Here is a 288,358-nt window from a genome sequence, read left to right as displayed (position 1 = left end):
CCTAACGGGCACCTTTTTCACACAGAAAGTGGTACGTGTATGGAATGAGCTGCCAGAGGAAGTGGTGGAGGCTGGTACAATTGCAACATTTAAAAGACATTTGGATGGGTATATGAAAAGGAAGTACTGGATTAGTGGTGCTGGAAGAGCACAGCAGTTCAGGCAGCATCCAACGAGCAGCGAAATCGACATTTCGGGCAAAAGCCCTTCATCAGGAATAAAGGCAGGGAGCCTGAAGCGTGGAGAGATAAGCTAGAGGAGCGGGTTTGGAGAGATATGGGTGGGGTGCTGGCAGGTGGGACTAGATTGGGTTGGGATATCTGGTCAGCATGGACCGGTTGGACCAAAGGGTCTGTTTCCATACTGTACATCTCTATGACTATATGACTCTAAGTTAATTTCCCTCATTTCTTTGCATGGGGCACGGAAGAAATGGTCCACTAACTATAAACTTCTAAGTTACTAGTTAAACACAACAGCTTACAGCAACTGGTCAGAAATCACAACTGCTTTCTTCAGCATTTTGTTATTTTTACTGCAGAAAGACAGAGACACAGCAGTCCAGAGGTTACTCTCCCTCTATTGTTATCACTGAAGCTGTCAACGTGCCCAGAATGAGCAGACAAATTGGAAAGTTGTTGTCAGGCTGATAACATCCAGCATTCACAACTGTCTACAATAGCAGAAACCAATCAGCAATCTGTTGCTGGAAAAGTCTCACTCTGCACACTGCAAAGCCATGACACCTTATCGCTTCTTCCCTGCCCCGCTTGCAAAGCAGCAATATAAACATAACTCAAACTGAGTTCCAATAACTTGTTTTTAAAAATATAGCAATTCATTCCTGTCCTTGGTTTTAAAACAGTAGTTTTTTCTATTTTAATCCTCGATCAAAAATAAAGAAAAATGAGAAAATATAGTCTTTCTTTACTTCCGTCATTCTAAGAGATGAAACACCATTTCAAAAATGTATTTCATCACAAATTATGTGGCACGTGAACAACAAAGCATGGCATTTACATCCATTCAGCATTCCTTCTTACTATATAACTTTATAAATCTCTCAGCATTTCTTAAACCTCTAATTTATTATACTATTTTACACCTAAGACAATGCATCTACAGTTATATTATCTTTCCCAGCAATGTGAATAATCTCACCCTGGAGCATTGGACAGTACCTTATTGAAGTTTGTAAAATCATGAGGGATATGGAGAGGGTGAATGGGCAAGGTCTTTTTCCCAGGGGAGAGGAGTCCAAAACTAGAAGGCATAGGTTTAAAGTGAGAGAGGAAAAATTTGAAAGGGACATGAGGGGCAATGTTTCATATAGAGGGTGTATAGAACATAGCTGCAACAGGAGGTGATGAAGGGGAGGTCCAACATTTAAAAGACATCTGGATAGGTATATTAATAGGACATGGGCAAAATGCAGGCTAATGGGACTAGATGAGCTTAGACTCTCTGGTTGGCACGGACAAGTTCCACCTAAACTGTATAACTCTATGACTATAAGTGGTTGATACTACGGACCCCATCTGGGTAGCCTCCTGGTTTCAAGTTTTTGAGTTTTCAATTTTAAATGCTGGATTATGCTGTCTATAGAATAATGTTTCTTTGTTGCTGTATTGGATGTAGACTTCAAAGTGTTGAATAGCCAATAATAATCCCGAAAATGTCTTTTTCTACGGAAGACAAACTCCTCTGATGCTTGTTTAGTTTCTTCTACAAGTACTACACTGGTTTCTCCATTCCCAAGTCATCACCTTGTGAGAAGAGTGCACCTAACCCTGAGACCAACAGCATCAATCACTACTTTAAAAAGTCTGGAAAAATCATGGGTGACCAATTGGTTCATTAATTAGGAATGCTTTTAGCTTCTCAAAGACTGCCTGACATTTTGTGGACCATGATCGATAAAGTGTGGAGCTGGAAAAAGCACAACAGATCAAGCAGCATTAGAGGAGCAGGGGCGTCAGCATTTCAGGTTGGAAGCTTTCTTTGAGATGAAAGATTCCAACCTGAAACATCAACTCCCCCGCTCCTCTGATGCTGTGTGACCTCTGTGCTTTTTCCAGCTGCACACGTTATTGACTCTGACTTTTCAGCATTTGCAGTCCTCACTATCTCCAGTTTGCTGACCATATCACTCTTGGTTGTTTCTTTAAAAATTGGTTAAAGATACAGCTAATGTGTTGATATTATATGGAAATTTTCAGTAAACCCATACATTCCTAAAATTCTTATAATTTTCTTTTTAGGTTTAGGAATAGATAGTTCTATTAATGGCTTCACTTTTGCTATCCTTGACAACACCTGGTCTTGTCTTACAATATGCCCTTGCCATTGCCACTTTTGCCTTTGCAAGTTCACTTCAAAATGATGTTTTTCAGCTGCAACTTGATTTGTCAGCCTTTGGAATACAACAGGGGCATTCCTTAAACCAACTGGCATAGTTCAACATTGGTATAACTTATTTAGTGTGACAAAAGCAGATATCTATTTAGCCCTTGATGTTAATGGCAGTTGCCTATATCCCTTCAACAGATGAGTTTTGGTAAGGATTGAGGCACTGCCAACTTTATTGATCAGTTTTCTAACTGTGGAATGAGCGCACGCCTGTTTTTATGTATTTACATTTCTGTAATCTATACAAAATCTGGTTGATCAATCCAGTTTGGGAACTAACACTATCGCTTAACTCTAGGTGCTTTGACTAGATTTAATCAAGTAATTTTACACCATGTATATGTTATTTATAACTGAGTTTGCTTTTCTGGGATTAACCAATATAATGCTGGTTCATTGATTCTTGAGTCTCCTACGTCTACATCATGCTGGCTAATGTACATACAGGTGTATCTCTACAGATTACCTGTACATCCTAAATAGTCTTAAAATATCCTCTCACTTCCTTCCAGTAAATTTGAGAATCCAGTGTCTAATTGTTCCAGTGTTTCTGTGTTGGCTAATCAAAATGTAGGAGATGCACTTTGAGTACTGTCAACATTCCTTCTACCTCACTCTAATTTCTCTGTCATTCCCCACTACTCGTACCACCTGATACACTTACTCCTTCTTACTCTCTACAATATTAGTTTTTCAACTTGCTTATGTGACATAACCCATTCTTTTTCCTACGATCAAGGGTATCTATCAGATAAGTCATTTATTAATCTTCCTAACTATCTTGTATGGACCATTGAATGTTCATCTTATAAAGGCAAGAATACCAATACACTATCTCCTACCTGCAACATTCTAAATATAGAAACTTTACCTGCCCACTCTTTCATCTTATCTTCTGAACCCTTTACATGCTCTTGTGCTACAAATAGGGAAATAGAAGACAGGAGCAGGACCAGGCCATTTGAGCTCTCAAGCCTGTCCCACCATACAATATGATCACAGCTGATTGAGTTCAATATGTTAATTTTGCGCTCCACCCATATCCCTTCAGACCTTCAGCCACAAGAGCTGTATCTACCTCTTTCTTGAGAACACATCATGTTTTTACCTCAACCACTTCTTGGTAAATTGTTCAGGCTTACCACTCTCTGGTTCAAGAAATTTCTCCTTACTTCAGGATTTATCTCAGCCAACCAATGAACTAACTGCTTTGGATTTGGTATTGTGTAACAAGGAAAGATTGATTAATAGTCTTGTAGTGAAAAATCCTCTTGGAAGGAGTGACCACAACATGCTAGAGTTTCAAACTCAGTTGAAAAGAGTGAAGACAGAGTCACATTCGAGAGTTTTAGTGTCGGGCAAAGGTAATTATCCAGACCTGAGGAAGGGGTTGGCCTAAGTGGACTGGGCAAAATATTAAAGGGCAGGAAAGTTGAAGAGTAGTGGCAAATGATTTGGGAGACACTAAACACCTCTCAATTGAAGTATATTCCTGATAGGAAGAGGAATTGTAACAAAGTGGAAAATCATCCATGGCTTAACAAGGAAGTCAAGGATAACATAAAAGAAGAAAGACAAAGAACAAAGAAAATTTACAGCCCAGGAACAGGCCCTTCGGCCCTCCAAGCCTGAGCCAATGTCTAAAATGTAATGATCAAAATGTAATGTCTAAACCTGTCGGTCAATTCCTAAGCGTCTGTATCCTTCTACTCCCCACCTACTCATGCATTTATCCATATGCATCTTAAATGAAATCTACCGTGCCTGCCTCCACCACCTCTGCTGGCAACACATTCCAAATCCCACCACCCTCTGTGTGAAGTACTTGCCATGTGTATCCCCCTTAAACTTTCCACCTCTCACCTTGAAAGCGTGACGTCTCGTTATTGAATCCTTCACCCTGGGAAAAAGCTTGTCTCTATCCACTCTGTCTATACCCTTCATGATTTTGTAAACCTCAATCAGGTCCCCCCTCAATATCCTTTCTTCTAATGAAAAAAACCTAACCTACTCAACCTTTCTTCATAGCTAGCACCTTCCATACCACATCCTCGTAAACCTTCTCTGCACCATCTCCAAAGCATCCACGACCTTTTAATAATGTGGCGACCAGAACTGTACACAGTATTCTAAATGCGGCCGAACCAATGTCTTGTACAATTTTAACATGACTTGTCAGCTCTTATACTCAGTACCCCGTCCAATGAAGGCAAGCATACTATATGCCTTCTTGACCACTCTATCCACCTGTGCAGCAATCTTCAGGGTACAATGGCCCTGTACTCTCAGATCTCTCTGCCCATCAACTTTTCCCAAGGCTCTTCCGTTCACTGTATAATTCACTCTAGAATTAGTCTTGCCTAAATGCATCACCTCGTATTTGTCTGGATTGAAAACCATCTGCCACTTTTCCGCCCAACTCTCCAGTCGATCTATATCCTCCTGTATTCTCTGACAGCCCCTTATGCTTTCTGCTACTCCACCAATCTTCGTGTCATCTGTAAACTTGCTGATCATACCAATAATACCCTCTTCCAGATCATTTATATATATTACAAACAACAGTGGCTCCAACACTGACCCCAGTGGAACACCACTGGTCACCTTTCTCCATTTCGAGAAACTCCCTTCAACTACTACTCTCTGACTCTTGTTGCTCAACCAGCTCTTTATCCACCTTGCTAGGACACCCTACACACCATTTGACTTCCCTTTCTCCATTAGTCTACCATGGGGAACCTTATCGAACGCCTTACTAAAGTCCATGTATATGACATCAACAGTCCTTCCTTCATCTATTAACTTGGTCACTTCCTCGAAGAACTGTAAAGGCAAAAACTAGGATATATCATACTGCAAAAGTTAGTGGCATTCTGGAGGATTGGCAGAAATTTAAATGTCAGCAACTAAAAACAAAATCTAAAGAGCTAAGATGAACTACGAAAGGAAACTAGCAGAAAACATAAGCACTGATACCAAAAGCTTCTGTTAGTATATAAAAAGTAAGAGAATGGTGAAAGTAAATGTTGGCTCTTTAGTGGCCAAAAATGGCAAGGTAATAATGGGGAACTCAAAAATGACAGAGACATTGAACCAATATTTTATCTCTTCTTCACAGTGGAAGATAATAATTTATTCCCAAAAACTGCAGTTACTCCAGAGGAACTTAGTGAAATTCCAATAAGTAGGGAGAAGGTATTAAGTAAATTAATGGGATTAAAGGCAGATAAGTCCCCAGGGCCTGATGGCTTGCCCCCTAGAATATTAAAGAAGGTGGCAGCAGAAGGTGCATTAGTTTTGATTTTCCAAAATTCCCTGGATTGTCGAAAGGTACCCGTGGATTAGAAACATGCTAATGTGACACACTTATTCAAAAAAAGGAGATAGGCAAAAAGTGAAAAATTATAGACCAGTTAGTTTGATCTCTGTAGTAGGGAAGTTGGGGATTCAATCATAAATGAGGAAATAACTGAACACTTGGAAAACAAAGCTTAACTCACCAGTATCAGCACAGTTTCATGAAAGGCAAGTGGTGCTTGACAAACTTGCTTGAGTGTTTTGAGGATGTAACCAACAAGGTGGATAATGGGGATCTGGTGGATGTGGTATATCTAGATTTCCAGAAGGCTTTTGACAAGGTGCCACAAAAAAGAATGATCCAAAAAGGTTAGATCCCAGAGGGTTAATGGTGAAGTATTGCCTTGGATAGAGGATTTGCTGACTGACAGAAAGTAGAGGGTCAGGATAAATGGGTCCTTTTCTAGCTAGCAAACTGTAACTAATGGAGTGCTGCCAGGTTCAGTTCTTGGACCTCAACTATCTACAATCTATATAAATGATCTGCAAGCAGGGACAGATTGTACCATAACAAAGTTATGGATGATGATGATGAAATAGCCGAGAAAGTAGCTAATGATGAAGAGACAAAGAGTTTACAAATGATATTAATAGGATAGAATGGACCAGAATGCACAGATCGAGTTTAATGTGGATAAGTGTGAGGTTGTCCATTTTGGCCAGAAAAATAAAATGGCAAATTATTATGTAAATGGGAAATAGATACCAAATGCAACAGTGCAGAGGGATCTGGGTGTCCTTGTACATGAATTTGAGGAAGTGAGTATGGGGATGCAGTATATAATAAGAAAGGCAAATGGAATCCTGGTATTTTTTGCAAACGGTCTGGATTATAAAAATCAATAAGTGTTGTTACAGTTATATAAAGCATTGGTGAGATCACACCTGGAATATTGTGTCCAGTTTTGGTCTCCTTACCTAAGGAAGGATGTGGTGGCGCTGGAGGCATTTCAGAGATGGTTCACCAGGTTGATTCCAGAGAGGAAAGGGCTGTTGTATGAGGAGCTGTTGAATAGCTTGGGCTTGTTTTCACTGAAGTTCAGAAGAATGAGGGGGGGATCTGATTGAGGTATATAAAATGCGAAAGGGGATTGATAAGGTGGACGTTGAACAGACTGTCCCTCTAGTGGACAGTCTCAAACAAGAGGTCATTGGTATTGAATGAGAGGGAATAAGTTCAAAACTGAGATGAGGATAAACTACTTCTAAGTAGGAACTCTTCTGTGGAACACATTGCCCCAGAGTGCAGTGGAGGTAGAATCAATCAGCACGTTCAAGAAAGAAATAGATATGTTTCTGATGAAAAGCAGGATAAAAGACTAAGGGGAGCAGGCAGGAAAGTGGAGTTGCAATCAGGAGAAGATTAGCCATGATCATGTTAAATGGTGAAGCAGACACAAAGGGCCAAATTTCCTACTCCAGCTCCTAACTCCTATGTTCTAAAAGGTTTACCCTTTATCCTTATTATGTCCCTGGTCTGGACTCCCCCAATATCAGGAACATCTTTCTTGCATCGATCCTGTATAGTACTGTTAGAATTTTACAGATTTCTATGAGATCCCCACTCCTTCTTCTAAACTCCAGTGAATATAATTCTATCCAAGTCAATCTCTCCTCCTATGTTAGTCCTGTCAATTTGGAATCAATTTGGTAAAGCTTCACTACATTCCCACTATAGCAAGAATATTTTTCCTCAGAAAAAGGGGGCTAAAACTGCACACAGTATTCCAAGCATAACCTCACCAATTCCCTCTGTAATTGCAGCAATATAGCCAGTTCCTGTACTTGAATCCTTTCATTATGAAGACCAGCATACAGTTTGTCTTTGTTACTGCCTCGTGTATCTGCATACTTACTTTCAGCAACTGGTGCATGAGGACACCTAGGTCTTGTTGAACATTTCCCCTTTCTCATTTTAACATCATTCAATTAATAATCTGCCTTCTTATTTTTAATACCAAAATGGATAGCCTCACATTTACCCATATTATGTTGCATCTGCTACACATTTGCCTACTCACTCAGCCTGCCCAACTTACACCGCAACATCTCTACATCCATCTCACAGCTCACCTTCCACCAACTTTGGGTCATTTCAGAATTTTGAGATGTTACATTTAGTTCATCTAAATCATTAACATAATTATGAATAACTGTGTCCTAGCACTGGTCCCTGCTATATTACACTAGTCACTTCCTGCCATTCAGAAAAAAATCCATTACGTAATTCCTAGTCTTTGTTTCTTGTTTGCTAACCAATTTTCTATTCATCTCAATATTCTGCACCCAATTCATGTGCTTTAGTTTTACATATTAATCTCTTTGTCAGAAGCTTTCTGACAGTCCAAATAAATCACATCCATTGGCTTTCCCTGATCAACTCTATTCATTACATTCTCGAAGAATTCCAGTAGATTTGTCAAGCATGATTTCCCTTTGTCAATCCATGCTGGCTGTGTCTGATTCTACCAGTTTTCCAGATGGTCTGCACTAAAATTCTCGATAATGCACTCCAGCATCTTCCCCATTACATATGTTAGACTCACTGGTCCATAATTCACTGTTTTCTCCCTAACTCCCTTCTTAAATAGTGGGATTACAAAGAACAATGCAGCCCAGGAAGAGGCCCTTCAGCACTCCAAGCCTGCACTGACACATTTTGACCTTTCATATTAAAACTATCTTCACCTACAGGAGTCATATCCCTTTATTCCCTTCCTATTCATGTATTCATCCAGGTGTTTCTTGAACGCTGCTGTTCTGTCTGCTTCCACCACTTCCTCTAGCAATGCATTCCAGACACTTACCACCCTTTATGTTAAAAACTTGCCTCGCACATCTCTTTTAATACCCCCACCCACATCTTGGGTTACATTAGCTACCCTCCAAACTGTAGGAACTGTTCCAGAGTCTAAAGAACTTAATCCAAAATTAAATATTTGTATTTCAGTTTAGAAATTTTACCCTAATCAATTTCAAATTAACTCTAAAATCATGACCATAAATCAATACAGATAGACTAACCCCAACTGATTCATCTCAGGAGTAAGAAATCTAATTCTTTGAGCCAATCCTGTGGGTATTCATGACAGTATGCCTAAAACAATGTTTTGAGAATCTGATCATATTTCTCCAAAGCTCTCTGCATCTTCAAATGATATGTAGTTGATTTTAATTGTTTTATACCAAACTGCTGATGAGATCCTGGAAAAGCTTAAATATAATTCTACAACCCTGATCAGTGATTTCAATTTGTAGTCCATAACAAGTAAAAAATAAACTGCGAACTTTTCCACTATCAGCTTGGCTTTAATTCCCTTAAACAACTTTAGACCTCAGGCTGTCACATCCATAATGGTAAGGTATGGTACACTTGTGTCCTGCTTTCATTTTTGGAAATGGGAGTACACAATCTGTGACCATTTGACTGTGTATCAATAGTACTGTTTACATGCTCAGTGTAAAGCCTTTGAGTGATTGGTTAAAGGAAACAGTTGCTTTACAACTGATGGAAAGAATAACTGGGTTTTTTCAGACTTGAATTACTTTCACTGCAGACAGAAATAAAGAACATGCTCCTTCAGCAATCTAGGGGTTTCTCTTCCTCTACAGTAAATACCCAAGCTGTTCACCTGCCTAGGAGCCAGTCAGAAAGCCATGGTTAGGCTGATGATTTCTGGTTTCCACAACTTGGTACAACTGCACAAACCAATCAACAATCTGTTGCTGGGTGAATGTACATTGTGTACATATCCTGGTTCCTGCTCTTGTACTTGAATCCTCTTGTTATGAACAGAGGAACTGGGTACCAAAGTGGTAATGTCACTGGACTAGTAACCATAACCCCAGTTAATCTTCTTCCTGGCAGTATGGTGGCACAGTGATGAATGCTGTTGCCTAACACAGCCAGGGATCCCAGGTTTGATCCAGAATTCTGTGACTGACTTTGTGGAATTTCTGGATTAGTTGTGTTGGAAGAGCACAGCAGTTCAGGAAGCATCCAAGTAGTTTCGAAATCGATGTTTCGGGCAAAAGCCCTTCATCAGGAATAAAGGCGGTGAGCCTAAAGCATGGAGAGATAAGCTAGAGGAGGGTGGGGGTGGGGAGAAAGTAGCATAGAGTACAATGGGTGAGTGGGGGAGGCGATGAAGGTGATAGGTCAGGGAGGAGAAGGTGGAGTGGATAGGTGGAAAAGGAGATAGGCAGGTAGGACAAGTCCGGACAAGTCATGGGGACAGTTACTGAGCTGGAAGTTTAGTACAAGGGTGAGGTGGGTGAGGTGGGGGAAGGGGAAATGAGGAAACTGTTGAAGTCCACATTGATGCCCTGGGGTTGAAGTGTTCCGAGGCGGAAGATGAGGTGTTCTTCCTCCAGGCGTCTGGTGGTGAGGGAGCGGCGGTAAAGGAGGCCCAGGACCTCCATGTCCTCGGCAGAGTGGGAGGGGGAGTTGAAATGTTGGGCCACGGGGCGTTATGGTTGATTGGTGCGGGTGTCCTGGAGATGTTCCCTAAAGCGCTCTGCTTGGAGGCGCCCAGACTCCCCAATGTAGAGGAGACCGCATCGGGAGCAACGGATACAATGAATGATATTAGTGGATGTGCAAGTAAAACTTTGATGGATGTGGAAGGCTCCTTTAGGGCCTTGGATAAAGGTGAGGGAGGAGGTGTGGCGCAGGTTTTACACTTCCTGCGGTGGCAGGGGAAAGTGCCAGGATTGGAGGGTGGGTTGTAGGACCTGACCAGGTAGTCGTGGAGGGAACGGTCTTTGCGGAAGGCGGAAAGGGATGGGGAGGGAAATATATCCCTGGTAGGGGGGTCTGTTTGGAGGTGGCGGAAATGTCGGCGGATGATTTGGTTTATGCAAAAGTTGGTAGGGTGGAAGGTGAGCACCGAAGCGTTCTGTCCTTGTTACGGTTGGAGGGGTGGGGTCTGAGGGCGGAGGTGTGGGATGTAGACGAGGTGCGTTGGAGGGCATCTTTAACCACGCAGGAAGGGAAATTGCGGTCTCTAAAGAAGGAGGCCATCTGGTGTGTTCTGTGGTGGAACTGGTCCTCCTGGGAGCAGATCTGGCGGAGGCGGAGGAATTGGGAATACGGGATGGCATTTTTGCAAGAGGTAGGGTGGGAAGAGGTGTAATCCAGGTAGCTGTGGGAGTCGGTGGGTTTGTAAAAAAATGTCAGTGTCAAGTCGGTCGTCATTAATGGAGGTGGAGAGGTCCAGGAAGGGGAGGGAGGTGTCAGAGATGGTCCAGGTAAATTTAAGGTCAGGGTGGAATGTGTTGGTGAAGTTGATGAATTGCTCAACCTCCTTGCGGGAGCACGAGGTGGCGCCAATGCAGTCATCAATGTAGCGAAGGAAGAGGTGGGGAGTGGTGCCAGTGTAATTACGGAAGATCAACTGCTCTACATAGCCAACAAAAAGACAGGCATAGCTGGGGTCCATACGTGTGCCCATGGCTACCCATTTGGTCTGGAGAACGTGGGAGGATTCAAAGGAGAAATTGTTAAGGGTGAGGACCAGTCGGCCAAACGAATGAGAGTGTCGGTGGAAGGGTACTGTTGGGGAGGTCTGGAGAGGAAAAAATGGAGGGCTTGGAGGCCCTGGTCATGGCGGATGGAGGTGTAGAGGGATTGGATATCCATGGTGAAGATGAGGTGTTGGGGGCCAGGGAAACGGAAGTCTTGGAGGAGGTGGAGGGCATGAGTGGTGTCTCGAACGTATGTGGGGAGTTCCTGGACTGGGGGGATAGGACAGTGTCGAGGTAGGTAGAGATGAGTTCAGTGGGGCAGGTGCATGCTGAGACAATGGGTCGGCCAGGGTGGTCAGGCTTATGGATCTTGGGAAGGAGGTAGAACCGGGCAGTGCGGGGTTCCCGGACTATGAGGTTGGAAGCTGTGGGTGGGAGATCTCCTGAGGTGATGAGGTTCTGTATGGTCTGGGAGATGATGGTTTGGTGATGGGGGGTGGGGTCATGGTCGAGGGGGCAGTAGGAAGAGGTGTCCTCGAGTTGACGTTTGGCTTCAGCGGTGTAGAAGTCAGTGTGCCAGACTACCACTGCGCCCCCTTTATCCGCTGGCTTGATGGTGAGGTTGGGATTGGAGCAGAGGGATTTGAGGGCTGCGTGTTGTGACGGTGAGAGGTTGGAGTGGGGGAGGGAGGTAGACAGGTTGAGGCGGTTAATGTCCCGGCGGCAGTTGGAAATGAAGAGGTCGAGGGCAGGTAATAGGCCAGCGCAGGGTGTCCAGGTGGATGCAGTGTGTTGGAGGAGGGCGAAGGGGTCCTCGGAAGGTGGGCGGGAGTCCTGATTGTGAAAGTAAGCTCGGAGGCGGAGGTGACGGAAGAATTGTTCAACGTCACGGCGTGTATTAAATTTCATTGATGCGTGGACAGAGGGGGATGAAGGTGAGTCCTTTGCTGAGGACTGATCGTTCGTCCTCAGTGAAGGGGAGGTCTGGGGGGATGGTGAAACTCGGCAGGGCTGGGAGCTGGGATCTGGTGTGGGTGTAGAGCTGGGAGTGGGGGCGGAACCTGTAACTGGAGTGGGTGTGATGGTGGGGGGAATGGGGTGGAGTCATGAGCAGGGGTAGTGTTCCTCTTGGGGTTCTGGGGGGTGGAGATCGTGACAGTGGGGTCTGAGGGGGCATGTCAGCAGAATGCAGGTGAGTGGCGTTGGTGGGGGTGGAAGTGGTGGTGACCATGGCAGTAGGGGTGGCAGAAGTCACTGAGCATGTGGCATCAGCGACGATGTGAAGGGCAGAAGTGATGTCAGGTGTGATGCATGAGGAATTGTGAGGGGTGTAAGTGGTTGTGGGAGTGGCCATGATGGGGGTGGAAGTGACATCATCAATCAGCGTGGAGGTGGTAGCTGCATCAGCCGCATGGCTAATGGTGGAATAGGTTCCGAGGCCAGGGGAATCTTCTGGAATGTTTGAGGAGTGCTGGTTATGGAGGTGGGTGGATATCAGTTTGTTGTACTTACAGATTTTGATGTTTGAGATGGAATTGAAATACTGTTTGTTGAGAGTATGAATTCTCCTGAGGATGTAGTACAGAGTGGGTCCTTTGCAATTCTGAGAGAGTGTGGCCCTCAGCTAAGGCAGGGCTGACTGGAGAGAGGTTAGGTGCCGGTGCATTGTTGCAAGCGTGGAGTGGAGGATCTTGAAGGAGAACTGTTGCTGGATTTCTGTCTGTTTGGGTTTCCACTGGGTGCTTCAGTTCCATTCCAGTCCAAAGATATGCAGATTATAAGGACTGGCAATGCCACATTGCCTCATAGTTTTAAGGGATGTGCAGGCAAGGTGGATTAGCCATGGTAAATATAGAGTAATTGGAAAGAGCGGGATGCTCTTTGGAGGGTCAGTACAGACTTGATGGGCCAAAATGGCCTCTGCATGTACTGAAGGGATTCTGTAATGACCAAATTACCATTTCCTTCTTCACAGATTGCTGCACCTGCATGCTTACTTTCAGTCATTGGTGTACAAGTACACATTAGTCTTGTTGCACCTCCTTTCTCACTGTCTCGCTGTCCAGATAATTTGCCTTGCTGATTTTTTGATACCAAATTAGATAACCTCACATTATCCATACTATACTTCATCTGCCTTGCTCCTGAGCACTCACTCAACTTGTCCAAATCAGACTGAAGCATCTATACATCCTCCTCACAGCTCACCCTCCCAACCAGCCAGTCTACATAGAGTGCTGCCAACCCTCTCAACATAGCGCAATCTGAGCCCAACATTAAGGCCCAGAATAGCCTGAGGATTTCTTATAAGGCTTCTGTAGTCTCCTCCAATTAATATAAACATTCTTTCATCTGACTTGTTGCAGCCATTGGGAGAACATTGTATAGGTACACTCGCCATTACAAGAGATTCTGCAAAATCCATTAGTGTTATTTATTTTTATACAATTATTGTGTCACCATGTGAAGTTTGTTGAGTGAAGGATCTTGATAGCTTTTATTGAATAATGTTGGTCAACGGCTGTTATATTGGGGAGACATATACAAATGCACCTTCGGGAGTGGTGAATCAATTCTGGAGAAAGTTCCTTTTAATTGAAGCAAAAACTCACATCCTCTTGATCTGATCAGTTCCCATCATTTCTGTTTGTTTTGTTGTCTGAGGTGCCCTCCAAATTGCAGGAGATAAGGCTGGGCCCTGTATCAAAGATTTTGCTGTTCCCTAATGAGCAAAACATTTCTTGAAGAGGCAAGCCCAAGGTGGAAGAAGGTCATGAATCTGCCTGCCACACAAAGTTCTTTCATGAGCTAATCAATATGCTCAGGTTAAATGTAGAGATTGTAGATTTTTAACATTAAGCTGCCACTTGTACAGTAACTCAGCTGCACTAGTGGCAAGTTAAAATTCAGCTCATAGATTGGCCACCATTCTCTATTTATCCATTCTGTCGAAATTAGTTGTTTTCACACAACAAAAACAATTTGCAACTTTAAATCATCTATTATTAAGGAATTAATTTAAGGATAATGTGCATCAGGGCGTTCATAAATCCACATGTTTCCTTTTTTAGGAAGGAAACACAAGCTGTAAGTGGCGAAAAGTAAAGCGAATGCAGGGGAATAGCTCCTGTATACCTAAATTGAAGCACAAAGGTGAGTCTGAAAAATTGTTGTAACGTACATTTCAAACATGAGATTCTGAGGAAATAAAAACATGCAGATATCTGCCACACATGTAAGGATGTTGCAGTTTCTTTTCCAAGTAATAAATTGTCATGCATTAGCAAAATCAAAATTTAGAATTGGTGCAAATTCAAAACTGATAAGCAAATATTAAACAGCAAGAAAGAGCAAAAAGGAAAAAAAAAACTGCAGATGCTGGAAACCAGATTCTGGATTAATGGTGCTGGAAGAGCACAGCAGTTTAGGCAACATCCAAGGAGCTTCGAAATCGACGTTTCGGGCAAAGCCCTTCATCAGGAATAAAGGCAGTGAGCCTGAAGCATGGAGAGATAAGCTAGAGGAGGGTGGGGGTGGGGAGAAAGTAGCATAGAGTACAATGGGTGAGTGGGGGAGGGGATGAAGGTGATAGATCAAGGAGGAGAGGGTGGAGTGGATAGGTGAAAAAGGAGATAGGCAGGTAGGACAAATCCGGACAAGTCATGGGGACAGTTACTGAGCTGGAAGTTTAGAACAAGGGTGAGGTGGGGGAAGGGGAAATGTCGAAACTGTTGAAGTCCACATTGATGCCCTGGGGTTGAAGTGTTCCGAGGCGGAAGATGAGGCATTCTTCCTCAAGGCATCTGGTGGTGAGGGAGCGGTGGTGAAGGAGGCTCAGGACCTCCATGTCCTCGGCAGAGTGGGAGGGGGAGTTGAAATGTTGGGCCACGGGGCGGTGTGGTTGATTGGTGCGGGTGTCCCGGAGATGTTCCCTAAAGCGCTCTGCTTGGAGGCGCCCAGTCTCCCCAATGTAGAGGAGACCGCATCGGGAGCAACGGATACAATAAATGATATTAGTGGATGTGCAAGTAAAACTTTGATGGATGTGGAAGGCTCCTTTAGGGCCTTGGATAGAGGTGAGGGAGGAGGTGGGGGCGCAGGTTTTACAGTTCCTGCGGTGGCAGGGGAAAGTGCCAGGATTGGAGGGTGGGTTGTAGGGGGGCGTGGACCTGACCAGGTAGTCGCGGAGGGAACAGTCTTTGCGGAAGGCGGAAAGGGGTGGGGAGGGAATATATATCCCCGGTGGTGGGGTCTGTTTTAAGGTGGCGGAAATGTCGGTGGATGACTTGGTTTATGCAAAGGTTGGTAGGGTGGAAGATGAGCACCAGTGGCGTTCTGTCCTTGTTACGGTTGGAGGGGTGGGGTTTGAGGGCAGAGGTGCGGGATGTAGACGAGATGTGTTGGAGGGCATCTTTAACCACGTGGGAAGGGAAATTGCGGTCTCTAAAGAAGGAGGCCATCTTGTGTGTTCTGTGGTGGAACCGGTCCTCCTGGGAGCAGATCCAGCAGAGGCGGAGGAATTGGGAATACGGGATGGCATTTTTGCAAGAGGTAGGGTGGGAAGAGGTGTAATCCAGGTAGCTGTGGGAGTCGGTGGGTTTGTAAAAAATGTCTGTGTCAAGTCGGTCGTCATTAATGGAGATGGAGAGGTCCAGGAAGGGGAGGGAGGTGTCAGAGATGGTCCAGGTAAATTTAAGGTCAGGGTGGAATGTGTTGGTGAAGTTGATGAATTGCTCAACCTCCTTGCGGGAGCACATCTCCGGGACACCCGCACCAATCAACCACACCGTCCCGTGGCCCAACATTTCAACTCCCCCTCCCACTCTGCCGAGGACGTGGAGGTCCTGGGCCTCCTTCACCACTGCTCCCTCACCACCAGACGCCTGGAGGAAGAACACCTCATCTTCCGCCTCGGAACACTTCAACCCCAGGGCATCAATATGAACTTCAACAGTTCATTTCCCCTTCCCCCACCTCACCCTAGTTCTAAACTTCCAGCTCAGCTCTGTCCCCATGACTTGTCCGGACTTGTCCTATCTGCCTATCTCCTTTTCCACCTATCCACTCCACCCTCTCCTCCCTGACCTATCACCTTCATCGCCTCCCCCACTCACCCATTGTACTCTATGCTACTTTCTCCCTAACCCCACCCTCCTCTAGCTTATCTCTCCATGCTTCAGGTTCACTGCCTTTGTTCCTGATGAAGGGCTTTTGCCCGAATCGTCGATTTCGAAGTTCCTTGGATGCTGCCTGAACTGCTGTGCTCTTCCAGCACCACTAATCCAGAAGCAGGAAAGAGCAGCACAGTCTATCAGGATACATAGAATAGCAGACTTAACACAGGGTAAGCTAGCAACAAATTAACTTTTCGGGAGATCTACAGTGCCACAGGCCACTTCTGGGAATCTTACACAAATGCAAATTAGACACAATGTTAGTGAAAACTAGTATCATTTATTAACTCTAACACTAAGCACATGGATCAGCAGGATTTCAGTAGAAATATTCCATGTGAACTGAGATCACTATGACGCAGCATAAAACCATTAATCCCACATACCTCAGACAACAAACAGAAATGAATTTAGAAAAGTGAAGTTATAATCAGGACAGAGCGTGGAATAATATGGGTTTCACAACATCTTTCCGAAAATGTGTCTTTCCAGTCAAGTTTTTAGTTTACTGGTTAGTTGTTTCTTTTAACAGTTACAGTTTTAGTGTTATAAGGTTAGAGTTATATAGAACAGAAGAAACACTTTGGCCAGCAAGCCTGCACCAATATAAAAATCATCTATCTACTTTAATCCCACTTTCCAGCACTTGGCCCATTGCTTTGGATGTTATGACATTTTAACTGCTCAACCACATACCTTTTAAAGGCTGTGAGGTTTCCTACCTCTACTCCCCTCCCAGGCTGTGTGTTCCAGATTCTCACCACACTTGGGGAAAAATATTTTCCCAAATCTCTTCCAAACCTACTGTCCTTTACCTTAAAATGATGCTCCCTTGTTACTGCGCCTTCAACTAAGGGGAAAAGCTGCTTCCTATCCACTTTATCCATGCCCCTCACAATCTTATACGCCTCAATCAGTTGCTCGCTAACTTCTGTGGACAGAAAGACAGAGCTAATGTTTTGAGTCCAGCGATTCTTCCGTCAGAACATTGGCAAATGGAACATTGAAAAGTATAACCACTTCCCCCAGCCCTAACTTCGTCTGCTCAAAAGAAAATAGAGTCATAGAGATGTACAGCATGGAACCAGACCCTTCGGTCCAACTTGTGCATGCTGACCAGATATCCCAACCCAATCTAGTCCCACCTGCCAGCACCCGGCCCTTATCCCTTCAAATCCCTCCTATTCATATACTCATCCAAATGCCTCTTAAATGTAGCAATTGTACCAGCCTCCACCACATCCTCTGGCAGCTCATTCCATACACGTACCACCCTCTGCGTGAAAAAGTTGCCCCTTAGGTCTCATATCTTTCCCCTCTCATCCTAAACCTATGCCCTCTAGTTCTGGACTCCCCGACCCCAGGGAAAAGACTTTGTCTATTTATCCTATCCATGTCCCTCATAATTTTGTAGACCCCTATAACGTCACCCCTCAGCCTCCGATGCTCCAGGGAAAACAGCCCCAGCCTGTTCAGCCTTTCCCTATAGCTTAAATCCTCCAACCCTGGCAACATCCCTGTGAATCTTTTCTGAACCTTTTCAAGTTTCACAACATCTTTCCGAAAATGTGTCTTTCCAGCTCCTCTTTATAGCTAAACTGCTCTATTACAGACAACATCCTGGTGAAACTCCTCTGCACCCCCTCCAGTACAATAACATCATTCCTATTGTACAGTGACTAAAACTGCACTCCAACTGGGGCCTAACCAAAGTTTTGGACAGCTCCCCACTCTTACAATATGTGCCATGACTGATAAAGGCAAGTGTCCCATATTTTGTTTTTAATTGACTTGTGGGATGTGGACATTGCAGGTTGGGCCAGCATGTATTGTTCCGCCTCATGGTTTTGGAGAAGGTGGTGGTGAGCTGCTTTCTTGAACTGCTCTAGTTCATGTGCTGTAGGTAGACCCAAAATGTTGTTAGGGAGGGAATTCCAGGACATTTGACCCAGAGAAAGTGAAGGAATAATGATATATTTTCAAGTCAAGATGGTGAGTGGCTGAGACGGAACTTGCAGGTAGCGATTTTCCATTGTACCTGTTGCCCTCGTCTTTCTAAATGGGATTGACTGTGGATTTGGAAGGTGTCGTCTCAGGATCTTTGACTAATTTCTGCAATGTATCTTGTAGATAGTACATAATGCTGATTCTGAGCATCAGTGATGGATGTTTGTGCATGTGGTGCTAATCAAGTAGACTGCTTTGTTCTGGATGGTGTCAAACTTCTTGAATGTTGTTGCAGCTGCACTCATCTGGGCAAGTGAGATTTTGAGGAATTAGGAGGTATGTTACTTGTTATTGTAGCCACAGTATTTATATAGTTGGCCAAGTTTCATTTCTGATCAATGGTATATTTATAGTGAATATGGTTGAATTTCTCATTGGTAACCCACAAGATGCTGATAGTGGGGGGGGGGGGGGGGGGGGTGGGGAAGAGTCAGTGATGGTAATGCCATTGAATGTCAAGGGATGATGTGTGGATTGTCTCTTATTGGAAATAGTCACTGCCTGGCATTTTTGTGGCACAACTGTTACTTTCTACTTTCCAGCCCAGACCTGGATATTGTCCACGTCTTGTTGCATTTAGACAAGAAATGCTTCAATTTTGGGGAATCATATACGGTATTGAACATTGTGCAATCATTGGTGAACATCCCCACTTCTAACCTTGTGATGGAAGACAGTCATTGATGAAGTAGCTGAAGACGGTTAGACCACAAGGAACTCCTGCAGAGATGTCCTGGAGCTGAGATGATTGACCTCCAACAACTGCAATAGTCTTCCTATGTGCCTATGACTCCAGTCAGTGGGATGTTTTCCCCCTGATTCCCATTGACTCGAGTTTTTTCTAGGTTTCCACACTTCGTCAAATGTGGCCTTAATGTCAGGAGCTGCCACTCTCACCTCACATGTAGAATTCAGATCTTTTGCCCATGTATGAATTAAGGATGTAATGAAGCCGGGAACGGAATGTCCTTGGCAGTACTCAAACTGGGAGTCATTGGGGAGGTTACTGGGTTACTGAGCAACTACTGCTTGATAGCACTGTTGATGAAAACTTCCATAACTTTACTGATGATTGACAGTATACTGATGGGGTGGTAACTGTCCAGGTTGGGTTTGTCCTTATTTTTGTGTTGAAGCTATACTAGAATTGCAAGTTCTGGAGCACAAGTCCGCATTACTATTGCAGGAGTTTTGTCGTGGACAACAGCCTTTGCAGCATCCACTGCCTCCAGCTGTTTTTTTAATATTACATGAAGTAAATCAAATTAGCTGAAGACTGGCAGCTGTAATGGTGGGGAGGTCTGGAGGAGGCCAAGATGGATCCACTCAACACATCTGGCTGAAAATTGTTGTGAATGCTTCAGACACCTTTTGCACTGATGTGATGGGTTTTTCCATCATTGAGGATGGGGATATTTGTGAAGGCTCCTCTTCCAGTCAGTTGTTTAATCATCTACCACAATTCACAACTGCATGTGACAAGACTGCAGACTTTAGATCTACTCTGTTGGTTGTAGGATCTCTTACCTCTGCCTATTACTCGCTGCTTATGCTGTTAGGCATACAAGTAGTTCCATTTTGTAGCTTACTCTGATGACACCACAATTTTAGGTATGCCTGGTGCTACTCCCAGCCTGCTCTCCTACATCTCATTCAACCAGAGTTGATCCTCTGGCTTACTGATAATGGTATATTGAGAGTTATGCCAGGCATGAGGTTGAAGATCTTGTTGGAATATGATTCTGCTGTTCCTGCTGATGTCCATAGTGCGTTCTGGATGTCCAGTCCTGAGTTGCTAGATCTGTTTGAAATCTGCCTCATTTAGAAAAGTGGTAGTGCCGCACAACATGATGGTGGGTATTCTCAATGTGCAGATAGGATATCATCTCCACGAGGACAATGTGGTGGTCATTTTTAGTGAAATTATCATGGACAGAAACATCTGTGGTACGCAGATTAAAAAGAATGAGTCAAGTATATTCATTCAACACCTGCAGCAATGGCGTTTGAGCTGGTAGGATCCTAATCAGTAGTCCTGTTTTTGTGCCACTTTTGGTCATGGATACTGAAATTTCCCCCATCTGGAGTATGTTCTGCACCATTGCCACTTCCAGTGCTTCCTCAATGTGTTGTTCAACATGGAGCAGTACTGATTCATCAGCCTATTGTTATATGGTAATCAGTAGGAGGCTTCCTATCCCACGTTTATGTTCTTATGTTTAATCTGATGCCATGAGACTTCATGGGATCCAGAGTCAATGTTGAATACTCAAAGGGCAACTCCCTCCACTGGGCTGCCACATCTTCAGAGGCTGTCCCACCTACTCATATCTAGGAATGGTAGTGGCATGATGGCTCAGTGGTTAACACTGCTGTCCCAAGTACCAGAAACCCAGGTTTGATTCCAGCCTTGAGTGACGGTCTGTGTGGAATTTGCATGGTCTTCCTGTGTCTGTAGGTTTCTACTGAGAGCTGCCACGTTTCAAAGATGTGCAAGTTAAGTGGCTTGGCCATGCTAAATTCACTGTAGTGTGAAGGGATGTGCAGGCTAAGTAGATTAGCCATGGTAAAATGTGAGGTTACAGAGATGGGTGGGATGTTGTCTAGAGGCTTGGTCCTGAATAGGTTGAATCATCTCTATCTACACTGTAAGTATTCTATTCTCTGGTGATATCTGGGACATTTTTATGATTCCCTAAGTATGACTATGTCAAGCTACTGCTTGACTAGTCTGTGAGAAAGCTCTCCCAATTTTGGCCTCAGATATTAGTAAAAAGGACTTTGCCAGGTTGATTGGTTTGTTTTTGCCTCTGTCCGTGCCTATGTCTTGATTGGTGCCAGCCTATGTCTTGATTGGTGCCAGGTGGTCTGTCAGGTTTCATTTCTTTTTTGAGACTTTGTCACAATTGTCACAAGGAATTGGCTTGCTAGGCTATTTCAGAGGTAGTTGAGAGTCAACCACATTGTTGTGGGTTTGGAATTACATGCAGGCTAGATGAGGAAAGGATTAGAGACAAAAAAAACTGCAGATGCTGGAATCCAAAGTAGACAGGCAGGAGGCTGGAATAACAGTCTGCAGATGGCAGATTTCCCTCCTTGATGGATGTTAGTGATCAGTTGGATATTTCCAAAAACTGGCAAGAGTTTTATGTTATTAGACTCTTAATTCCAGATATTTATTCTGCTTTATATGAAATTGACCATGCTCCTTTTGCCATCTTATACAAAGTTCAATGTTCTCCTCTGGCACTGCTTTATTCTGATACCATTCTGCTCATGCACTAATTTATACCAAATTCATGGCTGTCCACTCAGTATAAAGCAAAGTGAGTTCACCAACCTTCTTTTATGCTGCTTTATATCAGGTTCACTGGTCTCCTATTGAAAGAGTTCATTGCTTTCCACTCACACTGCTTTATACCATTTGGGAAGAAATTCAGCTGAAAACACAGGCCAGCCATCCACCATATATAAAATAGTTGGTTGTCAGAACAAATTGTGAAAGTCATCATAACTCCACTGGAACAAAGGGCTGGTCTCTCATTAGAAAGAAATGACTGATGATGATTTAACCAGAGAGTCATGATACCTCAGCCAAGGAGAATGGCTGTTTAGGTAAGTCCTCAATATGGGAATTCAGCCCATGCAGTTTGGTGCTCTACATCACTGATCAGCTATCAGTCATCTGAATTAACTTACCATAAGTCTTGAAATATCTTAAAACAGTTGCATGGACAATCACAATCGGAGATTAAAACGAGGCTGCTTTCCACACTGGTGATAGAGTAAGATCTGCAGAGGGAGAGGACATGAGAATCTAGCTTGTCATGGAGAAAGAATGATATTTATGTTGAAGGGAGTTTTGCCATGGAAAACAATAATTATAATAGTAACAAATGTGGTTAAGCCAGACTGGCAGTGAATGACATAGCGAATCACACTCAACTGACTATAGTCCTCAAACATAAAATGTGAGATGGAAAATGCACTGTGGGAACTGCAGATCTGGTCAGTATTTAGCGATTTCATGTCTTGAGTTATAAAAATAGGCTGGGACATTTTTCACTAGATTTTAGGAGATTGAGGGGTGACCTTTATAAAGAGGCATAGATAAGGTGAATTGCAAAAGTCCCTTCCCTAGTGTGGGGAGTTCAAAACTAGGGGCATTTTTTAAGGCAAAGGGAAAACATTTTAAAGACATGAGGGACATCTTTTTACACAGAGAATGGTTTGTGTATGGAATGAACTTCCAAAGGAAATGGTGGATGCAGGTACAGTGACAACATTTGAAACACATCTGGATAAGTATATGAATAGGAAAGATTTGGAGGGATATGTGCCAAATGGAGGCAGTTGGGACGAGTTTTGTTTAGGAATGTGGTTAGTATGGACTAGTTAGACTGAAAGATCTGCCTCTGTGCTGTATAACTCTATGACTATGACAAGTGCATTATGAAGGAAGAGTTGACCAAGCCAACAGTAGACCAGCTTTTCTGAAGCACGTCTAAAGGATGTCTCTTCTGAAGAAGGGTTGACCAAGTCAACAGTAGATGTGCTTTTCTGATGATGGTGGGGGAGAAATTTCATTCAAAACTAGAGGGAAAAGGGAGTCAGTCTGGACATAGACAAAGAAATCAGATCACAATTGTTCTAGTGACAGCCCACTGATCACCAGCTTAATTTACTTTCACAAAAAGTTGTAGTGGGATTGGATCTCTCAACATATGAACTGCTAGACCATTATATAACCATATAACCATTAACTGCTTGATACTGAGATCCCTGGTCTCTTCAGACTCTGCTGTTTATTTAGCTCAGTGTTGTCCTCACACACTGCTTTTTACTGACTTTGCAGCTCTTCTCAAGCTGTTTTATATAGAGTTCATCACTCTGTTCTCACTCTGCTTCAAGCCAAGAATTCCACTCTTTCCTCATGCTGCTTCATACTGCATTTCTTCTCCCTTCTAGTGCTACCTTATACCTTAATTAATTGCAATGAGTTTTAGCAGGTTCAATAGTCTCCTCATGTGCCTTCTTATACTGGGTGTATTGTTCTCCACTCAGACTATTTTATATCGAGTTCAGCACTGTCCTCTCGTGCTGCTTTGTACTGAATTCAATGTTCACCTCTTCCTTTGCCTTATATAGGTATCTCCCGCTTTTCGAATGTTTGCTTTACACAATTTTGCTTTTACAAAAGACTACATTAGTACCTGCTTTAGTGAATCCGAAAAGGATTTTTGCTTTTATAAAAAGAGGTGATACTTTTTGCCATATAAATCATGCATCTTAGCTTTACGCCATTTTCAGCTTATGAAAGATTTCGTGGGAATGCTCTACTTTCAGATAGCTAGGGCTACCTGTACCAGGTTCACAGCTGTCTTCTTGCTTTACTGTATGTGGAGTTCAGTGTTCCCCTCTCATGCTGTTTTATACTGAGTTCAAGGCTTGCCTTTGGTGCTGCATTATACTGGGTTCAATGCTCAGGCTCACACTGCTACCAACCAGTACCCTACCACTGACACCCTCACCCGCCTGACTGAACTGGTCCTCACCCTCAACAACTTCTCCTTCCAATCCTCCCACTTACTCAAAACCAAAGGGGTAGTCATGGGCACCCGCATGGGACCCAGCTATGCCTGCCTGTTTGTCAGACATGTGGAACAGTCCATCTTCTGCAGTTACATCGGCACCATCCCCCATCTGTTCCTCCGCTATATCGATGACTGTCTTGGTGCTGCCTCGTGCTCTCACGAGGAGGTTGAACAGTTCATCAACTTTACAAACACCTTCCACCCCGACCTCAAATTTACCTGGGCCATCTCAGCAACCACCCTCCCCTTCCTGGACCTCTCCATCACTGTCTTTGGTGACCAACTAACCACAGACATATACTACAAGCTCACCAACTCCCACAGCTACCTAGACTACACCTTCTCCCACCCTATCTCCTGTAAAGATGCCATCCCTTATTCCCAATTCTTTAGCCTCTACCACATCTGTTCCCAGGATGACCAATTCCATCTCAGAAAGTCCTAGATGGCCTCCTTCTTCCACGATCGCAACCTCCCTTCCCACGTGGTTGACGATGCGCTCCAGCACATCATCTCCACATCACGCACCACCACCCTTGAACCCCACCCCTCCCAACGCAACAAGGACAGAATCCCCTGGACGTCACCTTCCACCCCACCAACCTCTGCATTCAACGCATCATCCTCCACCACCTCCAAATGGACCCCACCACCAGAGATATATTTCCCTGCCCACCTCTCAGTGTTCCGAAAAGACCATTCCTTCTGTGACTCCCTCATCAGCTCCACACTGTCCACCAGCCCATATCCCACTCCTGGCACCTTTGCCTGCCACTGCAGGAAGTGCAAAACCACTCCCCTCACCTCCGTCCAAGGCCCCAAGGGATCCTTCCACACCTGTCAGAAATTCACCTGTACCTCTACCAATGTCATATACTACATCCGTTGCACCCGGTGTGGTCTCCTCTACGCTGGAGAGACAGGACACCTTCTTGTGGATCGTTTCAGAAAACACCTCTGAGACACCTGCACCCATCAACCACACCACCTCGTGGCTGAACACTTCAACTCCCCTTCCCACTCTGTCAAGGACATGCAGGCCCTGGGCCTCCTCCACCGCCAAACTGTTCCCACCTGACACCTGGAGGAGGAACGCCTCAGATTCAGCCTTGGGACCCTGCAACCACATGGGATAAGTTTGAATTTCAACAGCTTCCTCATTTCCTCTCCCCCCCCACATAATCCCAGTCCCAAGCCTCCAACTCAACAATGCCCTCTGGATCCGTCCATCACTGCACTCTCTGACCTATCACCTTCTCCCTCACCTTCATCCACCTATCGCTTTCCCAGCTACATCCCTCCAACTCCACCCCACCCCCCTCCCATTTATCTCTCAGCCCCGACCCCCAAGCCTCATTCCTGATGAAGGGCTTATGCCCGAACATCGATTCTACCGGTCCTCAGATGCTGTCTGACCTGCTGTGCTTTTCCAGCACCACACTCTCGACTCCCACTGCTACATATCACATTCAGTCATCTGGACTCGAAACGTTAGCTTGCTCTCTGTCCATGGATGCTGCCTGACCCACTGTGATCTCAAGCAATTGTTTTCAGCTCTCCTTACACTACATGTTCACAACTCTCTTCACGCAGTGTGGCATGCAAGTTCACCACCCTCTTCCAGCACTGCTGTATACTTATTTTCACTGACCACATCTCATATTGCTCTATGATGAGCACACCTTTTATCTCTCCCATTGCTTTATATCAAATTCACCATTCCCTTCCTGAGTTGCTTTATACCGAGTTCACCACTCCCCTCTCACACTGAGTTATACTGGGTTCACTTTCTTTTATTCATGCTGCCTTATGCCATACTCCACATTCTCCTCCTGTGGCTTCATACCAAATTCACCACTTTCCTCTTGCACTACTGTATAGCAAGTTCACCAAGTATCACCAGGTTCTATGAGAAAAGCCTTCTTACCTATATCCAAGTGACTATCCACTGATTATTAAACAACCAAAGGTTTGGAGGAGAATCAGCTGAAAATGTAAACACTACCCATCGATCTCTCACACATGCAGAATAACTAGTGGTCAGAATTATTGTATGTATAAAGTCATTATAGTTCTATCAGAGCATCGAGATGCTTTCTCATTAGGGAGAGACACCTGGTGGTCATTTAACCAGAGGGTCGCTATGTTTTAGGTGGGTAGAGAGATGAAACGGGAAATCCTTGAGGTCAGGGTCCTCCACCAATGCAAAGATTGAACCCACACTATGGGTGTCACTCTGCAACACAAATCAGCCATTCTGCTGAGATAACTGATCCCCATAGGACCTGAAATGTCTTAAACAGTTACCTTAAACCATAATCAAAGATCAAAATGTAAGGGCTTTACAGTAAGATCTGCCAAGGAACAGGGCATGATAAGGCAGATTGTTATGGAGAAAAGAATGATGCTCACATTAACGAGAGCATTTCACCATGGAAAATGAACTGAAATATTAACTAATAACTAACAATATTGGTAAGCTACATTGGCACTAGATGTCGCAGTCAATCATAAAAAGACTCACATTTTCAATTATAAGGTATAAAATGAAAAATGCACTTTGGGATATGTAGAGATGGATGGTATTTAGTGATTACCTGAACACAAGTGCATTTTGAATGAAGTGTTGACCAAGACAAAAGCAGATGTACTTTTCTCATGACAATGGGGGAGGAATTTTATACGAGACTCGAGGGCAAACAGACTCAGGTTGGAGGTAAGCAAGGAAATCAGGTCAAAATTAATCTTATGACAGCCTGCTGTTCAGCAGATTTATTTACTTTCATAAAATATGTGGTGTGATTTAGTCTCTCAAAATAATGGGATGCTTTGACCATTAATGCAACTATTAACTACTTCTTACTGAATTCCCTGGTCTCCTCACATACTGCTTTATAGTGAAATCAGCGTTATCCTTACGCACTGCTTTTTACTGAGTTCACCGCTCTCCTCATGCACAGTATCATAAACATTCACTGCTTTCTTGGAGCACTGCTTAATAGTCAAAAAGCATGACACTGGAAAAGCACAGCTAGTCAGGCAGCATCTGGCAAGCAGGAGAGTCAACGTTTCAAGCATAAAGCTCTTCATCAGGAATACACTTCCACGCATGCTGCCTCCTGCAAAAATGCTATCCCTTTCTCCACCACACTGCTTAATACCAAATTTGTCACTGGACCATAGGTTTGAGGGGTGACATTATAAAGGTTTATAAAATCATGTGGGGCATAGACCAGGTGAATAGCAAAGGTCTTTTCCCTTTGGGGTCAGGGAGTTCAAAACTTAAGGTGAGAAAAGAAAGATTTAGAAGTGATCCAAGAGGTAATTGTTTTATGCAGAGGGTGGTTCGTATGTGGAATGAACTGCCAGACGAAGTGATTGATGCAGGTACAGTTACAACACTTAAAAGACATCTGGACAAGTAAATGAATAAGAAAGGTTTAGAGGGATATGGGTCAAATGCAGGCAATTGGAACTAGTTTAGTTTGGGAAACTCGATTGGCATGGATGAGTTGAACCAAAGGGTCTGTTTCTATGCTGTATGACTCCAAGACTCTGAGTTCACCACTCTGCTCACACACTGCTTCATACCGAGGTAGCCACTCACTCATCACTGTGTTCACCTCTGACTCCACACACTGCTTCATATCAATTTCACAGCTCACCTTTTGCATTGTTTTATGTCAGGTTCGTGGCTCTTTCTCATGCTACTTGGTAACAATGTCACAACTCTCTTCATTCACTGCCTTATACCATGATCACTGCTCTCCTCTCACGCTGTTTGTATTGCGTTTAACTCTCTCTTCTTGCTCTGGTTTATTCCAAATTCACCACTCTCTCCTTCTGCTACTTTATACCAAATTAACTGTTCTCTTAATGTGCTGTTTTATACTGGATTCAAGACTCTCATGTTGCATTGCTGTGTATCTGAGTTCACATTTTTCTTGCATTGCTTTATACTAAGTTTACCACTGTGTACCTTTGCTGCTTTGAACTAAGTTCACCGCGCGCTCTCAGACTGCTTTATACCAAGTTCACCAATCTCCTCACACTGCTTGTATGCAAATTCACTATTCACCTTTGTTCTGCTTAATACCAAGTGCAATGCTCTCTTCCTATACTGCTTTGTACCAATTTCACCATTCTTCTTGTGTTGTTTCATAACAGGTTCACCGCTCTCCTTTCACACTGCTTGACCTCCTCACACCGCTTGTATGCAAGTTCACTGCTCACCTTTGCTCTGCTTCATACCAAGTTCACTGCTCACACCTTGTGTAGTTTTACACAAGTTCACTGCTTTCTTCCCATACTGCTTCATACCAGGTTCACTGATATCCTTTCATGCTGCTGTATACCATGTTTACCCTTCTCTTCTTGTGCTGCTTTTCACCATTCTCCTCTTTATTACCAAGTATGCTGCTCTCTTCTCATGCTGTTTTACAGCAAGTTCTCCATTCTCCTAGTGCTGCTTGAATGCATGTTCACCAATATCCTCTCACACTCCTTTACACCAAATTGATTACTCTCTTTACCTGCTTATATGCAAGTTCACTACTCACCTCTCACTGCTTTGTACCAGGTTCAATTGTCAATGTATGCACTGTTTTATACCAAGTTCACTGCACTCTTCTCATGCTGCTTTATACTTGTCTCATCACTTCCTCTTCTGTTGCTATACACAGAGTACATTTTTCTCCTTTCATGCCATTTTCTATTGAATACACTGCTCACCTCTCATATGCTTTATACAAAATTTATCATTTTCATCTTACGCTACTTTGTACTGGATTCACTGTTCACCTCTCGCGCTGCTTTATACAACATTTACCATTCCCATGTTGCGCTGCTTTATACTAAGTTTACCGGTCATGTCTCTTGCAACTTTATATTGAGTTCACATAGGTTCTCATGCACTGCTTGATTCCAACTTCACTGCTTTCCACTTGTGCTGCTCCATGTGAAAAGTCTTCCTACCCCTCTCCAAGGGACTCTCTGCTAATTGTACAAATCAATGTAAGGAACCATTTGGAAAGAAAATTAGCTGAAAACCCAGAGGATGCCCATTCACCACTCTCCTGTCACATTGTTTTATACCCTATTTCACTGCTCTCTTCTTGCTATATGTCAAGCACCCTTCGCACACTGTTCTTTTACTGAATTCTACGCTCTCCTCTCTTGCTGCTATACATCTGTGTTCACTGCTCTCCTCTAATGTTGCTTTCGACAGAGTTCAACACTCTCTTCTCACACTGTTGCATATTGAATTCATCATTCTCCTCTCATGCTGCTTCATGTTGAGTTCTCTGCTCTCCTCTACTGCTGTTTTCTACCAAGATCATTGCTCTCCTCTCAGGTTGTTTCATAATAAGTTCACCACTCACCACACTCATTGCTTTGTACCAAGTTCACCACGCTCCTCTTGCTCTGCTTTATACCAAATTCACCACACTCTTTTCATGTTACTTTTCAGAAAGTTCACCACACTCTTCTAGTGCTGCTTTATCCTGAATTCACCACTGTCCTCTCACACTGCTTTGTATTTGATTCACTGCTCTCCCCTCAGGTTGTTTTGCACTCAGTTTGCTGTTCTCCGCATGCACTGCCTCAAACAAGATTCACTACTCTTTTCTTGTGCCAATTTATACCAGTTCACCGGTCATCTCTGTTGTCACTTCATATTGAGTTCACTATTGTCTTCACGCACTACTTTATAACAGGTTCAGCACTGTCCTCTTGCATGATTCTGAGAGATACCTTCCTCCTCCTCTCCTAATGGACTAACTGCTGATTGTTTAAACCACCAGAAGGAACCAGTTGAGAGAAAAATTAGCTAAAAACACATTCCTCATATACACATGCAGAACAGTTGGTGGTCAGGACTATTAAGAGTCACCACACTACTATGGAACATTGGACTGTTCTTTCATTAGAGAGAGATGCTTAGTGGGTATTTAATTGGAGGGTCACCATGCTTTAGATGAGGGGGAGGTCACAATGGAAGTCCTTTAAGTCAGATCTCTCAATCGATGCAGAAATTTAACCCAAACTGCATCACCAACTGACATAACTAACCGCCATAGGACCTGTATGTCTTCAACAGTTGCATGGATGATCACAATCAGACATCAAAATGCACAATGGTTTTACAGTAAGATCTGCAGAAGCAGAGGACATTAGAAAGAGTAATGAATGATGTTAATGTTAAGGGGAGCATTTGGTCATGGAAAATGGGCCGTAATAATATCCTCTTGTGCTGTTTTACACCAAGTTCACTGCTGTCTTCATGCTGAGTTCACCGTTCTCCTCTCGTGTTGCTTTATAATGAATTCACCTACCTCTTCAACACTGAGTTCTAAACTGTCCCCTCATGCTGCCTTTGACAAAATTAACCGTCTTCCTATCATGCTGCTTTACACCATGTTCAGCCTTCTCTTCTATACTGCTTCATACCAGTTTCACTACTCTCCACTCATGCTGCTGTGTAATGACTTCAGCACTCTCTTCCTACTGCTTTATACTAAGTTCACGACTCTTCTGTCACACCACCTTATACTGAGCACACAGCTCTCTTCTTGCGCTACTTTATACCTAGTTCACCACTCTCATCTTGCCTTGCGGTATACTCATTTTTGCACATCCACCAATATCATTTATTGTATCCGTTGCTCCCGATGCGGTCTCCTCTATATTGGGGAGACTGGACGCCTCCTAGCAGAGCACTTTAGGGAACATCTCCGGGACACCCGCACCAATCAACCACACTGCCCTGTGGCCCAACATTTCAACTTCCCCTCCCACTCTGCCGAGGACGTGGAGGTCCTGGGCCTCCTTCACCGCTGCTCCCTCACCACCAGACGCCTGGAGGAAGAACACCTCATCTTCCGCCTCGGAATACTTCAACCCCAGGGCATCAATCTGGACTTCAACAGTTTCCTCATTTCCCCTTCCCCCACCTCACCCTAGTTCTAAACTTCCAGCTCAGCACTGTCCCCATGACTTGTCCTACCTGCCTATCTTCTTTTCCACCTATCCACTCCACCCTCCTCCCTGACCTATCACCTTCATCCCCTCCCCCACTCAACAATTGTACTCTATGCTACTTTCTCCCCACCCCACCCTCCTCTAGCTTATCTTTCCACCCTTCAGGCTCTCTGCCTTTATTCCTGATAAAGGGCTTTTGCCCAAAACGTCGATTTTACTGCACCTCGGATGCTGCCTGAACTGCTGTGCTCTTCCAGCACCACTAATCCAGAAGAGTTTAATGCCTTCTTCTCTCAGTTCTTTAAGTTCAGGTAAGCTCACTGCTTTCCTCTGAGACAGCTTTATACCAAATTCAACACTTTCTTCATCTGTTACATTAGGTTCACTGCTCTTTCTGTATACCAGAGTTCGTCACTCTCTTCCCAGTTGTTGCTTTACACCAAATTCACTGTGCTCGTCGTACTGATTTATACCATGTTTACTGGTCACTCTCTTGCCAATTTATATCAAATTCACTATTGTCTTCGTGCACTGCTTTCTAGCAGGCTCACCACTATCCTCTCATGTTGTTCACGAGAGAAGCCTTCCTACCATTCTCTGTAAGGGACTATCCACTGAATGTACAAATCATTGAACGAAATTGGTCAGGACGAAAATTAGCTGAAAAGTGAGTCTGCTTATTTATCATACACATGCAGAATAACTAGTGATCAGATCTATTGTGACTTACCATAGTAGTATCAGAACATAGGGCTGCTCGCTTAGAGAAAGATGCTTAGTGGTGGCTGAACTGGAGGGTCACGATGTTTTAAGTGAACGGAGAGATTGAAAAGAGAGGTCCTTCAAATCAGGTGTGTTAGTCAGTACAGGAATTAAACTAACACACACCCTACATCACAAATTAGCCATTCCATCCACTGACATACTGACCCCTATAAGGCCTGAAAGATCTTTAACAGTTGCATAAATGATCAGAATCAGATCAAAATACAGGGGTTTTGCACACTTGCTTTACAGTAGGATCTGCAGAGGGAGAGGACATTAGAAGGCAGTCTGTTATGGAGAAAAGAATGATGTTTGTGTTAAGGGGTGCAGTTGGCTGTGGGAAAAAAAACCATAATAATAATTAATATAGTTCAGCCATATTGGCAGTGGATGACCAATCATGTTTAAATGATTAGAGTATCCAATGAGAACATATCAAATGAAAAATGTACTCTAGGAACTGCAGTGATGGACAATATTTATTTGGTAATTTCATGAACACAGTACATAAAGAAGGAAGACTTGACCAGGCCAACAGCAGACTCACTCTTCTGATCTCAGTAGGGGAGGAATTTCATTCTACAGGATGATCGGAGTCAGGGTGGAGGTAGGCATGGGAATCAAGTCACAATTGATCTAGTCTACTGATCAACAGATTTATTTATTTTTACAAAATGTTGTAGTGGGATTTGATCTCTCAAAATATGTGTTGCTAGATCATTACTATAACCATTAACTGCTTTATACGGAGTTTCGTCACACACTGTTTTATATCAAAATTAGCATTATCCTTTCAGTCTGCTTTTTACTGAGTTCACCTCTCTCTTCACAAACTGCTTCATACTGAATTCACTCTCACCTCAAGCACTTCTTCATACCAAGTTCGCCACTCTCTTCACACACTGCTTCCTACCAAGTTCAACAAAGAGGATTGATGAGGGCAGATCGGTAGACGTGATCTATATAGAGCTGAAAATGTGTTGCTGGAAAAGCGCAGCAGGTCAGGCAGCATCCAAGGAACAGGAGAATCGACTTTTCGGGCATAATAGACTTCAGTAAGGCGTTTGACAAAGTTTCTCATGGGAGACTGCTTAGCAAAGTTAAATCTCATAGAATACAGGGAGAACAAGCCATTTGGATACAGAACTGGCTCAAAGATAGAAGACAGAGGGTGGTGGCAGAGGGTTGCTTTTCAGACTGGAAGTCTGGTGTACCACAAGGATCGGTGCTGGGTCCACTGCTTTTTGTCATTTATATAAATGATTTGAATGTGGACCTAGAAGGTCTAGTTAGTAAGTTTGCAGATGACACCAAAATTGAAGATGCAGTGGATAGCAAAGAAGGCTACCTCAGAGTACAACTGCATCTTAATCAAATGGGCCAATGGGCTAGGGAATGGCAGATGGCGTTTAATTTAGATAAATGGATAAATTTGAGGTGCTGTATTTTGGAAAAGCAAATCAGAGCAGGACTTGTACACTTAGTGGTAAGCTCCTAGGGAGTGTTGCTGAACAGAGACCTTGGAGTGCAGGTTCATAGTTCCTTGAAAGTAGAGTTGCAGGTAGATAGGATAGTGAAGAAGGCGTTTGGTATGCTTTCGTTTATTGGCCAGAGCATTAAGTATAGGAGTTGGGAGGTCATATTGCAGCTGTACAGGACATTGGTTAGTCTATTTTTGGAATATTATGTGCAATTCTGGTCACCTTCCTATCAGAAGGATGTTGTGAAACTTGAAAGGGTTCAGAATAGATTTACAAGAGTGTTGCCAGGGTTGGAGGATTTGAGCTATTGGAAGAGGCTGAAGCTGTATTTCCTGGAGAGATGGAGACTCAAGCGTGATCTTATAGAGGTTTATAAAATCATGGGGGGCATGGATACATTAGACAGACAAGGTCTTTTCCCTGGGGTGGGGGAGTCCAGAACTAGAAGGCATAGGTTCAGGGTGAGAAGGGAAAAATATAAAAGGGACCTAAGGGGCAACTTTTTCCATGCAGGTGGTGCATGTATGGAATGAGCTGTCAGAGGAATGAGCTGGTACAATTACAGTATTTAAAACGCATCTGGATGAGTATATGAATAGGAAGAGTTTAGAAGGGTTTAAGGGCCAAATGCTGGCAAATGGGACTAGATTAGGTTAGGATATCTACATGGCATGGATGAGTTGGACTGAAGGGTCTGTTTCCATGCTGTATATCTCTATGAATCTATGACTGGAAGTCCACTGTTCACTTTATGCACTGCTTTATACTGAATTCACCACTCTCTTTTCATTTTGCTTTATACCAAGTTCAGCGCTCTCTTCTCCTGTGGCTTTATACTAGATTCACTACTCTCATTTGCTTCTTGATACCTTGGTTCATTGTGGTTCTCTTGTGCTGCTTCAGACCAAATTCACCTCTCTCCTCCTGTGTGGCTTTGTACCAAGTTCATCACTCTCTTCTTGTGCTGTTTTATACAGGTTCATTGATCTGTCATGCTGCTTGTATGTAGGTTTATCATTCACCTTTGCATAGTTTTATATTTTAAATTCACCACTTTTTTTGTGTTTCTTTGATCCATGTTCACTGTTCCCTTCATGCTGTTTTATATCCTCACCCTACTTCATAGCAAGTTCACCATTCTCCTCTAGCGCTGCTGTAAATCTGAGTTCACCATAGTCCTCTTGCCCTGCTTTATAATGAATTCAATGCTATCCTTTCACACTGCTTTACATCAAGTTCACCGCTGTCCTCTTGCACTGTTTTATAGCAAGTTCAATGCTCTCTTCTTGCATTGCTTTATATTGGGTTCATTACTCTCAACGAGTGCTACTTTACACTCACTAAATTCACAGCTGTCTTCAAATTGGCATTATACTGGGATTCAGCATCCTCCTATCATGTTGTTGTATAACCGGCTCACTGCTCCCTTGTGCCGATTTATACCATGTTAACTGGTCATTTCTCTTGTCACTTTGTATAGCGTTCAATATTGTCTTCATGCACTATTTTGTACTCGGTTCACCGCTGTCCCCTTGCATTTTTCTTTGAGAGAAGCTTTTCTACCCCTCTGAGGGACTATCTGCTGATTGTCGAAACCACCAACAGGAATGTCCTGTTACAACATGGGTTACTTTTCCCACAGCCAACCCTGTTTCAGTCACTACTGTTATCACATTACATGGTTTGTTTTCAGCACAAATTCTAGTACTCTCAGATCTCGTTATCACTTTATTCAGCTTTTCTTCTGTCCTGATCTGTTATCCATAATTCTCTCATTTACCTACTCCTTTCAGATCTTGCTCTTTCTGGGCTCCTTTTCCACCCATCCACCACCTCTTCTTCCCGACACCCCCAAAACTCATCTTCAGCTTAATATCAGTTTTTCCTAGCTGCTACTAATTCTGATGAAGAGTCACTGGACTTGAAGCATTAACTCTGCCTTCTTCTATCAGAGACTACTGAACCTGCTGAGTTTTGCAAGCAACTCCTGTTTTTGTACTAGAAGGAACCACTTGGGAGGAAAATTAGCTGAAAATGCAGAGGCTGCCCATCTGTCATACATACATGCAGAATAACTAGTGGTCAGAACTAATATGAGTCACCATAGTTCTACTCGGGCAGTTTTCACTAAAAAGAGAGAGAGAGAGAGACACCTGGTGATGGAACACGCTTTAGGTGATTGAGGTTAGAAAACGAAGTCCTTCAAGTCAGGTCTTCCATGTGGTGCAGAAATTGAACCCCAGCCCACATTACATATTAGCCATTCCATCAACTGACATAACCAATTCCTACAGGATCTGAAAGGTCTTAAACAGTTGCATGGATGATCACACTCAGAGCAAAATACATGAGCTTCTCACACTGGTTTTAGAGTAAGATCTGCAGATGTAGAGTACATTAGAAGGCAGTCTGTCATTGAGAAAAGAATGTTCATGCTAAGGGGAGCAATTGGCCATAGAAAATACTCATAATAACAACAAGTAGTAATAACTAATATTGTTAAGCCAGATTGGCAGTGGGTGACATAGCCAATTTGTTATGTTGGTGCTTCCTTTGGAACCAGGGATTATACACTAGAAAAGACAAATCGTAAATATAACAGAAACACTTTATTGTGATGCGCCCACCTCTACAACCACTCCTCAGCTGGACCAAGCTCCACCCCTATCAGTTACCTGACTAGTTCTCTTAAAGCAGCAACACCTCCAAATACATCCATAACAACTCCCCTCCTTGATGTTAAGACTCCCATTAATAAAGTTAAAAATCACACAGCACCAGTTTATAGTCCAACAGATTTAATTGGAAGCACACTAGCTGTTGGACTATAACCTGGTGTTGTATGCTTTTTAACTTTGTACACCCCAGTCCAACACCGGCATCTCCAAATCATGCCCATTAATAAATAAACATTCAACAATTATCAAGATTATACAAGCATTTTAGCTAACATACGTACATAATTGGGAATAATTACAAAAACATGGCAACACTGGAAGAACTGCTTTCCTCCTTAAACAAGATGTTCCATCCATAGACTACATTGAAATGATTAGTGTCTCAAGGGAGTGGTGATTCCGAGAAAACCGTTTTATCATCTCAGGAACCTTTCCTAGTGCTGTTTCCTGGGTTTCTGAAAACTGCAGATATGTCCCTCTCTAATTAGCTGTTGTTGTCCTGTAACACTGCTGTTATCTCCTCCCTGGTTGACTTTAGTCGATAAAGGATAAGTGCTCCAAAAGATTGTAATTTCAAATAAACCTGTTGGACTGTAACCTGATGTTGTGTAACTTCTGACCTTGTCCACGCCAGTCCAACACCAGCTCCTCCACATCTTGTTTCCTCCCTCGTCTGAACAACCCTTGGAAACACATGACTCAATTGATACCCTTGGTTCGGTCTGGACCAGCTTGGCATTGAGGGACTTACACCATTGGATGAGGTGTGGTGACCAGCTTGTCCACGTTTCTCCTCCAGAACAGTTCATCCTGAATCTGTACCATCTATGACAATGGTTCTGTTTAGCCACCATCAGCACTGGGATGCATTTTCCGCAGACATATAATTCTGGGCCAATAAGGTCTCTCCACTTTGGAATACTCTCGGCTTTCAGGTTCTTGCCCTTCTAGTCACCTGTCCTTCTTGATTTTGTTCAATCAGCTCTTCTGGCTATAGTAAGCCAAATGTGGTTCTCAGCTGGTGGTCGAACATTAAGGATGCTGGCAAACACTGCATCATCGCATGTGGCATATTTCTATACATCCTTAGGAACTTCTTAATTCATTGTCCTAATGATTCCTCCCATTGTGTAGCCTTTAAGACCTGCTTCAAGGTTTGTACAAATCTTTCTGCCTGGCCATTTGTCCAGGGTGATATGGAATGAATCGCACAGCTGACTCCATGATTTTCAAGATATTCCTCAAACTCTTGTCTCAAACTGAGGACCATTGTCACTCAAAACTTGTTAGGGGTTCCTCCATCTGGTAAATATTTCATTGTGTCGTCCTATTGTCACTTGCACTGATACCAACTTTATCACCACCACCTCGGGTCACTTGGAATAGGGATCCACGACCACTAGCAGCAGCTGTCCCTCCACTGGTCCTGAGAAATCAATGGAATTTACTGCCACAGTATTTATGGCTATTTCCATGGGTGAAAGAGCGATAATAACAGCACCTTTCTTATCAATGTGCAAGATTCACACGATCCCACTTTTCCTCGATCCATAAGTCCACATTTAGTCACCAAAAATAGCTCCTGATTATCTCTTTCATTTGCACCACACCAGGGTGCCCCCCCGACATTAAACACCCATCTGATACAATTCCTGCCTCTGGACAGGTAAGGGCATAATTCTAGGTGGCTTCCATGATTGGTCCTTCCTCTCAGGACTAAGTTCACCATTCAGCTCAAAACTAGCATTCCTCACCTGATTCGTTACACCAGCAGTTTGCCATCCCATGAAAAGTACACAATTTTCACGTTCCACTTGGGAACATCCTAGTTGTGGCAGGCTTGATAGGGCATCTGCATTACCTGTTGGCATTTGATCTCATCAGTAGGCTGACACAGTCAGTGCCTATTTCTGCAGGGAGCTGCCGCCATTGATAGTATCCCCATATATGGACCAAAGATGTAGGTTAGAGGTCTGTGCTCGGTCAATAGTGTGAAGTGCCTGCCACAAAGGAAATGGGTGAACTTCTTAAATGCCGAAAACAATGCTCAATCCTTCTTTATCAACTTGAGCACAATTCTTCATCTTCATTAGTGACCTCGATGTGAATGTGACAGGCTTTTCCTCTCCATTTGGTAAGATGTCTGACAGTACAATGCCAATTCCATAAGGCAAGGCATCGCACGCTAACTGTAGTGGCAACATCAGGTCAAAATGTGTTAACACTTACAAACTTTTTAAGGCTTGCTTCACCTCCTAGTAAGCTACCTCGCATTCCTGAGTCCAATTCCACGGCTGCCTTTTTCCCAGTAACCAATGCAAGGCCTTTAGTATTATTGCCAGATCAGACATGAACTCGCCATAGTAACTTACAAATCCCAAGACTGATCTCAGTTGAGATACATTGTCTGGTCTAAGGGCCTTCATGATAAGCTCCATCTTCTTGGATGCCTTGTGTCATCTTTTGCCATCAATTACACGGCCCAAATACTCTACAGAGTCTTTAAAAAAACTCGCATTTCTCTTCTTTCACTTGCAGGCCATGCTCCTGAAATCTTTTTAGGTGTCCTTCTAAATTTTTGAAATGCTCCCCTTGGAGGATCCAGTAGTCAAATTATTGTTCAAATAACATGACTCTTGGCAACCCACTTAATATTTGATCTACTGCCCTCTAGAACTGAGACAGCACTGACGTGATGCTAAAAGGTCACTTGTAGCAGGAAAGTCCCCTGTGTATCACTATCGTCAGTGGCGGTTGAGATTCCTTCATGACCTCCATCTGTAAGTAGGCCTGCAACAGATTTTTTAAAAATTTCTTATCCCCAGTCAGTCATTGAATAGACCTTCTATGAGTGGACAGGGACATTAACCCAGACCTGAGTGTGGATTAATGTTGAGGTTGTACAGGATGTTGGTGAGGCCTTTTCTGGAATAGTGACCACTCCTGGTCACCCAGTTATAAGAAGCATATCATGAAGTTGAGAGATTTACCAGGATGTTGTTGGGTATGGAAGGTTTGAGTTATAAAGAAAGGCTGGAGAGGCTGGGACTTTTTCTCTTGAGGATGGGAGTTTGAGAGGCGACCTGATAGAAGTTTATAAAATCATGAGGAGTATAGATAGAGTTAATGGTACTTGTCTTTTCCCAAGAATGGGGGATTTTAAGACATGGGAACACGTTTTTTAGGTGAGAGGAGAGAATTCTTAAAAAGTCGCAAGGGGCTTTTATTTTACACAGAGGGTAGTTCACACGTGGAATGAACTACCTGAGGAAGTAGTGGATGTGGGTACAATTACAATATTTTTTTTAAAAGTTGGATAAGTACGTGAATAGGAAAGATTTGGGCCAGTAGCAGGCAGGTTGAACTAGTTAGTTTTGGATTATGTTCATCATGGACTGGTTGGACAGAAGAGTCTATTTCCATGCTATATGATCCTATCGCTTGTAAACTTATGTTTGAATCCGCCAGTTTATTAACTATGCCCAGTTCAATCTTAAATTTTGTAACTAGGACCTTCCGGATAATGCAGGGTATTTGCCTTTTACTGTGTAAAATGGCAGTTCTGCACACTGGTCCCTTAACTGTACTTTCACCACTACATAGTCCTCCAGTGGCACCACTTGTTCCATGTATAACCATGATATAATCTTGGCAGGCTTCAATGGTAGTGCCCTCAACTTCTCCTGATGGACTGATTTGGGAATACAGGAACACTGCTGCATCAGTACCTACTTCCACCTTGATGTTTTCTCCTTTACTTTTGGAAGAACCCAGACAGGATCAATCAGTTTCACCTCATACCGACAGTATGTTTCACAGAAATTCTGCTGACTCTGAGCCTTCAACTACTTCCTCGAACTCAGCTAACTCCCTGTCTACTCTCTGGCTGGCAGAATGTACCTTATGCCTTGTCTTCAAGGTTGTTTGTTTCTGACTCTCCTTCCCTTGTTTTGGTTGTATCTGGCAATTTCAGGCAATATATTCCATTTGCTTAACCTGGGCAGTGGGCTTCTTGAGTCCAACCTGTTGACATCTTGTGGCCACTCTGCTATATTGATTGCATTCCACAATTGGTACTCCACTCTGCTGAGTTTCCACTACTTGATGCACCCAGACGTCATCAGCCAACTGGGTTGCTTCACTAGTGGCCAACTCTGTTGAGGTAACAATTTTGGAAGTTGCCTTGAAATCCAGGTCTTTCATAGTTAGCAGCTTCCATTGGATGGGTTTGTGTCAAAGGCCACAAATGGTCCCGCAAGGCATTTTGGAGGAAATCTCCAAATTTGCAATGTACTGCTAACCTCTTTAAGGTGGCCATGAATTGAGCAATGGACTCTCCTTCGTGCTGTACCCATTTGTAAAAACAGAAATGTTCCTAGACTATCAACAACTTGAGTGAAAAATATAATATATTATACAATAGAATATAGCACAGGAACAGGCTCTTTGGCCCACCAAACACTTGCACCAGTTCCTAATCCTTTTTTAGACTGGCTATTTATTGCCCATGTGTATAATTTCCTAAAATATCACATAGCTCTTGGAATGACTTCTCCACAGGTTTTGCTGACTGCACCAGACTCCTTAAAATCGCGACTGTCTTACTCCAGATGATACTAAAGAAAACCTGCATCATGGTATCCTCAGCCATTTTGTTTGCCTTTAAGAACGAATTAAAGCATTCTCTGTATAAAGTCCAATTTTCTGACACTTCAAATTGACTCATCGTTCCAAAATGGCCTATCATTTTGTTTTCCTGCCAGCAGGAATTTCTCCCGCCATTCAAGTCTAGTAGCCATTCGCAGTCTGAGTTCAGTCAGTGAACATTTTACACGTCGCCACTTCCTCATCATATTGCGAGTGTACTGCTCCTCCCTGGCCTTGCCTGCAGTCCAAGTCTCTTCATAAGCACTTGCAATGACTTTAGTAGCTCCCGGGTATGAATTCACTTCTGTTGGCCCGAATGCCCTCATGACCACTGCTCTTGGCCCACTCCCTGCTGTGTACCTACTTTTCTTGCATCAATCACAGCCAGAGAACCCTCATGACCGTTTACCTCAACATTACCTGAATCCCGAGCCATTTCCAGAGTCCAGGTAACATTGCCTCTGGGACAAAACAAAAAAGTATTTGCACACAGCTCATAGGCCAGATCCCACCTTTTGTATCTATTATGTCAGTTCTTCCTTTGGAAACAGGCATTATACAGGTGGTAGACAAATTGTAAATCTGAACAGAAATACCTATGCCCTCTAGTTCTGGACTCCCCCACCCCAGGGAAAGGACCTTGTCTATTTATCCTATCCATGCCCCTCATAATTTTGTAAACCTCTATAAGGTCACCCTTCAGCCCCCAACGCTCCAAGGAAAACAGCCCCAAGCCTGTTCAGCCTCTCCCTATAGCTCAAATCCTCCAACCCTGGCAACATCCTTGTAAATCTTTTCTGAACCCTTTCAAGTTTTACAACATCTTTCCAGTAGGAAGGAGACCAGAATTGCATGCAATATTCCAACCGTAATCTAACCAATGTCCTGTACAGCCGCAAAATGACCTCCCAACTCCTGTACTCAATACTCTGACCGATAAAGGAAAGGATACCAAATGCTTTCTTCACTATCCTATCTACCTGTGACTCCACTTTCAAGGATCTATGAAGCTGCACTGAAGGTCTGTTTGTTCAGCAAAACTCCCTAGGATCTTACCACTAAGTGTATAAGTCCTGCTAAGACTTGCTCTCCCAAAATGCAGCACCTCGCATTTATCTGAATTAAACTCCATCTGCCACTTCCCAGCCCATTTGCTCATCTGATCAAGATCCTGTTGTAATCTGAGGTAACCTTCTTCGCTGTCCACTACGCCTCCAATTTTGGTGTAATCTGCAAACTTACTAACTATACTTCTTATGCTTCATGAACACAACTGCATAATGAAGGAAGAATTGACCAAGCCAACAGCTGACATGCTGTTTTGATAACAGTGGAGAGGAAATTTCATCCAAGACTTGAAGATGGTGGGAATCAAGTTGGACGTAGACAAGGAAATCAGGTCACAATTGATCTGTGATAGCTTACTGTACACCAGATTTACTTACTTTCACAAAACGTTTTGGTAGAATTTGATCTCTCAAAATTTGAGCTACTAGATCAATGCAATGACCATTATACTGAGTACCTTGGTCTCCTTACACACTGCTTTGCATTGATGTCAGCATTGTTCTTACTCAATGCTTTTTACAGAGTTCACCGCTCTCCCCCTGCACTGCTTCATATGGAGTTCACTGCTTTCTTTGAGCACTGCTTTATACTAGATGCACCACTCTCCTCCTACACTGCTTCATACAGAGTTCCCTGCTCACTTTCTACACTGTTTTATACCAGGTTCACTATTCTCTTCCAATGCAGCTTTGTACAAAGATCACCGATCTGCACTCATGTTACTTGATACTACATTCACTGGTCTCCTCTTACACTGATTTATAACATGTTCATCTCTATCCTGTTGTGCTGCTTTTTACCATATTCATGAAGGGTATAGACAGGGTAGAGAGAGAGAAGCTTTTTCCCAGGGTGAAAGATTCAATAACGAGAGGTCACGCTTTCAAGGTGAGAGGTGGAAAGTTTAAGGGGAATTACATGCGGCAAGTACTTCACACAGGGTGGTGGACGTTTGGAACGCATTGCCAGCAGAGGTGGTAGAGGCAGCACGGTAGAATCATTTAAGATGCGTCTGGACAGATGCATGAATAGGTGGGGAGCAGAGGGATACAGATGCTTAGGAATTGACCAACAGGTTTAGACAGTACATTTTGGATCAGCTCAGGCATAGAGGGCCAAAGGGCCTGTTTCTGGCATGTAAATTGTCTTTGTTCTATTCGCCACTCCCCCCTCATGCTGCTTTGTAATAGGTTCCCCACTCACCTCTCACACTACTTACACAGAGCTCACCACTCTTCTCACGCTGCTTTATGCTGACTTCTATGCTCTCCACTTGCATTGTTGTATAACCATATTTACTGGTCACTTCTTGTTCTGTTTTATACTAAGTTCACTGCTCTCTTCTTCTGTTCTGCTTATCAGGTTCATCGTTCTCCTCTCGTGCTGCTGTATGCCCATCTTCATTGCTTATTTCTTGCTTTGCTTTATACCAAATTCACCATTCTCCTCTTGCACTGTTCTATTCTTGATTCACCACTCTTCTCTCTCACTACACAATATCAAGTTCAGCACTCTCTGTTGCTTTGTGTCAATTTCACCATTCTCCCACACACTGATTTATATGGGTTCACCTCTCTTTTCTTGCATTGCTTTATACACATTCATTGCTCTCCCCCTCATGCTGCTCACTGCTGTCATATGCTGCTTTGTATTGGGTTCACCACTCACGTCTCTCACACTTTATAATAAGTTCACTGCTCTCCTTTTACATGGTGTATTACCGTATTAAGTACTCTTCTCTCAAACTGCTTTCTTCCAAGTTCATTGCTCACCTCGCACATGGTTTCATACTGGTTTCACCACTCTCCTGTCATGCTGCTGTGTATCCACATTCACCATGCTCTTCTCGGGTTGTTTTATACAAAATTACCTGCTCTCCTCTTGTGCTGCTTTTTAACCAAGGTCACCGCTCTCTTCATGCTGTTTTATATCAAGTTGAATGCTCTTTCTTAAGCTGCTAGTTACAGGCCACTTGTTTGTTTACGAATTGTGGTGTGATTTGATCTCTCAACATATGCTAGATCATTAAAATATCCATTAATTGCTTTACACAAAGATCCTTGGTATCCTTACACATTGCTTTTTAATTGAAATTACCATAATCCTGTTGCATTGTGTTTACTGGGTTCACCCTCTTCTCTCAAGCTCCTTTATACCAAGTTCACTGTGCTCTTGCACTGCTGTGAACCAATTTCACTACTCTCTTCACACTATTTTATAATGAGTTCACTGCTCTGTCCACATTGTATAATTTCATCACACTGCTGATGAAGAGCTTATGCTCAAAACGTCGGCACTCCTGCTCCTCAGATGCTGCTTGACCGGCTGTGCTTTTCCAGCACCACACATTTTGACATTGCATAATACCAAGTTTACAATCCTCTTCTTGCTCTGTCTTATATACCAGCGCAGGCATTTCTTCATACCGAGTCCCCCACTGACCTTTTGCCTGGTTCATCTTTCAATGCAAGCACTGCTTTATACCAAGTCCACCACGTACCTCTCATTACTGACTTATACTATGGTCATTTTCTCACACAGATTTATACAAAGTTCATCATCTCACTTGCCACATTGAGTTCTTTGTCGTCCTCATGGAATATTTTACCAAGTTCACCGCTTTCCTCTCACACTGCCTTATACAAGTTCACCGCTATCCACTTGTGCAGCTTCTACACCTGTGTTCATTGTTCTTCTAACATGCTTTATACCAAGTAAACCAATGACCTCTCTTGCCATTTTATATAGAGTTCACTAGCTTTCTTATGCAATAGTTTATACCGGGTTTACCATTATCCTCTCACGTTGCTCTACAGAAGCCTTTGTATCCCTCTCCAAAGGAAGGTCCCTGATTGTCTAAACCAGTAAATTGAACCAGTTGGGAGGAAAATTAGCAAAAATCACACAGGCCTCTGTCTATGATCCACACATACAGATTAGCTGATGGTTAGAAGTATTGTCAGTATAAAGTCATTATAGTTCTACTGGGTCATAGGGCTACTGTCTTATTAGAGAGGGATGACTGGTGGCAGTTTAACTGGACGACAGCCACACCTCAAATGAGGGGAGATCCTGAGAAAATAAGTTCTTCAAGTCAGGTCTGTGAGCCAGTGAGGAAATTGAGCTCACACTGTGGGCACCACACTGTATTGCAAATCAGCCATCCAACCACTGAGCTTACCAACCCCCATAGGTCTTGAAAGATCTTAATTCATGGATAAACACTGAGATCACTGCAGTTTTAGAGTAAGGTCTGCAGAGGAGACAACATTAGAAGGCAGTTTAGCAGACAGATAGAAATGATGTTGATGTTAAAAGGAACTTTTGATTATTGATAATGAGCCATACTAATAACTAACATGGTTAAGCCAGATTGGTTGACTAGAATCAAATTTAACATATAAAATGGTAAAAATACTGTAGGGAGTGTAGAGACAGACACTATTTCATGATTTCATGAACACACGTGCATAATGAAGAAGTGTTGACATAGTAAACAACAGAAGTGACCTACTGATGATGATGAGGGAGGGATTTCATTCAAGACCGGAGAGTGATAGGAGTCAGTTTGAGGGTACACAAGGAAATCAAGTCACAATTGATCCACTGACCAGCAGATTTACTTATTTTCACAAGATGTTGCCAAACAATTACGATAATTATTAACAGCTTTATACAGAGTTCTCCAGTCTCCTCACCCACTATTCTACATGGAAATCACCACCGTCCTCAAACACTGCTTTTTACCGAATTTTATTCCTCATTTATCACATTACTTTATCATGAAATCACTGCTCCCTTTATGCACTGCCTTTTATCAGGTTCACCACTCTCTTCTCATGCTGCCTTCTGTCGAGTTCAGGGCTCCCTCTACTCTGCCTTATACCAGGTTCACCATTCTGATCACATGCTGCCTTATACATGACTCACAGCTCTCCTTTTATACTGATTTATACCACGTGCACCACTCTTCTCACGCTACTTTATACAAAGTGCACCACTCTCTTCTTGTGCTGCTTTATACCAAGTTCACCAAATATCTTTTTTGCTATTTTATTTTGAGTTCATTATTGCCACCAAGTTCACCACTCTCCTCACACTGAGAGATATGCAGAGTCATTGCTCTCATCCAGCACTGCTTTACATCAAGCTCATCACTATCTTTTCACACTGCATGATTTTGATTTTATTGTCACATGTATTTTACAGTCAGAATCTGATAAAATACAGTAAAAAGCTTTAATATGATACTACGATAAAGAGCCATTTTGAATAATTTAAGAATAAGGGAAAAAAAAGGAAGATATAGTTTGAAGAGAGTCCATCAATCCTGAGCGTGCTCAACATCAGCAACACCTGCATCGCTATCCCACCGCCACTGTCCACATCAGACCTAACCAACACTGAAGTCACCGATCCCCAGGTACCATCTTTGCCACTGGGCTGATACTTCTCCACCACTGCCTTGCTACTGCCTGCACCGGACTAACCAACACCAGAGTCACATCTCTCACCACTGGGCCCACCTCATCGGTGTTGCTGTGATGCCTTACTGCTGTCAGTGACAGACCCAACCAACAACAAAGTCGCCAATTATGTTTTGCTGCTGGGCCTACCTCACCAATGTCACATCTGATGTAGCAGCCACTGATTTCAGGCTGTGCTTGCTCCAGGAACGTAAGTAGGAGCTCATTGTCCTCTATGCTGGGCCCACTCGGGTTCCACAGCTGGGCCTGCTCGAGGCCCACAGTAGGCACATCCAACATCTGTACACTGGGCCCGGCTCACAACTGTTCAAGGTCCATGCCCTGGGCTCTCACCACTGTTGATGCTGTCCAAGCTAAGGACAAGGTAGGTAAGTAAAAAAGGGGCAAAGAAGAAAAAAGGAAAAGCAGTAGGAGCGGACGAGCTTCAGCATAGGAGCCCTCCTCTACTGCCATCTTAGACCGGAAGTGAATTTATGTCAAACTCAGTGTTGCCCTGATGCACAGCCTTTTTCCAAGTTCATCATTCACCCCACTCGCTGCTTTGTACACAATTCACCGCACTCCCTCCACATTGCCTTATACGCATTTCACTGCTCTCTTCTTACATTGCCTTATACCAGGTTCACTTCTCACCTCTCGCACTGCTTTATTTCAGGTTCACCACTCTCTTCACATGTTGCTTCATATCTAGTTCACTATTCATCTTATACACTAGCTTCCAAGTTCACCGCTCAATGCACACACTGCTTTATACCAAGTTTACTTTTCAATGCAAGCACAGCTTCATACCTTGTCCACTGCTCTCCTCACACTGTTTGGTATGCAAGTTCATTGCTCTCTGCTTAGCACTAGCACTGTTGCAAACCAAGTTCACCGCTCACTACTTGTGCTGCTTTATATTGGGTTCACTGTTCTCCTCTCGTACTGTATATCAGAGTTCAACACTTTCTTCTCTTGCTGCTTTATATACCAAGTTCACTGCACACTTCACGTGCTGCTTTGTACCAGTTTCTCCACTCTCCCCTCATGCTCCTTCAAGCACTTCCTTAGCTGGGTTCACCATTCTCCTCTTGCAATGCCTTATACAAGGTTCATTGCTATCCTCATGATGCTTGTATGAGCCTCAACTCACGCATTGCTTTATTCTGAGTTTATCGCTGTCTTCATACATTGCTTCACAGAGTTCACCACTCACCTCTGGCATTAAGTGGTGTCCTGAACTGTTTAACATTTGCTCATAAGACAATCCCACAATCTGAGGGAGGGGAGGGGATTACTTCTCATCTTATTGAGGCTTCTCTACAATGCCTCCAATGAACTAAGATATTTTCTTAAATAAGGGAAACAAAACTGCTCACAGTACTCCAGATGTGGTATCACTAGCACCACATATAGTTGTATTTAGACCTCCCCACTCTTATACCCTAGCCTTTTGAAATAATGGCCAACATTCCATTAGCCTTCCATTTTACTTGCAATGAGTTTTCTGTTTCATGCACAAATACTTCCAAGTCCCTTTTCTGTTGCAGCTTTTTGCAGTTTTTTTCCACTCGAATATTACTATTTTTTTTCCTTCCAAACTGAACAACTTCTCATGTTCTCACAGTATACTGCATTTGCAAATTTTTTACTTACTTTCTTTATCTGTAAACTGTTTCTATTCCTCTTACAACCTGCCTTTTCAACTATTTTTGTGTCATCTGCAAATTTAGCTGCAGTACATTTGTTTCCTTCCTCCATGTCAAATATATTATGAACAGTTGCGATCCAAGCACTGATCATTGTAGAATTCCACTGATCACAGGTCACCAACTTGAAAGAACCCCTTATCCCCACTTGCTGTTTCCTGCCCCTTAGCCAGTTCTCTATCCATGCCAATATACTATCTCCAACACTACAGGCTCTAATCTTATGACTTAAACTTAAGTGAGACAGCTTGTCAAGCACCTTCAGTAAATCCAAGTACAACACATCCACCTATTCCCCTCTATCCACTCTGGTTGAGACTTCCTCATTAATAAACTAATCAGACATGACTTCCCTTTCAGGATTAGATTATGATTCTCCAAATGGTCAGCCCTTACTTCCTTAATAAATCAATTCTAATCCTTTTACCAACAAACACAATAGGCCAACTAGCCTATCATCTAATCACTTTTTTGCCTCCTCCTCTTTTTAGATTGGGGTGTCACATTGACAATTTTCCAATCCTCTGGTACTTCTCCAGAATTCAAGGATTTTTGGTAAAATGTCTCCTTGTTGTGGTTCTGTTCGCTGAGCTGGGAATTTGTGTTGCAAACGTTTCGTCCCCTGTCTAGGTGACATCCTCAGTGCTTGGGAGCCTCCTGTGAAGCGCTTCTGTGATCTTTCCTCCGGCATTTGTAGCGGTTTGAATCTGTCGCTTCCGGTTGTCAGTTCCAGCCGTCTGTTGCAGTGGCCGGTATATTGGGTCCAGATCGATGTGCTTATTGATTGAATCTGTGGATGACTGCTATGCCTCTAGGAATTCCCTGGCTGTTCTCGGTTTGGCTTGTCCTATAATAGTAGTGTTGTCCCAGTCGAATTCATGTTGCTTGTCATCTGGTCTCCAAATTTGAGGAAAGACATTCTGGCTATTGAGGGAGTGCAGCGTAGGTTCACGAGGTCAATTCCTGGAATGGCGGGATTATCTTACACCGAAAGACTGAAGCGACTGGGCTTGTATACCCTTGAGTTTAGAAGACTGAGAGGGGATCTGATTGAGACATATAAGATTATGAAAGGATTGGACACTCTGGCAGCAGGAGAAACTTCTTCACCCAGAGAGTGGTGGCTGTGTGGAATGCTCTGCCCCAGGGGGCAGTGGAGGCCCAGTCTCTGGATTCATTTAAGAAAGAGTTGGATGGAGCTCTCAAAGATAGTGGATTCAAAGGTTATGGAGATAAGGCAGGAAGAGGATACTGATGAGGAATGATCAGCCATGATCATATTGAATGGTGGTGCAGGCTAGAAGGGCTGAATGGCCTACTCCCACACCTATTGTCTATAAACTCTGAAAATGTCTCCTGCTCTGGATACCAGTTTGCTCGCTGAGCCAGAAGCTTCTTCCAGCTCTGTGAGCAAACTTACATCCAGAACCTTAAACTGAGCTACAAATCTTCTCAAAACTCCTTGTCTCCTGTCTTGTACAGAATTCACTGCTCTCTTCTCACATTACTTTTTAGTGAGTTCACCACTCTCCTCTCTCGCTGCTTTATATTAGGTTCATTGGTCTCCTTTCATGCTTCTTGGTACGCAAATTCACTGCATTCTTTTAGGACTGCCTAATGTACTCCCCACATTCCTTGGTTTGCAAGTTCACCACAGGACCACTGCTGTATACCTGTGTTCACCACTCTTCTCATGTTTTTTTAAACCAAGTTTATTGCTCTCCTCTCACACTGTTTTTTTGCTGGTTTCACTAGTCTGCTGTTTCTGCTCTATAACAAGTTCACTGCTCTCCTCATGTGTTCCTTAAAACCAAGTTCAGGGCTCCCACGCTGCCTTATACGGAATTCACTGCTGTCATTTTATGCCACGTCATACAGCCCAATGTTCTTTGTGCTCTTATACGGAGTTCTCCATCTCCTCTTGTGCTGTTTCATATTGACATCATTGCTCTATTCTAGCACTGCATTATACTGACATCACTGCTCATTTTCATTGAAATCAGCATTTTCCTCTCGCACTGATTTTCACAGACTTCACATACTCTCACATACTGCTTTATACAGAGTTCCACATCTCTTCTCTTGTTGCTTTAGTGGCATTATTACGAGATTACTAAGCTGGAGACCCAGGCTAATGTTCTGGGGACCCACACTCTAACCCCACCATGGCAGATGGTAGAACTTGAATTCAATAACAATATGGAATTAAAAGTCTAATGATGACCATGAAACCGTTGCCAAAAAAGAAACTGGTTGGCTGATATCCTTTAGGAAAGGAAACTGCCATTACTTGGGCCTGGTGTAGTCTACATATGACTCGAGAACACGAAGCAATGTAGTTGACTCTGAACTAACCTCTGGGCAATTAGGGATGGGAAATGGATGCTAGCCAGGAATACCCACATCCTGTGAATGAATATATTAAATAGACGAGATCACAACTATTCTCTTATGCTGATTTTTACTGTTGAGTGCTCTCCTCACATGCTCCTTTATACCAATTTCGCGCACCGCCTTATACCACACTTCTCACGCTGCTTCGTAACGTGTACACCACCCCCCCTTTCACCACTCTCTACACGGAGTCCTTCATAGAGTTCATTCTACTGTCATTGCTTTACCAATGTTCAAGTACTGTTTTTTTCCCGAATTCACCATTCCCCTTTAGCTGTGCTGCATAGAGTTCACCTCTCTGCTCTGTACTGCGTTTACCACTGTATCCTCATAATTCGACCAATTACAAAAATGCAGTTTTAAACCAAGTTCACCGTTCTCCACTTGCGCTGCTTCACACAGAATTGACCACTTCTCTTTCGCTTCTTCATGCCGCATTTGTCATTTTGTTGTCACTGCTCCGTACCGAGGCCACTGTTCACCTCTATCCCATTGCTGCATATTGCACCTTCCCCTGCCACCGCAGGAATTGGAAAACCTGCGCCCACACCTCCTCCCTCACCTCCATAAAGGCCCTAAAGGAACCTTCCACATCTATCAAAGTTTTACCTGCACATCCACCAATATAACTTATTGTATCCGTTGCTCCCGATGCGGTCTCCTCTACAGTGGGGAGACTGGACATCTCCTAGCAGAGCACTTTAGGGAACATCTCCGGGACACCCGCACCAATCAACCACACCGCCATGTGGCCCAACATTTCAACTCACCCTCCCACTCTGCCGAGGACGTGGAGGTCCTGGGCCTCCTTCACCGCCGCTCCCTCACCACCAGACACCTGGAGGAAGAACGCCTCTTCTTCCGCCTCGGAATACTTCAACCCCAGGGCATCAATGTGGACTTCAACAGTTTCCTCATTTCCCCTTCCCCTACCTCACCCCAGTTCCAAACTTCCAGCTCAGCACCATCCCCATGACTTGTCCTACCTGCCTATCTTTTTTTCCACCTATACACTCCACCCTCTCCCTGCCCCCAACCTATCACCTTCATCCCCTCCCCCACTCACCTATTGTACTCTTATGCTACTTTCTCCCCAACCCACGCCACCCTCCTCTCACTTATGTCTCCACCCTTCAAGCTCTCTGCTTGTATTCCTGATGAAGGGCTTTTGCCCAAAACGTCGATTTTATTGCTCCTCGGATGCTGCCTGAACTGCTGTGCTCTTCCAGCACCACTAATCCAGAATGCATATTGCATACATCAATCTCATCATATGTTGTTTTATACTGCACTCACCACTCTCTTCTTGAGATGCTTCCTATTAGTTTCACTGCTTTACTATATACACTCTACATTATAGGAGGACGTGGGTACTGTAGATACTGGAGATTAGAGTGGTGCTGGAAAAGCACAGCAGGTTAGGCGTTCCTGATTTTCTTGCTCCTCAGATGCTGCCTGATTTGCTGTGCTTTTCCAGCACCACTCTGATCTTGACTCCTCTACATTATACCAAGTTTGCCGTTCTTCTCTTGTGCCACTTAATGACAAGTAAACCATTCTCTTCGATTGCTGTTTCATACCCAATTCACCTCTCTCCTATAGTACAGAAGTACTAAATTCGCTGGCCCCCTGCCTCGCTATATTATAGCGAATTCACCACTTTAATCCTGCTTTAACTGGGGTCACCATCCTCGATGTGTGCAGTTTTCTATCAAATTCACTTTTTTCATTGTACATCCTTTATATCAAAATCAATGGTGCGTTGCTTCATAGCATGTGCATTGATCTCCTTTCCTGGTCCTCCTGGTAACTGATGTTGTTAGCAGTTGTCTTTCTTAAGGTGCCATATTTCTTCCTTCAAATCTACCATCTGTACCACTCAAACAAAACTCCCTTAGCCGCAGCGCCTTTGTAATCTACTACTCTCTACTAACCTAACTTCATTTTCCTCTTTGAAATCCTTGAATGTGTTGTTCACTTTCTAAACTGGTACCTATCTTTCCAATAACAACTTGCTCAAGCATGTTCAATTAGATTTCTATCTCTTCCACACCACCAACACAGCGCTTATTAAAGTCTGAAATTATACTTTATATTGGAAGTGTGTGGAAAGAAGAGAACCTTTTTTCCGTTCTTGTCAATCTGAATGCAGCCTTTGACACAGCTGACCCGTCATCCTTCTCCACTGCCTCTCCATCGTCAACCGGCTGGAAGGGATTGCTCATGCCTGGTTCCACTCTTTACCACGTAACCGCGAGATTAAAGTTTACAACTTTTATCAGTTGCCCGGGAGAATCGCATTTTTGGTGAGTATGTGTCACAGAAATAGAGTAAAAACCATCATATATATTTGGAAGATTAAATTATAAACAGAAAGTGCTGCAAATACTCGGCCGGGTCACTTTCTGTTTTTATTTGAAAGCCGAGGCCTTCGGTAACTGGTGGAACAAGACAATTCAGCCTGCAACCTCTTGAACTCCGCGATGAGAGCAGAAAATGCTGAAGAATCTCAGCGTTTGCGAAGGGAGTTCGACATAAATCTCCTTCAGGACGAAGCACCCAGATTTCCTGACTTCCAGCTGAAAATGCACAGTGTTAGGGTACGCTGGAAGGTGCCGTTTGATTTACCCTCCAGTCATGGTAACGACATGAACAAGGTCCACCGCCAGAGCTAACGGTCAAGGAGCTCAGCACGCAGCGAACACGGGAGAACACACGGCTCGCGCAGCTCCCGCCCGAACTGACGCGCTTGTGAGATTCACCAGTCACAGCCTTGTGCCGGTGTCACGTGGCGTTTACGGGCGGGTGGCGGTGTCGCGGTGCATGCTGGGAGCGGTTGCTCGCGCTGAGTCAGTTCATTGGCGGCGCAGGCGGGACTGGAGTAGGTGGCCTGGTAATCAATTACCGGGCGGGGGAGGAGAATCCACCGAGAGGGTGTGTAAGGATCGATAATCACGGAAGGGGGAGGGAAGTAATCACCGGAGGAGATAAATAAGGATCGAATAATCATTAAGGGGGAGAGTAATGAGTGGGGAACAAACAGTGATCGACCCAGGGAGGGCGAGGATCGAACCGGCGAGATGAGGATACGCGGGGGAGTGGGAGAAATCACGGGGAGCGGGAGAGGTTAGTGAGGTAGGAATAGCGACTGACAAGCGTGGGGGCTGAGAGAGAGAGAGGAAGGCTGGTGGAAAGAGTTTTAGGGCTGAGGAGACCGGATATTGAGGTGATTGAATTGCGGTTGCATATGGATGGTTCGGTTTGTGAAGTATAACTAAGGGGGCGGGGGGGTAGGGGGTGAGTGGATGTTGCAGCACAAAATCATAGAATCCTTACCAAAAACAGAAGTTACTGGAAAAGCTCAGCCAGTCTGGCAACATCTTTGCAGACAAATCAGAGTTAGCGTTTTGGGTCTGGCTATCCTTCCTCAGGACTGGAAGCAGGCCATTGGGCCCGTTGAGTTCACAGTGACCCTCTGAAGACCAAACCTAATTTATGGCCCTGCATTTCCAATGGCTAATCCTCCTAACCTGCACATCCCTGGATACCGTGGGCAATTCAGCATGGCAAATATGCCTAAATTGCACAACCTTGGACTAGCACCTGGAGGAAACCCACGCAGCTGGGGCGAATGTGCAAACTTCACACACAATTGCCCGAGGCTGGAATCAAACTTGGGTCCATGGTGCTGTGAAGCAGCTATGCTAAATACTGAGCCATCATGCAACCCAGCTTGTTGCTGGCTATCCAGTACAGCTACCTCATTAACTCTACCTTCTCGCTCTTCCCTGTGGCCTTGTAATTGTTATTATTTAGGTAATGATCATATTTTCTTTTGAAAGTTACCAATGAGCCTATTCCACTCCATACTTTTGGATATTGCTTTCCAAATCATTGAGATATATTACCATTATTGTTGATCTTCAGAATATCAAATCTGCTACTGCGAACAATTTCTCTTCAGTTGTCATAATAATAAATATCCTTGATTTTGACCATCTTAATCAAATCCTCTTCTAATTTTCTCTGTTTGAGGGAATATGAATGACATTCTCAGTGAAGAAAAGGGAATTTCATATCAAGATAAACTGAAGTTTTGTTTGAGATGAAGGAGTAACTCAAAACTTTCTGAACCTATTAGGTCACCTGCTAAATGTTGTCATTTGTCATAGGTTTGGAAGCTGATTGGTCACCATGGCATCCCGTGCAGGTCCACGTGCAGCAGGAACAGATGGCAGTGACTTCCAGCATAGAGAGAAAGTGGCTTCACATTATCAGATGAGGTATTACTTTTATGAATCGTATTATGCAGAACAGCTCAAAATTTTGCCATGTACTTAAAAGGCCAAATGTTATGAATGCTGGAAATCTAAAATAAAAGCAAGATATCAGGCAGCATCAATGGAGAGAGAAACCACATTTCAGCTTAATGATATTTCAGTTTAAATATCTCAATATTGAGATTATTCAAAATTTACAGTTTGTAAGCAAGAAAATGCCAGCACAAGAAGGAGGAATGGATGGGGGGGGGTGTTGGTGGTGGGGTAGGCATGTTGGTGAAGGGGTGAAGAGTAAGACTCATTAAATGACAGTTGAGATGATGGTGCAGGGAGATAGTAAAGTGACACATAAAGAAATAGTGAGTTTAGTGGAATTATGACTAGGAAAGACAGAACCGTTTTTGGCACTTCCTTTAGAAAAAATAGTTGTAACCTGAAGTCATTGAACTTAATTTTCGTCAGCATGCATTGAGTTTCAGTGCTTGGCCAGGAGAATAAAAATAGCTGCTGAAAGGTCAGGGTCAGGCTTATGAACTGAAATCAACATTCTGTATAACTGTTGTAAAGGAGGACTGAGTAGAGTACAGGTTGTACTGAGGTAATCCAGGAGTCTTGACGCTGGGCCTTTACCACACTGGAGAATTTGCCAAGGTTTGCCAAAGGAGGGTCAGCGCACAAATTCTTAAATGACACCAGAGGCATTTATTCCTTGGTAGGGGTTGATGCATCTACATTCTTCTGCCTCCCCCACCCAACTGTGAACATGAAATATTTGTACCAAAAGGTCTAAAAGTAGGACCTGAATTATTCGAGACAGAAAAAAAGTACTTGGGGAAAATGAATGTGAATGCACATTGAGCACATGGGCACCATAACCTTGCATAATAGACTAGAGTTTGATCTATGTTTTTGGTGCTGGATCAGAGTGTCATATTGGGAGGCTCAACCCGTTTTTATTAATTGAAAAGAGAGGTAAATCAATCTTTTACCTGGAAGGAATGTTTAAGATAAACAGAAAATGCTGGAGGAATGCAACATATTTGGCAGCATCTATGGAACTACTCTTGTTCTCACCATTACCTCCATAGCCCACTTTCAAATATACATCCAGCTCTCTTTTGAAATCTTCTATGGAATCAGCCTCCACCACTCTGCCAAGCAGCTCATTCCAAATCCTGACAACTCCCAGTTCAGGTGTTTCTTCTCAACTCACTTAGAGTCATAGAGATGTAGAGCATGGAAACAGACCCTTCAGTCCAATCCATCCATGCCGACCAGATATCCCAACCCAATCTAGTCCAACCTGCCAGCACCCGGCCCATGTCCCTCCAAACCCTTCCTGTTCATATACCCATCCAAATGCATCTTAAATGTTGCACGTGTACCAGCCTCCACACATCCTCTGGTAGCTCATTCTATACACGTACTATCCTCTGTGTGAAAAAGTTGCCCCTTAGGTCTCTCATATTTCCCCTCTCACTCTAAACCTATGCCCTCTAGTTCTGGACTCCCCGACCCCAGGGAAAAGACTTTGTCTATTTATCCTATCCATGCCCCTCATAATTTTGTAAACCTCTATAAGGTCACCCCACAGCCTCCGACGCTCCAGGGAAAACAGCCCCAGCCTGTTCAGCCCCTCCCTGTAGCTCAGATCCTCCAACCCTGGCAACATCTTCGTAAATCTTTTCTGAACCCTTTCAAGTTTCACAACATCTTTCAGATAGGAAGGAGACCAGAATTGCATGCAATATTCCAACAGTGGCCTAACCAATGTCCTGTGTAGCCACAACATGACCTCCCAATTCCTGTACTCAATACTCTGACCAATAAAGGAACGCATACCAAACACCTTCTTCACTATCCTATCTACCTATGACTCCACTTTCAAGGAGCTATGAACCTGCACTCCAAGGTCTCTTTGTTCAGCAACACTCCCTAGGACCTTACCATTAAGTGTATAAGTCCTGCTAAGATTTGCTTTCCCAAAATGCAGCATCTCACATTTATCTGAATTAAACTCCATTTGCCACTTCTCAGCCCCTTGGCTCATCTGGCCCAGATCCTGTTGTAATCTGAGGTGACCCGCTTTGCTGTCCACTACACCTCCAATTGTGGTGTCATCTGCAAACTTACTAACTGTACCTCTGATGCTCGTATCTTGAGGGACTCCACTGGTCACAGGCCTCCAGTCTGATAAACAACCCTCCACCACCACCCTCTGTCTTCTACCTTTGAGCCAGTTCTGTATCCAAATGGCTAGTTCTCCCTGTATTCCATGAGATCTAACCTTGCTAATCAGTCTCCCATGGGGAACCTTGTCGAACGCCTTACTGAAGTCCATATAGATCACATCTACTACTCTGCCCTCATCAATCTTTTGAAGCCCTCTTGCTGACAATTTTGAAGTTGTCACCTCTAGTTACTGACATAGCAACTAATGGAAACAACTTTATAAATACGTTATTAAGGTCAACTCTTAATCTTCTTACTCTAACGAAAATAAGTCCAATTTCTCTATTCTTTCCTTGTATCTAATATTCCTCGTTCCTGCTATCATTCTAGTAAATCTCCTTTGTACTCTCTTCAGGACTTTGATATCCTTCCTTATATGAGGTGCCCAGAACTGAACATAATATTCCAAATGTGGTCTTACCAATGTTTGTAGTGGTATAGAATCACTTCCTTGCTTTTATACTCTAAGCCTTTATTTATAAACGCAAGCATCCTATAAGCCGCCTTAACAACTGTTTCCGTTTGCCTGGCATCCTTCAGAGAATTATGCAGTTGAACCCTGAGGTCCCTCTACTCCTGTACTCCCCTCAAAGGTTATATCATTGAACCTGTACTGTCTGTCCATATTTCTTGCATTACCCTCATATTTCTCTGCATTGACTTTCATTTGTCAGGTGTCTGTCCATTTGGTCAATGTATCAGTATCCCTCTGAAGTCACTTTGTGGCAATGTCACAATTTACTAATCTCCCTAGTTCAATATCATCTACCAATTTAGAGATTTTTCCCTCAGCATCCATCTCCAAATCGTTTTTATAAATCAGGAAAAGCAAGGATCCCAACATTGATGGCCAGGGATTGTGTCTTCCAATTCGTTTCTCATCAGAAATGCCCATTTATACCTACCCTCTGTTTCCTATCTTTTAGCCAACTTTTAATCCATGTTGCCAAGGGCCCAATAAGTCCGAAACATTTCTAACTCACTAACCAACCTTCTATGTGACACCATATCAAATGCTTTCTGAACGTCCAAAAATGCAACATTCACAGCATTACGGTCATCCATTGCCCGCGTCACCTTGCCAAAGAACTCTCTTCAATCTGTCAGGCGTACCTGCCATTGGTAAAGCTGTGTTGACTGTCAAATATTTACTTATTTTTCTCTAGGTGTGTGTATTTATCTTATCTCGTATTTTGGCCTCATTGATTTTCCCACTATTGATGTCACGCTAACAGGTCTGTCACTTCCTGGGTTGGCCTTTGCCCTTTTTGTAAACAGTGGTGTCACATTTGCAATCCTGCAAGCCCTTGGGACTGTAGGGGGATATGACATTGTGACAGTAACAGAAACATAAGAATGACCCATTTATTTCTCCTGCCTGTTGAACAATTCTTAATTCATTTCTGTACACAACATTTGCTTTAATTTTTGCCAAGCAATCTTCTTTGGAGTTCTTCAAACAAAAGCTTTCCAGAAATGCAAGTGTACTATGTTCGCCTGTACCAATTTATCATTTCTGTTCGTTACATCTTCATAAAATCCAATTTCCGATTCACGACTCTATGCTTGAACAGTATTATCCAAATGTCCATTTATCAGAGACTTAATAGATTCTAGCATTATTCCTACTAATGATGCAAAGCTAACAGTATAATCATTTAGCTTCTCTGTCATTCCTCTATTCCCATTACAAATTCTCCTGATCCTGCCTGTAATGGACTCCAATTTGTCTTAGCTAAACATTTCCTTTTTAAGAACTAATAGTTCTACAGTTTTTGTTAATGGTTTTTTGCTAGTTTACATTTAATGTCTGTTCTTCTTTATCAGTCTTGGCTATCCTTTGCTGTATTCTAAAATCTTCCAAATTCCACTCCACAATTTTCATAGAAGTTTTTAGGTCTTTTTATTTAAATCTTGTATACTGGACTGCTTAATGGCATTTGTCAGTCATATTGTCTGATGCTGCTTTTGTGGCTTGAAGGAATTTACAGTTGCTGTAAACTATATATATCAGTTCTTCAGATTAGCCCATTGTCTATGTACCATCATATCTTATAACACATTTTTTCAATCTACCTGTGCCAATTTGTTCCTCATACCTTCACAGAATCATAGAAAATTTACAGTACATAAGGAGGCCATTCAGTCCATTGTGCCTGTACCTGCCTTTGCTTCAGTGATCCTTTTACCCTGCTTGTTCTTTCTGGGCCCCACTCTATCCTTCACTAATATTTCATTATTAATATATTCAAAGAACAGTTTATTTGTTTTCACACAGCCTGCCATCCTTTCCTCATACTTCCTCTTATCCTTCCTTATTCCAGTCTTAGCCTGTTTCCTGTATTTGAGACACTCTTCCTGATTTTTATTGCTATTATTATTATTTTTTTCTAGTTTGCATCATTTGCCCCATTTTTCTTCCATATTTTCTCATTAATGTCCTTTGTCATCCAGGACACTAACTTTGGATACCCCGTATTTATTTCTAGTGGGTATATACCTAGTTTGCATCCTTTTCATCTCTCTTGAAATTCTCCCATTTTTCATCTAATGTTTTATCCATCAAAATATCCCACACTATCTTTTTCCAGTCTTCCTTTAGGGTAACTCACATCCCTATTTGTCCTCAGATTTCCGTAATCTGCCTACAAATGCTTTCCTGTACTTCCTCATTCAAGGGCTATGATACTATCTTTGACCAAGACTACTACGCCATGTTTTCTTTTTAACGTACATTGTTTGTACTAAAAACTTTAAAATCCTTCTATGTGAAGTATCCAGTCCTGCTCTAGCTTGAACCGTGTTTCTGTTAATGCCACAATGTCATATCCCCCTACAGCAATTTCTGTTTCCCCAATTTTGTTCACTATATTACCTGTATTTACATACATACAATTTAACCCTGACCTTATCTTTTTCATGCCCATTGGGAGGTAACTATTTGTTTGTTCACTGTCAACTCTCCATTCTTCCCTCATTTCGTTTTCCCTGTTCCCCACCTTCTGTCTTTAGCCCTCAATGGTACTTCTAAAACTAGGCTTGTTAGTCAACCCACCTTCACCTTACAAGTTTATACTCCAATACACTGTTTTCTCAAAGCAGCATGTTCATTCTATTTCAGCTCTAATGAGCCCCATCTCTTCTGAACAACTTTCTTCTTTTCCAAAAGCAGTCCCAGTATCCCAGAAGTCTAAACCGCTCCCTCTATACCATCTCATTTACCTTCTTGATATGCATTTGCCTAAATGGTGCACTTCATGGCGCAAGTAGTATATCTAAGATTACTAACTTGATGTTGAAACAATCCTATGTTTCAACCTTACTGCTTAACTCCTGAAACTGATCCTGCAAGTTCTTAAGCTATGACCCTTGGCCATTGGTCCCCAAATGAACTCCAACCACTGGTGGTTTGCCCTCCCTCTCCGCAACTTAAACTAGCCATTCTGTTATGTGCCGAACCCTTGCACCTTGGAGGTAACAGGGGACTCTCAATCTTGGCTGCAAACTTGACTGTGTATCCCTCAAACTATTTTGTCATCCGCTGTTACCCCCTTTCTAATCTGCCTACTAGCTTTTCTTACCCAGAGTAGTCTCTGGCAACATGGTACTGTGATTTTCCCTCTAATCATCCATCCTGGACTCAGTCGTGTTGCTTACTAAATAGGATCTAAAATTTCATACCTGTTCAACGGCTTCAAGGAATATCTGGACCTCCTGTCTCTTAGCCTTTAATCAAATAGTCAACCACTCTCCTGCCAGCTCTACACTCCTTCTTGACTGCCTATCATGATATGAAGTGACCATCCTCTCATACGACTGGCCCAGAAATCTTTCACCTTCTTTTATGCTATGCAGCAAGGAAAGTCACTGCTTTAAATCAGCTACGTGTTGTTCAAGGACTGCAACCCTCTGGCACTACTTATAGAAGTGACAATCCTGGCTGTCTTGTGGATTCTTAAATGCCATACACATCGAACATAGAAAAATACAGCGCAGTACAGGCCCTTCGGCCCTCGATGTTGCGCCGACCAAAGCCTACCTAACCTACACTAGCCCAATAACCTCCATATGCTTCTCCAATGCCCATTTAAATGACCATAAAGAGGGAGAGTCCACCACTGCTACTGGCAGGGCATTCCATGAACTCTCAACCCGCTGAGTAAAAAATCTACCCCTAACATCTGTCCTATAACTACCACCCCTTAATTTAAAGCTGTGTCCCCTAGTAACAGCTGACTTCATTAGCGGAAAAAGGTTCTCACTGTCAACCCTATCTAAACCCCTAATCATCTTGTACACCTCTATCAAATCTCCCCAAAACCTTCTTTTCTCCAATGAGAAAAGCCCCAAGTGCCTCAGCCTTTCCTCATACGATCTTCCTACCATGCCAGGCAACATCCTGGTAAACCTCCTCTGCACTCGTTCCAATGCCTCCACATCCTTCCTATAGTATGGCGACCAAAACTGCACACAATACTCCAGATGAGGCCGCACCAGAGTCTTATACAACTGCAACATGACCTCGGGACTCCGGAACTCAATTCCTCTACCAATAAAGCCCAGTACACCATATGCCTTCTTCACAGCACTATTTACCTGGGTGGCAACTTTCAAAGATCTGTGTACATGGACGCCAAGATCCCTCTGCTCATCCACACTACCAAGTAGTCTACCATTAGCCCAGTAATCCATCATCTTGTTACTCCTACCAAAGTGAATGACTTCACACTTAGCTACATTGAATTCCGTTTGCCACCTTACTGCCCAGCTCTGCAACTTATCTATATCCCGCTGTAACCTGCCACATCCTTCTTCGCTGTCCACAACTCCACCGACTTTCGTGTCATCCGCAAACTTGCTCACCCAGCCTTCAAGCCCCTCCTCCAGGTCATTTATAAAAATGACAAACAGCAATGGTCCCAAAACAGATCCTTGTGGAACACCGCTAGTAACTGCGCTCCAAGATGAAACTATACCATCAACTACTACCCTCTGTCTCCTTCCAGCCAGCCAATTCCTAATCCAAACCTCTAATGCACCCTCAATGCCACACCTCCATAGTTTTTGCATTAGCCTGCCATAGGGTACCTTATCGAACGCCTTGCTAAAATCCATATACACCACATCTTCTGCTTTACCCTCGTCCACTTCCTTGGTTACCTTCTCAAAGAATTCAATAAGGTTTGTGAGGCACGACCTGCCCTTCACAAAACCATGCTGACTATCTTTGATCACATTATTCCTATCCAGATGTTCATAAATCCTATCCCTTACAATTCTCTCTAAGACTTTGCCCACAACAGAAGTGAGACTCACTGTCCTATAGTTACTCGGGCTATCCCTGTTCCCCTTCTTGAACAAGGGGACCACATTCGCTATCCTCCAGTCTTCTGGCACTATTCCCGTTATCAACGACGACATAAAAATTAAGGCCAATGGCTCCGCTATCTCCTCCCTAGCTTCCCAGAGGATCCTAGGATAAATGCCATCAGGCCCAGGGGACTTATCTATTTTCATCCTTTCCAGAATTTCCAACACCGCTTCCCTACATACCTCAAAGCCGTCCATTCTAATTAATTGTGACTCAGTATTCACATCGGCAACAATGTCCTGTTCCTGAGTGAATACTGACGAAAAGTATTGATTTAGTGTCTCACCAATCTCCTCCGCCTCCACACACAACTTCCCACTACTATCCTTGACTGGACCGATACCTACCCTAGTCATCCTTTTATTCCTGACATACCTGTAGAAAGCCTTTGGGTTTTCCCTAATCCTACCAACTAAGGACTTTTCATGTCCCCTTCTCGCTGCTCTTAGCTCTCTCTTTAGATCCTTCCTGGCTACCTTATAACTCTCAATCGCCCCAACTGAACCTTTACGCCTCATCTTTACATAGGCTGCCCTCTTCCCTTTCACAAGGGATTCCAATTCCTTGTTAAACCACGGCTCCCTCACAAAACCCTTTACTCCCTGCCTGACTGGTACATATTTATCAAGGACACCCATTAGCTGTTCCTTGAACAATCTCCACATATCATTTGTGTTCCTCCCTCGAAGCCTATTTTTCCAATCCACGCATCCTAAGTCATGCCTCACTGCATCATAATTTCCCTGCCCCCAGCTATAACTGTTGCCCTGCAGTGCACATTTATCCCTCTCCATCACTAGAGTAAAAGTCACCGAGTTGTGGTCACTGCCCCCGAAGTGCTCACCTACCTCCAAGTCTAACACCTGGCCTGGTTCATTACCTAGAACCAAATCCAGTATAGCCTCACCTCTTGTTGGCCTGTCTACATATTGTGTCAGGAAACCCTCCTGCACACATTGGACAAACACCGACCCATCTAACGAACTCGAGCTATAGCTTTCCCAGTCAATATCTGGGAAGTTAAAGTCCCCCATAACAACCACCCTGCTACTTTCACTCTTCTCCTGAATCATCCTCGCAATACTTTCCTCTACTTCTCTCGGACTATTAGGCCTGTAGAAAACTCCTAACAGGGTGACCTCACCTTTCCTATTTCTAACATCTTATGCTTTCCCAGAATTCCTGCCATAATTTACTGGTCATAATGAGGCGCATTCCTGAGGATCTGATGTTTCTCGGCCACAACCAAATTTTCTAGCAGATCCCCTCTCTCTTTGGTTTAAGGAGGAGGGCAGAAGGGAAAAACTAAAGTAATGTAATGTTTTGTGCTTCACTGTTGTTTGACATTGAGTCCTTTGTCGTCCCCTTCTCAATTGTGATGAGCAAACTGACTTCTCACTATTGCCCTCTGATGGATGTTCTTCCTCATTTTGAGCACTGGATCCTCCGTGATGAGGAAGCTGCCTTCTCGCAGAATCCTCTGTAGCCATGTCTCATTACTGCCCTCTGTTGGATGCTCTTCCCCCTGTTGAGCACAGAGTCCTCTGTGATCACCTTCTCAATTGCGGTGAATTCTCAGTCCTCCTCCGTCACGTCTCATTATTGTCCTCTAATATAAATTATTTTCTTCAACTTTACCATCCTGGCTTCAATCATTTTTGAAATTAATGTCAATTTCTATCATATTATGTTTACTGATCCCTAAAGATTCTTTTTTTCAAAGCCTCTTCTCTAATTGGTACCTCAATATACTGTTTTAGAAGACTTTCCCAAACAGTCTAGAAACTTATCTTCACAAAATTAGTACCCTTTAGGTTTACCCAATCTATGTGCAGGTAGCACTTGCCCATGATTAGTGTACTACCAATGCTATGTGCTTCTTCAAAATCCTAATCCCAAATGTGCACCCTATTGTTATTTGATGGCCTATAAATACTCGTACCAGTGTTCTGTCCCTTGCTGTTTCTTAGTTACACCCAAATGCCAAATTTTGGTATTCCAATATGTGATTCTCTTACTGATTCGTCCCTTATTTATCTGTATACCACATCCTTTTCTGTTTTTTTTTTCCCTGTCCTTTCTAAATACTGAATATCTGACTATTTATTTTCTAATTTTGGTCACTTTGTAGCCATGTTTACATAAGGGTAATTAGATTATATCTATTTACCGCTTTCTGTCAAATCATCTACAATATTGGGAATGCTGCATGCATTCAGATAGTGTCCTAAACCTAATTTTTCTGACATTATTCCATTTTAAGAGTGTAGCTGATGTTTGTCTTCAATTTATCTGCTTCTGATTTCACTTGGCACATTATCTTCCTGTTTATCAGCTTTGATACACTCCACTTTGAGGCTTTTCTGACAGACCCCTGACAAGGGCTAGTTAGGACTAGAAAGTTGGGAATTGTTATAATGCTATACAGTGTAAGAAGCATTAAGAATGTAGGTTGGAAAAGCCTAGACAATGGGAGAAAAATAGAGTTAGAGGGATAAAAAAAAACTATCTCTGACACAGGAACAAGCTGAAATGATAGCTCTTGTAAAGCAGTTCTGTTTGTCTATTTTTGGTCAGAAGCTGCAGTTTTGTTTGAGATTTCCTGCATCCACAGGATGCATCCATATGTTTTATATATCTGGATCACCTGCCCTTTGGAAATCCTACAGGCGAATAACCTGAATAGTGACTCATAAAGTCTCCATTTGGAAAGCAATGGCTCAAATTTTCAATCCATTATGTAATAAAAGTACTTTGAAGATAATTTATATCATAAAACTTCGAGTGTATTACATGGTAATGGCTATAGGTTTTGCAAATAAGAAATTAAAAATTTGTATATCATTATCTTGAGTGCTTATTTATAGTGAAGAAATTAATTTAAAATGTTATTTTTTTCAATTCCAGTGTGACTTTGAAGTCTGAGATCAAGAAACTGATAATTGCTCACATGGTAATTTGGACATTACTCACTCTTCAGGTTATTATCGGTCACATGAAATTGGTGTCGCATGACCTGATAGCTATGCCATACCAATGGGAATACCCCTACCTGCTGAGCATCATACCATCCATCTTCGGTTTTATGTCCTTTCCTCGTAACAACATCAGTTACCTTGTACTCTCCATGATCAGTGCAGGGCTGTTCTCCATTGCACCTCTAATTTATGGCACCATGGAGATGTTCCCCATGGCACAACAGCTCTATCGGCATGGCAAGGCCTACCGCTTCATCTTTGGCTTTTCTGCTGTAGCAGTCATGTACTTGGTCTTAGTTATTGCAGTGCAAGTTCATGGCTGGCAGATCTACTACAGCAAAAAATTACTGGACTCGTGGTTTACCTCCACACAGGAAAAGAAGAAGAAATAGTTGGCAGATGAAAGCATCCTTAAAATACTGAGAGCTGGTGAATGAACAATGACAATATAATGGGACTGCATCAGTCCTGTAAATATGATAGTCTAGTGCTTAGATTGTTTTGCGTATGCTGTTTTGTTATTACTACCATCTTTGTACCCTAGAGCATTTGTTTCCACATAACAAAAGTGGCAGTTGAACATCTCCTCCAGGACATTTGGTGCAAATGTTATTTCATACTGTGGATGTCAATGTGATGCTTCATACTCATTTAAGGATACAACACAGTTACTAAGCTGCTGGTGAAATGCAGAAAATTCAGAAAAGTTTCCACTGAATTTGATTTTTTTTAAAAATCAAAGATTTGATTGTACTTTCTGTTCATATGCTGTAGTTTGTGATTTTACATTAGGGCATTTTTTTTGTTTCATTAGCTGTGAAAAGCTGCTATCAGATTTTTTGGTTAACATCATTTAGCCTTGCTAACTAATTAAGCTTGAAGTTGTAAGCTGGTAAATTGAACCATTACGTAGTATTGGGACTTATGCTGAGCCTCAAGCAGACTGTATTTAAATACAATCATGATTGGATAGAATGTTGAGACCCATAAGATTTGTTCACTCCTTGAAGATTAAGTCAGTTTTTTCATATTTACCTTGAAATCTTGAAATCATTCCAAATTAATTGAATTATTTAATTAAAAATACTCGTGTTAGCTCAATTAAAAAGAGTTAAAGTAGCTTTGTTAATAATTTTAGTAAAGACCAACATGTAACAGTACATTTAACCTTTTGCATATACTTTAGTTGTGTTAGACTACTGTCTGCATTCTGGATATAGCTCCTGTGCATTTTGCAGTCAGTAATGTTGCATGTAAACCCATCTCTGTATATTTTGGATCTCATGATCTCAAGTGTAAAATTTGTATGTATAGTTGTGGATGGGGTTTTTTTGCACCCTCTTTATTTACAATAGGAAGACAAGTCTTAATATGTGGCACAACTATAATATTGTTTGCCTTCAGAGAAATGCAGAGGTTGGCAGCACCTCTGCAATTATTTAATCATAACAGCATACCTACATAAGCGTCATCGTGCTGTATAAAAATGAACTTCATTCCATTGGCAAGTTGTAACCTTGCCTAACAAATTGAGTTGGATTCCTCCTCCATAATCAAACTTAAGGGAAGAATTTCTTCCTGTTTATTCGTGGAGGTGGAAAGATATTTGACAGTAGAAAAACATGAGATGGAAGGCCTGATAATTGTGGGGAGCATGGGTTGCAGTTTAGTTGCTACAGGTTTGATTTTTTAAGTCTAGGGACTTCGCATTTAGCTGTCTCAAAAATGAAAATGTTAGACATAGTTCATTCTATATTGAGTAAAGTTTGTATTTATTTCCAAATGGGAGTCAATGAATTTAATTTTTATTCTGATTTTCACTATTTCATCTTGTGCTTGCCACCATGGCAGAAATTGGGTGCAATGTTTTATTCAGTGTTATGTGCTGGTGCAACATAATTTACTTGATCTTTGATGTAAATGGGATAAATTGATGCCAATGTGTGTATTTTGTGCTTTGTGAATAAAATTGAGTCATCATACATTTATCCTTGTAGACTTAATTTATCGATTTGTCTTCTACATCATTTGCAAATCTTTAATTAGGTCAAGGATTACTGTTGAAAAGCTCTGGTCATTAATATTCTTAGCAACATGATGTAAAGACAACAATCTCTCCATCAACGTTAGCAAAACAAAGGAGCAGAAAGTGGAGTGGACAACACGCCCCTGTCTGCATCAGTGGTGCTGAGGTGAAGATGGTTGAGAGCATCGAGTTCTTGTAGTGATGGCCAACAATCTGTCCTGGTCCACCCGCATCCATGTGATGGTTAAGAAAGCACAACAATATCTCTACTTCCTCATGAGGTTTTAGGAAATTTGATATGTCCGCAAACACTCTTAGGACATTCTTAGGACATTTTCTATGATGCATCTACATATGGATGTATCATAGCATGGTATGGCAACTGCCCTTCCCAAGACTGCAAGAAACTGCAGTCATGAACATAGCCCAGTCCATCACACAACCCAGCTTTCCATCCATTGACTCCATCTATGCTCCCCATTACCTTGGGAAAGTAACCAACACGTACAAAGGCCCCTTCCACCCTCTTCCATTGGGCAGGAAGATATAAAAACTTGAATACACATCTTCACAAATTCAAAAGAAGCTTATTTCCTACTGTTAGACTTTTGAACTGACCTCTCAAATTAATTCTGATCTCTGCACTTTCTCTGTAGCTGTAACACTGTACTCTGCACCCTGTTCTGCTACCATGATGCACTTTGATATGATCTGCCTGTACGGTGCACAAAAAACATTTTTCATTGTATCTCAGTACGTGACAACAATAAACAAAAAAAATCAAACTTTCAACTCTCTTGTACCTTAAATAGTTATGAATTTGCAAGAAAAAATTCTTTCATTTGCATCCACCAACACCTTATTAAAAGAAGCACAATTTCAGTTTCAACACATTGAAATTCTGAAGTGAATGAATTGCTCTGATTTGTAATATGCTTCAAATTCTATGCCTGACCTTGCTGCCTTATGGTGTCAAAATTATTGGCAAATTAGTAAAAGAAAGTCTTTACAAGATTATACTGAGTGCTATAAGTCAAGTAAATGCTGGTTGTTTATTGGCTGCTTGTCCCTCTACAATATAAATTTTATTTCTTCAACTTTCCTCATTGTTGTGCAGGCAAACCTTCAAAACCACAATAATTGCCAATATGCAGCAAGTGCACTATACTAAGACTGACCGACAAATTGGTTGCTAGTGTAGTCTTTGCATTATGCATTTTCAGAATTATCCAGCAAATGTTATCCAATTGCATAATCGCATCTAATGTGAGACACTGGGTTTTGGTTTGTACCTTGCTTGTTGCAAACAACAAAGGGAATGTGCTGTGAATTATTTAACAAACTAAGTGACAGTCATTCACTGGTTCATTCCTCAGGTAAATGCTATGACCAATCTGTCAACTTGACTGATTTAAAATTTAAACAAAGCCTGGCTGTAAATTGTCATATCAGTATTCCATAGTAATGTCTTTACCAATCAGCACTGTTCTTTCAAGTAGAATAAATGTTGGTTTCCATTCCTATTCTTGTGAAATGTCCTGATGAATGAGAAACAAGAAACTTCAACATTTACCCTGTTTTGCTCCTTAAGAATCCTATATGTTTCCAACCACCTCATTATTTTAAATTCCGGTAAATAGAGTGCAAACCTGTTTAATCTTTGCGTAAAACACACTAGTTTGGGTCTCGACAAGATGGCGGTGATTCTGTAGAACTGCCGTGGACAGCTCTGCCTAACAGTCAAGGCATACTGGTGTTCTTTGCCATCCCTGGCTGACTAATGCGGAGGAATTATTAGTTTAAAACCTCACAGAATACATATTTATTAATAGTTGGGAGTGAGAAGGATGCCAAAGGGAAAGGGAGCAAGCAATTAGCAGCAGGGAGGATACTCCCCTGCAGCACTGGACACACCAGAATCCAGAGCAGCAGCAGCCTCTCCCGAACCCCTCGGGAACCTGACAGACTCACAGGAATTGGCAGCGGTGATGGACAGACTTACCATGAAGGTTTGGGCTGCGATTGTGGAGTTCGGTGAAGAGATTCGTGCCCGGATCCAACCCATCACATCCATGCTGCAGAAGCATGAACGGGAGATCCAGGGTCTCGGGGAGTGGCTGGAGGAGGTGGAGGGTTGAACTGAGGCCTTGGAAGCGGCAATGGAGTCCTCATGCGGTCGAATGCAGGTGCTGGAGCAAGACTTGCTGGCCTTACAAGACCATGTCGACAAAAATTGAGGTCGGAGGTTGAATCTTTGGATTGTTGGGCTCCCAGAGTGTGAAGAAGATGGGCTGCCAGTCAGCTTCTTTGAAAGCTGGCTGCCGCAGTTCCTGGGCCTTCAGATCGAGTCCAGCTGGCTGCAGATTGAAAGGGCCCTTCAGACTGCAGTGCACAGGTCTGGGCCGGTACAGTGCCCCTGCCTGGTCCTAGTGCACTTCCACTCATACAAGGACACGCAAAAAGTAATAGATGCCTCCAGATTACTGGGAAAAGACCCACAGGCACTGCTGCACAAGGGGTCAAAAATCATGTTTTTCCAGGATTTCTTGGCAACTTTAATTCAAAAGAGGATGTCCTTCGGTGAAGTTAAAAAGAGGCTGAGGATCCTGGACATCCAGTACTCCATGAAGTACCCCGCAGTGCTCCGATTCAGCCACAAGGACTCAGTTTATACATTTGATTCAGTGGATAAAGCTAAAAACGTTGTAGACGCTTTAAAATAGACGGACCAGTCTGAAGAATATGGTTAATGCCCATCCTCTTTTCCTTTTTTCCTGTGTTTTTCCTTTCTCGCTCCCTAATAATTTAAAAAAGTTGGAATATGTTGTTCCTTTTTTATAACTGGATTTTATTATGGGAAATTTTGTGGATGTCCTTTGTTATCTCCTTTTTGTTTGTTTATTTTCTTTCTCTTGTAGTCACAAGTCGTGGTGACATGAAGCCTAGGATGGGCTGAATGCTCATCCTGACATTTTTTTGTTGATTTAAGGTGGGGGCAGAGGGGGGTTATGACCGGGTATTCTTTTCATCCTTTACTACTAAAAGTAGGGGAGTGGCGGTACTTATCCAGAAAAATCTTCCATTCACATTATTCGAGCAGGTGAAAGATGAGCAGGGGTGGTTTGTGATACTTAAGGCCCTGATATACGGGGAGGAATATGGCATTTTAAATGGCTACTGTCCTCCGGCGCATCCCCTCAAATTTTTGATTAGTGCCTCCTGTAAGCTGAGTGCCTTTGGAACACAGCACATTATTATAGGGGAGATTTCAATTGTTTTTTGGATACAACAGTGGACAGGATGCCTAGTGGGCCCCCAACTATTTCTTTACAGGCCAAGCAGGCGACTGACTTACGTGAGGCGTTGGGGCTGGTGGACATTTGGAGATGTCTTCACCCTACCAGCAGGGACTTCACCTTTTTTTCAAACCCACATAAGTGGCACACGAGGGTTGATCTCTTTCTGGCTCCCTCTGCCCTTCTGGATTCGATTGTGGGTTGTAAAATTGGGAATATAGCTTTCTCTGCTCACATGGCAGTATATTTGGAGGTTAAGACGAAGAGTGAGGGGTTAGGTTTGCGGCACTGGCGTCGAGATCCTTTTCTCCGTAAGGTTTCCAAATTTGTGGAATACGTTTTGCAGGAGTTTCTGGAATTCTTGACCATTAGCTCAGGCATGGCTAGTAGTCTGTCTGTGCTATGGAACACTGCTAAGGCCTTTGCTAGGGGATTAGCTATTTCCTATTTGGCTAGCCAGAAACAACAGAAGGGGGAACAGCAGCATCTACTTGAGGCGCGATTGAAAGCCACCCACACGGCACATTTTGCGCAGCCTTTGGTGACTAAACTACAGCGGATCACGTCCCTCCAGGCTGCCTTGAATTCAATACTTTGCAGTTTTGAAAGAAAGAACTTGCTTTCTCTAGACAAAGGCTGTTTGAGTATGGGGATCGACCAGGGAAGTATTTAGCATACCTGACTAGGAAAAAACATATTCCCCAATCCATTACTGCAATCAGAGACAGTGCCAGAGTCCTTACATATGATGCCAAAAGGATTAATGAAGTTTTTCGGAAATTTTCTTTCAGAATTGTATCAGTCTGAAGGGTGCGAGGACAGGTGGGCTAAAATAGAGGCCTTTTTTAAGAACCTGGACCTCCCAGGGGTAACCTTAGAACAGGCCTCTCTCCTTAATGGGGTCTTGACAGTTTAGGAAATACAGGAGGCAGCTAGGCAACTTCAGAGTGGGAAAGTACCTGGCCCTGATGGTCTCCTAGATGAGTTTTTATAAGGAGTTTATCGGGATTCTGTCAGGACCGATGCTGGAGATGTACAGCATGAATGCTTACCACCATCTTTGAGAGAAGCTAATACTTCCTTAATTCTTAAGAAGGGGAAGCTTCTTGAGGATTGTGCCTCATGCAGGCCCATCTCTCTATTAAATTCAGATTTCAAGGTTCTGTCTAAGATCTTGGCACTGAGACTGGAAAAGATGTTGCCTCATGTTATTAAAGAGGACCAGACAGGTTTTATAAGGGGCTGTAAGTCTTCTAATAATATCAGAAGGTTGCTGAATATGGTCCAAGCTTGTCAGCAATGATTGATTCAGGGGTTGGTGATTTCCTTAGATGCAGAAAAAGCATTTGACAGGGTAGAATGGCTGTAGCTTTTTTATGTCTTAGAGCGGTTTGGGTTGGATGGGGTCTTTGCTCGGTGGGTGGAGGTTTAATATCACCACCCTCTGGCCACAGTCATCACCAACAGGGTGAAGTGTGGGAACTTTGGGATTTGTAGGGGTTGTCGTCAATGCTGCCCCCTTTCATCATTGTTGTTTACGTTGGTGATAGAACCGCTGGCAGAGGCCATTTGTCAGAATGTTCACATAACCGCTCCCGAAGTGGGATCAAGGATACACAAGATTACACCGTATGCGGATGATATCCTGCTGTTTTTATCAAACCCGATGACCTCCGTATCCCATCTGATACAATGTATCAATTCATTTGGGGCTATTTCAGGACATAAGATCAACTTTGCAAAGTCAGAGGCTATGCCTTTGGGGGACCTTAAGGAATCTATCCTAGGATCCTCTGGGAAGCTAGGGAAAAGATTGCCGAGCCTTTGGCATTGATCTTCAAATCATCATTGTCTACAGGAATAGTGCCTGAAGACTGGAGGATAGCAAATGTGGTTCCCTTGTTCAAAAAGGGTAGTAAAGACAACCCTGGTAATTACAGACCAGTGAGTCTCACTTCAGTTGTTGGTAAAGTGTTGGAAAAGGTTATAAGAGATAGGATTTATAACCATCTAGAAAAGAATAATCTGATCAGGGACAGTCAGCACGGTTTTGTGAAGGGTAGGTTGTGCCTAACGAATCTCATTGAGCTTTTTGACAAAGTGACCAAACAGATAGATGAGAGTAAACTGGTTGATGTGGTGTATATGGATTTCAGCAAGGCGTTCGATAAGGTTCCCCACAGTAGGCTATTATACAAAATGCAGAGGAATGGGATTGTGGGAGACATAGCAGTTTGGATCAGTAATTGGCTTACTGAAAGAAAACAGAGGGTTGTAGTTGATGGAACATGTTCATCTTGGTGTCTAGTTACTAGCGGCATACCACAAGGGTTGGTGTTGGGTCCACTGCTGTTCGTCATTTTTATAAATGACCTTGATGAGGGCTTAGAAGGGTGGGTTAGTAAATTTGCGGACGACACTAAGGTCGGTGGAGTTGTGGATAGTGACGAAGGATGTAGTAGGTTGCAGAGAGACATAGATGGGATACAGAGCTGGGCTGAGAGATGGCAAATGGAGTTTAATGTGGACAAGTGTGAGGTGATACACTTTGGATGGAGTAATCAGAATGCAAAGTACTGGGCTAATGGTAAGATTCTTGGGAGTGCAGATGAGCAGAGAGATCTCGGTGTCCATGTACACAGATCCCTGAAAGTTGCCACCCAGATTGACAGGGTTGTTAAGATGGCATACAGTGTTTTGGCCTTTATTAATAGAGGGATTGAGTTCCAGAACCAGGAGGTTATGCTGCAGCTGTACAAAGCTCTGGTACGGCCACACTTGGAGTATTGTGTACATTTCTGGTCACTGCATTGTAAGAAGGATGTGGAAGCTCTGAAAAGGGTGCAGAGGAGATTTACTAGGATGTTGCCTGGTATGGAAGGAATGTCTTACGAGGAAAGGCTGAGGGCCTTGAGGCTGTTCTCGTTAGAGAGAAGAAGGTTGGGAGATGACTTAATAGAGACATATAAGATAATCAGAGGGTAAGATTGGGTGGACAGCGAGAGCCTTTTTCCAGTGATGGTGATGACTAACACGAAGGGACATAGCTTCAAATTGAGGGGTGATAGATACAGAACAGATGTCAGAGGTAGTTTCTTTACTCAGAGAGTAGTAAGGATATGCTTTGCCTGTAACGGTAGTAGATTCGCCAAGTTTAAGTGCATTTAAGTCGTCATTGGACAGGCAAATGGACGTACATGGAATAGTGAAGGTGGAATGGGCTTCAGATTAGTATGATAGGGCGGCGCAACATCGAGGACTGAAGGGCCTGTACTGTGCTGTAATGTTCTATGTTCTATGTTAGGCTACAACTCAAGTATTGTGTGCAATTCTGGTCACCACCAGATGTGATTGTACTCGAGAGGATGCAGAGGAGATTCACCAGGATGTTGCCAAGGCTAGTGTTCCAGCAATAAAGAGAGACCAGATAGGCTAGTACTGTTTTCCTTACAACAGAGAAAACTTAGGTGGGTGTTGATTGAGGTGGACAAAATTATGAACAGCGTAGATAGGAAGAAGCTCTTTGCTTTATTAGAGGGTCAGTAACCGGGGGCACAGATTTAAGGTAAAGGGCAGGAGATTTAAAAAGGATATTAAAAAAAAAATTTCCACCCAGAGGGTTGTGTGTATTTGGCACTCATTGAGTGAAAGAGTAATAGAGGTCTGAATGATCACATTTACGAAGTATTTAGATGGTCATTGAAATACTACATTATTCAAGACTACAGGCTGAGTAATGGAAAATGGGATTAGAGTAGGTGATTGGTGAGAGCTATGAACACAATTGGCTAAATGGCTTCTTTCAAAGCAGCATCATATTCACCAGGTAGAACAGACTCAAGGGCTGAATGGCCTATTCCTGTTCTTGAGCTTCTCCTTCTCCTTCTTCCTAGGCAGTCCCTGGACCGTGGATGACTTGCTACCTTCCGTTTCGACTACAGTTATTATAGATTCAAAATGGCAGTGGAGTAGATGCTCCATCCAGACTTTGTCTGCCACGTCCATTCTGTTTTTATCTCTTCTTTTTTCTCTTTTCTGTCTTATTCCTCTTCTGCCAGCGGCCCAGAGGAGAGCAGGGGTGACCAGTGGAACAGGGATGGCAGTCAGTGGCCTGGAGTGAAGTGGGTACAGATAGGGGACTTGGAGCGGAGCGGGAGCAGCCAGGGGCATTGAGCAGAGCAGGGGCAGCCAGGAACACTGGAGTGGAGCAGGTACAGCCATGGGCCCTGGAGGGGAGCGACGGCAGCCAGGGGCTCTGGAGTGGAGTGGGGGCAGCCTGAGGCCCTGGAGGGGAGCAGGGGCAGTCAGGAGCACTGGATCAGAGTGGGTGCAGCCAGAGGCCCTGGAGGGGAGCAGGGGCAGTCAGGAGCACTGGATCAGAGTGGGTGCAGCCAGAGGCCCTGGAGGGGAGCAGGGGCAGTCAGGAGCACTGGATCAGAGTGGGTGCAGCCTGAGGCCCTGGAGCAGGGCGGGGGACAGCCAGGGGCCCTGGAGTGGAGCCGGCAGCCAGCAAAACGGGGATGGTAGCCCGCAGGCCTGGAACAAAGATGGCTTCTGGTTTGGAAACAGTGGAGGCTGGTTAGACTAAGTGGGAGCCCTTATAAAAAGACTGGAATGTCTTATTGTTTGGTTTATTTCTTGTTTTCCTAATGTAGTGTAACTTTTTTATATTTTTTATACCTATGATTTGCACATTCATACTTTGTATCTAAGATGGTGCTGTGTGTTGGCAACATTGTACACTTTTCACTGTACTCCTGTTCTTTTGCAACGGGAGTACACGTGACAATAAACCTAATTCTCATTCTTCTGTGATTGCTGATAAGACCAAAGTATGATTTCCAGGCTCTACCTCATGTGGAGCACATGATACTTGAAGGTTTGGGTAAATGGATTGTTTGGAGGTTTGAGATATCCCTCCGAAGCCTTGACTTTACCTCTGCTCATTCCTAATATGTAATCTCTCAATGCACCTGGCCTCTTCCAAATGAATCTTATCATTTGGCTCCTTCGCAAGGTAGGATTTCTCATGAGTTGTAAGGCCTGTTTGACCTCTACAACAATACTTTGGGGGCTGTTGTCCAAGGAGTCTGTCGCCACAACTGAGTTCCAAATACAGCAATTGTTGTGAACATCTAGTGTCAGGCATATGAACGACAGTGGAATTGTGATTATCAAAGGTGGACAGGTTGGCTTGGGAGAGACCGTTGCTGGTGGACTGCCATTTTTACCATCGGATTTTGAAGATCTTGCAAAGATGCCACTTCTCAAAAGCTTGCAGGAATTAATTCTGTAAGTTTTGCTGCACAGCATTAAGCTCTAATGCTTCCTTCCAGGGGAAGTGATGGACCAATGGTGAATCACTAGACAATTAATCCACAGACCAGGCAATGTTCTGGGAATCTGGATTCAAACTCTGTCATGGCAGATGGTGGAATTTGAAATCAATAAAAAAATTCTGGAATTGTGAATCTAATGATAACCATAAAAGCATTGTCAGGAAAAACCCTAAAATAAACAATTTAAGATGCTGGAAATCTGAAACAAAAACAAATTGCTGGGGGAAAGTCAGCAGGTCTGGCGCCATCTTCTTCACCATCTGCAGAGAAAGGTCACTGGCCTGAAATGTTAACTCTGCTTCTTCCCCATAGATGCTGCCAGAACTGCTGAATTTAGCCAGAAATTTTTGTTTTTGCTTTTGTGTCAGGAAAAACCCATCTGATTCAGTGACATCCTTTAGTGAAAGAAAGTGATGTCTTTACCTGTCTTTACTGATGGCTTGTATCTGACTCCAGGTCTATAGCAATGTGGTTGTCTCTTAACTACTCTCTGGACAACTGGGGATTCACAATAAATACTGGCCTAGCCAGCAACAACCACAATCTCATTAAAATCTCACAATTTTCATTAAACCACTAGATTGGGACTTGACTCCCGTGGCTGTCAAACAGAAATCACACCCAACAGTGTTAATTGATATTAACGTTGACAATGTTAGTTGGACGTTGAAAAGGCTCGAACCAAAATATTCTGCAGATGTGAAAATACCAGGCTCAATGATTAACAAATAATTGACATTAATTAAGCAGAACTAAGAATGCATTACATCAGCTTGTTCTGTAATTGGAGTGGACAATGACAAAATATAGTGTGTATAATAATTCTGATAATGAATAATTCAGCTTTAAATTCACATGATTAGGTACTGCTAATTCAGATTATTTCATACTAGGGTAGTAAAATCTCAGATATTCTTATAAAGAACAGTTGAAACATCCACCCTCAGTTTCAAGATCTGGACATTCTTATTTGTTGGTGGTTGATATACCAAGGTTAATATTTCACTGCTCAAGCATTCCTGCCTAGAATGTTTACTTTATGAGTCCTAATTTATTTCATCTCATCTTCTAGTGCAGTTTAGTCTGATAATTCGAGGACACTAATTTCTGTCTATGTATTGTTGCATTGGTACAGCTCATCATTTAATATTTCCACTAATTTAATCAAATATAAACCTCTCAAAAAAGTAGAGGTGAACCGGAACAGTTAATGTGTAACATGACTTATGAGAAACAGCTTGTAGCTTCACTTAATAACTTGCTTTTTGAGGAAAGACAGTTGAACAGCAGACACAAGGATCAACATGCTTTGTCTACAGTGTGACTGCAAGGTGCTGGTTGGAGTTCTGTCTAGCCTTTTCATTGCAGGTCTTTGGGGTGCCTGCTTCTGGAAGCTGGCAGCCAAATTTAAATCAGGTAAGAAGTTCAGATATTTTGTTTTTCATTACCAACTTAATTTTTTATCCTTGTCTCTCAAAATTGCTGACTCATGCTAGAGCAAAGTTGTAAAAATGTGTCCTCCACTATCCTGCTATGCTTAGATGCTGAGTAACTGCAGAAGACATTTAGGACTTTTACTTGAAGGGCTGGTTCTCACTTTCGATATCTTTTGTTACAAAGCTGGTCCCTTTTTTTCTAAATGCTGTTCCTTGGCTCAAGGATACTCTGTCCTTGACTTTCTTCATAAGGGTAATAAACCAGGCCGGGCTCTAATCAGTTAGGTTTGGTCCAGAGATGAAAAGGATTTTGAGAGGCCTTTTGTTTATATGTAAACAGATGAAACTTCAGGCCAAAGTGGTCATGTTTTAGAAGTGACCTGTATAAAGAAAAGGGTGTAGTCAGCTCTCTAGCTAAGCTGAGCAGTTTTGCTTCAGTCTTGAACTGGTTGGAAGTTCAACAGGGAGCTGTATGGAAACTCTCTGTCTCTTTTCTGCCCTTCAACTTTAACCTGTAAGCATGTGTTTCATTTATACTAGTTTGCTTATTAGGTCTGTTGTGTATATTTGGAACAGCATAATTATGTCTAGACTGAGTTCTGTAGGGGTTCTTTATTCTGTTCTTTGTGTTTCATTGTGTTATTTTGTGAATAAATTTTTGTCTGTTTTAAAATCTAGTAGTCAACCTAGCTAACTTAATCCGGTTAATTTGCACTCTACACTTACTGAACCAAATTGCAAACTTATGGTCTGAGCTGCCTGCTTAAGAATATTTTCCGTGGTCTGGCTTAGTTCATAACACTTCATAAAAGTTGTAACAGAGGAAATGATAGCAATGCAGAAGCAGCTATTTTGGTTAGGATATCCTGAAGGTTGGAATGAATTGGACCTGGTCAGAGGTGTCTGAAAAGGTCAGTAACACCACAAGGATCTGGATTCAACACAGAAAGAAGTTCACTTATATAAGGGCAAGTGTAACACCTCTATACATGAAAGGACAGAGACAGGCAACTATAGATCTTAACATCTGTCATTGGAAAATGCTAAAATCTATTATTAAGGAAGTGATATCCACACATTTAGCAAATCATAACTCAACAACCAGGGTCAACATTGCTTATAAAAAGCAAATCATGCGTGACAAATTTATGAGAATGCTAAGATGTAATAATTGGGGTGGATAAAAGTGAACCAAGTGTGCAGTATTCGGATGTCCAAAAGGCATTCTGTTGTGTTTTATGCCTCCGATTTATGCAGAGAAGACTCAGCAGGTTTGGTGTGTGCATGAGTTTTACTTACAGAGATTTTAAATGCTGACTTTCTCATGCTTCCAGGTTCTTTTTAGTTTCTGTTTAGTTTCTCAGTAACCTTGACTAACAGCATACAGTAAACAGTTAACCAAACATACATAATCAAATACTGAACAACTGAATTTTCACTTTTGTAAAACTCAAATATCTTACTTTAAAGTAAACTATGATTAACATTAAACATATTATTATTGAGTAATTTCTTAGAGACCAGAGTGTCTTGTTTACTTGAAGTACAGCAAAACTCTTTTTACAAAGTTCTGTAATTACGGTGCTGAGGTCTATGAACTTGCTTTTGTGGTTCGGCATGATCAGTTTGATAAGCTGGATGACCGATGACACAGCCACTCATTGGAAAAGGGAGTTTTTCCTCATAATTACTTTCCTTGTAATATCCTGATCCTTTCATGATTAAATGTCTTCCACTTTGTGTTGTCATCCAACAAATTAGTGTTACTGAGCAACTACTTGTCCTGGTAGATATAATATTTTTTTTAGATATGATTTAGCCATTGATAAAAATCCAATCTCCAACCTCAAATGGTGGTTCTCTTGCTTGTGTTAAATGCACTTATTGAATTGAATGCACTTTTGTTTTACGTTGTCACTTTGTGATATCCTCTGCTTCACTCTGACACTCTCATCAGCCAGCAGTGAATATTTAAGAATGGTTAGTATATGCACACGCTATGACTAATTATAAAGTTTTAAAATGTCTTTCAGTGAGAAAGTGTGAGGTAAATCTATATATGCAAATTGATAAGAATAGATTGTTTCAATGCTTTCCCATCTGACACACTAGCTCTCAGACTGAATACAATTATGCTGTTGAATCATTCAACATCACTATTCAATTGCGGGCGGCACGGTGGCACAGTGGTTAGCACTGCTGCCTTACAGCACCAGAGACCTGGGTTCAATTCCTGCTCAGGCGACTGACTGTGTGGAGTTTGCACATTCTCCCCGTGTCTGCGTGGGTTTCCTCCGGGTGCTCCGGTTTCCTCCCACAGTCCAAAAATGTGCAGGTCAGGTGAATTGGCCATGCTAAATTGCCCATAGTGTTAGGTAAGGGGTAAATGTAGGGGTATGGGTGGGTTGCGCTTCGGCGGGTCGGTGTGGACTTGTTGGGCCGAAGGGCCTGTTTCCACACTGTAAGTAATCTAATCTAATCTAATCTAATCTAATAGATTTAGATGAAGGGATTAAGTCTATTGTAGCCAAATTGCAGATGATGAAAGCAAGTGTGAGGAGGACACAGAGTCTGCAAAGGTATCTAGATAGGTGAAGTGAACAGGCAATATTTTGACAGATGGACTATCACGTGGTTGTCCCTTTTAATGAGAAAAACAGGAAACAGGACTATTATGTAAATGAAGACAGACTACAGAATGCCAGAGTATAGAGAGACCTGGGTGTCATTGTACACAAATGACAAAAAGGTTTGTATGCAGATACAGTGAGTAATTAGGAAAGCAAACAAAATATCAGTCTTCAAAGAGAACGGAATATAAAAGTAGGGAAATCTTACCTTAACCAGACAGGATTGGTAAGTCCACACCTAGAGTACTGAGACAGTTTTGGTTTCCTTATTTAAGGCCAAGTACCAGATGTACCCAAGTAATTTACTCATCTAATAATGCTTACTTAAAAGTCAACCACTGACCTTTCACCAAAAAGTCATTCATGTTTCAATATTGTATGCAGAAATTGATCTCTGACTTTTAGCCAAAATATCTTTAATTCTTTGTGCTTGCTATCCACTTACTACTTTTAATGTTGTCCTGGCATAAACCCAGTCATTGACAAAATCTAAAATAGCTCTCCATTCAAGATGGCTGATCAACTCTTTGAGTCTGTGCAAACTTCTTCCTTTTGCCTGACCTTTGCGGGGCAGTGTTAGTGGGAACAGTCTCCAATCTGACAGCACTATGATAGCAAGATGATGGGAGAGGCTGGATTTCAAACCCGTGAAAATATTACTCATAAAAAGTTAGCCCCTTACTTTCTGGCTAAAAGTCATATTTAGTATTCTTGCCTTGAAGGTAGTTAATGGTTTGATTCCTGCAACCCCTGGATGAAGGAACTTTATGACAAAAGGTTGAGCAGGGTGGATTGAAACTTGTTGAAGTTTCAGAGAATGAGAGATGATCTTATATTGAAGCATATAAGAATCTGAAGAAACTTGACAGGATAGATGCTAAAAGGCTCTTTCCCCTTATTAAGACTCTGGAACAAGAGGACACAGTAGCAAAATAAGGAGTCTGTCATTTATTTTTTTTCTCTCTTACAGGGTCATTAATCTTTAGAATTCTATACTCAAATCAGCAGTGGAGGCTGAGTCACTGAATATATTCTAGGCTGAGTTAGAAAGATATTTAATCTATGAACTGCATCAAGATATTATGAGGGACAGAGAGGAAAGTGGAGTTGAAGCCATGATACAATCATCTCTGATGTTATTGAATGGCAGGACAGGTTCAAGGACCCGCTCCTAATTTTTATTTTGTTCTTCTAAACATTCCTAACTTCTTCTGATTAGTAGTGGTGAACTGGCTTCCCAAATTTCATGGGGAAGCATTTCTATTTATCCAGCACTGGATAATCATTCAATTTAACAATAGTGAGATGTCAAGGGCAAGACTTATACACTTACTGGTAAGGTCCTGGGAAGTGTTGCTGAGCAAAGAGACCTTGGAGTACAGGTTCATAGTTCCTTGAAACTGGAGTCACGGGTAGATAGGATAGTGAAGAAGATATTTGGTATGATTGCCTTTATTGATCAGTGTATTGACTATAGGAATTGGGAGGTCATGTTGTGGCTGTACAGGACATTGATGAGGCCACTATTGGAATACTGTATGCAATTATTGTCTCCCTGGTATAGGAAGGATGTTGTGAAACTTGAAAGAGTTCAGAAAAAATTTACAACGATATTGCCAAGGTTAGAGGATTTGAGCAGAATAGTCAGGGGCTATTTTCCCTGGAGCATTGAAGGCTGAAGGGTGACCTTATGGAGGTTCACAAAATCATGAGGGACATAGATAGGGTAAAAGTCTTTTCCCTATGGTGGGGGAGTCTAAAGCTAGAGGGCAAAGGTTTAAGGTGAGAGAGGAAAGATTTAAATGGGACATTTTTAATGTAGAGGGTGGTGGCATATATGGAATGATCTGCCAGAGGAAGTGGCGGAGACTGGTATAATTACAACATTTAAAAGGCATTTGGATGGGTATATGAATATGAAGGGTTTAGAGGGATATGGGCCAGATGCTGGTAAATGAAACAAGATTAGTTTAGGATACGGTCAGCATGGGCGAGTTGGATCGAAGGGTCTGTTTCTCTGACTCTATGACTCTAAGACAATTGATGGTGAGGTAAAACTGACTTGTCATCAGCATAGATGTGAAAAATAGCCCTGTGTTTTTGGATAATATCAGCAGAGGGCAGCATATAGCCAAGAAAAAGGGGAGGGCTAAAGATAGATCCTTGCGAGGTAATGGTCAGGGAGCAAGAAGAGATAATCATCCGGCTATAAATAGGTAAGAATGGAACCAGGAAGAGAATCTGTTGGATGACAGTGGAGAAGAATTGGAGTATAAATGTGCGGCCAATCATGCCAAAGGGATTGATGTGATGTGATTTTTCTAATTCTGTGTGGTATCTTTTCCTGCTGGATCTGTTCCGAGATTCACTTGAGAGTCTGGTGTCTGTCTGTTTCTCATATTTTGCTTCCTGTCATAGCATCAATAGAGATAAACTTCATCAGACCCCTGCAGAAATTCTCATAAGGCCTCACACAGGACCAGACCACTAAGGAGCACATGGTAATGCACCAGCTTGTCCTGTTTGCTCCCTCAGAATTAAATAACTTGGGAGAAGAGCCACTTCTGTTCCAAGAGGCTCATAATATTTTGCAGCAGCCACCTAAAAAATACAGGCCTCATGCTTTTGGAAAGCATTTTTTAAAAACTATCAACATGGGATGTAAATAAAGTTTACATGGTCACAAGAAGTGTGCGCGATGATAGAAACAATGGCTGTTTTTATCAATTGTTCTAACATATCACCAGAATATTTACGTCACAATTATTTTCTAGGAGAAAGTGAGGAGATCAGATGCTGGAGATCAGAGTCGATTGTGTGATGCCCTAGATTCTAAGCACAGCAAGTCAGCCATCATCCGAGGAGCAGGCGAATCGACATTTTGGGCTGGAGCCCTTCATCAGGAATGAAGCTTGTTCCTGATGAAGAGCTTACGCTCAAAATGTTGATTCTCCTGCTCCTCGGATGCTGCCTGACTTGCTGCGCTTTTCCAGCATCACACTCTTGACCATGATTATTTTCTGTATGGTTCTCTTGTTTAACAATAGGTAACAGGTAACGTGCTGACACTGAGGTTTGGATCAGTTTGTAAGGAATATCCCTAATAAACAAAGACTTCCAAATAAAATGGTGAATCAAATAAGTCTACTTTTCAGCAACTATTGCCACAGGTCCAACTCCCAGTTATTCATGGGTCAAATATAAAGAGCAGCAGAGTCATAATGAGACTCTCTGCATAATCTGGGACGTATGCCTTTTCCGGTTTTTACAATTAAAGTGTCATTTACATGGATGCATTCTGCAAGGCATCCCTGGACCTATTCAAATTCATAGATTGAGGCCATTCAGCCCATTATGTCTTTGCAGGTCTCTGCAAATGTAACTCAGCTAGGCCCAAGCTGCTACCCACTTAAGTCCCACTCTCAGCACTGCATATTGTCTCTCTTCAAAAACTTAGCTAGTTGCCTCTATAAAGCCACTATTGCATCTTCCTCCACCACATCCTCAGGAGATGAAAACCAGATCCTAATGTATACCATTCAATGTGTACCAACACATTTCCTCACGTCACCATTGCGCCAGTCACCTTAATCAGTGTTATCTGATTCTTGATTTTCCACCAATGAGATTAGTTACTCTCTATCTGATCTATTCAAACCCCTGCTAGTCTTGAACAACCCCATAAAGTCTCAAACAAAATGTACCAGCTCAGCCCCATACTGTTTTTTGTTGGCCTAAGTAAACTTCACCGCATCCTCGATTAAATCCTACTTTGAATGTAACTCCCAATTTGTTTGAGACCCTGGTTCTAGCTGTTTATGTGCTCCATTTATAATGACATGACTTAGACTAGAGGTTTTCTTGTGTCTGATGATGTGCAAGTCAGACAAATCACATATCTGATTTTATGGCAAATATCTCCTGGAACACATTGCCAACCAGTTGTCTTACATCTTAAGACTCACCTCTCTATATCAATAATGGCATACTAAGATATGCCAAAAATGTATGCAAGGATTTACATGTATAGCTGCATAATGAATGCTCCTTTCAAGGCTATCAAGTCTTGGTGTGTGATGCAAACCCAAGGTCTCTGTCTCAGAGACTGGAATGGAACTCACTACATTACAAGATCATTGATTGAATTACATGAACTGAACTATTAATGACATTTGTTGAGTACCATTTAATACAAGAAACCTTAATGATGATATAGCCATTATTTATCTTGATTATTTTGCTTTTTAGCCTTTCTTAGGTTCCTATGGCATATTTGTAAAAGATTTTGCCGTCTTTTATTTGTATTGTTACTTTTCGATTTGTGGCCTAAATTAAAGGAACACCAAAGGTATTATTTTCAGATATCAGAAAAGTAAATATAATTATTAGATTTTACACTTGCAGCTACAGTGTCAGATTCATGCCAATATTTTTAAACATTCCTAAAGCCTTCTTCAATACTGTAATTTGTACGTTTTTAGATTCTTCCATGAAACCATCATCACTCTCACCTGCCAACCCACAGTCATGTTACTGCCAAAACAATGGAACTTGTGAGAATGAAATCTGTGTTTGTCCAGATGAATGGAAAGGAGACCATTGTGAGATTGGTTTGTACATCTGATCTTTTCTATTTGACAAGTTGACTATGGTGGTAAATTGTTAACAATAACTCATATTTCGATGAAAATTATATTGAACTACTTGTTGGAACAGTTCATGATTACACAATAACAAATGTAATTTGATGGCGTGCTAAAGAATTGTCATATTTTTAAAAGTAAACCCATAGTTCAGTCTGCCTCTTTATTAACTTTAGAAAATTTCATTTGATTTCCTTGCAGCCAATTTTTGCGCAAAGAGTGAATACAATTCCTCTCAGGGACTGTTCACGTTCCATAAAATTTTAGTCGGATGCTATGGTTATTCTCAAGAAGAGTGTGAACCTTACACTTTAAATGGTATGTTATCTTCTTGTTTTGGTACTCTCAGATGGTTTTGTTCGATAGCTTACATCAGCAATAATGGTTAACTTAGATGTAAGTTTCTTTCTTATTATATACCTTGCATAAAAGAAAATTCACATAATTTGAACTTTATTACGTCAGAGTATCAAGTTGTCATCTGTCAATCTCAAAGCATTGTCAAAACATTTTTGAAAATCTACATTTCATTGTGTTTATGAATTGCAATGTAAAAAAAGTCTAAGATATTCAAGAGATTTTATACATTCTAAAATAAAGAATGCTATTTTTAATAATCTCAGATGTAATTTTTTTTACTGACAGATTGTATTTCAATTTTAAGAATTGCAAGATGGCAATAAATTATAAGGTTTTTGTACCCCTTATATTTCAACAGCAAATATTTCAAAAGCATCACGCCTGTGCACTGAGAAGAATGGAATCATCAGTCTACAAAATGACACATTAACAGATTGCAATGTAAATTTAAAGAATCTTAGTGAGAAGGTATTATCTTATGCCTGACTTATCTGTTAATAACCCGCTGAGCCAAAGCAAAGGATGAAAAAGAACAAATAATGACATTTGTGCTGTGTCAAAGATATTAACTAGAGGACAGTTTTGTTTGTACAGAATTGTTGATTTCATCATTGAGATATTTTTATGATCAATCATGAACTTCCCAGAAAAAAATGTGAATGTTTCCAGAACAAATAAAAATTCTATAAAAATGCAAACAAAAACATTGGCAAAGGAGTATCTGATTTCTCTATCCTGATTGTTAAGAAGAAACAGCTTTTGTAAAATCAAAACCTTTGACAACCTCGGGACATCTCAAAGTTCTTCAATCAACAATATATTGTAAATTGTATATATCATCACTGTGTAGGCAGAAATAACATTTAATTATGCACAACATGGTCCTATCTTTGATTTCAAAGTGTTTCTTGATCGATACATTTTGGACAGGACACTGGGAAAACTCCCCTGCTCACATTTGGGTCATTCATGGGGATCATTTATGTTCAGTTGAACAAACTGAAGCAGTCCTTTCTGAAAAACAGTACCTCTAGCAATAGAGCTTTCTTCAGTACTCCATTTATGTATCAGCAGAGATTATGTTCTCAAATTCCTGGAGTGAAGTTTGAGCCCACAATAAAGAAATGAGAACATAATCTTTGAGTGAAGCTAACAAACCAGATGATCAGAACCTACCTTAAAAAAAAGTCCAATTCAACACCAGTGAAACTAAATCAATCTTAGAAAGAGATATGAGAATCTATACAATGGAAATCAATATCATAGGGCAGCATGGTGGCTCAGTGCTGCCAGGGACCTGGGTTAAATTCCACTCTGGTGTGATTGTGTGAAGTTTGCACATTTTCCTTGTGTCTGTGTCTCTTTCCTCCTACAGTCCAAAGATGCGCAGGTTGAGTGGATTAGCCATGCTAAATTACCCATCGTGTCCAGGGATGTGTAGGCTAGTTGGGTTAGCCATTGAAAATAAAGGATTACAGAGATAGGGATTGGGTGCTGTTCAGAGGTTTGGTATGAACATGATGGGCCAAATAGCCTGCTTCCACATTGCAGGCATTCTATGATATTATCTTTCTTATCTATATTTTACCATTGGCTCCTACTAATTATGGAGCTTATAGATATAATCAATGTTTGTATAATATTTGTTTTATTCAAATGACAGATAATGAAATATAGTGGCATTACAGAAGAAGAATTGGTGAAAATTGCAATGGCTGCTCAGATGCTGACCTCAGAACCACATGAACTAACTTCAGAGAACATCAGCCTCGCTGCTCAAATTGTGAAAAACATTTTGAATCAGTCTGATACACTGGACTCAGTTGAGGTGAGATGTAATTACTGTTCCATTCACTTTGAAATAAAATGGTAGAGAGCAGCCTAAACATTAAGGTAAAGGGGAGTTGACAGCTGAGTGGTATTTATCACTGGACTTAATGCAGAAACCCATGCAACGTTCTGAGAACATAGGTTTGAATTGCACCACAGCAGATTGTGGAATTTGGATACAATAAAAATCTGCTTCACTAATGCCCTTTAGGGAAGGGAACTGCCAACTTTACCTGGTCTGGCCTATATGTGACTCCAGGTTCACAATCATGTGGTTGACTCTTAATTGCTTTCTGGACAATTAGGTATGGGCAATAAATGGTGGCCTAGCTAGCAATACCCTCATCCCATGAATAAGTAAAAATAACATGAAACCGAGCTGGATAGGCCAAATAGAGTCATACAGTACATAATTGGATCCATAAGACCATTAGACCATTCAGCCATCGAGTCTGCTCCGCCATTCAATCATGGTTGATAAGTTTCTCTATTCCATTCTCCCACTTTCTCCCCATAACCTTAGATCCCCTTGATACTCAAGAACCTATCTATGTCAGTCTTAAACTTTACTCAATGACCTGGCCTCCACAGCCCTCTGTGGCAATGAATTTCATAGATTCATCTCTCTTTGGCTGAACATTTCTTATTCATGTACTTTTCCAAATGTGTTTTAAATATTATAACTGTACCTGCATCCATTACTTCCTCTGGAAGTTCATTCCACACACGAACCACTCTCTGTATAAAAATAGTTCATGTCTTTTTTTAAAGCTTTCCCCTGTCAGGTTCAAAAATATCCCCTAGTCTTTAATATCCCACCTTAGGGAAAAGATACCTGCTGTCACAATACTTGTTCTTTTTACAAGGTTACTATGCCCTCGAGACTTTTCTAGAGGAGGGTAAGTGGCCAGGCTCCAACGCTGCTGAGTTTGAAAGTTTTATTGGGGCTTTTTCACAGATATACCAAATGAATCGACCAAATTCAGTCCATTTTAATTAGTTTTTGGGCATGAAGTGAGAGAACCATTAAAATTGATTAAGGAGAAATTAATAAGTCAGACTTCAGAGACCATACATTTGAACTGTGTGTCAAATTTTAGAGAATGATTAAATAGAGCTGGGGAGTTGGCTAGGCAGCATTTAAAAGTTATTGGAGTATGGAATGAAACAAGAAACAGACAAGAAATCAAAAATTTGTAATTTTGCTATTGGGTATAAATTATTGCGTTACCTTCTTGAGAAAAATCAAAGTTACCTGAAAGAGTTATTTCTATCACATGGGGAGATTTGCTGAAATAAACTGGGAAGTACAAACCTAATTGTGCTTGCTGTAGAAATAGGAGATGCTGTTCTGATTAAGCAACATCCTTATAGGCATTACCTTCTAAAGTTGGCATAGGTTCAGAAGGAGATAGAACGCATGCTCCAAGATGGCATAAATGAAGTGAGTTACAGTGACTGGAGCTTACCCATAGTCATGATACCCAATAGTTATATGTGGACTATCGTAAAGTCAATGCAGTTACAAAAACTGATGCATACCCAATACCACGGTTGAAAGACTGTGTTGAAAAGGTGGGACAAGCAACTTACATTGATAAGTTGGACTTGCTCAGAGGCTACTGGCAGGTACCCCTGTCAGAGAGAGCAAAGACAATTTCGGCTTTCATAATGCCAAATGGACTGTATCAGTTTAAAGCCATGGCGTTTGGTATGAAAAACACTCCAGCAACATTTCAGAGACTGACTCATAAGGTAATTGCAGGATTACCCAAGTGTCTTATGTATATTAATGACCTGGTGATTTTTAGTCACTCATGGAAGGAACATTTACAACATTTATCGGATTTGTTCGATCGACTTCATAAGGCAGGCTTGGTGGTAAACCTAGCTAAGTGTGAATTTGCCAATGCCCAAGTCACCTTCTTGGGCCATGTTATTGGACATGGAAAAATGGTCCCATGGGATGTGAAATCAGAAGTAATTGGGGAATTTCCCACACCATCAACAAAAAGAGCAGTACTACAGTTCCTGGGATTGAGTGGATTTTATCAAAAGTTTGTGCCAAGTTTTAGCAGTGTGGCTGATCCACTCACTGAATTGCTAAAGATAGGCAAGAAGTTTCAGAGGACAGTGGACTGTCAGAAGGCATTTGACAGCCTGAAGACTGTGTTAACCACTGTCGCAGCATTAGCCACACCTGATTACACAAAGGCTTTCAAAGTGGCTATCGATGCCAGTGATGTGGGGGTCGGTGCTGCGCTCCTGCAGGAAGATGATGATTAGATAGAAAGACCTATTGGGTATTTCTCCAGGAAATTGAATACTCATCAGCAGAAATATTCAACGTTTGAGAAAGAGACTTCAAACTAGGTGTTGGCACTACAACATTTCAGTGTTTATATTACTAACAACATAACTGAGACAATCAGTGGGCGGCACGGTGGCACAGTGGTTAGCACTGCTGCCTCACAGCGCCAGAGACCCGGGTTCAGTTCCCGCCTCTGGCGACTGACTGTGTGGAGTTTGCACGTCCTCCCCATGTCTGCGTGGGTTTCCTCCGGGTGCTCCGGTTTCCTCCCACAGTCCAAAGATGTGCAGGTCAGGTGAATTGGCCATGCTAAATTGCCCGTAGTGTTAGGTAAGGGGTAGATGTAGGGGTATGGGTGGGTTGCGCTTCGGTGGGGCGGTGTGGACTTGTTGGGCCGAAGGGCCTGTTTCCACACTGTAAGTAATCTAATCTAATCGTATACACTGCTCGTAACCCATTGAAGTTTGTGAAGAAATTCAAGGACAAAAATGCCAGGCTGTTTAGGTGGAGCTTGTTGTCACAGCCACTTAATTTGAAAACTGTGCATGTGGCAGAACGAGAAAACGTGATCGCCAATGCATTGTCGAGACCTGAATGAGAAACAGAGGCGTTTTGTGGTGGAAGAACTACAGACTGAATCCAAATGTAGTTTGCATGTTTATAGTCATTGCATATATATATGTGTGTTTAAAGAACTAACCAATGTTTTTTTTGGAGGGTTTTGAAAAATGAAGCCACATTTGGATATTGATGGTTCATTTCTTTTAAGGGGGGAGGTGTCACAGTACTGGTTCTTTTTACAAGGTTACTATGCCCTTGAATTTTTTCCAGAGAGGGGGTAAGTGGCCAATTTCCAAGTAGGCTGGGTTTGAAAGTTTTATTGGAAACCTTTGTTTACCTTTAACAGATAGCGCTTCAGGCCAAAAGGTTTCATGTCTTTAAAAAAAATTGGTACACTGTAATCAAAGGGGAGTGGCCAGCTAGCTGCGTAGCTAGCTTTCGACAAGATTAGAGTTTTTTTTTATCCATTCAGTCAGTTTAGTTGCAGAAGGGGATGTGTGAAACAGGCTGCTGACCTCTCTCTCTAACTTAAAGCCTGTAAACTCTGGTTTGTTTCAGTTTTATAGTTTGTGCAAAGGGATGTGTATATTGGGAGAAAGTGAGGACTGCAGATGCTGGAGATCAGAGTCGAGAGTGGGGTGATGGAAAAGCACAGCTGGCCAGGCCCTTCCTGATGAAAGGCTCTTGCCTGAAATGTCGATTCAGCTGCTCCTTGGATGCTGTCTGGTGTGCTGTGCTTTTCCAGCACCCCACTCTCGATGTGTATATTGAGACTGTTGCAAGTATTTTCGGAACAGCATCATTAAGTCGGGTTTGGATAGGATAAGTTATCTGGTATTTGGTTTTCTGTTCGTTGTGTTTCATTCCGTAATTTTGTAAATACATTTTGTTTGTTTAAAACTTGGCAGTCGAACCAGCTAGTTTAATCTGGGAATATCCACTATATAATTAGCTAAAACAAATAGCAAAGTTACGGTCTGAGCTACCTGCTTAAAAATGTTTTGAGGGATCTGGCCTAGTTCATAGCACTGCCATTCGCCTTGTCTATACCCCTCATGATTTTATAAACCTCTATATGGTCATCCCTCAACCTCCTACACTCCAGTGAAAAAGGTTGCAGACTATTCAGCCTCTCCTTACAATTCAAACCCTCCATTCCTGACAACATCCTGGTAAATAATAAATATTGCTGAAAGAACAGGTCAGAAATTGGGACATCTGAGGTGAGTTAAGTCATCTTCTGATTCTACAAAACTTGGCAGTCACAAGGCACAAGTCAAGAGTGTGATGGAACACTTTTCACCAAGTTTTCCTTCTTGAGATCCAGGATCCTAGTCTCAGAATCAACTACCTAGCCTTCCATCGCAGTACCTTTGTTGCTATTCATCTGCAGATTGTACGTACTGTTGCTATAAGTGTCCATCATTGAAGGAATGAATATTGAGTGCAGTAGTTGGGCTGTATTGCTCTGTTCTGGATGATGTTGATTGACTTGGCAATTTATTTGCTTTGAAATGCATATGAGAATCTAAACAATTGTGGTTTTCGGTTTATGCTTTACAGGCTGTTTCTTTGGCAATAAATACAATCAGTCAGCTTCTCAATGTTAATGAAACGGCATTTGATCCCACAAATAAAGATATCTTTAACATCACACAAAGGTGAGATAATCTTCAGGTGTGTGTTGCTGTTGAGAACACAATCTGGCAATACCAGCCAGCAAAGGAAAACTGTGGTTCTATGGTTTTATCAGTTGAACTGGGCATTATGGCTGTCTACTTACAGCACATTTTATTCATATGTTCATTGTATACATTATTGACAAAAAGGAATTGTTTGACGCTGAACCTCTCACATAAATACTTTGACGGTAGAAGAAAAATTTGTAGCTGTTACATTTTTCAGACTTCTTAAAGCTTTCTTTATGCAGTTTGGAGCAATGAAGTCCAGATATCCTTTCAGCAAGTCCTATTTGGTGCTCATTTATGTTATATCTTCATAAGGTTCCTCCTCCAGACCTCAAAATTGATGCAGCATCATATCAGAACTCAATCATATTGAACAATGAACAAGCAATACTTTGTTATTTATATGTCCATACAAAATTCATCTCCAAGGAGACAAGAAATAAGAAGCAGACAGCCTGGAAATTTAACTGTGCCCCATAAATGAGAGCTGATAGCATGCTCAGTAATCAACAGTACCATATATCAATATTAACATGAAGATATGGTGGAAACTCATGAACAGAAGTCAGATGCTAAGTAGAACAACTCATTAGCTACTCATCCTTTTAAGAGAAAATTGAGATAAAATGAGTGGAAAGGTCCAGCCAAAGCACACAGGTTCTCTTTTGCTTTTTAATAGACTCTGGGCCCGGTGGTCAGTAGGAGTAGCTGAATCATATTCCTCTCAAGGTTAGAAAGTTCTGCAGGGCTGTACTCTGCTCCAACAAAAGCAACTTATCACAGGATTTTGAAGGCTGGAACATCCAAAAGGTCAGGCAACATCTTGAGAAAGAGAAAAAATTACTTTCTGTGATCTACCATCAGAATTGAACATTTGACAAGACATCATCAATCTGAAATATGAACACTGTTTCTCTCTCCACAGATGTTGCATGACCTGTTGAACATTTACAGCATTTTCTGTTTTCACTTTTGGTCACACTTTTGCCATGGAAACTTAGATTTTTGTCAATTTGCGTCGGGGGGCCAGTGTTGACAGAAGTTTGGGGCTGGTTTATAATCTGGTGATTATTTTGTGTGTGATTATTCCAGTGTAGTGACATCCTCAACATCTCCTTTTCAGAAAATGTAATTGATCATAGTCCTAAAGGGTTGCTCTCTCATTAGAGAGACATGACAGATGATGAGTTTAACCTGAGTGTGACCACACCTCAGGAAAGGGAAAAGGTTGAGACAGGAATATCTATCATAGTGACCTTACCTGTGTGGGAATTGAATACCACGCTATTGTCGTTACCCTGCATTGCAAACCAGCCAACTGAGCTAACTGTCTGCAAAGTTAGACAAGAATCTGTGTGCTCAACCAGAATAGTAAAGATTTGCAGATTCGTATATCTTCTAAGAAAACTTGAGATACTGCTGATTGGGATTGTTGTTTGGGCTTTAGTTAGCTCATGAATACCTAAAGTTTACATCATGTGGAATCAAAATTAAAGCTGAAACAATAATGACCGAACGTTGGCCCTACCTGTATGTATTTTAGAAAGGAAAGAGATTCTTATTAAATCTTTGAGGGAAATGCACTCTTTATATTTATTCATTGTATAAGGGTCCTCTGAAACAAACAAATGTCATGGTTCAAAAAGATAAGAAATACTCTGCTGACAACTATGATTTTCATAGGCCAATGATTGTAGTGTCAATCAAATTTCACCACAATCCACCTCAAAAATAAAAACAATTTCATGGCAAATAACCACTAGATTCAAACTTAAAATGTTCCATTTGCTTGTGGTATTTATTGAAAACAGATGTTACTTTAGTAAGAGTAAGAAAGATTGTGACCTCCAGTTTCATCAGCCCTTGTACCAGTAATATGTAATCTGAATGCAGACCAATAATGTGACTAAAAGATTATAGCATAACTACAATGGGCCAAACTTCTGTGAAATCATGGAGACTCTGTAGATCTTTAGAAATGGTCAACCAGGGCCATTTATGGGATTTCTTGCCCCATTTCTGGCATCCTGCTTCTCACTGGCTTGGCATGTCAGTTTGTTTTCCTGACCTGGCTGGTTCTATTGTGGAGTAGGCATCTCCTGCACCCCCACAATTGTTGTGGAGTTAAGATAGGTTCTGAAAGATTCATGATTGACAGCCCCTTGGAATTGTCATGAACGATAATATGGATTCAGAAACCAAGGACCAATACTACCACTATAGCGGCAGAATCTGCTGCTATATTCTGCATTGTCCTGTTTGTAGGCATTTTCATCCAGTTTAGTGCTGTTCCCTCATACTTAGAGTTGGATTTAGAATTAGATTAGAATTAGATTTTATTGTCACATGTAGTCAAGTACAGGAATACAGTAGGAGCAGAGTGAAAAGTGTACAAGGTCGCCATTATCTGGCACCATCTTGTTTATGGACTTGATTACAAAACTGGAATTTTTTAAAAAAACAGCAGAAATAAAGGACACAAAGCCAAAAGGAGTAAGAAATGTCCAGATATTAAAGTCTTATTTCAGTCTTATCTCCATGTAGACACCCGGCCAAGCCGTAGCCTGGAGTCTGACACAACCCTCTCCTAACAATTCTTCCATGTGACAAGTGGGAAATGAAAAATTGCAATCACCTGGTTATTTAACCTCACCACCCATAATGTCAGAGATTGGCAGAATTATGTCAGATTGCTGACCTGGTGGCATCATGACATATTTACTTTCAGTAGGGAGTGACCCCAGCTAAACTGAGGCCATGAAATCCATGTGTATTTGTGTACATGTGTTTCTAATGCTTGCAAATAAAGTACCTATTTTAAATTTCATTCTAGTGTGACACAGATTTTGGGAGATGTCCTCACAGATTTGGAAATTAGTTTCAGCCAGGTGGTCCAGCCCAATCTTGCAGCCTCATCCATCATTTTACAGAATGGTACGACACATGGAATTATGCTGTCTGTATTAAAAGGTACTACTTTACTTGATCTTAGTTTTGTTACAGAATACAGGGCTGGAGAGCATCTACAGAAAAACCTTTTTTTTAGATAACAAGAAGTTTGATTGTATGATAGTAATAAGTACAACTACATCTGATCAGGCTTAATTACCAAGATCTTAGGGAGCTGGTATCAGCTCCCAATGAAAGCTAAAGTTGAACTCCATGACTCTACCTGCAGGCTCTGTGGGTCACAACTGATTGGGTGAAGCCTATGTAACATGAACGTTGACATTTTCAAAACCATTATCTGATTATAGATCTCTTCCCAAGCATTTCTCCACATAGTTAACCTCCTATACAATCATGTATATAACCTTACTGCATTTAGTACCATCCCAACTCACAAATTTCACAAATGGAAGTGAGCCAGACAAGGAACAATCGAAATAACACTGCACAGAAGGGGGCCATTTGGTCTATCTTGTCCATGCCAACCAAAAGACACCTAGATACCCTTTCTAATCCCACCTTTCTGCACATGACCCATTGCCCTGCAGCTTACAGCACATAATGGGAAGATCCAGGCATTTTTTGAAAAAATTTAGGGTCTCTACCATGAACTCAGGTGGCGAACACTCACAACCCCCCCAACCCAGACAGACCGACAGAAATACACACACACAAAGACCCACATGCACACATATACATATACATTTGTGGGGTGAATTTGAACTTGCAGAGTTACATTGTACTTTGCTCAAAAACTGCATGAATTCATGTAAGACTCTGTCATCTCACTTTTTAGATTAGAATCAGTCTAAACATTATGGCACAGACAGAGAACACAGGGGGCTAACACCTTCAACATAATGTCTGGCGAACACCAATTGTTACAGTTAACCTGAGAATGCAACGTTTAAACAAATGTTTTGTGATTTACACTTGAAAGAAGTGAAACTATCATGGTGTTCAAACAGATGAAAGACTCAACAAACAATCAGGGTATTTTTCAATGTATAATTTCAGTTACATCACATTGTAAACTTTTGCTATAAATTCTGTGTCTGACAATTGTATCCTCCACAATCACCTGATGAAGGTGCAGCGGTCCGAAAGCTAGTGATTCCAATTAAACCTGTTGGACTATAACCTGGTGTTGTGTGATTTTTAACTTTGTACACCCCAGTCCAACAGCAGCATCTCCAAATCACAATTTTTGGTGTCATGCTCTCAGCTGACGGCGTTACTTGAAAGGTCAGATCACAAAGTAAGATCTGGCTTGATGGACCATAAGTTTTATTGTTCTTCTTGTTTGCAGTGAAGGTCAGTCACTGAACATATTCACAAGATGCTACTAAAGTAGTTTTGATAAAAGAACGTACAAGTGTATTACACAAAAGAGAAATACGAACCATAATACACTATTTGATATGGGTTCATTAAAAATATCAGAAAGAAAAACTAAACTTTTATCCCAAGAGCAATCTTACAGATATTTAAACTTCAGTGAAGAATCACCTGTCTCCACTTTAAAGATCCTTGTTCAGCTAGCACAGCAGAAAACTGTTTCTTCTCGACAAATGTCTGCATTCCCCCTATTTTCTTTGGTTAATGTCTGTTCCTGAGACACTTAAACTAGCTGCTCACTTATTACAAGACATGGATTCCTTATACTCATATTTTCAACAGCTTGCTGAGATATCGTTCCTCTTTGATGCTTCCACAGCCTTCTGCTTCTGAGTTTTCTTCTAAGCAATTGTGGCCTTTTACCCAGCCCTGATGGCTTGGTCTGCTAATAACTGCATCTCCACTGTGTTATGACACGGAGGAATTGCCACCTGCTAACTTAAGCCAGCAACACAGAAAAGATTTATCTCGTGCAGTAATCTGTGAAAATTCGAGAAGCCAAGAAGCCAAGGTGCTGTCAGGTAGTTCTGCTAGCTTTTAACTCTCTTAAGTGTACAGTACCTCTACACTTTCATAACACCTCCCCCTTAAGAACTTTCATAACACCTCCCCCTTAAGAAAAAATGAACTATCATAATGAAAAGATGGCTTCATTTTTTTTTTCTATTCTTTAAACACATTACCCTACCATACAGATAAATTTAACCTAAGTTCACCTTAACTTCTTCACATATATACTTCTTTTGCTTGAAGATTGTGGACTTCAAACTGTAGAGACAGATGTCACTGCCAGTCCGAGAGGCGGTCAGGTCTGCCAGTCAGAAATTGGCGTGGAGGCAGAGCCAAGGAGTCAGACATCACATAGAGCCGTGGTAATAGGGGACTCCATAGTGAGAGGGACTGAAAGGGGTTTCTACAGCAACAGGCAGGATTTGAGGATGGTGTGTTGCCTTCCTGGTGCCAGGATTAAGGACATCGCTGACAGAGTGCAGGAAATCCTCAAGGGCGAAGGTGAAGAGCCAGATGTGGTGGTGCATGTCGGCACAAATGACGCCGGGAAGAAGAAGAGGAGGGACATTCTACAGCGGGACTTCAGAGAACTCGGAAGAAAGCTGAAAAGCAGGACATCCAGGGTGGTTATCTCCGGTTTGCTTCCAGTTCCTCGGATTGGAGAGGACAGGAACAGGGAGATAATGGACCCGAATGTGTGGCTGGGGAATGGTGCAGGAAGCAAGGATTTAAATTCTTGGATCACTGGGGTATGTTTAGCGGTAAGGATGAAATTTACAAGAGGGACGGGTTGCACCATAATAGGTGGGGGAACCAGCATTCTGGCAGGCAGGTTTGCCACTGCAACACAGCTGTGTTTAAACTAAATAGCCAAGGGGAGGGGACAAACTGGAAGTTTAAGAAGGAAGTTAAAGGGAAAGTTAGAACAAGAGAAGTCAAGAAAGACAACAGAATCAATGGAGCAGAAAACTCAAAAAAGGATCATGCTGTAAGGTCAAGTGAAATAGGGATTGATAGGAAGGGTGAGTGGAGTAACAAATTAAAAATATTATATATGAATGCACGAAGCATTAGAAATAAGGTGGATGAGCTTGAGGCTCATTTAGAAATTGGCAGTTACAATGTTGTGGGGATAACTGAGACGTGGCTTCAAGTGGACAGGGCCTGGGAAATGAATATTCAAGGCTACACCTGCTATCATACTGACAGACTGACTGGCAGAGGGGGTGAGGTGGCCCTGTTGGTAAGGAATAATATTCAGTCCCTTGCGCAGGGAGACCTAGAATCAGGGGATGTAGACTCAGTATGGATAGAGCTGAGAAATTCTAAGGGTAGAAAGACCCTAATAGGAGTTATCTACAGGCCCCCAAACAGTAGCCTGGATGTAGTGTGTAAGTTGAATAAGGAGCTGAAATTGGCCTGTTGCAAAGATATTACTACAGTTGGATTTCAACGTGCAGGTAGACTGGGAGAATCAGGGTGGTACTGGACCCCAAGAAAGGAGTTTGTGGAGTGCCTCCGAGATGGATTCTTAGAACAGCTTGTGCTGGAGCCTACCAGAGAGAAAGCAATTCTGGATCTGGTGTTGTGCAACGAACCGAATTTGATCAGGGACCTCGAAGTAAAGAAGCCATTAGGAGGTAGTGACCACAATACAATAAGCTTTAATCTGCAGTTTGAAAGGGAGAGGGTAGAATCGGAAGTGACAATATTTCCGTTGAATAAGGGGAACTTATACCTAAAAAAGCCTTTACTATCCTCCTTTATATTTTTGGCAAGTTTACCTTCGTACCTCATTTTTTCTCTGTGTATTTCCTTCTTAATTATCCTCTGTTGTTCTTTAAAAGCTTCCCAGTCCTCCGATTTCCCACTCATCTTTGCTATATTATACTTTTTCCCTTTTGTCTTTATATGATCCTTAACTTCCCTCGTCAGCCACAGCCACCCCTGCCTCCCCTTAGGATCTTTCTTCCTTTTTGGAATGAACTGATCCTGCATCTTCTGCATTATACCCAGAAATACCAGCCATTGTTGTTCCACTGCTATCCCTGCTATGGTGTTGCACCATTGAACTTTGGCTAGCTCCTCCCTCATAGCTCCATAGTTAATAGACAATAGACAATTGTCTATTGTCTATTAACTATGGAGCTATGAGGGAGGAGCTAGCCAAAGTTCAATGGTGCAACACCATAGCAGGGATAGCAGTGGAACAACAATGGCTGGTATTTCTGGGTATAATGCAGAAGATGCAGGATCAGTTCATTCCAAAAAGGAAGAAAGATCCTAAGGGGAGGCAGGGGTGGCTGTGGCTGACGAGGGAAGTTAAGGATCATATAAAGACAAAAGGGATAAAGTATAATATAGCAAAGATGAGTGGGAAATCGGAGGACTGGGAAGCTTTTAAAGAACAACAGAGGATAATTAAGAAGGAAATACACAGAGAAAAAATGAGGTACGAAGGTAAACTTGCCAAAAATATAAAGGAGGATAGTAAAGGCTTTTTTAGGTATGTGAAAAGAAAAAAAAGGTTAAGACTAAAATTGAGCCCTTGAAGACAGAAACGGGTGAATATATTACGGGGAACAAAGAAATGGCAGAAGAGTTGAATTGGTACTTTAGATCTGTCTTCACTGGGGAAAACACGAGCAATCTCCCAGATGTAATAGTGGCTGAAGGACCTGAACTGAAGGGAATTTATATTAGGCAGGAAATGGTTTTGAAGAGGCTGATAAGTCCCTGGGGCCTGATGGTCTACATCCCAGGGTACTGAAGGAAGTGGCTCTAGAAATTATGGATATATTGGTGATCATTTTCCAATGTTCTATAGATTCAGGATCAGTTCCTGCGGATTGGAGGGCGGCTAATGTTGTCCCACTTTTTAAGAAAGGATGGAGAGAGAAAACAGCGAATTATAGACCAGTTAGTCTGACCTCAGTGGTGGGAAAAATGCTGGAGTCAATTATAAAGGATGAAATTATGACACATCTGGATAGCAGTAATAGGATAAAGTTAAAAATCACACAACACCAGGTTATAGTCCAACAGATTTAATTGGAAGCACACTAGCTTTTGGAGCGACGCTCCTTCATCAGGTGATTGTACCTGATGAAGGAGCGTCACTCCGAAAGCTAGTGTGCTTCCAATTAAACCTGTTGGACTATAACCTGGTGTTGTGTGATTTTTAACTTTGTACACCCCAGTCTAACACCGGCATCTCCAAATCATAAGTAACAGGATATGTCAGAGTCAGCATGGATTTATGAAGGGGAAATCATGCTTGATTAATCTTCTGGAATTTTTTGAGGATGTAACTCTGAAGATGGATAAGGGAGATCCAGTGGATGTAGTATACCTGGACTTTCAGAAAGCCTTTGATAAAGTCCCACATAGGAGGTTAGTGAGTAAAATTAGAGCACATGGTATTAGGGGCAAAATGCTGACATGGATTGAAAATTGGTTGGCTTACAGGAAACAAAGAGTAGTGATAAACGGCTCCTTTTCGGAATGGCAGGCAGTGACCAGTGGTGTGCCGCAGGGCTCAGTGCTGGGACCGCAGCATTTTACAGTATATATTAATGATATAGATGAAGGTATTAAAAGTAATATCAGCAAATTTGCTGATGACACAAAGCTGGGTGGCAGGGTGAAATGTGAAGAGGATGTTAAGAGAATACAGGGTGACCTGGACAGGCTAGGTGAGTGGATGGATACATGGCAGATGCAGTTTAATGTGGATAAAAGTGTGGTTATCCATTTTGGTGGCAAGAACAGGAAGGCAGATTACTACCTAAATGGAGTCAAGTTAGGTAAAGGGGCAGTACAACGAGATCTAGGTGTTCTTGTACATCAGTCAATGAAAGCAAGCATGCAGGTACAGCAGGCAGTGAAGAAGGCTAATAGCATGCTGGCCTTCATAACAAGAGGAATGGAGTATAGAAGCAAAGAGATTCTTCTGCAGCTGTACAGGGCCCTGGTGAGACCATACCTGGAATATTGTGCACATTTAGTCTCCAAATTTGAGAAAAGACATTCTGGCTATTGAGGGAGTGCAGCGTAGGTTCACGAGGTCAATTCCCGGCATGGCGGGACTATCTTACACTGAAAGATTGGAGCGACTGGGCTTGTACACGCTTGAGTTTAGAAGGCTGAGAGGAGATCTGATTAAGATGTATAAGATTATTAAAGGATTGGACACACTGGAGGCAGGAAGCATGTTTCCGCTGATGGGTGAGTCCCGAACCAGAGGACACAGTTTAGAAATAAGGGGTAGGCCACTTAGAACAGAGTTGAGGAGAAACCTCTTCACCCAGAAAGTGGTGGGTGTATGGAATGCTCTGCCCCAGAAGGCTGTGGAGGCAAAGTCTCTGGATACTTTCAAGAAAGAGTTGGATAGAGATTTTAAGGATAGTGGAATCAAGGGTTATGGGGATAAGGCAGGAACAGGATACTGATTGAGGATGATCAAGCCATGATCATAATGAATGGTGGTACTAGCTCAAAGGGCAGAATGGCCTACTCCTGCACCTATTGTCTATTGTCTATTGACTGGTAGATCATTATTCTGCCAAAACAAAGATCAAAGAACAGTACAGCACTGGAGCAGGCCCCTCAGCCCACCAGGCCTGTGCCAATGCGTGATGCCTTTCTAAACTTTCAACCTTTCACCTCTACCAGGTCTGTATCCTCCTATTCCCTGCCTACTCATGTATCTGTCAAGATGCCTCTTAAACTTCACAGTTTTATCTACTTCTATCACCTCCTCTGGCAATGCATTCTAGGCATTTACCATGTTTTGTGTAAAAACTTGCCTCTCACATCTCCTTTAAACTTTCTCCGTTTTACCTTATAAGATCTTCAACACAGATCCTCAGCCACCACACCATTGACTGAGTTCTGGCTGGAAACCAGGTAATTCCTAAGTGTCCCTGTATTCTTACCAGTACATTGTCCTGAAGGGAATCTGGGATAACTAATCTCCTGTCATGCAATAGTAAGTCATCTTAAATTGCAAAATGTTATTATACTCAAAGTATGTATTCTTAGCCAACTTATTGGACTTCACAAATTCACTCAACGTCACATAGGATTTTTAGTGTCATGCTCCCAGCTGACGGTGTTACTGGAAATGTCAGATCCCAAAATAAGATCAGGCTGGATGGACCATAAGTTCTATTGTTTTTTTGTTTGCAGTGAAGGTCAGCCATTGAACATATTTACAAGATGCTGCTAAAGTACTCTTGATAAAAGAATGTACAAGCGTATTACACAAAAGAGAAACACGAACCATAATACAGTATTTGATATGGTTTCATTATAAATATCAGAAAGATAGACTAAACTTTTATCCCAAGAGCAACCTTACAGATATTTAAACATCAGTGAAGAATCACCTGTCTCCACTCTAAAGATCCTTGTTCAGCTAGCACAGCAGAAAACTGTTTCTTCTCGACAAATGTCTGCATTCCCCCAGTGCTATTTTCTTTGGTTAACGTCTGTTCCTGAGACACTTAAACTAGCTGCTCACTTACTACTCTTATTTTCAACAGCTTGCTGGGATAGCTTTTCCTCTTTGATGCTTCCACAGCCTTCTGCTTCTGAGTTTTCTTCTAAGCAACTTCGGACTTTTACCCAGCCCTGAGCTAATTTTCTGAGCAGTCTGCAGATGTTGATGGCTTGGAATTTCTTTTTCAACTGTTCACAGTTTCCCAGTCTTATACTCCAAAGCATTGGTTTTTATATTGTCAATATACTAAATTGAAATTTGATTGGTGTTTGGTATTTTTTGGGGGTATATTTTAAACTGATTGGCCTAATTCAAGTTTGTTTTTATCTCCATGCAACTAGCTAGTCTAGCTGCTGGAACAAAGTTTACATTATATTTTGTTCAGAACACTTGGTACTGTCAGGTAGCTCTGCTAGTTTTTAACTTTTTGAAAGGTATAATACCTCTACACCTTCATAACAGCTGTTAATGGCCTCTTCTGTCTGACTGAACTGTTTATGTCTAAATGAAGCTGATTCCAGGTCCTTCTCTCTTTCTCTTTGGGTTGTAAACCTCAAGTCAGCAAATACTAGAAGAATTATCTCCTGGGGACATAGGGAGCAAGGCGGAATAGGGGGAAGTGGGTTGTTAGACATTTAGCTAAAATTATATGATTTTTTTCAAAATACTGCCTTCAGCTCTGTTCAAAATGACCTCCAGACTTTAAAAAACAATCATATCTTCACAAAATTGTAATCTGAAAATCTATTTTCCTTCACTTTAGAACCTAAGTTTTCAAATAAAAATACTATATTATAAGCTTTTGATACATCAGGGATAGATGATTTTTATTATTAAGCTCTTTCCCCTCCTTCTGACTCTCTGCTGAAACTTGGGGAGACAAAGAGATACAGGTGAAGAACGAATAAAGAATGAGAAGTTTTAAGAGGTTCAGAAGTTATTGAGGAGATTGAGAGGACCATAAATAAATTAGGAGGGAGAGAGAAGATAGACAGATAAGCAGATATAACAAAAAAAACATACATCTGAACAAAAGCACTAGGAGCAGGAATAGGCCATCTGATCCCTCAAGGCTGCTCCGCCATTCAATAAGATCATAGCTGATCTTTTCGTGGCCTCAGCTCCACTTACCTGCCAACTCATCATAACCTTTAATTCTTTTACTGTTCAAAAATCTATCTATCTTTGCCTTAAAAACACTCAATGAGGTAGCCTCAACTGCTTCACTGGGCAGGGAATTTCACGGATCCACAATCCTTTGTGTAAGAAGTTCCTCCTTAACTTAATCCGAAATCTGGTCTATCTTATTTTGAGTCTATGCCCCTTAGTTTTAGTTTCAACCACCAGTGGAAACAATCTCCCTGCGTCAATCTTATCAATTCCCTCCATAATTTTATATGTGCCTATATGATCCCCCAACATTCTTCTAAATTGCAAAAGGCAGAATTTAATTCCCTGCAATATCCACACAAGAATTCCAATATATTTTAACAGAAGAACATAAGTTTATCATTCAAGGAAAATAAACAGTCAAAGTTATACCCAAGACATTTTAGAAAGATCTTAACATGTACAGCAAAACAACGCTTTGATTATTTTCCCTAGAAACATCCTCGTGAGGTGTCATTCTTATCTCAACTCTTTAATTTCATATTTAACTAACTCTACCCAGTTTTGTAGCCGTAGAGAAAATTTTCAAGTGCCACTGATCTAAACCTCTTTTCAATTTTATCAGCTTGAAAACATTTACACAAACTCTCATAGATTAGAGACTTCTATTGATATGAAATCTGAACAGAAGAAAGCCTTACTCTTCTGAAGTGAATTCAAGCTATTAACGGCCCCAGGTTTTTTTTCTGTATGTCATAAAAGTTCAACTTTGTGAACACTTCATCAATTAAGTCCACAAGAACTTAATCAAAGTATTAACTTGAATTATGTGCTTGCTTGACAATAATATAGTTAGTTCATTGTTCCAAATATCTGTCTACCATCTTAAAACAATGCTAAAAATCACAAAATGCCAGGTTTTAGTCCAGCAGATTTATTTGGAAACATTAGCTTTTGAAGTGCTGCTCTGTGACAACCACCTGATGAAGGAGTGGCGCTGGTCTTGGTGATTTTTAACTTTGTCCACCCCAGTCCAACACCAGCACTTCCAAATCATCTTAAAACAAAGCAGTCACCATCATAGAATTAAAAGACACATCTATTTTGCTTTTACTTTTAAATCTATATTCCAAATGATTGCAATCTACTATACACTTTTTATCACAAGTGCAAAGTCAATATTAAATCAACTAAATTCCTATTAATCCAAGGTTACTCCTACAGATATGTTGAGAAAATCTTGAAGATGGACCATAATCATCTGGTATTTTCAGACTTTACTGTGTCCCAGCAAGATGAGAACATTTCAAATTACTGACATTTCTGAAATTATGCATTGTCTCAATTACAGGACACGATGACACCTTAGTGTCGAACCGAATTGAATTGAACACCAATGCCACAAAATTCTTACTCAATACAAATGCAGAAGTTCAAATGTTTGTCAATGTTTCCACAAGTAAGTATGTTGCTCTCTGTTTTCTTCGCAGAAGCCATTTCAGAAACTTTAAAAAAAATTTTGAGAGTTGCTTTTCATTATCCTAAGATTGAGGATTTCTGTGTTACAATTAACGATGATATAATCAGTTTTATAAAGCCTAACTTAAAATTCCCAAATCAGTCAAGTGCAGAATTTCCAAGACATTTTAGAAAGATCTTAACGTAAACAGCAAAATAGAGGTTTAATCGTCTTCCTAGAAACGTCCTCTGTGGATGTTCAATCCTCACGAAGTGTCATTCTTATCTTAACTCTTTAATTGCTTATTTAACTGACTCTACCCAGTTTTGGAGCCCTAGAGAAAATTTTCAAGTACTGTTGATCTAAACTTCTTTCCATTTCTATCAGCTTGATACAATTCCATGTCATTATAGTCTTTATGAAGGTGTGATTAATCCACAGGTTGAGGCTAATGTTCCTGAAAGGCTCAGGTATAACAGAACAGCGTCAGGCTATGGAAACAGGAATTGTTGGAATGGCTCAGCAGGTTTGGTAGCTGCCAAACCCGTTACACCTTTTAAGCAATTCCTGTTTTCGTGTCTGATTACCAGCAAACGCAGTTCTTTCGGGTTTTATCAGGGTATGGAATTGAGTTCAGAGTATCCTTTAATAGCACGGTGGCTCAGTGGTTAGCACTGCTACCTCAGCACCAGAGACCCGGGTTCGATTCCAGCCTTGGGCGACTGTCTGTGTGGAGTTTGCACATTCTCCCTGTGTCTGTGTGGGTTTTTCTGGGTGCTCCAGTTTCCTCCCACAATCCAAGATGTGCAAGTCGGGTGCATTGGCTGTGCTAAATTGCCCATGCTCTTAGGTGTAATAGTCAGAGGGAGATGGGTCTGGGTGGGTTACTCTTTGGAGGGTTGGTGTGGACTTATTGGACTGAAGAGCCTGTTTCCACACTGTAGGGAGTCTAATCTAATCAAAAAAAAACTATTGTTTTGAAGAAAGAAGATGAGGGATAAAACATTGGTGATAGGGGAGTTGGAAAACAGATGGTGATTAATCTTCTGCCTCCCAAATCGCTAAAACAACAAGGATCTGATTTAATGTTATATTAAAGCTGCTTCCAAAGTTCAAAGTAGATTATTTCAAGGGCGCTTGCTATCTTTTACCTCGGTTTGACACAATCTTGTCACTGTAACCAGTGCCCACAATGTCACAATGCTTTCTTCCCTAGCAGGAATGAATTTCTGTAGAACACAAGTTTGGCTGAGAATCTGCCCCACACAACTGTAATTGACTTTGAAACATGAAAATGGCTTTGTATAGATCAAAGAACTGTGGATGCTGGGGATCTGAAACAAAAACAGAAACTGCTGGAGAAACCCAGTAGGTCTGGCAGCATCTGTGGGGAGAAAACAGAGCTAACGTTTTGAATCTGGTGACTCTCCATCAGATCTAATAGCAGCTGGGAAAAAATGGTCTTTATGCTGATGATGGGGGTGGGCATGCAACATGTTTCACCCACATTTTTGCCTCGGGCCTGCTGCAGTGGTCCAGTGAGGCTCAGCACAAGCAGGAAGAACAGCATCTCATCTTTTGTTTCAGATCCCCATCACACCCTGATCCTCCATGATGTGGGTTGCTTTCAGCACAGTGAATCTATTCCCATCCACTCTTTGTTCTATAATCATGACATTGATTGCTTTCAGCACAGCCCACCCACACTCTCCTATTCATAGCTTTCGTTATCACTTATTCGGGTTACCATTAGTGTCCCCTTGTCTGCCTAACCCTCTCATATCTCATTTTCTTGAGTTCCGTCTCCACCTCTCCTCTCATTTCTCCCAACGCACTCATTGTCTTCAGCGTACCACTTTTCCCTCACTGCCATCAGTTCTGATGAAATGTTACCAGACACAAAACATTAAGTTTGTAATCTCCCCATAGATGCTGCCAGACCCAATCCTCTAGCAATTTCTGTTTTTTGTTTCAAATGCATTTGTACGGCAAGCAGAGATAAATAGGAAAGTTCTACGTAGAAGTGAAACATGGAAATTGTTGCCTTGGCCTATCTAACCAAAGCCTAGGCAGGGTTTACCATCTAATAGAGCAATAGTTCTAACAACATTTACAACTCATTTTTTCTCAGACACCTATCCAGACTAATCTGGAATGTCCTAACTAAAATTCAATCCACAGCCTCACAGCTCTCTATGTCAATTGTCCTTTCATGATTTAGTCAAGTCTTTCTTCATGCTTACATTTCTTCATACTGGGCAGCATCTTAAAATTACAGACAAAAACAGAAATTGCTGGAAAAACTCAGCAGGTCTAGCAGCATCTCTGGAGAGAAATCAGAGTTAATGTTTCTCCAAATAAGTCACCGGACACAAAGCACACTAGACACTGGACTCTAATTTCTCTCCAGAGATGCTGCCAGACCTGTTGAGCTTTTTCACAAATTTCTGTTTTTGTTTCTGATTTTCCAGCATCTGCAGTTCTTTTGGTTTTTATTCAGCATCTTAATGATGGTGTATTGTACCCTGACCAAAATTTTAATTTCTTTCCTCTGGTGCAAAAGTGAACGATGCACGCAGTATTCCAACTGAAACTCTGCCCCACCCCAAGCAATACCAGCCCAGGGAAAATTCCAGGATGAGATGTAAACAAGTTAAGGTTTTGTTGCAAGTCATTCTTGGTAAGGATGTTTCCTTTGTACAGATAGTACTCAAGATGGCAAATTGGGAATTATCCTGTATCAAAATGACAAGTTCTTTCAGTCCAAGGTCCGTCAGTGTACTAACAATCAGAGTCGTCAAGTTATTTCTGGAAATATTGCAGAAGGGGTTCTGAATGGTGTTGAGCTACTTTTTAACCCAAAGGTAAGAATACAACTTTGCCTGACATATACCGACATCCCAATAGGACTTGTGCAAAACAGAAAGACACAGCTATCATGGAATTAATTTTATATGGGGTGACTATCAGAAATTTTAATAAGCTAAGGTCTGTTTATCATTTGAAGTACAACTGGGTGCATTAATCATTTTTAACACCTAACCTAAGAGTAGCTTTAACTCAAAGTCAGGCATGATGACATCAAGGTTTAAGATACAGAATGCTCCCATAATACTTAATGAGAGGAGATAACTTTTAATACAAAGTGGAAAAGAGCAAAGGTCATTGACCCATCTGCTGATTAATCAGCAAGATTGTTTGAAGTTCATAATTACTGATATTTTTAACACATATATTGGAAAGACAAACACTAACAAAGGAACATGATTTCAGCACAATTTTGTTTTTTTTTGAGGTAAAATGTAACATCAGACTAAGCACAGGAGGTATTTCTGCTCAGGGGTGGAGCAAGTTTTCTTACACAGTTACATTCTTCTCAGCTAATTACATATGCAAGCATGGCTAAAACTTAAAATTTATGGCCAGGAAGTACTGAATCCTGATAGGACATTCTGGGCTCCAGTTTCCAGACACTATTTAAAAGGCACATGACTGCACTTTACTCTATGCAACTCAGGACTGCCTGTGTTTTGAATTCCACATTCCCATCTACCTCTGACAACCCTTCATTCCACACCTAACAAGAATCAGTCTCCCTCTATCATAAAAGTATTCAATGACCCAACTCTACCATTTTCTGAGGCAGTGAATTCCAATGTCACACAGACCTTCTTATCGACTGTTAATTTCCCATTCTCACTCTCTAGTGGACCAACATACACTTTATATTATACTTTTCCTTTTTATTTACTTGTAGAAACTCTTATTATCCATATTTACATTTCTAACTAGCTTCCTGACATGCTTTAATCTGTTTCTCTTGATTAATCTTGTCGTTGGTCTATGTCATTCTTTATGTTCTTAAATATAATACAATTACATATGATCATATAAATACGTAGTTTAACATACTAATCTTAGACTCACTCTTCTCCCTTATAAATTAAATATAAAATTCATTCTTATTGTGATCTTGGAGTCATAGAGTCATAGAGATGTACAGCATGGAAACAGACCCTTCGGTCCAACCCATCCATGCCGACCAGATATCCCAACCCAAACTAGTCCAGCCTGCCAGCACCCAGCCCATATCCCTCCAAACCCTTCCTATTCATATACCCATCCTTTTGCCTTTTAAATGTTGCAATTGTACCAGCCTACACTACATCCTCTGGCAGCTCATTCCATACACATACCACCCTCTGCGTGAAAAAGTTGCCCCTTAGGTCTCTTTTATATCTTTCCCCTCTCACTCTAAACCTATGCCCTCCAGTTCTGGACTCCCCGACCCCGGGGAAAACACTTTGCCTATTTATCCTATCCATGCCCCTCATAATTTTGTAAACCTCTAGCCCTCAGCCTCCAACGCTCCAGGGAAAACAGCCCCAGCCTGTTCAGCCTCTCCCTGTAGCTCAGATCCTCCAACCCTGGAAACATCCTTGCAAATCTTTTCTGAAACCTTTCAAGTTTCACAACATCTTTCCAATAGGAAGGAGACCAGAAGTGCACGCAATATTCCAACAGTGGCCTAACCAATGTCCTGTATAGCCGCAACATGACCTCCCAACTCCTGTACTCAGTACTCTGACCAATAAAGGAAAGCATACCAAACGCCTTCTTCACTGTCCTATCTACCTGTGACTCCACTTTCAAGGAGCTATGAACCTGCACTCCAAGGTCTCTTCGTTCAGCAACACTCCCTACGACCTTACCATTAAGTGTATAAGTCCTACTAAGATTTGCTTTCCCAAAATGATGACCTAGAAATCTCAGAATTGTTTTTAGATTAGATTAGATTACTTACAGTGTGGAAATAGGCCCTTCGGCCCAACAAGTCCAGACCGACCCGCCAAAGCGCAATCCACCCAGACCCATTCCCTTACATTTATCCCTTCATCTAACACTACGGGCAATTTAGCATGGCCAAATCATCTAACCTGCACATTTTTGGATTGTGGGGGGAAACCAGAGCGCCCAGAGGAAACCCACGCAGACATGGTGGCACAGTGTTTAGCATTGCTGCCTCACAGCGCCAGAGACCCGGGTTCCATTCCCACCTCGGGCAACTGTCTGTGTGGAGTTTGCACATTCTCCCTGTGTCTGCGTGGGTTTCCTCCGGGTGCTCCGGTTTCCTCCCACAGTCCAAAGATGTACAGGTTAGGTGAATTGGCCATGCTAAAGTTGCCCGTCGTATTAGGTGTAGGGAAATGGGTCTGGGTGGGTTGCTCTTCGGTGGGTTGGTGTGGACTTGTTGGGCCGAAGGGCCTGTTTCCACATTGTAAGTAATCTAATCTAATATGGTATAATACAAAATATCTAATATAATCTGCTTTATGGTTGGTGCTCTAATTACTAACTTAAAAGCATTCTACGAACACTTCATCCAGGCTTTTCTAGTTTATATGTGAATTAAAATCACCATAATTATTGATGTCCTTTTATCATGTGCTCTCAATATTTATTTTTAAATACTTCATCCTACGTTATGATTACCATTAGACAGCCTCTACTAACGACTTGTTTTACCCTACTGCCTTTCGGTTCCACCATCCAATTCTGTTTACCAGTTTCCTGAACTCATATCATCTCTAACTTTTGCACCATTTGCATCCTTGATTAGCAGAGCTACCCGACCACCAACATCCAGCTTTTTATTCTTCCTAAATTTCACATACCCTTCAATATTCTGGACATAACCCATGTCATCATGTAACTTATATCTTGATAGTGTCAGCTCTTTTCCTTATTCCTCAGATGATGAAGCAAGACATGTTTGCATGCATTAGGACGTGGATAACACTATCTGGATTGATGAGTGGACAGTAAAGGTTGTGTTGATCACAAAAGTCCCTTTGCAAAGGGCATCTGTCATGCACATTTGTTAAGAGAAATCATAGTCCGATCCAGGCGGTGCAGACTGAATTTTCACGTAACCATCTAGGAGAAAATGAGGTCTGCAGATGCTGGAGATCAGAGTTGAGAGTGGGGTGCTGGAAAAGCACAGCAGGTCAGGCAACATCTGAGGAGCAGGAGAATTGACATTTCGGGCTGGAGCCCTTCATCAGGAATGAGGCTAGGAGCTGCGGGGGTGGAGAGATAAATGGGAGGGGGGGGGGGCTGGGGAGAAGGTAGTTGAGAGTGCGATAGGTGGATGGAGGTGGGGGTAAAGGTGATAGGTCAGAGAGGGTGGAGCAGATAGGTGGGAAGGAATAGGCATAAAGCTACTAAGGGAGTATGAGGAGCCAAAGATTGTTTAGAGGGTATTATGTTGTATTAGGTTGTATGAAGGAACCCACACCAATCAACCCCACTGCCCCGTGGCTGAACATTTCAATTCCCCCTCCACTCTGTGGAGGAGATGCAGGACCTGGGCCTCCTCCATCGCCACTCCCTCACCACCTGACACCTGGAGGAAGAACGCCTTAACTTCCGCGTTGGGACCCTTCAACCCCAGGGCATCAATGTGGACTTCACCAGTTTACTCATTTCCCCTCCCCCCACCTTATTCCCAGTTCCAACCTTCCCACCTATCCGTTCCACCCTCCTCTCTGACCTACCACCTTTATCCCCACCACCATCCACCTGATGAAGGGCTCTGGCCGAAACGTCAATTCTCCTGCTCCTCAGATACTGCCTGACCTGCTGTGCTTTTCCAGCAAAACACTCTCGACTTTCATGTAACCATCACTTAGTCTGCTTCTTTACTTCATTATGCATTCCTCCAAATAACTTACATCACTTCAGGTAAAAGGATCATCTCAGCAAATATGATTCTGCATTTTGTCCACCATGACAGAGACCAGGTATGGGTCAAGAAAAGATTTGGCCTTCTCCTCTCTGCTTCCCTGCACTCGCCCATTTTCACAAGGCCTAAATATTCAGCTCTGTCAGATCTATTTGTTCTTTTTTTATTGAAGTTTCAATGGGAATATTTTTGAATGGCTGCAGATATCTTCTCTTTTGTCATTTTTGCATTCTTGTTTTCTTACCATCCTTCGCTACCTAACTGCAATAATTTTTTATCTCCCTACACCAGCTTTTAATGAATTCCAGTTTTCCAATAAAATCCGTTCAGACATTTCATCTGTTAAGTCTATTTTTTCCCTTCCAGTTCTATTATTCAAGTATTTTCTACATTCAGTTTTAAAGAACGGTCTACAGCCACAATATTAACCTATCTTTTACAAATGTTGAAAGCCCAACATTTTTTGTTTTTTTCACATTTTTTTAAACAAGTTACAATGCTGCATTAATATTTTTCTAGCAGAAGACTTGCGGGTTTAGTTTACTGCTTAAATATAGCAATGCACTGAACAATAATCCTTGTAGTCATGCAAATATCAGTATTACCCATTGAATAAAGCACATTATGAGTGTAATATATTGGAAGTGCCAAGATTTGCAGCAGCTCACAAAGAAAGCCATTGCAACATTCTCAGAACAGTTAGACTATATGATGAGAATGATTTTTCAATGTAATCTGAGCAAATAGAAATTAAAGCTCAGACATAGTAATGCCAAACTGATACTTTCACGAATTTGGATTATCATGTACAGAAATGACAAAACCATGATGATTAATTTTGCACAATGTTTCTTAATAAATCAATTTATTTACGTTTGTATCCAGTACAATTCTGCAGAATACTTCATTCATGATCATGCCTGTGTGTTTTGGGACTATGACATGGATGATTGGAATACAGCAGGCTGTTCAAAGAGCACAGATGAGTTTGGTTACTTACGATGTCAGTGCAGTCACGCCACTAATTTTGCCGTGTTGATGGTAAGACAAGAATTATATCTTAATTAGGCATTATATCTTACAGCTGCACTCAGTCTGCTCTTTCTGGAGACACTCGTTATATCCTTGTCTGATAGGTATCATCTCTCCTCATCCATCATACTCCCCTCTTGTACTGATCCTTCAATCAGCCAATGCAGATGTTGTCCTCCTGTAACCAAGCTGATGCCAATACTCATAACATCCTACATTATTTCTTTGCAGTAGAGAGCACACAGCTGCAAAGAAATATTAAGACCTGGAAGGGTGAAGTTAAATTTAGCGAGTAATGATGGATCGGAATACACACAAGAGTGAAGAGAAGCAGGGCGCTGGAGATGGAGGTGTAGTCTGCTATGCACTAGTATCTTGATGGTCAAAAACAATACATGCCGCCTGCCCATTAAGTGGGAAGGTCACAGGGCGCTGCAGATGTCAGAAATGTGATTGTGAGCTCCATAAGATACTCCATAAGTGCTTGGTTGAGGGAGCTGATCCTCTGCTTATAGATGCTGGATTGGGGTTCTCATTCTTCACAGCTCAATGTCTGAGTCTAATCCTTCTTCCCTGCATGAGGCTGAGGAAAAGGTAGATGGTATTGGATTGTGGGCTGCTTTTACTTTTGCTTTATATCATAAATGCAAGGTAGGGCTTCATAAGTTGCTCCAATGGCACAGTGAGGGATGGAAAGTGCAGCTGCAAGTGAAGGCGACTGTGCAGGCGACTGACTGTGTGGAGTTTGCACATTCTCCCCGTGTCTGCGTGGGTTTCCTCCGGGTGCTCCGGTTTCCTCCCACAGTCCAAAGATGTGCAGGTCAGATGAATTGGCCATGCTAAATTGCCCATAAATTGGCCGGTATATTGGGTCCAGGTCGATGTGCTTATTGATTGAATCTGTGGATGAATGCCATGCCTCTAGGAATTCCCTGGTTGTTCTCTGTTTGGCTTGTCCTATATTAGTAGTGTTGTCCCAGTCGAACTCATGTTGCTTGTCATCTGAGTGTGTGGCTACTAAGGATAGCTGGTTTCTGAACTGACAGCCAGACTACTGCGACCACTAGGACTCATAACAGCACACAAACCAACAGCCACTCTCAGACAACAACTCACCAGGACAAAGGACCCGATACCCAGCATGAGCAAAACCAACGTAGTGTACAAAATCCCATGCAAGGACTGCACAAAACACTACATAGGACAAACAGGAAGACAGCTAACGGTCCGCATCCATGAACACCAACTAGCCACGAAATGACATGACCAGCTATCCTTAGTAGCCACACACTCAGATTACAAGCAACATGAGTTTGGCTGGGACAACACTACTATTATAGGACAAGCCAAACAGAGAACAGCCAGGCAATTCCTAGAGGCATGGCACTCATCCACCGATTCAATCAATAAGCACATCGACCTGGACCCAATATACCGGCCACTGCAGCGGACAGCTGGAACTGACAACCGGAAGCGGCAGATTCAAACCACTACAAATGCCGGAGGAAAGATCACAGAAGCGCTTCACAGGAGGCTCCCAATCACTGAGGATGTCACCTAGACAGGGGACGAAATGTCTGCAACACAAATTCCCAGCTCGGCGAACAGAACCATAATAATGAGCAACCGAGCTACAAATCTTCTCCCAAACTTTGAACAGCTTAATGACCTTTAATATTGAACATTTAAATGACTCACCAGTAGTTCCAGGGCATTTCCAGTCGGCCTTCAAACCTGCCTGATTGAAGCCTGGAAGAGGACAGGCTGATGTCAGGATCCAGAACCAACCTCACTTCTCAGGAAATCAGCTTCTCACATGTGCTGAAACATCATCCCTCACCACCCCTACCCTTTCTCTTTAAATATTAGGTTCGTTGTTTTAAAGTCATCTTCTACCCTCATGAACTGTTGTACACAAATGCTGCAAATTATCTACAGTTACAGAAGTTCTTGATCCTAGGCTCATTTGTTGCTCTGGACTGATATTCAAAGTTGGTTCAATTGGGGCAAATCATTGGTAGTGAGTATAAATTATTGAAAATTTGGAAATTCTCAAGAAAGAGTGACCTTTTCCCCTCTGTCCACATCCCTTACAAAGTTCTTTTCCAATCCTTTCAGTTGCTCTGCACACCCTCCACCACTCCCAAATATCAGTAAGAGTTTGCTCAAACTCATTGTGAGCAATACCCTGGATTAGCTAGTTTTAAAGAAAAGTGATGCAAAATGTACTTTTTAAAGTTTCAGATGGACAACCATTTGTTTGAAAACAATATAATTTGCAAAGCCCAACTATTATCAATCCTTTGTTTTTATTATGATAGAGCTTCAGACGGAATTACAACTACACTGAACCATTAAATATTGTGACATATGTTGGATGTGGGTTTTCAATTCTTGGGTTAACCATCACCATTGCATTTCAAATTATAACCAGGTAAGAACTTGAAATAACGTGAACAATGGCAAATTAGTAGAACAGTAATTATTTCAACAGCTTTTTTACACATTGTGTACACATTAAAGAATGTGTTACTTTCTGTCTGAGAGTTAAAAACACATTCACACCGCAGGTATAATCTGTGGGATTGTCTGGGTGAATCTAAGTTGTTTTTGTCAGTTCTGGACATTGCAGCATTACAGTGGCTCAGATGACATGTACTTTCAGCCATGTATCTGCTTTCCACTTCAATTCAGATAAGCACATTTCACACACTGAAGGAGGCGAGAGGTAAGTTAGAAATGCACTCACCGTTTGGCAGAAAATGAGCACAGGATAATTTAATTTTAATGCCTGATTTACATAGTATTGGTTCACTTGATGCTTCTATTCAAGCCAGAGTCAAAGTCATTTTAATCAACCTGCTCAGACCTTCAGGGCAGGTGGGATTTGAACTTCTGGACTAGAGATAGAGATGCTACTTCTGAACCATAAACCCTTCAGGCTGGAGTTAAAATTGCAGTCTGCAACTAATGATGCAATTGGATTTAGTTCAATATATTTAAAGATTAACTCTATGGGATTTCGATGAGTGGCTGAGCAAGGCTCAGTGAATGTTGCAGAATCTACCATCCCTATTGGCAATGGATCTGAACCATTACGATTATCTTCTTTTAACAGGTTTCTTGGGTTAGTGCTAGAATGCAAGATCTTCTAAGCAGTTTCTACACTCTTGGCTAGAAGTTGTAGCCTTTGTGGACTCATTTCACTTGAGACTTGAAGCTATCAGAAGGAAGAGGTAGACAGTCTGTTTATCCCTGCTAAGGCAGGTACTAAGTCATGTGGTTGAAGTACAGTTTTTCAATACACTATTCAGCCCTCATACAAGTAAACCACTTTATTAAGCTTTCCAAGATCTTGTATGTTTTTGCAAAATAAATTTACAATCAAATTTACTTCGATTAACATTAAATTTGAATTGGCATTAATTACCCACTGAGGAACCTCAGTTGTAGACAGGCAGAAAGGCCATTCATGTAACTTCCTGCCTCAGACTCACACAGGGCACAGGCAGAAAAGAGAGTTCTTCATCTGGCATCCTCCCCTTCCCTACTAATTACCCACATCCAAACTCAACTTGGGGGAAGGTATTAAATTCTACCCTGTTAACACTGCTAATGTGCATCCTACTATTCAATCTGTAGCGAGGGGCCAATCTACTGGAGCACCATCTCCAGTACCTATTTACTGTTCTTTTTTTTGGATGAAACTTCTATGCAATCAACTATCAGTTGGGAAATGGAACACCTTTCCAATTTTGGCACCCAGTATGAGCAACATGCACTCACAGTTCAGGTATACATTTTTAAAACATCTGGAGTCATCAGCAGGATATCACATTTTATAACATATTAATATGTTAATTGCTTTAAGAATGAAACCAATGCAAATTTAATCACACATGAGTATGACGATTTTGATGCTTTCCTGGCTGGCACCCTGATTTTCCACTCATCGTAAAATTGTACTCATCCAAAGCTCTGCTATCATATGCTAAATCATAGTAAGCTGTGCTCTTAACTCACCTGATCTACATTGATGAAAATGTGTTGCTGGAAAAGCGCAGCAGGTCAGGCAGAATCCAAGGAGCAGGAGAATTGTCGTTTCGGGCATGAGCCCTTCTTCAGGAAGGAGGAGAGTGTGCCAAGCAGGCTAAGAAAAAAGATAGGGAGGAGGGACTTGGGGGAGGGGCGTTGGGAATGTGATAGGTGGAAGGAGGTTAAGGTGAGGGTGATAAGGTGAGGGTGATAGGCCGGAGTGGGGGTGGGGGCGGAGAGGTCAGGAAGAAGATTGCAGGTTAGGAAGGTGGTGCTGAGTTCGAGGGTTGGGACTGAGACAAGGTGGGGGGAGGGGAAATAAAGAAACTGGAGAAACCTAAGTTCATCCCTTGTGGTTGGAGGGTTCCTAGACGGAAGATGAGGCGCTCTTCCTCCAGCCGTCGTGTTGCTATGGTCTGGTGATGGGGGAGTCCAAGGACTTGCATGTCCTTGGTGGAGTGGGAGGGGGAGTTGAAGTGTTGAGCTACGAGGTGGCTGGGTTGGTTGGTCCGGGTGTCCCAGAGGTGTTCTCTGAAACGTTCCGCAAGTAGGCGGCCTGTCTCCCCAATATAGAGGAGGCCACATCGGGTGCAGCGGATGCAGTAAATGATGTGTGTGGAGGTGCAGGTGAATTTGTGGCGGATATGGAAGGATCCCTTGGGGCCTTGGAGGGAAGTGAGGGGGGAGGTGTGGGCGCAAGTTTTGCGTTTCTTGCGGTTGCAGGGGAAGGTGCCGGGAGTGGAGGTTGGGTTGGTGGGGGGTGTGGACCTGACGAGGGAGTCACAGAGGGAATGGTCTTTTAAGAATGCTGATAGGGGAGGGGAGGGAAATATATCTCTGGTGGTGGGGTCCGTTTGGAGGTGGCGGAAATGACAACAGATGATACGATGTACATGGAGGTTGGTAGGAGGACCAGTGGGGTTCTGTCCTGGTGGCGATTGGAGGGGCGGGGCTCAAGGGCGGAGGAGCAGGAAGTGGAGGAGATGCGGTGGAGAGCATTGTCGACCATGTCTGGGAGGAAATTGTGGTCTTTGAAGAAGGAGGCCATGTGGGTTGTCCGGTATTGGAACTGGTCCTCCTGGGAGCAGTGCAGTGGAGACGAAGGAATTGGGAATATGGGATGGTGTTTTTACAGGGGGCAGGGTGGGAGGAGGTATAGTCTAGGTAGCTGTGGGAGTCGGTCGGTTTATAGTAAATGTCCATGTTGATTCGGTCGCCCGAGATAGAAATGGAAAGGTCTAGGAAGGAGAGGGAGGAGTCTGAGATGGTCCAGGTAAATTTGAGATCAAGATGGAAGGTGTTGGTAAAGTGGATGAACTGTTCAACCTCCTCGTGGGAGCACGAGGCAGCGCCGATACAGTCATCGATGTAGCGGAGGAAAAGGTCAGGGGTGGTGCCAGTGTAGCTGCAGAAGATGGACTGTTCCACATATCCTATGAAGGGGCAGGAGTAGCTGGGGCCCATGCAGGTGTCAATGGCTACTCCTTTGGTTTGGAGGAAGTGGGAGGATTGGAAAGAGAAGTTGTTCAGAGTGAGGACCAGTTCAGTCAGTCAAAGGAGGGTGTCAGTAGAAGGGTACTGGTTGGTTCGGCGGGAAAGGAAGAAGTGGAGGGCTTTGAGTCCTTCATGATGGGGGATGGAGGTGTACAGGGACTGGATGTCCATGGTGAAGATAAGGCGTTGGGGACCGCGGAAGCGAAAATCATGGAGGAGGTGGAGGGCATGGATGGTGTCCCGAACGTAGGTGGGGAGTTCTTGGACTAAGGGGGACAGGACCATGTCGAGGTATGCAGAGATGAGTTCGGTGGGGCAGGAGCAGGCTGAGACAATGAGTCAGCCAGGGCAGTTAGGTTTGTGGATTTTGGGCAGGAGGTAGAAACGGGCGGTACGGGGTTGTGGGACTATGAGGTTGGAGATGGTGGATGGGTGATCCCCTGAGGTGATGAGGTTATGGATGGCCTGGGAGATGATGGTTTGGTAGTGGGAGGTGGGTCATGGTCAAGGGGGCAGTAGGAGGAGGTGTCCGCGTTTAGCCTCAGCAATGTAAAGATCGGTGCGCCAAATACTATTACTGCGCCTCCCTTGTATGCCGATTTGATAGTGAGGTTGGGGTTGGAGCAGAGGGAGTGGAGGGCTGCACATTCCAAGGGTGAGAGGTTGGAGTGGGTGAGAGGGGTGGAGAGGTTGAGGCGGTTAATGTCGCGGCGGCAGTTGGCTATGAAGAGATCGATGGCAGGTAAGAGGCCAGCACGGGGTGTCCAGGTGGATGGGGTGTGTTGGAGGCGGGAGAAGGGGTCGTCAGAGGGTGGGCGAGAATCCTGGTTGAAGAAGTAGGCACGGAGGCAAAAGCGGCCAAAGAATTGTTCGATTTCTCGCCACGTGTTGAACTTGTTAATCTGAGAGCGTCGGGGAATCAAGGTGAGGCATCTGCCGAGGACTGATCTTTCATCCTCAGAGAGGGGTAGTTCTGGAGGTATGGTGAAAATACGGCAGGGCTGGGAGCTAGGACCTGGTGTGGGGCTGGAGCTGGGAGTGGGGGGCGGGCTTAGGCGTGGGGGCGGGAATCAGGGCGGGGACGGAGATCAGGGTGGGGGTGGGGTTAAGCGTGGGGACGGAGATCGGCGTGGGGGCACAGTTAGGCGTGGTGACAGAGATTGGCATGGGGGCGGAGACGCATGCGGTGTGGTCGTTGTGCAGGTGAGTGATGTCACTGGGGGCGGAAGTGGCTGCGGTGACGGCAACCCCGGGGGCGGAAGTGGCTGTGGTGACAGCAGAAACGGTGTTGTTCCCGACAGCCGTGGAGCCCGCGGAGGCCGCGAATCTGTCGGCGATGGTCTTCCTGGCGATCATGGAGGCGGTTGTCTGGGTGGCGATCGCGGAGGCTGCATGGTCAGTGGGGGCGGAAATGACATCATGGTTCGCGGTGGCAGTTGTTGCCGTGGGCGGTGTAGCAGCCATGTGGTTCATGGCGCTGGACTGATTTCGGAGGCCGATGGAACATTCTGGAACAGTTGAGGAACCCAGAGTGTGGTGGTAAGTACATGAAAGTTTTTGGTTCTTACTGTCTTTAATTTCTGATCTGGCTAGGAAGAACTGTTTGTTTAGTGTATGGATTCTTCTGTGGATGAAGAACAGTAGAGGTCCTTTGCAGGTCTGTGAGAGTGTTTTCCTGAGCTGGGGTAGGGCTGACTGCAGGGAATGTAGGTAGCGGTGCATGGCTGCAAGCGTGGAGCAGAGGATCCGGAGGGAGGTCTGTTGCTGGAGGCTTTGGATTTGTTGTAGGTCCTGGTTGTCCTGGTTAAGTCCAAATTTTGTTGGTCTGAACATAGTCCGGAGTCTGTGTAGGGTCAGTCGGTTCCGTAGGCAGGTGCTGAGGAAGGAGATGTGGCTGTGTAGCAAGTCTGTTTGAGAACGTGGCTGAAGAGCATCTGGGTAGAGGAGATGACCTGAGGTGTGCAGTGAGAGAGGGACTCACTGAAATCCTTGTAGATGGAGGAAGAGAGCTTCTTCAAGGAAGGCATCCTTGTAAGAGGATTCTCAGTAGGTTAAAATCTTCGAGGAGAAAGTGAGGATTGCAGATGCTGGAGATCAGAACTGAAAATGTGTTGCTGGAAAAGCGCAGCAGGTCAGGCAGCATCCTGAAGAAGGGCTCATGCCCGAAACGTCGATTCTCCTGCTCCTTGGATGCTGCCTGACCTGCTGCGCTTTTCCAGCAACACATTTTCAGCTCTGATCTCCAGCATCTGCAGTCCTCACTTTCTCCTGATCTACATTGATGTCTTACCTCAAGTTTTAAATTATAATATTTCTGTTGAAATCCCCCAGAGAGATCATAGAATCATACAGCATGGAAAGAGACCCTTTGACCAACTTGACTGTGCTGACCAGATTTCCTAAACTCTAATAGTCCCATTTAGAATCAAACAGTCATAGAGATGTACAGCATGGAAACAGACCCTTTGGTCCAACCTGCCCATGCCAACCAGATATCCCAACCTAATCTAGTCCCACCTACCAGCAGCCAGCCCATATCCCTTCAAATGCTTCCTATTCATATACCAATCCAGATGTCTTTTAAATGTTGCAATTGTACCAGCCTCCACCACTTCCTCTTGCAGCTCATTCCATACACGTACCACCCTCTGTGTGAAAAAGTTGCCCCTCTTTAATATCTTTCCCCTCTCACCATAAACCAATACTCTCTAGTTCTGGACTCCCACACCTGAGGGAAAAGACTTTGTCTATTTATCCTATCCATGCCCCTTATGATTTTGTAAACCTTTATAAGGTCACCCCTCAATCTCCGACGCTCCAGGGAATGCAGCCCCAGCTTATTCAGTCCCTCCCTATAGTTCAAATCCTCCAACCCTGGCAACATCCTTATAAATCTTTTCTGAACCCTTTCAAGTTTCACAACATCTTTCCGATAGGAAGGAGGCCAGAATTGCACACAATATTCCAACAGCGACACAATGTCCTGTACAGCCGCAACATGACCTCCCAACTCCTGTACTGAATACTCTGACCAACAAAGGAAAGCATACCAAGTGCCTTCTTCACTATCCAATCTACCTGCGGCTCCACTTTCAAGAAGCTATGAACCTGCACTCCAAGGTTTCTTTGTTCAGCAACACTCCCTAGGACCTTACCATTAAGTGTATAAGTCTTGCTAAGACTAGCTTTCCCAAAATGCAGCACCTCACAGTTAACTTTATTAAACTCCATCTGCCACTTCTCAGTACATTGGCCCATCTGATCAAGATCCTGTTGTAATCTGAGGTAACCTTCTTTGCTGTCCACTACACCTCCAGTTTTGGTGTCATCTGCAAACTTACTAACCCTACCTCTTATGCTCACTAGTGGACCCAGCACCGATCCTTGTGACACTCCACTGGTCACAGAATGAGAAACATCCCTCCATCACCACTCTCTGTCTTCTACCTGTGAGCCTGTTCTGCATCCAAATGGCTAGTTCTCCCTGTATTCCATGAGATCTAACCTAGCTAACCAGTCTCCCATGGGGAACCTTGTCAAATGCCTTACTGAAGTCCATATAGATCACATCTACCACGATGACCTCATCAACCCTCTTTGTTACTTCTTCAAAAAACTCAATCAAGTTTGTGAGACATGATTTCCCACGCACAAAACCAAGTTGATTATCCCTAATCAGTCCTTGTCTTTCCAAATACATGTACATCCTGTCCCTCAGGATTCCCTCCAACAACTTGCCCACCACCAACATCAGGCTCACTGGTCTATAGTTCCCTGGCTTGTCCTCACCACCTTTCTTAAATAGTGGCACCATGTTAGCCAACCTCTAGTCTTCCAGTACCTCACCTGTGACTTTGATGATATAAATATCTCAGCAGGATGCCCAGCAATCACTTCTCTAGCTTTCCACAGAATTTGAGTGTATACCTGATCAGGTCCTGGGTATTTATCCAACTTTATGCGTTTCAAGACATCCAGCACTTCCTCCTCTGTAATGTGGACATTTTTCAAGGTGTCACCATTTATTTCCTTACCTTCTATACCTTCCATATCCTTTTCAACAGTAAATACTGATGCAAAATACTCATTTAGTATCTGCCCCATCTCCTGCAGCTCCACACAAAGGCCGCCTTGCTGATCTTTGAGGGACCCTATTCTCTCCCTAGTTACCCTTTTGTCCTTAATGTATTTGTAGAAACCCTTAGGTTCTCCTTAATTCTATTTGCCAAAACTATTTCATGTCCCCTTTTTTGCGTTCCTGATTTCCCTCTTCAGTGTACTCCTACTTCCTTTATACTCTTCTAAGAATTCACTCGATCTGTCCTGTGTATACCTGACATATGCTTCCTTCTTTTTCTTAACCAATACTTCAATTTCTTTAGTCATCCAGCATTCCCTATACCTACCAACCTTTCCTTTCCCCCTAACAGGAATATGCTTTCTCTGGATTCTCGTTATCTCATTTCTGAAGGCTTCCCATTTTCCAGCCGTCCCTTTACCTGCGAACATCTGCTCCCAATCAGCTTTTGAAAGTTCTTGCCTAATACCATCAAAATTGGCCTTTCTCCAATTTAGAACTTCAACTTTTAGATCTGGTCTGTCCTATTCCATCGCTATTTTAAATCTAATAGAATTATGGTCACTGGCCCCAAAGTGCTCCCCCACTGACACCTCAGTCACCTGCCCTGCCTTATTTCCCAAGAGTAGGTCAAGTTTTGCACCTTCTGGCTGTAACAGCTGCACCTTTTATTGAGGTATTTTAGGTGTTGGAGGTGATTTCCTCGAATTCCAGGAGCAGCAAATACTATTTCATATGCTGTTGCATTGTTTTGGAACTTCGGAGAAAAAAATCAAAACAACAGCAGTTTTAAAAAGGGAGAGGTACAGACAAAGGAAGCACATGGTGAGGTCAGTGCAGGAGAGAGAGAGACAGAAAGAAACTGACACTGTGGTGAAACTGCACAGTTACTGCCTTTGTTGTTTGAATTCATGTCTCGCTGGACATCAGAGTGCGTCTGGGAAAATTAACAAACAGTGAAATTCACAACTGATCTTGGAGGGCGAAGTCACAGCACAGAAACAGATAAGTGAATAGTTTTAAGTGTGGCCTACAGAAAGCCTGCAGTAGTAAGTACAGTGGGTTCTTTCTTGATCATATGTTTTTTGAGATATGTCTCTTGATTAAACTTCAAATATAAGCCATAACTATTAATTTAACCTGGAGCAGTGTTTTGTAGAAGAATAAGACGGTGTAATTTTCTGGGTCTGTAGATTGTGAAGGAGCAAAAATGGTCTTTATTAGAGTGATATACGCTTCTTGTCAGATGTGGGAGTTTAAGGAGAGTTGACAGGTTACTGTGGATTGTATCTGCAATAAATGCTGCTGGTTGCAAATCCTATCAGGTGGAATGGATCAGTTGGAGAGGCAGTTAGAGGCAATGAGGAATTTGCAACAGCAAAGGTATACGATGGATAGCAGTTATAGGAAAGGGGGAAAGTCTCAGATACAATCACATAGATGGGTTAACTCCAGGAAAGGTAAGAAAGGTTAGTGCAGGAGTCTTCTGTGGCTATCCTCATTTCAAACAGGTATGCTGTTTTGGAAAATGAAGTGGGTGATGGATTCACAGGGGAATGTAGCACGAACAGCCAAGTTTCTGGTACTGAGACTGGCTCTAATGCAATGAGGGGTATGTCAAATTCCAAGAGATCAACTATAAGGTGATCATCCGAGGTAGTCCGAGGTACAGACAGACATTTATGTGGCCAGCAGCAAAAAATCAGAACGTTATGTTGCTTCCCTGGTGCCAGGATCAAGGATGTCTCAGAGAGGGTGCAAAATGTTCTCAAGGGTAAGAGAGGCCAGCAAGAGTCATTGTCTACCTTGGAACCAACGACATATGAAGGGAAAAGGTTGAGATTCTGAAAGCAGATTACAGAGTTAGGCAGCAATTTAAAAAGGGGGCCCCCCAGAGTAGTAATATCTGGATTACTCCCAGTGACTACGAGCTAGGGAGGGCAGGAATAGGAGGATAGAGCAGATGAATGCATGACTGAGGAGCTGGTGTATGGGAGAAGGATTCACATTTTTGGATCATTGGAATCTCTTTTGGGGTAGAAGTAATCTGTACAAGAAGGACGGATTGCACCTAAATTGGAAGAGGATTAATATACTGGCAAGGAGATTTGCTAGAGCTGCTCGGGAAGATTTAAACTAGTCAGGTGGGGGGGGGGGGGAGGTGGGGTTGGTGGGGGGTGGGTGGGATCCTGGCAAATAGTGAGGAAAGAGATCAATCTGAGATTGGTACAGCTGAGAACAAAGGCGAGTCAAATACTCAGGGCAGGCAGGGACAAAATAGAACTAATAAATTAAACTGCATTTATTTCAATGCAAGGGGCCTAACAGGGAAGGCAGATGAACTCAGGGCATGGTTAGGAACATTGGAATGGGATATCATAGTAATTACAGAAACATGGCTTAGGGATGGACAGGACTAGTAGCTTAATGTTCCAGGATACAAATGCTACAGGAAAGATAGAAAGGGAGGTAAGAGGGGAAGGGGAATGACGTTTTTGATAAGCAATAGTATTAAAGCTGTGCTGAGGTAGGATATTCCTGGAAATACATCCAGGGAGGTTATTTGGGTGGAACTGAGAAATAAGAAAAGGATGATCACCTTATTAGGATTGTATTATAGACCCCCTAATAGTCAGAGGGAAATTGAGAAACAAATTTGTAAGGAGATCTCAGCTATCTGTAAGAATAATAGGGTGGATATGGTAGGGGATTTTAACTTTCCAAACATAGACTGGGACTGCCATAGTGTTAAGGGTTTAGATGGAGAGGAATTCGTTAAGCATGTACAATAAAATTTTCTGATTCAGTATGTGGATGTATTTGCCTGTGTTTGGCCCATATCCCTCTAATCCTTTCCTAACCACATACCTGTCCAAATGTTCTTTAAATGTTGTAATTGTACCTGCATCTACCATTTCTTCTGGCGGACTGTTGTATAAATGCACCACCCTCTGTGCAGAAAGCGTTGCCCTTCAGGTCCCTTTTAAATCTTTTCATTCTCACCTTAAAGCCATGCCATCTAGTTTTGAACTCCTCTACCCTGAGGAAAAGGCCTTGGCTATTCACCTTATCCATGCCCTCATGATTATATATAACTCTATAAGATCACTTCTCAGCCTCCTACACTCCAAGGAAAAAAGTCCCAGCCTTTCCAGCCTCTCCTTGTAATTCAAATCTTCCAGTCTCGGTAGCATCCTTGTAAATCTTTTCTGCACCCTTTCCAGTTGAATAGGTCTCTCTATTCGACAAGATTCCACAGTGCCCGACCATTATTTGGGTAAGTCCTGCCTTAGTTTGTCTGACCAAAATGCAAAACCTCACATTTATCTGAATTAAATGCCATCTGCCATTCCTCAGTTAATTGACCCAGTTGATCAAAGTCCCACTGTACTCTTAAATAACCTTCTTCACTGTCTAATATACCCCCAATTTTGGTGTCATCCTCAAACTTACTAACCATGCCTCTGATATGCTCATCCAATTCATTTATATAAATAACAAATAACAGTGCACACAGGATTTTCATCAATTCCTACCTATGTCAAATTCTGAAACCCTACAACCTAGCATGTTGTCTGAACTCTTCAAATTCAGATCCCTTATTCATCTCTGATTTTTGTCATTCGATCACTGGCAGTTGTGCCTTCCATTGTCCAGGTTTTAAATTCTGTAATTCCCTCCCTTGATGTCCCTGCCTCTTGTCCTTTCCATCCTCCTTTCAGAAGCTTCAGCTTTTAGTCATCTGTCATAATAAATCATAATGTGTCATAGTGTAATATTTTTCATGACAGGGCTCTTGTTAAGTAGCTTGGAACATTTTAAAAACCTTAAAGGCTTTACACAAATTAAAGTTGTGGTTTAAGCATGTACCTGATTAGCAGGACAGAAGAGAGCACCATAGTAGGACTAGGTGAGCTTGGAAACTTTTCTAATTAGCCTGTTCAAAGATGCTATTACACACCTTTGGAGCAAGTGGGACTTGAACCCAGACCTCCTTGCTCCGAGGGAGGGGTACAATCAGTGCTCTAAGTAGCCCGTATTCAATTCACATGCTTATTGAAAGACATTTGTTCTTGAATGGGATACATTGGATTGCCTATTTTCTGTACATGTCCTAATCTGTCAATTTACAATGAATCAAAACTCTACCTAATGGAGAATTTCTCTTCAGGCAAGCACGCAAGACATCGCTTACCTGGGTTACTGTGAGTCTTTGCATATCAATGCTTATGGTTAATTTGATCTTCATCTTTGGAATAAATAACTCCAATGCTCTGAATGAAAAAAGTGCTGCGAACAATACAGAAAACATCATTCTACCTTCTGACCATTTCAATCCACCAGAGGTTTACTTATGTACTGCTGCTGCTGCCATTCTTCATTACTTTTTAATGGCTACATTCACTTGGTCAGCACTGTACGGTGCACAGATGTATGTTCTTCTGGTTCACGTGTTCAAACCTCTGCCAAGACATTTCTTAATATGGATTTCAGTGGTTGGATGGGGTAAGGGATTTAAACAATTATTCCTTTATAATATTTTGCACAGCTCTAATACTTAGTGAATCTCTTACATAAGAGATTCACTAAAAAGAGATTCACTAAGTACTTGAGTTGAGTTTTTGATCATTATTGTTCATTAAGTACAAGAATTGGAGAGCAGCATCTTTGGTTTTGGCCAATCACTGTTCCTCCTTTTGCAAGTTTACAAGCTCAAAAACTATTGCTGGAAGTTCTACTTATTGCACTTATAGGAACAAAGCATGATGTACCAAAGGAAAAATTATACAAAAACTAATGGAGCATAATTTAAATAATTTCCATAAACTGACCTTTGAAACATATGTCTACTACATGAACATGTTAGAAATTGTTACGTATGTCATGCATTAACATAGAATGAGAAAAATGTTACATATAAAATTCAAAAATCTTGATAAACAATTCAAAAAGCATAAAACTTAACATAAAAGCAAATTTTCATGTGAGCATAAGAAACAGTCAAGGCAGGCAGGAACAAAGCAGAGAACAAGGTAGGACTGATAAATTAAACTGCATTTACTTCAATGCAAGAGGCCGAACAGGGAAGGTAGATGAACTGAGGGCATGGTTAGGAACATGGGACTGAGATATCATAGCAATTACAGAAACATGGCTCAGGAATGGGCAGGACTGGCAGCTTAATGTTCCAGGATACAAATGCTACAGGAAGGATAGAAAGGGGGGCAAGATAGGAGGGGGAGTGGCATTTTTAATAAGGGACAGCATTATAGCTGTACTGAGGGAGGATATTCCTGGGAATACATCCAGGGAAGTTATTTGGGTAGAAATGAGAAATAGGAAAGGGATGATCACCTTATTAGGATTGTATTATAGAACCCCTAATAGTCAGAGGGTAATTGTAAGGAGATTTCAGTTATCTGTCAGATTAACAGGGTGGTTATGGTAGGGGATTTTAACTTTCTAAACATAGACTGGGACTGCCATATTGTTAAGGGTTTAGATGGAAAGAATTTTGTTAAGTGTGGACAAGAAAATTTTCTGATCCAGTATGTGGATGTACCTAACGAAAGGTGCAAAACTTGACCCACTCTTGGAAAATAAGGCAGGACAGGTGACTGAGGTGTCAGTGGGGGACCACTTTGGGACCAGCGACCATAATTCTATTAGTTTTAAGATAGTGATGGAAAATGCTAGACAGGATCTAAAAGTTGAAGTTCTATATTGGAGGAAGGCCAATTTTGATGGTATTAGACAAGAACATTCAAAATCTGATTGGAGGCAGATGTTTGCAGGTAAAAGGATGGCTGGAAAATGGGCAGCCTTCAAAAATGAGATAACGAGAGTCCAGAGACAATATATTCCTGTCAGGGTAAAAGGGAAGGCTGGTAGGTGTTGGGAAAGCTGGATGAGTGGAAAGTTGAGGTTTTGGATTAAAAAAAAGAAGGAAACATATGCCAGGTATAGACAGGACAGAATTAATTCTTAGACAAGTATAAAGGCATTAGTATATGTCAGGTATAGACGGGATAGATCAAGTGAATCCTTAGAAGAGTATAAAGGCATTAGGAGTATACTTAAGAGAGAAATCAGGAGGGCAAAAAGGGGACATGAAATAGTTTTGGCAAATTGAGAAAAGGAGAATCCAAAGGGTTTTTACAAATACATTAAGGACAAAAGTGTAACTAGGGAGAGAATAGGGCCCCTCAAAGATCAGCAAGACGGCCTTTGTGTGGAGCCACAGGAGACGGGGCAGATACTAAATTAATATTTTGCATCAGTGTTTTCTGTGGAAAAGGACATGGAAGACATAGAATGTAGGGAAATAGATGGTGACACCTTACAAAATGTCATATTACAGAGGAGGAAGTGCTGGATGTCTTGAAACGGGTAAAGGTGGATAAATCCCCAGGACCTGATCAGGTGTACCCTTGCACTCTGTCGGAAGATAGGGAAATGATTTCTGGGCCTGTTACTGTGATATTTGTATCATCGATTGTTACAGGTGAGGTGCCAGAAGACTGGAGGTTGGCTAATGTGGTGCCACTGTTTAAGAAAGGTGGTAAGGACAAGCCAGAGAGCTACAGACAAGTGAGCCTGATTTTGATGGTGGGCAAGTTGTTGGAGGGAATCCTGAGGGACAGGAGGTACATGTATTTGGAAAGGCAAGGAGTGATTCGGGATAGTCAACATGGCTTCATGTGTGGGAAATCATGTCTCACATACTTGATTGAGTATTTTGAAGAAGTAACAAAGAGAATTGATGAGGGCAGAGCAGTAAATGTGATCTATATGGACTTCAGTAAGGCGTTTGACAAGGTTCCTCTTGGGAGACTGGTTAGCAAGGTTGGATCTCATGTAATACAGGGAGAACTAGCCACTTGGATACAGAACAGGCTCAAAGGTAGAAGACAGAGGGTAGTGGTGGAGGGTTGTTTTTCAGACTGGAGGCCTGTGATCAGTGGAGTGCCACAAGGATCAGTGCTGGGTCCCCTACCTTTCATCATTTATATCAATGATTTGGATGTGAGCATAAGAGCTATAGTTAGTAAGTTTGCAGATGACACCAAAATTGGATGTGTATGGGCAGCGAAGAAGGTTACCTCAGATTACAACGGGATCTTGATCAGATGGGCCAATGAGCAGAGAAGTGGCAGATGGAGTTTAATTTAGATAAATGCGAGGTGCTGCATTTTGGGAAAGCAAATCTTAGCAGGACTTATACACTTAATGGTAAGGTCCTAGGGAGTGTTGTTGAACAAAGAGACCTTGGAGTGCAGGTTCATAGCTCCTTGAAAGTGGAGCTGCAGGTAGATAGGATATTGAAGAAGGCGTTTGGTATGCCTTTCTTTATTGGTCAGAGTATTGAGTACAGGAATTGGGAGGTCATGTTGCAGCTGTACAGAACATTGGTTTGGCCACTGTTGGAATATTGCGTGCAATTCTGGTCTCCTTCCTATTGGAAAGATGTTGTGAAACTTGAAAGGGTTCAGAAAAGATTTACAAGGATGTTGCCTTGGTTGGAGGATTTGAGCTACAGGGAGAGGCTGAATAGGCTAGGGCTGTATTACCTGGAGCGTCAGAGGCTGAGGGGTGACCTTATAGAGGGTTATAAAATCATGAGGCGCATGGATAGGATAAATAGACAAAGTCTTTTCCCTGAGGTAGGGGGAGTCCAGAACTAAAGGGCATAGGTTTAGAGTGAGAGGAGAAAGATATAAAAGAGACCTAAGAAGCAACTTTTTCACACAGGCGTGGTACATGTATGGAATGAGCTGCCAGAGGAAGTGGTGGAGGCTGGTACAATTGCAACATTTAAAAGATATCTGGATGGGTATATGAATAGGAAGGGTTTGGAAAGATATGGGCCAGGTGCTGGCAGATGGGATTAATTTGGGTTGGGATATTTGGTTGGCATGGACGAGTTGGACCAAAGGGTCTGTTTCCGTGCTGTACATCTCTTTGACTCTATAATTAGGAGAAAGAGGGTCCATTCAGCCCCTCAAACCCACTCCATCATTCAATAAGGTCATGACTGACTGATTATGGCCTCAACTCCATGCCCCCAACACCCTTTGACTCCCTTGCTAGTTGAGTATCTGTCTACCTCTCGCTTATAAGTATTTATTTAGTTACTTTGCCTCCATAGCTATCTGTTGAAAGAGTTCTACAGACTCTCAACTCTCTGAGAGAAAAGAAAATCTAATTTCTGTCTTGAATAAGTGACTTCACATTTTTGGATTGAAATTAAATTCACATTTTTAGATCTCCTCTAAAAGGGGAAATATCCTTTCAGCATTTATCCTGTCATGTCCTATCAGAATCTTACAAGATTCAGTAAAATTACCTCTTATTCTTGTGAAAGCAATTGGCAGAGGCCCAGTCCGTCCAACGTTTCCTCCCAACATAAACCACCCTCATTGCAGGTATCAATCGAGTGAACCTTTTCTGAACTGCTTCTAAATCATTCATGTCTTTTCTTAAATAAAGAGACCAAAGCTATGCATTGTACTTAAGATGTGATCATACTGATGTCCTGTACAACTGTGGCATAACATCTCTATTTTTGTATTTCATTACGCTTGCAACAAAAAATACCATTCCATCTGTTTCTTAATTACTTGCTGTACTTGTATACCAACTTCTTCTGATTCACATATCAGGACACCATTGTGCCTCAGAATTCTAAAATCTCTCCATTTAAATAATATGAGTTTCTTTTGTAATTTAACATAATTTTTAAAGCTGTTTCAGGAAGATGGAGGATAGGATTTTGTGACAGTCATCGAGGGTTCTATATGTGATTGGTAATGGGGAGATAAAATAAAGGCATGCATTTACGTAGTAATTTTCACATTCTCAGAATGTTCCAAGATGCTTTCACCGAACAGAAGTATTTATGAGGTGTCATCACTGCAGTAGTGTCAGAATCATGAAAGAAACGTCTACATATATATGTGGGTGAAATATTGCTAATCCAAGCACAGTGATCTGATATTAAGACCTGTGAAGTTTGATAAAGAATTTATTTGCAATTTTCTCTCAATTTTCTTACTGATATTTTCACTAAATCATAGTGCTGTCAATTTCAATGCAATCTTTTTTCCCCCAGATCCCCATCTGTGTCAACCCTGACGCTCCCACAACCCTGCTTCTGCCCCACTGTCCTGCAGCCCTCCCTCAACCCACACACATCTGTCAGACCTCACCCAATACACTCAGAATATCTGAATATACAATCACAGAATTGTAACAATGCAGAGCTAGGCCTATCATGTCTACACTTGCCCACTAAATCAGCATTGTAATTCCAGCCTTTTCCCTGTGATCCTGTACATTATTGCTTTACAAATAATCATCCAATGCCCTTTTAATACATCATTTAAATGGGTCTCTATCACGCTTCCAGGCAACGCAATCCAGATGCAAATCAATGGTATGTTAAAGATTTTACTCACGTTGCAGTTACTTCTCTTGCAATTATGTTTTCTCTGTCTGCTCTTGTTTTTGATCCTTTTATGAGTGGGATCAGTTTCTCCCTATCTATTTGGTTCAGACCCCTCATAGTTTTGATAATTTTCATCAAATCTCTTCAGCCTTCTCCCCCAACAAGAAGACCAGTCCCAGCTTATCCAATCTATCTTCTTCACTGAAGTTTCTTATCCCTGGAACCATCCTTATAACCCTTATCTGCACTGCCTCCAGCACATTCTCATCCTTCCTGAATTGCAGCTTCAGAACTGTGCAGAGTACTCCAGCTGAGGTCTAACTAGTGTCTTACACATGTTTAGCATAACCTACATACTATTGTACTTTATGTACCTGGTTAACATAAGTTCTTTGCTCTTGACTTCCACGCTAGTATTAATGAAATCTATGATAAATTAATTGCTCTCCACACCAGCCCCACCACTTATACTGGTGCACCTAAATATACGCCCAGGTCTCTCCTCTCTGGCACACCTTTAAATATTTATAGTAGTCCCATCAAAAATATCTCCAAAGCATATATATATATAGGGAGCATATGACATGATATTTGACAACTGTACAGCAATACTGGAATGGGTTACACATTCTAGATGACAGACATCAAGTGTTATGAATAGAAGATTGCTACAATTTCATATAAAGTAAGCTAACCACTGTACTCTTTATTAAAGGGATTTGGAAGTTAATTTAGTTTTAATGACGAAAGCTCATTAAAACCTATTAGTTTGTAAATAATTGATATTGCAGCATTAAATGGAAATTTAAGACTTTCCTTTTTGTGGGTTTTGGTAGATTTTTCCTCAATAAAATAGCAGGCTCTGTAGTGTATTGGTCAAATTATATTTCTGAGAAAAAAAATTAAATCTTATAAGTAGAAACACCATTTAGTTTTAATAATATATTCCTCAGGTCTTCCAGCAGTTATTGTTATTACAACATTCACAGCTACCTACAAAATAGATGATGCACTGAATTATCGGCAAGAAGAATTGTAAGTAAATAATCAATGCTTCCAATGCATTTAACTCATGCAAAGTATAGTAAACCTTCCTTGCATTAATGATGATTGGCCTGGGGCATAGATTATGATTCAGTGCTTGAGCACATTGTATCATTGTGTAGCCTTGAAAACATAATGTTTAAAAAATGGAGCTGCTTTGAAAACTATTTTGCCAAATGCTAAAAATAAAGACTAATGGAAATCAAAAATGTTAATTGTAACTGATAAACAAATTCTGTGTGAAGATGATTTCATAACCACAGTTGTTAACGTATACATTTCAGTTTAATTGTAATTTTACTAAGGCAATTCATGTGATTGTTTTCTTTATGTCAGGTAGCATTGTGTTTCAGTACAATCAGCTCCTCATCATCACTATATTACACAAATATCTAATAAACTATTGATATCAAACTTTAAATGGTTAAATGTCACATTGTTTAAACTAACACACTAGTGATACGATTAAAAAACATTGCCAAAGCATACACATACGCCACTTCACTTATTGAGTGTTAAAGGTTACACAATAAAACAAGTGCATTATTTATCATGTACCACACATGTACTCCTCATAGAAACAAAATATGGTTTCAGATTTCGCACATACAAATAGACCTCTTTGGGAAATTATATACATAATTTTACAATGTCCAAATAAAATGAAGTTTGAACATGAAATTGCAAGATGTGTAATTTGCAATGTGTTTATGTTGTTGGGGAAACTTTATTTTTATTGATATTGTGATGAAGGTTAATAAAATATTATGATTTGTGAATGTGGAGGTTCTAAAATGGAGAAATTACATATAGCTTTAAGTTTGACTTGTATTTTTATATTGTGCATGTTAAGAAGGGACATAGTTTTGGTTTCATATTGAGTTCTGAGAGTGCTAAAGTGTTGTCTGGTGTTTGTTGATATGTATTTAAATGAGTTTTTGAAAAAGCATGAGGTGAATGGTCAGTACATTAGAAACAAAGCTAGAAGTGATAAAACAAAGGAGTGTTGTCATGACAAGTGTCCTATGATACAGAGAAAGAAATAAGTTTGATTAGAAAATCCGCAACACATTTCAATCCGACAGAACCAGGTAATTCAAGAGAAAAAGAATGTCAGAGCAGCCATGCAATTTTACAGTCTCTAAAACAGTCAGGAAAAACAGATGTCCTGACTGGCTTTGAAACTCATGAGAGAAAAGGTCCAGAAACAGAATGCTTTAAGGTGTCAAAGAGAAAGACGTCCTACATGGCTGTTGAAGGCATAAGTGTAAGGAAAGCATGTTAACTAGTGGGCGATGCTGGAAACGTTTCTAAGGGTCTCAGAAAGGGGCTTTAACTAAGGTAAACTGCTTCAGGTGAGTGCAGAGCTTTGCTGGAAAGAAACCAATTACATTCATGCCAACTGAACAAGAAAATGTAAAGTGGGGACAGAGTGACCATGCATTAAGATTGAGTATCTGTAAGAGTATTGTTGAGGGTATAAGGATTGGATCTAATATTTGCAGTAAGGCTTTCAAATTGTTCTTGTACATTTCAATAAAGCTATCATTTTTCCTTTTGTATGTAAAAAAACTTCCATGTTCTTTTCTTAAAAGTACTTTGGTAGACTCTTGCGAAAATATCCAGTGACTGATCACTATGGTAAACAAATAGTCCACCAGTAATCCTTAGACAGCAACTTCCAAACACTACCATTTACATCTAGAAGGACAAGGCAACAGATACATGGGAATGCCATCACCTGCAAGTTCCCTTCCAAGCTACTCACCATCCTGACTTGAAAATGTATCATTGTTCCTTTAACGTCACCAAGTCAACATCCTGGAATTCTCTCCATAAGAGCATAGTGGGTCAACAAACAGCAAATGGACCACAGCAGTTCGCGAAGGCAGCTCACCACCACGTTCTCAAAGTCAACTAGGATGGGCAAAAAGTGGCTGACCAGCTAGCAATGCCTACAAATGAATAATTTAGAAAAGGGCTATCACTCTGGTACCTCCCTTGTCTAGTATTACTATCACTGAGAACATAACATTCTGGACAGAATTCTCTCAGTCTCTGAACATGGACATCGGATGAGCCAGTTGGGAAAATATGGCAAGATTGAAAAACTGAGATGTTCAATGTCCAGAAAAAAATGTTAGACTTTGAATTTAAGTTTGAATGACGAGACAAGAATTCCACCAGCAAGTATCAAGATTACTAACAGTCAAGGATATCACCACAAATTCAATCTAGGGGTTTGGAAGCAGTCACATGGCTACTTGGATTAGATAGAATCAGGGGTTCAGTAGCTTACAGTCCAGGGAGTGGTGCTCAGTCAGTCCTGCAGACTAGTGCAACCAGTCAGGGGATTACTGGTAAAAGAGCCAGGGAGCTACATAGAAATTGATTAGTGCTTGGTCACTCACCAGCTGGGGCTCATGTTTCAAACTGGTGAGGGGATGAGCCAGGGTCATCTCTCGGCATTAGTTCACTGGAAATCAAAATGGAAATCAAGGATATCTGAGGAAGAATTACTGGACCCAAAACGTGATGCTGTCAGACCTGCTTAACTTTTCCAACACCTGCTGGTTTTGTTTCTGATTTACAGCATCCACAGTTCTTTCAGTTTTTATCAAGAGCCATTTCTGTGGTAAGGATATCGGGGGAGTCAATCTTGTGGACTGGATGCAGCATGCTGGACATCAGAGGGGACAACAATTGTGACACAGGTCAACATATAAGACTGAGAGACAGTAGTGCATTGGAGGACATGAGTTTCTGAGTTGGGGAGTATGGTCATCAACAATAACAAATCGATGTAGCGGAGGAAAAGGTGGGAGGTGGGGTCAGTGTAGCTGCGTGTGGCTGCGGAAACCTACGTTCGGGACACCACCCACGCCCTCCACCTCCTCCATGATTTTCGCTTCCCCGGTCCCCAACGCCTTATCTTCACCATGGACATTCAGTCCCTGTACACCTCCATCCCCCATCACGAAGGACTTAAAGCCCTCCGCTTCTTCCTTTCCCACTGTACCAACCAGTACCCTTCCACCGACACCCTCCTTCGACTGACTGAACTGGTCCTCACCCTGAACAACTTCTCTTTCCAATCCTCCCACTTCCTCCAAACCAAAGGAGTAGCCATAGGCACCCGCATGGGCCCCAGCAATGCCTGCCTCTTTGTAGGATATGTGGAACAGTCCATCTTCCGCAGCTACACTGGCCCCACCCCCACATTTTCCTCCGCTACATCGATGACTGTAATGGCACTGCCTCGTGCTCCCAAGAGGAAGTTGAACAGTTCATCCACTTTACCAACACTTTCCACCCTGACCTCAAATTCACCTGGACCATCTCAGACGGTCACCCTCCCCTTCCTAGACCTTTCCATTTACATCTCGGGTGACTGAATTGACACGGACATTTACTATAAACCGACCGACTTCCACAGCTACCTAGATTACACCTCCTCCCACCCTGCCCCCTGTAAAAACGCCATCCCATATTCCCAATTCCTTCGTCTCCGCCGCATCTGCTCCCAGGAGGACCAGTTCCAAAACCGTACCACCCAGATGGCCTCCTTCTTCAAGGACCGCAATTTCCCCCCAGACGTAGTCGACGATGCCCTCCACTGCATCTCTTCCACTTCCCGCTCCTCCGCCCTTGAGCCCCGCCCCTCCAACCGCCACCAGGACAGAACCCCACTGGTCCTCACCTACCACTCCACCAACCTCCATGTCCAACGTATCATCCGCCGTCATTTCCGCCACCTCCAAACGGACCCCGCAACCAGGGACATATTTCCCTCCCCTCCCCTATCAGCGTTCCGAAAAGACCACTCCCTCCGTGACTCCCTCGTCTGGTCCACACCCCCCACCAACCCAACCTCCACTCCCGGCACCTTCCCCTGCAACCGCAAGAAATGCAAAACTTGCGCCCACACCTCCCCCCTTACTTCCCTCCAAGGCCCCAAGGGACACTTCCATATCCGCCACAAATTCACCTGCACCTCCACACACATCATCTATTGCATCCGCTGCCTCCTCTATATTGGGGAGACAGGCCGCCTACTTGCGGAACATTTCAGAGAACACCTCTGGGACACCCGGACCAACCAACCCAACCATCCCGTAGCCCAACACTTCAACTCCCCCTCCCACTCCACCAAAGACATGCAGGTCCTTCAACTCCTCCATCGCCAGACCATGGCAACATGACGGTTGGAGGAAGAGCGCCTCATCTTCTGCCTGGGAACCCTCCAACCACAAGGGATGAACTCAGATTTCTCCAGTTTCCTAATTTCTCCTCCCCCCACCTTGTCTCAGTCAAATCCCTCGAACTCAGCACCGCCTTCCTAACCTGCAATCTTCTTCCTGACCTCTCCGCCCCCACCCCCACTCCGGCCTATCACCCTCACCTTGACCTCCCTCCACCTTTCGCATTCCCAACACCCCTCCCCCAAGTCCCTCCTCCCTACCTTTTATCTTAGCCTGCTGGACACACTTTCTTCATTCCTGAAGAAGGGCTGATGCCCGAAACGTCGATTCTCCTGCTCCTTGGATGCTGCCTGACCTGCTGCGCTTTTCCAGCAACATATATTCAGCTCTAAAGTAATAATATATTAATTAATGTGAATTTCTATTTGTAACGAAGAGTCACTGGTGTCACGTGTGTGCACTCAGTAGCTAGTCTTTTTCACTTTACTCCCACACATGCCTTGTAAAGAGCTAGTTGTGGATTGTACCTGATGCATAGCTGATCTTTAAATATGGCACTTGTGCCAGATATCCCGGAAGTTCCTGACAGTGGCAAGTACTTCTGATATGCACACAACAGAATGAGTGCAGCGCTGTAGTGCTGGTGGTGCATACATAATGAGGTGAGCAATGGGGAATGACATGAGAAAACTCACTAAAGCTCACAGAGAGAAACTTTCCATGAAACCTCCCAAGACTGACAATTTGCTGATTTTGGTAAAATCCAGCCAATAGTTTTTGGTTGTTATATTTTCTTCATTCAGCTGTGAATGGATGGATATAATATTTCTGGTTTTATAGAGACATCAAAATGACATATTTCACACTTTATAATTAATTATATCTGTAAAATTATTTTCTGTCTTCTTAATTACTTTCAATATGTTTTACTTAGAATCTTCTATCTTTCTCAAAGTCTTAGCTTTGAGTTGATATTCTTGCTGGATATGTTACTCTGTCAGGTGAAGGCAAATAACAACCACACCCAGTCTTTCAATTCCCAACATGCAAATATCTCCACGTCAAGGCCTGAGAATATCCCTATGTGCATTGGTATAATTTTGTCAACTGATTAAAGAACACTTTGAAGCATGTACATTTCTAGCTTACAAAAGTAACTGATATTTTTAAAATAATTTGAAAACTATTTGAAGCATGAACAGCAAACTTACTTTCAAGAGCTTATTTTACTTCAGAATTAGAAGTTAGTAATTTACAACATGAGAGATAAATGCAGAGAGTTAAATCTTTATCCTTTTTACTGTATTTTAAATGTTTAGAGCATCTGTGTTTTCCTTTTATAAAACACATAAATCATGTAAACATGATTATTTTAGTAACTGTGATATCTGTTTAATTATTCACCAAGAAAAGGGGCAGCACGTCGGCTCATGGTTAGCACCTGGGTTCGATTCCAACCTCAGGTGTCTGTGTGGAGTTTGCATGTTCTCCCTGCATCTGCGTGGATTTCCTCCGGGTGCTCCGGTTTCCTCCCACAATCACAAAAGATGTGCAGGTCAGGTGAATTGGCCATGCTAAATTGCCCATAGCGTTAGGTGCATTAGTCAGAGGGAAATGGGTTTGGGTGGGTTACTCTTCAGAGGGTCGGTCTGGACTTGGTGGGCCAAAGGGCCTGTTTCCACACTGTAGGGAATCTAATCTAAAATGATGAACCATTTATTTTCTAGAAGTTAAATTGTAAAATAAAGTTCTTGTCTTACAGTCTCTGGAAAGGACTTTTGCAACTTTTCACTCGTGCTGTGTCACCCTGTGCTGGTTCTATAGCCCAACACCTCATCTTTCATTTTGTCAATCAAACCTCATGAATTCCACTGGACAGAACTATTTTACTAAGAAAAATAAAGTTGATTATTTGTAATCTGCAGAAAATCATCATTCTGCTTGTGACCTCTAAATGGTCTTCAGAATCACTTACTTAAAATCTAAAATTAATTTAAAAATCTAGCCTGATTGACTCAGGACAGTTAACACACAGATTTGCGTATCAATAATAGACTAATTTATTGTGATCCACGTGATATGCTCGTGTCCGGTAAAGTAATTTGCCTTTTGTCCACAAGCAACAGGGAATCCAGGAGTTTGTTTACCCAGTGAGTAGCTAGAATACATAGTTGAGGCAAGTGACATTGATACATTTAGGGAAAGCTCGATGATTACAGGAAATCCCTGGGTTACGAACGAGTTCTGTTTTTAAGTCTGTTTGTAAGTCGAATTTGTATGTAAGTCATAGAGTCATAGAGATGTACAGCACGGAAACAGACCCTTTGGTCCAACTCGTCTATGCCGACTAGTTATCCTAACCTAATCTAGTCTCACTTGCCAGCACCCGGCCCATATCCCTGTAAACCCTTCCTATTCATATACCTATCCAGATGCCTTTTAAATGTTGCAATTGTACCGGCCTCCACCACTTCCTCTGGCAGCTCATTCCATACACGCATCACCCTTTGAATGAAAAAGTTGCCCCTTGGGTCTCTTTTATATCTTTCCCCTTTCACCCTAAACCTATAACCTCTAGTTCTGGCCTCCCCCACCCCAGGAGTCAGAAGTTATGTACGGTTCACATCTAGCGTCAATTATTCAAATGTTTGTCTTAGTATATAGTATATATTTTAACATCTTAAATATAATAATACAGTAATAATAATAAATGTAACTACAGTACAGTACAATATTTACAATTGAGAGAGAAAGAAAATGTGTGTGTGTACATGCATATAAAAAACATTGAAGAAACATTTCTTAAACTGTTTAGATAGAAAATAAAATCATTAAAGCTTAACACTTATTCTTGTTCCAATCAATGTCTTGCATACCAGAGGGAGCGTTAATTAATAATTAAGATTACTTTATGAATTGGATGATGGGCCTGGTGCTGGAGAGGATGGGCCTGGTGCTGAGTCAGGGTCTGATTCTGCTGCTGGAGAATGGAGGTTTATTTCTGAAGTCAATTTCTTAAAGTAAACATTAAGAGTGGCTTGAACAGAGCTTTTCTTTTTCTCATTATAAATGGCCTTGCAGCAGCTGAGAAATATCTGATAAATTTTGGTGAACCTCTCTGCATTAGGATCTTGCTCCTCTAACTTTGCCATCCCTGTTTCAATGAGATGAAAGGCTTCAGCTAATTCCTTTGTCAAAAACCTATTGGGTTCTGGAGTTTCTAGGACCTGGCCTTCTTCCTCAAATGCTATCATCTGCTGCTCCAGCTCCATAAGGTCCTCATTGGTCAGTTCTTCGGCATGGGATTCAAGCAAGTCTACGACATCACTTTCATTAATGTCTAACTGCAGTTGATTATTACCAATATCAGCCACAGCTTGCCTGGCTTCGGTGATGCCCTCAGGTGTGAACTCTTTAAAACCATCTGCGAATTGGGGACACAATTTGTTCCAAACGACAGCATGACACTGTTCTCCCTTGGGCTGATGAACCACTGAAAACATGCTGTGTCTTGAGCGTCGCGCAAAGTAATCTGTTCGTTCATTAGTACGAACCATTGTATGTAACCCTTTTTTTAGAATAATAGGCTTTACGGAAGTTGGTTCGGTAAGTACGGGTGTTCATAAGTCAGTCATTCGTAACCTGGGGAAAGCCTGTACCTGAACGGAATGGGAAGCCACTTTAATGTAGTTAAAAGGATGGGAAAGGAATTGGGAGGAACATAAACATTGACATAGGCTAATAAGCGCACATGACATTTTTCACTGTATTTCATACCACATAAGCAAAATATTTTAGACAAGGGTGTTTTACATTCAAAGCATCATTTACCATGCATTTGGATTTTACAAACAAGTGAACGAGTCTCCCTTTGTTGTCTGTTCAGTGTCTTTTATTCATCAAACTTTGCTGTTGTTTCTGTTTTTCAGCTGCTGGCTCTCTGGTTTTGATCTTCATGGGAACCTGGAACTTTCAAAGCCAATGCTGTGGGGATTTCTTCTTCCAGTTGCGATATTGCTACTATTTAATTTTGTCATGTTTGCTCTAGTGACAATGTTGGTGCTGTTCAACAAAGACCATGGTACTTGCAGGTAATGCAAGATATTATATGTTAACTTGCTTTGAATTGATATGAAAATCAATTTTTCCAAACCCAACAATGCATCCCACATTCAAACAATCCTCTCTGATCAAAAAGATTGAACATATTAGCTCACTTCTGTCAGTATTAAAAGCATCATTTAGTGACTCAGAGATTCTGTGTTGATATTGGTATATTTCAGCAACTGCTTTTTAAGATCCTTCTTTTGCCTATGCACTTTAAAATTCAGCTGATCACTGATTTATCGTATGGAATGTAGATCTTTCAGTCAATAGCAGAGAACGTAGAAGTATTGCATCGCAATCTGTCCATGACTTTTGGTGACCAGTAATATTTGTTTAGTTATGGTAAACAGTTAATTGCTTCCAAGTTAAATACACCCTTCATTTGATTCCAAATTTATTATAAATGTTTACGAATTATTATATATTAATTATTTTATGAAGAATTCTCACACTTTAAAATTGATATTTGTCTCTTAACTGGCATTAAAAAAAATCTCCCATTTATAAATAATGTTCCAAAACTCAGGTCAGCTTCTTTCCCTGGAAAGCAAGTGAAAGTCATAATAAGTCACTCCATCCCATTGCCAGAAACAGTATGTAACTAGTTCTACTCGGACTATAAGGTCTGAAGCAATTTAGTAAGTCATACAGCTAAGCGTGAAATAATTAATTTTCTCATTTGATATATGAACCAGACTATAGAGATCACTTTAACATTTTATTGAAACATCTCCTGAGTATAATTTATTAAAATCAGTAAAATGCTTAATATTAGCAAACACTTCATTAATTACTGTGTTCTTTTACAGTGCGAAACAGGCTACGTCAGCAAAGAAAATGATGGGATCCTTATCAGTAGCTGTTGTGCTGTGTTTAACATGGAGTCTAGGTTATTTGATGCTTATAGAGCGTGAAGAAACACAAGCTGTTTTTAGCTATCTCTTCTGCGCTCTTAATGCCACTCAGGTTTGTAAAGTTTTCTTCCAGAATCATCAAACACAAGATGCTGATGCTGGTAATGATATTGGACAAATATAAAATATTTCCACTTTTGACAGAGTAATGAATAAAGTGTGGCTGATGGCAAATCCTAAGATTGTAAGTTATGTGCAGCTGCTTAAAGAAAATTTAGTTTCAGTGAGGAAGAAGAAATTGAGGTACTGTATTGAAAAAGTATATAAATGTAGTCTTTCGATTCCCTGTGAAAATCAATAAATTTAAAAAAAACAAAACATACCGAACAACCCAAATGGAGGAAATCAATGCACAACATTTTAGATTAGATTAGATTAGATTAGATTAGATTACTTACAGTGTGGAAACAGGCCCTCCGGCCCAACAAGTCCGCACCGCCCCGCCGAAGCGTAACCCACCCATACCCACCCATCTACATCTACCCCTTACCTAACACTACGGGCAATTTAGCATGGCCAATTCACCTGACCTGCACATCTTTGGACTGTGGGAGGAAACCGGAGCACCCGGAGAAAACCCACGCAGACACGGGGAGAACGTGCAAACTCCACACAGTCAGTCGCCTGAGGCGGGAATTGAACCCGGGTCTCCGGCGCTGCGAGGCAGCAGTGCTAACCACTGTGCCACCGTGCCGCCCACTGCCACCGTGCCTCTTTGCCATTTTACTTTTATCATTTACTTGAATAATGAAACCAAAAGCAACATAATTACAGCATGACCTTACAGCTAAAATGTATTTAATAAAAATTAACTGAATTGTACTGGCTGTTAAAACAATGGTAGATCACATGGATTATTGGCAGTTCTATATATTGCCAATGCCACCATTGGGGATGGCGGGTTGGGGGAGGGAGAGGGTCTCTCTGCCATCTTTGTTGACCATTTTAGTGTTATCAATAGACACTGGCAGTTCCTTTGAAAGATGTTGCACCACATTCTGCCACAAATCCCTTCAAAACACTATCTTTCTCCATTCAATGTATACAGTTCTTTTATTTTGAGGCTGTAGTCATCTTCCAACAGCAGCTTTACTCCACTTGAACTCCACAGGTCTACATTCCTCCCAAAGGTGGATTTTCCAGATACTTTTCCAGTTATGCCCATATTTCTACCCATTTTGCCATGATGGACTTCTCTGAATAGCCTGTCCTGCCTTGCATACCACTGGAAATATCATTTCAAGGCTCCATCTTTTGTCTTCAATTTCCCCAACAACATGAAGTCACAGCCAGTCCTAGAAAACCTAATGATCGAAGATGGTGGCAGGAAGGGCAGAAAATTGGGGGACTGGCACTGGCAATGACCTGCCACCCTCAAAAATTTAGTTCCAGGTAAGTGAGGCCCATGGTCGATTGCCTTGACTTGACCTAATTTTATGGATCTAAAATGGTCAATTAACAAACACTTCAGGGACTGTTCACACCACAGCCTGGATTAACACTGTTCCCAGCTCATTGCCTGCCTGCCAGGTTGGGGGGTGTGGGGAGTGGTTGTTGCTAAAAAACAATCCTGTGCCCTTGCCACTGAGCTTCCTGAACCCCCGTCTATTCATACCCCATCCCACAATTCCCATGAAAAGCCACTTATCTTGCTCCACAATGTTGGCACAGCTGTGCAGCCAGTCACCTCCATGTTAATAGCAGTGCACCTACTCACAGTGGCTGCCTACTCTATCTGGTAAGCAGTGCCAAGCAGAGATCTTGACTGGCATCGTTATCCCAGCAAGTGATAACCCAAAAAGGCTTCTTTGTTGATGGTTCTACTGGATGTCCCGCATGTTTTGACACCCACTCCCACACTGAAGACAACTTTGAAAATTCCGGCTTAGTTTCTCTTTCAGTTAGAAAGTTTACCAACATCTGATGAAGAGGCAGAGCCCTGAAAGCTTGTGATTTCAAATAAACCCGTTGGACTATAACCTGATGTGGTGTGGCTTTTGACCTTGTGTGGAAGTCTAGGATCACGGGGCATAATTTCAGAATAAGGGATTGCCATTTTAAGACGGAGATGAGGAGGAATTCCTTCTTTCAGAGAGTTGTTAATCTCTGGAATTCTGTACCACAGAGGGGTATTCAGGCTAGTTCAGAAGTATATTCCAGGCTGAGATTGATGTTTAGGAGAAAGTGAGGACTGCAGATGCTGGAGATCAGAGCTGAAAATGTGTTGCTGGAAAAGCGCAGCAGGTCAGGCAGCATCCAAGGAGGATAATCGACGTTTCGGGCATGAGCCCTTCTTCAGGAATGAGGAGCATGTGCCAAGCATGCTAAGATAAAAGGAGGGACTTGGGGGAGGGGCGTTGGGAATGCGATAGGTGGAAGAAGGTTAAGGTGATGGTGGTAAGGTGAGGGTGATAGGCCGGAGTGGGGGTGGGGGCGGAGAGGTCAGGAAGAAGATGGCAGATTAGGAAGGTGGTGCTGAGTTCGAGGGTTAGTACTGAGACAAGATGGGGGGAGGGGAAATGAGGAAACTGGAGAAATCTGAGTTCATCCCTTGTGGTTGGAGGGTTCCTAGGCGGAAGATGAGGCGCTCTTCCTCCAGCCGTTGTGTTGCTATGGTCTGGTAATGGAGGAGTCCAAGGACCTGCATGTCCTTGGTGGAGTGGGAGGGGGAGTTGAAATGTTGAGTCATGGACCAAGGACATGCAGGTCCTTGGACTCCTCCATCGCCAGACCATAGCAACACGACGGCTGGAGGAAAAGCGCCTCATCTTCCGCCTAGGAACCCTCCAACCGCAAGGGATGAACTCAGATTTCTCCAGTTTCCTCATTTCCCCTCCCCCCACCTTGTCTCAGTCCCAACCCTCGAACTCAGCACCACCTGCAATCTTCTTCCTGACTTCTCCACCCCCACCCCCACTCCGGCCTATCACCCTCACCTTAACCTCCTTCCACCAATCGCATTTCCAACACCCCTCCCCCAAGTCCCTCCTCCCTACCTTTTATCTTAGCCTGCTTGGCACACTCTCCTCATTCCTGAAGAAGGGCTCATGCCCGAAACGTCGATTCTCCTGTTCCTTGGATGCTGCCTGACCTGCTGCGCTTTTCCAGCAACACATTTTTAGCTCTGAGATTGATGTTTAATCAGTAAGGGATTCAAGGGTTATCGGGAAAAGGCAGGATTACCTCAGATCAGCCATGCTTTCATTGAATGGTGCAGCAAACTTGATGCGCTGAATGATTCTAGTTCTGTTTCTAATCCTACATCTTATGGACATATGGTCTTTCTTCGCAGTACCAGAAATCACATCTGCTGGGTGATATACTCATCAAGGGTTAAATAGGGCAGAAGAATCACCTTGGAGTTATATTACAATGGAATACATTAACAAAGTCTAAGTGCAAAAGTTATTATTTGTTCTGCCAAGTGGTTACAGCACTAATAAGACTATATTTATTGTCAAGTTACCTTTTACTTGAACCATTGCAGTCTTTATGATAATCATAACAGAGAATGCTGGAAATATTTAGCAGGTCAAACAGCATCTGGTTTAAATATATCACTCAGACTACTCAGAGGTCAATGCAGCACAACAAATATTAGAGTGAACATTGATTCTGTCTCAATGACATGAAGGATCAAAAAGAAATAACCAAGTAGGGAGACTTAAGAGGGAAACAATGTAATAGAAATTGCCTGGTTTGGAGATGCTTTTGAAGGAAGTCTGGTGTGTTTTTATAGTGAATTATACACAGTATGTTGTTGCTGGCAGAGAAGTAGCTATTGAATTTATTGGTTAAAGTTTTGATATATGGATCAGGATTGTCTAATTGATGATCACTTTATTGAGTATGATTACAGTTTTGTCCATCTGAGTGAGTGCTGATCATTCTAACTTAATCCTGAATTGAAATGTGTAGATGATGACTAGGCATTTGGGGATCAGGAAGCAAGCCACTTATCACACAGTGCAGAATGTTACAGCAGTTTGAGTACTGTGGGCTATGATGAGATGTGTGGTACAGTTTGGTGAGATATTTGGTGGAGGCTATCTTGACATGCCCAGATAATCTTGCTGCGTCATTACTGTTTTTCTCAAGCGGCTTTGGCATGCTTTTATGCTAGACGAAAGCAAATTCGCAATTGATGCTTATCATTGTTTGTTAAACACCTTGCTAACAGCCTAACTCATCAGATAAATATTCTGGTTGTGACCTTACCAAACTTGCCAAACAAATTAGCCTTCAGGAAAACTTGACATGGAAACCAGAGCAAGTTCTTGATGGATTCAACTTGCCACTTACTCCAAATGCCTTCTCTGTTGGATCAGTTCTGAAGAAGGAGGTCACTCGATCCAAAGTGTTAACTTTGCTTTCTCTCCACAGATGCTGCTGGACCTGCTGAGCTTTTCCAGCAATTTCTGTTTTTGTCTCTGATTTACAGTAACCTCAATTCTTTTGATTTTTATTTAGCCTTCTTCTTCACATTGCTTGCTACTTACGCATTGTGACAGTTATATACCATTTGTGAATCTAAGCCTGGATGTTATCCAGGTTTTAGGCAAAAGTGAGGACTGCAGATGCTGGAGATCAGAGTCTAGACTAGAATGGTGCTGGAAAAGCACAGCAGGTCAGGCAGCATCCAAGAAGCAGGAAAATTGACGTTTCTGGCAAAAGCCCTTCATCAGGAATGAAAGCCCTTTCATTCCTGATGAAGGGCTTTTGCCCGAAACATCGATTTTCCTGCTCCTCGGATGCTGCCTGACCTGCTGTGCTTTTCCAGCACCACTCTAATCTAGGACTGTTATCCAGGTTCTGTCATTGGCTGACATGCATGATTCATTATTAGAAAAATAGCTGATGAAACTCAGCAGGTCTGGCGGCGTCTGTGTGGAGGAAGCAATGTTAATGCCAGATTAGAAAAATTAACTCAGCTTTCTCCTCACAGTTGCTGTCAGACCTGCTGAATTTCACCAGCAATTTATGTTTTTGTCTCAGATCTCCAGCATCCACATTTCTTTGTTTTATTTCACTGTCAAGAGAGGTTCTGAATGGAACTAAACTTCAGGGAATAGCCCACTCTTAAACCTACATAGAAACAAAATTGTGATGAAGCAAATGATATAATTGGACTGAGGGCATTACCTTGAGGCAGTCCAGCAGCAAAATCCTTGAGAGTGCCATGATTTTGCTAAGTAGAAAAATAATGTCTCATTTGGAATTCCTCATTTTTTTAAAAATTAGTTAAATTTAACACAATAGCAAATGCAGGTCATGATCTTGGTTGCCAAATTGTCTTTCTATTGTTAAAATATTTTACCGCATTGTGTTCTGATAAAGTTAATTTGCTCAAGTATTGCTTTCTTTGATTAATAGGGTCTACAGATTTTCATTCTCTTCACTGCTCGCCGAAAAGCATTTCAAAAGATGTATGCAGCCTGGGATTCCAGATTTGATATGAACATCAGTATAGTCCATTCAAAAAAATTCTCATTTCAAAGTGCGAGCATTCCAGAAAATAGAGAACTGTACACACAGTATGACACAGTGAACTTCTCCGAAACCTCATGTTCCATACCTTCCATTTTATATTAGAATGCATTTTTGAGACAGGATAAATTCCCTTTGTTGTTCCTCCTTAAAATGCTCTTAGTTTCTTCATGGCTGCAATAATGGGAAAATGTGTTATGTTCCCAGCAAAATTCAACAGTAATATATCATCAACACTCGGTAGACTTTTCGTGGAAGGAAATGATTTATATTAGCTTCCGATTCATTTCCATCCAGAACGCTGCATTACTGTAAGATGTTTTAGATTAGGATCAATCTAAACATCATGGCATAGACAGAGAACATAGGAGGCTAACACCTTCAACATATTGTCTAGCTAACACCCATTGTTACAGCTAACCTGAGAATGCAACTTTTAAAAGAAGGTTTTATGATTTACACATGAAAGAAGTGGAACTATCATGGTATTCGAACAGATGAAAGACTCAACAGATAATCAAGGTATTTTTCAATGTATAATTTCAGTAACGTCACACTGTAAATTTTTGCGATAAATTCTGTGCCTTAGAATTGTGCTTTCCACAATCACCTGATGAAGGAGCTGCGCTTCCAATTAAACCTGTTGGACTATAACCTGGTGTTGCGTGATTTTTAACTTTGGGGTAAAAACAATGACTGCAGATGCTGGAAAGCAAATACTGGATTAGTGGTGCTGGAAGAGCACAGCAGTTCAGGCAGCATCCAACGAGCAGCGAAATCGACGTTTCGGGCAAAAGCCCTTCATCAGGAATAAAGGCAGTGAGCCTGAAGCATGGAGAGATAAGCTAGAGGAGGGTGGGGGTGGGGAGAGAGTAGCATAGAGTACAATGGGTGAATGGGGGAGGAGATGAAGGTGATAGGTCAAGGAGGAGAGGGTGGAATGGATAGGTGGAAAAGGAGATAGGCAGGTCGGACAAGTTCGGACAAGTCATAGGGACAATGCTGAGCTGGAAGTTTGAAACTAGGATGAGGTGGGGGAAGGGGAAATGAGGAAACTGTTGAAGTCCACATTGATGCCCTGGGGTTGAAGTGTTCCGAGGCGGAAGATGAGGCGTTCTTCCTCCAGGTGTCTGGTGGTGAGGGAGCGGCGGTGAAGGAGGCCCAGGACCTCCATGTCCTCGGCAGAGTGGGAGGGGGAGTTGAAATGTTGGGCCACGGGGCGGTTTGGTTGATTGGTGCAGGTGTCTCGGAGATGTTCCCTAAAGCACTCTGCTAGGAGGTGCCCAGTCTCCCCAATGTAGAGGAGACCACATCGGGAGCAACGGATACAATAAATGATATTAGTGGATGTGCAGGTAAAACTTTGATGGATGTGGAAGGCTCCTTTTGGGCCTTGGATAGAGGTGAGGGAGGAGGTGTGGGCGCAGGTTTTACAGTTCCTGCGGTGGCAGGGGAAAGTGCCAGAATGGGAGGGTGGGTCGTAGGAGGCTGTGGACCTGACCAGGTAGTCGCGGAGGGAACGGTCTTTGCGGAAGGCAGAAAGGGGTGGGGAGGGAAATATATCCCTGGTGGTGGGGTCTTTTTGGAGGTGGCGGAAATGTCGGCGGATGATTTGGTTTATGCGAAGGTTTGTAGGGTGGAAGGTGAGCACCAGGGGCGTTCTGTCCTTGTTACGGTTGGAGGGGTGGGGTCTGAGGGCAGAGGTGCGGGATGTGGACGAGATGCGTTGGAGGGCATCTTTAACCACGTGGGAAGGAAAAACAGAGATTGGTATCTGGCCAGCCACATGTAAAGTGAGTAGGTGAGTGGGCTCAAGGAGTTGAATGGTTCAAACCAGTTAGTATGGCTGAAGTGTGTACAATCGGTTGTGATGGCAGGGATTGCCTTCTCAACTCTGCTGGTATTTTACCAGTGGTGGGGAGTACCCGTGACACATGGAGAACTGAGGGAACCCACCTTTTCAGGTACTTGTGCCCAACAGAATGTCTCCAGAATGGAAATGATTGAATGCTGACTGCAGTCCAGATATTAACCATTGCTCTTAGATTCAGATACTGCCAGTAGCTCTTGGAGGTGGTAATCATCAACGAGGTAAAAACAATGACTGCAGATGCTGGAAACTAGATTCTGGATTAGTGGTGCTGGAAGAGCACAGCAGTTCAGGCAGATCCAAGGAGCTTCGAAATCGACATTTCGGGCAAAAGCCCTTCATCAGGAATAAAGGCAGTGAACCTGAAGCGTGGAGACATAAGCTAGAGGAGGGTGGGGGTGGGGAGAAAGTAGCATAGAGCACAATGGGCGAGTGGGGGAGGGGATGAAGGTGGTAGACCAGGGAGGAGACGGTGGAGTGGATTGGTGGAAAAGGAGATAGGCAGGTAGGACACGTCCGGACAAGTCATGGGGACAGTGCTGAGCTGGAAGTTTAGAACTAGGGTGAGGTGGGCGAAGGGGAAATGAGGAAGCTGTTGAAGTCCACATTGATGCCCTGGGGTTGTAGTGTTCCGAGGCGGAAGATGAGGCGTTCTTCCTCCAGGCGTCTGGTGGCGAGCGAACGGCGGTGAAGGAGGCCCAGGACCTCCATGTCCTCGGCAGAGTGGGAGGGGGAGTTGAAATGTTGGGCCACGGGGCGTTGTGGTTGATTGGTGCGGGTATCTCGGAGATGTTCCCTAAAGCGCTCTGCTAGGAGGCACCCAGTCTCCCCAATGTAGAGGAGACTGCATCGGGAGCAACGGATACAATAAATGATATTAATGCATGTGCAAGTAAAACTTTGATGGATGTGGAAGGCTCCTTTCGGGCCTTGGATAGAGGTGAGGGAGGAGGTGTGGGCGCAGGTTTTACAGTTCCTGCGGTGGCAGGGGAAAGTGCCAGAATGGGAGGATGGGTTGTAGGGGGGGCGTGGACCTGACCAGGTAATCACGGAGGGAACGGTCTTTGCGGAAGACAGAAAGGGGTGGGATGGGAAATATATCCCTGGTGGTGGGGTCTGTTTGGAGGTGGCGGAAATGTCGGCGGATGATTTGGTTTATGCAAAGGTTGGTAGGGTGGAAGGTGAGCACCAGGGGCGTTCTGTCCTTGTTACAGTTGGAGGGGTGGGGTCTGAGGGCAGAGGTGTGGGATGTGGACGAGATGCTTTGAGGACATCTTTAACCACGTGGGAAGGGAAATTGCGGTCTCTAAAGAAGGAGGCCATCTGGTGTGTTCTGTGGTGGAACTGGTCCTCCTGGGAGCAGATACGGTGGAAGCGGAGGAATTGGGAATACGGGATGGCATGTTTGCAAGAGGTAGAGTGGGAAGAGGTGTAATCCAGGTAGCTGTGGGAGTCAGTGGGTTTGTAAAAAATGTCAGTGTCAAGTCGGTCGTCATTAATGGAGATGGAGAGGTCCAGGAGGGGGAGGGAGGTGTCAGAGGTGGTCCAGGTAAATTTAAGGTCAGGGTGGAATGTGTTGGTGAAGTTGATGAATTGCTCAACCTCCTCGCGGGAGCACGAGGTTGCGCCAATGCAGTCATCAATGTAGTGGAGGAAGAGGTGGGGAGTGGTGCCGTTGTAATTATGGAAGGTCAACTGCTCTACATAGCCAACAAAGAGACAGGCATAGCTGGGGCCCATACGTGTGCCCATGGCTACCCCTTTGGTCTGGAGGAAGTGGGAGGATTCGAAGGAGAAATTGTTAAGGGTGAGGAAAGTTCAGCCAAATGAATGAGAGTGTCGGTGGAAGGACACCATTAACTCGCCTCCCAATTCTGTTCTCAGAGAAGTCTTTTCTCAATATTGAGACCAAAAGGTCACTTTCACCAAAGAAGTCCTAGATTTCGAGATGAGATTCTCATTAGTGTGCAACAAGAGGCATGGGTTATTGTTCATTATCACATTCATTATTACAGTCTTGCTTCATTAATATGTAGTCTCTCATTCTCCCGCCTGCCTGATATAAACTGGATGCCCAGAATTCCTGACAAAACTAAGAGCAGTTAGTTTCTAATTCTACCTCACAGTTTGCTCCTCTAGAAGCCCATTTTTGACACCAGTCACCATTGTCTCAGACCAAATCCCATGGGCTGCACCACATATATCCCGTCCATGGATATTGGAATTCAATACATAGCAGCCTCTCCACACTATCATGGCACATTTCTTATCCACTCTCAAAATGCTTCTGCATTTTCATCCTGCAATTTGGAGCACACCAGTAACTTTCATTGCAATGTAACTGCAAAGATACCATGTGCACTTGGACAGGCACCCAGGTCACAGATTTCTTACCTGGATACTCACAGCATCCCTGCTTTTCCTTACCTGCCTTTTTACACCTTGCATCCTCAGTCACACTTTAAAGGCTCAGATACTTCTATCTTATCTTGCTGCACAGATACAAAGTCAAGCATCTTATCATGGTTATTGATACATCAAGGGAGTTGACATGTGCATTGGTGCACTCCCTCGGGAAAGCTACTAAGTTGACATGAATCCTGAGAAAACTCCTTTATTTCACTCTTCTTTCATACATTTCCTTCCAATCCTTCAGGGTAACATTGCCTTGATGGTCTTGAAGATCTCTGTGACAGTGTTTAAACTGTGAGAGGAGCGCTTTATGAAGCTTTTCCCTTCAGACTACTGTGCTATGAGAGACAGTGAACATGCAAATTGCCCATTGTACATCTTCCAGACGAGAATGTCACTGTATTCCCTTAACATTCCCTGATACATAGGAACAACATTTCCCTCCTGAGATCTGTAGAATCATCACGAGTTCGATACTCTTCCATAAGGTAGGTGTTAGTGTTGAAGAATGTTGGAAGCCCAGCACCTGGCACACACCCTGGACTCTGCCTTTAGCCTCAGAATCCTCCACATTCACATGTAAATGCATGCTTGAGGTTTGAGGATCCCTGACATATAAGGCTATTTGCTATTAAATATTTGGTTGTTTGGAGAGATGAATGTTACTTAGAGATCACAATGTTCAACACACTTGGGAAACCTGAACAGGTTCCTCATCATTTACATAAGTATGAATAACCAGGTATCATTGTGAACATCATACTGCACCAGACACTGTATCAGTGCAAGTGAAAATATATTAACAAACATTATGGTTTATTTACAATGATATAGATCTGTGCCACCTATGGTTCTTCATGTGTTTTTTTCTTCTGCTCCCTGCCACTATGTTTCGGTGCAGGCATAATGTTGACTGATAGGATATAAGGAGCCTGCTTTGTGGTTGTCCATGCAACAACAGCATTGAAAGACTGCTGCAGGGACACTGGGTGCACGGATAGGTATGCAGCTCATGGATTGGACTGCGTTGAGCCTCAGGCTGCCCACTTGCTCTTATTGTGCTTAGTGCCTACCTGTATGCTCACAGCATCCATGCCTTGCTTTACCATTTAACATGGGTAACCAGCCAGGCATCTGGGGACAGGTGCTGTTGCTGCTGTTGCTGTACCTGCACCATGTGCCAGCAGTCATGTTTCAAAGGCTTAGAGAATCAGCCCTCATCAAAGTCCATGGAGGACCCAACTCAGTAAGTCAAGAGCACCCTCTAATACCTGTCAAGGGGATTGGGTGCAGTCAGGCCTCTGCTTGATCAGGAGCTATGTGCCCATGTAGTACAGGAGTGAGTCTGTAGCTCTGTAGTGCCATGGCAAAAGAGTTGGTAGGGGGATAAGAAAATAGTAAGTTGGTGGGTGAGATTGTGCTAGGGCTTTCACAGTTGGATGGATATATAGCTGCCAGTGATTTGAGGGTTTCTTGTCTGGGATATATCCACCTAAAATGCTCAAAGTGATGGGCGATGGTCAGTCTGTCTTATCCATCCATAGAAACTAAGGAAAAAGAGAGAGGAGAAACAAGGAGGGACCATTAATATCGGAAGAAGATTTGGCAAGTTATTCTTTGGGACTAAGGATCTGCTTTTCTGAAGAAGGACCACTGGACCCAAAACTTGAACTCTGCTTTGTCTCCACTCAGACCTAAGCTCCGCAGTCCTGCCACATCCAGTCATGAATGGTGATGGACGATTAAACAAATCACTAGAGGAGGAAGCTCCACAAATATTCCTCAATAATGGAACAGCCCAGCACATCAGTGCAAAAGATAAAGCTGAAGATTTTCAGCAATCTTCAGCCAGAAGTGCTGACTGGATAATCCATCTCGACATCCTCCAGTGGACCCCAGCATTACAGATAACAGTTTTCAGCCAATTCAATTCACTCCATGTGATATCAAGACATGGTTGGAAGCACTGAATACTGAAAAAGGCTACAGACCCTGTTAACATTCCAGCAATAGTACTGAAGATCTTTGCTCCAAAACTTGCCCCTCCCCCAGCCAATCTTTTCCAGTAAAGTTACAACACCGGCATCTACCCAACAATGTGGAAAATTCCTCAAATATGTCCTCTCCATAAAAAAATGACTAATCCAACCCAGCCCATTACTGCCCCATCAGTCTACTGTCAATCATCAGTAAAATGGTGGAAGATGTCATCAACAGTGCTATCAAGCAGCACCTGCTCAGCCATAATCTGCTCAGTAACCCAGTTTACGTTCTGCCAGGGCTACTCAGCTCCTGATCCCATGACAGCCTTGGTTCAAACATGGATAAAAGAGCTGAATTCCAGAGATGGGGTCAGAGTGACAGCTCTTGACATCAAGGCTACATTCAACAAAGTGTGGCATCACGGAGCCATAGCAAAACTGGAATCAATGGATATCAGGAGTAAACTCTCTGGTGTTTAGAGTAATACCTGACACATAGGAAGATAGTCATGGTTTTTGGAAGTCAGTCAGTTCAGCTCCAGGACATCGCTACAGGAATTCCTCAGAGTAGTGTCCTTGGCCCAACCATCTTCAGCTGTCTCATCAATGACCTTCCCTCCATCATAAGGTCAGAAGTGGGAATGTTCGCTGATGATTGCACAATGTTCAGCACCATTTCTAGCTCCTCAGACACTCAAACAGTCCATATCCAAATGCATAAGATCTGGACAGTATCCAGGCTTGGCTGACAAGTGGCAAGCAACATTCACATCACACAAATACCATGCTATGACCATCACCATCAAGAGACAGTCTAACTACCACCCCTTGACATTCAATGGTGTTACCATCACTGAATCCCCCACTATCAACATCCTGGGAGTTATCATTGGTCAGAAATTCAACTGGACTCACCATATAAATGTAGTGGCTAAAAGAGTAGGTCAGAGCCTAGGAATACTGCAGTGAGTAACTCACCTCCTGACTCCCCAAAGCCTGTCCACCATCTACAAAACACAAGTAATGAGTGTGATAGAATACTCCCCATATGCCCAGATGAGTGCATCCCCAGTAACACTCAGGAAACTGAACACTATCCAGAACAAAGCAGCCTGCTTGATTGGCAATGCATCTACAAGTGTCCATGCACCCCACCACTGACACTCAGTAGCAGCAGTGTGTACTATCTACAAGAAGCACTGCAGAAATTCACCAAAGATCCTCAGTCAGCACTCTCCACACCCATGACCACTTCCATCTAGAAGGACAAAGGCAGCAGATATAGGGGACCATCACTATCTTCAAGTTCTCCTTCAAGCCCCTCACCATCCTGACTTGGAGATATATCACTGTTCCTTCAATGTTGCTGGGTCAAAATCCTGGAATTCCCTCCCTAATTGCATTGTGGGTCAAACCACAGAAGGTGGACTGCAGCAGTTTAAATAGGCAGCTCACAATGAACCTTATCAAGGGCAACTTTCTGCTGAAATGAGACATGTAAATGGAGTCCATGGATGAGAGGTTAGCGTCCGTGCAGGTCGGAACTGTGCACAGACTCTTCTGTAGTTTCTTATGGTCCTGGGAATTGCAGTTGCCCTACCAGGCCATTATGCACCTGGACAGTATGCTTCGTATGGTGCATCTGTAAACGTTGGTGAGGCGCCTTATGGATACGTCAAATTTCCTGATCCACTTGAGGATGAAGAGGTATTGATGTGCCTTCTTGACTGTCCAATCCTTGTGGGAAATCGTCACTCCTAGGAACTTAAAGCTCTCAATCCTCTCAACCTCTGCTCTGTTGGTGAAGATGCGGGTATGTTCTCCTTTCTTTCTGAAGTCAATGATCAGTTCTTTCGTTTTGTCTGATGCAGCTTCTGGGTCATGAGGGCAATTGCATTCCACATTCCTGTCTGCTGCTCCTGTTCCTCCCTGAGCATGTGGACAAATTCTCTGATTACCCCCACCACTGGGTCCTCTCATGCCTGGGCTAATTAGATGCCTGGTCTCTGGCAGATGTCCGAGTACCAGCGACCTGGGTGCTTCCTCCTCAGCCAGCTGCAGAGCTACCACAGTGAGGTGCTCACCAGATTGTGGTTCTCAGCCTAGTGTTCTTACCAAGGTGTCAGCATCCAAGCTTGTTGGAGGTGCAGGAGGCAGCTTTGCTAATGATTCCTCTGAGGCCTCAGTCCTTCCATCCTGAGGCTTCTGGGAAGGCAGCTGTTTCATTGTGGAGATGCTGGATATACTGATAGTACTTTCAAGTCAAAAAAGAGCAAAGTCATTGCGGTCAATGGTTAGAACTGGCATGTAGTGAAAGGCATTGGCACTGAGCTGAATGTGAGGAGTGGCACTTACTTGGTTGGCAGGTTATGGATGTTTTGGCATCCTCAAGAATCTTTTCCATCTTCTCCTACAAGGGCAGCGACTGTCTCCTTGTATGGGGTGAAGAACCTAATGTCCCATCTGTATGGGCTCTCTCTGCCCTGTTATTAGCCGTCTTCTATGTAATGAGAAAAAGAAATGAATGGCATGAGATGAAAGTGGGTGGCACAGCTATAGCACTGGTGCAGATGCAGGAAATTTGCTGATATGTTCTGAGGGAGTGAGTGGTCAGCCCAGAAAGTATGCGGTGGTGGTAATATGGGAGGTTGGGATAGGGGGAAGCAGGGAAGGTGTTGAAGGCAATGGTGGAAGTGGCAGATCATGAGCCTTGGTGGGAGTTGGTGCAGTAGCAGAGATAGAGTGAGTGTGAGATCTCAGAAAGACGTTGTGGTACTTACTGAGGTGGATCAGGCCAGGTTACTGACCTTCTCACGCCACAGCTGGCTATTCTTCCACACATTGGAGACAGTACAGATCTGGCTGGCAGCATTGGCGCAGGCTGCCGTGGTCAGGTGGCATAGCTTCCTCTGCCGGTCTTGTAGAAAGAGGGTTCTCCTTTGCCCCACATCTTGACCAGGACCTACAGGCTGAAGAATCTTGGTGCCATCTTTCCTTTCTTTGACATCTTCTGCAAACATGCTTGACCAAGAAAAGCAGTTTTGGAGTGCTAGCACCTGTCTGGGCACATTGCAAACTTTTAAAGATGCTGTGGGTGTAAGAGATGGCAGTCTATGGAGAATATCAACTGAGTAGTGGTTAGATCCTGCTGGAATTGAATGAAAGGGTGCCATCAGAACAGGGTAGTTAATGAGGAGAGTTTGGTAAAATACAGCAAGAAAACTTGCTAGGCCTTGTGGCGAAGAATCTTTGCAATTCTTATGTAATTCATACTTAGATAAATATTGTAAGGTTCAGCACAGGTTCTTGAAAATGGGAAGGTCCTGACAGGGACAGGCACATCCCTCTATGCAAATTTACTATGTAATATGGTCAACAGATTGCTTGCATAAGCAATCATCACCATGGAATCCCTACAGTGTAAAGGCAGACCGTTTAGCCCACTGAGTCCACACCAAACCTCCAAAGACCATCCAAATCAGACCTTCCCCCCGACTCTATCCTTTCAAAGAGAGGTTAAAGATAGCGCAGGACAGGCATGTCCTGTTGAAGGCAAAGGATAGGGAAGGCAAGATTTGTGAACCGTGGATGACAGGAAAAATCGTACAACTAGCCAAGAGGAAAAGCGAAGCGTACATAAGGTCCAGGCAGCTAAGAACAAAATGGGCCCTGGAGGAATATCAGAAGTATAGGACCAGTCTTAAACAAGGAATCAAGCTGGCTAAAAGGGGACATGAAATAGCTGTAGCAAGCAGAATTAAGGAGAATCTCAAAGCATTTTATTCCTATATAAGAAGCAAGCGGGTAACTAGAGAAAGGATTGTTCCACTAAAGGATAATAAAGGAAGGCTCTGTGCCGAACCTGACAGAATGGGTGAGATTCTGAATGATTACTTTGCATGAATGTTCACTGAGCAGAGGGACATGGTGAATGTTGAGATTAGGGACAGAAGTTTGATTAGTCTGTATCATGTTGACTAAAGTAGGGAAAATGTGTTGGGTAGGCTAGAGGTTATAAAAGTGGACAAATCCCCAGGACCGGATGGGATCTATCCCAGGTTGCTGAGGGAGGTGAGAGAGGAAATAGCTGGGGCCCTGACAGATATCTTTGTGGTATCTTTAAATACAGGTAAGGTGCCGGAGGACTGGAAGGTTGCTCATGTTGTCCCCCTGTACAAGAAGGGTAGTAGGGATATTCTGGGTAACTACAGACCAGTGAGCCTGACGTCAGTGGTGGGAAATTTGCTGGAGAAGCTACTGAGGGATAGGATCTATTTATATTCAGAAAAGAATGGCCTTATCAGTGATAGGCAGCATGGTTTTGTGCAGGGGAGGTCATGCCTTACCAACTTAATAGAGTTCTTTGAGGAAGTGACCAAGTTGATAGATGAAGGAAGGGCTGATGATGTCATATACATGGACTTTAGTAAGGTGTTTGATAAGGTTCCCCATGGTAAACTAATGGAGAAAGTGAAGTCACATGGTGTGCAGGGTGTTCTAGCTAGGTGGATAAAGAACTGGTTGAGCAATAGGAGACAGAGAGTAGTAGTTGAAAGGAGTTTCTCGAAATGGAGAAAAGTGACCAGTGATGTTCCACAGGGATCAGAGTTGGGGCCACTGTTGTTTATGATATACCGAGGAACCTCGATTATCCGAATACCAATTATCTGAAAATCTGAATATCCAAAGGAGATCTCAAGGTCCTGATGGAAACATTACATCAAAGACATGTTTCCAGCAGTGATTGCATCTTTTGTTTACAGTGATTAAACAGGCACTGTCTCCAAATGACTGACTACTCCCCCTCTCACTCCCCACACTTCCCTGGAGTTCTACAGAGGGGTGTACCCAAACCTCCCCCCCCCCCCAAACTTCCTCAGATAATCACTCTAACTGCCCTGTAGAGGGCAAAACTGGAACCTGGAACCTGTCAAAACATTGCAGTAAAAAGTTATGGGTGTGGCTGTTGCTGTGTGTGCATGCTATTTGGAGACTTACCCCACAAAGGCAACTGCAGCAGTCTTTCTGTTAGTGTCCAGTCCAGCTGTTCTGGAGAGGGGGCAAATGTGTATGGGGTTGGGGGGTGTGCGGGGGGGTGTGGGGCGTGGGTGTTGCACGGGGTATGGGGCGGGAAGGTGTTGCACGGGGTTTGGGGTGGGGGGTGTTGAATGGGGTTTGGTGCGAGGGGGTGTTGGACGGGATTTGATGCAAGGGGGGTGTTGCATGGGGTTGGGGGCAGATGTCGGGGTGGGGGAAGGTGTCGGGGGGCAGGTGGCACTGTTGGTGGTGGGGGGGAGGTGTTGCACAGGGTTGGGGCAGGGTCGGTGTGGGGGTGATGGGGTGGTGTTGCAAAGGGTTGGGGGCGGGGGAGCAGTGTTGGGGCAGTGGGGTGGTATTGGGAGCAGTGGGATGGTGTTGGGGGCGGGGGTTGGTATTGGGGGTGGTGGGGTGGTGTTGGGGACGGGGTGAGGTGTTGCACAGGGTTGGGGGTGGGGGTCGGAGTTGGGGGCAGTGGGGTGGTGTTGGGGACGGGTGAGGTGTTGCACAGGGTTGGAGGCAGGAGTCGGTATTGGCGGAGTTGGGGTGGTGTTGGCGGCGGGGGAGGTGTTGCACAGGGTTGGGGGCAAGGGTTGGTGTTGGGGGCGGGGGGCGGTGTTGGGGGTGGGGTGAGGTGTTGCACAGGGTTGGGGGTGGGGGTCGGTGTTGGGGGAGTTGGGGTGGTGTTGGGGGCTGTGAGGTGGTGTTGCACAGGGTTGGGGGTGGGGGTTGGTGTTGGGGGAGTTGGGGTGGTGTTGGGGTGGTGGGGGGTGTTGAACAGGGTTGGGGGCAGGGGGTTGGTGTTGGGGGCTGTGGGGTGGTGTTGCACAGGGTTGGGGCTGGGGGGGGTTGGTGTTGGGAGTGGGGGCGCGGTGTTGGGGGCGGGGTGAAGTGTTGCACAAGGTTGGGGGCAGGGGGAGGTGTTTCACAGGGTTGGGGGTGGGGGAGTTGTTGGGGGCGGGGGCAATATTAGGGCAGTGGGAGGTGTTGCACAGGGTTGGGGGTGGGGAAGTTGTTGGGGGTGGGGGCAGTGTTGGGGTGGTGTGAGGTGTTGCACAGGGTTGGGGTGGGGGACTGTGTTGAGGCGGGGAGATGTTGCACAGGGTTGGGGTGGGGGCTGTGTTGGGCGTGGGGCAGTGATGGGGCAGGGGGAGGTGTAGCACAGGGTTGGGGGCAGGGGGAGGTGTTGGGGCAGAGGCAGTGTTGGGGGCGTGGGGAGGTGTTGCACAGGGTTAGGGGTGGGGGGGCTGTGTTGCGGGCGGTGGGTGGTGTTGGTGGCGGGCAGAGGTATTGCACAGGGTTGGGAGTCGGGGGAGGTGTTGGGGCGCGGGGTCAGGTGTTGCACAGGGTTGGGGGCAGGGATCGGTGTATGGGAGTTGGGGTGGTGTTCGGGGTGGGGGGGAGGTTTTGCACAGGGTTGGGGCAGGGGCGGTGTTGGGGGCGGGGGGAGGTGTTGCACAGGGTTGGGGGTGGGGGTTGGTGTTGGGGGAGTTGGGTGGTGTTGGGGTGGGGGGGGTGTTGCACATGGTTGGGGGCAGGGGGTTGGTGTTGGGGGCGGTGGGGTGGTGTTGGGGGCGGGGTGGAGGTGTTGCACAGGGTTGGGGGCGGAGGGCGGTGTTGCACAGGATTAGGGCCAGGGGAGTTGTTGGGGGCGGGGGCAGTGTTAGGGCAGTGGGAGGTGTTGCTGAAAATGTGTTGCTGGAAAAGTGCAGCAGGTCAGGCAGCATCCAAGGAACAGGAGAATCGACGTTTCGGGCATAATAAGCTTATGCCCGAAATGTCGATTCGCCTGTTCCTTGGATGCTGCCTGACCTGCTGCGCTTTTCCAGCAACACATTTTCAGCTCTGATCTCCAGCATCTGCAGTCCTCACTTTCTCCTCCCAGTAGGAGGTGTTGCACAGGGTTGGGGGCGGGGTAGTTGTTGGGGGCGGGGGCAGTGTTGGGGCGGTGTGAGGTGTTGCACAGGGTTGGGGGTGGGGGACTGTGTTGAGGCGGGGGGAGATGTTATACAGGGTTGGGGGCAGGGGGAGGTGTTGGGGCGGAGGCAGTGTTGGGGGCAGGGGGAGGTGTTGGGGCGGAGGCAGTGTTGGGGGCAGGGGGAGGTGTTGCACAGGGTTGGGAGTGGGGGGAGGTCTTGGGGGTGTGGGCGGTGTTGGGGGCGGGAGTGAGGTGTTGCACAGGTTTGGGGCAGGGATAGGTGTTTAGGGAGTTGGGGTGGTGTTGGGGGGGAGGTGTTGCACAGGGTTGAGGGCAGGGGTTGGTGTTGGGGCGGGGGCGGTGTTGGGGGTGGGGTGAAGTGTTGCACAGGGTTGGGGGTGGGGGACAGTGTTGAGGCGGGGGGAGATGTTGCACAGGGTTGGGGTGGGGTCTGTGTTGGGGGCGGGGCAGTGATGGGGCGGTGGGAGGTGTTGCACAGGGTTGGGGGTGGGGGGCTGTGTTGGGGGCGGTGGGCGGTGTTGTTGCGGGCAGAGGTATTGCACAGGGTTGGGGGCGGGGGGAGGTGTTGGGGGTGTGGCCGGTGTTGGGATGGGGGAGGTGTTGCACAGAGTTGGGGGCAGGGATCAGGGGATCAGGGATCAGGGGAGTTGGGGTGGTGTTGGGGGGGAGGTGTTGCACAGGGTTGGGGGTGGGGGGCTGTGTTGGGGGCGGTGGGCGGTGTTGTTGCGGGCAGAGGTATTGCACAGGGTTGGGGGCGGGGGGAGGTGTTGGGGGTGTGGCCGGTGTTGGGATGGGGGAGGTGTTGCACAGAGTTGGGGGCAGGGATCAGGGGATCAGGGATCAGGGGAGTTGGGGTGGTGTTGGGGGGGAGGTGTTGCACAGGGTTGGGGCAGGGGGCGGTGTTGGGGGCAGGGGGAGGTGTTGCACCGGGTTGGGGGTGGGGGTTGGTGTTAGGGGAGTTTGGGTGGTGTTGGGGTGGGGAGGTGTTGCACATGGTTGGGGGCAGGGGGTTGGTGTTGGGGGCAGTGGGGTGGCGTTGCACAGGGTTGGGGGTGGGGGTTGGTGTTTGGGGAGTTGGTGTGGTGTTGGGGGCGGGGGTGTTGAACAGGATTGGGGGCAGGGGGTTGGTGTTGGGGGCAGTGGGGTGGTGTTGCACAGGGTTGGGGGTGGGGGGTGGTGTTGGGGGCGGGGGGTGTTGAACAGGGTTGGGGGCAGGGTTTGGTGTTGGGGGCTGTGGGGTGGTGTTGCACAGGGTTGGGGGCGGGGGTTGCTGTTGGGAGTGGGGGCGCAGTGTTGGGGGTGGGGTGAGGTGTTGCACAAGGTTAGGGGCAGGGTAGCGGTGTTGGGAAAAGGCGGAGGTGTTGGGGGCAGGGGGAGGTGTTGCACAGGGTTGGGGGCAGGGCGAGGTGCGGTGGTGTTGGGGACGGAGGGGGAGGTGTTGCACAGGGTTGGGGCCGGGGGTGTTGTTGGGGGTGGGGGCAGTGTTAGGACAGGGTATTGAGTATAAGAGCTGGTAGGTCATGTTAAAATTGTACAAGACATTGGTTCGGCCGCATTTAGACTACTGTGTACAGTTCTGGTCGCCACATTACCAAAAAGATTTGGACACTTTGGAGAGGGTGCAGAGAAGGTTTACAAGGATGTTGCCTGGTATGGAAGGTGCTAGCTATGAAGACAGGTTGAGTAGGTTAGGTTTGTTTTCATTACATAAAAGGAGATTGACGGGGGACCTGATTGAGGTTTACAAAATCATGAAGGGTATAGACAGGGTGGATAGAGATAAGCTTTTCCCCAGAGTGAAGGATTCAATAACGAGAGGTCACGCTTTCAAGAGGTGAAAAGTTTAAGCGGATTACACTCGACAAGTACTTCACACAGAGGATGGTGGTGACTGGAACGCGTTGCCAGCAGAGGTGGTAGAGGCAGGCACGGTAGATTCATTTAAGATGTGTCTGGACAGATGCATGAGTAGATGGGGAGCAGAGGGATACAGATGCTTAGGAATTGGGCAACAGGTTTAGACAGTAGATTTGGATCGGCTCAGGCTTAGAGGGCCGAAGGGCCTGTTCCTCAGCTGTAAACTTTTTTTGTTCTATCCCTGTATCACTGCATTTCCCATGGTCAATCATCTAACCTGCACACTCTTGGACTGTGGGAGGAAACTGGGGGACCTGGAGGAACACTATGCAAACACGGGGTGAAGTCCACACAGACAGTCACCCAAGGGTGAAATCAAATCTGGGTCCCTGGTGCTGTGAGACAGCAGAGCTAACCACTGAGTCGAGAGTGTGTTGCTGGAAAAGCACAGCAGGTCAGGCAGCATCCAAGAAGCAGGAAAATCAATGTTTCTGGCCGGATCTCTTCATCAGAAAACTTCGGGCTCTGGCCTGAAACGTCGATCTTCCTGCTCCTCAGATACTGCCTGACCTTCTATGCTTTTCCTGCAACATACTCTCAACTCTGATCTTCAGCATCTGCAGACCTCACTTTGTCCTAACCACTGAGCCATCACGCCACCCCATGCATAGTGAGAAACACGTAGTTTCATGAGGCAACTCAACCTTGTACCAAGGCAAATGATGCCATAAAATTTGCTCGCTGCCACTTTTAACTTTGGGAAAATCTTGATCAACATTCTTTTCTTAGATTCATGGCAAGAAATTCTGAAATGCTACTTAAACACAGGGGTGGGTAAAGAAGACCTTGGTTCAAGAAATCATCAAAAGGTTTTGTATTTTTGTCACTGTTGTACGGTCATTAAGTAATGATTTCTGTGGAAATGAAGCCGGTTGACAATATAGAGTCATAGAGATGTACAGCATGGAAACTGACTCTTCGGTTCAACTCGTCCATGCCAACCAGATATTCTACATTAGTCAACTCCCATTTCCCAGCATTTGGCCCATATCCCTCTAAACCCTTCCTATTCATCAACCCATCCATTTGCCCTTTAAATATTGCAATTGTACTAGACTCCACCACTTTCTCTGGCAGCTCATTCCATACACGCACCAACCTCTGCATGAAAAAGCTGCCCCTCAGGTCTCTTTCCCTACTCATCCTAAATCTATGCCCTCTACTTTTGAACTCTTCTATCCTGCTCTGTTTCTCTTGAAAAGGGATGTATAAACCCTCCTGGGATGTGGCCTCCTCTATATTGGGGAGACAGGCCGCCTACTTGCGGAACGTTTCAGGGAACACCCCTGGGACATCCGGACCAACGAACCCAACCATCCCGTGGCTCAACACTTCAACTCCCCCTTCCACTCCAGCAAGGACATGCAGATCCTTGGACTCCTCCATCACCAGACCATAGCTACACGACGGCTGGAGGAAGAGCGCCGCCTCATCTTCCGCCTAGGAACCCTCCAACCACAAGGGATGAATGCAGATTTCTCCAGTTTCCTCATTTCCCCTCCCCCCACCTTGTCTCAGTCCCAACCCTCGAACTCAGCACCACCTTCCTAACATGCAATCTTCTTCCTGACCTCTCCGCCTCCACCCCCACTCCGGCCTATCACCCTCACCTTAACCTCCTTCCACCAATCGCATTTCCAACACCCCTCCCCCAAGTCCCTCCTCCCTACCTTTCATCTTAGCCTGCTTGGCACACTCTCCTCATTCCTGAAGAAGGGCTCATGCCCGAAGCGTCGATTCTCCTGCTCCTTGGATGCTGCCTGACCTGCTGCGCTTTTCCAGCAACACATTTTCAGTTTTAATCAATAGTAGACAGGTTTACTTCAGCCCCAGACAATACCATAATAGTTTAACCAGTTGGCCCACTTCAAAGATGCTGTTGCAGTAATGGAGGTATCTGTTAAACCGTTCCCTCCATTTTGATATATTAATTAGAATTAAACTAAAAACTGACAAAAATTCCATTTTTTTCTAATCCAGAAATCTGTGCATGGATCAAATTAGGTCATGAATAATTTCTGACTTTTACAACTGATGGAAATAGGTTGAAGAAACATCCTAACCTAGTCTACTTAGCATTTGATGAACTTGTTTGTTTTCAGATCAAGAGCACTATGGGGTTGTCTCTCCATTGTATGATCTACAGAGTCGCATTTCAAACTATCTGTGCCTTTAAGAATGTCGGAATATGATAAGAGCATTGGGCAAGTGGACATCTTGGTTTTGCTGGCTTTTCATTAAATGTTCTAGTGCCCTGACAACTTCCTAAAATAAATTCAAATGACTAGCGTTCACTTCTTCCCTCTGTGTCAATTGTAAACTGGGCTTAGAAGTAGAAACTGTGTCCTTCTGTCTGTAAACATGCGACAGATCACATTACTTTGCACGTAGCGTACATGTGTTCCCTAGTTCATGATATCTCCAAGGATGTTGGTAATGATACCTGCATAAAGCAATGATGGCTCCATTCCTGAAGATCTCTTTGAAATGATCTATGGAATTGAGTTGCTGACTCAGGCTGGACAGATTCTGGAGATGTCATCACTATAATGATCTCATAGTATCGAACCTTCTCATAGCTTTTCAATGCGTCCTAGTTTTGACTTTTGAAAAATTGTGTTGCCTAGGTACTAGTGCAGGCTATATGATCCCTTGAGTCTACTCTAATGATCAGCAAGATCATGACTGATCTTCAACTTCACCCAATTCCTATATTCTCTGATTCCCTGAAAGTTCAAATATCTGCCTAGCTCACCCTTAAATATACTCAAAATGCTGGACGAAATCCTGGCCAAGCAGGATTAATCAATTTCACCTCACCCCAGCCTCAATGTTGGAACACAGGCAGACTTCACACCTATTGTTAGAAAAACTGAGCTATCTTGAGGATGTAATTGAAAAGAAATTCTGGGATTTACATATCAAAGAACAGAAACCAGCATATCCCATTCTAAAAGATTAAAGATTTAATCTAAAGTAATGCATCACATCTCCATGACACTGGACTTCTTCAGCTATAAATTCTGTGATCAGGATCTTATTCTCCACAATCACCTGATAAAGGGGCATCACTCCGAAAGCTAGTGCTTCCAAATAAACCTGTTGGACTATAACCTGGTGTTGTGTGATTTTTAAGTAGATCTATTTAGGATTTCTGGTCGGCATGAAAGGGTCTATTTCTGTGCTGTACATCTTCTTCATAAATGCAGCACGCTTTTGATGATCAGGGAGTCCAGGATCAGAGATCATAGTTAAAGGATATAGGGTAGACCCTTTAGGACTGAGATGAGATAAAAATTTGTACCCTGGAGTAGTGAGACATTCCCTGCTACAGAAAGCAATTGAGGCCAAAACATTAATTGTTGGCAAGATGGAGTGAAATGTAGTTCTTATGGCTATGTGAAGGAAGTGGGGAAAAGATCCTGAGTTGGAATGATCAGCCAGAATGATAGAACAGGCTGCAAGAGCCGAATGGCCTGATCTTATTTTCTATTAGCCCCATTCAATAAAGAATCTTTTTTTGTTTACAGAGCAGAAGTTCTTCAGATGAACAGACTTCCTGAGAAATGTTAAAAAGGCAAAGTGATAAACGCAGGGAGGGAAATGCCAACCTTCGTGTGTGGGTGCGCATGCTCGCTGCGTTTTGCCACGTCCAGAGACGGCAGGCCCGGGAGAGGAGGGACGGCAGGAGCAGGAGTTCCCGTCTCTAGGAGCAGGTACCGAGCAGGCTTCAGAAAAACACACACACAGCCAGAGGTTTGTATCTCTCTCTCTCTCTCTCACACACACACACACACACACACACACACACATATATATATATATACACACATTGCGCAGAGCTGCAGCGTTGTGAGCGGTGAAAGGGGGAAAGAGGCCGCTCCAAGTGGGGAGCGGGCCCCGGGCCTACTCCCAGGCCGGCCCCCTCGGGTCTTCCTTTCCCTGTCGGAGCCGCTCGTTCCCACCTTTCCGGGTCCAGAGAGAGCCCGGGTTCAGGGTGTGGCGGGGGGGAAGAGGGTGGCTTCCTATGGAGGGGGTTGGGGGTGGGGGATGCGAGCGAACGGGCAGGAAGTAAATTAGTCCCGGTTTAGTAACACAGGCGTCTTCAGAGAGAGAGGGGGGAGGAGGGAGGCTAATGGGGGAGGGGGGTGTGAGGGGGAGGCTAATTGGGGGGGGGATGTGGGGGGGGGAGGGGGATGTGGGGGGGGAGGCTGATGGGGGAGGGGGATGTGGGGGGGGGAGGGGGATGTGGGGGGGGGAGGGGGGTGGGGGGGGAGGGGGATGTGGGGGGGGGAGGGGGGTGGGGGGGGGAGGGGGGTGGGGGGGGAGGGGGATGTGGGGGGGGAGGCTAATTGGGGGAGGGGGATGTGGGGGGGGGGAGGCTAATTGGGGGGGGGATGTGGGTAGGAGGCTGATGGGGGAGGGGGATGTGGGGGGGGGAGGGGGATGTGGGGGGGGAGGGGGATGTGGGTAGGAGGCTGGGGGGGGAGGGGGATGTGGGTAGGAGGCTGATGGGGGAGGGGGATGTGGGGGGGGAGGGGGATGTGGGGGGGGAGGGGGATGTGGGTAGGAGGCCGATGGGGGAGGGGGATGTGGGTAGGAGGCCGATGGGGGAGGGGGATGTGGGTAGGAGGCTGATGGGGGAGGGGGATGTGGGGGGGGAGGGGGATGTGGGTAGGAGGCTGATGGGGGAGGGGGATGTGGGGGTTGGCTAATGGGAGGGAGACTGGGGGAGGCTAACTGCGGAGGGGATGTGGGTAGGAGGCTGACGGGGGAGGGGGATGTGAGGGGGAGGGGATGTGGGTAGGAGGCTGATGGGGGAGGGGGATGTGAGGGGGAGGCTAATGAGGGAGGGGGCTTTTGTTGGGACTATTGGATGGAGTGGGTTCTGAGACGGTTTCGCAGATGTGATGGATGGGTCTGTGTAAGCTTTTGGACTGGTACTTAGTGGAGGGTTTGTGCTGAACTTAGTGGGGGGTTTATCATGGTAATGATTTTGGGACGTTTGATGTGATTTATGGAGGAATGATTTTTGGGATGAGTTTGGTATAAAAGTGATTGTGTGGAAAACAGGGAGCCTGCTGCTAAGTGGGAAGGTTTGAGTAATTAACAAAAACATTAAATAAATAAATGTATCTGTAATTGAGGAAACAAATATTTTTTTCAGTCAAATAATGATTCTCCAGTAACAGCAACTTCTACCTGATGAGATGATTTTCTATCAGCAAGCTCTTTGAACTTAGCGAGTTTTGAAAAGATTTGTAGCACAGTTTGAGGTTCTGGATGTAGATTTGCTCGCTGAGCTAGAAGGTTTGTTTTCAGATGTTTTGTCACCATGCTTGGTAATATCTTCAGTGAGCCTCTGGATAAAGCACTGGTGGTGTAGCCTGCTTTCTATTTATGTGTTTGAGTTTTCTTGGGTTGGTGATGTCAGTTCCTGTGGCAATGTCATTTTTCATTATGATGTCAATTCCTGTTCTTTTTCTCAGAGGATGGTAAATGGGATTTAAGTCAATGTGTGTGTGGATAGAGTTCTGGTTGGAATGCCATGCTTCTATGAATTCTCATGCATGTCTCTGTTTGGCTTGTCCAAGGATGGATGTGTTTCCCAGTTGGTGGTGTCCTTCCTCATCCATTTGTCAGGATACTAGTGAGAGTGGGTCATGTCTTTTTGTGGTTAGTTGATATTCATGTATCCTGGTGGCTAGTTTTCTGTCTGTTTGTTCAATGTAGTGTTTGTTACAGTTCTTGCAAGGAATTTTGTAAATGACATTAGTTTTGCTTGTTGTCTATATGGGGTCTTTCAAGTACATTAGCTGCTGTTTTAGTCTGTTGGCAGGTTTGTGGGCTACCATGATACCAAGAGGTCTGAGTAGTCTGGCTGTCGGTTCCGAGATGTCTTTGATGTAGAGGAGAGTAGCTAGGGCTTCTGGATGTGTTTTGCTTGTTTGGATGAGGAACATGGCATTCAAACTGGAACTCTATCAACAAACACAAAAGAACAGGAGATGACATCACCATAGGAAATGATGTCACCACATGAAATGACATCATCAACCCAAGGAAACACAAACATAAAAATAGAAACTGGGCTACGCCACCAGTGCTTCATCCAGAGGCTCACTATTACCTAGTATGGTGACAAAACATCTGGAAACTAACCTTCCAGCTCAGCGGGCAAGCTTACATCCAGGCTGTTTAAACTATTAACTTAAAATGGTTATGCAAGTATAAGAGAACATTTTATGCGTAGATTGTCATAAAATTGCATTTCACTTCCTTGGTTATACTGCTTCTGGAAGGGATCGGTCCGATTAAAAACAAACTCACACGATGGTCAATTTTGGACATTTGGTGAAGCTTTGATAATGGAGGATTAGGTGAATTGAAGGAGCATGAGGAGTCAAATCAGTTTGAATTTGGGTCAGTTGTCCTATGTTCATGCCACATGCATCCCTCTGAAATGCATTTGGGTTGACGTTAGCCCCGTTCTTTGAGTCCAATGTTTTTATTGTTTGCTATTGAGCAGAATACTAAATATTCCAGAATTACCAATTCTAACTTTCACTTTGACTCTTTGCAAAAGCTGTACATGACTCAGAGCTTCAGTAGTATAGTAGTAATTGTATATTTGAGCATACTATACGTACAGATTTATTTTTTTTGGGAATGAGTGTACAGATGTCATAGTGAATGAGAGGTGAGAACGTGTTCCCAGAAACTCACAATTTAATACTATACTGGAATATTTCTCAGCATTTTGGGGCATGTTTCTCATTTCGTTTTATACACTATCCTCTATTGTTCATTTGTACACACCATTTTATTACTTGATTCCTAGTTTAACAATAGTCCATTTGTACCTAGAATTATTGATAGTGATGTTGTTAGATATTCCCAATCTGTGTTAAGACTTATTAATACTTAACGTCTTGCTAAAGTTGTGGACAAAAAAATTTAGCATGAATAAAGGAAGCTTTTCTCTGGAAATATTACAAAAGTACTATCTAGGTCACAATATTGAAATAGTTAAAAATAAATAATTACCTCAGAGCCCAGCAGTTCATCAGACAACAACTGATTATATTGCCTTGACTTTGAGTTATTTTTGGAATTGTGTTGTTGAAGTTAGGATATAATGTTTTAGTACAGATGAGCATAGTGTGCAATCATAATAGAGAGCAGACGCAGATGATAAATGAATATTTATGTATGACACACATGTTGTCAAGAACTGACCATCATGTTTTAATCTGTACCTTTCTGTACAAAACTGAGATGAGTATATGCAGTGTATATCAAAAATTCTTCCATCCAGAAATATTTCATTGTCATACCCAAGCTTTTAGGCTGTATTTCATGCACAGTGGAGTCCATTTATACTGTTAAATACCTATTTATATTACTTTTCCATATATGCCAAGTTATTGATACAGATGGCGATTTTGGATTTAATCCTCAGTGAGGCAAGATGAGTCATAGGAGCGTTGGAACATAGGAATTACGAGAGGGAGTAGGCAATTCAGCCTGTCGAGCATGCTCACTATTTAACATGATCATGGCTGATCTTATCCTGGTCTCAACTCCACTTTCCTGCCTGCTCCCCATAATCCTTTATCTTGTTTTGCATCAAAATATGTCTATTTCTATATTGAATCTGTTGATTGATTCTGCCTGCACTGCAGTCTGGGGCAGAGTTCCACAGATTCACAGAAACTGTTCCTGCTCATCTCAGTTTTGAATTTACCTCCTCTCACTCTATATCTATGCCCTCTTGTTCGAGACTATCCCACAGGGGGAACATCTATTCAACATTCATCGTGTCAATCCCCTTTAGCATTGTTTACTTCAATCAGATACCCCCCTCTCTCTTCTGAACTTCAGCAAGTACAAGCCCAAGCTATTCAACCATTCCTCATATGACGGCCCTTTCAACCCTGGAATCAATCTGGTAAACCTCCTCTGAACTGCCTCCAGTGCCACCACATCCACCCTTAACTTAAGGAGACCAAAACTGGACACAGTATTCCAGGTGTGATCTCATGTTATGTAATTGTAACCACTTTCCATTTGCCTTTGTTATTAATCGCTACATCGGCATACCCGCTTTGTGCAATTCATGCACAAAGACGGCTAGATCCCTCTGCACTGATGCACTTTGTATCTACTTCCCATTCAAATAATAATTTGCCCTTTTATTTTACTGGCCAAAATAGACACCCTTGCATTCATCCACATCAAACTCCATCTGCCAGATTCTGACTCAGTTTTTGTGAAGAAATTATTATCTTCCACTGTGAAAACAAGAGATAAAAAACGGTTTAGTACCTTTGCCATTTTAGTCCTTTCAGTGCAGTCAAACAAATGGTCACAAATTGGTGTGAGTTTTCTGTATTTCAAAGTGTTGGCTTTTCAATATTCAGAGCCAAAGTTTAAACACTCTAGCCTTACTTTAATCTCCTCCCTACATGCACATCCTTCCCCACTCCAGCCAAACTTCAAAACTAACGCGTCGCTATGACATCAGCCACTGAAATGTTAATAGTGTATATATCTCCAGACTGAAAATTGAGGTTGAAGTTGAAATCCGAAGTAAATAGGGTGAACATGTTGAGTTGCTGTGATGAAAGTCAGGATTTCTAGTCTTCATCTTGTTTCAGGGGATTACAAGGTTGTTGGTCCATACATTCAGCAGATGTTATTTTTCATATGTTTTTTGAATGGTAATTTATTTGAGAAGTACCAAACTTGCATTTTATGCGGTGCTTGGAATGTCCTCTGAATATACACGACATTTAATAACTGGAGGATCGCGACTTCAGGCGTGACTCAGTTGGTAGTACTCTCATCTGAGTCAGAGGTCTAATGCCCACTCCAGGGATTGAACACAGATATCAAGACTGACTTTTCAGTGCATTACATATGAAGGTATGAATTAGGAGCGCATGTAGACCATTTGTGTCCTTCAAGCATGCTCTGCTGTTTGATAATGTCATGACTGACCTGTTTGTTTTCTGCGTTCCACGTTCCCATTAACCTTGTTATTTCCTTGCCTAATAAGAATCCTGACTACCACCACCTTTAAAAATATTCAGTGACCATGCATCCTGTGTCTTCTAGAACATAGAACATAGAAGAATACAGTGTAGTACAGGCCCTTTGGCCCTCGATGTTGCGCCGATCCAAGCCCACCTAACCTTCACTAGCCCACTATCCTCCATATGCCTATCCAATGCCCGTTTAAATGCCCATAAAGAAGGAGAGTCCACCACTGCTACTGGCAGGGCATTCCATGAACTCACGTCTCGCTGAGTAAAGAATCTACCCCTAACATCCAAAGATGTGCAGGTCAGGTGAATTGGCCATGCTAAATTGCCTGCAGTGTTAGGTTAGGGGTATGGGTGGGTTGCGCTTCAGCGGGGCGGTGTGGATTTGTTGGGCCGAAGGGCCTGTTTCCACACTGTAAGTAATCTAATCTAATCTAATCTATCTGTCCTATACCTACCACCCCTTAATTTAAAGCTATGCCCCCTCGTAATGGAGAGTTTAAAAGCTGAGCAACCCTTTGAGAATAAAAATTGCCTTCATTATTATCTTAAAAGGGTGTTTCCCAATTTTACAACACTCACCTAGAAGAGTGCATAATTTTTCCAAATTCACCTTGTTAATACTATTCAGGATTTTATATACTTCATTCAAATGATCCCTCACTCTAAGTAGAAGTCAAAACTATCCAAACTTTCCTGATTGCTCAATCCACTCATTCTAGGCAATAAGGGACAAAGAAAATTACGGCACAGGAACAGGCCCTTCGGCCCTCCAAACCTGCGCCGATCCAGATCCTCTATCTAAGCCTTCTGCCTATTTTCATAGGATCCACATCCCTTTGCTCCCTTCCCATTCATGTATCTGTCTAGATACATCTTAAATGATGCTACCGTTCCCATCCAAACTGCCTCCGCTGGCTTCATGTTCCAGGCACCTGCCATCCTCTGCAGAAAGAACTTTCCACACGTATCTCCCTAAACATGTCCCCTCTCACTTTGAACTCGTGACCCCTAGTAATTGAGTCCTCAACTCTGGGAAACAGTTTCTTAATATCCACCCAGTCTCCCACTCATGATTTTGTCGGCCTCAATCAGGTCCCCCCGTAACCTCTTTTTTTTCAGTGAAAATAATCCTAATCTACTCAATCTCTCCTCAGAGCTAGCATCCTCCATACCATCCTAGTGAACCTCCTCTGCACTCTCTCCAAAGCATCCACATCTTTTTGATAATGTGGTGACCAGAACTGTATGCAGTATTCCAAATGTGACTGAACCAAGTCATAGACAACTGTAACATGACCTGCCAACTCTCGTATTCAGTACCCTGTCCGATGAAGGAAAGCCTTCTTGACCATTTTACTGACCTGCATTGTCACCTACAGGGAACAATGGACCTGAACACCCAGATCTCTCTGTATGTCAGTTTTCCCCAAGATGTTTCCATTTACTGTATAGTTCACTCTTGAATTGGATCTTCCAAAATGCATCACTTTGCATTTGCCCAGATTGAACTTAATCTGCCATTTCTCTGTCCAACTTTCCAATCTATCTATATTCTGCTGTATTCTCTGACAGTCCCCTTCACTATCTGCTACTCCACCAATCTTGGTGTCATTTGAAAACTTGCTACTCAGGCAACCTACACTTTCCTCCAAATCATTTAAAACAGTGGTCCTAGCATGGATCCCTGTGGGGCACCACTGGTCACAGGTTTCCATTTTCAGAAGTTCCCTTCCACTACTACTCTCTGTCTCCTGTTGCCCAGGCAGTTCTCTATCCATCTAGCTAGATCACCCTCGACCCCATGCGACTTCACCTTCTCCATCAGTCTACCGTTGAAAACCTTATCAAACTGCTTACTGAAGTCCATGTATATGACATCTACGTCCCTTCCCTCATTAATCAACTTTGTCACCTCTTCAAAAAAATTCTATTTGGTTTTTAAGACATGACCTTCCTGCACAAAACCATGATGCTTATCACTGATAGGCCCATTTTTTCTCAGTTGGTATATTTACAGCCCAGGAACAGACCCTTTGGCCCTCCAAGCCTGAGGGCCATATATAGTAATCCTCATTATCTTCTCCAGCAACTTCCTTACCACTGATGTCAGGCTCACAGGTCTGTAATTATTTGGATTATCCCTGCTACCCTCCTTAAACAAGGGGCAACATTAGCAATTCTCCAGTCCTCTGGGACCTCCCCTGTGTTCAAGTATGCTGCAACGATATCTGTTAAAGTCCAGCTATTTCCCATTCACTTCCCTCAGTTACCTGGGATATATCCCATCCAGACCTGGGGACTTGTCTGCCTTAATACCTTTTAGAATACCCAACACTTTCTCTCTCCTTAAGCTGACTTGATTCCGAGTAATCACAGATCTATCCCTAACCTCAACATCCACCATGTCCCTCTCCTCAGTGAATACTGATGCAAAGTATTCATTAAGAATCTTACCCATTTTCTCTGACTCCGCACGTATCTTTCCTCCTTTGTCCTTGAGTGGGCCAACCCTTTCCCCAGTTACCCTTTTGCTCCTTATATAAGAATATAAGGCTTTGGGGCTTTCCTTAACCTTGCTCACTAAGGATATCTCATGACCCCTTTTAGCTGTCTTAATTCCTTTATTCAGTTTGTCTGCAATTCTGCACTTGAATAATACTCTACCTTTTTTATTCTTCCTGACAAAAGTGAATAACTTCACATTTTCCCACATCATTCTCTATCTGCCAGAGTTCAACCACTTTGTATCTCCCAGCATCCTCGTTATTTCATCTTCACAACATACTTTCCCATCATCTTTATCTCATCTGCAAATTTAGACATTGTGTTTTCATTCCCTTCATCTTGAGTTTTTTTCCAGTTGCTAACTTCCTTAATGATTGGTTCTAAAATCTTCCCCACAGCAGATGTCAAAATAACAGGACAATAATTCCACAGTCACTGTCGTCTTCCCTTTTTGAGACATATTTGCTCCTTTTAAGTTGGATGGAACTTTTCTGGTATATTAAATTTTTGAAAATTAACACTGGAGTATCTAATACCTCATTAACTATTTCTTTTAAGATGCTAAGATGAGATCTGTCAGGACCTGGAGACTTTTAAATCTGCAGTTCTATCCATTTGCACCACAATACTTCCCTAGTTATTATTATTTCAGCAAGTTCCATTGTTCCTCCCACCTCCTGATTTGTAGGTATTACTGTATACTATATATTCTATATTGAAGACACAAAATATTTATTCATTTCATCTTCAATTTGTTTATTATCTGCTATTAACTCTCTCATCCTCAACCTCTCATGGACTCACTTTTCTTGCTCTTTGCCTTTTTAGATACCTATAGAAACTTTTACATTTCTTGCTAGGTTCTCATGTAATTTATTTGTCCTGACTAACCTTTCAATCATTCTGTCCCTTTCTTTGTATTCTGATGTCTTTTGACCTGCTCCTCCTCATTTTGCAACTGTATGCGTGCATTTTCCTTAACTTTGATACTTTACTACTTTAGTTAAGCTCACCTTGGAATTTTTCTTCAGAAAAATGTACTTCGTTTGAGTATTCTGAATCATCCTTTTAACTGCGTGCTGCTGCTTCTCTACTGATCAATGTCCTGGACTAATGTAAGTTTATTTTAGCTAGGTCAGCTTTCATACCCATGAATTTGCCCTTACTGAGTTTAAAATACTTGTCTTCGACCTGCTTCTCCCTTTCAAACCGGATATACAATTTGACTGTAATATTATGATTGCTGCTACCTTAACTCTGAGGTCATTAATTTATTTGCAGCAAGGCATTTCGGAAGACTCCCCAAGCTAGGCTGATGAAGAAGGTGAAGTTGCGCGGGGTCCAGGGTGTTCTAGCTAGGGTGGATAAAGAACTGGCTGAGCAGCAGGAGATAGAGAGAAGTAGTGGAAGGGAGTTTCTCAAAATGGAGACCTGTGACCAGTGGGGTTCCACAGGGATCCATGCTGGGACCACTGTTGTTTGTGATATACGTAAACGATTTGGAGGAAAGTGTAGGTTGCCTCATTAGCACTAAGATTGATGGAGTAGCAGTTAGTGAAGGGGACTGTTGGAGAATGCAGTAGAATATAGATAGATTGGAAAATTGGGCAGAGAAATGGCTGATGGAGCTCAATCTGGGCAAATGCGAGGTGATGCATTTTGGAAGATCCAGTTCAAGAGCGAACTATACAGTAAATGGAAAGATCCTGGGGAAAATTGATGTGCAGAGAGATCTGGATGTTCAGGTCCATTATTCCCTGAAGGTGGCAACATAGGTCAATAGAGTGATCAAGAAGGCATATGGCATGCTTTCCTTCATCGGACGGTGTATTGGGTACATGAGTTGGCAGGTCATGTTGCAGTTGTATAAGACTTTGGTTCAGCCACGTTTGGAATACTGCATACATTTCTGGTCACCACATTCCAAAGCATCCACAACCTTTTGGTAGAGAGTGCAGAGGAGGTTCACCAGGATGTTGCCTGGTGTATGGAGGGCATTAGCTATGAGGAGAGGTCGAGTAGATTAGGATTATTTTCACTGGAAAGACAAAGGTTGAGGGGGGACCTAATTGAGGCCTACAAAATCATGAGTGGTACACTGGGTGGATATCAAGAAACTGTTTCCCAGAGTTGAGGACTCAATTACTAGGGGTCATGAGTTCTTAATGGGAGGAGAAAAGTTTAGGGTAGATATGCATGGAAAGTTCTTTATGCAGAGGGTGGTGGGTGCCTGGAACGTGCTGTCAATGGAGGTGGTAGAGGTGGTCATGATAGTGTCATTTAAGATGTGTCTAGACAGATACATGAATGGGCAGGGAGAAAAGGGATACAAACCCTTAGAAAATAGGAGGCAGATTTAGATAGAGGACCTGGATTGGCGCAGGCTTGGTGGGCTGAAGGGCCTGTTCCAAGCTGTAATTTTCTTTGTTCCTTGTCTTTGTTGTAGTCTGGTGTTTTTACACAATGCCAAGTCTGTCATAACTTGTTCCCTGGTTAGTTGGGGAATCTATTGTTCTCAGAAATTATCTTGAGTGTTTTATCAACTCCTCATTGAGGCTTTATGATTTTTTTTTCCCCCAGTAGGTTAAGATAAAAACAGTTGCTGCCCCCTATCACAAGCACCCATTATTATTTCTTCTAAGGTTTGTTCCACATTATGGTTACTGTTAGGAGGTCTGTAGACCACTCCCATAAGTGATTACTTCCTCCTGCTATTCACCATCACCAAAACTGATTCTACATCTGATCTCTTTAACCAAGGTCATCTCTGACTATTACATCACTATCATCTTTGATTAAGAGTGCTATGCCTCCCACTTTACCCTGCTACCTATTCTTGAATGTCATCTGCCTCTTAATATTCAGAACCCAATTCTGTCGTCTTGCAACCATGTTCTCAAATGGCATTTGGAACAAAGACTTCAGTTTTTTTTGTTGTATTTGCATCTAGTCTTGTTTGCTAATACGTTCTTGGGTGTTTTCTTTCTTGCTTTCTTTTTCTGCCATTATCAGACCTTCACTTTCCATTTTAGTATTATCTTCTTCTGCTTCCACTCTATGTCTTGATGTGTTGCATCTATCGAGTTTGATCCCTTCTCTCCTTCGTGTTTTGTTTAAATCCGTCTGGGCATTATACCTTCGGAAGGATGTATTGGCCTTGGAGGCAGAACAGCATAGGTTTATAGAAATGAGACCTGGACTTCAGGGTTAATTTATGAGGAAAGATGATAGAAATTATGTTGATTTTCTCTAGCATTTTCAAGGTTAAGAGTTGATCTTATTGAAGTCTTCAAGATATTAACAGGAAAAGCCAGGATAGGTAAACTACTTCCACTGTTTGAGGGTTTTAGAACTAGGTGGCATTGTCTGACAGTTAGGGCCAGTGAGACTGTTCAGTAGAAATGTTAGGAAGCGCTTCTACACAAAAAGGCTGTTAGATGTTTGGAATTCCCATACACAAATGGCAGTGGATGCTAGATTAGTTAATTTTAAATCTGAGATACATATTCTTTTGTTAAGCAAAGATATTGTGATCTTGGATAACAGTATATGGGGTTTGGCCACAGATCAGTCATGACCTCATTGAATATTAGAACATACTCGACAGGCTGAATGGACTACTCCAGTTCCTATGTTCTTCTCTACTTACCCTATGTATGTGGTTTACAGAAGCATCAGTCCTAGCACAGTTCACGTGTAGATTGCCCCATCAGTTCAGATCCCATTTTCCTCTGAACTGGAGCCAATGCCTCTCAAACTGAAACCCACTTCTCTTACATTAGACTTGGAACCACACATTTATTTCTCTGATCTCATTCATCCTATGCCAGTTCTCAGATGGTTCATGTACTAACTCAGATATTGTTACCTTAGAAGTTCTGCTATTTAATTTAACTCCTAGCTTCCCTTTGGTAGAACTGAGAAAGGATTTTGCTTTACCATTCATACTGATATGGACCATAACCATTGGATCCTCTCCTCCTCACTGCAAATTCCTCTTCCGCCTAGAGCAGACGTACTGACCTCTGGCAACTGACAGATAATTGAGCTGCCTGGACTTGAGCTCTTTCCTGCAGAGAACAGCGTCAATCCACTATACTATCTCCTACCACCATCTTGACTGTTATTGAAGCTGTACTCAGATCAGTTGATTAATTTTCTGATTTTTTTGATAGTTATCTGATTAAAATCCTGGACTGTAAGTTTAAAGGATGCATATAAACATGGATTTAGGGATTTCTGTTTAGATTTGTATCATTAACAGCCACAGGTGAAGTGCCCATAGACTAGAGGGTGGCTAATGTTGTGCCATTATTTAAGAAAGGCTGGAGAGAAGCATATGGGAGCATAACGTGCGTGGTGGGTGAATTGTTAGAAGGGATTTTGAGAGACAGAATCTACAGGCAACAAGGACTCATTTAGGATAGTCAGCATGGCTTCGTGTGTGGCAAGTCATATCTCACAAATTTGTTGGAGTTTTTTGAGGATTGTCCAAGAAAGTGGATGAGCGCAATACAGTAGACATTGTTTACATGGACTTTAGTGGGCACCAGATGGTAGATTGTTGAGTAATGTTAAATCTCATGGGATCCAGGGAGAGCTAAACAATTGGATACAAAGGTGGCTGGACTGTAGAAGACAGGGTGGTGGAGGGTTGTTTTTCAGACTGGAAGCTTGTGACCATTGGTGCTTGGTCCACTGCTATTTGTCACTGATATAAATAATTTGGATGAGAATTTAGAGATATGGTTAGTAAGTTTATGGATGACACAAGATTGGTGGTATAGTGGACATTGAAGGAGGTAATCTGGGAATTCAACAAGATCTTGACTGACTGGGCCAGTGGGCTGAGGAATGACAGATGGAGTTTAATTTAGTAAATGCAAAGTGTTGCATTTTGGTAAAACAAACCAGGACAGGACTTACACAGAAAACAGTAGGACCCTGTGGAGTATTATAGAAGAGATTTCGAGATACAGGTTCACCGCTCCTTGAAAATGGAGTCACAGGTATGCAGGGTGGCGAAGATGGCCTTTGGCATGCTAGCTTTCATCAGTCACAGCATTGAGTATAGGAAATGGGACATTTTGTTGTAGCTGTACAAGATGTTGGTGAGACCACAGTTGGAGTACTGCCTGCAGTTCTGGTCACCGTACTATACTACGTACTATTAAACTAGAAAGAGTGCAGAAAAGATTTACTAGGATTCTACCTGCAAAGTTTGAGTTAGAAGGAGAGGTTGGATAGGCTGGGACATCTTTCCCTGGGGCATAGGATTCTGAGAGATGACCATATAGAGGTATATAAAATCTTGAAAGGTATAGAAAAGGTAGATAACTGACAGCTTTTCTCCATGATAGGGGAGTCTAAATCTAGAGGGCATAGGTTTAAGGTGAGAGAGGGGAGATACAGAAGGATCCAGAGGGGCAGTTTTTTTAGAGTATGGTGAGTGTGTGGAACAGGCTGCCAGAGGTAGTGGTGGAAGCAAGTACAATTTTGTCATTCAAGAAACATTCACACAGGTATGTGGATGGGACAGATAGATATGGAGGGATATGGACCAAACACTGACAAATGGGACTAGTTTAAATTGTGAATGTTGGGCCGTATGAGCAAGTTGAGCCAACCTTGTTTAAAAGTTGTCGACCTCTGACTAGTTAGTTAGTGTGGTTAGTAGGTTTGCAGATGACACCAAAATTGGAGGTATAGTGGACAGCGAAGAAGGTTATTTCAGATTACAACGGGATCTTGATCAGATGGGCAATGGGCTGAGAAGTGACAAGGGAGTTTAATTTAGATAAATGTGAGGTGCTGCATTTTGGGAAAGCAAATCTTAGCAGGACTTATATACTTAATGGTAAGATCCTGGGGAGTGTTGCTGAACAAAGAGACCTAGGATTGCAGGTTCATAGCTCCTTGAAAGTGGAGTCGCAGGTAGATAGGATAGTGAAGAAGGCATTTGGTATGCTTTCCTTTATTTGTCAGATTATTGAGTACAGAAGTTGGGAGGTCATGTTGCAGCTGTACAGGACATTGGTTAGGCCACTGTTAGAATATTGTGTGCAACTCTGGTCTCCTTCCTCTCAGAAAGCTGTAGTGAAACTTGAAAGGGTTCAGAAAAGATTTACGAGGATGTTGCCAGGGTTAGAAGATTTGAGCTATAGGGAGAGGTTGAATAGCCTAGGGCTGTTTTCCTTGGAGCGTCAGAGGCTGAGGGGTGACCTTATAGAGGGTTATAAAATCATGAGGCACATGGATAGGATAAATAGACAAAGTCTTTTCCCTGGGGTTGGGGGAGTCCAGAACTAGAGGGCATAGGTTTAGGTTGAGAGGGGAAAGATATAAAAGAGACCTAAGGGGCAACTTTTCCATGCAGAGTGTGGTACATGTATGGGATGAGCTGTCAGAGGAAGTGGTGGAGGCTACAATTGCAACATCTAAAAGGCATTTGAATGGGTATATGATTAGGAAGGGTTTGGAGAGATATGGGCCAGGTGCTGACAAGTGGGACTAGATTCGGTTGGGTTATCTGGTTGGTATGGACCAAAGGGTCTATTTCCGTGCTGTACATCTCTATGACTCCATTATAAGTCACTGAGTTCATTGCACTTATAACATACCCAATGCACATTCTCAATGTTAAGTATGAGCAGGTAGGGAAGGAGTTAATTTCTGAGTTTTGTGAAACAACGGTAATGAGTTAACAAGGTGGAAAAGGATTCATTATATAGATCCATTTAACAATATTGGAAACACTCAGTATGTAAGGTCAGTTTAACAAGGCAAAAAGTATTCATTGTGTAACAGCAGATGGCTTAAACTTTACTATTGGCACTCACTGATTGTAACGGTCACCCAATCAATATGTACATTGCCTTATCTGGATGCTCCTCCCTGTAAAATGACTATATAATTCATTAATAAACTGTTATTCCAGAGAAGACCAAGAACTCATGTCTCTGCAAATGGGCGATCATTCTCTCTCCTTCCAGGGCCCAGAATAAAGATGAAAGAGGTAAAACTGTACAGTGTTTGAGTGTTTTGCTTCGACTGGGAGGTGGGCCGGGGGGGGAGAGAAACGGAATGACAACATGACCAACAATTTAAAATCAAGCATCTTTAGTAGTATTCATGTTCTTTGCTTTCAATGTAGTGAAATGCTTTTGATTTAAGTTGAAACATGCAGCTTCAATCTTTATTAAGTACCTGGGGTTTTAGATTCTTAAGGAAACTAAACCCATTACTCGTCTCAAAGATCATAACACCAAGTGTTAATTTGAATTTAGCATTGGAATAACCAAATTTAGCGTAGGAATAATCCAGGAAGTGTTTGACAAACGATTCCATGTGGTATCAGCTACCCAAAGAAAAATTGCCTTTGTAGAAAAAGATTTGACATTGATCCACAATTACAGAAACTGTTTGTTATTTAGTTGTTCAATAAAGAAAATAGAATTAAAATGTAGCACACCAAAAAATCTCAGTTTGTCTGTACAATCTGTCATCTGTACAAGAAATGGTGGCCTTGTAGAACACAGTAACAGCCTTTTGCTAATTTCTGTCATTTGCACTTGTATTTCTATTTTTAGCCACCTTTTCTCTATTTCTGTTTGAATCAGTATTGTTTTGAATTCGCCCAGTTCTAAAGAAGGGTCACTGAACCTGAAATTTTAACTCTGCTTTGTCTCCACAGATGCTGCTAGACCTGCTGATTTTTTTCAACCAATTTCTGTTTTTGTTTTTGTTTCATTTCCAGCATCTGCAGTTCCCTCTATTATAGTGAATGATAAGTATCTGCACCATCTAGTTTCCAAATAGCAAACTAGCTTTAAAGAATTGCTGCCATATTTCTGTACTTGGGTACTGGTTACAGTTCACAGCACTGAATGTTGTTAACACCAAGTTGATATTGTTTGAATTCTCTTTGGTGATTGTAAAAGCATAATAGGTTATAGGAATGAAACATAGGTCCCTGCCACCCTTTAGATTAATAAAAATGTAGACTTTTCATTGGTTTTGTATATGAGGATTGCGTATGACCACCTGAAATCGCGACAGTGGACCATTCGATCCCTCAAAACTGCTCTGTGATTCAATAAGATCATGGCTGACTTGCTTGTTCCCATTCAAATTCCCATCTACCCCCAATAACCATTGAGAATCCTGCCTAAGAAGAATCTATCAGTTTCCCTTTTAAAAAGAGTACTTTACCCTCTCTCCTTTGCCTTCTGAGGTTGAAATTTTCAAAGTTACACAATGCAAGAATATGCAGAATCATCTCTGTCCTGAGAGTTTTAGAACTGTGCTCGCTAGTCGGGACTGACCCAGAATATTCAATTTTGTCAAGGCAAGATAAATAGACAAAGTTTTTTTTTGCTAGGCTGTGGGAGTCCAGAACTAGAGGACATAGGTTTAGGGTGAGAGGAGAAAGGTATAAAAGGGCCCTAAGGAGCAACATTTTCACACAGAGAGTGATGCATGTATGGAGTAAGCTGCCAGAGGAAATGGTGGAGGCAGGTACAATTGCAGCGTTTAAAAGGCACCTGGATGGATATATGAATAGGAAGTGTCTAGAGGGATATGGACCAAGTGCTAGCAAATGGGATTAGATTAGTTTGGGACCGAAGGGTCTGTTTCCGCGCTATACATCTTTATGACTGTTCAGAATCGTATATACTTCAAACAAGTCATCTCTCACTCTTTTGAATTCCAGTGGATATTGCAGATCTGAAACAACCAAATTGCTGACAAAACTCGGCAGTTCTGGCAACATCTGTGGAGGGAAAACAAAGTCAAAGTTTCAAGTCTAGTAACTCCTCTTCAGAAGTAGAAACTGGGAAAAGTTGGTAATTATGCTGGTGACAGAGATTGGGAGGGAATGGACTGAGTGAATAGATGGAACCAGAGTGCAGAAGGAGAGGAATGAAAAAGGATAGGCAGGCAAAGGGATTGTGGATATCAAGGCGGGGAAAAAGATAGGTGATAACAGGGACAATGAGTGGTTGAAAATAGGTTGGCTGTACTGAAAGCAACCTGCTTCATGACAGGAGCTGGCGGTGTTCCATAAAGCAATCAGCCAGACTGCCTGTCATCTCCCCAGTGTACAGAAGACCACATGAGCAGCGAATGTACAGTAGTGGGTTAGATTGAATGCACCTAAACAGTCTATCTGGGACCTTGGATGGTGAGGAGGGAGAAGGTTAACAGGCAAGTGTTGCATCTCTGTGATTGCATAGGAAGGTGCCATGTGGATGTGGGTAGGTATTAGAAGTGGAGCAGGAGTGGACCTGGAGGGAATGGACCCTGTGGAACACTGACAAGGGAGGGCAATATGTGTTTGGCGTTGGCATCCTGCAGGAAATGGCATAAATGGCAGATTATGATCCTATGGTTGGAGAGACTGGTGGGACAGAAACTGAGTACAAGGGGGACCCTACCATTGTTGTGAAAGGGAAGGAGTGAGGACGGAAGTGCAGGAGGTGGGTCAGACAGGGCTAAGGGCATTGGTACCGGGGAATTCTCAGTTGAGAAAAAAGGTGAACACGTCTTAGGCTTTCATGTGGAAGATGATATTGTCAGAATAGGTGCAACAGAAACTGAGAAACTGGGAGAATGGAAAGGACTCCTTAGAGGAAGCAGGGTGTGAGGATGTATAGACCATTCTACCCTACAGAACTGGGATATGGAGGAATTTTATCAACCAACGTCTGGCTAATCTGTGAAATATATTGATGCAAAGAATTGTGGGTTGATAAGGGGATCAGGGCAGGATAGTGGATTTGAGAAATGTATCAGCCATGATTGAATGGTGGAATAGACACAATGGTCCAAATGCCTAATTCTGCTTCTATGTCTTATGGATTTGTAATGGTTATCAGTGACCAGTCTATTCCCAGATATGGAAATGGATGACAAGGAAGGAAAGGCCGGAGTCAAAACGTTCCATGTACCCCACAAAGGGTATGACTGAGGCCATGTGGGTACTCAGTAAACGCCATTGATCTGAAGGAAGTGAGGAGGAAAGGAAGGTGTTTAAATGAGAATGGATGGAGTGAGGTGGAGAAGGATGGTGGTGGGTGGGGATAGGTCAGGCCTTTTTTCGAGGAGGAAGTGGACAGCTGTAAGTAGCAGGGATAGCATGTTCATGGTTATTTTCCAGCAACCTCTTTTAAGATCCTCTGATGAAATCTATTGAGACTCAGAGACTTGTCAGCCTGCAGTTCTTTTGTTTGCTTAGAACAGTTCCCCTTGTGATCATAATTTTGTTAAGTTCCTTTCACAGCCTGATTTACACCTATAAGTGGAATGATTTTTTAATCTTCTCTATTAAAGGCAAGCTAACTATTGGTTCATTTTGTTCACTATTACTTCCTCATCTTCATTCTTTAGGCAACTAACATTCACTTTTTCTATACCTGTAGAAAGTCTTGTTATCCCTTTGTACAGTTGTAGCTAGCTTCCTCTCATACTTTCATTTCCTTCTCCAATTTAATCTGTTAGTCATTATTTGCCTGAATTGAGGTTGTATGGTGGTAATTTCCTTGTATTACAACTCAGTAACTGATTATAATGTACGCATACACTCTTAAACAAAAGATTAGTGCTGGAACTGACAACATTTTGAACAAAAATCAAAAGAATCGTGTATGCTATAAATAAGAACCGAAACCAGAAGTTTGCTGGAAAAGCTCAGCGGATCTGGTAGCAACTGTGCACAGAAATCAAAGTTAACTTTTTGGGTCTGGGGTGCCCTTCCTCAGAACTGGATACTCTATCAGTTCTGCGGACAGGTCACCAGACCCAAACATTATCTTTGATTTCTCCATACTTTGAGCAAACTGTATCCTTTCCACCCTTCAATTGCAGTATCCATTTAATTTTTAGATAATTGTGTGGACTCCAGGCAGATGTAGCAAGCACCTTGAAAGATGAAAGTCATGTTTGCTTTTATTTCACCTTATGGGTTTGAAATGGTTTGAAATGGTGGAAATGATGTAATTGCGCAGTTTTAGTGAGACTATATCTGAAATACTATGTACAGTTTGGTAACTGGACCTAAGGAAGTATATGTTTGCATTGGAGACGGTGCAGTTGTTTTATGATAAATTGTTGACAATTGAACCTATATGGTGGACTTTAGAAGAATGAATGATGGCCTAGTTGAAACAGGATCGGTGCTGGATCCACTACATTTCATCATTTATATAAATGATTTGGATTTGAACATAGGTATAGTTAGTAAATTTGAAGATGACACCAAAATTAGAGGTGTAGTGGACAGCAAAGAAGGTTACCTCCGAATACCCCAGGATCTTGGGGCAGCATGGTGGCTCAGTGGTTAGCACTGTTGTCTCACAGTACCAGGGTCCCAGGTTTGATTCCACCCTCAGGTGACTGTCTCTGTGGAGTTTGCACATTCTCCCCGTGTTTGTGTGGGTTTCCTCCTAAATTGCCCGTAGTGTTAGGTGCATTAGTCAGGGAAATGGGTCTGGGTGGACTTGTTGGGCCGAATGGCCTGTTTCCACACTGTGGGGAATCTAATCTTGATCAGATGGGCCAATGGGCTGAAGAGTAGCAGATGGAGTTTAATTTAAACAAATGTGAGGTGTTGCATTTTGGAAAAGCCGGTCAGAGCAGGACTTAACAGCAGTTGCTCAACAAAGAGACCTTGGAATGCAGGTTCATAACTCCTTGAAAGTAGAGTTGCAGGTAGATAAGATAGTGAAGGTGTTTGGTGTCAGGATACAGCAGTAGAATTACGCGACATTGCGAAACAGACAAGGCGACGAAACCACACCACTTGTATGCACATCAAGAACAAAAAAACTGGAGAAACTTGGCATTCTCATCAGTAGTAGCAAATCCCACCTGGCACCACAGTAGACAACATTATCACTGCGGGGAAGCCTATTATCAATTTATCGGACCACAAGCTTCGACTGGAAGAGATTGTAGTCCTGAGCAGCGGTCTCAACTTCTGTGCCACCACCAAAATGGACCCGCGAGTTCTTGCAGCAAACACTGAGGAGTTCATCAGACGAATGAAGCTCTGGGAATTATTTCAAGATGCCAGCAGTAGTCCCAATGAACCCACTGATGAACTAGAACAGTCATCACAGGGATCTGTAGAGGAGCGACCAAAGAAGGTGTCAACTTGGACCCCACCGGAGGGCCGCTGCCCTGGGCTTGACATGTATGCTCAAACCGTCAGGAAATATATAAATGTCAGATTCATCAACAACAAGGTAGAGCAAAATATCACCCGTTTACAACGCAATGCCATCTAGGCTCTCAGAACCAATCACAACATTGTCATCAAACCAGCAGATAAAGGAGGAGCCATCGTCATTCAGAATAGAACAGATTACTGCAAGGAAGTGTACCGACAACTAAACAACCAGGAACACTACACGCAACTACCAGCTGATCCGACCAAAGAACATACCCGTGAATTAAACATTTTGATCAGGACTTTGGATCCAGTCCTTCAGAGTTCCCGATGCTCCCTCATCCCATGTACTTCTCGTGTAGGCAACTTCTACCGCCTTCCAAAGGTACACAAAGCCAACATACCAGGACATCCCATTGTATCAGGCAATGGGACCCTGTGTGAGAATCTCTCCAGCTATGTTGAAGGCATCATGAAACCTATTGTACAGGGGATCCCCAGCTTCTGTCACGACACTACGGATTTCTTACAGAAACTCAGCACCCACTAACCAGTCGAACCAGGAACATTCCTCATCACCAATGGACGTTTCCACACTCTACACCACAATCCCCCACAATGACTGTACTCAATACCAACAACTGCCAATCTCCAAACACCATCCTACAACTCATCCACTTTATCCTCGATCACAACGTCTTCACCTTTGACAGCCAGTTCTTCCATCCAAACACATGGAACAGCTATGGGGACCAAATTTGCACCCCAATATGCCAACATCTTCATGCACAGGTTTGAATAAGACTTCTCTATGCAGGATCTCCAACCAACACTATACACCAGGTACATTGACGACATTTTCTTCCTCTGGACCCATGGCGAGGAGTCACTGATAGAACTACACAGTAATATCAGCAAGTTTCATCCCACCATCAAATTTATCATGGGCTACTCTTTACTATCTGTCTCATTCTTGGACATGGGCATCTCCATCAATGATGGACACCTCAGCACCACACTCTACCGCAAACCCACAGACAACCTCACAATGCTACACTTTTCCAGCTTCCACCCAAAACATATTAAAACAGCCATCCCCTCAACTGCCAAATTTCAAACAGATCGTTGTTCGTAGCAAGCTGCCAGGCTTTCAGGACAACTCCATAGAACCCTGTCATGGAGACATGTGAGAGTGTGGACATGGATCCCACCATGTACATGGCAGGTACTCATGTGACTCAGCCAACATTGTCTATCTTATGTTGCAGGCAAGGATGCCCAGAGGCATGGTACATTGGGGAAACCGAGCAAAGGCTACGGCAACGGATGAATGGGTACCGCACAACAATCAGCAGACAGGAGTGTTGCCTCCCAGTTGGGGAACACTTCAGTGGTCCAGGACATTCGACCTCGGACCTTCGGGTAACCATCCTCCAAGGCAGACTTCGGGACAGGCATCAGTGAAAAGTGGCCGAGCAAAGGCTGATAGCTAAGTTCCATACCCATAGTGAGGGCCTCAAGCGGGACCTTGGGTACAAGTCACACTATAGGTGACCACCATTGCACTATGCACACATACACACCCCTACATACACACACAGGCACTCTATATACACGGACACACACACATGGACACACATGTACCCAGACACACACGCAGACACTCACACACTCCCACACACACACTCCCCCCCACACTCACATGCATCCTCTCAGAGACTTTGACCACTCTACACTCATGCACACACATATACACTCTCTCTCACGGACACTCACAACCCCCACCCCAGACACACACACTCGCTCCTACAGAGAGAGACACTCCCACACTCTCACATGCACCCCCTCACTGACTTAAGACATTCTGCACTCACATGTACACACATATACACACTCTCTCACACTCTCAACCCCCCAGTCCACAGACAGGCACACACACACAGACCCACCTGCACGCATATACGTTTGTGGGGTGAATTTGGACTTGCAGAGTTACATTGTACTTTGTTCAAAAACTGCATGAATTCATGTAAAACTCTGTTATCTCACTTTTTAGTTTACAATCAGTCTAAACATTATGGCAAAGACCGGGAACACCGGGGACTAACACCTTCAATATGTTGTCTAGCTAACACCCATTATTACAGTTAACTGGAGAAAGCAACGTTTTTAAAAAAAGGTTTTGTGATTTACACATGAAAGCAGTGAAGCTATCGTAGTATTCTAACACTTGAAAGCCTCAACAAACAATTAAGTATTATTGAATGTATAATTTCAGTTACATCACACTGTAAACTCTTGCTATAAATTCTCTGTCTGACAATTGTGCCCTCCACAACCATCTGATGAAGGAGCAGCACTCCGAAAGCTAGTTTGCTTCCAGTTAAACCTGTTGGACTATAATCTGGTGTTGTGTGATTTTTAACTTTGTGCACCCCAGTCCAACACCGGCATCTCCAAATCGTGTTTGGTATGGTTTCCTTTATTGGTGAGAGTATTGAGTGTAGGAGTTGGGAGGGTTTGTTATGGCCTTACAGGACATTGATTAGACCACTTTTGGAGTATCGTGTGTAATTCTGGTCTCTCTCCTATCGAAAAGATGTTGTGAAACTTGAAAGGGTTCAGAAAAGATTTACAAAGATGTTGCCAGGGTTGGAGGATTTGAGCTGGGAGAGGTTGGATAAGCTGGGGCTGTTTTCCCTGGAGCGTCAGAGGCTGAGGGGTGACCTTATAGAGGTTTACAAATCATGAAGGGCATGGATAGAGTAAATAGACAAGGTCTTTTCTGTGGGGTGAGGGAGTCTAGAACTAGAGGGTATAGGTTTAGGGTGAGAGCGGAAAGATGTGAAAGAGACCTAAGGGGCAACATTTTCATGCAGAGGGTGGTGCGTGTGTGGAATGAGCTGCCCGAGGAAGTGGTGGAGGCTGGTACAATTGCAGCATTTAAAAGGCATCTGGATGGGCATATGAACAGGAAAGATTTGGAGAGATATGGGCCGGGTGCTGACAAGTGGGACTAAATTGGGTTGGGATATCTGGTCTGTATGGACAAGTTGGACCAAAGGATTCGTTTCCATGCTGTACATCTTTATAAATCTGTGACTTGGGCAGAGAAGAGGTTTGAGTGATTACCTCCCTTGTCTGGAAGTTTTTGAACTGTACCCACTTCTCCTGTTTGTGAAGCATTTTTTGTCTGACATATTTCCGCATTCTTTTTTATCCATTCTCAAGGCTAAGCAAAAAATGTTCTATATTTTTTCATTAATTTAAAATTTGATATTAATGTTTAATATAAGGTATTAGCTTCATGGCCCTTTGCATTGCTCCTTATGTTCAAATGTCTCCTGTATCTTTGTGACCAGAATTGGATACTGTACTCAAGTTATAATCTAACCAGGCCATTATCCATTTTGATTACAGCTTCTTTGGTGGCTTTTTATGGTCTATATTTTGGTTATGTAGTTTGAATTCTGTTTGTGGCTTCCAAGCAATGACCGGATCTGTTGAGTCTGGATCTTAAAATTCCTCGGTCTGTTTGATCATTTCTGTTAAAAACAGTCTTTGGGCCATTCCTTCTCTGTGTGTGCATAAAACTTCATCCGTCATATTCCAGTTCATGAACATGTTGATTCATCATGTAACCTCTTAAGTTGCCGACTTCATTCCTCTTCCCTTTAGCATTTAGTCTCATTTGCTAGGTTTATTAATTTACATTGTGTTCCTAATTTTGAGCAGTGATGCTTGTGACGTTAATTCATAGAGTACTTTGTTTCATAACTCCAAACAAATGGATTTGGTTTAGGTGAAACAAAGCGGCTTGTTGCTGAGCCAAAAGAGAGCTACCTTGAGAAAGGTGTCCATATTGTGGACTTCTTTTTTGACAGTAGTTTAAGTATGATACCAAAGAAAAGATCTTCCAGTCATCCTGCAGCAGTCATGGTGACCAATCATATTGCTGTTGTGAAAATATGACAATCCAGGATGTTGAAAGCATGAATTCCTTGATTTGTAATTCTCTTTTTAATTTGATCCTGGGGGATAAATCCCCAGAGCCTGATAATTTACATCTGAATATTTAAGGAAGTAACTCTGGAAATAGTGAATGTATTGATGGTCATCTTCCAAGGTTCTTTGAATTTTGGAACAGTTCTTTTGCATTGAAGTGTAAGTAACTCTATTTTAAAAAGGAGGTAGAGAGAAAAGAGGAAGTGAGTTTTAAGAAGATTTGTAGCTTAGGTTGAGGTTCTGGACATAGGTTTGCTTGCTGAGCTGGAAGGTTCATTTTCAGACGTTTTGTCACTATACTAGGTAACATCATGAGTGGGCCTCTGGATGAAGCACATGTGGTATCGCCCACTTTCTATTTATGTGTTTAGGTTTCCTTGGGTTAGTGATATGATTTCCTGTGGTGATGCCATTTCCTGTTCTTTTTCTCAGGGGGTGGTAAACACGTCAACAAATACGATGACTTGGATCCCATGTACCACCCCCTGAGAAAAAGAACAAGAAATGTCATCACCACGGGAAATGGTGTCACCACAGGTATTGGCATCACCAACCCAAGAAACCTTAAACACATAGAAAGCGGGCCATACAAACAGTGCTTCATCAGGAGGCTCACTGATGATGATACCTAGTATGGTAACGAAACGTTTGAAAATGAATCTTCCAGCTCAGCAAGCAAACCTACATCCAGAAAAGAAGTTGAAGACTGATCAGCCTCACATTGGTAATGGGAAAAATTCTGAGTCCATTATCAAAGAATTGGCAGTAGTGTACTGATATGGATAGAGAAGTGGTTGGCACTTTAGATGAAGGAAGTAACTGTAATATCTCCAAGTTTGTAGACAGTACAAAGCTGGGTGGGAGGGTAAACTGAAAGGAGAATGCAGGGATGCTTTAGTGTGTTTTCGACAAGTGAGTGAACAAATGCATGCTAGATCAAGAATAATGTCACATTTATCCACATTATATACTAGGGTTTACTATTACACAAATCTCAGGTTCAATTTTGATAATCATTATGCACAAGATTGAAGTAAGATTTGGAGGTCAGTCTTTATCTATAACCATTTTGTTAGTCCTAATATAAATACCACAATAGCCAGTTTGTAGTCTGTTGAATTTTCTCACTGTGTCCATTGACTTCCTTGTAACGACTGACAGTGTTTTGCTCGCTCTCTGCTTTGGTCTGTCTTAACACTTCAGGAATGAATGCCGTATGTCTTGATTACTGAAGCTACAAATTCTTGCATACACCCTGCTCCTAACAATCTCATGTTACCCAATAGTGATTTGTGCGTTCTAGGTTGAGAGAAGATGACCATGAATGGGCAACTGGATCTGAGTGGGAAACTCATCATTAAAGCTCAATTAGGTGATGACATTCGCCGGATTCCAATCCACAACGAGGACATCACCTATGATGAGCTGGTACTGATGATGCAGCGCGTGTTTCGTGGGAAACTCCAGAGCAATGATGAGGTCACAATCAAGTACAAGGATGAAGGTAGGTGATTTATTTATCACAAATTATCTAGAGTGTTTGGCCCTTTTTTAAACTAACGTACTTTCCAGTCAGTTGGCTTTGCACTATTTTCATTTACTATCAGTAATAGCTATTGCGCAGCTGGTTTGCAAGTATAGATCTAGTAGAGATTGAGTTTAATGCAAGAGGGAGGGAGAGCTAGAGCATATTTAGTCCATGGTCCATAGTCGTGACTAGAAGTGTAGTTACAAGTTAACAGATGCTCAGGAGGAGCCTCAGTCCCTGAATTTGTCCAACATGAATGAGGCTCTTGCAGTCTTTGAGGACAAGAATGGGGACTGCATTCACTTCAAAGAGAAGGAGCAACTTAGCAACACAGTTGTATAGAGGGCTATTTATGCTGGGGAATTAAAAGGGATGTAGTAGTAAGAGATAGACTTGATTTTGTTCTCTTTAATTGAGAGAGGTGTTTTATTGTCAGGCCTCTTCAATGTAACGCTCACAATGAAAATCAGCCTTGAAAGTCAGATTACAAGTTTCCCAGCTGAGAAAGAAAAAGCAAGCATGCAAGTAACCACATACTCGCTCAGTTAAGGGCCAGAGTAATGTATAACTAGCATGAAATTCTCAGTTGCTTTAAAAGTCACTTGTGGATCATTTCTGTAATTTAAATATAGGTTGCCTGTAAAACCATATAAGCAATGTTGCTTCTTTAAACATGAAATCTTGAACGATCTTTTAAGTCATTCACTAAAATACATATCTTTCACAGGTTCTTAGTCTCTACCAGGTTAACAATACATACATTCTTCTGTTCCTTTCAAAATATTTATTGCCCCATTAGATGAGTTTCATCTGATGCTGTGTCTCAAGTATTGCTTTTTTTTCTCTTGAGGAAGTTTTGTTTTCTGTCTCCTTTAATGGTCTTTGTGATTCTAGCCCTTGAACTCTTTGTCTCAGTTTTCTAATTTTCCATTCTGTCTTTTGTCCTAATCCCTATTTCCCTGTCATGTGCCCCTGGATAGATTCTTATCTCCAGTCATTTTAATTTAAACCCTCCCTGACTTCGGACACCAGTTCTGAATTTAACAAAATGAAAAAGTATTCTCACACTTTGTGTAAGGAGTAACTTTCCATCCCCTTCATGGATGATCCTTTTATATCATCTGACAATTTCTGCTAAGAGGTTTGCAGGATGTTCAAATAACAAACTTCTTCACTATGAATTGGGGTCTCTGATGTTTTTTTGGCTCCTGTCTTCCTCTTTTTCTAATCTAGCTAAAGTTGCTTTGTTTTCAGTTCTGAAGGTGTACATATATCTGAACTGTTGACCCACTACTTTTAATATAATGTTCACTGACTCATTTACGTCTAGAATTTTCTTGTTTTTGTTGCATAGACTGTGCTGCTTCATTCATTTGGTCCTTGGTAATACTTAAATAACTTTTTTTGTTCTTTTTGCAGATGGCGATCTTATAACCATATTTGATAGTTCAGATCTCTCCTTTGCTATCCAGTGTAGTAGAATACTTAAACTTACATTATTTGGTGAGTACATATTTGTAATGTTTTACATGTTAGGTTGGTTAAAGCATCCTTTTTTTACTGTAATCCAGAAACTTGAAAATATTTAATATGTGAATTGCTCAAATGGCAAAGTTTGAAGGTGACTCTAAATAAAAAGTTGTGCATAAATATACCAAAGTGTTTGAAGTAGCTAAATATATTGGGTAGCACGGTGGCAAAGTGGTTAGCACTGCTGCCTCACAGTGCCAGAGACCAGGGTTCAGTTCCTGCCTCAGGCAACTGTCTGTGTGGAGTTTGCACATTCTCCCTGTGTCTGCGTGGGTTTCCTCCCACAGTCCAGAAATGTGCAGGTTAGGTGAATTGGCCATGCTAAATTGCCCATAGTGTTAGGTGAAGGGGTAAATGTAGGGCAATGGGTCTGGGTGGGTTGCTGTTTGGAGGGTCAGTGTGGACTTGTTCGGCTGAAGGGCCTGTTTCCACACTGTAAGTAATCTAATCTAATCTCATAACAACAGATGTATAGCTATAAGTTGACCAAAAAACCATGCAATTATAACAATTTTAGGTAATAGGTAGGAGGTTGTTGTGGCAACTGTGTTGGATGTCCTGCTTGATGAATGTCTGCAAAACGTCATGACTTGCTGGGATTACTGAAGCATTGCAAAGATAAAGTCACCGAACATTAAGGTGCTATATTTGCTTCTTTAGTAGCCCATCATATCCTACGTCAGAGAACTAACTATAGAGGTAATGAATATTGGTCAAAATGTTGATCCTCTAATAATATTGTTTTTGTCAGAAAACATGGCTGTTGCCTTCATTTTGAAAGTTTACATGCTTGAGTATTTTCTTTCAAGGAGTATTCGTTGGGTGTGCACTTAAATCATTTTAATATCATCATCCACATATGAAATGTTCATACATTTCTTACATTTATTTAACCATTTTGGTTACCAAAGATGAACTTAACTGATTTGGCTACTAAAAGCATCAACTACAATAGTTATCATACATCACCTTTCGTTCCAACTCATCCATACTGCCCAGACATCCCAATCTGATTTGATTTGCCAGCACTTGGCCCACATCTCTCTAAACCCTCCCTATTCATATGCGATGTCTTTTAAATGTTGTAATTGTGCCCACCTCCACCTGTTCCTCTGGCAGCTTATTCCATACAAGCACCACCCTCTGCGTGGAAAAAGTTAGCCCTCGGGTCTTTTTAAGTCTTTACCCTCTAACCTTAGCCTATGGCCTCTTGTTTTGAACCCACATCCTAGGAAAAAGATTTTAGCTTTTACCTATCTTTGTCCGTTCTGTTATGATTTTATGAACTTTGTAAGGTCACCCCTCAGTCTCCAGCGCTCCAGAGAGAAGAGAGCACCAGCTTATTCTGCCTCTTGTAATAGCTCAAATCTTCCTTGCAAATCTTTTCTGCACCCTCTCAAATTTGACAATGTATTTCCTATAAAAAGGCAACTAGAATTGTAGGCAGTTCTAAAGTGGCCTAACCAGTGCTCTGTACAACTGCAACATGACTCTCAACTCCTGTACTTAATGCACCAACCATTGAAGGTAAGCATGCTGTCTGTCTGCGACTCCAGTTTAAAGGTCAGATGTCACATGACACCGTCAGACGAAGGAGCAGCACTCCGAAAGCTTGCAATTTAAATAAACCTGTTGTCATGTGACTTTTGACTGTCCACCTCAGTCCAACACCGGCATCTACACGTCATGGCTGCCATCGACTACATTTGTCAGAAACAATGCACCAGTACTCCTCATTTTCTTTGTTTGGCCTCACTCTTAAGGACCAGACCAAGCTCCCTCAAAATATATTAAGAAGATAGTCTGGACCTTAACTACTTTTTTATTACTTTAAAGGTAGGTGCAAGGCGTTGCATTCCAAGTGCAATTTAATTGGTCAAAGTGCCAGTCTTGAAGCAAAACAATTTAAGCACACACTATACTTAAGTCTTCAAATAGGGTTAAATTATTCTAATACTTAACAGTATAATAGATTATTTAACTATTAAACAGCAACTGTTCTAATATAGTAACATCTCATAAACACAGCTTTGGCAAAGGCAAATTCACTAAAATAGATTGTCTCTCATGCAATTCTAGCAGCAGGAAGCACCAGTATTTAGCTGTAACAGAAGAAAAACAGCTTCCAGATCCAGCTTCAAGGCCTTAGTAGCAAGGGCAGTACACTAAAATTAAAAAATCTGATTCTGAGAGCTTGACCCCACCTCTTCTATTGTTACAACTTTTTTAGAAAAAAGCCCAAAGCCTCAAGCTGTTTACTTTCTTGGCTTTGGAGCAGACTGCTCAGTACTTCTATCTCAATCTTTCTTCACAAAAAAAGGACAAAATGCACCTTGAAACCATTAGTATTGTCACAACACTCCCCAAGGCCCTATTATTAAACGTATAAGTTTATTTAAATTAAACTCCATCTGCCACTCCTCGGCCCCATTGGCCCAGCTAATCAAGGGCCTGATGTACTCATAACCACCTTCACTGTCCACTCCACCACCTATTTTGGTACCATCTGCAGACTTACTGACCATACCTCCTGTATTTGCATCCAAATTATTTAAATGACAAATAGCAGTGGATTAAGCACTGATCTTTGTGGCACACTGCTGGTCACGCACTTTCAGTCAAAAAAAACAACCTCTACCACTACCCTCTGTCAAGCCAATTTTATATCCATTTGACTAGCTCACCCTGGATCCCATGTGATCTAACTTTATAATCAAACTAGCTCTTCACAAGTTACTTTGTGAGTTGTTCAATCAACTTTCTCGTTACCATCTTTATTGTCTTTCCTCTTTAAAACCTTTCTCCATTGCTTTCATTACTCATTTCAAGAAATTTTCCATCTGCAGCAATTTTGTTCCTAAATTCTTGAATATTCTACATTGCATTTCTTTTCCTTCTATGAATATTTGAGATATGCAACCATTTGTTTTGTCAGTTTTCATTTTCGTTCCAAAGTCATATGTTATTTACAATCTTAACTATTAGTTTATGTCATTCTTCTGTGCTTGGTACAAGTGCATTGTCATTTGCAAATCTAATTGATATTATTTGCCCTCCAATTTTGTGTTGTCACATCCTGCTTTAATCATGTTTAAATCATAAAGACTGAAGAAGACTGGTGATAAACAACACTATCGTTGAACTCCTCTTCTGACTTATTTGATTGCCCTTTTTATTCCTCTTTGCCCCATGAACAAATGTCTTTTGAGTTGTCTATTCAAAATGTTTCCGCATGGTCAAGAGCTTAATCCACTCTAATCTAATGAAATGCTTTACAAAATCCACAAAACAAACAAACATCTGTCCAAATTCTAAACTGCATTCACTCATTAATTTTGTAATGCAGATTGTTTCTCTCATCCCTCTTCCTCCCTGGAATCCAAACTAGTTAAGTCTGTAATTTGTTGCTTTCCTTTATTAATAATTCAACATATTCATTGATAAATGAGCAAACAAGCATCTGGAAGTGATGCAATGCCTGCAGAAGCAATTAAAAATATGGAATAATTTATCATCATTATTTATTAATGTGCATTGTGAAAGATTTTACTTATTGGGAGAATTGCTTGAGGACTTTATGCAGAATGGTTACTCTGAAAAATAAATCCAAGTCATGTCATTGTTTTGACTTTTCTACTTGGAGTGTATATTCATGTTGACATTGAAAGTGGCTGGTCAGGGTGAAAAAGTAGTTAATAAGACTTATGAGATCCTGAGCTTTTTTAATGAAAGCATAGAATAAAAAAAAGGAAATTATACAATGATACTTTAATCTCACCTGTTCTGGGCTACGCATCTTAGGAAAGACAAGAAAGCTTTACAAATTGAGTAGAAAAGCTTCCAGCGATGAGGGACTTCAGTGACCTTCATAAATAGGGGAATCTGAAGTTGTTTCATCTGAAAAGAGAAGCTTGAGAGGAGATTTGATAGTTTAGATTTTACAACTGCTTGACTAGGCCACATTGCCTTTGTTTTATACTGCTGCTATTTATCAAAGACTAGAAACAGCATGTAGATGTACATTTTGCCTTGTAAACATGTTTGTGTAATGGCGCTGTTATTCCCTTACACAAAAACTTGTTAAATCCTACACTTGTTTGTGGGCAGGAAATGATAAATGTACAATATTAAAGGCATATCCAAACCACGTTTATAACGACATGGAACTGCACATTTGAATGTTCCTTTTTGTCAAAGCCTCATATGTGGCATGTAAAACTTGTATGTGTCACTTTGCTATAATGAAGGTGATTTCTGGAGCATTATAATTCTTAGCCAAAGCCATTTCAAAAATGGCCCCGTTCAAAATGGAATTTAACTATGCCTGTCCAGCTTAGTAATACATTTTAACTTACGGATTTTTAAAATGTGGCTCCTGAGCAAGGAATGTATGCTGATGTATGTGGATGCTTCTACATTGAAGTGTCTTATTATTCAGTACATTTCAGCACTGCTGATTTTTTTTTGGTTCTTTCTATAATAAAGAAAAAGAATGAGCATATTTATAATCTCTTGTGGATATGTGCATTAATGTGAAGTAAAATTAACATTATCTATATGGGACCATCCATCTATTAACAATCTCCAGACATGTTAGTACTCCAGTATATTTTAGCAAGTTCATTTGGCATTGCATCAACTAAAGTTTGTTTGATTAGTCCTCTCTCTACAAGAATCTCAGGGAGTCCCTCTCCCACTGCAACTCCCAGGTCATTTCCTCTGCTCTGAAGCTCTTCAAACTTCCAGCTCAGTAACTGTCTCCTTGGCTTGTCTGGACTTGTCCGCCTATCCACTCCACCCCCTCCTCCTTGACCTATCACCTTCATCTCCTCCCCCACTCACCCATTGTACTCTATGCTACTCTCTCCCCACCCCCACCCTCCTCTAGCTTATCTCTCCGCGCTTCAGGCTCACTGCCTTTATTCCTGATGAAGGGCTTTTGCCCGAAACGTCGATTTCGCTGCTCGTTGGATGCTGCCTGAACTGCTGTGCTCTTCCAGCACCACTAATCCAGTATTTGCTTTCCAGCGTCTGCAGTCATTGTTTTTACCTCTTTGTTTGATTAGTGTCCAGTGAGAGAATTGAAGCTTTGAACATCTTGCTGTTGGGTTGTCTCTTAAAGCATACACTTAATCTGCAAATTTGTGATATATTATCTCTGTGCAAATTGTAATCCAGAGAATGCTGATGAAAACTTGCTTTTTCGAAGCTGGACATGATCAAAGTAAGCGTATGAAGTCAGCAAAAATAAATCTTAAAACATTATTTTGTTAATACTCCAAATACTGTGGGTTTTTTTGTGTCAAGATGTATGTTATGTGTCATATCACTAGAGGGTAGTATTGCATAATAAAAAGCTGAAGTTTTGAATAAGACAAAATAAGGGTACCCTTAAAATATGAGAAGTAAAGGATTTTGAGTTCTAATAGCTTTTTGCCAAGATTATTGCCAGTTTGGTTTTGCCAGTCTCAAAATACATTTATATCAGGGATACTAACTAAACATAGCAATGAATTTCTTATCAATTAATCTAAAACAGCCCTACCACTGCTTCTAGGTATTCCAATTTTACTGTATGCCATTTCTCTCACTACTGAAATGCTGTCACCTAAAAGCATATTTATATTTTGAATGAATCTGTCACCTGTTTGTGCTGTATAGGTTTCATTCCTAATGAAGTGCTTATGCCTGAAATGTCAATTCTCCTGCTCTTCGATGCTACCTGACAGGATGTGCTTTTCCAGCACCACACTCTTTGACTCTGTATAGATTTACCACTTGCTCACTGAGATTATGCTTCTGTAGATTAACTTTGATTTTTTTTCCATTACAGTGAAGACTATGTCACCTGGTTGAACTTTGACAGGCAGAAGCAGTTTTTTAATGTCAATGTTATCTGAATTCTTAGAATTCTGGAAATAACATTAGTATTATCTTTTAACCCCCATTTTTGAAGAGGCAGTATGCTGAATTTATTTAATTAATCATCATTTAACCTTTTCATTGTTTTAGCTATTCTAGTTACTCTTCTGTCTTGTCAGTAATTTAAGTATTCGTTTTGCATTGTGGCATTCAGATCTCTGCATAATATTCTAAGTATAAGTGCGCAAATGATTAATGAAGAGGAGTGTTTAGACTCCATGTTTAATCTGTTTTTTCTGTTCTCAGATGTTGCCAGGCCTGCTAGGTTTCTCCAGTGATTTTTGTTTTAATTTCTAAGAACATTATGTCCTGCTGGAGCTAGTTCTCTACCACTTTGTAATGTACTAACTTGATTATTTTTGTATAATCTACAAACTTAGCTACTGACTTCAGATAAAGGAAAAGAAAGTTCTGGTCTTATAGCATAGCTCTACTGATGGTTTTACTCTCTTACTATCAATAAATTCAGGTGAAAATGTCAGCCCTTGTTAATCTTTTTTTAAAAACCTCAATTGTGGACTGTATGTATATTATCTTCCTTTCTCCTGATAATGTCTGTTGTAAACAATTTACAATCTTTCTTCTTAAGTATTTAGTTGAGATTCTTCCACCATAGTATCTTCGCTGTTATCAAGTTTATTTATAGCTGTGGTCTTTAGCTTGCAGATTATGATCACCATTCATCAATGTCTCTGATAGTTGATCATATCATCTGCCTCATGCACACGCTGATCCATCATGCTGCTGCTTTACTTTAACTACTGGAGGCTACATGGCTAAAGAAAAGTAAATGTTTTTAACAGTCTTTGCAAGCTTGTTTCATTGTCTTTCATTTTGGTCAACATGGACTATTGTTGCAGGGCAAAGTAAGTTTTGTGGTGGCAATGCAAACAAATGAATAAAAAATATACTAGATGTATGAAGTCAATATAATGCCATATATAGGAGGCTATTCAGTCTTCTGTCCGTGCGGACTCTGCGACAGCAACTCAGCTAATCCAGTCCTCTGCCCATTCTTTGCAGATCAGTAGTATTTTTTGCTTATTATTCAATAGATCTATGTAGGATGAGGAGCAATTAAAGGAATGATGAAAGATTATCAGATACGCTGCTGTTTCCCACTTCTCATGTCCAAGCAACCAAGGCTGACAAAAGAGGAAAAATCAGGATTATTTCTGAGAAATGTAACACAGCCTGCATTTGCACCAAGCATGGCTTGTGTACTGTTGGTTGTGATGAAAACCAATTTCTTGACTGGAATGTTTTTCTCAAACATGTACCTTTTTGAATTCATTGTAGATATCCTCCCCTTTGTTCTCACTTTAAAGGGAAAAATGGGGAGAATGTCCTCTTCAATTGTTATGTCTTTAAAAATCATGTGTGCAAGAACAATCAGTTGGGTTGTATCAGTCATGTCAATGGATTCATCAAACAGCTGTGAGAAGTATTCAGAGTCCTTCAAGTCCTGCTTTACTTGCTGAAATAAGTCGTCTGACAAAGATTCGACTTTCCTTGTTACTGTCGGACCACCAACTAGAGTCATTAGAGACTTACAACACAGAAACAGACTCTTCAGTCCAACTCACCCATGCCGACGAGATATCCCAGCCCAGTCTGGTCCCACCTGCCAGCACCTGGCCCATATCCCTCCAAATCCTTCCTATTCATATATCCATTCAGATGCCTTTTAAATGCTATAATTGTATCAGCCTCCACCACTTCCTCTGGCAGCTCATTCCGTACATGTATCACCCTCTGCGTGAAAAGGTTGCCCGTTAGGTCTCATATATATCTTTCCCTTCTCACCTATGCCCTCTAGTTCTGGACTCCCCGACCCCAGGGAAAAGATTTTGTCCATTTATCCTATCCATGCCCCTCGTGATTTTATGAGCCTCTATAACACCACCCCTCAGCCTCCGATGCTCCAGGAAAAACAGTCCTAGCTTATTCAACCTCTCCGTATAGCTCAAATCCTCCAACCCTGGCAACATCCTTTTAAATCTTTTCTGAACCCTTTCAAGTTTCACTACAGCTTTCTGATAGAAAGGAGACCAGAATTGCATGCAATATTCCAACAGTGGCCTAACCAATGTCCTGTACAGCCACAACATGACCTCCCAACTCCTGTACTCCATACTCTGACTAATAAAGGAAAGCATACCAAATGCTGCCTTCACTATCCTATCGACCTGCGACTCCACTTTCAAGGATCTATGAACCTGCACTCCAAGGTCTCTTTGTTCAGCAACACTCCCTAGGACCTTACCATTAAGTGTATAAGTCCTGCTAAGATTTGCTTTCCCAAAATGCAACACCTCACATTTATCTAAATTAAACTCCATCTCAGCCACTTCTCAGCCCATTGGCCAATCTGATCAAGATCTTGTGTAATCTGAGGTAACCTTGACGTTTGGTATGCTTTCCTTTATTGGTCAGAGTATTGAGTACAGGAGCTGGGAGGTCATGTTGCAGCTGTACAGGACATTGGTTAGGCCACTGTTGGAATATTGCATGCAATTCTGGTCTCCTTTCTATCAGAAAGATGTTGTGAAACTAGAAAGGGTTCAGAAAAGATTTACAAGGAAGTTGCCAGGGTTGGAGGATTTGAGCTACAGGGAGAGGCTGAACAGGCTGGGGCTCTTTTCCCTGGAGCTTTGGAGGCTGAGGGGTGACCTTATAGAGGTTTACAAAAGTGAGGGGCATGGATTGGGTAAAGAGACAAAGTCTTTTCCCTGGGGTCGGGGAGTCAGAATTAGACGGCATAGGTTTAAGGTGAGAGGGGAAAGATATAAAAGAGACCTAAGGGGCACTTTTTTCACTCAGAGAGGGTGGTATGTGTATGGAATGAGCTGCCAGAGGAAGTGGTGGAGGCTGGTATAACTGCAACATTTAAGAGGCATTTGGATGGGTATATGAATAGGAAGGGTTTGGAGGGATATGGGCCGGGTGCTGACAGGTGGGACTAGATTGGGTTGGGAGATCTGGTCAGCATGGATGGGTTGTACCGAAGGTTCTGTTTCCATGCTGTACATCTCTATGACTCTATGTCCATGAAAATGGAAAATGCTCACACCCAAACAGTAAATGAATATCACTTGGCAGTAAGGTGGCAGAATTTACATATTATATTCACAATTTACATATATTATCTGCAAACTAACTATATCTCTTACGCTCACGTCCAAATCATTGATATAAATGATGAAAAGTAGTGGACCCAGCACCGATCCTTGTGGCACTCCACTGATCACAGGTCTTCAGTCTGAAAAACAACCCTCCACCATCACCCTCTGTCTTCTACCTTTGAGCCAGTTCTGTACCCAAATGGCTAGTTCTCCCTGTATTCCATGAGATCTAACCTTGCTAACTAGTCTCCCATGAGGAACCTTGTCGAACGCCTTACTGAAGTCCTTATAGATTACATCTACCGCTCTGCCCTCATCAATCCTCTTTGTTACTTCCTCATAAAATTCAAATCAAGTTTGTGAGACAGGATTTCCCACGCATAACGCCATGTTGATTATCCCTAATCAGTCCTTGCCTTTCCAAATACATGTATATCCTGTCCCTCAGGATTCCCTCCAACAACTTGCCCACCACTGACATCAGGCTCACTGGTGTATAGTTCCCTGGCTTGTCCTTACCACCTTTCTTAAACATTGACACCACATTAGCCACCCTCCAATCTTCTAGCACCTTACCTTTGACTATCGATGATACAAATTTCTCAGCAAGGGGCCCAGCAATCACTTCCCTAGCTTCCCACAGAGTTCTAGGGTACACCTGATCAGGTCCTGGGGATTTATCCACTTTTAACAGTTTCAAGACATCCAGCACTTCCTCCTCCGTAATATGGACATTTTGCAAGGTGCCATCATATATTTCCCTACATTCTATATCTTCCATCATTGCTATTATTATTCTTTTTTTGTTCTTCAAGTGTTTGAATAAATAGTCAGCAACCAGTCAGTTATTACTCCTTTAAGTACTTGCGTTTGTGAATATTTTCTTGTGTTTTGTCAGAAGATGGCATACACGAACGATGCTTCAGTGCAGGCCTTATCTTTTGCTGCTGACTGAAAGAAAAATGATTTCAGCTTTTGAAAATAGCCTTTAGTTCATCAACTTTCTTTCTAACATTCTGTTAGAGGAAAAAATGTCTCTGAATTTACTGTGCATCTTTGTACGGTGTCTTACCAAGTTCTCTTTTTACATAGGAATATACTGATATACAAGACATTAGTGGATAATGTATAATCTTTCCTCGTGTCATGGAAGTTGTTACCGTTGTAAACTCGGTTGGAGCAAGAAACCTTTATCAGTGCTTGATTAAACCCTTACTCGATGACCTCTGTACAGTGCACTAATTCTCTGTGGTCATGGAAAGTGGTTAAGTTGAGGCAGATCCTGCAAAGAGTTTTTAGATCTGATACTTAAAAGCATCACTTCTGTTAAATTGAGGAATAAAGTATGCAGTGAGTTGTTAAACAATGCATGTTTGCTCGATTTCAGGTTCTTTACAGATAGTGTCAGAACTGAATGAACTGAGCTGTGAACTGCAGGGAAGGGACAGAGAAGTGGCATATATTGTCGGTGCTGTGAATGCATTCAGATTAAAAATGTATCTGTGATCCTTTCGATTAAAAGATAAAATGCTGCAACACTTCCCTGGAGAAACTATTAGAAAAAAATCAAAGACAAAGAAAAATAGTTACACCCAAAAAACCTTTTTGCCTAGTGAGAAAGTTAGCAGAGGAATTTCAACAGGTGATTTCAGGAATTAGATGTGATAGTCATGTTTATCTCAAATTCATTTCTTCAAGTAGACGTTCATAGGTTGGTTACAAATTCCGTTAGGTGTTTGATTTACAAAACAGTGGAGTTAATAGAGATAATTACTGTGCAAAATTATATAAGCAGAAAGACCAAGGGATAATGATTTTCGGGAATGGATAAGCAGAAAAATGACCATTTCCTGTTATTCCAATGGTTTTAAAGTGAATGTTCACTTTGATTCCACATACACCTGTGAGAAAGTGTTCTCTTAAATGATGATATTCAAGTCCAATATTGTCCCTGTCTTAGATATCCATTTGATGGACTTTATATGACTAACATCTCAACCTGACTACAACCCAGGCTTCAAGGCACAGGCAGATAATGTACAAAATTGCATGTCATACTGAGACTTAATGAGTACAGGACAAAATTACAATTATATGTACTTAGTTTTAGACCTACAAAATAATAAAAAGAAATTCTTTATTCCGTGTTTTCTTCAGGGCAGCTCCTGGGTTGCATTTAAATGTAAATAAATTATCTTGCGCTTAGAGTTTGGAGACCATTGACTTGTAGCAAGATGACTAATGGGGTCAGGTACAACACATTGTGTATAATGTCAGAATGAAATGCTTTATCACATGTATCCCTTTAGTTGGCATACACATAAAAATCTTTATGTAAACACTTTCAAGTGGCAATTGCTCTTGTCTTGATAGTGGACATCAATATGTCAATCAGTTGTTGGGGATTGGATCCTACCCTCCTCCTTTACACACTTGCAACCCCAATAGATGCATAAAATGATAGCATACAGTTGCTGAACAATTTTTTTTCTACTTCTAAAGCAGGGCTTCTGAGATCAGTTATAATCAGTGAGGTCTACACAGACAGAGGATTTTTATTATGGATCTTTTTTGACCAGCGTGACTTTGCAACTTGCTGAAGAATCATGTTGAACCCTGGGGATCCTCTACATAACTTGATATTCAGTCGTACAGCAAGGAAACAGACCCTTCCATCCAACAAGTCCATGCTGACCATAATCCCAAACTAAACTAGTCCTGAGCTTGGCTCATATTCCTCCAAACATTTCTTATTCATGTCCTTGTCCAAATGTCTTTTAAATGTTGTCATGGTACCCGCATCCAGCACTTGCTCTGGAAGTTCATTCCAGACACACATCATCCTTTGTATATAAAAACAATGCTTCTCATATCTTTTTTAAGTCTCTCTCCTCCCACCTTAACAATGTGCTCCCAGCCTTGAAGCCCCTATTTTAGGGAAAGGGCACCTACCATTAACCCTATGTATACCTATCATGGTTTTATAAACCTCTATAAGGTCACATCTCAACCTTCTATGCTCCAGTGAAAAAAAATCCCAGCCTATCCAACCTTTCTTTATAACTCAATCCTTCCATACGTGGCAATATCCTGGTAAATCTCTTCTGAACTGTCTGCAGTTTAATATCCAACTGACACTATGCCCGTTTGATTTTGCTGACAAATGAAACCAACTTCATTTTCACATCTAATTCTAGTTTTGTACCAAAGTGACATATTGAAAATATTAATATGTTCAATGATAATCAGGGTTTTCATGATAAGGTTGGTGGGTAAGATTTGTTTGGGTCATTAATACTACCTAGTAAAATCTTCATTGTATTCCATGTTCAAAAATCATGTGTGTTTCAGATAAAAATTGGCTATAAGTTATATTTAAATGTGCTTTACATCTATGTAAATATTTTTGCTGTGTTAAATTTAAAAGACGCTTCGCTTATTGCTGAATGACCTAATTTGAGGGTGTTGCTTTAAATTTGAGTATACATATAATTTTGTCAGCATGTAAACATTCAAATTCATCTAATGCTTATTAAAATAATGTTGATTCCAATTTTAAGTAGGATAATTGATGAGCTATGTGATTGACAATAAATTAGATAATGGATAATTTTCTGAGCCAGCTAGCATGTGGGTGGTAAAGTACGGACAGTATATGCATTAATTGTGAATATTTGTCTAATGTTAAAAATATGACCCCAAGACATAAAACATATTTAGTCTCCGGATGATATTATTGACTGAAATCTTGGATAAAAGAGATTGTTTCAAAGGCAACTTGTACGTCAATTAAAATCTGAGCAACTCTTGTTTTATATGTTTTAATGCACAACAAAGTTGCAAGCAATCTACATTTTTCCATAAAAATTACATTAGTGACTTGGCTCTCATCTGTACTGCATATGAATAACGAGACCTGCTTTTGCTCAGCAGGGGGATTTATTGGAAAATATTGCCGAATATGCTCACACTGGATTCTCTGTCTAGCACTAATAGCACTTGCCAAATTTTTGTTTGATAACCATTTCATTCCTTAAAATGGTGCCCCATAGATCCTGCCGGCATTTGTATATATTACAGCTGAGAAATGTATTCTATTCCTGTCTAAATCTCCTACAAGAAATAATGTCTTATTGGTTAAGCCTACACCATAAAATTGATTTGTGGAATAATAGAACAATTTTTTGACATCTGATATTACCTTTAATTGAGAATTCACCTTGAGATGCAGCTGGATTGCTGTAAATGCATGTGAAATGAGCTTTGTGATTCTCACAATGTAGAGTACTGAAACAAACAAGTAAGACCAGCTTCTCGGTATTGATGGTTTATATTCCTCATGAGTTTCCTATTATTCCATAAATGTCATCTCAGCCTTTCAGTGTATCTTTCGCTTCCATTTTCTTGCATAGTTTTTCTTTGAAAACACAAACTATTTGCCTCAGCCACTTGTTGTCGTAACCAGTACCACAATGTAACATTGAGTAAAAAAAAAAATTCTCCTTTTAATTCCCTTTGAATTTATTACTGACTTATGTTTTTGTTATAACCCTAGTTTTGGATTCTCCCAAACTCTGTGTCTATTCTGTCCAGTTCATTCAAATTTTATTCTAAATCTTGTTTTATGCTAATTTTTTTCTAATTCTTCTATTTCACTTTTCTATTACCTAAAAGCTCCAATGCATTTCATCCTACCCAATGTCTGCAATCTCTTTTATAGGAATGGGAGATATTTTTTAATCTATACTTTTGAATTTTCATTTAATTTCAGTAGTGTAGTTGACTCCTACATGCCCTCTGAAATTGCCTAGCAAGGGGAGACTTAATAGAGACGTACCAGATAATACATGGCTTGGAAAGGGTGGACGCTAGGAAATTGTTTCCGTTAGGTGAGGAGACTAGGACCCGTGGACACAGCCTTAGAATTAGAGGGGGTGAATTCAGAACAGAAATGCGGAGACATTTCTTCAGCCAGAGAGTGGTGGGCCTGTGGAATTCATTGCCGCACAGTGCAGTGGAGGCCGGGACGCTAAATGTCTTCAAGGCAGAGATTGATAGATTCTTGTTGTCTCGAGGAATTAAGGGCTACGGGGAGAATGCGGGTAAGTGGGGTTGAAATGCCCATCAGCCATGATTGAATGGCGGAGTGGGCTCGATGGGCCGAATGGCCTTACTTCCACTCCTATGTCTTATGGTCTTCTATTCAGTCGTACTGAATAGCTTCAAAATCTAAGTAAAAGAATGAAAATTAGTGGACTACCTGCCATCAGCATAGGCCCTGGGAACAACAGCAAACCCAGCCCTATTGACCCTTCAAAGTCCTCCTTATTAACAACTGGGGGCTTGTGCTAAAATTCATTAGAGCTGTCCCACAGACTCATTAAGCAACAGCCTGATGTTGTCTGCAAGATATAATTCCATAAGAATGACACTTTCCCAAACATCAAGGTCACCATCCCTGGCTATGTGTTGTCCTATCAACAGGACAGACACACCTAAGGTGGTGGCACAGTGATATACAGCTGTGTGTTACTTTCCCTGAGAGTTATTAGAATTAACTTCAGACCCCTTGAAATCTCATGACGTCAGCTTAAACTTGTGAAAGGAAACCTCTTTGAGGCTGATGAATCATCTAGCTCATCTAACTTGAACATGGATTGGAGTAAGCACTGAGGGTGATAAGGACACAGAACATACTCTGGGTGAGAGAGTCCGGTGTTTGTTACCAATGTAGCTTGCTAGACTTGGTCTGTGGTAAATAGTTAGGAAACCAACAAAATAGAAAGGTACACTAAACTTGGAATGTTGCCAATCTACCCATAGCAGTTGCATGTGACCATCCTTTTTGGTAGGATTGACCACTGCACAGTCCTTCTGGTGATTAAGTCCCATCCTCATGTTGTTAGTGCCCTCCATTATGCTGTGTGGCACTCTAGTGTGCTGAATGCAACAGAATTTGAACAGATCTAGCAGCTCAGCTGGGTATTTGAGGTGCTGGGTCATCAGTAGAAGCAGAATTGTATTCAACCATAGTCTGAGACTTGATGGTCTCGCATGTTTACTGCTTTACCACCAAGTCGGGGGATGAAACCTTGGATCAGTAAGTGGTGCAAGAGACCACGGCTAGAGTATCACCAGGCATACTTCAAATTGAAATATCAACATAGTGATGCTACAACACACTGACTTACAGAACAAATCCAACGCAACCAATCACTATCCTATCAGTCTAGTCTCGAACATCAGCAAAGTAATGGTGTTATTGATGGTGTTATCAAACTGCATTTAAGTCAACAATGACCTTACAGCCACTTACATTTGGTTCCAGCAGGCCCCCATAGCTTCTGATCTTATTGCTGCTTTGCTAACACATGGGCAGAAGAGGTGAATCTCAAACAGGGATTGGGAGTGACTACACTTGGCATCAGAGCAGCATTTGATCAATTGAAACAGCAAGGAACCCCAGCAAAACTGGATTAACTGGGAATTAAGGGGTAAACACTCCATTGGTCACACCTATGCCAAAGGAAGTTGGTTGTGATCATTGAGGTAAATCATCTCAGTTCCAGGAGAAAATTATCTCCTGTGATTCTCTGTAAAGCCACTATGTACAAGAACAAAAACAGAAATTGCAGGCAAAACTCAGCAGGTCTGGTAGCATCTGTGGAGAGAAAGCAGACCACTGACCCTACGTCAGCATCCACAGTTATTTGGGTTTTTTTGTCTGATATCTCCAGGAGTCTGTTAAATTTCACAAGGTGTACATAATAGCGGTTGATTCCAGATACAACGCATTATTATCTGCCATTTCGCCAACTACAATCAGACCACACCAGAGTGATATTTCCCTCCCCACCCCAATCTGCGTTCTGCAGAGACCATTCCCTCCATGACTACCTTGTTAGGTCCATACCTCTCACCAACCCACCCTCCACTCCTGGCACCTTCTCTTGCTGCTGCAGGAGGTATGAAACCCTCACCCACACCTCACCCCTCACCTCCATCCAAGGCCCCAAAGGACCCTTTCTCATCCGACAGGGATTTTTCTGCACATCCAAACACCTCATCTACTGTGTCTGTTGCTCTCAATTGTGGTCTGCACTACATTGGGGAGACAGGATGCTAAATCACAGAACGTTTCAGGGAACATCTCTAGGGAACACTTACCAAACAACCCCACTGCTGAATGGCCGACCATTTTGACTCCCCCTCCAATTCTGCCAAGGGCATGCAAGTTCTGGGCCGACTCCACTGCTAAATCTAAGCCACCTGACGACTGAAAGAAGAACACTTCATCTTCCACCTTGGGACCCTTCAACCACACGGCATCAATGTCGACTTCACTAATTTCCTTATCTCTCTTCCCCCACTTCATCCCAGATCCAGCTCTCCAACTTGGCACCACCTTCTTGAACCAACCTAGCTGTCCATCTTCATTCCCACCTATCTGTTCCACCCTCCCCTCCGACCTATCGCTATCACCCCCACCTAGATCTACTTATCGCCTTCCCAGCTACCTTGCTCCCACCCCCAACCCCATCTTCCTATTTATCTCTCAAGCCCCCCATCCCCGCATTCCTGATGAAGGGCTTATGACAGGAGCGTCAACTCTCCTGATCCTTGGATGCTGCCTGACCTGCTGTGCTTTTCCAGTGCCACGCTTTTTGGTTGTGATCTCCAGCATCTGCAGTTCTTGCCTTATATGAGCCGTTGATTTTATCATGGTTCCCTACAGGGCCATGTATAAGACAAATACTTAGAATGGCTTGCATGCTTTCATCAAGTATCAGCATCTTAAATTGTTTGCTTAGAAGGTAAGCAATCTCATGGTATTGTAATCCAAGCTGTCTTGAAAATTTTTATTTAATCTATTTTTCCTAATGTTATTATTCACCTCTGGAGCAGGTGGGACTTGAATCTGGGTCTCTCTGTTCAGGAGTAGGGACTGTACTACCAGAGGGTCCTTTAAATAGGCAGACTACATTAACTCTTATTCCCTAACTTAGAATCAAACCCATGCCATGGTGATGAAAGCACCAGATCCTGGCCACTAGAGAAGGTCAAGCTGGCCTGAAACTATATTTTTCCGAATCAACCTATTCAGAGTTGTTATTACACACCATTGGAGCAGGTGGGACTTGAACCTGGGTCTGACATTCCAGCCCACAATCATCCCTTCTCTTTCTGACTTAATGTAGTAGGTAATTGTATTTTGTTTATCTGTTTGTTGTTTTACTGTTTTGTTTCATACTGATCATTGGTACAAAAAAAATTGCTGTGTTTCTGTTCTGTATCTGGTCCTTCAGTGCTCACTGCTGCTGCCTTCAAGCAAATTATAATGTCAGACTAAATATGCCATCATGGGGTGTAAACGTTTAGTGCTCCATTGTGGATTTTTAAAGGAACAGCACTCAGTTGACTGAACCTGTGAAGTGATGGGCATTTCCTTTTAGAAGCTGAAATTTATTACGAGTAATTTTAACAAGCAATTTCATTCTTTCAATTGAATTACGATGCTGTGATACTGGTTTGAGCTTTGTCATAAAATGTTACATCTCTTTATCAGTTAGTTTACAGTTTATTTCTTCTGGCTTGTGTGCATGAATGCTCCCTTCTGCAAAGAATGACAATTTTTAAAATCAACTTTACAATGAAGCGAATGAGAGCCATATTGTTTCTGCCTGAATGTTTTCTGAAAAGGATTTGCATTGAACTGTTTTCCTTGTTATGCTTGTTTTGTTGTTTTAAATATGTTGACAAATTCATAAGTCACTGTTTAATGCCACACTGATGATTTTAGGAATCATTATTGGATTCAAATAAAATATTCTTGGGCTCCGGATGTGCAAACTTTGCAGGAGTTCTGTATTTCCAGCATTTTAATTTGACGTCATTTTGTCACCGACAACCATATGATATAGCTTTTCTCATTCTCTGACTGAAAATACTTTCAAATTAACTATCTGTAAAATCTAATTTTGATCTTTTCAGGTCCATTGGAAATGGGCTGCTTGCCCTGGTTATTGAACAAAAGAAAAACTTGATGGAAATACCTGATGGGTCTGGCAGCATCTGTAGAAATAGGGATGGTTTTGTTAAGGGTCACTGGCTTGAAATGTAAGCTCAGTTTATTGCTTCACAAATACATATCTGGGGAGTACTTCTATCATTTTCTGTTTTGATTTAAGATTTTCAGAATTGGAAGTATTTTGAATTTGCCCCAATATCACCTGTCTGTCCTTAACTCTGATTTCTCATCACGTGTGTTATTTTTGGCAATTTATGTATTTTGGCATCTTTGGTTTCCAGATGCCCGGTTTTTGCACTTGCTTAATGCTTTTAAGATTACACTGATTATTCATGCCCTTCATTCTCATTGCGTTGTGACAGTCAGTCATTTTTAAAGTACTGTTGCTATTTTGACAAACTTTTTCTTGTGCTGCAAAGGATAACTCAAAATGGGTCCCATTTAAAACAAAACTTCTTTTGATTTTGCTTATGCAGAATGCAATGTTTATAGTTTTGAATCTGCACTTGGATGTTAGCTGTCAATTTCTGTGGGAACGTGAAACTAATGAACGTTAAAGAAGGTGAAGCTTATTTGAGCAGGACCAAACAGCTGCATTATTGCCTCCTTGAATGCAAAAAAATTGTTAAAGTTTAATTGCTATGGACCTTGCTTTTCATTTCTATATGGCTGGCTTAGAAGTTCTTATTTCTATTATTCTCAAAAATGTTTAGTGCAGCTTTTCCATTCTTTCTCATCTCTTGTAAGTTAATAGTTCTTGATAACTTTATTTAGTAAAGTTAGACAGGTTTTGCTTTGTTGACAATGTTTAAAGTTTGTGAAATTTAGTTTTGCAATCTGTTAAAATACTTGCGTTGCTATTGGGTACTCAGACTTCCACTAAGTAAATTGGGCCTGTATTTTGAGTCAATAGACAATAAGTGCAGGAGTAAGCCATTCTACCCTTCGAGCCTGCACCACCATTCAATATGATCATGGCTGATCATCCTTAATCAGTATTCTGTTCCTGCCTTATCTCCATAACCCTTGATTCCACTATCCTTGAGAGTTCTATCCAACTCTTTCTTAAATGAATCCAGAGACTGGGCCTCCACTGCCCTCTGGGGAAGAGCATCCACACAGCCACCACTCTCTGGGTGAAGAGGTTTCTCCTCATCTCTGTCCTAAATGATCTACCCCATATTTTTAAGCTGTGTCCTCTGGTTCGACACTCACCCATCAGCGGAAACCTGTTTCCTGCCACCAGAGTGTCCAAACCTTTAATAATCTTATATGTCTCAATCAGATCCCCTCTCAGTCTTCTAAACTCAAGGGTATACAAGCCCAGTCGCTTCAGTCTTTCAGTGTAAGGTAATCCCGCTATTCCAGGAATTGACCTCGTGAACCTACGCTGCACTCCCTCAATAGCCAGAATGTCTTTCCTCAAATTTGGAGACCAGAACTGCACACTACTCCAGGTGTGGTCTCACCAGAGACCTGTACAGCTGCAGAAGAACTCTTTGCTTCTATACTCAATCCCTCTTGTTATGAAGGCCAGCATGCTATTAGCCTTCTTCACTACCTGCTGTACCTGCATTCTTGCCTTCATCGACTGGTGTACAAGAACACCCAGATCTCTCTGTACTGCCCCTTTACCTAAATGGATTCCATTGAGGTAGTAATCTGCCTTCCTGTTCTTGCCACCAAAGTGAATAACCATACATTAATCCACATTAAAATGCATCTGCCCACTCACCTAACTTGTCCAGGTCACCCTGTAATCTCCAAACATCCTCATCACATTTCACCCTGTCACCCTGTCACCCTGCCACCCAGCTTAGTATCATCAGCAAATTTGCTAATGTTATTGCTAATACCATCTTCTATATCACTAACATATATTGTAAAAAGCTGCGGTCCTAATACTGATCCCTGTGATCCCCCACTGGTCACTGTCTGCCATTCCGAAAAGGAGCCCTTTATCACTACTCTTTGCTTCCTATAAGTCAACCAAATGTCAATCCAAGTTAGTACTTTGCCCCCAATACCATGTGCCCTAATTTTGTTCACTAACCTCTTATGTGGGACTTTATCAAAAGCTTTCTGAAAGTCCAGGTGCACCACATCTACTGGATCTCCCTCGTCCATCTTCAGAGTTACATCCTCAAAAAATTCCAGAAGATTAGTCAAGCATGATTTCCCCTTCATAAATCCATACTGACTCTGACCTATCCTGTTACTACTATCCAGATGTGTCATAATTTCATCCTTTATAATAGACTCCAGCATCTTTCCCACCACTGAGGTCAGACTAACTGATCTATAATTTCCTGCTTTCTCTCTCCCACCTTTCTTAAAAAGTGGTACAACATTCGCCACCCTCCAATCCGCAGGAACTGATCCCGAATCTATTGACCTCTGGAAAATAATCACCAATGCATCCACGATTTCTCGAGCCACCTCCTTCAGTATCCTGGGATATAGACCATCAGGCCCCGGAGACTTATCCTATCAACCTTCAGACCTAAAGGTCTCTCCAACACCAGTTCCTGGCAAATATAAATTCCCTTCAGTTCAGGTCCTTCAGCCACTGTTACCTCGGGGAGATTGCTTGTGTCTTCCCCAGTGACACCGATCTGAAGTACCAATTCAATTCTTCTGCCATTTTCTTTGCAATCATCAGCAGATTATCAATGTTCAGTATCACTCACGACTGCTCAGATATTCAAGCAGTCCTGTGTCCACATGCAGCAAGACATGGACAGATTTCACTGTGAAGCAATGACCATCTTCAGCAAGTGACAATCTAACTATCTCTGCTTGGCATTCAATCGCTGAATCCATAAAAACATATAAGAACAGGGAAAGGCGGCACTGTGTTCATGTCACTGAATGTGGGGTTCGAATTCCAACATGGCAGCTCGTGGAATTTAAATTCAATTAATAAAATTGGAATTAAGCTCATCTCCACAATGACCAGGAACCCATTATCAGTTGTTTTTTTAAGAAGTCATCTGGTTCACTAATGCCCTTTAGGAATGGAGATCTTCCATTCTTAGCTGGTTTGGCATAATTGTGACTCCTGAACCACAGCAATGTAATGAACTCTTAAATACCCTCTGAAATAACTTCTCAAAGCACATACTTGTATTACTTCACTACAAAGTTTGAAAGGAATGAAACCAGCTAGACCTCCCAGCATTGACATGAACATCTGCAATTTTGATAGCCAACCCTGCCCTTTTGACTCTCTTGAAGTTCTCCTTGTTGTAATCTGGGGACTAGTGCAAAATTTTGGAGAATCTCCTCACAGACTAATTTTTAAAAAAAGCATTCTAGCAAAGTTATATGTACAGAAATGTATCTTAACAGGCCACCTTTACTATCCCTGGGTATATGTTCTCCCCCTGACTGGGCAGACCTTCCAGAAATAGCATCATGTAGTCATATGAGCATGGTTAAGAGAGAGCCGACCTGAGAGTCCTCACCATTGACTTTGAACCCAATGAACATGAGGGGCATGGATAGGATAAATAGATAAAGTCTTTTCCCTGAGGTGTGGAGTCTAGAACTGGAAGGCATAGGTTTAGGGTGAGAGTGGAAAGGAAAAAACAGAGACCAAAGGGGCAGCTTTTCACACACAAGGTAGTACGTGTATGGAATGAGCTGCCAGAGGAAGTGGTGGAGGCTGATACGATTAGAGCATTTAAAAGGTATCTGGATGGGGAGATGAATAGGAAGGGTTTGGAAGGATATGGGCTGGATGCTGGCAACTGGGACTAGATTAGTTTGGGATATCTGGTTGGCATGGACGAATTGGATCGAAGAGTCTATTTCCGTGCTGTACATCTCAATGACTCAAAGAAATGTGTGCAGATTTGAAGCATGTGTTTACTTTGCTAGTCTTTAGCCAGGTTGATGACTTTCTATTGTTCATATTGCATCTGTGCTTTGACTAGACTTCAAGTTCAAAGTTCTTTTCCACCTCATGTGCAATAAGTCTTCATTTCTTCCAGCATCGCAATGTTAACTATATTTTTGTTTGTTCTGTGTGAAAAGTTAATTCTGTCACCACCAAATATCATTACTTAAGAACTGCTACTTCACCAGATTTCTCAGTCTAGAGTTGAGTGCACAAGACCAATGTCTCTGCACCAACTTTTCTTGACGGGGAATTGTGAAAATTAGTTGTTGGTTTCAATTCCAAAAATTGCCAATCTTAAATTGTTTGCACAGCCTATGTCGTGGAAAAACAACCCATTTTAATCAGAATTTCATAATAGATCCTCATTTATATTTAGTTCAATGTTTGTGGACTTCCAAGGTCAGAATGAATTATGGTGATCTATTCAAGTTTGTAGGTGAGAATTGGACACAAGTCTAATAAGCTATTGCACTGTTTTGCAAAAATTGATACTGCTTGCTATGTCATGAGTTACTTTCTGTATGTTTCAGTAGTTATGCTTTATGGAGAAATCTGTGGATTTACATTGTGCATTACTTTTCTTGAGAATTAACTAGGTTCTCTCCTGTGGAAAGTCCCTCAACTTGTATATGTGAAAAATTCTGTACAAGGCATTTGTTTTCATATGGACTGTGATAATTAATCCCTTCCAAGAATTCTATGTTTTGATTTGCAATGTAATTTTCATAGTTATAGTAGATGATTTCCATGTAGTAATACATAAGTAATTAAAGACCTCCAGAGTAGAAGAGTTTAATTTTTGTACTGGATTAGTGGTGCCGGAAGAGCACAGCAGTTCAGGCAGCATCCAACGAGCAGCGAAATCGACGTTTCGGGCAAAAGCCCTTCATCAGGAATAAAGGCAGTGAGCCTGAAGCATGGAGAGATAAGCTGGAGGAGGGTGGGCTTCAGGCTCACTGCCTTTATTCCTGATGAAGGGCTTTTGCCCGAAACATCGATTTCGCTGCTCGTTGGATGCTGCCTGAACTCCTGTGCTCTTCCGGCACCAATAATCCAGTATTTGGTTTTCAGCATCTGCAGTCATTGTTTTTACCTTGTTGATTTTAACCCTACTGCGAATCCTCTTGCAAGGATGCATGCCTTGAAGAAGTTTTCCTCCTCTCTCTACAAGAATCTCAGGGAGTCCCTCTCCCACTGCAACTCCCAGGTCATTTCCTCTGCTCTGAAGCTCTTCAACCATGTTGTGAACATCAATGTGGACTTCAACAGCTTCCTCATTTCCCCTTCCCCCACCTCATCCTAGTTTCAAACTTCCAGCTCAGTTACTGTCTCCTTGACTTGTCCAACCTGCCTATCTTCTTTTCCACCTATCCATTCCACCCTCTCCTTCTTGACCTATCACCTTCACCTCCTCCCCCACTCACCCATTGTACTCTCTGCTACTCTCTCCCCACCCCCACCCTCCTATAGCTTATCTCTCCATGCTTCAGGCTCACTGCCTTTATTCCTGATGAAGGGCTTTTGCCCGAAACGTCGATTTCGCTGCTCGTTGGATGCTGCCTGAACTGCTGTGCTCTTCCAGCACCACTAATCTAGTATTTGGTTTTCAGCATCTGCAGTCATTGTTTTTACCCAGTTTAATTTTTGTGTCTATATTTCCAATTCAAATGTGATACATTTACTCAGTTTGTGCTCAATATTTAGTAGTCAATTCAATTTCACGTTAGGATTGGAGACAACTAACAAAAGATCGCTGAATCATGACTAAAATGATTGGAGACTGTGACTGTTGTATAAAGAGAAATAAAATGTTTAATGTATTGTTGCATTTCTTCAAGTTGTCTCCTTTCATGGTGGTGAAAAATAGGATTATCTTTTCTCCCTGAACCCAAATCCATGCCATAAAAATTGCAAAGTAACTTAAAACCCTTTTGTGAAGTTAAGAATGAATTCTTGCATTGGAAATAATGGAATAATAAATGAATGAAAGAGAATCAGCTTGCTATGCACAGTTTCATATAGGTGGCTATGGACCTAGTGGAGGAGTGAGATCATCAGCCCTCTTATGTACTACATTGCGTTGAGATTAGATGAGATTCCCTACGGTGTGGAAACAGGCCCTTAGGCCCTAAACATCCACAATGACCCTCCGAAGAGTAACCCACCCAGACCCATTTCCCTCTGACTAATGCACCTAACACTAGGTGCAATTTACCATGGCCAGTTCACATGGTTTCCTCACCGTGGGAGGAAACCGGAGCATCTGGAGGAAACCCACGTAGACACGGGGAGAATGTGCAAACTCCACACAGACAGTCTGCCCAAGGTTGGAATCGAACCTGGGTCCCTGGCACTGAGAGGCAGCAGTGCCCACCACTCAGCCCTCGTGCCATCTGGTTGCACAGTGGGTTCAGCCTGATATGTGATGTTCTCTTGTTGTTGAATTGCTATTATTTTAATCTAATTATTTTGGGTGGGGGTGGGGTAAGAAGTATTTTCAGGTATACCAGTATGGATTCCCTTTGGTTTGTTGGTAGTTTTACATAGATTTGGATTGGGGTACTTGGGAGAGTGATACTGTCTGCTGACATGTCAGAGTAAAGACTATATCACAACGTAATATACTTAAATCAGGTTCCCTCCACAGTTTTGGTACTAAGCATGCATGTGCAATTTTATAAACGATAATTTTGAGATCTTGAAACATGATTCCTTTAATGCAGCCTAATCATGTTCAAATCCCAAAATCTGGGCTGTCAACGGGTAGATTTAACTATACCAATATTCCTTTTTTGTAATAAATGATGTACAGCACTATTAGTAATTTAATGAGACTTGTTGTATTTTTGTAATAGTTAATGGACAGCCACGACCATTGGAGTCTAATCAAGTTAAATATCTTCGTCGGGAACTAATAGAACTTCGGAATAAGGTGAACCGGCTGCTGGATAGCTTAGAGCCACCCGGTGAACCAGGTCTTTCTGCTAACATCCCTGAAACTGGTACGTAGAATTATTTGCGTTGTTTGTGCTTCTTTAAAGAAAATATCCTTTGTGTCAATATCTATAGCTGACAATCTGTGTGTTTTGTAAAAGCAGTACTTTATTCCTTTTTCTTTTCATTGAGTCCATTAACACAAGCCTTATGGAAATCTGAAATATTTGATGGTTTTTATGTACCTTTTGTATTGAGAGTCTCAGATCTGCAAACGCAATCATGACTTTAACACCGTATAAAGTAGCAATTGAAGAATATGGTTTTAGTGCCAAGCACCATATCTGAATTCATTCACTGCTTCACATCATTCTAACAACTTCATACCCTGATAAAATAATAACAGCAAAATTGTGAGATGCACAATTAGATTTACGTTTAAACTGTTATCCAAGTGAAGTAGAAAGGATTTTATTTTCAAATAAAATTTGTGCATGTTCAGAAGACATTCCAACATGTGGTAAGGTCAGTTTTATTTGATAGATTGTTTCTTCCCCTTCAAATCACCATAGCTGGTTCTGTTACTTTTACCAAGTCTACACAAACCTTCAGAGAAGTATTTTGAGAAATATGTCCTTGCAGTGTTAACATTCTTTTTGGAATGAAAGAATCTTCAAAATTGTTGCAATTAAATTGAGTAAATGGATTTGTTTTTTTTTTATTTCTGCAGCTTTGAAAAATAGTCATCCTTTCAGAACAATACTCTTCGATTCTTACTCTTAATATATATTGATTTTTGACAGCTGCATTATAGAACCTAAAATTAATTTAACTTGACTACTTTTTAAACAGTCAAAATGTGTGGCGATGGAAAATCACAGCAGGTCAGCCTGCATCCAAGGAGCAGGAGAATCGATATTTCGGGCATAAGCCCTTCATTAGGAATGCTGAAGAGCTTATGCTCATTCCTGATGAAGGGCTTATACCTGAAACGTCAATTCTCCTGCTCCTCGGATATTGCCTGACCTGCTGTGCTTTTCCACCGCTGCACATTTCAACTTGATCTCCAGCATCTGCAGTCCTCACTGTCTCTCACTTTTTAAACAGCAGAGGGAAAACATCTGTGTAGCTGTGCATTTTACCATACATTGTAATACAACGCAAATGAGCAGCATATCTAATTTTGTGGTTACCTTAAGCTTTAAATTAATCAATTTTTAAAAAAAATCTGTTTCAGTTATCAGTTAATCTGAAAATTATAATTTCCTTTAATAAAAGCCGTAATCATATCAACAAAAACTGATTTGCTTAAGCATATACTTCTGAAGAAATGCAAGGGTGCAGCAGAAAATGCTGCAAAACAGCATATCTAACCTTTGTAAAAGTTTTTCCGAAAGTTCACAAAAAAGGTTGCTAATTGAGCTTAAAGGATTAAAATGTCAAAGTATGTGTATGAAATCAGCTCAAGGATGGGAAGTAATATTTTGTTCTTGCTGTTGATGTCATAATGAGGAGTCATGCTGCTTCCAGGGTTGTCATTGTCAATTCTATGGATTCTAATTTATAATACTTACATTGAGTCAGAAACACTCTACCAGTACCAAATCAAGAGAGCAAATTAAACTTGAAAAAGCAGCCAATGACCTCCAAATAGAGTAAGTAGACAGAATGAGTACGAGGTGAAATTTAGTGCAGGTAAGTACAAGAATTGCATCTTTGGCTGGGAAAATGTAGTATACTTAAAAAAAAAAACTGGCTGCTATTAGTGCCTCTTGATGGTGCATGTCTTGGAAAGGGAAAAAACTGAATCTGGATGAGGAAGTTTAGCTACTTAGCATACCCAATTACTGTAAGGCCCAATTTAACAAACCATATCAAATGATGAGCTATATTGCACAAACAGTACTGCACTTTAACTTTAAGTTCTGCACTGCTGTGGTTGGATCACATATTTAGTAGTGTATCCAATGTGTTGTTCCTAAGACAAGACATGGTGGTGGAGTGTCAGCCACTGATTAAAAATAATTGGGTACTGGTGGAAGCCTGGGATAGCTTTTAGTTGGGATCTCTATTGCTTGGATGAGTATCTGATATGCAGTGATGACCAAATTATTTGTAAGTGGAGAGATGGGAGGAACAGAGGAAGTCTGTGAGGGAAACCAGAGATGTGACTTTAACCCAACATCTTTGCATCTACCTATCCAATGAGAGTTGGAGAGACGATAAAATTGATCTGACTATTTCAAATTAATCTCTGTTGAAAGGAGTGATATGATTGCAGTTAGGAGAATATTGGACAATCAGGACATTTGTTGGTATAAAACAAAGAACAATACAGCACAGAAACAGGCCCATCAGCCCTCGAAGCCTGTGCCAACACATTTTGCCCTTCCATACGAAAACTGTCTTCACTTACAGGATCCTGTTCCCTTCCTATTCGTGTGTTCATTCAGGTGCTGCTTGAATGCTGCCATTGTCTCTGCTTCCACCACCATCTCTGGCAGTACATTCCAAGCAGTCGTCATTTGTGTGAGAAACTTGCCTCACACATCTCTTTCAAACTGTCTCTCCCCCCCCCCCCCCCCACCGCACCTTGAATCTGTGTCCCCTAGTAATTGACCCCTCCACTATGGGAAAAAGCCTCATAGTTTCCACTCTGTCTATGCCATTTACAATCTTTTAAACTTCTATTAGTTCACCCCTCAACCTCCTGTGTACCAGTAAAAACAAACTCAGCCTATCCAAGCTTTTTTCATTGCTAAAATCCCCCATATCCGGCAACATCCTGGTAAACCTTCTCCAAAGCATCCACGTCCTTCTGGTAGTATGGTGACCAGAATTGTACACAATATTCCAAGTGTGGCCTCGAAGTTCTATACAGCTGCATTATAACTTGTCTTTCCTTACTCTCAATGTCCCTTCCAATGAAGGCAAACCAAACTATAGGCCTTTTTTACTACCTTATCTACCTGTGATGCCACCTTCTGTGATGGGCCTGCCCTTGACGTTCTAAAATACATCACCTCACATTTTTCTGGATTAAACTTCAAATGCCAATTTTCAGCCCATGCCTCCAACTTATCTATATCCTGTAGTATCCTCTGGCAATCCTCATCACTATCCGCAACTCCACCAATCTTTGTATCATCTGCAAATTCACTAATTAGACCAGCGACATTTTCCTCCAAATCATTTATGTAGATCATGAACACAGAGGTCCCAACACTCATCCCTGTGGAATGCCACTAGTCACAGTCCTCCATTCCAATAAAGATCCCTCCACTGCTATCCTCTGGCTCCTGTGACTAAGCTAGTTCTGTATCCAACTTGCCAGCTCACTCCTGATACCATGTGACTTCATCTTTTATGCCACGAGGGATCTTGACAAAGACTTTACTGAAGCCCATGTAGCCACCATCAACTGCTTTTCCCTCATCAATCATCTTCGTCACCTGCTAAAAAAAACTTGATTAAGGTAGTAAGGCATGTCCCTCCTGCCCCCAACACCACCACCACAAAACCATGCTGTCTATCGCTAATAAGTCCATTTGCTTTGAAATGCATATAGATCTTGTCCCTGAGAATCTTTTCCAATAATTATACCTACCACCAATGTGAGGCTCACAGTCCTGTAATTTCCAGGATTATCCCTGTTACCCTTCTTAAACAATAGAACAACTTTGGCTATTCTCCAGTCCTCTGATCCCTCACCTGTGGTCAAAGAGGATACAAAGATGTCTGTCAATGCTCCAGCAATTTGCTCTCTTGCCTCCCTCAATACTCTGGGATAGATCCCATCAGAACCCAGGGATTTTTCTACCTTAATACTTTTTAAGATGCAAAACACCTCTTCCTTTTAAATAGCACTTGGCTTAGAAATGCTCACTCGCTTCCCTGAGCTCATCCTCCACTAATTCCTTATTTTTGGTGAATGCCAACACACAGTATTTGTTTAGGACCTCATCTACCTCTTCTGACTCCATAAATAGATTCTCTCCTTTATCCTTGATTGGGCCAACCCTTTCCCTGACTATTCTCTTGCTTTTTATATCTGCGTAAAATACCTTGAGATTCTCCTTAATCCTGGTTACTAATGACTTTTCATGACCCCCTTTAGCCCTTCTAATTCCAAGCTGAAGTTCTATCCTACTTTCCTTATATACTTCAAGGGCTTCATCAGTTCCTATCCTCCGAGACCTTATGAATGTTTCCTTTCTCTTTTTGACCAAAGTCATAACATCCCTGGTCATTCAAGGTTCACGTAACTTGCCAAAGTTTTTTCTTTGTATTTTCAGAGACCTGTCCACATGTCCTTTCTTTGACATCGAAACAACCAATTATTGATTTTCCTTAGTGCTAAATAATGTATGTCTTTTTGCAAAGGCAAATGGGAAAACTATCTATGCTCTTTCAATATTTGAGTACCTTTGTTTTTTAAGTAAATAGTCAAAGCATCCTTTACATTTTGTGCTTTGTAACAGATGCAGTTGATGGAAGAGATGGAAAGCCTTTGGCACCAGACTCTACAATTAAACAACCAGTTCCTGTTAGTGCTGCCAGCATGTCTGCCTTTGATCCTTTAAAAAATCAAGATGAAATCAACAAGAATGTAATGTCATCATTTGGCCTAACTGAAGACCAGGTTTCAGGTGGGTTTATTGAATTAGATTTAGGGTGGTAATTAAAAACAAAATTTACATTATAATCCCAAAGTTTTGGCTTTACAAACATTAAGCCAGCTAAAGAAAATGATTTAAAAAAACTGCAAAATAATTTTCAAATTTAACTTTCATTGTATCGGATACTGAAAATATGTACAGGTAGTTCCTGGATAATGCATGTTCAGGCAATGTGATTTGACTCGAATGTCACTGAAGAATTGAGCAACAGTATTTTTGAGAATGCTAGCCTCTGTTTGCAGTAGTGTGATTCCAGTGGGGATTGGTTCATGCGCTTCATTCTGCCCCTGTGCCGATGTTGTGCTGAAATCTCCGCGCTATTCTGCACATACGCCAATGTCAGCCCTGGTCTTCGCGTCATATCACACATGTGCAATGTCCACCGTGGTCGTCTTGCCATACTGTGCATGCACCGATTGTCAGCCCTGGTCTTCATGTCATACTGCACGTGTGTGATGTCCACTGTGGTCGTCTTGCCGCACTGCACATGCACCAGTGTCAGCTGCCGATGGAGCAGCTTTCTGAGAGAGGTAGCAGCTTTCTTACATTCTTTAAGTGTAAAGTGTTAAATTTACTTTCGTTTCATTAATTATTTGGATTCCAACCTTCATTTCGGCTGTGCTGTACTTTGTTTTAGCCTTTTTTGGATGATTTTTGAGCGACTGTGAGTGATATTTTTTGCTGGTCTGCCCCCAGTCCCACTTTTCCCATTGGCCCAGTTGTTTATATTAAGCGGTTTTCTATTAAGCGAGCTTTCACTGGACCACAGCTACGGCATTCGAGGAGAACTACCTGTACTTTCTAAAAATATCTGTTTATTCTTGTAAAGTCTCTGTACCTTATTATTAGCTCTGTTACTTAGGGGCCAGCACCCTGTAAATCAGTTGCAAGTCCATGTCCCTCAGACAATATATTGTCTACACAACTGGAACTGTCTTTTTTTGTTCATATGTTTAGTTACTATACAGAAATTAAATAAACAAACCAAAGCCTAAGAATTATGAACTGTGAACATTTTTATTGATTGAACATATGGAGAGATTGTGCTGGAGAAGTACATATGGTCCTTGAATTTATAGTGCTGGAATTTTTATTTCTGTGGCAATAAAATTTATGTTGCATTGATGTTTGAATGGCCAGTTGATCTTGTGGCCTCAAATTCCACTGTGGAAAATTTGGATCAGTTGGTGTAATTGTTCACTTATTCTCACCCTTGCTGCTGCTTTTGTCTTGTGCAATTATTAAATTTGTCAGCTATGCCCCAAAAAACTGTTTGAGGGGATCTATGCCGAACCCCGAAATGGGATCAGGCAGAGGCTTTGCTGAAGTGCTGTCTAGAAACATTTGTTAAAAAAGATTCACAGCTGTCATTGTTTGCTGTGGGAAATGATCTGGAGGAGAATATGGTTAGTTCAGTCACAAAACTGACCAGATTAGTTTTAGGTACAATTGTGTGAAGGTTTTCAAGGTATCCAAAAGAAAACGAGGGAGTAAGACAAAATTTAGCAACTTACTTTGTAATTTACATGGGATACATGAAAAGGGTCTGACTGCCATAGATCATAGAACATAGAAAAGTACAGCACAGAACAGGTCCTTCAGCCCACGATGTTATGCCGAAGATTATTCCTAATCTAAAATAAAATAACCTAACCTACGCACCCTTCAATTCACGGCTGTCCATGTGCATGTCCAGCAGTCGCTTAAATGTCCCTAATGACTCTGCTTCCACCACCACTGCTGGCAATGCATTCGCAACTCTGTGGAAAGAACCTACCTCTGACGTCCCCTCTATACCTTCCTCCTAACACCTTAAAACTATGACCCCTCATGCCAGTCAATCCTGCCCTGGGGAAAAGTCTCTGGTTAACGATTCTATCCTTGCTCTCATTACCTTGTATACCTTGATCAGGTCACCTCTCTTCATTCTTCTCTCCTGAGAGAAAAGTCTGAGCTCACTCAACCTCTCTTCGTAAGATAAGCCTTCCAGTTCAGGCAGCATCCTGGTAAACCTTCTTTGCACCCTCTCCCAAGCCTCCATACTTCCCCTATGATAGGGCGACCAGAACTGGACACAATATTCCAAATGTGGTCTCAACGGGGTTTTGTAGAGCTGCAGCAAAACCTTGCGGATCTTAAACGTGATCCCCCTGTTAATGAAAGCCAAAACACCATATGCTTTCTTAACAACCCTATCTGCTTGGGTGGCAACTTTGAGGGATCTATGCATTTGAAGACCAAGATCCCTCTGTTCTTCCACACTGCCAAGAATCCTGTCTTTAATTTTATATTCAACATTCCAGTTTGGCCTTCCAAAATGCATCACTTCACATTTATCCAGGTTGAGCTCCATCTGCCATTTCTCAGCCCAGCTCTTCATCCTGTCTGTGTTGTGTTGCAGCCTGCAGTAGCCCTCTATACTATCAGCGGTACCTCCAACCTTTGTGTCATCTGCAAATTTACTTAACCAATCCTCAACTTCTTCATCCAAGTCGTTTATAAAAACTACAAAGAGCAGAGGCCCAAGAACAGACCCCTGTAGGATCAGTCACCACTGACCTCCGGGCAGAATACTTTCCATCTACAACCACTCTCTGTCTTCTGTCAGCCAACCAATTCTGAATCCAGACAGCCAAATCTCCCTGTATCCCATACCTCCTGACTTTATGAATGAACCTACCATGGGGAACCTTATCAAATGCCTTGTTGAAGACCATATCCACTGCTCGACCTTTGTCAACCTGTCTCGTCACCTCCTCAAAGAACTCCATAAGATTAGTGAGTCATGACTTACCCCTCCCAAGGCCATGCTGAGTGCCTTTAATCATGCTATGTTTTTCGAAATAGTCATAAATCCTATCTCTCAGAATTCTTGCCAAAACCTTGCTGACAACAGATGTAAGACTAACTATGCCAGGGATTTCCCTATTCCCCTTCTTGAAAAGAGGAACAACATTTGCCTCCCTCCAATCCTCCAGTACAACTTCTGTGGAGAGTGAGGAAGCAAAGATCTTCGCCAAAGGCTTAGCAACCTCCTTTCTCGCTTCCCAGAGCAACCTAGTGGGTGGCACGGTGGTGCAGTGGTTAGCACTGTTGCCTCACAGTGCCAGAGACCTGGTTCAATTCCCACCTCAAGCGACTGACTGACTGTATGGAGTTTGCACATTCTCCCTATGTCTGCGTGAGTTTCCTCCGGGTGCTCCGGTTTCCTCCCACAGTCCAAAAACTGTGCAGGTTAGATGAATTGGCCATGCTAAATTGCCCGTAGTGTTAGGTACAGGGGTAAATGTAGGGGAATGGGTCTGGGTGAGTTGCACTTCGGCGGGTCGGTGTGGACTTGTTGGGCCGAAGGGCCTGTTTCCATACTGTAAGTAATCTAATCTAATCTTAAATGTCCTGGGGTCTTGTCAATCTTAATATTTACCAAAATTTCCAACTCATCACCTTCATCATTCTTGATCTGTTTAAGCCTATTTCCCAGCTTCTCAAAGTTCTCATTTACAACAAGGTCCCTTTCCTTAGTGAAAACTGAAGCAAAAACCTCACATAGGGCTTCCCCTATCTGCTCAGATTCTACACACAAGTTCCCTATGCTATCCCTGACCGGGCCTACCTTCTCCTTGATTGTTCTCTTATTCCTTATGTATGAGTAAAATGCCTTTGGGTTCTCCTTAATCCTTCCTACCAAGCCTTTTTCGTGCCCCCTCCTGGCTCTCCTCAGTCCATTTCTGAGCTCCTTTCCAGCAAACCTGTAATCCTAGATCCTTGCTTCCTCCACTTTATGTAAATTGCCTTCTTCCTTTTGACAAGAAGCTCCTCTGTTCTCGTCATCCAAGGCACCTTAATCTTACCCCTTCTTGCTTGTTTCCGAGGAACACATTTGTGCATCACTCGCAACAACTGCTTCTTAAACCGTCTCCACACGTGTGTTGTGCACTTTCTGTGGAACAATTGCTCCCAATCTGTACTTCCCAACTCTTGTCTGGTAGCGTCATAATTTCCTTTTCCCCAGTTAAATATCTTTCTATGGTAACTGTTCCTTTCCCTCTCTTAAGGCTATGGTAAATGTGAGGCAGTTATGGTCACTGTCACCAAAGTGTTCTCCCACCACGAGATCTGACACCGTCCTGGCTCATTGCAGAGCACCAAATCCAAATGGCCTCTCCCCTCATTGGCCTGTCTGCATACTAAGTAAGGACACCCTCCTGAACATACCTGACAAAAACTGGTCCATCCAAACCATCTGCACTAGAGGTTCCAGTCAATATTGGGAAAGTTAAAGTTGCCCTTAACAACAACGTGGCTTCATCTGCATTTTTCCAAAATCTGCTTGCCTATGAGTTCTTCGATCTCCCTACTGCTATTAAGGGGTCAGTAGAAAACCCCCATGAGGTGGCTGCTCCTTTGCTGGTCCTAACTTCCACCCCCATACTCAGCAAACAGATCTCCCTTGACAACCTTCCTTTCTGTAGCTGTGATGCACTCTCTGATTAGCAATGCTACACCCTCCCTGGTCTTTTTAAATGTTCTAAACCCTGGAACATCTAGCAATCATTCCTGCCCCTGTGAAACCCATGTCTCCGTTATGGCCACAACATCAACTTGTTAGCCATGTGCTAGCAAGTTACCTGACAATAATAAAACAAAGACTCGGGAACGCTGAAAATCTGAAACAAAACAGAAATAGCTGGAGAAACTCAGGGCTGGCAACATCAAACCTTCTGAAGAAGAGTCACTGAACCAGTAATGTTAACTTTGCTGCTAGACTTTGAGTTTCTCTTACAATTTCTGTTTTTGTACCGAAAAATAATGATCTTTTTCATTCTTGCCGTTTTTAAGTAGCATCTGGGAGCTCCGAGCAAATGAGGGGAGCCAAATTGTTCGTTTTTTTTAGGGAGTTTGATGCTGTTTTGCTGATACTTGTTCTATTACCTATGATGCTAGTTTATTTTCATTGACGTTATCAAAAGTTAAATTGGTGACTTTGAATATTTGAGCTTCAAATTTAACTCTGAAAAATGATAGAGTTTAGCACAGCAAGTTAGTGCAATGTTGAACTTCTGATGTAAAAATTGAAAATGTTGGAAAGAAGTATCAGGTCTGGCAGAATCTGTGGAAAGAAGAATTATTTTATGATTTTAAACGTATTTTGAAGTTTCTTTTCATTAAATTGATATTACTAATCATGGCTCAGAGAAGGAGAAGCACAAAATACCTAGAATTAGAAAGTAAGATAGGAAATTTCTGACAAAGTGGGCTACTCTCCTCCCTCTGGCATTGTCTCCGTTTGGTCCCCTCCTGTTGAGTCTTAACTTTCTGCACTGTACACCCAAGATAATTATCTACCATACATACTTGAATAAACACATTTTTTTGAATACTTTTCAAGGTTAAATTTATGTGGTCGACTATTGAGGGGCTGAAATTCATGACAGCCAAAATTTATACCGTATCATTAGCAGAAGCCCAATTGGTCTCTAAAAGAATAATAGGAAAAAAACGAATTGTGGTAATTCTGAAAACCCGGAGTGGAACACAACAGCCAGTGGACTGGAAGACCGGCACACTGACTCATAAACATTGATCTGTTATCTGTGAAGAATTACGGTCGACTTTTACACGAGATCTATGGAAAATTCCAGGTTATTTGGCCAAAAATAGGGGGTCGACTTTTGCATGAGATCAACTATTACACAAGTACGTATGGTAGTTCCTTATTGCAATATCTTTACTGCTTTCCACCCATTCACTCTGCGCCAAATAACTTGGTGATTTCAATCTCCATCTGAATTTGCTTTGGTCTCTTTGAGTTCACTATTGTCTTGTGTTTCCATAATTTTTCCCTCTATGAATGCTGCCACTCATAATTACTGCCATCACCTCAATTTTGCTACCTGTATGATTTCTCTGTTATTGCTGCATCAATCATGAATAAGCCTTATTTGATCACTTTGTTGGATTGCTCAGTACTGTCATCGTCCTTATAACTATATTTGTTTCAGTGTCTACTCCTGAAAGAAAATCTTTCCCGTTACTCACTTGAAAACTTAGAACATAGAACATAGAACATAGAACAATACAGCGCAGTACAGGCCCTTCGGCCCTCGATGTTGCGCCGATCAAAGCCCACCTAACCTACACTAACCCACTATCCTCCATATACCTATCCAATGCCCGCTTAAATACCCATAAAGAGGGAGAGTCCACTACTGCTACTGGCAGGGCATTCCATGATCTTACGACTCGCTGAGTGAAGAACCTACCCCTAACATCAGTCCTATATCTACCCCCCCTTAATTTAAAGCTATGCCCCCTTGTAATAGCTGACTCCATACGCGGAAAAAGGTTCTCACTGTCAACCCTATCTAACCCCCTAATCATCTTGTACACCTCTATCAAATCACCCCTAAACCTTCTTTTCTCCAAAGAAAACAACCCCAAGTGCCTCAGCCTTTCCTCATAGGATCTTCCTACCATACCAGGCAACATCCTGGTAAACCTCCTCTGCACCCGTTCCAGTGCCTCCACATCCTTCCTATAGTATGGCGACCAAAACTGCACACAATATTCCAGAAGCGGCCGCACCAGAGTCTTATACAACTGCAGCATGACCTCAGGACTCCGGAACTCAATTCCTCTACCAATAAAAGCCAGTACGCCATATGCCTTCTTCACTGCACTATTTACCTGGGTGGCAACTTTCAGAGATCTGTGTACATGGACACCAAGATCCCTCTGCTCTTCCACACTACCAAGTAGTCTACCATTAGCCCAGTAATCCATCTTTTTATTACTCTTACCAAAGTGAATCACTTCACACTTAGCTACATTGAACTCCATTTGCCACCTTTCTGCCCAGCTCTGCAGCTTCTCTATATCCCGCTGTAACCTGCCATATCCTTCCTCACTTGCAACAATCTAGCATCTGCAGCTACCAGTCTAGTCGGTCAACCACCATTTATCACAGTTAAACTCTTTGCTTTCATGTTAGTCATTCTCCTTGATAGATTTGCTCCCATAAGTCCAAGACACGCAGATTGAAATATTTCTGGTGCTCACTTGATATGCCATTCATCATCTCGTCTTGCTGGGTCACATCAGGCATTATTTGGGGGAAAGAAGTGCTGGAGAAACTCGGCAGGTTTGGCAGTTCCTGTGAACAGAGAAACAGGGTTAGTGTTTCAATTCAGTTTGACTCTGGAACTGAAGTAAACTGGAAAATGCTAGGTTTTATACTTTTTTATGAATCTTCTCGTTTCCATTTATATCGATTTTTCATTCTTTATCTTTCCTTTATCACCATTATCACTCTCTTTGTCTTTTGCTTGGGATTACCTAAAATATATCCCATTTGCTCAACCCCTGTCTCCCGCTCAGTCAACAGCATAAAAAATCGTGTTCCTAGACTGATTACTTCCACTCCTAATATACCTCACCTCCAGCTGTACGTTAGAGTTAGTCTGACCTCAGTGGTGGGAAAGATGCTGGAGTCTATTATAAAGGATGAAATTACAGCACATCTGGATAGTAGTAACAGGATAGGACAGAGTCAGCATGGATTTATGAAGGGGAAATCATGCTTGACTAATCTTCTTGAATTTTTTGAGGATGTAACTCTGAAGATGGACGAGGGAGATCCAGTACTTGTAGTGTACCTGGACTTTCAGAAAGCTTTTGATAAAGTCCCACACAGGAGGTTAGTGAGTAAAATTAGGGCGCACGGTATTGGGGGCAAAGTACTAGATTGGATTGAAAATTGGTTGGCTGATAGGAAACAAAGGGTAGTGATAAACTGCTCCATTTCGGAATGGCAGGCAGTGACCAGTGGGGTACCGCAGGGATCCGTGCTGGGACTGCAGCTTTTTACAATATATGTTAATGATATAGAAGATGGTATCAGCAATAACATTAGCAAATTTGCTGATGATACAAAGCTGGGTAGCAGGGTGAAATGTGATGAGAATGTTAGGAGATTACAGGGTGACCTGGACAAGTTAGGTGAGTGGGCAGATACATGGCAGATGCAGTTTAATGTGGATAAATGTATGGTTATCCACTTTGGTGGCAAGAACAGGAAGGCAGGTTACTACCTAAATGGAATCCATTTAGGTAAAGGGGCAGTACAGAGAGATCTGGGTGTTCTTGTACACCAGTCGATGAAGGCAAGCATGCAGGTACAGCAGGTAGTGAAGAAGGCTAATAACATGCTGGCCTTCATAACAAGAGGGATTGAGTATAGAAGCAAAGAGGTTCTTCTGCAGCTGTACAGGACCCTGGTGAGACCACACCTGGAGTACTGTGTGCAGTTCTGGTCTCCAAATTTGAGGAAAGACATTCTGGCTATTGAGGGAGTGCAGCGTAGGTTCACGAGGTCAATTCCTGGAATGGCAAGATTACCTTACACTGAAAGACTGAAGCGACTGGGCTTGTATACCCTTGCATTTAGAAGACTGAGAGGGGATCTGCTTGAGACATATAAGATTATGAAAGGATTGGACATTCTGGCAGCAGGAAACATGTTTCCGCTGATGGGTGAGAGCCGAACCAGAAGACACAGCTTAAAAATACAGGGTAGACCATTTAGGACCGAGATGAGGAGAAACCTCTTCACCCAGAGAGTGGTGGCTGTGTGGAATGCTCTTCCCCAGAGGGCAGTGGAGGCCCAGTCTCTGGATTCATTTAAGAAAGAGTTGGATAGAGCTCTCAAAGCTTGTGCAATCAAGGGTTATGGAGATAAGGCAGGAAGAGGATACTGATGAGGAATGATCAGCCATGATCATATTGAATGGCGGTGCAGGCTCGAAGGGCTGAATGGCCTACTCCTGCACCTATTGTCTATTGTCTCATCCAGAGGTGTCTAGTTACCTCAATTCTAGACCACTCAAATCATCATACCAAAGTAAATTTTAGGAGTGACCAAACAGAAAATGTGGAATTGTCATTTTGACTGGTGAGGAAGCGAGAAGGTGAGGCAATGAAGCCTTGTGGGGCAACAAAGCATTTACCAGGCAAAAAGAGAGCTTGTCAACAAAGGAATGGCGAACTGGGAACCATGAAGAATGAAGTAAAACTGTCATGACCCAAATGGGAAGAGCCCTCTGGAGATCCAGCTCAACTATTTCATGAATCATCGCAAATATAAACTTTACCAATTTAACCACTAGGATGCTTAATTTTCCGCTACCCCCAAATGGACCCCACCACCAGAGACATATTTCCCTCCCCACCGCTTTCTGCAAAGACCGTTCCCTCCATGACGACCTAGTCAGGTCCACGTCCCCCAACAAACCACCCTCCCGTCCTGGCACCCTCCCTTGCCATCGCAGGAATTGCAAAACCTCCTCCCTCGCCACCATCCAAGGCCCCAAAGGAGCCTTCCACATCCATCAAAGGTTCTTGCACGTCCACCGTCATTTATTGTATCCATTGCTCCCGATGCGGTCTCCTCTACATTGGGAAGAGTGGAAGCCTCCTCGCAGAGCCCTTCAGGGAACATCTCCAGGACATCCGCACCAATCAACCCCACCACCCTGTGGCCCAACATTTCAACTCTCACTCCCATTCTGCTGAGGACATGCAGGTCCTGGGCCGCCTCCACTGCCACTCCCTCACCACCTGACGCCTGGAGGAAGAACGTCAGACCTTCTGCCTGGGAACACTTCAACCCCAGGAAATCAATGTTGACTTCACCAGTTTCGTCTTCTTCCTCCACCCCCCCCACCTTACCTCAGTTCCAGCCTTCCAGCTCTGCACTGTCCTCATGATCAGTCCTACCTGCCAATCTCCCTTCCCACCTATCCACTCCACCCTCCTCTCTGACCTATCACCTCCATCCCCACCCCCCCTTTCACCTATTGTACTCTTTACTACCTTCCCCCACCCTCCTCTCTGACCTATCACCTCCACCCCCACCCCCGTTCACCTATTGTACTCTTTGCTACCTTCTCCCCAACCCCCCACCTCCCATTTATCTCCTCCCTGGAGGCTTCCTGCCTCTGTTCCTGATGAAGGGCTTTTGCCTGTAACGTTGATTTTCCTGCTCCTCAGATACTGCCTGATTTGCTGTGCTTTTCCAGCACCACTCTAATCTAGACTCTGGTTTCCTGCTTCTGCAGTTCTCGCTTTTGCTTGCTTAATTTTCCTATCTGATGCAATAAAGTAAAGTACATCACGTTTTATCATTAATCAAGGAAAGGAAAAGCTTTTTTATTATTATAATGAACATCCCTTTAACATGTAGCAGAATTGGTTATTAATTACTGACCAGCAAACCTAAACTATACCCCTTTTAAGTGCAAACATATATACCTTCATTCGCAAAGTACAATGGACAAGATGGAATGGTTTTGCAGGAATCACGTGGGTGACAATTATTTGCAAGAAACAAAATCTAGGGATCAAGAGTCCAAACACCAAAGGAATAATGGTGCTGAGAGAGACCTAACTTCTTTGCTGGCTTGTGAAGGTCTGAATGTAATTGCACCCTCAAGTCTGATGAACTGCAAATTAGAGATAATCCAAAAGCTGTTGCTGGACAGATCTTCATTTAACTCGGAGACCTGATGCTAGCATATCCCACAAAAATATCAAATCCAGTTGCAGCATTAAAGTCCATCTGTCATTTCTCTGCCTAATTTTCCAACTGATCTATGTCCTGTTGTATCCTTTAACAACCTTACTCACTATCTATAATACTGTCAATTTTCATGACGTCTGCAAATTTACTAATCACTGTTTTGATTCTGAATTTGTTGATGAGCGGTGCTTAACATTACAAACCTGTCTCATGATTTAGGGATAATAAACATTAGACTCAAATTTGGAATCCGGAAATCCTCAGCAAAGCCACTAGTTGGGAGTTTTAAAAGTGTCAGTCTGTTTTTTAAAAACAAATTTTTCCATGTGCTAGCAGAGTTTTGTGATTGGAATATATTTGAGGCTATTGTTTCAGTCACATTTTGGCTTTTGTCGGTCAGTGATCAACTTAAGCCCTCAAATTGTTTTCTATCTGCTGAATTTATTTGCAGGAAAACGTGTACAAAGTGATCAAGTTTTGACCTTTGTAATATTTATTTGTTTTGCGCTGTCTACATGTCCTTATCAGACAAAAGCGACAATGGAAAGTAGGTTTCCTGAAACACAACAAAGATCCTTTATCGATCATTCGTTCTGAACATTGGAGTGTTTTGGTTTTCGTAAATGTCAATTAATGGTGCCATTGTGGGGAAAGAGAAGCTGAGTCAAATGGAATGAAAGCATGGATGTCCCAGCTTCAACTCAATTTCTTTGATAGTCTGAATCTAAAGTCTGTAGTACGTGGATTTATTTTGAATTGTGTTTAATATTGGCATGTTGCAAAGAAGAAGTAGGTCAGGCTATTTCACAAATACTTTAGTGGATGTCTTGGCACATATACCTTCTAGTACTTAAGCAGACATAGAGAATATTCCATTACACTGCTGCATTGTGCCTTGTTGATGCTGGAGAGTGTGTGGGGCATTTGGAGGTGAGTTGCATGGCACTAAAATCATAGCCTCTGACCTGCTTTTGTAATCCAATACTATTTCCAATCAAGGTCACCCCAGGATATTGCTAATGGGGGACTTGGTTATGGTAGTGCCATTGAAAATTGTGGGAAGATGGTTCGATTTTGCTTATTGGAGAGGATTTTTCTTGGCATCTATGAGGTGCCGTGATCTTGCCCTTACTAGCCTAGGCCTTTAGCAAATAGTGCTGAACATTTTGCTATCATCATTGAACATCTCCTCCAATGGTCATTGAAGATGGTTGAGCCTAGGGCACTGCATCTCCTCAAGTGATGTTTTAGAAGTGCGATAATTGACTTATAAAACTACAGCCATCTTTCCTGTGCTAGATATGACTCTTAACAAGTAGAAAATTTTCCCCTTTTAAATTCTGTGTTGCTGGGCCTGTTTGATATTACTTTCTCAAATGCTGCCTTGGTGTTGAACACTGCCATTCTAACCTTAGCTACAGGGCTTAGTTGTTTAATTCGTGTTTGGGCCAAGACAGTAATGAGGTCAGGAGGTGTGTGACCCTGGAAGAAACCTCGCTACCTGTCATTGAAAAAGTTATAACTGAGCAAGTACTGCTAGATCTCACCCTTGATGATCACTTTAATGATCGAGCGTAGATTAATGGGGTGGTGAATGACTAGGTTGGATTCTGCTTTTTGCAATTGCGTTTTTCAGTCTGAATTAGTGCTGTTAGTCGTTTCTGTAACATGCTATCCAGTTGACTTAAGTATATTGTCATAACCATTGATGGGTTCATTGCAGATTCTCTCACACAAGGAAGTACCATTTCCACATGCACTTGGTCAATTCCCGTCAGGACCATTTATATTTCACTAAAGTCACCTCTAACTCTTTTAAACTCCGAAAGATTTAGGCCTAGCGGGTCTAGCCTTTGCTAACAAGGCAAATTGTTAATTCTAGGTTTTAATACAGTAAACCTTCTCTGATCGATTTCCACCGCAATAACATCCTTTTGTAATTATGGTGACCAGTATAGTACACAGTACTTCAGAAGTGGTTCTACCAATGCTCTGTATAATTGAATCGTAACCTCCCGACTTTTGCATTCAATTCATCCTGTAGTAGCATGCAATATTGTATTAGCTTTCCAGATTACTTCTGGTGCTTGCACACTAACAATCTATGATTCATACATTTCATTTAGAAGTTAACTGTGATCAACTTTGTCTTAACTTTTACTTTTTTTCTTCCTTTCTATGACTTATGTCATCAATACAGGTGTCGTGGTATGGCAACTTATAAAACGTTTCACTTTTTTTTGTAAAAGTACATTTGACAATACATTGCTATTCTATTCATGTGACGAGGGGATTCTGATCACTCTTTTAACCTGTTGTTAGTCACAATTAATATTTTTTATTATTTAAAATGTAGTCATCATGTCCATTTCAAGCAAATGAAGAAGCCAGTAACCAAGATTTTATTTAGAGAAAGAGGAGTTTTATTTTCTGATTTAAAAAAAAATAAAAATGCTATGCATTAAACATCAGCGCAAACATGGGTATTAAATTTGAAAGGCACAGTGTCTGGTACAGACATGGAGCAATAAGACAGTGTGGAAGTCTTTAGAGTTACTGAGGTTTTAGACACTGAGGCTGCAGTTGAATAATTGTTGAATTGCATTTGTAATAGTAGCAGATTCTGTAGATATTTTTGAATCTCATTGAATGGTTGTTTTTCCAATTTGCTTTATCGTTGGGCACTGTTTTCTTCAAGTTGATGGAAAACCAGGCAGAGAGAGAGAACACGCCTTTCAGGTGCTTTTATGAATCAGTGTTCTTCTCAATGCTCTGCTGAAGACAATATGTTTTATGGATTCTTTCCAAGCTCACCAACTGGCAGACTAGCCTTTCACCTCCCAGAAGGTGAATTTATTATTCTGTGTGAATTAACCATTTGAAGAAAATTTCTTGATGCTCAGTTGCCTTGTTTGCTGTCTTTAGAAATGGAAATTTCCGTGAAGACGACTGTTTATTCCACAGTGTGAATCTTTCCTCAATCTATGGTCATTCTAGAACCATATTTCTTTTTTCCCTTTCAGAAACCATTTCAGTCCATTGAAAGATCTTGGGTGTAACAGACATCAGTGTTATACATTCTTAAGCGAAATAGCTATGCAGAGCTGATTTTTTAATAGCCTTTGCAGAAATCATCTTTTAGAAAATATTAAGGGCAAAATAATGGGCTGTTCCCACAGCGAGTATTCGTCTGATCTTCTGAGAGGCTGCAAGAAAATCATGCTTTGGGCCCAGTGACATGTCATTGGCTTATTATAACAATGGACCATAACAATAAAGTTATTCTGGCTTTCATGCCGTTAATTAATGGCAAGCAGAGTTAGGGCCAGAAAAGACTCCAAGAGGCAGCTCTTCAACTCTTCTAGTTAGCTTCTGTTTTCTTGTTGGATTAGGAGTGTTCCTTTGAGCGGTACAAAGAGCTTAGGCTTATTAACCCCTAGTTCCCAGTTTACTGACTTTCTTGAAATCTACCTCCTTGCAGTTTGTGTGTGCTGGAAATATTCATTTGTTCAATGGTGATGACTTCCTATTACCTCACATTGTACCCTCTTGACTAGTTGCTGTTACTAAATCCTGTTGAAAGGACAACTGACTGTGGGCAAGTAGAAGACTTGGGAGTTAACATTGCTTAAGCTTTTCATTGTTGCGGTCAGGATTATTTGCTATACAGTTCAACCTATGCCTTCCAGTTCCAATATGTAGTTGAAATTTGAATTTGGAACTGTTATCTCTTTGCACATGAAACTGATGCAGAAATATATATGTTGTATTCAAGGACTGCACATTGAAAAATGAGAGCGTTTTGCAGTCTGTTGGTGTGCACATGTCTAAGGGTGAATATAATATGTAAATTCTGCCACCTTATTGCCAAGTGATATTCATATACTGTTTGTGTGTGACATAGCGTCATAGAGATGTACAGCATGGAAACAGACCCTTCAGTCCAACCTGTCCATGCCGACCAGATATCCCAGCCCAATCTAGTCCCACCTGCTAGCACCCGGCCCTTATCCCTCCAAACCCTTCCTATTCATATACCCATCCTAATGCCTCTTAAATGTTGCAATTGTACCAGCCTCCACCACTTCCTCTGGCAGCTCATTCTATACAGGTACCACCCTCTGCGTGAAAAAGTTGCCCCTTAGGTCTCTTTTATATCTTTCCCCTCTCACCCTAAACCTATGCCCTCTAGTTCTGGACTCCCCTACCCCAGGGAAAAGACTTTGTCTGTTTACCCTATCCATGCCCCTCATAATTTTGTAAATCTCTATAAGGTCACCCCTCAGCCTCCGACACTCCAGGGAAAACAGCCCCAGCCTGTTCAGCCTCTCTTTATTGCTCAGATCCTCCACCCTGGCAACATCCTTGTAAATCTTTTCTGAACTCTTTCAAGTTTCGCAACATCCTTCCGATAGGAAGGAGACCAGAATTGCACGCAATATTCCAACAGTGGCCTAACCAATGTCCTGTTCAGCCGCAACATGACCTCCCAACACCTGTACTCCATACTCTGACCAATAAAAGAAAACATACCAAACGCCGCCTTCATTATCCTATCGACCTGCGATTCCACTTTCAAGGAGCTATAGAGATTGCACTCCACTGAAATAAATGAAGAGGGCACGCTGTTGATCTCGTACCCCACCACTTTAAGTGATTATTATGATGGTTGTGCAGCCCTTCCATGAGGCTTTTCCAGGCTTGCAGGCGCACTAGCAATTTCCTCATTCAGGGACCTTACCTTAAAATGGATTTTGATGGCAATAGATTTCTATTGGATTGGTTCATGATTATGCTTGGCAAAATCCTGTCGTAGTTTTAGATTTGTATTGCTGACCAGGAAACATTTTTGTTCTTATACCTTGCCTTTAGTCATATAGGAAGGATTGAAAGGCTGATAACTGAACTGCTTAGCCACATCATGAATGCACTTACCATGGCTAGCAAGTCATTAAGTGGAACCTGGAGCCACTGGCTCAGAGGAAGGTATGCTATCACTGTGCCACAGGACCTCGTTCTGTTACTACAAAACTAAAAAATACATTGTTTTATTTGGTGAGCTTTCATTCTACTGAGGAATCTTCCAGCCATCGTATCCAGCAATTGTTTATGAAAACTTTGCTCGTGTTTTTGCACGTTCAGCAACTTCTTCCAAAACAGCTGAGCTATTCTACAGCATTTTAAAACAACACTCAAATTCTAAATAAAATGACTCACAAAACACTTTATTTAAAGATAGTTATTTTGTCCAAATCCCAATATTATTGCACTTTTGCCAGAAATGGTCTGTTGTTGCTTTGGATTTAAGTTTCATTGCAATCTGTCCATTAATTCTTGCATGTATTGTTTACAAGCTACTAAACAGGATAAAAATGTTACCTCCACCCACCCTTAGCTGAGCTATCAAGGGATGGCAAGGGGAGGGAGACCGGAAAAGGAAAGAAAAATCATTTCACAATGACAGTTTTCTGCAGTCTGTGTTGACAAAGAAATTTTAACATCCTCTTGTCCAACTTTCTCTTGTCCTAAGTTTTATCTACAGTTATTGAGCGTGATGGCTCAAGGGACCCATAATAACATCGGTCAAGATGTAAATGTTAGCCGAACAGCTTCAGCTGTGTATGAAAAAAAGCAAACAAAAAATTGCAGATGCTGGAAATCCAAATGAATAACATAATGTTCCGGAAGCAGCCGGGCAGGCAGCATCTGTGGATAGAATGTTGGGATTCAGTTTGCACAGGCAACATTGATTTCTGTATTCACTTCACAAATGCAGCCTTGACACATTGATGGCTTCCAACATTTTCTAGTTTTATTTTAGTTGTGTATATTGTCTACTGTTATTTTGTCATCCAGTACCTACTGTTCTCTCTCATTTCTTTCAACCTGTTGATTTAATGTATATATTTGGGATAGTGGCAATTGTTTTGAAAAATCATTCCCTTTCCTGAGATGATTTTTAAATTTAAAATGGTGAAGAATTTTGTTGCTAGATGAGGATACATTTTTATCAGTTGATGTCCCATTACACAGTAGTTTTATTTATTCATTAACCTACATTGCACCCCCTTCATTTATGTTATTTCTTTCGCATGCTGAATACTCTTGTGCTGTTCTGCGTGCAGTTGAATAGTTGTCTGCCGTGACTTGTTGAAGAGATCTGGTACATTTAAAACAATGAAGGGAAATCTGTGATGTCAGTCAATAAATAGGGCAAGGAAACCTTTTTTAAAAAAAGGAAATTAAACATTGATTTGGGAATTAACTTGCAATTTGCAGTATATAGGTTTGGCATCTTTAATTGGAAAATTGCCAAAGCGACACAACAAATTGAGAGTCAATCAGGAAATGGCTGTACCGAGTGCAACCAGGCCTGTAAGGAATGTGTCAAATCATCCACAAGATGAAAATGTCGTAAGTACTGCCATTTCTGAATAACATGAGGGTAGCAACACTCGTATCAAGACCTTGACGTTAAAATCAGGGAGATGCTCCTGATATCCAAAGCAGCGTCTATGATCAAACTGATTTAACTCAGACTATGTAAATTGTCATTGTATGATTAAGTATGTGATATTGGTCAGTCTTTTTTGTTAGTAAAGTAAGTGCTAACTGCCTTCCGTCACTTCCTTTTCAAGACTAGCAAAAGCTAATTCTGTTAGTTTTCTCTTGCAAATAACTGCTTGCCGAATTTGAACATGGATCTGCTATTTTTAATCTCCTAATGAGAAGGGTGGACCTGGTAGGTAAATCCAAGAACAAGAGGATCCAGGAACAAACATCATGGTGTGAGGTGTTTTACTCAGACATGCAAATAGTTTTGTGATTGTTTGGACTGTTTGGGCAATCAGCATCTCTTAAGATCATGATTCCTGTTCCATCTGCATGAACTGGTTTTAAACCCAATTAAATGACGTTCCTTTGAAGGACAAAGTGTATCTAAGAGTATTAAAAAAACAGTTTCGACTGTTTGGATTAGAACAACTGTAAAAGGTGTGTGCTTTGATTTGCTAACTTTTTCATGGTAAGGAAATTGATAAATCTGGAAACAAGATTATATTTGAAATCAATATTTGCATTTAATATCCATGATTTGGAGATGCCGGTGTTGGACTGGGGTGTACAAAGTTAAAAATCACACAACACCAGGTTATAGTCCAACAGGTTTAATTGGAAGCAAACTAGCTTTTGGAGCGATGCTCCGAAATCACCTGATGAAGGAGCATCACTCCGAAAGCTAGTGTGCTTCCAATTAAACCTGTTGGACTATAACCTGATGTTGTGTGATTTTTAACTTTGCATTTAATATGTTCTCCTGGATGCAGACATAAATTTGAAATAATTCAAATTATTATTAGCAGTCGCACTATACCTTGTGGATGTTCTGAAAAATTAAAGTTATACTGGATAAAGCGAGGTGCAAGTTTTACAAACTGTGTTTCCCTGGATTGTGTTTGTAAAATTAGTCACTCGACTATCTATCTCATTCCCTGCTGTATGGAAGAGTTTCAAACATACACCACCCTTCAAGAAGTCTATAATTTGCAAAATGTTTATTCACACAGCATGTTCATTTTAAGTAGCATTCAGAAATTCAAACTAAAATGCTGTACTAACCAATTTGAATTCTACAAATCTTTGCATATTGTGCAATCAGAGTGTCAGCAGTCATTTGGACAGTTGGATATGTGGGTATCATTAGCTGTGATACATTTTAAGAATGTATATAAATTTCCTGATTTGTCAGGCTTTGAAGAGGTAATGATAAAGGCAGAAACATTAAATGCATCATCTTGTTTCCTTTCCATATTCATCCTCTTGGCATTAGGGTTTGGGCCCCTTTGAGATGAAGAATGTCTGTTAAATATCTTTACAACTATAAATAACTTCATTTTACTCTTTTATTTAAATAATGACAGATTGTAGGTGATTTCCTAGATATCAGTTATGGCAGCATTTCTTTCAAAGATTTTTTAAAATCAGTTCTGTTTTGCGTGGTGTAAATATATTTAAAATATTAACTAATTTTAAAAGTTGCTTGGATTCCTGCACTCTTAAAAAAATATTTGGAAGAAAATCCTGTATTGTATTGAAACAGAGGCTGAAGCTTTAATACTTATCAAATTCTAAATGTTCTGGATAGCTGTAGGTAGTTTTTTAACCCGGTTTGGGTTTTGATTACTCCGCGCCAAGTTATAATCTCACTTGCAGGATTTCTGATGTTCTATACAGGTACCATTCATTAATATTGTAAGGTAGCATAGAGAGATGACTGGTGGTGGTTTAATCTGGGGGCCACCACGTGTCAGGTGAGGGAAGATGTTGGGAAGGAGAATCCTTCATGGTAAGCTCAGCCAGTATGAGACTTGAACCCAGGCTATTGGCATCACTCAGCATTGCAAGCCTATCAGCCAGCCAGCTGAGCTAAACCAACTCCCTTTTTATGTACTAGATTACACTAGATTTCTAACAGTGTGGAAACAGGCCCTTCGGCCCAATAAGTCCACACCGACTCTCTGAAGAGTAACCCACCCAGACCCATTTCCCTCTAACTAATGCACCTAACACTATGGGCAATTTACCGTGGCCAATTCACCTGCACATCTTTGGGATGTGGGAGGAAACCGGAGCATCCGGAGGAAACCCATGCAGACACTGGGAGAATGTGCAAACTCCACACAGACAGACGCCCACGGCTGGAATCTAACCTGGGTCCCTGATGCTGTGAGGCAGCAGTGCTAACCACTGAGCCATGGTGCCACCAAACTGAATGCCCAAATAGGGACTTGAACCCTGGACCCTCAGATTAAAACTCTGATGCTCTACCGACTGAGCTATCCGGGCTCTTGTTGCAAGTAAACTTTTGTGGTTTAGATTGGTGATTTATTTGAAGGTGGAAAGCTATAAGAAGTAGGACATAGCAATTATTCAAGTCCACTGGACTTTAAACCAAAATGTTGAATTGCATATTTGACTTGGCTCATCAGGTTGTTCAATTGAACTAAAATCATGTAAAAATATTACAGTAATTTGCAATTCCTTAAACAATTGAAGTTCAGGTTTAGCACAGATTAGACAAGCACCAAATTTAAAATATGTGTATTTGGTAAAACTTGGATATGGTGAATCATTGTGAATTTTTTCACCTGTTTCATTTGATTTGGTTATGACATAAACAGTTAGTGCCACCTGTGAACAAACGGATACCTTTAACGTTTTATAAAATTGGCCTGAAATTTGAACTAGACTGGCATTTCAAAGATTATTTGAACCTTATCATTGTAGAGAAGCTTTTGAAAGAATAGCCTGATACTCATTGGGAGAATAACATTGTTTATAGATCTGTAGAAAGAAGTAGCAGTTTAAACAAAATTGCTGGAGCCTACTTGCAACGTTTAAAGACGTCAATAATTTGGATGCTTTGTCTAATAGATTTAATATTTGTTAGTTTTGGATTGGAGCCTCAGTGGCTTGTGTGATGAGATACAGCCTGTTTAGACCATCAATTTTTGACCAAATAACTGCCAGAATACTTTAAGAACCATATAAATTCAATGTTCTAAAAGTACAAAGTCAGAAGGAAGCCATTGTCATACATGAATATGGTGCACAGCTGGTAACCTATCATGTGTAAAGGTTCTTGTAAAAGAAAATAAGGATCTTTTAAAGCCCAATCTTTCATTTAGAATTATTAAAATATTCCTTGGAATGGAATGATTCTCTGCATGATCTTTTCCTTCCATAACAATTAGAATTTAATGTATGGCATGTTTGCATCTGTGTTTAATCTAAATTTCAGCACTCGGGTTCTTAGTAGTGTTATTGTGGGTTACAATGATTTGAATTACATTATTAAGCAAATCTTTCCCAACATTGTTAGTGTTGCCACTAATTATTTGTTCAACTGGATGTTTTGATCCATAAATATTCTGCAAATATAGTACATTTAAATGTGAACCAATTCAGCAATCGTACATCTTAGAAAGTAGCATGAAATTATTTTGTGTTAACTAAATGAAATGCAAGAAAGCATACATCTTGAAGGAAATTTAAGTTTGAATACCTCCTTCCGCAATTCATATTAAGAAGAGGTAATTGGAAAAATGTTAACAGTGAAGGTATTGCATTTCTATCTACAAAAATACAAAAATTTCAGTCAAATGTAAAATTAGTCTTGAGGTTTTCATAAATATACGTTGATTACTTACAAAACCATTTGGAGATTGAGAGTTTAATTTAGTTAATGGCATGTCTATTTCTGTGTTTATTTCAGCACTATTATTAAGTATCCAGGGTCTCTGTCAATGTAGGCTGCAGTGATTTGAATCACATGATTAGATGAATCTTTATTGATACCAACAGCAGTCTTGCTAATGGCTTGCTCAAATGTGTGTCTTGATCTTGAAATATTTGTATAACTAAGAACTCTGTTCAGCAGTATAAAATATCATAAAATTATTTAGGTAATTGAATCGATGTGTATTCAGAGAAAACCATATTTTGAAGGACTTATTCAGAGTAGTGTAATATATATGGATTAAAATACTAGTGAACTGGCACTGCTAGGAGTAATTTGATGAACTAAGATGACAGCTGAAGAAGTATGGGCACAACATCAAAATATATTGGTCTAATAAGTAAAGCTTTTATAGTGTCCTCATTTGCAATTCTGAATATGTCAAGGAACAACATTGTGTCACCATTTTCCAAGAAACGCCTGCCAATTGCATGTTGTTATCTAACCCACCCACACAGTTATTTTTTCACATCAGACAATGACTGTTATTTAACTTCTAACTGCTTAATGAGATTAAAGAAAAGAGTTGGAGCTATTCAAATAGACAGCAACTGCCAACAAAGACTGGTCAGGTTTAGTAGCCTCTTTCTATGTTGTAATTTGTACATTTTTTCTGATGTAGATTCGGTTATGCAGAAGTTTGGGAAGAATATCTGCAATATGAATTCTGCTTTTGCTACTGATTACTGTATTTTTGCTCAGCATCATTAAACAATTGTTTTTCAGGCCCTCCAAGTGCTCCAGTAGATGAACGATCTGGAACACCTGACAGTATTGCCTCCTCTTCATCTGCAGCTCATCAGCCTGGTGCTCCACAACATCAACAATCTTATGCAGCGGTTCAACCTCAGGCTGGTCAAATGGAAGGTAAAGAGTCCAATCTCTTGTAAACAAATCTCAATTAATACCAAAGTACCCCAGAAACTTTTGTGACTTTAAAATTATAAAATAAATCCATTTTTGTTTAGGATTTTATTTCAGTCATGCTTGCACTTATGTATGCTGTCATCAAAATCAGAATGCATTTCAGAGGAAATAAAGACATCAAATGATCAAAGCAAAATCAGGGGAATGAGCTTTGGTGGTTGAGATGTTTAAGATGACCCTTAATTCAAGAAAGAAGAAACAAAATAATCTTCGAAGAAGTATTTAAAGGATCAGGTTAGCTGAATGTCCTGCTCAGAGTGTGGAAAGCAGATGATGTACAGGAAGCTTGAATCATGAGAGATGAACAGCAAGGGAGCATGTTGGATGAGAGAGGAAGCACGCTGAGGTTTTACAGCATGTGACTCAATCTCGGTGAGCATAGTGTAGGACAACCAGAATCAGGCAAAGTTACAGATTAGAGCTAACAGAGGTCAATTTGATCATCATAATGTTTATAGAAGGACTTTATGACTCTGGGTGATTTAATGTCAGACAAACAATTCAGCAATATAAGTGTTGCCACAGGATGTGGATTGAGGGCTGTGGAGATGGAAGATATGCAGAGCTGGCTGTCATCATAATAAATTTTGAAAATTACTTAATACCTATATATGATGTTAGAATGATGCATCTAATTAAGATTAAGGTGTGTAATCAAGGAAGGAATTTTGGTATATCCAGAGATGTGTGTTTGAGAGCAAAAAAAAATGCTGGCAATCCTAAATTGGACAACAGTTGCTGGATAATCCTGTACAGGGGAACCTCGATTATCTGAATGAGATTGGCAGGAATTATTTTGTTCGGATAATCGATTATTCAGTTAATCGATTAAATACCGTTCCTCTGGAGCTCTGATTAAAGTCTGCTCCCCGTTCAGGAGACTAGCAGCAGCAGACAGCGAGTGAGACCGCACCCCCAACACTGCCCCCCAGAACCCCATCCAAACCCGCCCCCAGTCCTGTCCAACACCAGCCTCCCAACCCCGACTAACACCGCGCCCCCTTCCCGCCTGTCCCTGCAACCCTGTCCAAAACCGCGCCCCCGCCTGCCCCCAGAACCCCAATCCCATCCAACCTCGCTGCACAACCCATCCAACACTGCCCCCCAACACCGCCCCCCTCGCCTGCCTCTGCTCCCCCAAACCCTGTCCAACTCCAACCCCACCCCCAGCTCCCTAACCCGATCCAACCCCCGCCCCTAGCAACAGCCACACACACAACTTTTTACTGCAACTTTTTGACAGGTTCCACATTTGCCCTGTACAGGGCAATGTTGGAGAGATTATCTGGGGAAGGGGGGTTGAGGGCCCACCCCTCTGTAGAACTCCAGGAAAAGCATGTGGGGAGAGAGAGTGAGACTGAGGTCAGTCATTTGAAGACTGCCTGTTTAATCAGTGTAAACAAAAGACACGATGGCTGTTAGAAATAGGTCTTTGATGTAATGTTTCGATGGGGACCTCGAGATCTTCTTTGGATAGTCCAATTTTCAGATAATTGGTATTCGGATAATCGAGGTTCCTCTGTACACGCGAAGAATTATACTCAGCATCAATTTAGATTGTCACTTTGGCTTGTCGTGAAGTATTTTTGTGTGAACTGCAAGATACCTAAATTAATACACATTCTTTGTTTTGCCCACAGAAATAGCACAAACACACTGTGCCTTTTTCAACTCAAAAAAGTAAACAGGTGTTTGCTAATTCATTTCTCAATGCAATGCTTTAAATAATGAGAGTCGACTTATCCGATTTAATTTCTTAAAAACATCTTGGTAGTTAAGTCAATTGTCAGCATTGGTACAGGCATTACCAAGGAGAATATAACAATACTTACTAACAACACTTACTAACTTATCAATGCTGTCTTCTCGTACAGTAAACATGGTGGTTTTCCTATTTAATTGGTTTTCTTGCAAATTGTCCTGATAGTGCAAGGCGAAATGCTTCGACAAAATATCTTTGTTCAACAATGTGACATTTTTCAGATAATCCATTGATAATAATAAAAGGCTTTTTATTCAAAAGCTGAGTCCAAGTTCCCAACACAAACTGATGTTTAAGATTGCAGCCTAGAGCCATCTACATGTGCATGGTTTTATGTGCCTGAACAAGCAGTCTTGGTGATAATCGTTTCTGTGATGCATATCTTTGCATTTGTGCAATGGTGTGTTGCTACACTATTTGTTTAAACTATTTGAGAGCTATTGTTCCTTGTCTAAGTACTTGTGAGATGTGGACATTGGTGGTTGGGCCAATATTTATTGCCTATTCCTAACTGAATTGTTTATAAGAGATGGGGTTACAAATAAGGCATTGAAACTCTTCGGAATATTTAGAAATCCATATTTAATCTCTAAATTACTTTGCACTAACTGTGATTTTGGTTGATGATGTAGCTTTAGATAGTTGAGCTTAGGTCACTAATCTGAGGTACTTCTGCAACAGTACTCTGGAGATGATTGGCTTCCAAAATCTTTTGTGCAAGCTATGACTTCAAACAATTGAAGAGTTTACTTTGTGATGCCATTGACTTCAATTTTGCTAGGATTTATTGATGCCATCTTACCCCATGGGTGAGGCTGTAATGACTTCTGAAGCTGAGTGCTGTCGATACAACCCAAACTGTGCATTGGTGAGTGGCTGTTGTTGAATAGATGTCACTTGATAGCACTGTTAATGGTATCTATTTCGCTTTACACCTGATTGAAAGTAAGCTAATGAGATGATATTCGGCTGGATCAGTGTTGTCCTGCCCTTTGTGGACAGAACAGACCTGAGAAAATTTCTGCATTGTTGGATAGATACCAGTTTTATAACTGGAATTGTTTGGCTAATGGTGCTGCTAGTTCTCAAGCACGAGAGTTCAATATTACAGCTGAGATGCAGTCAGGGCCCAAAGTCTTTGCTCGGTCTGATGTCTTCATCCACTTCTTTCACATGGTATGAATCTGTGATGCTGGGCATCTTGAGGAGATCAAGGTGAATTATCCACTTAGTGCTTCTGAATGAATATAGTTACAAATGCATTAGCCTTATCCTTCGCACTGATGTACTGGCTGCTGCCATCATTAAGGGCTGAGCTATTTGTGAAGTCTTTGCCTCTAGTTTGTTTTTAATTATCCACCACCATTCACAACTGAACATGGCAGACCTGCAGAGTTTAGATCTGATCTGATGTGGGATTACTTAGCTCCATCAATTACATGTTATTTCTGCACATAGAGCCACCCTCTCTCTCTCTCTGTAAACTACAGCATTCCACCTCTGGTAGTTCTGTCTTAGTTAGGACAGAATGTACACAACCATGGTGATGTATGTGTATTGAGTACTGGTTTTAAGGTATGATTAAGGATAAGTATGACTCTCAGCTGTTGTCTAACAAGCCTGTAGCCCTGCTGTCTCAATTTTGGGAACACATGCCAATGTGTTTGTCTTTGTAGTGTAGTCTGAACAGAGTATGTCTTTGACATTTCTGGCACCTAGGTCAGTCCCTTTATTTTACATCTTTAACAGTTTAGTACATTGGAATTGCTTGCTATGTCATTTCATAGGGCACTTAAACTATGTTTCTGTGGGTTGGGCCCCCACTGAAGGCAGACCAGGTAAAATTTTATTTTATAAAGGATGTAAATGAACTAATTGGATTTTTTTGGGGTAGGGGGGGAGAGGTGATGGGAGGTGTGGAGTCTAGTAATTCCATGATCAATACTGATGGTTCTTTTTGCATAACTTCTCATTTAACTTAAAGTTTCCTCAGCTGCCATGATGGGAGTTGAGCTTGAATCCCTGGAGTCTGACTGCACCTCAGGATTGTCTCCCCAGTAACATTACCACTATGTTACTGTCCTGCATTTAATGCTGGAAGAATGAAGATTGTTCCTTCAACACTCTATGGACAAAGAAGGGTTTGTTTTTGGAACTATGCTGGGTTTTATATACAGTGCAGGGTTTCTGCATTGCTTATTCAGAGTTTGTGTATGTGCCACTCACTCTTTGCCATATTTCTCATTTTGTCCACTGTCACTTTCTTAATTATTTCCTGTTTAATACCTAGGGTTGGGAAGGTACAATTTCCTGAGGCTAATTATTGGGAAAACCAAAGCTTTCCTCTTTGGCTCCACTATAAACATCCACCCTTGTCACCACTTCCTCTAGGCTGGAGACAACACTTCAGCAAGTTGTCACTCCTGCCACCATTGGCAGATCTCTTTTCCTGATGTTGAATTCACTGGCTGTGACTTGAGATGGTTGAAATGACCAAGTTTAAATAACAAAAGTGAAGGTAAGAGTATAACCAATACATTTTGGTCAAGCGTTCTACTTTTCATAGCTCAGTTTTTAAAACTTGCACTTTAAAAGCATTTATTTAATTGAGGTATAGAAAACAGTTTTACAACTTTTAGGAATATGTATTGATATTATTTGACATCCATTTCCTGGCCTGAAACTGACTCCGTAATTGATATAGTGTTCCAGTCCAGTCCCGAAATTGGTTATAGCAAACACCAGCGTAATTGTTGTGCTTTTCTGTTTGATCAAAGCTGTCAATAAGTAAAGCATAGAGTTGCTTCTAATGTTAGGAAATTAGCATGGCTGGAACGAAATTTGTTTTTATTTTACAACAATGTGTGCTGACAGTGTTGCATTTTGAGCCCCAATTTGTTAACATTTGTTTTATTCCATGAAAATTACTCAATGTTGTGAATTTAAAAGTGGCCTCTTATGCCCTGCTGTTTTATCTGTAGATTGGGAAATTTGTAATGATTACATATTTCCAGGAGTACACTGCTATTTGACTTTGGATTCTGTGATCTGCAAGAAATCATCTTTGTTATGCGGGGTTTATGCCTTCATATTCACAGCATGGTTATTGTAGCAATTTACTTGAACAGGTTTACCTTTCTTCGCTTAATGACATACAAATGTAAAAGAAAGTATCGTGTGGATGGGTGGGGGTGGTGGTAAGGTTGACCACTTTGCAGGTATATGGGATCAAAATTTATATTGTATCAAACCTTCTGTAAATTTTTTTAAATTCCCACTGTTGGTGTGTCAGGGTTCCTTCGGAGAAAGTGAGGACTGCAGATGTTGGAGATCAGAGTCGAGATAGTGATGCTGGAAAAGCACAGGAGGTCAGGCAGCATCCGAGGAGCGGGAGAATCAACATTTCAGGCATAAGCCCTTGATATTCCTGATGAAGGGCTTATGCCTGAAACGTCAATTTTTCCTGCTGCTCGGATGCTGCCTGACCTGTGCTTTTCCAGTACCACACACTCGACTTTGTCAGATTTTTCTTGACAATTTTGCAGCAAAGTATTTGAGAAACAAGATTTTTGTGGATGCATAAAAGCATTGCGTATTCACAAGACCCCTTGGACGAATAGTGATTATTATTTTAAAGACAAAGTCGCAATAGTCCCAGAGGACTATAGGGTTGCTCACTCCTTAGATAGGTAAAGTCAGTGATGGTTTAACCTATATGTGACTACGCTGCAGGCAAGGTTGAGAAGGCAGGACCTTCATGGTAACCTCAACCAGTGCGGGAATTTAATCTGCACTGTTCAACGTAAGTTGTTTGTATCCAAAAATTAGTCAACTGACCAAGTTTTTCGAGGTCTTTAAAATATGCCACTTAATCTGTTGAGTTTAAACAAAAACGTTTTGAAGTCTGCATGACGTACAAAGCAGAAAAGAATCACATACCCTGTGTAAGCTTAATGAAATTTTTTTTTGATACCTGATTGTACAATAAAGGGATCTGGTGATGTAACACACACATGAAGATCAGTGTGAAATATCTGCCATGAACAGACCTTCAGACTACTTACAGGGATTCTGATGCCACTAAACTTTAGAAGGTATCTATCTATATGTCAGGTCTATGTTTGTAAAATTACTTGAATGATCAATTTCACTGTGTACATCCAGTTTTGCACCAACTCTCCCACATGCTTTACACTTCCTCTTGCATGCTAATCTACATTGTTTGTCCTCATTTGCAGTTCATTCAGTTGATTTATCCATCCATTGCCCACTGCCAAAAAAAATGCATAAATCTCCTGGCCTACTCTGCAATCTCTTCCAGCCTTACTTGGTGGCAGAGTGCACAACCTTCTTAGTCAAGGACTTTTAAACCTTTACATCTCTTCATATTTATCTCCACTGTTTGAGTGGTCTCTTGAAAAACAGTTGTCCTTCAAAAGACTTGATGTGGCAGTGCCAGTGTTGGACTGAGGTGGACAAAAACAGAAGTCACCCTACGCCATGTTATAGTCCAACAGATTTATCTAAAATCACAAGCTTTTGGAGTGCTGCTCCTTCATCAGGTGAAGCGTGTTTCACCTAACTTCAGCAGAGGAAGGAGCAGCACTCCGAAAGCTTGTAATTTCAAATAAACCTGATGTCATGTGACTTCTGATTCGGCAAAATACTTGACATTTGTAGGGGTGTCTTAAGACGTTTTTACAATGTTAAGGATGCTATGTATGAATATAAGATAATTGATAGACAAGTAGTATATTAGGTAGATAGTCCAGACTTGGGAAAAGGTCAGGTGAGCTGACACAGGCGAGATAGCTGAATGTTCATCCAGCTGTGTGTAAGATATTGTGGGATTTTATATTTGCCTTTTCTTTGCATCAACATTAGCATTATAGAAAACAGCTGAATATAGATTTTACTTCAGGGAAACTCAAGATTGAATTTCAATGGTAATCCAGGAATACATATGACCATCAAAATAGACAGCAAGCTTGACAATGAGAGTGATGGTGAAACATGGCATGATGGCTTTTTTTGGCTGAGTGCCAGTTTTGTTGGGTTTATCTCTGAGGCCTAGCAAGTTTTCATTACATATCTTACCAAATTTACCTCATTAAGTATCTACTATTCACCATACCTGAAGCTACTCACTGCCATCAGAATATCCTGGAATGGACAGCTTTCTTTATAAGGATGTTTGCACTCAAGGAAGCATTGTTAGTCCAGACCTGCCCTGCCTCCAGACATTAACTTGCATTTTGAATCTCACCTTTTTAAGATCTGTTTCTCATTTGTGGCAATACCCTGAAATTGATGATGAAGGCAGCTTGTGAATGGAAAAAAAATGTAGATTAGCATGCAAGATGAAGTGAAGAGCATGTGGGAGTTGGTGCAGAGCTGGATGTACACAGTGGAATTCATCAACCAAGTAATTTTGCAAACACTCTTATCGCATCCACCCGGTCAAGAACCCTCAGACCTAGCCTAACAGACCTCGCCTTGTGAGAAATGTTCAGATAGTAATTTGGAAGATGGAATTTTGGTACTAAGTTTTCTAAAGTACAGCTGAATTGCTGGGTTGTTATTAATGCTTTTCCCAGTGTTCCAGCTTGTGTTCATAAGCAATTGGACTACTGGCTGACCTAAAACTTTGTGCTTTTGTAAATGGCTTATTGGGTATTAATATAGAATGTTAACATACTCCCGAGCTGCATTATCAATTTAAGAGGAACTTCGATTATCCGAAGGATAGGGGCAGGCAGTATTTCAATCGGGTTAATCGAATTCCGGATAATTGAATGCCAGATAAATAGTTTAGCCGGGAATCGGTATCTTGCGATCTTGCCAGATAATCCGATATTCGGATAATCAAATGCCAGATAATCAAAGTTCTTTTGTAATGGAAGTAAACACTGGGATGCCTGTTCTGGACCATGACCAACTTCAAAGCAACATAGTGGCTTAGTGGCAATGTCACTAAACTAGCAATTCAGAATATTGGGCTAATTTTCTGGGGACGTGGGTTCAAATCCCTCTATGATAGGTGGTAAAATTTGAATTCACTTGATAAAAACTCACCTCATAGTCAATTGCCATTTTTAAAAAAAAAGTCTGATTCACTGGTGTCTTTTAGGGAATGAAATCCGCTGTTCTTACCTGGCCTGGCCTACATGTGACTCCAGATCCAAAGCGATGCAGCTGACTATTAACAGCAATTAATGCTGGCAACCATATGTAAAAGAAACGTTCTCCTGAATCTTAGTTAGCAAAGTTGCTCATTTTGATAGTGTAAAGTTCCGATATGAATTTACTGATAGAATAATGCATAAGAGCACCTTGCCAAGTAAGAAGCAAACTGATAGAATCTACCTATAAGATATTAACATTTCCTTTCTGAAGTGCATTTCCTACACTGCTTCATAAGCAGGAAGACAATAGAATTTGGTTTGTGTATTTCCATGGCATATGTTTCTATCATATCTCTATGTAGATCTCAGCCATTTATTCGGATTCATTAGTATTTAATGATTCAAAAGCCTCTGAAGATCGACCTATCAGTCAGCACTGAATAATGATAGAATTGATGGTAAACATTTCATTTTATGCTACTGAGCAAATATTGTTGCATTATTCCTGTTTTGACTATCTGTTCATGTATTATTTGGTTAATGTGTAGAACATAGTTGCTATGTTTCTTTTATAGTCTTGACCTGATCTTGAAGCCAATTTATTTCCATGCTTTCATATGAGTATTAACTCTATTGCAGAGTACGACTGTTCAGTACTCTTGGCTGCTACAAAGAAAATGAAGCTTGATACCATCCCCCAGCAGCTATACCATGGTTTGAGACAAAGACTCAATGCTACTAGCCAAAGAGGCATGATGAGAGGGAAATGTGAAGGAGGGGAAAAAATGGAATGTTCATGTGAAGACAGCTATTGCTTTGTTTGTACTTTAATTCATGTCTGAGGAATAGCCAATGTATGCTCAGTATTCATGGCATGATGTTACAATTGACAGTTGAGAAAGGTACATATCAACTAAGGGTGGTTAAATTGCAAGTTGAGATGTCCTGGCCATGACTTTGGAAGTTTTCAAATGGCAAATTCAGTGTTTATTCTGGCCAAAACTCTCAGCTCATTGAAAACAAGCACATTCTGATTTATGAATGCGCTGAGTAATAGAGTCATAGAGATCTACAGCACAAAAAAAAGGCCTATGGCCCACTGACTCTGTGCCAGTCAAAAACAAACTATTTTAACTTCATTTTCCAGCAGTTGGCCTCACCTCATACTTATTTGGATTGAATTCCATTTTCTCTGACCAGTCTACCTATATCCTCTTGTAATCTAAGGCAATCCTCCTTGTTACTTACCACCCCACAAATTATCATGTTATCTGCGAACTTACAGATCAGCCCTCCTACGATTCAAGTCTAAATTAGCCTAATTTCCTTAGGTCCCATGGGCTCTTACTTTCTTTACCAGTATCCCATTTGGGACCCTATCAAAAGCCTTGCTGAAATCCAAGCAGAATGTTGAATATATTGCTCTCATCTATACACCTGATTACCTCCTCAGAAATTTCAATTAAATTGACCAGACATGACCTCCCTTGAGCAAAATCATGTTGACTCTTCTTGATTAATCTCTGTCTCTTCAATTGCAGGTTAATTCTGTCCCTCAGAGTTACTTCCAATTGTGTCACCACCACTGAGGTTAGTCTGACTGGCCTGTAGTTTCCTGCCTTATCTCTGACTCTTTCCTTGAATAATGGTACCTCATTAGCTGTCCTCCAGTCCTCTGGCCTCTCTTCTGTGACAAGAGAGGAATTGAAAACTATCACCAATGTCCCTCACTCAACAGCCTGGAATACATTTCATCCAGCCATGGCAATTTATCTACTTTTAAGCCTGCCAGACTGCTCGAAACCATCTCTCTTTCTATGGTAATTTCTTTAAGTCTATCACAGTCCTTCTCCCTGAGTTCTATACCTACATTGTCTACCTCACTCGTGAGCGCCTACACAAAATATTGAATTAGAGCTTCACCTTTACCCTTTGGCTCCACACAGAAATTGCCACTGTGGCTCTCAATGAGCTTTCCTCTTTCCCTTATTTAAAGTACTTAGAGTCATAGAGATATACAGCATGGAAACAGACCCTTCGGTCCAACCCGTGCCATTTGGATACAGAACTGGCTCAAAGGTAGAAGACAGAGGGTGGTGGTGGAGGGTTGTTTTTCAGAGTGGAGGCCTGTGACCAGTGGAGTGCCACAAGGATCGGTGCTGAGTCCTCTACTTTTGGTCATTTACATAAATGATTTGGATGCGAGCATAAGAGGTACAGTTAGTAAGCTTGCAGATGACACCAAAATTGGAGGTGTAGTGGACAGCGAAGAGGATTACCTCAGATTACAACAGGATCTTGATCAGATGGGCCAATGGGCTGAGAAGTGGCAGATGGAGTTTAATTCAGATAATTGTGAGGTGCTGCATTTTGGGAAAGCAAATCTTAGCAAGATTTATACATTTAATGGTAAGGTCCCAGGGAGTGTTGCTGAACAAAGAGACCTTGGAGTGCAGCTTCATAGCCCCTTGAAAGTGGAGTCACAGGTAGATAGGATAGTGAAGAAGGTGTTTGGTATGCTTTCCTTTATTGGTCAGAGTATTGAGTACAGGAGTTGGGAAGTCATGTTGTGACTGTACAGTACATTTGTTTGGCCACTGTTGGAATATTGCATGCAATTCTAGTCTCCTTCCTATTGGAAAGAACCTTGTCGAACGCCTTACTGAAGTCCATATAGATCATATTTACTGCTCTGCCTCATCAATCCTCTTTGTTACTTCCTCAAAAACCTCAATCAAGTTTGTGAGACATGATTTCCCACGCACAAAACCATGTTGACTATCCCTAATCAGTCCTTGACTTTCCAAATACATGTACATCCTGTCCCTCAGGATTCCCTCCAACAACTTGCCCACCACTGACGTCAGGCTCACTGGTCTATTGTTCCCTGGCTTCTCCTTACCACCTTCTTAAACAGTGGCCAACCTCCAGTGTTCCGGCACCTCACCTGTGGCTATCGATGATACAAATGTTTCAGCAAGAGGCCCAGCAATCACTTCTCTAGCCTCCCACAGAGTTCTAGGGTACTTGTAAAGTAACTTAGGGTTATCCTTTATTTTGCCTGCCATTATTCTTTCTTGCCATTTTTTGTTTGCTTGATTTGCCTTTTAAGTTTTCTTTTGTACATTCTGCACTCCTCTAGGCCTTTTGCTTTGAGCCCTCAGTTTCTGCCATGGTCTCCCTCTTTCTCTTTATCCAATCCCTTGATATCAAAATTCACAGGATTTGTTGGTCTCACATTTTGTCTTTATTGGAACATGTTGATCCTGGTCTCCCTACTTCCTCCTTGAATGTGTCCCACTGCTGTGACACACTTTTATCTAAAAGTACCTGCTCCCAGTCCACTTTGACCCAATCATACCTGATGTTATCAAAATCGCTCCCCACCCCGCCCCCCCGCCCCCATTTAGAACTTTGATTCCAGGCTCATCCTTGTCATTTTCCAGAACAATCTTGAATCTAAGGAGCTTTAATCACTGTCTGAAAAGTGCTCCTCCACGATTACTTCAACCAATTGCCTGGTTTTGTTACTAACAATGAAGTCCAGAATCACATTTGTTCTACTTTGTCAGTTGTTAGTGATTTGCCACCAAAATGTTAAAGTCACTGCAACAGTATAAACTTTCAGGCAAAGGTGTCTTGTTTAATAGAGTGAATTGACATTGCATCTTGTCAAAAAGTGATTCCCAGGCTAAAAGTTCCATTTTAATTCTGATAATCCTGGTGATATTCTAATCAGGGTGCTGGAAGAAGTGAGGGAGGGGGCTTGACTAGGGTTGGAACAATAAATTTTCCGCACATCCTAGGGGCAGTGTGGATTACCATAACATTGCATCCCATTTTTAGGAGATGAGCGGAGTTCACAGAGTGGCGAATCTTTGGAATTCATTGCCTCAAATGGCTGTGGAGGCCAGGTCATTGAGTGTATTTAAGACTGAGATAGATAGGTTCTTGAGCATCAAGAGTTATGGGAGAATGGGGTTGAGAACCTTATCAGCCATGATTGAATGGCAGAACAGACTCAATGGGTTGCATGGCATAATTTCTGTTTCTATGTTTTATGGTCTTAAATGCAAGGTGTGAACAAGATCGTCCCAATAGAATACACAAAACAGAAATTGCAGAGAAACTCAGCAGGTCTGGCAGCACCTGTGGAGAAAAAACAATGTTTCTGACCCTTCTTTAGAATTCAGAGTTATTGTTATTTGTTAACTCTTCGTCAAAAATTTAAATAGATGTAAAATGTACAGTAGTTTAGAAGATTTGAATTGGAGAAAGCAAATTCTGAATGGAAATATTTTGGAAATAATGAAAATAAATGCAGATCTGACCTTGCACATTTGTCAGAACAGCAGCTGATTGTGGGATGGAATTTATAGTGGGAACCGAAGCTTTGGCCTTCCAATATTTAATTCAAGGAAATTTTAGTTAATCTAGACAATGGAAGAGCCAGAAAACTAGTGGTAACTTATAGTTGTGCAAGGTCACAATAATGTGAAAACTGTTATGTTTTAAGTTATGTCATCAAGAGGCAGCATGTAAATGAGAAATAGTAGGGAAGCTAACTATAGATCCTATTGCAGGTAGCAGAGGTAACGGTGGAAGAAAAGAAGACATCAGAGGTGATTTGTTTTGGTATGATTAGGTAAGAGTAGAATCAGGCTAAAGCTATTAGAGGATGATAGTGGGGTCAACTGGACAAAAGGAACTGAAGATTGAGAACTATGATGTGGAATAGTGTTACCTTTGTCACAGTCACATAGAATGCCCCACCCAGTTATAGGCAAATGCATCTTAAAATCTGTTTTGAATTTTGATGGATGTGAACATTTATAAATCAGTATAAATGCAGGCACACAAATTCTAGAAAATATGAAGCATGTTGCTTGTAATCCTCACCAACTTTGTGAGGATCCCGAAGAATAGAATTTTTTTTTGTCATGTACAAAAGTCCACACTTCCTTTTCTTTGTATTTCCAGTATAATGCTGTCTCATAAAATAATTATTGTGTGCCTTCCACATACACTAAAAAAAACCAAACCAGTTCAGTCAACTTATAAAATTAAAGAATCCTGTTGGAACATGAGTATATAACATTTCTCAGTTTTTGTTTTAAACATAGATTTATGTGTTTTTTATTTCAAGACTGTTGTCTGTTTTAAGCTAGTCTTTTTTTAAAACCATTCCGCTCATAGAGCAAACTCAATCATTTGATGAGATTATGGCTGATCCGATTTGGAGGTTCTGGTATTGGACTGGGATGTACAAAGTTAAAAATCACACAACATTAGGTTATAGTCCAACAGGTTTATTTGGGAGCATTAGCTTTCAGAACGCTGCTCCTCCATCAGGTGGTTATGGAGTATAAGATCATAAGACACAGAATTTATAGCAGAAGTTTACAGTGTGATGCAACTGAGTTGATATATTGAAGAAGACCTGGATTGTTTGTTAAATCTCTCATGGAGGATGGGTTTAAAGAGGAAATTCAAAAATTTTCAGACAGAAATTGCAATAAGTTTGGTCGTGAATGCTGAGGAGATACGCAAATGCTCTGAATTGGACGAACAGTATTCTGGGAGACTGGTAAAACTGGATTAGGTTACAGAGGTTATGAGGAACACAGCCGTAGAGGAAGTGAAATCTGAATTTGGGCAGCTCAGTGGTAAGCACTGCAGCCCCTCAGCGCCAGGGACCCAGGTTCGATTCCAGCCTTGGGTGACTGTGTGAAGTTTGCACATTCTCGCCGTGTCTACGTGGGTTTCCTTCGAGTGCACCAGTTTCCTCCCACAGTCCAAAGATGTGCAGGTCAGATGAATTGGCCATGCTAAATTGCCCATAGTGTTAAGTGCATTAGTCAGAGGGAAATGGATCTGGGCGGGTTACTCTTTGGAGGGTTGGTGTGGATTTGTTTGAAGGTGTGAGGTTAAAGTCTGGCTGTCTGTGCCCCAATGTTCAGACTGATTTCTATTTCTTAAAAAGGGGCTTGCAGAATCTTACGTGGATTCATGCAGTTTTTGAGCAAAATAAAATGTAATTCTGCAAGCTCATCTGATAATCTTCAACTCTACTTTCTAGCCTTTTTCCTGTAGCCCTTGAAGCCCTTACTGATTAAAAAAATCTATCTCAGTCTTTAATAACTTGACCCAGCCTCTTTAGCGCTCTGTAGTAAAGAATTTCACAAATTCATTACCTTATCAGGGAAGAAAATCCTCCTCATCTCTAGCTTAAGTGTGTAACCCATTATCTTGAGATTATACTGTCTGGTCTTAGACACTCTCACAAGGAGAACTAACCTTTCTGTATCTGCTCTGTCAAGTTCATTGAAAATTGTGTATGTTTCAATAAGATCATCACTCATTCTTCTAACTTTCCAGTGAGAACAGGCTCAACCTATTCAACATCTCCTAAATCAGTCCCTCCATACCTGATAGATGTGTAAATCTTCTCTGGACTGCCTTCAATGCTAGATATCTTCACTCTGATAAAGGGGCCAAATCTATTCACAGTATTCCAGCAGTGGTCTGAAGCATCACTACTTTTATACTCCATTCCCTTTGAAATAAAGGCCAACATTTTGTTTGCTTTACCCATTACCTGTTGAACTTGATGCTAGCTTTTTGTAATTCATACACAAGGATTCATTCATTCATCCCTCCGTGCTGGATTTTACAGTCTTTCTCGATTTTAAATAATATTCAGTTCCTCTATTCTTCCTGCCAAAGCATAGTTTTGTCCACTCGTTTAACCTGTTTTTTGACCTTGTACCATTACCACTGATTCATACCCACTTCTTGTCTTCAAGAGGGAGCAGTCCAATTCAAGTAAGACACTGTCAGTTGCAGTAGGGGAATTATAGGTCATCTGTCACTAATGCAGCTGCTGACTGCTGCATGTTCTTTCCAGAGACGGCACTTTTCTGAGGCAATATGGAGGCACAATTTGTCATACTTCAGTTTTACCCTGTAGGGATATCAGTGCTGACCATTTCCACCTATCTAAGTCCGGCTGCCATAAAGTTATATCTTACTCGCATTAATCCTTGTACTTTAATTTTGGCTGCTCAACAGGTCTACTTCGACCACCAAGCTCTCCATATTGTGCATTGTTTGGTGGGTGACCATTATCCAATCTAACAGCTTGCCTTAAGCCATTGTGGTCAATGTAGTTTTGTCTTTTTAGGGACTCTGCTGCCAATGGATCCCAAAGTGTCTTGTGCTTGGATGTTGTGTTGATCACTGTTAAAAATCACACAACACTAGCTTAGTCCATTCTCCACAATCACCTGATGAAGGAACGACGCTCCGAAAGCTAGTGCTTCCGAATAAACTTGTTGGACTTTAACCTGGTGTTGTGTGATTTTTAAAAAACTTTATACTTTTACTGAAAAAATAGATTTTTTTTAATATTAAAAGTACAAAACAATACAATTCAAAACAGTACAAAATAAACCAACGCAAAAAAAATCCCAAACCCATCCTCATGTACAAATGTATAAACGTATATAGAAAAATATAGAATTTTTTAAAAATCCAAACTGGCTATTTAACTAAATAAATAAATAACCAACAAGAAGCAAATAAATAGTAATAACTCAGCCCAGCCAAACAAAATGCTCATACGTTCACAGTTCCTCTTCCCTAGATATTGGACACGTGAAACACAATTGTTACAGCTATGTAAAAGCCCTTGTTAATGTGGCAGATAAATCTGTGTCAAGGTATTCCAAAAAGGGCTGCCATGTCTTATAAAAATTCTCAGTTTTGTGGTGTACCATATTGTAAGAAAATCCGGGGGAATATGCTCCATAAGAATCTTCCGCCAACCCAACAGACCTGGGGGGGGCAGTTTTCGGATATCCAACCTCGCAAGATATTCTTTCTTGCACAGAACGTGAGAATATTGAAAAGTTTTATCTTATGCGCGTCTGTAGGAAATAAAATGGGCAGGCCAAAAAGGAGAGAGATAGGGTCCTTCTCCACCCTTACACCCAAAATTCTCTCCATTGAGCCCGCCACAGCACTCCAATATGTTTGAAGCCTATTGCAAGACCAGAGACAATGGGTAAGAGTACCCGTACAGACCCTTGCACTTGGGACATACTGAAGATATCCCTGGTTTAATTTTTGACAAACCGTCTGGAGCAAAGTGGACCCTGTGGAGAATGTTTAACTGTAAAGCATGGGTCCTATTGCAAATTGATATCTTCCTTGCATTCTCCCAAATATCCTCCCATGCCTCTTAGGAGACTTCAACATCCAGCTCTCTTTCCCATATCCTGCAGAGTCGATCAAACTCATCTGAGGACGCACCCCCCCCCCCCCCCCCCCCCCCCGCCAATTGATGATATCAAGTACTTAGCACTTAGCACCCCCTCTGTATGTCAGATTTGCAGGGACCAGTCAAAAGTATGGTCATTTTTGAATAAAATCCCTAACTTGAAAAAAAACAAAAGAGATCTCTGTCAGATAACTCGTGCTTCCATACTAACTGATCGAATGACATCATTACGTCTTCCTCAAATAAATCACCCATGCAAGACACACCCTTAGCTGCCCAATATCTAAATCCTAAATCTATCACACCCAGTTGAAAACCCAGCGTACCCACTATAGGCATAAACAAAGATGTTTTGCCAATATTGCGTTCCCTCTGCAGAATTGCCCTCCATGCTTAACTTTGTTGATGACTGCTGGGTTATAGCAGTCTTCCCTCACTGTCCTCATTTTGTCCAAAAACAGCAAACTGGTAAGGGGGCACTTTGACTGGGAGGCTTCGATATCTAGCCGTATTGAAGGAGGATCTTCACAAACCCAATCACTGATGTAGGACAAAAGCGAGCTTAATTGGTCATTTTTAATGTCTGGAAGGTCCACTCCCTTCAGTCTGAGAGGCAGTTGCAGTTTGGCTAATTTAATGAGGGGCCACTTATGATGCCAAATTAAGGAGCTGAACCAGCCGTTCAGTCTCCTGAGTGTTTGCTTATTGAAAATCAGGGGAAGTATCCGTATAGAGTATAGCAAACAGGGGAGAATATTCATCCTAATAAGTGCTATCCGACCTAACCACGAGACTGGAAGTGCCTCCCATCTTTGAAGATCTTGTTTAATTTTTCCAGATAATTGGATAAAATGGATTTTGAACAGTATTTGCCCAGCTTGTCACCATGCTCATATAACCTTTGCTTTGCAAAAGCCAGCTCCTTCTTTGCTGTCTGCATGAGCACGGAATTTAGTGCAGACCATAGTGCCATAATCCTTTGTAGTTTGACCAACGAGGGTCTGTCAAAATAGGCCTTCTCGGCTGCCTTTAACTGTGCTTCAAGGAGACGTTGCTGCTCACCCTTCTGCCGCTTCCTACTGGCGGAATATGAAATAACTAACCTCCTAACATAGGCTTTGGTAGTTTTCCAGAAGACGGATGAGCTATCAACCAAGCCTGTGTTGATGTCTAGGAACGCCCGAAATTCCCGAGAGAAATACTCCACAAACTTCTTATCCTTGAGGATTTGCCAGTACCTCGAACCCACTGTAACGTCCTTAATCTTAACCATAAGGTACACTGGAGCATGATCAAAGTTGGTAATATTACCAATCGTACAAGATGCCACCAAATCCAGGGTTACTGCAGGGGTCAGAAAAATATCAATCCTGGTGTGACGTCTGTGCAGATTGGAGAAAAACGTAAACTCCCTACCTGTAGGGTGGAGACGCCTACCTCCCTACTCCCACACAGACACACTAACTGTTTAGTTTGAACAGAGGGTATTGCGGGATATTTGGGCAACTGTCTACTGTGGGATCCATAAAGCAGTTAAAATCTCCCCCTATAATGATGTGCCAGGACTCGAGAGTTATCAGTTTAGAAAAAGCATCTACCAAAAATTTAAGGGGATGAGCTGGAGGGCAATAAGCATTTAAAACGCCATATTCTTTCCCATTTGTCAAGGCTGTAAGAATTACAAGCCTCCCGTATGTGTCTTTAAATGGGAGGTTCTTCCTAACCAATATAGCCACTTCCCTACTTCTGGTATTCAGTGATTAAAAATAAACTCAGTCAAATCCACTCCAAATGCTCCTTGTCATCCAAATGTGTCTCCTGTAACAAAGCAATATTCACCTCCTTTCTAAGACTCAAGAGTACCTTCTTCATCTTAATCAGTGAGTGACTTCCCTTGATATTCCAGGTACACCATTTAATCAATAGACAATAGACAATAGATGCAGGAGTAGGCCATTCTGCCCTTCGAGCCTGCACCGCCATTCAATATGATCATGGCTGATCATTCCTAATCAGTATCCTGTTCCAGCCTTATCTCCATACCCCTTGACTCCACTATCTTTAAGAGCTCTATCCAATTCTTTCTTAAAAGAATCCAGAGACTGGGCCTCCACTGCCCTCTGTGGCAGAGCATTCCACACAGCCACCACTCTCTGGGTGAAGTAGTTTCTCCTCATCTCTGTCCTAAATTGTCTACCCCGTATTTTTAAGTTGTGTCCTCTGGTTCGGCACTCCCCCATCAACGGAAATGTGTTCCCTCCTGCCAGAGTGTCCAGTCCTTTCATAATCCTATACGTTTCAATCAGATCCCCTCTCAGTCTTCTAAACTCAAGGGTATACAAGCCCAGTCGCTTCAATCTTTCCGTGTAAGGCAATCCTGCCATTCCAGGAATTGACCTCGTGAACCTACGCTGCACTCCCTCAATAGCCAGAATGTCTTTCCTCAAATTTGGAGACCAGAACTGTACACAGTACTCCAGGTGTGGTCTCACCAGGGCCCTGTACAGCTGCAGAAGCACCTCTTTGCTTCTATACTCAATCCCTCTTGTTATGAAGGCCAGCATGCTATTAGCCTTCTTCACTACCTGCTGTACCTGCATGCTTGCCTTCATTGACTGGTGGACAAGAACACCCAGATCTCTCTGAACAGCCCCTTTACCTAATCAAATCATTAGCCATAATCTTCTGCAATAACATTTAAATTCCAGAGAGGAGGAACCTGAACCACAAACAGCTGAGCCTTAGTGTCACATGATCCACCAAATAGAAAAACTACATAAACTAAAACCACTACATTTAACAAAACTACAAAACTATTGAGAATAAAAAAAACAAAATCCAAAAAACAAACCAACATATAAAACGCCAACAACACTGAGTAGGGGAACTCTCCCTCTGTCTAGAGGGGGCAACTATCCATCCCAAACTGCCCATAAGTAGGCATTTAGACATCCCAACCACCTTCACTTCTCCTAGCTAGAGCCGCACTGCAAACACAAGCAGAAAAGAATAAACACCCCATAAAATACCAGCATGAATAAAAACATTTTCTCTTTTTTTAAAAAAAGGGAATAAATACCCCTATCCTTTGGTATATCCTAACTTAAAAACTGAAAATGTACATCTCAACTGCCGCCAAACATAGTTTAAACCAAATTATCATCAATAGTGAAAAAAAGAAAGACTAAGCTCCAACTGGACTTCGTCCATTTCTTTTACAAAACGATAAAGACATACCCAAACAACACTCTTTATGTATGCTAAAATTGTTCAAATTAGGTTAGTTTGTCCACAAAGTCTCTTGCCTTCTCCAACATGTCAAAGAGATGTATGGCTCCATCTAAAGTGATCCAAGGCACCGCTGGATACCTCAGAGGACTGAAACCCAAGCTCTGTCAGTCTTCTCTTGACACAGTCTGAAAGATTTTTGTTTCTGGATCACCGCCGCTGAAAAGTCCTGAAGCAAATGATCTTAGAGTCCTCGTAAATTAGGACCTTCGGATGCTTCGCCTCCATGACTCTCTCCTTATCTCCGTAATGATGGAACCGCACCAGGAGAGGACAAGGACGTTAACCCAGGCCCGATCTCCACGCTGCAACGCAGTGAGCCCTCTCTATCTTTAATCCTCTTGTGTCAGCCTCCAAGTCAAGGAATTTCGGCAGCCAATCCTCAATAAATTCTGCAGGCCGCTCACCTTCCTTACCCTCAGGCAGAGCGATGATCTGAATGTTTTTTTTCTCCTGCCCTTGTTCTCAAGCTCATCCACTTGGTCACGCAAATTGCAGACCTGCGTCTCCAGGGCTTGGATCTTATCCTTGGATGAACTGGCATCAGCTTCCACCACTGTGACCCTGTGTTCCACCACATCCTCTTCTCCAGGTCTGCAGCATGAGAGAGATTGGAGGCAGCTTCTTTTCATTTCGTTTCCCCAGCACCTCGCGAGATTTCGAGAGCTCATTCACCAGGGCCTGGAAAGTACTCGACTCAGAGGATCCTGCAGGCTGTGCTGCAGACTCTGCCTCAGATGCACCTCCTCCCTTTTTTGGCATCTCTGCATGGCTGGAAACACAAGTAAGTTAATTTTAGAAGTTTTTTGGGACTCCACGATCTTTCCGGAGTCCCAAGATATCGCGATGGCCTGGGTTGGATGGCTTAAAGGTTCATCCCACTTGTAAAGCAATGCGGAGCTCTGCAGTGTGATCTTCTCGGATCGTTGCCCTCTTGGATCCTCTATTGTGTGATTTTTAACTTTGTACACTCCAGTCCAACACCAGTGTCTCCAAATCATGTTGGTCATTGACTCTTAATCATTTAGAAACTAAGTTAATAATATGGTTTTCTGTATTACAGCTTTCAAAATCTGAGCTTGTTTATTGAAGTTTTCTTTGGACCCTTAAAATTAAGACTTGCCATGCAATTTTGTGGTCGAAATAATTTCTGGAACTTTGTCAAGATATACTCTGTAAATGTACAGCAGTGGATGAAAGTTGGCATGAAGCTCAAAATATACTTGCTAAAAGAGAGAGTACATAAATATTGCACAAATCAGCAATGCTTTATATGTAAAGAGTAGACAGGCTAGGCCTGTATCCCCCGGAGTCGAGACGAGTCAGAGGTGACAATTGAAAAATCCTGAGGAGACTTGACTGGGTGGAGTTGGAGGTGAAAAGGATGTTTCTTGTGCCATAATCTAAAAATAGGGGTCACAGTTTAAAAATAAGGGGTCACACATTTAAGACAAGGGAAAAGTAAATAGAGGGTTGTAAATCTTTGAATGCAAAATCTTTTATTATTTTTAAGGCCAAGGTTTATTGATTCTTGACCTCCAAGGGAATGAAAGGTTGTCAAGGGCATGCAGGAATGCAGGGTTGAGGTTAAAATCAGAGTTCCCTTGATGTTAATAAGTGGTGGAGTTGGATTGAAGGATAAAAAGACCCTCTTGGGAGTCATCTACATGCCCCCAAACAGTAGTCTAGTTGTCGGATGTAAGTTGAATTAGGAGCTGAAATTGGCCTGTCGCAAAGATGTTCCTACAGTTGTTATGGGGGATTTTAACATGCAGGTAGACTGGGAGAATCAGGATGGTATTGGACCTCAACAAAGAGACTTTGTGGAGTGCCTCAGAGATGGATTCTTAGAGCAGCTGGTGCTGGAGCAGACCAGGGAGAAGGCAATTCTGGATCTGGTATTGTGTAACGAACCAGAATTGGTCAGAGACCTCGAAGTGAAGGAGCCATTGGGAAGTAGTGAACATAATACATTAAGCTTCAATCTGCAATTTGAGAGGGAGAGGGTACAGTCGGCAGTGACAGTACTTCTGTTGAATAAAGGGAACTTTGGAGCTATGAGGGAGGAGCTGGCCAAAGTTCAATGGTGCAATACCTTAGCAGGGATGACCGTGGAGGAACAATGGCGGATATTTCTGTGTCTAATGCAGAAGTTGCAGGATCAGTTCATTCCTAAAAGGAAGAAAGATCCCAGGAAGAGGTATGGGCGGCCGTGGCTGACGAGGGAAGTTAAGAAACATATAAAGTTAAAAGAGAAAAAGTATAACATAGCAAAGATAAGTGGGAAAACTGAGGACTGGGAAGCTTTTAAAGAGCAACAGATGATTACTAAGAAGGAAATACGCAGAGGAAAAATGAGATACGAAGGTAAACTGGCCAATAATATAAGGGAGGATAGTAAAAGCTTTTTTAGGTATGTGCAAGGCAAAAAAATGGTTAGGACTAAAATTGGGCCCTTGAAGACAGAAACAGGGGAATATATTATGGGGAACAAAGAAATGGCAGAAGAATTAAATGGATACTTCAGATCTGTGTTCACTGGGGAAGACACAAGCAATCTCCCTGAGGTAACAGTGGCTGAAGGACCTGAACTTAAGGGAATTTATATTTGCCAGGATTTGGTGTTGGAGAGACTATTAGGTCTGAAGGTTGATAATTTTCCAGGGCCTGATGGTCTACATCCCAGGGTACTGATGGAGGCGGCTCGGGAAATCGTGGATGCGTTGGTGATTATTTTCCAGAGTTCGATAGATTCGGGATCGGTTCCTGAGGATTGGAGGGTGGCCAATGTTATACCACCTTTTAAGAAAGGTGGGAGAGAGAAAGCAGGAAATTATAGACCAGTTAGCCTGACCTTAGTGGTGGGAAAGATGCTGGGATCTATTATAAAGGATGAAATTACGGCACATCTGGATAGTAGTAACAGGATAGGACAGAGTCAGTATGGATTTATGAAGGGGAAATCATGCTTGACTAAGCTTCTTGAATTTTTTGAGGATGTAATTCTGAAGATGGACGAGGGAGATCCAGTAGATGTAGTGCACCTGGACTTTCAGAAAGCTTTTGATAAAGTCCCACACAGGAGGTTAGTGAGTAAAATTAGGGCGCATGGTATTGGGGGCAAAGTACTAGATTGGATTGAAAATTGGTTGGCTGATAGGAAAAAAAGGGTAGTGATAAATGGCTCCATTTCGGAATGGCAGGCAGTGACCAGTGGGGTACCGCAGGGATCCGTGCTAGGACCGCAGCTTTTTACAATATATGTTAATGATATAGAAGATGGTATCAGCAATAACATTAGCAAATTTGCGGATGATACAAAGCTGGGTAGTAGGGTGAAATGTGATGAGAATGTTAGGAGATTACAGGGTGACCTGGACAAGTGAGGTGAGTGGGCAGATACATGGCCGATGCAGTTTAATGTGGATAAATGTATGGTTATCCACTTTGGTGGCAAGAACAGGAAGGCAGATTACTACCTAAATGGAATCCATTTAGGTAAAGGGGCAGTACAGAGAGATCTGGGTGTTCTTGTACACCAGTCAATGAGGCAAGCATGCAGGTACAGCAGGTATTGAAGAAGGCTCATAGCTTGCTGGCCTTCATAACAAGAGGAATTGAGTATAGAAGCAAAGAGGTTCTTCTGCAGCTGTACAGGTCTCTGGTGAGACCACACCTGGAGTACTGTGTGCAGTTCTGGTCTCCAAATTTGAGGAAAGACATTCTGGCTATTGAGGGAGTGCACGTAGGTTCACGAGGTCAACTCCTGGAATGGCAAGATTACCTTACACTGAAAGACTGAAGCAACTGGGCTTGTATACCCTTGCGTTTAGAAGACTGAGAGGGGATCTGATTGAGACATATAAGATTATGAAAGGATTGGACACTGGCAGCAGGAAACATGTTTCCGCTGATGAGTGAGTGCCGAACCAGAGGACACAGCTTAAAAATACGGGGTAGATCGTTTCGGACAGAGATGAGGAGAAACCTCTTCACCCAGAGAGTGGTGGCTGTGTGGAATGCTCTGCCCCAGAGGGCAGTGGAGGCCCAGTCTCTGGATTCATTTAAGAAAGAGTTGGATAGAGCTCTCAAAGATCGTGCAATCAAGGGTTATGGAGATAAGACAGGAAGAGGATACTGATTAGGAATGATCAGCCATGATCATATTGAATGGCGGTGCAGGCTCGAAGGGCAGAATGGCCGACTCCTGCACTTATTGTCTATTGTCTATTGAAGGGTCAAGTGGCTCTTGTTTGTATTTGCTTTCAGTAAATTATGATGTCCCCAGTTCTTATCAAGTGCTAATGGGTAATCATGTTCATGTCCAAGATTTATAGTACACTTGATTTGCCATTTCTGTCTATTTTGGATTGTGTGAAAAAGATGACTTAAAAGTGTTTGATCTGATTTGGCCAACACTGGTTTAAATCAATTACCTTTTATATCAAGTGACAATGTACTTGATAGTTTATATTTTAGGTCACAATTTATTTGGTTTCTGTTTCTAATAAAACAAATCACGTGGTCACTTTGATGGAGCAAGTTTTGTTCAAAATTAATTCATTTCAATAAATAACTTTCCATAGTCTAATCTGTAAAAGATTCTTTTGCTGTAAATCCTGCATCAATAGTCCTGGTTGACTGCCAATGTAACTTCCAGTTTCTGGCTTATAAATTTGCATCATGTGCCAGGGATTTTTCCATGACACCAGTCTTCTCTCACTTCCATTTGCTGATTACTTTTCAAAATGTAAAATTAGCTGTAGAATCTGCATATCAAGTTAGCATAATTGACTTCTTGGAAACAGGAATGTCAAGCTGAATCCATTTAAGCAAAGGGTATTCTAAGGCGTAGCTTGGCATTGAGCCATTTCTAGGTAAGGTAATGAAGTGCTGGTAAGAAATTTGCAAAAGATGCTCTTTTATTTCCCCTTCATGTTGGGGAAAGGTTTCTTCCTGTCTATGCTCTCCTGTGCTCATATTTTATACATCATCTCAATCATGCCTCCCTTGATCTCCTCTGCTGTAAGGAAAACAACCCTAGTCTATCCAATCTTTCTTCATAACTGATATTCGGCAATCTGGGCACCATCATGATAAGCCTCCTCGGCACCCTGTCCGATGGTGTCACATCACTCCAAAAGTGTGGATTCCAGAACTGCACACACTCTCGCTGTGGTCTAACCAGTGTTTTATACCTTTTCAGCAGAACTACCTTGTGCTTAAATTCTATGCCTTGGCTAATGAAGGCATTTCGTAGAGTCATAGGGTCATAGTGATGTCTAGCATGGAAACCGACCCTTCGGTCCAACTTGTCCATGCCAACCAAATATCCTAATCTAATCTAGTCACATTTGCTAGCACCTGGCCCATATCCCTCCAAACCCTTCCTATTCATATACCCATCCAGACGCCTTTTAAATGTTACAATTATACTCGCCTTCACCACTTACTCTGGCAGCTCATTATATACATGTACCACCCTTTGCGTGAAAAAGTTGCCCCTTAGGTCCCTTCGAAAATTTTTCCCCCTCTCACCCTAAACCTATGCTGTCTAGTTCTGGACTCCCCTTGTGTTGTGTTAACTACATTATCCGCCTGCCTGATCTCTTAAGGGACAGGTGTATATGCACACCAAGTTCTCTGTAATCCTCTGTGCTTCTCAAGGTTCTGTTGTTCATCATTTAAGCTTGCTTTATTTGTCATACCCAAGTGTAACCCCTCACACTTATCTGAACTGACTTCCATTTGCCACTGATCAACCCATCTGACCAGTCTATATCTTCCTGTAATCTAAGGCTATCCTCCTCACTATTTATTATTCCGTCAGTTTTTGTGTCATCTCCTAGATTTAAGTCTAAATCCTTTAGATAAACCTCAATCAGCAAGCGGCTTAATATTGACTCCTGTCGGAACTCGCTAGACACACACTTCTAGTCTGTAACAATGACCCATCAACTCCATTTTGTGAAAGGAAAGCAGTGCAAAAGCCCTGTAAGTGATCTGTGCACCTCTTTAATCTCCAGGTATTAAAATCATGTCTCAAAATGAGTCAGCTTTGCCCGTACACTGGTTTAGTCAGGGATCTGTACAATACAACAGCATTGCCACTCAAGGGAAATGCCGTTATGACTTCAGTCAGTTCAGTCAACTGCAATCCAAAAACGTGCAGGTTAGATGGATTGGCCTTCCTAACTGTCCCGTTAGAGACAAAAAAAAAGCTGCAAATACTGGAATCCAAAGCAGACGAGCAGGAGTCTGGAAGAACGCAGGACAGGCAGCATCAGAAAGAGGAGAAGAAAATGTTTCAGGTAGAACATTTTGCCCCATAGCGCCCAGGGATGTGCAGGCTAAGTGGATTAGCCACAGTAAATTAGGGATTTGAGGGATAAAGTGGGGACCTGGGTCTGGGTAGATGCTCATTGGAGGGTCAGTGCAGACTCAATGAGCCGAGTGGCCTCCTTCTACAATAAAGATTCTATTATTCTATGAATTCATGAGACACTTTGCTGTTCCTTGTTCAGATAGATTTATCTCCTTTTGGGGAAGGAGCACGGCTTCTAGAATAGGAGTTGCTTCAGGAGTTGGACAGAGGGCTGACACAACATTAATGTTTATTAGCATACTGTCAGCTTTTCATATTTATAAAGGATTCAATTCACCATTGGATGAGTGTTCTTGCCACCTGCAATTTAGAATCTCAGATGTCCAGTGAAAATACAATGGATGAATCCCCTGCTTTATTTTAACCACCAACTGGAGCATCTGGTTTTGTCTGACATTGACCTGTAACGTCTTCAGCAGAATGCTTGGGCCAAGTCATATCTTGACTGTAAAATTTTGAGTTATGGAATTGCATGCAAATCACAAACTACAGGTGTGTAAACAAGAAAAAGACTGCAGATATAAATATTTACCTAACTCATTAAAAATTATTTTTAATACTATAGATTTTACTTTTTAAGATTCAAATATCAGTACCGTATCTCCTAGGTTTTTGCTCCTAAAGTACTGTTCTAAATTGGTCGTCTCAAAACAATTCTGACAGTTGTTTTCAAACAATAGATTTCTGACTTGGAATGTAGTGATCAGGAAATGGAATCAATGCTAAAGCATCGAAAGGCAGATACAAGAAGCAGACCGTTCAGCCCCACCATTCGCTATGATCATGGTTGATCATCCAACTCAGTACCCCGTTCTCGGTTTTTCCATACCCTTTGCTCTCTTTAGTGCTAAGAACTAAATCTAAATCCTGATATGAAAACATTTGATGCTTTAGACAGAATCACTTTCTGTGGCAGAGAATTCTATCGGCTCACCATTCTCTCGTGAAGAAATTTCTCCTCACCTCAGTCCTAACTGACCTATCTCATACTTTTAAACTGTGATCCTTGGTTCTGGACTCCCCTGCCATTGGGAAAGTCCTTCTGCTTTTGCCCTGTCTAGTTCCATTAGAATTTTATACATTTCAGTGAGATCCCCCCCCCATACCTCTAAATCCAGTGAATGTAGTCTTGACTGAATCAGTCTCTCTTCATACCTCAGTCCTGCCATCCCAGAAATCAGTCTGGTAATCCTTTGTGCAATCCCTCCATATCCCAAACATTCTTCCTCAGATAAGGAGACAACAGCTTGGCATTTACCCCAGGGATGGAAGGTAATAACATCATTGTATAAAGGAAGATAATTGTGGTTGTTTGAGCTGGTAGCAGCACTACGGATGACCCAAACCCAAAAGGTCAAGCTTTTGACTGCTGCTGCAGTGGCCTGCGCAGTATACCATGGATGTTAAAATGTGTATGTGTTAGAAGCAGGGAGAATTAATGCATCATAATGTCTAATTTCCATTTGAATGTGGTCCACATGAGAGGTGAATGTGCAGCATTCACCTCATGAGAGGAGAGGAAGATTCCTTTCTATTCTTAATTAAAATTTGCAGCATCCTCAAAGTTATTGGTTACCTGGGATTAATATTTGTAAGAAAACAAATAGTACCATTGAAATTGACTCTGTATACAATCGGTGTTGTCTCATGGCAGATTTCTGGCTCATTATCTGCTGTTGCTTCCTCTTGAGCTGCTTTCTTGGCATTTACTTTGTCAGTAGTGGTTTGCCATTACCTTCCACTCTGTGTCAGAATGAGGAGGAAGATCCTAAGTCTAACTTGGACAAACTGGAAATCAAACCTGCATTGTTGGCACCGGTCAACTGAGCTATCCAGCCTCCATGTTTAAACTATGACTTACCAAATTATCCTGCTATGGTTTTGAGAGTCTTAAATTCTCAAAAGTGCGAAGACCAATGTTGTAGTGTTCAGTGCAGACTTAATAAACAATGCCGATTGCTGTTATAATTTCCAGCTGTGTGGTCATGATGTTTATGATGTGTTGTGAAGGGATAAATGAACCACACAGTATAAATTCAATCCAGATGAATTAATTGGACTAACTGATTTGATCAAGATTTTCAATGTTCAGTGTTGTGTTTGCATAGTACAGAATACCATTTGTACGGAAATGTATCTTAATTTAAATAGCATATCAATCACAGTAGAAATTGTGTCTCTGCAGCAGGGCTTGTACATAACCATTTGACTCAAAGGTAAGAGTGAAAGCTTAGGCATCACGGAGACCAAAACTTACTTTAATGATTGCTGGAATAACAGTAATATTGTGTGATGGAGATTTAGTCTAAAGAGTTTCCGCATTTATATTTGAAGTCATAGAGCTCTACAGGAGGGACAGCTGTACAGATCCTTCAGTCAAACTCGTCCTTGCCATCAGATATTCTCCATTAATCTAGTTCCATTTACCAGCATTTGGTCCATATCCCTCTAAAACTTTCCTAATCAATGAATAGGAAGGATTTAGAGGGATATGGGCCAAATGCTGACAAATGGGGTTATATTAAATTAAGATATCATCTGGTCGGCATGGACCAGTTGGACTGAAAGATCTGTTTTCATGCAGTGCAGCTCTATGACTCTAAGTATAAATGAGGGAGCACATCTCCATCACACAATATTACTGTTATTCCAGCAACCATTAAAGTAAGTTTTGATCTCGGTGATGCCTTTGCGGTACACTCACCTTTTGAGTCACATTGTTATGTTCAAGTTGAGAGTGCGGTGCTGAAAAAGCACAGCAGGTCAGGCGGCATCCGAGGAGCAGGAAAATCGATATTTCAGGCAAAAGCCCTTCATCAGGAAGAGCCTTTTCAGCACCACACTCTCGACTCTAATCTCCAGCATCTGCAGACCTCACTTTTGCCTGGTTATGTTCAAGACCCGTTACAGAGATACAATGCCTTATCTAGACTTGTGCTTCTGTACAGTACTAAGGCAGTGCTGCACTGTTGGATGTGTTTTATTTGGTTGAAACCCTGAACTAACCTTCTGGTACACAGGAAAAAAAAAATTCAATTTGAAAAATGTCATCAGGGAGTTCTGTCTTGGCAAGTCCTCAATTAGCATCACAGAAAGCAGAGCCTCCTGATTTCCTATGCTGTTAAATTTAGGATCTTGATTTTGGCATTTCTTTGTTACAAAATGGCTGCAGTTTAGAGCCACCTAATTGGATGTGAAACAATTTGGATTGTCTGGGAACATCGCATACTATACAAATGCATGTTCTCTCTTCAAGAAACTTGCATCTTTAGATTTAAAGCTTGTTACCCTCTGTTAGGACCAAGGCCTATTTATTACGGACCCCTTTTTGAACCATCATAGCATTCACAGCGTATGAGATGATCCAGAAATGCTGGACCCTAAGTCTCATCATGGAAAATACATTCCTTTATTCCTCAGCAGATCAATCATTTTTATCTTGTCATTTTTTAACAATACAACAATTCTATCACAGCCACCGCTCTACAAACAAAGTAATTTCAATCAGCACTGGACTTGGTGTTCAACACTCTTGGGCCAATCTATCTAATTATCATTCTCAACATTCCAAAATGTGCTTGGTGAAATTCAAGTTGCTTGCAATCTATTTTATCTTAAGAGTAAGCAGGTATCATGGAAATCTTTTCACGAAATAAATTGAATTGCAAAGTTTGGGAGAAGATTTGTAGCTCGGATGCTCGTTGTTGTGGTTCTGTTCGCCGAGCTGGGAATTTGTCTTGCAAACGTTTCGTCCCCTGTCTAGGTGACATCCTCAGTGCTTGGGAGCCTCCTGTGAAGCGCATCTGTGCTGTTTCCTCCGGCATTTATAGTGGCCTGTCTCTGCTGCTTCCGGTTGTCAGTTCCGGCAGAGTCTGTGGATGAGTGCCATCAACAAACACATCGACCTGGACCCAATATACCGGCCACTACAGTGGACAGCCGGAACTGACAACCGGAAGCAGCAGAGACAGGCCACTATAAATGCCAGAGGAAACAGCACAGAAGCGCTTCACAGGAGGCTCCCAAGCACTGAGGATGTCACCTAGACAGGGGACGAAACGTTTGCAAGACAAATTCCCAGCTCGGTGAACAGAACCACAACAAATTGAATTGCAGTAAACATGCAATGTGTTCTTGCACTCTAATAAACTTTTGTCTGTTCTGCCTTTAGGACCCTGTTTTCCCCTCTCCCTTGGGTATTATTCAAGCTTTCCCCTAAAAGTAAAATTGATACCTGCTTTAACTACTCCAAATGGCAGTGACATCCACATATTGACCACTCTGTTCAAAGAATTTCTCTTAGTTTCTAAAATTTGATTCATTAATGTGCTAATTAATCAATAAGCTCCTTATTCCGAACTCATGCACAAGCTTCTCCAGGTGCATCTTGCTCCGTCTTACCTGACAATTTCAGCATATCGATATGGTAAATGTCTTGTAAAATTTTTTCTGTATTTTCCCTGGTTCTTCAATATTCTCCTTGTGTATGAAGATCAAAACTGCCCATCATGATCCTCTGGAAATGACCAGTCAACATGTTGTTTCAGAGCGTCTAAACATTAGACCTGAGAAGTAAAACACAATCAGAATAACCTGGCATGAGAGAAGCAAGAGATTAAATACACAAATAAAAGCTTAAAAGCTTTGCTGTATGACGTGTTTATGTTTAGAAGTCAATCGGTAAAGAACGCCACGAGAATAAAGTCAAGTACTGTAGAAGCGACGAAACTGGCTGTCGCTTGGAGCGGTACTCTGTAGAAAAGTCAACAACAAACTCGTACAATTTGAACTCAGTGTTTTAATTGCCTTGCTCAAATCAAATAGAAATCGTGATGATCTCTTTCTCTTTTTGGCCTTTTTAATTCGTGTCTGAGTTTGTTTAAAGTAATGGGTAATAAAGGTTTGTTATTTTCTAGTTTCATAGCTATCTAATTTGGTCGTGAACCTCTGTTTACTCAAGTGTCTGGTATTGTTGTTAACTACTTGTTGAACCATTTTGTTGTCAATCCCCAAATACTTATCATAATTCTCGTTATAGATTTTGTTTTCCTAGTTTTCCATATGATACAAGAATCAAACTTGACGAGTGGGAAATAAGTTAGAGGAAAAGTTTGGTAACTCATGGTTTTTTTTCAATTTCATTTTGGAAGTATTTATATGCTGAATGTGTGGAAACAGTGCTGGCTATTTCAGTAGGTAAATTTGAATAGAACTAGTGAACACTTGATGACAGATGGATGACTGTTTCTTGTTTGGAAAGATTTTGGATGCTGGTGAAGCACCTTTGATCAACGATACTGAAGATATTTTCTTCTTCCTAGTATTTGACTTGTGTGTGAGAAGTCTATGTCTTTATGGCAATATGTACATTTGGTAATTGCTGACTAGCCATGAATGGAGCTGCGAAAGCACCATTTTAACCATGTTTAATAATTCTAATAATTATATGTGTACATGCACATAACAAAGCAATTTTATTAGCTGGCACCTCTAGGACCAGGATTGTGCCAGTTGAACAAATATTCCAGTAATGAAGAGGTCCACATAATCAATGTGAAAACATACACTAAGTATTAGAAACTTAATGCGGGGAGTCATTGTTGTACTTTATCTACAGCATAAATCACTCAAATAAAACTTAACAACAAAGAGCTTTCTCACTCGCACCCTCAACTGACTGTTCAGACATTCTAGTGGATCATGATATTTGAATAAACACTCAAAATTCAATTAACTATTTTGTGTGGCCATTCAATTGAACAACAAGTATGCTTACAATGTGGTAAAAAAAATTCAAAAATCTATAATAATTGGATAGAATAATATAGTAAACTTCAGTATCTGAGGTGTATAATTTTTGCCACTTTATCAAGAGTGCTGGTACATAAGGTGCCAGTTAAAATTAAGTTTGCTCTACATCTAAAGATATTTCACATGCCTGAATTTTCTGAAACAATTGCTAACGTCTGGTTATATAAATCATATTTTTGATACCATTGCATGAGGAGACCATTGAACGATGAGAGAGCGCTTTCAGAAAATCTGATCAAATTAAGTGAACTACAAGCAGTATAGGATGGAATTTAATGTGACTGAATGTTAATTAAGCTATGTTGGTGAAAACAACACTATATATGATAAAAATAAATGAGGGTTAATTGACTGGTCAAATAAGAATTAGCATGTTGTTTAAATTTAAGGTTGTGAATGACTTGAGGAGGAATTTGCAGGTGATAGTGTTTCCATGCACTGTTGCTTTTGTCCTTCTAGACGGTAGATGTTGTGAATTTTAAAGGTACAACCAAATGAGCCTTGGCCAAGTTGCTCAAGTGGAATACAAATTGAGCATGGTAAGTGGAGGCATTTATTAGTACTGTTAATGACCCATTTCATCACTTTGCTGTTGAGTGATGGATCACTAATTCATTCAAATGGATTTGTCCTGCTTTTTGTGGACATGACATGTCAGGGCAATTTTACAGATTTTTGGATAGATTGCAGTGTCGTAGCTTAGCATAGTGTGGCTAGTTCTGCAGCACAAATCGTCAGTATAATAGCCAGGATGTCGTCAGACCCCACAATTTTTGCACTCTCCATTGCCTTTAGCTGTTTCTTAATGTCATGTAGGGTAGATAAAATTGGCTGAAGATTGGCATCTGTGATGCTAGGAACCTGATTCAGCTTTGCCTTTTGCACTAACATGCTGGGTTCTCCCAACGTTGTAGCTAAGGATATTTGTGTAGTCTCTGTATCATGTTTGTTGTTTATTATTTTGCATGATTTTATGGCCAGTTGAGATAAATAAATGAATATGTTGATTCTGAAGTTGCAATGCTTCTATTTGCAAGGTTGTTTGTATTGTCTGTGTCCATTCTTTTGTCGACCAGTATTCATGACTGGATGTAGTTGGTGCAAACCTTTGATCTGTTAGTTGTGGGATTGCCTTGCTCTATTGCATACTTCTCCAGCCCTTTAACATGCATGTAGTCCCATATTGTAGTTCCACCAGATTGAGACCTCATTTTTAGGTGGGCATGGGGCAGCACAGTAGTTAGCACTGCTGCCTCACGTATTTGATTGCAGCTTTGGATGACTGTCACTGTGGAGTTTGCAAATTCTCACTGTGTCTGTGTGGATTTCTTCTGGGTGCTCCTGTTTCCTCCCATAATCCAAAAATGTGCAGGTCAGGTGAATTGGCCACGCTCAATTGTCCATTGTGTTAAGTGCATTAGTCAGGGGTAATTATAGGGTAGGGGAATGGGTCTCGGTGAATTACTGTTCGGAGGGTCGGTTGGGCTTGTTGGGCCAGATGGTCTGTTTCCATACTGTAGGGAATCTAATCTTTAAAAAAAAATCCTTCGCTGTGGAGGTAGGTGGAATTCTGTGTGGGTTTGCTGTTCAGTTTAATGTTAAAGTCACAATGCAAATGTAATCCTAGTCCTAATCTTAATTCTAACTACATAATGGTGGTGTGTGATTTCAATTACTTTTTGTTAAATAGGTCAAATGTATCAGCAGTACCAGCAACCAGGATATGCACCTCAACAACAACCACCGGCCCAGGCACAGTATGGACTGCAGTACCCAGGTGAGGACGCAGCAATAAAGGAAGAATGTCGTCAGCATTGCTGAGTTTTAAATTCTTTGGAATTATCAAAGGGGAGCTTTTGTTAACTGTTTGTTGTCTAGTATCATTGAGCTCAAAAATAAAATAAGGCAGAAATCTAGCTAAGTATTTCTTTTTTAAAAAAGCACAAATGAGCAATTTAACATGTGGCATAATAAACATTTCAGCTAACACTCACAAAAAAGTTGAGTATGACAAAGTACAATAAAGAGGGAGGGATTAGTTGCATTTTGGCTCAATTACATGAAAATAACTCTTATCTCATTGAACAGAATAACAGGTAATGTAGCAGGGTTTTGTTTCTATCAGAAAGGACCTATACTAAGGTATTTACTTTGGTATTAAATCATTGTGCCTGCATCACTTACTTGTGGACTGACTTTTTTTTTACTGACTGCCAATTTAAAAGCAAAATAGCTTAAGGTGCTGTTTCATGTATGTGTGTGGAAGTCTGACTTTGAATTTATGCTAATATTATTTATAATTAGTAATAAATGGAACTTTGCAGTTGGCCATTTGAGCTGAATTGTTTCTTTTCTCTCTCTTTGTATCAAAAGGCGTTCCTTGATGTTTTTGTGTGGTGAACTTGGAGCACTTTTTTTAAACAAAGCTCTAAGTAGATACATCATTAAAACTACTGTTAAGCATTTTTAGCCAGGATAGCCAGTTGTCCACATGATTGAGTTGCTTTTAAATAATTGAAAATTACTATTCCAAGAAAAAGGCAAACTGAGCCAAATCTGCCAGGAATGTGCTGATATTGGTCGCATTAACAAGTGTAACCTTTAAACCATCCAAGTAATTTTTCCAGTACTGTTTTCGTCATCAGTGGTTGTGTGTTAACTTCACAACTCTTCATGTTGCAGAGAATGGACGCCATCATGGAGTAAGTCCCTTTCCCTAAGGGTTGGCTGCTTTCTAACTGCATATAGGGTAGCACATGATGCAGACCAAAGTTAATGTAGACGAGTGTAAAGCACATGGTGACAAAATGAAGTATAATTATTGTGTGCTGTTTGAAGAGTTGATGGTAATGTTCAAAACATTCCAGTTGCTGGACTTGTCAAATAATCTGTCAATCTAGCAATCAAAAGGCAAGGAAAATATTGAAGTATGTTGCTAAACCTATGAAGTAGAAATTGTGCTTTGCTCACTTGTGTAAAGCTCTGCTCAGAACACATTTTGTGCTATTCAGTTCTGACTATTAAGACTTCAGAAAAGTTTTTATATTGCAAAACTAAATCTCCAAAGTCATAGACATCAAGAAATGAGGAAGCACTTTCGGCCTTTGAAAGGAGGCAGATGAAAGGGAACTTCTTATTCATGTGCAAGGCTATAAAATGACAACACATAGATGGCATCTTTTAACTTGATAAAACACCCCAGGAAAGTAAATAAGTAAATTCGCCATAGTCCCTGAGGAAAATGGGGTTGCTGTCTCATTGGAAAGACAGTTAGTGGTAGTTTAACCTGAGGGTCACTGTGCCTCAGGCAAGGGGTTGGTATTGAGAATGCGGGGCCTTCATAATAATCTCAGCTGATATGGAAATTGAAACCATGCTGTTAGCGTCACACTGCATTGCAAACTGGCCTCCAGCCAACTGAGCTAATGGACAAAAATCAGCACAAATTGAGAGGAGCCAGTTATTAGGATTGTTATAATCCCAGCTGATGTTATTAATGGACAAGTCAGATCCTGGACTGAAACCTGGCTTAATAGATCATGCTTTGTATTTTTAATTAAATGACATGGTCACTCGCTGAATCAACAGATAGTAGTTTCAAACTTAAGTAGAAGTTTATTGTGCAAACGAAAAGATTAAATAGAATGCATCAATATTTGAATATGTAAATTCAATGTAAATGTAAATTTATATGTAAATTTGAATATTTAAATATTAGCTATTTGAAAGACCTAGAAGCACATGATAAAATATAATATTCCATTGAGCCCAACAGCAAATCTTTCCAGTACTTAAACACCAAAGAGAATTCTCCTCTCTATCACCACTATAGGTATAACTTAATTTTTTCTTTCAATTCCCAGTCTTGAGAGGAGTAGTATCTTACTTGAGTATTCATACAACTGAGTATAGTCTTTCTCAGCTTTAAATAATCCCTTCAGGGTTATAACAGACCACTTCTGGTCTAAAACTTAAAAACTAAAACCCCTACAATGAGGTAATCTATTTCTAACTTTTCTAAACTGTCTACTCCAAGAGAACTATTTCACATACCAAACTGCAACCAGGATGAAACCAAGCTATGAGCATTTCCCCTAAGCAACTGACATCCGCTTAATGCTCTTCGATGTTTATTCTGCTTGTAAAACTCTGTCAATACAACCAAATTCCAAAATATAAGCAAATGAATGGAAAAGCCCAACACATACATTCAAAAAATAAGGCTGAAGCATCATCTATTTTAGCGTCCTCCCATATTCCCCAGCATTGCGGATTCCAGTCTTCAAACAATTCGAAACACTCCACATGATATTAAGAAACGGTTGGAGGCGCTGGATATTGCAAAGGCTATGGGCCCTGACAATATTCCAGCAATAGTACTGAAGACCTGTGTTCCAGAACTTGCAGCTTCCTTGCCCAAGCTCTTCTAGTACAGCTGGTATTTACAAGACAATGTCAAAAATTGAAAAAAGCAGGACAGATTCAACCCAGCCAGTTACCTTCCTATTAGTCTATTCTTGATCATCAATAAAGTGATGGAAGGTGTCATTAACAGTATCAAGCAACACCTGCTCAGCAATAACCAGCTCAATGATGTCCCCTTTGGGTTCCATCAAGGCCACTCAGCTCCTGACCTCATTACAGCCTTCAGTCAAACATTGACAAATGAGCCGAATTCCAGAAGGTGAGATCAACAGCCCTTAACATCAAGGTTGCCTTTGACCAAGAGTGGCATCAAGGAGCCCCAGTTAAACAGGAGTTACTGGGTATCAGATGGCAAGTTCGGCTATTTGGTGTCATACCTGGCACATAGGAAGATGGTTATGATTGTTGGAGGTCAGTCAGCTCAGCACTAGGATATCTTTGCAGGAGTTCCTCAGGATAATGTCATCGGTCCAACTATCTTCAACTGCTTCATCAATGATCTTCCTTCCATCATAAAGGCAGAAGTGGGCTATTCGCTGATGATTGTGCAATGTTCAGCACCATTTGTGACTATTCAGATATAGAGCAGTCCATATTTCGATGCAACAAGGTCTGGACAGTATCCTAGTAACATTCACACCTCGCAAATGCAGCCAATGACTATCATCAATAATAGACAATACATCCACCACCCCTTGAAATTTGTTGGTGTTACCATTCCTGAATCCCTCTCTGTCAACATTCTGGAGGTTACCATTGACCAGAAACTCAATTGGATTTGCCATGTAAACACAGCAGTTGTAAGAGCAGTGGCTAGGAGTACTGTGGTGAGGAAGATTTGATGCAGGAAGCTGACTTTTGGATGAATTTCGACATTGCATAAGCTCAGCAAGAGTAAGAGGTTGTGACACTACATTGGAAGAAATGTTCTTTTGAAGTGGAAAAGTGAAATCTGAACAGTACACTTGAGCAGCACTGTGGTTCAGTGGTAAGCACTGCTGGCTCACAGCGCCAGGGACCCAAGTTCGATTCCAGCCTCAGGCGACTGTCTGTGTGGAGTTTGCACATTCTCGCCGTGTCTGCGTGGGTTTCCTCTGAGTTTACCAGTTTCCTCCCACAGTCCAAAGATGTTCAGGTCAGATAAATTGACCATGCTAAATTGCCCATAGTGTTAAGTGCATTAGTCAGAAGGAAGTGGGTCTGGGTGGGTTACTCTTTGGAGGGTTGGTGTGGACTTGTTTGGCTGAAGGGCCTGTTTCCACACTGTAGGGAATCTAATCTAATCTAATCAGATAAATTTAAAGTACCACATTCAGAAGGAAGCAAAAGTTCAAACCAAAGACTGACAGTTTTGGACTCATCTCATAGTAACTCAACGTTTATGTCAGGAATAATAGCCATTGCAACTCTTCCACCTGATTAGATTCTTTGTAATTTCAATTCATGAATGCCCAAGGCTTTTCTTATTATTTAGCCTGGCAGAACAATGTTGAGTTGTTATGAGATGTTTCATTTGCTCCCTTTTTAACTGTAGTTTATCTTGCAGTCATACAATGTACCTAACAACTGGGGTTATATTTACATAATGCTCAATCTTAAGTGCCCTCTGAGCAATTTGGGTGGGAAATAAATGCTGATCTAGCCAGTGACATCCTCATCCTGTGAATAAATATAATAACAAAAAGAATATGTCTTACTTCTGTTTTGTTTCTCATTACTTTCACTTCACATTTGGATGATGTGCTCTAAACATTTGGCTTCTCTTCCTAAACCACTTGGTTTCTCCTCCTTTGAATGTACTATTTAAAATGTGCATTTTTGACCAAGCTTTTAATTCTTTGACTGATCAGTTTTTGTCTGAGACACTACGGGGCATTTTACTATGTTGATGACACCATATTCAGGTATGGCTGGCCAAACACACAGTTCCCCTCTATCTGTCAAAGTTGGGCAATAGGGGTTGAACTGTGAAATGCAAAGTTATTGACTTTGGAAGCAAAAAGAAGGTGGCAGATTACTACCTGAATGGCAGTAAATTGGAAGTATGCAGCAGGACCTGGGTGTCCTTGTGCACCAGTCGCTGAAGGTAGGCATGCTGGTGCAGCAGGCGATAAACAATGCAAATGATATGTTGGCCTTCATTGCGAGAGGTTTTGAGTACAGGAGGAGGACTGTGTTGTTGCAGATATACAGGGCCTTGGTGAGGCCACACCTAGAATATAGTGTGCAGTTTTAAACTCCTTTTCTGAGGAAGGGTGCTTTGCTATTGATGAAGTTCAGTGAAGGTTTACTGACGTATGGTGAGACTGACGTATGAGGAGAGATTGACTAAGTTAGCATAGTTTTCGCTGGAGTTCACAAGAGTGAGGGGGAATCTCATATAGACTTAAAAGTCTAACAGGACAAGACAGGGTAAATGCAGGAAGGATATTCCCAGTGGTGGGTGCGTTCAGAACCAAGGGTCACAGTCTGAGGATTCGGAGTGGACCATTTAGGATGGAGCTGAGGATTTCTTCACCCAAAGAGAAGTGAGCCTGTGGAATTCATTATCACAGGAAGTAGTTGATGCCAAAACATTGAATTTATTCAAGAGGCAGGTAGATACAGCACTTGGGGCAAATGAGATCAAAGGTAATGGGGAGAAAGCAGGATTAGGCTATTGTGTTGGATGGTCAGCCATGATCATGCTGAAAGGTGAAGAAGGCTGGAAGGGCTGAATGACCCCCTCCTGTCTTCTATGTTTCCATGCATACTAGAACCTGAATAGATAATCAGAGCTAAAACAAAAAAAAATACTTTTTATTTTAACTTCTGTGCATTTTTAAAGCCCATTTTAATGAATTTGTTCATGGAGGTTACGTTGTATTGGTCTGAATTTCCTGTTAGATTTAGCAAAGTAACCATGTTAATTGACTTATGCACAGTTATTATTTGTACCTTGCGTTACATGCTAGTTTTCTCGTATGGTCACATGTGAAATATGCAATTGCAATACTTGCAAATGACAATTCTGCTATTTGTGCTTGTGCTATGTAAACAGTGAACACTGCCAGAGTAGATGTGCTGAAGTCTTAACTGTCTAAGCTGCACTAATTTACTGAAAGTAGAGCTCTAAGGCTGGAAAATTTCAACTCCGATTTAATATGGGATTGAATGATACGCTATAAGCATTAGCTGCAATTTGTACCTATCTACTGTAAGTGGACATTCAACATTTTTGGGTTGATTAATCATAATGATCATCCACTAAAAATGCTGACATTCTCTGAAATTATGCATTCATTTGCATTCATGTAATCTGTCAAAATAGCTGTGGCAAGTTTAATAATTGTGAATTTGCCACTCACTAGAAAAGCTTTGACAAATATAAGCAGAAACATGGAGTCATTCAGGGGCATAAATTTTGCTTGGAGGATGTTCTCTGTGTAGAACTTCCCTACCTTTGTTTTTGAGTTTCTAGGTTCCACTTCTGTTTTCAGGTCAGTGGAGACCAAGTGACTGAAAATGTGCTTTGCTTTGTTTATGCATTGTTTCTTTAACATCAGCACTAAAATACTGCTGTAATACAATGATACCATTTATTTCTGTAAACCTGAACTTGTTTACATTATGCAGTTTAAACATTGAATTGAACTCTTGAATCTGCAGTTGACTGGATTATTGTGATATAAAAGTCTCCATATATCCTTCTTTAAAAGTAACGTTAATTCAATAAACAAAATGTCAATTTTGAAGATTGATCGTGAGGTCTGAGAAGAAAAAGCTTGATTACAGTTACTTTTCCTCAACTGGCTCACACTCTGTGTTAGTGGATTCTTGCACTTGTCTTGACTGTCCTATGTGTACATAGTTATTTTTTTACCCTCCATGTTTCTTGGATACCTCATTGTTCAATGATCAAGATGGATGAGGGGAAATCACTGCTTGGAATTTTGTGAGCACTTATGGGGACGCTGAGGGCTTTTTACTTGTTGGCTCATGAAACTAGCTCAATATAAAGAAGACATTTTTACAAGCCAGCAGTACTTGCAAAGGATACATTTGTTGTCTGGGTTCCTGCTAAACCTTCAGAACCAGACATGTCTTGCACCTATGTACTTCCTATTAGTTAAGCACATATGGAGAAGATTACAGTACAAAAAAAAGTGATGGAAGGTGAGTACAAAGTCAGGGGTTTGGGAATAGCCTTCATTATGTCAGAATATGACATTACACCGATTGAATTCAGACTCTTGATGCATTGAACTCCTGAATATAGGATTGAGTGGGTCATCAGGTCACCTTGACCTGTCACTCAACAAGCCCCTCAGCCTGCATAATGCTAGCTGAATTTCAAAGGAATATTATGGAATCTCATAACAGAGCAGGAAGTCATTTTGCTTGTATTGTCTGTGCCAGTTCTTGGAAAGATCTGTCCAATTTAGCCCTATTGCTCAGTGTTTACCCTATAACCCTGCAGTTGGTCTTCCAAATGTATGGCCAATTGCCTTATGCAAATTCTAAAGGATGTGCTTCCATCCCCCTTTTTAGTTGGCATTTTCAAGATCTGAACAAACTTATTATCTCTAAACAAAAAAGTCCTGCTTGCTCCTCTGGTAATCTCTAGTTACTGGTCAATTTACCACAGGAAAAAGGGTTTGTTCTGCTGTATTAGTGTCCCTCATTTTGAATACATTTATTAAGTGTACCAAAAAAGAGAAAATGCTGGAAAATCTCAGCAAGTCTTGCAGCATCTATAAGGAGAGAAAAGAGCTGACGTTTCGAGTCTAACTGGCCCTTAATATTTTTCCCAAAGTATAATACACAGAATTGCAAATGCTCATTAATTTGAAGAGCTTTTAGGACTACTCCAAATAATAGTAGAATAGCATAAAAGTGAAAATCCAATTTTTTTGATAATTTTTTGAGTTGGAATTTACTGAATCTAGACATATTTACTGCATAGCATAGGCCATCCAGAATTGGTATGATTCTGAAGACAAACTGACAGTTTATGAAACCAGCAGCGTTAGCTGTTTACACTTTTCATTTTGAAAAAAGATTGTGCAAGAAATTGTTCTAAGTGTGAGATTGACTTAAATGTGGTTGGTTTTAATGGGCATACAACTAGGAATCAGTTGGCACTTGTTTCATTCAGGTGTTTCTCCAAGAGAGATAACAGTTGGTTGTAGCTCATGGTGTTAAAACTTAAATTCTCACCAGAGAAATTGCTGAATCTCTCAGCAGGGTTTGTATCAAGGTGAGCAGCAAGTGCCCTTGTTTAATCCTGGCAACAAATTCAAGATCAATAAAATTGCTTATGTGAAACTGTACTTGGTGAATCTTTTTATTCTGTTGGTGTATTAGTTATGGTGACATTCACTTATTTTTATATTTTTCTTCTTCTAGGTTATAACCAACAACCATCCTCCCAACAGCAAGCTCAGCAGTTCCAAGCTTACAATCAGCAAGCATCCCAAGCTCCTGCACCTGGATTCTCCGCTCAAGCCCAGCAATTACCATCACAGCCTGCTCAGCAGTACCAAGGGGGCTCCTATGCACCACAAAATTATACAACACAAGCTTCTCAGCCTGCTAACTACACAATGCCACCTACCTCCCAGCCTGGTATAGGTCCAAATCAACAAGGGGCTTACCAACCAAGGCCGGGTTTCACACCATCCCCAGGGAGCAATGTGACACCGCCACCGTCTGCATCTAATCCATATGCACGGAATCGTCTCCCATTCGCTCAGGGTTATACCCAACCTGGCCCAGGCTATCGGTAAGACTCTAGAGATGCTGGAAAAGCTGCAAGCCTACTTACAGCTGCTAGGTAATAATTTCCATCCATGCAAAGAGAGTCCAAAACTACGTGATTGAAATCAATTTATAATCTAAAGCAGAGCAAGCCCTTGTAGTAGCTTCAGAATAATGGATTTCGTTCGCTGGGGAAAGAGACCAAATAGATTTATTTTCTCCTATTTTCTGCTTTCAAACGTATCAGCATCATAGCATAAGAACTTTTATTGAGACACAACCTAAAAATGTGTTAAGTGATTTTGACTTTGTAGACTGCCTTGGCGAAAGAACAAAGAAATTTAACTCTAGTTTGGAAGTAGACCATGGATGTGATTCATTTTTATTGTTAAATGAATAACGATATGTACTAAGTGATATCCTGATTAAATTGAGATTAGAAGTTAATATGTACAAAAAAGTAACATCCACTTAGAAACTAATAAAGATGTTGAAACTTATAATTTTTATTTTAAACATTTATTTATGTTTATTGTCTGGCCTCTAATTTGTGTTCAGTATAACATTTGTATTTTGTTAATTTATTTAGTTTTCAAGAAAAAAACAAGAATTTCTCTGATGATTGGTGTGCTTTCAAATTTTGATACTTTGATCTCGGGTTGGGGAGAAGTCGTCTTCAGTCTTTGACCATTTTGATCAGGACATCAATTTTCCTTTTCCTCTGCAAAGTGAAACAGATTGTATTCACACAGAAAGATGAAGTTGTTTCTCATTGGAGCTTTAATGCCGACAGGGTTCTTGATCAAGTCCCAAAGTGCAGTCATTCTTTTTCCAATATTTTCTTGTAAACTTTTTATCCAACTTCCTAAAGTTCTAAACTTCACTACATAATTGTGCTGTGTTACTTTCCTAACCCATCAAACTGCCAAAGCCTCTTTGGAAATATATTTAAACTTCTAGCAAAGCATTTGCACATTTTTTTTCATTTCATTTTTTCATTAATTTCATTTAATTCCATTTCCTCCCTTGCATTTATTTGAGGTATATGCTCAGAAAATGCAGTATTGGCATAGAGGATATTATGAAAGCCAAGGAGACACCTGCTGTACTTTCGCTGCTACACTTCCTGTGGCTCAATTCTGTTTTGGCTTGTACAATTAAACTGAAGTATTTGCCCAGTTTATGTTGATGCAAATATATATGCTTTTGCAACTTTTGTACATAAAATAGAGGAGGTATGCATTCTTGACATGAACAGTGACTTCAGCTCAAAAATATTTAATTGGATGTAATTGGCATTGGGACACCTTAATTTTATGAAAGTTCAAGTTTTGTTCTTACATGTGTATATGAATAAATCTGCATGTTCACATGTATGTATGTTTTTTCTCAGTTTTAAGCAGCATTAGTCTTCAATCTTCATTTAATAACATCTGTTATAACATCTGATGAATTTACACAGGAGTTTAAATTGATCTAAAATAACTTCACTTCAAATTATTGTCGTGACTTAAACTGGGAATAATGTACTGACAAAAAATACTTGTGTAGTAATGAGACATGACAAAATGTGTAAAAATCCCAATGAGAGCACCACAAACCAACTTTGCCTGACTGCTGTTCAGGACAAAAGCATACCAAAGTTGTTTTAGTAGTTACAAAAATAACTACAGGGAGGCAGTGGCCGAGTGGTATTATCATGGACTATTAATTCACAGATCCAGGTACTGTTTTGTGGATTGCGTTCAAAACAATTATAGGTGTTGTCCATTCTTTATTTCTCCCACTTTAGTATCCAAAAAGAAATTGTATTGTACACCTCAACAAAATGTAATACTTGTTTTTCAAGTTGTAAACAGATTTCCTGGTATCCAGTTATAGAAATCCCACTTCTATTTCAGTTTATAATTCCAAACCATTAAAAATGTGCTGTGTTACATAGTGCCACCCTTAAACAAAATGAAATTCAATATTTAGATGTGTTTCAAGATGAGAAAATCTAACACAACAAAATTTGTTATTTATCCCCATTTATTCCTTAAGCAATATTTCAACAATTCCTTGTTACTTACTTTCCAAATTCTTAAACTCTTTCAATATAATCACATTCTTTATAATGATCAGTTATAACACTATCTTTTCCTGCAATTGAAGTTTTTACATTGAATAGTTGAATCAGTAAGCTGCATCAGAGCTGGCTTCTCTATTGCTGATTCTTCTCTCAATAACAATGTGCCTACCCCCACCTACGGTCATTGGCATTAATAACCATTTTAACATATTTCATACTGTCGTGGTGGCCAATGCCATTCATGCTGTTCATTTAGAAGACTTGCTTTCAGTTTCCCAAAGGCTGATTGGCAATCTGCTGACTATACTATTGTTGACTGTTTTCATAACCAGTCTGTTATTGTCGGTTGAAGTTAGGGTCAAATTTCAGATAAAATCTACATATTCTTAAAAATCTCATGATTTCCTGCTTAGTTTTAGGAACAGGGAATTTTATTCGAGTCT

At 41.9% G+C, this 288,358-nt stretch overlaps 4 protein-coding genes and 1 non-coding gene across 8 annotated transcripts in view; 3 read left to right on the top strand and 2 right to left on the bottom strand.

Annotated features, from left to right (window-relative positions):
• The window catches only part of LOC140486376 (type 2 lactosamine alpha-2,3-sialyltransferase-like), a 144,266-nt gene extending 91,363 nt beyond the window's left edge, over nucleotides 1-52,903 (bottom strand). For 3 of the 4 annotated variants that reach the window (XM_072585421.1, XM_072585420.1, XM_072585423.1), the window contains exon 1: nucleotides 52,318-52,903. The gene's annotated coding sequence lies outside the window, so the exon portion shown is untranslated. The remainder of the gene's footprint in view (nucleotides 1-52,317) is intronic. The other variant, XM_072585424.1, reaches the window with a different exon arrangement.
• A 112-nt stretch (nucleotides 52,904-53,015) lies between these two features.
• Nucleotides 53,016-67,039, top strand: LOC140486375 (protein jagunal homolog 1). Its single transcript, XM_072585419.1, has 3 exons — nucleotides 53,016-53,130; nucleotides 54,369-54,479; nucleotides 64,987-67,039. Exons 2-3 carry the CDS (start codon nucleotides 54,391-54,393, stop codon nucleotides 65,447-65,449), a joined length of 552 nt encoding a protein of 183 aa, XP_072441520.1. The 5' UTR covers nucleotides 53,016-53,130; nucleotides 54,369-54,390; the 3' UTR covers nucleotides 65,450-67,039.
• Nucleotides 67,040-84,305: 17,266 nt separating this feature from the next.
• On the top strand, nucleotides 84,306-147,208 carry adgrg7.1 (adhesion G protein-coupled receptor G7, tandem duplicate 1). Its single transcript, XM_072584367.1, has 13 exons — nucleotides 84,306-84,394; nucleotides 86,451-86,615; nucleotides 91,053-91,150; nucleotides 94,011-94,147; nucleotides 103,999-104,106; nucleotides 106,810-106,970; nucleotides 111,737-111,892; nucleotides 114,205-114,317; nucleotides 125,662-125,996; nucleotides 131,892-131,973; nucleotides 140,114-140,275; nucleotides 141,101-141,257; nucleotides 146,579-147,208. The coding sequence occupies exons 1-13, from the start codon at nucleotides 84,329-84,331 to the stop codon at nucleotides 146,795-146,797; spliced, it is 1,959 nt and encodes a 652-aa protein (XP_072440468.1). The 5' UTR covers nucleotides 84,306-84,328; the 3' UTR covers nucleotides 146,798-147,208.
• An 18,284-nt stretch (nucleotides 147,209-165,492) lies between these two features.
• tfg (trafficking from ER to golgi regulator) lies at nucleotides 165,493-286,360 on the top strand. Its single transcript, XM_072585417.1, has 8 exons — nucleotides 165,493-165,605; nucleotides 190,882-191,082; nucleotides 192,526-192,609; nucleotides 217,471-217,617; nucleotides 222,031-222,198; nucleotides 243,828-243,968; nucleotides 277,371-277,457; nucleotides 285,494-286,360. The coding sequence occupies exons 2-8, from the start codon at nucleotides 190,893-190,895 to the stop codon at nucleotides 285,871-285,873; spliced, it is 1,197 nt and encodes a 398-aa protein (XP_072441518.1). The 5' UTR covers nucleotides 165,493-165,605; nucleotides 190,882-190,892; the 3' UTR covers nucleotides 285,874-286,360.
• On the bottom strand, nucleotides 241,576-241,648 carry trnak-uuu (transfer RNA lysine (anticodon UUU)). The gene has a single exon. It is a non-coding gene; the product is annotated as a tRNA-Lys (tRNA).
• Nucleotides 286,361-288,358: the final 1,998 nt, after the last annotated feature.

The sequence above is a fragment of the Chiloscyllium punctatum genome, chromosome 15 (assembly GCF_047496795.1).
Source record: "Chiloscyllium punctatum isolate Juve2018m chromosome 15, sChiPun1.3, whole genome shotgun sequence".
In the NCBI taxonomy this organism is placed as follows: Eukaryota; Metazoa; Chordata; class Chondrichthyes; order Orectolobiformes; family Hemiscylliidae; genus Chiloscyllium; species Chiloscyllium punctatum.
Note: the sequence above shows the minus strand (reverse complement) of the source record. Positions and strands in the feature narration are given on the sequence as shown.

Bases quoted from the DNA above. Each gene is read 5' to 3' on its own strand.
- adgrg7.1 (XM_072584367.1), top strand. From the start codon at position 84,329: ATGGAACTTGTGAGAATGAAATCTGTGTTTGTCCAGATGAATGGAAAG. The intron at 91,151-94,010 runs GTGAGATAATCT...ATTTCATTCTAG, and splicing joins ATCTTTAACATCACACAAAG to TGTGACACAGATTTTGGGAG. The intron at 131,974-140,113 runs GTAAGTAAATAA...TCTGTTTTTCAG, and splicing joins AATTATCGGCAAGAAGAATT to CTGCTGGCTCTCTGGTTTTG.
- tfg (XM_072585417.1), top strand. From the start codon at position 190,893: ATGACCATGAATGGGCAACTGGATCTGAGTGGGAAACTCATCATTAAA. The intron at 222,199-243,827 runs GTGGGTTTATTG...ATTGTTTTTCAG, and splicing joins AACTGAAGACCAGGTTTCAG to GCCCTCCAAGTGCTCCAGTA. The intron at 277,458-285,493 runs GTGAGGACGCAG...TTCTTCTTCTAG, and splicing joins GTATGGACTGCAGTACCCAG to GTTATAACCAACAACCATCC.
- LOC140486375 (XM_072585419.1), top strand. From the start codon at position 54,391: ATGGCATCCCGTGCAGGTCCACGTGCAGCAGGAACAGATGGCAGTGAC. The intron at 54,480-64,986 runs GTATTACTTTTA...TTTCAATTCCAG, and splicing joins GCTTCACATTATCAGATGAG to TGTGACTTTGAAGTCTGAGA.